Source organism: Caretta caretta, chromosome 4, assembly GCF_965140235.1.
Source record: "Caretta caretta isolate rCarCar2 chromosome 4, rCarCar1.hap1, whole genome shotgun sequence".
NCBI lineage: Eukaryota > Metazoa > Chordata > Testudines > Cheloniidae > Caretta > Caretta caretta.
In genome coordinates, this window is record NC_134209.1 from 116,278,262 (window position 1) to 116,566,619 (window position 288,358).

At 42.0% G+C, this 288,358-nt stretch overlaps 1 long non-coding RNA gene across 1 annotated transcript; it reads left to right on the forward strand.

The window, feature by feature from the left end:
- Positions 1-15,151: 15,151 nt before the first annotated feature.
- On the forward strand, positions 15,152-207,639 carry LOC142071783 (uncharacterized). The gene is made up of 3 exons (XR_012667977.1): positions 15,152-15,228; positions 147,225-147,337; positions 207,054-207,639. It is a non-coding gene; the product is annotated as an uncharacterized LOC142071783 (long non-coding RNA).
- Positions 207,640-288,358: the final 80,719 nt, after the last annotated feature.

Here is a 288,358-nt window from a genome sequence, read left to right on the forward strand (position 1 = left end):
AACTACTGTAGGGAGTATATTAAGATACTGAAGAGTGAGTACTAGAAGACCAAGGATCAGAACTGCACCTTGGGCAACTCACCAACCTCATGCCCATTTTATGATGAGTTTGACCAGCTGCTGGGCACTGCACCCAGCATGGAGCCAACCATGATGCATGATGACCTGGTCATCCAGGATGGTGCCCTGCTGTCCTCTGAATCTAGCATAGGGACTAATGGGAGCCAGCAGCAGGATCTGAGTGAGGAGCATGAAGTGACTCTGTTTCGAAAACCAGTCCTGGAGCAGGATGTGAAAAAGGATCAACAACATATTCTAGGTCCATACTTGGAACAACAGTGGGGATAGTAAATGTTTATGACAGTGTCATTTGGTGGGAATAGTGTCTCAACTTGTCCATGAATGTAGACTCCTAAGTGGTGGAAAAACTTTTCCATCATGAACTTTTCCAGTGCAGCCTGCATTGACATTCATAAATCAGCCTGGCATTCTATATCATCTGCTCCATTTCTACACAGAATTCAAACAGATATGCCATCCAGGAGATCTTCATCCCAAGATACTGCCTTAGCTGTATGGTTATGACAGGGGTGGCTTTTGTTTCAGTTAAGGCCAGAAGCCATACCATTTCCCTATTCCCCCTTTCCTCCTCTTGTCTCCATTCCCAAATCATTGTGCAAAATTGATTCCAAGCAGTGGGGGAAAATGCAAATATACAACTACTAATTTCTTCTAGCCCACACCGTTATATGTGTTCAAAGTTGGATTACAAACTGAACAATGCTTCCAGATGCAGGGAACACATGCAACACACATATATATTCTACACTTTGTTTTTTCCTCACACTGGCACTAGCATTAAGGCATTGCCAGGGACAGTCTAGATTGTAAATGCCACTTTGTGATCTGTTTCAGAGTAGCAGCCGTGTTAGTTTGTATCCGCAAAAAGAAAAGGAGTACTTGTGGCACCTTAGAGACTAACAAATTTATTTGAGCTGTAGCTCACGAAAGTTTATGCTCAAATAAATTTGTTAGTCTCTCAGGTGCCACAAGTACTCCTTTTCACTTTGTGACCTGTGGCTGTATTAAGTGAAGAGCACTTTAAAAAAAATCTCTGGGTATTGCTAGTCCACTGTCTGGAGAGGTACTTGGTAAGATATGCAGGGCTGTGGTTAAAATGCCATAACCAACTCTCAAACAATAACAGAGAGAAGATTTGCTTCCACCAAAGCTTTATTTTCCTTTTGTGTGAGGCACTTGCCACTTGACTGAGAGTGAAGAATTCTCAAGAATGCTTGACAAAAGTGTCTTTAAACACTCAGACTCAACCTGGAAATGGATGTTAATTAAAAGCACTTAAAAATTGATTTGTAAAACAAAAGCATTTCCTTTGGCATGTAAAAGCCCCTTGGTATTGAAAAATGCAAGCTGAAATGACATAGGCCCTTCAATTATCCCTGAAAGCTTTGTAAATTGTTAGAATGAGGCTACTAGATTGCAAATTTACACCGTACATTTAAATGACGGAGGCATAACTGAATCCACAGAAACCATGCATAATCTGTCCATAATGTGTAAACTATTCAGAAGACAGTGAGTTCAATAAAACAAGACTTTCTCTAATTAAGCCTTTTCTATCATTGTGGCTCAAATCATAAATGTTCTCATAAAAAAGTATAGCTGCTAAAGTCATGTGTGTGTGTGTATATATATGTATGTGTGTGTGTGTGTATATATATATATATATATATATATATATATATATACACACACACACATACACACACACACAAATTTTATGTATATTTATACTACAAAAGGAGGGTCTCAGCCAATAAAAAATCCTACCTATTTTCAGTCAAATGACTGCTCTACTGAATAAAACTATGATAACACCATCGCAGCTCAAGTTTCCTCCCTCATCTTCCCCAGACTTTTTTTCCCCCACTGAATACAGACATCATTTTCTGGCTGGTCTGGGTTCCATGATCCCAGGTTCTTTGGTGTGACTGGGAGAGCATCATGTCAATTTTCTATATCCCTCGCTGATGAAGACTCCATAAATAGTCACATGCAGCCCTCCTCTGTATGTAAGACCCAGGACTTGCAAGATATTTTAGGGTGTGAAAGTAGAAAAATAGGACAATCCTTATCACTCTATGTGGTTAGAGCAAACACTGCCCAGAAAATATTCTTTCCTTCTGCCCTGCCCCACTTAGGTATTCTTTACTCAATACTAAATGCCTGTTATGAGCTAGATTGTGGTATTTGACCACAACCCGAGGCAGGAGGTGATGCAAGGCAGCTCTGGAGAGGATTGTGCACCTCCCTACAGGATTCACCTTGGCAAAGGACAGGTACATTTTGTACACCCCCCAGTCTCCCAGGAGTTCTGTCAGGAGGGCAGTTATAAAGTGCAGCTAGAGTGATACAGGATCTCCGTGATGCTTCCCAGAGCTCTCCAGTATGCAGGGGGAGTATGTACACTGCCTCATTTTTTGGGATGCTGTGGCATGCTCCTGTCTTCTCTGTCCGAGGGAGGGACCCAGGACATGGCCCTGCCTTTTCTCTTTTGGGATTGCTTATACCAAGTACAGAGGGACCAGTTGTCCCTGGCCCTTCTACAAAAGGGATAGGAAGGCTCATTTTGCCCTCCTGTCCTGTGCATCCATGGGAGGGCTGAGGACAGTCAGAATCTTTCTTTTAATTCATATAAATATAGTTCAAGTGATTGCACATGTCCATGCCACTCTAGGTGTGTGCATGCCTCATCCACATGTCCATTTCACTGTAGGTGTGTGCACGCCTCATGCACAAATGTCAGATTTTTCCCTAAGAGGTACCTGTCAGGGCAGCATGAGTGCCCTCTGGTGCCTGGGGCCACTGCACACAGGTACAAAGGACCACACAGCCGCTGACCCCCCCTCCGTTCCTTTTTACCACCAGTGATGTTTGCCAGAGCTGTTACCTTTGTATTTGCAAGTCTTCTCTCTCTTTTAGTGTATACAGTACCTGTTGTGTTAGTTTTAGTCTAGTGTAGTGTATTTTCTGGATTGTGATAAGAGTAAATTTAATTTAGTTTTTAGTAAAGCAGTCTTTGGTTCCCGTTTGAGTACCGGGTCCAGTACTGGACTTATGCCACGTTCTCCTGGATTCAAGACCTATTACTCATGGGGCAAGTCTATGCCAGTGAACATAGGGAACAAGCTGCCTTAAGTGTCTGAGAGAAACACATGGGAGTGACAAATTTCACATTTGTAGAGTGTTCAAACCTCAATCTAAAAAGGACATGGCTGTCAGACTCAAGTACCTGCTTATGGAGTCTGCACTTCACCCACCATTGGAAACTTTCTGCTCAGAGTGGGTACCAAACACATCCAAGTCTGTTAGAGGTGCTGTCTTGAGTATGAAACATCTTCCTTCCATAGAATAACAGGGTTGGAAGGGACCTCAGGAGATCATCTAGTCCAACCGCCTGCTCAAAGCAGGACCAATCCCCAATTTTTGTCCAAGGTCTTGATCTGAGTCACTAGACAAATCCTCCTCACCAGAACCAATACATCTGAAAATCCTCAAAGAATTTGGTATCGGGGCTTCTGAAGTCTGAAAGCAAGGCATCAAGTTGAGGTAAGGACACTGAGGTGAAGAAGAGACCTCCAGACACTCACATACCAAGAACAATTACTGACTCCAGAGCCCAGGAAGGACCCTTTGAGGCTGATCCCATGGCAGGTGCAGCTTGCAGTACTGCAAGGTCAGGAGCCCCTTACAGTGTGGTCTACAGCAGAGGTTTTCAAGGCAGCTCAAGAATTACTGAATGTGTCAGTACTGGCTTTTCCCACAGTGCAGGATTCCTGCCCAGTAGAAGGATTGGAAGTGCTGAGTCCTTCGTTGCTGGCTTCAGCCGCCGCGCACCATTTGGTACTGGTGGCTGCTACAGTTGCTTCATTTTCTTATATTTCATTGAGGGGGAAGCCAGCAATGATTTTCCCAGTACCTCCATCTCTGGATTCACAGCTAGTCTACCTGGTACCAGTGGAGTCAGCTCCCTTCTGGGAGGTGGAAGTGATGCATCATCAGACTCTGAGCTTCCAAACCCAAGCAGACCCAACAACCCCAGCATGGTGCCTTCCCACCATGGTACTGACCACAACCTCAGCATCCCAATGACCAATTTCCAGTGCATTTCTGGACCCCACCTCTGTATCAGTGGCCTTTTGGAGCCCTTGGGTCTTCCCTCCACCCTGTAGGGTATCTCTGCTCCCTTCCCACCCTTCCACATCAAATAGGCACAATGAGCATCTGCAACCATTAGCCTCTTTATCTTTGTTACTTGATGAGGTGGTAATCACTGAGTCTACTTCACCACTGCCTGATGATTTCAGAGCCCATCAAGATTTACTGAGGAGGGTGGTGGCAGCAGTTCTGAATATCCAGCTGGAGGAGAGGCTGTAAGAAAGGTCACACTGGCTGGTGGACATTTTGTCCTCTGCAGGTCCCTCTAGGGTAATTCTGTCTATTAATGAGGCTATCCTAGAGCCTATCAGGAATTTATGGCAGACCTATCTTCCCTGTCTCCCTCTGCTAAAAGGGGGGAGAAGAGGTATTATGTCCTTCCCCAGGGCTTTGAGCACTTCTACAGCCACCTGCCTCAAGGCCCCCTGATAAGTCTCTGCTGTAAATGAAAAGGAGAGACAGGGACACCAGAACTCAACTCCAAAAGGAAAGGAAGTGTAAAAGCTAGACTTCTTTGGCAGGAAGCTTTATTTCACAGGAGGTATACAGCTAAGGATCCCAAACCAGCAGGATTGGTATTATTTTGGCCTATGGGATATCCTAAAGTTTAAGAACAGCCTTCCAGATGAGGCAAAGCAGGAGTTCACTGCTATAATGGAAGATGGCTAATTAGTTGCCAGAACACCTTTGCAAGCAAGCCCAGATGCAGCAGACTCTGTGACTTGAGCTATGACTTCCACCATCCCTATACAGTGCTCATCTTGGCTGCAGTCATCAGGTCTTCGAGGTACAACATCTCCCATTTGAAGGCCCCTTACTTTTTTCCGAAAAGACAAATAAGAGGCTTCACAGTCTTAAGGATTCACAGGCAATCCTTAAGTCACTTGGGATTTATATACAGGCAACAAAAAGAAAAAAATTCTGCCCACAACAGTCCCAATGGTTTCAGTCTTTCATGTCCTCTATATCCCTCCTCCTCTGCATCTGCTAGTTCATCTAGGCAAACCAGGTCTTTCAAAACAAATATTTTGACCTGCTGGTCAAAAGCAGCCTACCAATTCCCAGAGTACCATCTTTCCCTTCTCCTATTTTTGCCAGTTGCTTATTTCACTTCCTATGTACTTGGTCCTGCATTATCACTGATCTGTGGGTCCTAAGCATGGTGGAACTGGGATACACCCTTCAATTTATTTCTGTCCCCCCATTTAACCCTCCTTCCCTCTTTAGGGACCACTCTCACTAGAATATGCTACTTCAGGAGGTCCAGTCTTTCCACCTTATGGGAGCCACAGAGAATGTGCTCATGGAAGGCACCTAGATACCATGGTGATTGGTAGAGGTATAAAACACAGTTGCCAACTTTCACATGGTAAATAAGCACCCGACTTTCACAATAAGCCAAAAATCAAGCTAATCCCATTTCCAAACAAGGCCAAAACAAGCCAATCTCTAAGAACACTCTATGTGACTAGATCCTCCTGGAATGCAATCTGAGACTGTGGTGGGCCCATTGTGCACCCCTGACTTTCTCCCCCCCCCCTTGCCCCTGCTTGCCAGGAGCTGATCCAAAAAAAGAAGTAATAAGCTACTGTGATGGGCTAGATCACAGAAACCCCCTTGGGGCTGCCAACTGATGTGCCAAGACTACTTCTGCCCCTGCTTTCCCTGCCAGCTTGGGACTCCAGAGCCCTGCCTGGTTATGCCAGACACGCCTGCTGGTCACAAACACAGACCCAGGTCTGAACCACGTCCCACAAACTGCAAGCTTAAGAAGTGTTCCTGTCTTTAACACTCAGATGCCCAACTCCCAGTGGGGTCCAAACCCCAAATAAATCTGTTTTACCCTGTATAAAGCTTATACAGGTAAACTCATAAATTGTTCGCCCTCTATAACACTGATAGAGAGATATGCACAGCTACTTCCCCCGTTTCCCCCCCCCCCCCAGGTATTAATACATACTCTGGGTTAAATAATAAGTAAAAAGTGATTTTATTAAATACAGAAAGTAGGATTTAAGTGGTTCCAAGTAATAGCAGACAGAATAAAATGAATTACCAAGCAAAATAAAATAAAACACACAAATCTATGCCTAATACACTAAGAAAACTGAATACAGATAAAACCTCACCCTCAGAGGTGTGCCAGTAAGCTTCCTTTTACAGACTAGTCACCTTCTAGTTTGGGTCCAGCAATCACTCACACCCTCTATAGTTACTGTCCTTTGTCCCAGTTTCTTTCAGGTATCCTTTGGGGGTGGAGAGGCTATCTCTTGAGCCAGCTGAAGACAAAATGGAGAGGTCTCCCAGGGGCTTAAATAGACTTTCTCTTGGGGGTGGACACCCCTCCCTTCCCCTGTGTAGAATCCCAGCTAAAAGATGGAGTTTTGGAGTCACATGGGCAAGTCACATGTCCATGCATGACTCAGAACTTACAGGTAGCAGCCGTGGTTCACATGCTACCTTGAACGTCCTCAGGTAGACTTCTTATGTGGATTGGAGCCTTTCAAGATCCATTGTCTGTTAAGTGTTTCTTGATTGGGCACTTAACTTGCACATTCCTTTCTCAGGAAGCTGACCAAATACTTTAGTTTACTAAGACTACTTAGAAATCAAGCAAGTACACAGCCAATATTCATAACTTTTAACACAAAAATGATACATGCATACAAAAAGGAGGAATAGATTCATTAGATCATAACCTTTACAGAGATATGTTACATGGCATATGTAGCCTAAAACATATTCCAGATATGTCATATATACATTCATAAGCATATTTCCATAAAGCCTTATAGGGTGCAACATCACAGCTACAACAAGCTACAAGCCAAAAACTAGCCAACAAGCAACTCACAAGCCAATTAAGCCAAAAACAAGCCCAATTTCTGCATTTTTTTCACAAGTTTGGCATGTCTGGTATAAAACCCTAATATATGTATGAACCTCAGCAGAGGAAGCTGTGTAGGAATATACTGAGTTAGAATATACCCTGGCCACATCCTCTTCTAGGCCAGCAGGGCCCACTTTTGAACCTAGCCTGGCCAGATGCAGGAGCCTCAGCAAAACAGGGCTTTTCATTCTGTCCATTCGGCACCATTTTGGCCCTATTTTTCGACTGATGTTTTCTTTCTCTTTGCTTGTTTTCTCACATTCACATGGTTAACCAATAATATTCAAGTTTGTGTTTTACTTCAACTGGGTTCAAACCTTGTCAAAGGAATATGCTCATCTCTACTAGAAACATTGATTATTGGGAAAATCCTAAGAAAGTAGATGCAGCGCACAAAGAATAGTTTTTTTCTTGACTGGCCTATTTTCCTTACTAGGCCAAGTGGCCCTGCAGGAACTGCTACTTGACATTCCTGAGGAGACTTCCTGCTGGTAAATGTGTTTCGAAACCAGGAACTGCATTTAAAATCTTTCCAATAGTACCCATGAGGAATATACTCTTGAAAGCTGAATGAAAGGCAGCTCATCTTTCCTTCCAAGGCTTTTCTATAGGATTATTTCAAACTACATTCCTTCTTTCTTGAAGGGTAAGAAGAACTTTTGGAATTTGGTATCTCAGATAAAAGAGGTAGGCCTTAATATTTTACCAGCTGAGTGTAGGTAAATTTGATAGATTGATAGTTTTCACTCTTCAGTAGAAATCCATCTGTGCAGGAGGGAAAGGTATTATAAATAGAGGATGGCACAGACTCCGGTGGAACTAAGGACTGTGATACTGGTTCACTTTTCTTGGAACTTCTTAGGTATTATACAAATATTATGTTTATAGCCAAAAAGTTAATTCCCCTTATGCATTATGATTCCTTGGTAGTATTCTATATCCCTAACAAATATGCTTGTTGGGCTAATTTTGTCTTCCATTTTCCAGCCTTACTTTGGCAAAATTCCCCCTGAAATAAATTGGAATTTTGCTCGAGTACAGGTGGCAGCTTCACGTTGTTAATGCAAGCTGCACAGATAAACATTTAAAAAACTTACTATTTTACAAAAAGGAATTTGTCCAAACATACTGTGGCAAAAAGAGTTTGAATTCAGCCATAACCCACCATGGAGGCATCTTGAGCATTTGTAGAACTGGCATAGCTGCCTCCTGTACTGTGCTCTTGCAGTCATAGATTCATAGATATTTAGGTCAGAAGGGACCATTATGATCATCTAGTCTGACCTCCTGCACAACACAGGCCACAGAATTTCACCCACCACTCCTGTGAAAAACCTCTCACCTATGTCTGCGCTATTCAAGTCCTCAATTCGTGGTTTAAAGACTTCAAGGAGCAGAGAATCCTCCAGCAAGTGACCCGTGCCCCATGCTACAGAGGAAGGAGAAAAGCCTCCAGGGCCTCTTCCAATATGCCCTGGAAGAAAATTCCTTCCTGACCCCAAATATGGTGATCAGCTAAACCCTGAGCATATGGGCAAGATTCACCAGCCAGATACTACAGAAAATTCTTTCCTGGGTAACTCAGATCCCACCCCATCTAATATCCCATCACAGGCCATTGGGCCTATTTACCATTAATATTTAATTACCAAAACCATGTTATCCCATCATACCATCTCCTCCAGAGGAATGGAAAACTTGTCTTATGAAAGGAGACTTAAGGAGCTTGGCTTGTTTAGCCTAACTAAAAGAAGGTTGAGGGGAGATATGATTGCTCTCTATAAATATATCAGAGGGATAAATACTGGAGAGGGAGAGGAATTATTTAAACTCAGTACCAAACTTATCGAGTTTAATCTTAAAGCCAGATAGATCTTTTGCCCCCACTGCTTCCCTTGGAAGGCTATTCCAAAACTTCACTCCTCTGATGGTTAGAAACTTTTGTCTAATTTCAAGTCTAAACTTCCTGGTGGCCAGTTTATATCCATTTGTTCTTGTGTCCACATTGGTACTGAGATTAAATAATTCCTCTCCCTCTCCAGTATTTATCCCTCTGATATATTTATAGAGAGCAATCATATCTCCCCTCAACCTTCTTTTAGTTCGGCTAAACAAGCCAAGCTCCTTAAGTCTCCTTTCATAAGACAAGTTTTCCATTCCTCGGATCATCCTAGTAGACCTTTTCTGTACCTGTTCCAGTTTGAATTCATCCTTCTTAAACATGGGAGACCAGAACTGCGCACAGTATTCCAGGTGAGGTCTCACCAGTGCCTTGTATATTGGTACTAAAACCTCCTTATCCCTACTGGAAGTACCTCTCCTGATGCATCCCAAGACTGCATTAGCTTTTTTCACGGCCATATCACATTGGCGGCTCATAGTCATCCTATGATCAACCAATACTCCAAGGTCCTTCTCCTCCTCCGTTACTTCTAATTGATGCGTCCCCAGCTTATAACTAAAATTCTTGTTATTAATCCCTAAATGCATGACCTTACACTTCTCACTATTAAATTTCATCCTATTACTATTACTCCAGTTTACAAGGTCATCCAGATCCTCCTGTAGGATATCCCTGTCCTTCTCTAAATTGGCAATACCTCCCAGCTTTGTATCATCCGCAAACTTTATTAGCACACTCCCACTTTTTGTGCCGAGGTCAGTAATAAAAAGATTAAATAAGATTGGTCCCAAAACCAGTCCTTGAGGAACTCCACTGGTAACCTCCCTCCAGCCTGACAGTTCACCAGTCCATAGCAGAGGGATGCATCTGAGTTAGGAAAGAGGAATAGCTTATGTGCATTGTACTCCAGCTATGCTCAAATGGCAAACAATCTCTTAGGAAATATTGCCATCTAATGCAAGTTAGAGTAGCTCTAGGTTGCTCTAACCCATGTCAGGGCTGTAATCAGCCCCCTTATGTCCCTATATAGCCTGCTGCATACAGGAAACTGATAAGTATTCAGACACCATATATTATCAAGAGAGCTTAATGTATCATTTCTAAACAGTTCTAGAACTGGCAATTCTGTGCTGTCATAAATTGTCATAGTGTAACGCCAATAGACAGGCCCGCCAACAGAAATTCTAGGCCCCAGAGCCGTCCCAGGAGGGAGGGGGTGAGGGGGCGGGGGGGGAGGTGCCTGGGACAGAGGTGATGAATGCATTATTTCCGTGACCGGAGTGGTCTTGCGCTCCTAGGCACCCTGCGGCCTGTCCAAGTAATTTAAAAAGGCTCGGGGCTGTTGGCCACCGCTGCGGCAGCAGGCCCCTTTTGCCCCCCTTTTGCCAACAGACTCCAGTCATCTGTGGGCAGGATCAAACCTGGGACTTCTGGAGCTTAGCGCAGGAGCCTCTACTGTATGAGCTAAAAGCCAACCGGCTGTTAACTAAGGCTGTAGAGCAGACTCAGTCTCTCACTAAGTGGTCTTGGTGCCACTAGATAGGACAGAACATTGCACCCTGGAGGTGTGTGGGTTACAATAGCTCTGTTGATTTCAGTGTTTCTTTTGTGCTGTAACTGGCCACAGCTCCACTGAAGTCAATGAAGACATGTCAATTAATGCCCACTGCAAATCTGACCCTTTCTTTCCAGACAGTGCATTTGTCTAACTGAAATATTAAGAATAAAAGATCAGAGCAAATAAGACTTACATAATTGTAATGCTCACCTGAACTAAGTTCCAGTTTATTTCATATATTTAGAGAGAGAGGTTGTGTGGGTTTTTTGTTTTGTTTGTTTTAATAACTCATTTTAAGGAAATGAAATGTTTTGTATATTTTTAAGGAGTAAAAAACTAAAAGATATAAGATCCAACTTTCAACTGCAGTGACAGCTCCCATGTTGGCCTAGCTGTTCTACCTGTATTTGCTTAGAGTAATTTGCAGAGCACTAGCCAGCAAGTAAGTTTAATTTCATATGACAAGATGTACACCTTGCAGAGCCTGTCCTATGACCCCCAAGGCCTATGTGTCAGTTTTATGCACAGATTAAGGCTTCTCACTAAGTGAATTTTTCATACATGTATAGACCGTGTTTCACAAAGCACTTTGAGGGACATGGTGAAGAACTGGCTTTGGGAACAAAGCTGGCATGACAAGGTTTGCAAAATCAGTTTGCTTACGTGTCACCATTGACAGATCAACCTTGGCATGAACACTGGCTTTCCTAGCTAAATTAGCTGTAAGCCGAGTCTCTTGAAGGCTAGAAAAGAAAATAGCATATGAGCTGAGCACTCCTGCAAGCTGCTAAGCATACTCTGCTGCCAGTTGAGTCAGTGGGAGTTGAAAAACCTTGCAAGATTGAGCCCTATATGAATAAAGTGTGTCTTTGTCGCCTCTCCTAATGGACTGAAAAATAATAGAATAAATCCCAACACACCTGCCACATGTACGAGCAAATTATGTGTTGAAGTGGGGGGAAAATGCTTAAAGAGTCTTGTTTCTTAGTAGGAATATTTTTTTCATTTCATAACATTTAATAACAGTATTTAATTATAGCAATTAGGAAGTTCACATGGATTCAACTGTATCTTAGAAAAATACATGGCTTAATTCATATGAACAATATTTTGCTTCCAAAGAGCAAATCTTTGTATTTCCTTTGGCTGTGTTCTGTATAGAGGAGCCCCACTCCTCCATCTGTCAGTTTCTTCCCTTTATGCAGTAATTATTGAACAGTAACATGTCACATAGTGCAATTAAACAGTTTGCTTATCAAGGACCAGATCTTGCTCTGAGTCACACCAATGTAAATTTGGATTAACAATCACAGAGACTCAGATGGACTTGATTCAAAGTTGCACTGGAATGGAATTTGGGCTCAAATCAATAGCTTCTCTCCCTTGTTTCCATTAAAATCCTGGATTCCAGATAATTGCCCAAACCCATTTAAGCATGTATTATTTTCATTTTCATTTTAACCAGCCTGCATTGAATTCTTATTTATCAAGGACTACGTCCACAAAAGGACTGATATGCCTAAGTCTAACATTTAGGCACCACTGAAATCTTCAAAACCCCTGCTTGCTGCCACCTAACTGTGAAGGTGCCTTAAATCCATCCCTACATACCTGAATTTCCACTATTTCCACTATTAAAGTCCCTCTTGGCATCTTCGCCTTCCTCTGTAGCATAGGGCACGGGTCACTTGCTGGAGGATTCTCTGCTTCTTGAAGTCTTTAAACCACGATTTGAGGACTTCAATAGCGCAGACATAGGTGAGAGGTTTATCGCAGGAGTGGGTGGGTGAGATTCTGTGGCCTGCATTGTGCAGGAGGTCAGACTAGATGATCATAATGGTCCCTTCTGACCTTAATATCTATGAATCTAAGTTTCTGCCAGTGAGCCTGCTGCTCCAGTGCCTATCCCATGCCTAAGCCCCGGCAGGATACTCAAACTAGATATTCCTTTGTTTATCTTGCCTGTGGGACCAGTTCCCAGAGAACACCAAAACCCACATATGTAAATGACCTAATGTGGAGCAGGAATTTGAACTTGAGTTTTCATCTTCTCTCGCTAGTGCCCTAAAGCCTGGGCTAAAAGTTATAAGGAAAGTTGCCATGTCTTCTCCCTCCCCAGCATTTGGTCACAAAGGTGACTTTCATCTTTTCTCTTTCTCCTTTATCAACAGGAAGAAAAAGAGTTAAATGGACCAAGTCCTGGGGTGGAAGATGAAACAAGATAAAAGTTCTGCTTACTTCAGCTGGCCTCCCAGAACCCTCTGAAGAGTTCTTTCTCCATTATAAAGGATAATTACATCTGTAATAAAGGGAACAATGTCCTTTTCATTCAACAGTGAGGTCAAAGGGATTGTTATTTATATTAAAATAAATTGTGCAAGCAGCACAATACAAGCAGAATAAGAATCATAAACACCTCCATTTAATTTTAGGGTGCACAGTATCTTGTAAAAAATAACCACTCCGCTGTGTTCAGGTAAGATTCTCTTCTGTGTCAGAGCTCTGCTAGGTGCAGGGACAGAACATCAGGATCAGATGGTGAGGACCAGCTGCTGGCCCTGGTATAATTTAGAGTTGCTACTTGGCAGCTTTAGGGTCCACTAAAGAACCTACATCAGTAACTTACTTAGAGTCATCACTTACTTATGGGTATCACTATGACCATCAAGTGTGACCGTCAGTGGAGGCATTGCAGTGCAGAACTACACACTTTTCCTTCCTCTGACAAACTCCTCTCGTCCTGCACAGGGTAGAACATGGAGAGCAGAGGTGAAAATCTACAGATGACAGCTATTCCCAGCAGAAAATTCCCCCGTGATGCACATTTGTGGTCGGATTATGAGCTGCACATTGGGGCTGAAAACTCACTGGAGGATATCACAGCTTCAGCTTTACCAAGACTTAGCTATTTTTAAAGTAACAGACATTTTAGTGCTCCTGTCACAGTAAGGGCTTTCTATCAGCATCCTGTAGAGCCAAACTTCCAAAAAGATAGTGTGAAGAAATTCTGCTTTCCAAAATGTCCTTTTATTCCCTTCCCTCTGCATTAAGAAGAAAGGAGTGTTATTGGCCTCCCTGCCCTATGCACAGAGGATCATGTGCATGGGTGGCAGGTGAACCCTCGCTTTGGGGAGACTAGCCAGCTGGCTGAACCCCTTCTGCCTGAAGCTCTGCCCCCCGCCCCACCGCCAGAGCACCAACCCAACCTCTGTAACAGGAGGAGCCCTGAGGGCCCCCACCCCCTGTGACTGGAAGAGTCCCAGTCTGCCCACCCCAGCCATGATGGGCTGCCCCCCCGAGTGCCAGTCCGGTCCTAGCCACGCTGGGCCCAGCTACTGGCTACCCCAAGCCGCCAGGCCAGGCCCCTGTGCCCAGCCAGCCCCCAGAGCCAAGCCACCGGGCTGGTCCCCCATGCTTGGCCAGCCCCCGCAGGCCAGCCCCCCACACCTGACCAGCCCCCAAGCTTCCAGGCCTGGGAAAATGTGCCAGCTGCTGTATTTGCTGTTACACCGGCCCCATTTATTTGTCTAAATATCTGCCTGCCCACACAGCCTGTGGTGAGGCAGATAGATCAGTCAGTAACTGTATTCACCCATAAACTCTATGGAATTGTTAACCGGACGGCAGAGTGGGTCGAAAAGGTGTTTATACAATTATTTGAAACAGGGCTAACTATAGATCTCTCCTGATTTGCCAGTGAAGGGTCTCTATTGGCAGACGCCACAATTGTGTTTTGCAGGTGTCAATGACAGTCTATGTAGCCCTAACTTCAAATGAAACTTCCTTGAGCTGGGGCACAATGCTGACAACACCAAAGTCCTCCAGTGTTTCCCACAGGGACCTCTCCACCTCTGAACTGCCACTGTTATACTGCTGTTGCTGCTCTCATCTCTGAGCTGCATTACTCTGGCTGGCCTTTGCATCCCTGCTGAAAATACTCTGCCACTGTGTCAATTAGTCTTTGCTTCCAGTGGCTTGTCTGCCTCTGCCTTAGGCAGGAGTAAAGAACCCTCTGTGTTTTTTAAATCTCGAGTTCATGTATGACGCCATAATAAAATGCTCTTGTTCGTGTATTTCTCTGAGTTGTTGTCTGTCAGCGTGCCCAGTGTGTTTCTGTGCCAGTGCTCGATTGTGTTATATTTTCCTTAATGTACAACTTGACTTTGGGCCCCAGAGGAACCATGCAAATAAAAGTGACAAATGGATATTGACAACTCAGAAGCACAGTATTTTGGTTGCTTACGGGTAAGGAGAGCTAAGGGATTTTATGACATTTAAAATCAAATACCAAAATAAGATGCTTCACAAATTCTCCACAGACTACTAATTATTTGTTAGCAACATTCATCAAATATACTCACAAAATCTAGGAGTGCTTTGCCAATATATACTCAACATAGTATTTGCCAAACACAGCTCGAGCAACTCTAGTTGTAAGCAATGTATCTGCTGTATTCCTAGTTCAATAACAAATCATTAAGCCAATGCAGGGAATCGTTGGGGTCTGTTGTGTATTGAAACATATGTAAAAATTACAAGCTGCCATTTTAAATCCTAAGGTGTTTCCTGGTCCTGCTTGAAGGCTCTAGGAGGAAAGCACACTATCTACAGTCAGTCTGCAAAGAGTCAGCTTACAGCAAGGTGAGGTAAGGTGTGCCTTTTTGCTTAGGGAGCAGCATGCTTTCTCTCTGTGTGTTATTGGTCCTTGTGTGTTAAGATTGTGGATCTTATGAAATCAAGTAGTGTTACATTGCAACCTTCCACCAGAAGTATTTTATGTTTTCATCTAACTTCTCTGTGTTTACCGTGAACATATCAGGTTCCAGATCTAATTCTCTTTCTTAGTACAAGAAGAAAATAAAAGATTTAAATGTTAATGAAATTCCCTAGGTCTGCTTATTTCCTGATATGTGTCTCTCACTAAAATACTCTCCACTCTTTCTCAGAAAGCATCAAAACCTCAATAATTTGTGGAGGCACAGTTCCTGTTTATAAAGCTACAAAGCTCAAATAGCAAAGTCCAGCAATCAAATATAGTGCTCAAAGCAATACTTGCATTTAGCAAAAAACAAGGAATCTATAGGCTGAAATTTGTTCACATAGTTTGTCAAACAATTATAAATAACAGCAGCCTTATAGGGATTCTTATGTATTCATGGACAATTTCAAAGAGGAAAAGAGGATAAAACAGCAGATAACTTGTTCACAGCTAGAGCTGTATTCAACACATATTAAGTTCAGGGTGTTTTGCCAATTTTTTCCCCACAAAGTATTTGTCAATCAGTCCCAGATTTTGTGAGTATATGTAGTATTCAAAATGTTTGACAAAGCTATTCCAGACAAATAAATAGCAGTCTTGGAGTATTGGCAAAGTGTTCAATTTTGGTATTTGGTATTCTGGATTCAAGTTCAAAACTGGTCACCCAAGTCATACACTTTTGTTCCTGTTTTCTGATTGGATTCATGAATACTAATATGCTGGAATATTGTTCAATTAAGATTCTAATGCATTTGAACAAAATCATGAATATATAATTTGGTGTTTGACCAGATCTATTCTTAGCGAATAATTCAACCAACTCCGTTGTTTTCCTATTTCTGTACTGTCCACACTTTGCAAGGACCATCTTACTGGGACATTTGCTCTTTTATTCAGATCACAACTTTATATTCATGATATTCATATTCTGTTTATATTGCTCCCTGTTGGTATCTCAAATAGCTTGCTGTGTTCCAGGCATTCCAGTCCTTCTTGTGTTATCTGTTCAAAATCAGTGCAGAGAAGAATGTAAGCATGATTTACATTGGATTCTGATGTGTTTATGTTTGGTGTGAAAGTTTGCTCCTCCTACCTTATGACATTTAAAAGGACAATAGTCATATGTAAAATACTATCTCTCTATTTTCTTCAAACAACTGAAATTACCTTTTCTTAAAACCAAGGAAAAGTATTTAACTATTTCTGTCAAAAGCTTACAAAATACTGAGGCTACCAGGAGAATCAGAATTTGGGTAACATTTTTAAGATGCTGATCAAAAGTCTTGAAATGAAAAGCATTAAGGAACTTGTGATGACAATTGCATTTCAAACAGTTCAGGTAAGTGTCACAATGTTGTACAATCAAATACATGCATTGAAAATGTTTAGGGGTAAGTGTTCCACTCTATCATTAGTAGTTCTGTAAAATGGACAGATAAGGTGCAGGAGCTTTCAAAACTATCTGTCATTTAATTTCTTCCCAGTGGTATTTTTCTCAGATTTTTAGATTATGTTAAAATAATAGGCATACAGACACATAGGAATTACCAGACTGTGTGAGACCAGTACTTGATCTAGACCAGTGACCACTACGAGATGCTTTAGAAGAAGATGCAAGAAATCCCACAGACGACAATTAAGGAATAATTTGCCCAACGAGTCTCAGACTTCATGGCTTCAGGAACAGAATAAGAACCGCAAAAGAACAGAAGTTTCTTCTTAGCTTCCGTGAATGAATAGTTGGGTTATGCCCTGGATCATGAAGGTTTGTAACCCTTATGGACTCTGCCCAACACAGCTGAGCTAGCACTGAGGAGTAAGTAAACTGCACCAGCTAAAGTGCCAATGCAACTTACTTGCCCCACGGAGCAAGAGGGAAGCAGGGAGCAAAGTATGATTCTCAGCGTTGGAATTCAATCCCAGCTGTGCTTTTAGGGCATTGAAACCACTCACTGCCCCTTGCTCAGAGTGGATTGCAAGGTGTGAACACATCCCTATATATAAATATTTTCCCAGCTATCTGTTGTAATTGTGAGCTTTCTTATTATCCATTTAAATGTCTAATTATTTTGGAGTCCTGTTAAGCCCTTGGACTCAGTATGTCCACAGGCTAATTGTGCATTATATGTAAAAAATATTTCCTTTTTATCCATTTCCACATTTAAATTTCTTGAAGTTGCTGATCTACCTTCCCTCTGCCATCTATTATTTAGTATACCTTTATCATTTCTCTTCTTATTCATTTCCTCTGCAAAATAAACAGTCCTGGTGCTTTCACGCTTCCTTCATGTTGACATTTTGTCAAGCCTCTAGTCACACTCATCACAAATCTCTGAACCTCCTTTGCTTCCTGCTGTCTTTCTGAAGGAGAATGATCAGAACTGACACAGCATTCCAGGTGATAGGATACCATTAATTTATATAATGATATTATAATATGTTGGGAGGTTCTTCAAAATCTTCTTCACTAATCTAAACTCACTTGTGTCTTCTTCAAGTTTTGCTACTTCACTGCTTACTCCATTTGCCATATCACAGACATATTCAGCAACACTGGTCCTACTAGAAACCTTTGTGACTCCTGAAATATGAACCATTTGCCAAGGTTAAAATTTATTGTTTCTTCCTGCTATTTTTTTCTGTCTCTCAGCTAGTTTCTGATCCAGAAATATGTAGTTTCCTTAATTGTAAGGGACTTTGTCAACGGCTTTTTGAAAGTCCAAATAAATTATGCCAGCTGCTTCTACATTATCCACTATTTGATTGACATCTTCAAAGAATTCTAATAGATCAGGGAGGCACAATTTTACTTTGCAGAGTCTGTGCTGGTTAATCTCTCTTAAAACATCATTTAGCTGTTTCATGAATCTATTTTAAACCTATTTACATGCTATTGGCGTCAAGCTAACCAGTCTGTAACTCCCAGGGTCAACCCTCTTGCTTTTTAAAAAAATATGGTATACTGGATAGCTTTTAGTGAGTGATTACATATTTTTGTTAGCAGGTCAGCCACTTCATTCATTATGTTGCTTCAGAATTTTTCTTCATACATTCCATCTGGTCCAGGTGACTTACTGCTCTTTAATTTATCAATTTGTTCTACTCTACAAGCACCACAATCCCTGATAGTAGTTTATCTCTGTTATATGACAAAAGTCATCTTTATAACCTGAAAGGATCGGGACTATTGAATTTAGGAAAAAAACACAAATAGGAGGGACCTTCACCGAGGTACACAATACAATGAGTGCTACAGAGAAGATAAATCAGACACTTTAATTCAGGGGTTCTCAAACTGGGGGTCGGGACCCCTCAGAGGGTCGTAAGGTTATTATGTGTGGGGGGGTCATGAGCTGTCAGCCTCCACCCCAAACTCCGCTTTGCCTCCAGCATTTATAATGGTGTTAAATATATTAAAAAGTGGTTTTAATTTATAAGGTGGGTCGCACTCAGAGACTTGCTGCGTGAAAGGGGTCACCAGAACAAAAGTTTGAGAATCACCGCTTTAATTTAATATACTCCTACTATTTTTTTTTTCCAAAATGTGGTTCATTTCAAATAATAGAATTTATTTTTACCTTTTGGGGGGGGAGGGGACCCTAAACGATTACACACAAGAACATTTCATTATGAGAAATGTTATTTAGGTTGCTAAACCAAGCCCTTGGAAAATGTCAGAGTTACGTGTGACCTTAATTCGGACCCTTGTTTGTGTGTAGATCTTTGATTATAGGATCACAGCCTATTTTTTCCACAAATCTCTTGCTTCATTCAGTGCACAGGATGGATGCAGGAAGGAGTGGAATTAAGGTTGCATAGGCAAATGTAAACCTGGCTTTTCCAAATTTTTGAGTGCTTGATTTTGCAGCCCCAAAATATTCTCTTAATGTAGTCATTTCTATATAGCTTATATAGATAATGAAAACATCCAGAGTAACAATAATGAGCATTTAAAATATACACACAATTTTTTGGAAAGATATAAACTTTCATAGTTTAGGATGCAAGACAAACAATTTCTAAGGCCCCAGTTCAACAAAACACAGGATTAGCATGTAAAAGGTTTTTAATTTTAGGTACATGCTTAAGTCCCGTTGATGACAATGGGACTTAAGCTCCTGCTAAAAGATAAGCACATGCTTAAGTGTTTTGCTGAACAAGGATGGACTTAAGTATGTGTTATGTGCTTTGCCAAATCAGGGCCTAGCTGACAGGGATAAGGAAGACACTTTCCCTATGGGAAGGAGTGATGTTGTATGATTGAAACATGATGATTTATGTCATTAATATTGCCACTGTTAGACAATTGCAACAAATCTTATACAAAGTATACCATGTTTCAGAGTAACAGCCGTGTTAGTCTGTATTCGCAAAAAGAAAAGGAGTACTTGTGGCACCTTAGAGACTAACCAATTTATTTGAGAATAAGCTTTCGTGAGCTACAGCTTACTTCATCGGATGCATACTGTGGAAAGTGTAGAAGATCTTTTTATATACACACAAAGCATGAAAAAATACCTCCTCCCACCCCACTCTCCTGCTGGTAATAGCTTATCTAAAGTGATCACTCTCCTTACAATGTGTATGATAATCAAGGTGGGCCATTTCCAGCACAAATCCACTGTTTATCAAGAATGTCTGGGGGAGGGGGGCGAAGGTAGGAAAAAACAAGGGGAAATAGGTTACCTTGCATAATGACTTAGCCACTCCCAGTCTCTATTCAAGCCTAAGTTAATTGTATCCAATTTTCAAATGAATTCCAATTCAACAGTTTCTCACTGGAGTCTGGATTTGAAGTTTTTTTGTTGTAATATAGCAACTTTCATGTCTGTAATCGCGTGACCAGAGAGATTGAAGTGTTCTCCGACTGGTTTATGAATGTTATAATTCTTGACATCTGATTTGTGTCCATTTATTCTTTTACGTAGAGACTGTCCAGTTTGACCAATGTACATGGCAGAGGGGCATTGCTGGCACATGATGGCATATATCACATTGGTGGATGTGCAGGTGAACGAGCCTCTGATAGTGTGGCTGATGTTATTAGGCCCTGTGATGGTGTCCCCTGAATAGATATGCGGGCACAGTTGGCAACGGGCTTTGTTGCAAGGATAGGTTCCTGGGTTAGTGGTTCTGTTGTGTGGTATGTGGTTGCTGGTGAGTATTTGCTTCAGGTTGGGGGGCTGTCTGTAGGCAAGGACTGGCCTGTCTCCCAAGATTTGTGAGAGTGTTGACTCCAGCGAGAAACTGTTGAATTGGAATTCATTTGCAAATTGGATACAATGAACTTAGGCTTGAATAGAGACTGGGAGTGGCTAAGTCATTATGCAAGGTAACTTATTTCCCCTTGTTTTTTCCTACCCCCACACCCCCCCCAGACGTTCTTGTTAAACGCTGGATTTGTGCTGGAAATGGCCCACCTTGATTATCATATACATTGTAAGGAGAGTGGTCACTTTAGATAAGCTATTACCAGCAGGAGAGTCGGTTTGTGGGGGGGGGGTGAGAAAACCTGGCTTTGTGCTGGAAATGGCCCACCTTGATTATCATACACATTGTAAGGAGAGTGGTCACTTTAGATAAGCTATTAGTAGCAGGAGAGTGGGGTGGGAGGAGGTATTTTTTCATGCTTTGTGTGTATATAAAAAGATCTTCTACACTTTCCACAGTATGCATCCGATGAAGTGAGCTGTAGCTCACGAAAGCTTATGCTCAAATAAAGTATACCATGTAAGGTGTCAATGGAAAAGTTATGATTCGCTGAGAATGATTATTTTTATATGCATGTGTCATTTTTGTATCAGAAGTTATGAATATTGACTCTATACCTGTATTTCCAATGTGTTTGCTCCTGTGGTAACACCCACAAGGTAGATAACATCCAGTCTAGCCAGAACATTCTGAATGGACCATTCAAGTGATGGCCCATTAAAGAACACTTAGCTATCAAAATGGGTCATAGAAGAAGCTTGTCATCACCCCCGTGAGCCTCCCAGTGGACTCTTTAGCCAAAATATGGGTAATGGCTGATCCTATGAGTCATCAAACATATAAGGGCATGTGACTTAGTCATGTGACCCTGGACTCCATCTTGTGCCTGTAATTTTCCACGAACTAAGACTAAGAGCATTCCCTCCACATGGGAAAAAGTATAAAAGACCCTGGGAGCATCTCAATTTTGCCCCTTTCCTGTTCTGACCTGTAGATTAATACCAAAAGGATCATTCCAACCAATCGACTGAGGACCTTCCAATCTTTCAGTAGTTACCAGAAATTTTACAAGCCAGATGTTTATTCCATGACTGCTTCAAACCTGATATAAGAACTGTGCAATAATTGCATATATTTGATTTCCTTAACTATTTTAACTTTCTCCTTATTCTTTTCTCTTATAAACTTTTAGTTACTAGAGACTAAAGGAGTGGCAACAGCATGATTATTTTGACAGGTTTCAGAGTAACAGCCGTGTTAGTCTGTATTTGCAAAAGGAAAAGGAGTACTTGTGGCACCTTAGAGACTAACCAATTTATTTGAGCATAAGCTTTCGTGAGCTACAGCTCACTTCATCGGATGCATACTGTCGAAAATACAGAAGACTTTTTTATACACACAAACCATGAAAAAATGTGTGATTATCACTACAAAAGGTTTTCTCTCCCCCCACCCCCCTCTCCTGCTGGTAATAGCTTATGTAAAGTGATCACTTTCCTTACAATGTGTATGATAATCAAGGTAGGCCATTTCCAGCACAAATCCAGGTTTTCTCCCCCTCTCCCTCCCCCCAAAAAACCCCATGATTATTGGGTAAGATCTGAGCTATATATTGACCTAGTTATGTGGCTGATCATTTGACATCAGAAGAACACTTTGTTTGATGGAGATTGGTTTGCAATAACCACTCATCATTAAGTCTAATGTCTAAGAAGACAGCAGTTTGGACTTCTTGTTAACCAGTGTGTGCTGAGATAGAAGTTTACTTTTGGTTCTGGCCTGGTATATCTAATAATAAAATAACCACGAGTTTGGAGGTGAATCTGCCCTATTTCTCAGCAACTCATCCTGAATTTGGCATCCTCAGTTGTGCCCACTGAGGCATGGTGACAGAAGGTTATTTCATAACTACCTACTGCAGGGTTTATTGTATCTTCCTCTAAAGCATCTGGTATTTGCCACTTTCAGAGAGAGGGTGTTGGATTCAGTCTTATCCAGTTTGTCAATCTCAATGTTCCCATATTTTTTCAACCTCTTCTCATATGGAATTCTCTCTATGCTTCTAATTACCTTTGTTTCCTCAACTCTCAACCAATTCTATTTCTCTTATAACCTTTTTGGGATGAGTTGAATAGAACTGAAAACTGTATACCAGATGAAGACATACCATTGATTTAAATAATGGCATTAGAATATTTTTGTGCATTTGAACTTAAGAAAAATTGTAATGCAGAACAATTTCTCCTTACTGCCTCTAAAGTCAGCAGCTACTGAAAATGGGACTCTCCAGGCAAGAAAGTGTAAGAATTCTTGCTCATGCCATCCCATACTAATTAATTTGGGCAAACTTTAGCAGGTCTAGAGGTACAGGATATTTCCCCATAGATTTAATGCCCCCCCAAACTTCTACAAATGTATCTGAACATTCAGCTTCTGCTCCCCACTTCATTGTTCTGTTCTGCATCTTCCAACTTTTTACTTTTCTCGTTCTCTTTCTGACAAATCTTTCAGAATTTTATTTATCATTTAATTCAGACAGCTTCCTAATCATAGAGTCATAGGACTGGAAGGGACCTCAGTAGCTCATCTAGTCCAGTCCCCTGCACTCATGGCAGTACTAAGTATTATCTAGACCATCCCTGACAGGTGTTTGTCTAACCTGCTCTTAAAAATCCCCAATGATGGAAATTCCACAACCTCCCTAGGCAATTTATTCCACTGGTTAACCACTCTGACAGTTAGGAAGTTTTTCCTAATGTCCAACCTAAACCGCCCTTGCTGCAATTTAAGCCCATTGCTTCTTGTCCTATCCTCAGAGGTTAAGACGAACAATTTTTCTCCTTCCTCCTTATACCAACCTTTTAAGTACTTAAAAACTGTTATCATGTCCCCTCTCAGTCTTCTCTTCTCCAGTCTAAACAAACCCATTTTTGTCCACAATCTTCCCTCAAAAGTCATGTTTTCTAGACCTTTAATCATTTTGGTTGCTCTTCTCTGGACTTTCTCCAGTTTGTCCACATCCTTCCTAAAATGTGATGCCCAGAACTGGACACAATACTCCAGCTGAGGCCTAATCAGCCAAGAGTAGAGCAGAAGAATTACTTCTCGTGTCTTGCTTACAATACTCCTGCTAATACATCTCATAATGATGTTCGCCTGTTTTGGAACAGTGTTACACTGTTGACTCATATTTAGCTTGTGGTCCACTATGACCCCAGATCCCTTTCCGCAGTACTCCTTTTTAGGCAGTCATTTCCCCTTTTTGTATGTGTGTAACTGATTGTTCCTTCCTAAATGAAGTACTTTGTATTTGTCTTTATTGAATTTCATCCTATTTACTTCAGACCATTTATCCATTTTGTCCAGATCATTCTGAATTATAATCCTATCCTCCAAAGCACTTGCAACCCCTTCCAGCTTGGTATCATCTGCAAACTTTATAAATATATTCTCTATGCCATTATTTAAATCATTCATGAAGATATTGAACAGAACTGGACCAAGAACTGATCCCTGCGGGACCCCATTTGTTATGCCTTTGCAGCATGAGTGTGAACCACTGATAACTACTCTCTGGGAATGGTTTCCCAAACAGTTATGCACCCACCTTGTAGTAGATCCATTTAGGTTGCATTTCCCTAGTTTGTTTATGAGACGGTCATGCAAGACAATATCAAAAGCTTTACTAAAGTTAAGATATACCACGTCTTCCGTTTCCCCTTATTTACAAGGCTTGTTACCCTGTCAAAGAGCGCTATCAGGTTGGCTTGACATGTTCTTGCCAAATCCATGCTGACTGTTATTTATCACCTTATTATCTTCTAGGTGTTTGCAAATTGATTGCTTAATTATTTGCTCCATTATCTTTCTGGGTACAGAAGTTAAGTTGACTGGTCGGTAATTCCTCGAGTTGTCCTTATTTCCCTTTTTATAAATTGGCACTATATTTGCCATTTTCCATATTTCCATATATTTTGTCCTTCTGGAATCTCTCCTGTCTTCCATGACTTTTGAAAGATAATCGCTAATGGATCAGATATCTCCCCTGTCAGCTCCTTGTGTATTCTAGGATGCATTTAATCAGGCCCTGGTGACAAGACATCTAACTCGTCTAAGTATTTTTAATTGTTTTTTCCCTATTTTAGCCTCTGATCCTACCTCATTTTCACTGGCACTCACTATGTTAGATGTCCAATCACCACCAACCATCTTGGTGAAAACCGAAACAAAGAAGTCATTAAGCACCTCTGCCATTTCCAAATTTTTGTTATTGTTCCTCCCCCATCCCCACACCTCGTTGAGTAAGAGGCCTACCTTGTCCTTGGTCTTCCTCTTTGTATTTGTATTTGTAGATTTTTTTTCTTGTTACCGTTTATATCTCTAGCTAGTTTGATCTCAGTTTGTGCTTGACCTTTCTAATTTGGTCCCTACAAACTTGTGTTACTTCTTTATATTCATCCTTTGTAATTTGACCTAATTTCCACATTTTGTAGGACTCTTTTTTGATTTTTAGATCATTGAAGATCTCCTGGTTAAGCCAGGGTGGTCTCTTGCCATACTTCCTCTCTTTCCTATGCAGTAGGATAGTTTGCTCTTGTGTCCTTAATAATGTCTCTTTGAAAAACTACCAACTTTCTTCAATTGTTTTTCCCCTTAGATTTGCTTCCCATGGGATTTTATCTATCAACTCCCTGAGTTTTCTAAAGTCTGCCTTCTTGAAATGCATTGTCTTTATTTTGCTGTTCTCCTTCCTAACATTCCTTAGAATCATGAACTCTACAGTTTCATGATCACTTCCACTCAAGCTGCCCTCCACTTTCAAATTTTCAACCAAATCCTCCCTATTTGCCAAAATCAAATCTAGAACAGTGTCTCCCCTAGTAGCTTTCTCCACCTTTTGAAATAAAAAATTATCTACAATACATTCCAAGAATATGTTGGATAATCTGTGCCCTGCTGTGTTATTTTCTCAACAGATGTCTGCGTAGTTGAAGTCCCCCATCACCACCAAGTCCTGTGCTTTGGATAATTTTGTTAGTTGTTTAAGAGCATTTCCTCTTCCTGTTTTTTGGAGGTTTCCCCTGACTTTACCAGCTGGCTGCCCAGTCATCTCTGATATTCACAAAAGAGGTGTTAGAGGCTCTCATCAGGCTAGCATGTCTTGATCTGGCCTGCTGCTTTGTCTGCTATGTGTCCTTACCTTGCAGATGTATAAGAGTCCATTTCATGTCCCTGTTTGATCTTTGGAGCATGAGAAATATGAACAGATCAGATGGCCTAGCAGAAGTTTGCTGACCTGTGGAGAATCTTAGATTCTGTGCGGGGAATACCAACAATGTTCATTTTAAACAGTACTTACATTATTTAATGTTTCCAACCAATAACAACTAATAAAATACATAAATTAAGCAAAATTGTGTCAACCAAAATGAGGGAGCTGTTGTGAGTTGGAGAGGGAAAGGGGAAAACAAGGGGAGAACTGTTCTCTAGATGGGTGTAGGCTTTAAAAGTGGTCAGGTTTGGCTCAAAGAAAAAGCAGACTTTGGGCTTTAAGGAAAATCCCAAGACTCATGCAAGTTGGTAACACTGCTAACTGCAGCAGCAAGGTAGGGAGGGGCCATTCACGGGGTAGATTTGAGAGTGGCAGCACTGTGCATGGGGGAGGGCAATGGAATTAATTATGGGGGATTGGGCAGCATTAACTGAATTTGGGGACAACTGGTGCAGGATCCTTGCCCCCAACCCACATGTGGCCCCAAAATGACCAAATATCTGCAGCTGTGTATTGCTGCATGCATCCCCACAACTGACAGATTATGATGGTGTTTTAAATATAAATGTAAAAGCTGTTTTGTTTTCTCAGGGTTTCACACTACTCTGCAGTCTGCAACAGTCCTTATATCTCCATTCCCTGGCTCCCTCCCACACATATGAACAATTAACTTGTTACAGATTGCAAAAGTGGTTTATTTGCTTCACACAGTGAGAAAACCTGTGTAAAGGATGTTTTGTTAAAAACCATTATAATCCATCAATAACAGAAAGATGCACAACAATGTGGAGGTATTGCACATTTGTCACCCACTTTGGGTGGCTTGTGTCACATATTGGCAGGTTTGGATGTTGAGAGATGTGTGCTGCTGCATTATTTAGATAATCATTCCACATGTAAACTGGCTTAGAGTAGTATTTCCTTCCAGGAGGTGAAGAAAGTATGGTGATAAATGTTATCTGAGCACCAGTGGAATAAGATGTATCCTTGAATTTTTAAAATGACAGTGCTCCTTTTATACAGCACTATAAAGTTATTCAGCAAGTGAGGACAAATTGATTTTGTACATGGCAGTTTAGGGGCTATACTGCAATGAGAGCTGGGTGGGTGGCAAATGAGAAATCAAAGGACTCCATGCAGGCAAAGGGGTATACTCACACAGATCCAATTGTAGGATTGGGGACTTCAGTGGGTCACCATAGCTTCAATTTCAGGAATCACTCTTCTAAATATTTGGTTTCTTATGTAATATTCACAGGAAAAACTTTGAGGGACACTGTATGCCAATATTACTTCTATTTACTCCTTCAACCGTGGCCACATCTTTGTCTCTGTAAATTTCTCTCCTTTTTTCCTGTTACACTGTTTTTCTTTTGCTGTTTCTTCTTGCTATCTTTTTCCAGTTTACCTCTCTTTGTTTACTTCAAGGATTTTTAAAAAAAAAATTCCTCTTTTCCCCCCCTTTCTCCTAGAGTCCCCTGTCGCCCCTCCCCTGCCTTTCTTTTTCTTCCTTGCTAACTCTCCTCATTACAAGGAGTAGCACCATGTTCACCCTCTACAGTGAAGACTGGACTCCACTTGCAGAAGCAGACTGACTAGGATACTTTTATATTCTCAGTTCTACCAGTGCATACACAAACAGTCACATACACACTGCCTGGATAATTAGAAGATAGACACATATTTCCAAGATAATTAGTGAGAATTACCGAGGAAAATAGGATATACCCATTAGGCCAGCTATGAGCAGGTATAGAGTATTTCCAATCACTCTCCTTGGCTAGGTTCTTCTATTTTCAAAATATCTATTCTCCTGTTAGAGGGTTTTTTATTACTCCTGCTACATAGGTTTTCGTACTCCCCACGTGGTATTTATTTCTGCATTATTGTGAATTTCACAGACCCCTCCAGATGTGCAAGAGCTGATTGTGAGTTCCTGGGTAAAATGCTATCATGTCATTCAGAAACAGCATAGCCTGACATAATTCAGAAAGCAGTTAGTTTTTTGAAAGGCACTGTCAGAAAATGTACACACTGGTAACACTGATAAGGTTTTAAAAACTCAAGAGTGAGCTGGTAATTTGTTGTCATATGCAAGTTATAATCGAACTAAATATAATTTATCTAAACAAACAACTAGCTATAACCAGTAATGGCCATAAGTCTGTAGGTTTAATTTTAATTAAATCAGACCTATTGATGTAAAATACAACTACAGTCAATTACTACAATTCCAGTTTCTTTTTGTTATAAAAGGATATAAGACACATCTGTCCATCATCTACAGTATTAAAGATATTTATTAATATGAAGCTTTTCTCCTTATTTAGATAAATATAAATTCATACTTACCCCTTATGGAAATATTGTATGAACTTGAGCTGCATATCACTATATTTTCACTGTGATTGGTAATCAAGTTATGCTTCTTTTCATTTTGGCATACATAAGAAATTTAAAATCATTTATCAGAATAATAAGTTAATTGGACCCAAAGCTGAATTCCTGCCCTTGAATTGTCAATATCTGAGAAATGATATGTACAGTGTTGGGTTTTCTATGACTTCTGGAAACCACAAACATTTAAAAAGAACATACAGCCTTTTTGCAAGCAGTGGTTTTAGAAATAAGTAGTAGAATTACTGCCTAAAATGCCCAGAACCATATAACTAGAGCAAGAAAAACAGTAGAAATGGCTAAAAATGTTCTACTCAGCAGTATACTATGTTTGATTCGAGAAAATATATTCTGAAATAGCACAGTGCTTTTAAGGATATTATATTTAGATCCTGAACAGTATGGACCAGGAACCCAGCTGGTATAAATCCACTGAATCCCAGGACTGTTAAGAATCAAATAAAACCAAGGGGCCTTTTTTGTGAATAATTTTCTGTGTTATATCATGACAGATTGGTTTAAATATATTTCATTTACAAAGCCACAAAGTTCAGACTCTGTAAAAAAGTATAACACTTTTCAAACGATCGCCAATAGATGGACCGGGGGGGGGGGGGGTTGGGGGAGGAAAAGCTTGTTCTGCATATTAAGTGATTAATGGACTTTGGATTAGTTCTGACTGATTTGCAGGAGAGCATTTTACCACGCTATCCTGTCTGACCTAAAGGCTCTCACAATATTGTATGTTTTAACGAAGTCATTCCAAGGTTCTTCTATCACACTAATGACAGTATTCAGGAGTAAAAAAAAAAAAAAGTTACCAAAAGGAAAAACAGATGATCTGCTGAGAGTCTTGCCACCATGGTGAGAACAATTGTATATTTTGACATTGCTAAACCAAGAGCAGGACAATTTGGTTCAGTGGAGTTACAGCAGTAACAGGGCTATATGCGACTGTTCATCATGCACCATGTAGAAGGCTGTCCCAAGACAGAGAAAAATCTATCCCTTTTTTACAGAGGAAGTAGTAGCTTTGAATGGGAAACATGGATGCTGCAGAATGGGGTGCTATCCTGAATGATGTATGAGTTTTTTAAACAAGGAAGGATTATTTAACAGGTTCACCAGCCTTTGAATCAACTTCTGTTAATTTTTGCAAATGTAATAGCAGTATATAATGCATTTCTCAAGTTTCTATTTTCTTTTTCTTTCTGAATTAATTTAGTGGTGATTAGAGAGCGAGAGCGAGAGAGAGAGTGCACTGGCTTAAGCAAGGGCAGGGAAGAAAAAGATTATTTTTTTAATCACTATTTTTTCCATCCCTCTATCAAGCACAAGCCATTTTGGTTGTTCTGTGCACAGAGAAGGCAGCTTTCCCTTTGGGGGAGTATTGTTATTTCTTCTAAAGGGCATTGTAGTGACATTGATCAGGAAGTTGAAAATGAAGCTAGCAAAAACAGAAAAGGGCCTTCTATTGGTACAGAGGACAAAAATAATTAGGAAAAGTGCCCCATAAGTAGAACTGAATAAAAATCCATTGCACTGATAGAGAAAAGGATGAGGTAGTGCTTGCAATGCAAATATCACGTGAAATTTTCAAAAATGCTCCCTGGCAAAATTCCCATAGACTTAAATGGGAGCAGAGTTAGCCTGCCTTTAGTGCCTTTGAAAATCCAACCCATTGCCATTTTCCTAGAACTGATCGTCTCAATCCAGTACCCAGTGGACAGATTTCTGCATCACAACAAACAGCCCTAATTGACAAACTCATGCCAAATTCATTCCAAATATGAGCCAGCACAACTCCGTTGACTTTAATGGAGTTGTTCCATTTATTGCAGAGCTGAATCTGTCCACTTGGGAGTATCAGCAGAGAGATGAATGAATGAATGAGTTTAGAGATTGGATTACCATCTCAACACCATAAATGGTCCTTCTAGATCAGGTTTGATTGGTATGAGTTGTATGACATTGAGTGGTGCAATGTTGTACATCTCCCAGTGCCTGTGCCTGTTTTATGGATAAATAAAAGCCAGCTGGCTCCAGGGCTGTCCATCTGGCATCTTTCACAAGCTCTAAATTCACACAAATTTTAAAAAGTCACTGAAAATGAAATCACTTGACTGACATTTTAAAGACAAACTGTAAAACGACCACCAACCATGAGCAACTCAAACAAAGACAGCGGTGAATGGAACACATCCCCACAGCTGCTGTAAATCAGCATGGCTCCATTGGCTTCCATGGAGCCATGCTGATTTACTCAGGCAGAAGTTCTGTCTCCGAGTCAGCATAATCTGATGTATTCATACACTAACTAGTTACAGGCTAGAGTGTGACCCGTGCAGCATCGCTGCACAGCCTCTCTCGGTAGGCATTCATAGTGCACCCTTTTTTAATGGTAGGAGCCACTGAGGACAGAGATAGGAATTATCTTATTTTGACCAAGTGGCCTTAATTTTATTCAACTTGAAAATACCTCCTAACAGCAACCTGCCCTGGCAGTACTGACAAGAGACATTGAGGCCACAGCCTCCCCACTTTATGATGCTCAAATTCATAAGATTCTAACACTAACTGGTCCTATCAGGCCCATCTTATTTCCAAACCTGACCAAGGCCACAGCAACAGTCGAGAATGGCTCCAAAGAAGGTCACTTCTGCCTGCTGCTCTTCCTTTATAAAAAGGCCCCTCATCAGCCGTTTGAAAAAAAGGGCTCAGAATTAACCACTGGCAGTCTCCCTAACAGAGGAGGACTGCCATTGACTGGTGGTCCCCATGGCCAGCCCAGCCAGGGGTGTGACTCTCTGTCTACACCCTACAACTGTAGCCAGCTATGAAGAGCCAACCCTCTACACTTTATCATAGTCAATGGGAGTAGAAAGACATATGATTTAATATTTGTATTACTGTAGCACCTGGAAGCCCTAGTGATAGACCAGGAGATCATTGTGCTAGCCACTGTACAAACACAGAATAAAAATCTTCTTTTCTCATCAAGCAACTGGGTACAAGCTCCCCACAGAACTCAAGAGCACTAAGAGAGACATAACTGGCTAGAGTGTTAGCCTGACATGATTTTCCCAAAGGAGCATGATCTGTGGGTAAGGCTGGACTTACCCTTGCTAGCTAGTGCATATGTTGTAGCAGCAAGCACCATCCAAGGTCTGGTAAAGTTTCAGCATAATCCTGTACTGAGCTCAATGTGTTTACAAGGTTACAGCCTCCAACTCCTGCCCTGTCTGATAAGATCATGTAGCTGAGGATACATCTACTTCCATCTCTTCCCAATTCCCAATGCCCTCACTGTGCCAGCTAGGGTAATCCCTGAATGTGGAGAAGGAGTTTGTCCTTGGGCTTTATTTTCTTTAATAGCAATACACTTTACAGAAGTATTCAGTGAACTGTAATAAAAATATTTTGATAAAATGGCAAATGCACAATTAGGACTCACTCTGGACCTTCATGAAATATTGATTTTAGCTATGACTCAGCCAAATTGCATTACTTTCTAATCCACTGTTGCTTAGTGCTTACTGGCTCTCTTGGTATGGGTGTTGGAATCTTTCTTTGGATTTCTCCCATTCTTCTCCAACCCATGTCTTCACCTATTGGTTTGGTTGGTTACCGTGCTATAGGGAATCCAACTGCATTTGACAGACTACACTAAGGGCAAAGAATTTCAAATGAACTTTCTGACGAGACGTCAGTCCACAAAGTAGTTGGCAGGGGGAGCTGGTGACATAAAATGGCAGGGTGTGAATGAAAGCAGTCTTTTACCACTGAGCCAGCAGATGCGATCCAATCAATTATGCTGACTTTAGCATGAAAGGACCATTCTGTAAGAAAGCTGACAGCAGTGTCACTGTTATCTTCCTTCATTTGATACTGCTGTACCAACTCATATAAATGGCTGATCAAGCAAAACAATTGCTATTTATTTATTTCAGATGACAAACAATTCTGTATTTCAGGAATTTTTCAAAATATTGCTTTGATTTTTTTTTCTCTCCCCACCAATGCACATAGCAGCTGAAAGCCACAATCTTGCCTTTCTGGTTAGCAAAGACACCTTTTATAATGCAGGTCTGTGAGATGCAGAACACTTCCTAAGAGGTACTGTGTGCCCTCAGCTCCTCCCACTGAAGTCAATGTAAATTGAGGGTGCTCAACAACTTACAGGAGATGCTGAGAACTTGGCAGTATTGAGCCCATAATTAGGTTAGTTTGTACCTCTAAAATCACATTGTCTTCACCACTGTGACCTTGTGTGGTTATTCAGTGCACGTCCTGAAAAAAGCACTCATAGAATGAACATTCCATTGAATTTTCTAACAGGGCAGTTGGTTTCCTGGGAACCTAAAGTTTATTCAACTCAAGGTATTAATTATTCTGAGATCCAAGAATATATAGCAATTAGAGATGGAAAATACCTTCGATATTAGGTCATCTAGTCACCCCCACCTCTGCTTGTTCTCAACAGTATAGAAACATTAATAAGTATATTGTTATATATGGTTATATATATATATATATATATATATATATATATATATATATACACACACACACACACACAAAGACCACTACTTAATACATGCAAGCCATTTTAAAAATGAATAATTTAAAAACTGTGTCAGAAGTCACCATTCACCACATCTGACATTAAGTGCACCCTTGTGATAAGACAGACAATCTGAAGAAATTTTAACATTCCCTCTTCTGACTAATTTTATGAAAAGTCTTGGCAACAAATCTCACAACAGGAAGCATCTATGAATTGTGACGTTTTGTATTTCAGTGGCCACTGTGAATTATATGCAGAGACTTTTAAGGGTGTGCTGTATACCGGTCACTTTATGGTCTGCTAAAGCTGGAGATATACAAGACACTGGAGTTTAAAGACATTATGGTGATTTCCACATGCTGCACAAGTCTGTAGTATGGATTATGTGTGATGTAGTTTACTTTTTGACACTAGCTTCTTTATTCTCTGTTCAGCATTCTCACATTGTGCTGCACCTCTTCACAAAAACTGTCAAACACACAGCTGGAGTTAATAAACTGAGGAAGGATGCCCATTACCAGTTACAGACATCCCTGTTGTTTGATGCTTTCAGTATTTCAATATCTCTGCATCAGCACTGGTAGTCCTGCAACTGCAAAGCCATCAGAATAACACAGCTTGAAATGATAAATGAAAGTAACAGAAGAACTGCAGTACAGAGCATTCAATTCTGTGGGCTTTTCTAGGTGAACAAAGATTTGTATCTGTGCTGTGGCAGTCTTATACTACCACACAAAAGTTCTAGCCAGACATGCTTTTTGGCATAATGCTCTTTGGCTGATCTCACATAGACAATTTTCTACAAGTGCTAGGAAACCTAAAAAAATACAGTTAATTGGTCCTTTTTCTAAAATACATTTTAGGTAGATATGATCCCTATTTTTCTTCCATTGAGTGGGGGGAGGGGAACAGAATAAAATACAGGAAAAAAGTCTATAACGAAAGCATCTTCTTCCAAAATAAGTAGTGACTTAATTGGGACTAGTCAATTTAATTAGTAAATTAATTCTTGAGCTCAGGTTGCTTAGAGAATATGATTCAGGAAAGTACCAAATTGTCAACAAGGAGGCTACCTAATGGATCAGAATTCTCTGACCCAGTTTAACAATTAGCTGGAAGTGATGAGAAATTTAACTGTGCCACTCCCAGGAAGGAGTCACAGAAATTCTTTCATCCGTAATAAACATAGCTAATTTAAAGACTGGACCATATATTTCAATTTATTATTATAAATATTATCTGTTAAGTGCCAAACATGTATTTTCAGCAACTAAAAAGTGTACAGCTCTCTCCTCTGGGCAGAACTAGTGTATGTCCATCGCTACTGTATATAATTAAACATGTAGAGAAGTGGACTAAAACTGATATTTCGCCTCCAAAATTTCAAACTGGTACATGGGAATTTAGCCAATCATTCCCATTATAGTCAATGAAAATCACAGCTAAATTCCATAGAGCATGTAGATGATTACAGGTCAGTCTCTAAATTATTCTCACTCATGGGAGTGTAATTTTGAAAATTCTTATCTTGACAGATATGGCAATTTCCTGCAACACCTGTCTGGGAGATCTTACAGTATTAAGTTGATGTACCATTGTGGGCCACAGACTGCATGTAATTCCATGGGGGAGGATTAGTACTGACCTTCCAGAGCCTAAGAACAGTGAGGTATGATTAGCTAAATTCACTCAGTTTGTAACACCTCCAGAGTGGCACTGACCCCCGGGGAGGCTCACATATTAGGATTGCCAACCATCTAATTGCACAAACCCAAACACCCTTGCCCTGCCCCACCCCTTCCCCGAGGCCCTGACCCTGCCCTGCCATACCCCTCTCACTCCGTCCGTCACTCGCTCTCTCCCACCTTCACTCACTTTCACCAGGCTGGAGTGTTGGAGTGCGGGCTCTGGAAGGGAGTTTGGGTGTGGGAAAGGGTGCGGGATCTGGGAGAGAGTTTGGGGTGCAGCAGAGGGCTCAGGGCTGGGATAGGAGGTTGGGGTGCAGGAGAGGGTGTGGGATCTAGGAGGGAGTTTGGGGTACAGGAGGGGGCTCAGGGCTGGGAAAGGCAGTTGGGGTGTAGGAGAGGCTGTCAGGTGTGGGCTCTGGGAGGGAATTTGGGTGTGGAGTGTGGGCTCTGGTCTGGGGAAGGGGTACAGGAGGAGGTGTGGGAGCTCTGGGATGGGATTTGGGGTGTGGAGTGCATGCTCTGGGCTAGGGGTTGGGGTGCAGGAAGAGGTGTGGGGTGCCGGCTCTGGGCTGGGGCAGGGGGTTGGGGTGTGGGCTTCGTCTGGGCAGCGCTTACGTCAGGCGGCTCCTGAAAGCAACCAGCACATCCCTCTGGCAGCAGCAGGGGGAGGCATGGGGTCTCTGCATGCTGCCCCTGCCTGCAGGCATCACTCCCACAGCGCCTATTGACCACAGTCCCTGGCCAATGGGAGCTGCGGAGTCAATGCTAGAGGTGGCGGCAGAGCATGGAGACCCCGTGCTCCCGCCCCCTCCCCCCCCCGCCAGGGGCAGCAGGGACCTGACGGCCACTTCCGGGGGGTGGCACGGAGCCAGGGCACTCAGAGAACCTGCCTTACTCCACTGTGCCATTGGACTTTTAGTGCCTAAAATCTCCCGGTTTGGCTTCATAATTCTCCAGGAGATAGAGCCTGATACCAGGAGACTCCTGGCAAAACTGGGAGGGTTGGCAACGCCATAACATATACTGGTTCCAACTGGATTCTCTAGAGGCCAACGGACAAAGAAAAGACTTTTGGATAAGTAACCTGATTTTAAATTGACTCGGGACCTTCTCTCTGATCCAGCACATGGACAGGACCTTCTGTCCAAGGGAAGAGGCCCAATCTCTAGGGAATGGTTGGAAGGACTGACACAGACCAGAGCCCTTCTAGGAGATCAGGGGTGGGTGTGATCTCTGGTGAGCTTATTGGGATGCATGTAGATTCCTTTATTGTTTTAATGTTTTCTCTGCCATGCTTTCACCTTCAGAACAAATTTGCTTGCTTGGAAAAAGCTGTGTGGTAAATTAAAACAAAGAGCAATTTACTCACCCCAAGGTGAGGGTTTACCTCGACTTTAATCTGTGAGTGTTCAGACCTCGAGATCAACTACAGTAGAGAGGTTATCAATGGAAGGGGGACCCCATGGTGCACAACAGAGACTACGCAGTGCTTTCTATAATACTTCTATTAGTCAGCCAAACAGCAGTATACACACTGCAATTGGGTAAAGGAGAGAGTGAACAATACAGAACACATAGTATTTGCATTACTCATGCTATGCCTTGAGGAATAATCCAAAGTGTTAGTCATCATTCAGTAGTCATTCTGGCATCTCCCCACCTCCGCAAGGCATGCAGGGTGGGATGCAGCTTTTATAATGTGCTATGCTGACATCCAGGGGGGTTCATACATATTTAACTCCTTTTCCTTATTTGAACTTCCACATCCACTACTCTTCGAGTGCCCCATTTTTCATAGGCTAACTCATTAGTTCCCTTTATACTCATTTACATCACCTTATCACTATAGTAACAGGCAGTTACCTTAAGAAAATCTCTAACATTTCACCCTGGCTATTAATGGCCATTGTGTGGTGTCTACTGATCTCGCCTAGATATTATTATCCAAACTCAGCAGTTATTTTCAGATCAGCATATCATAAACAGACATAAGCACAACAACTTTATTGTTAACTTATCTATGCTAACTTATATTTATATTACAGCTAACTTATCCTAAGACTAAAGCCTAATTTAGCTAAGCTAAATATTTTAGGTACAGCTCCACTGCAATTAAATATCTGTGGCTATCCCATATTAGCTGATTTGGGTTCATGGGGCTCAGGCTACAGGGCTAAAAAATCGCTGGATACACATCCAGGCACAGACTAGAGCCCAAGCTCTGAGACCCTGGAAGAAGAGAGGTCCCAGACTCCAGCCTGAACCCACCTAGCAACATTGCAATTTTATAGCCCAGCAGTCCGAGCCTCCTGGCTCACCTCACACCTGACACATGCTAGCTGCAGGTGTTTGCAGTGTAGAAATGCCTTTAAAGGCATGAGGCCTATCAGTCCTGTGTTACCTCATTAACTCTTATATTTCACCTCTGTGTCTTAAGTATACCTGAGACCTTTTATCCTTGGCTACACTCTGAGGAGAAAACAAAACACAGAAACAGAGCTGTCGAGGCAGCCTGCCTTGCTGGGAAACCTGTGCAGCCTGGAAATACCCCAGTCGGGTGGGAGGGAGACTCAGACTCATCGAAAGAGGTGACAGCTGGGAGTCAGAAGCCTAAGAGTGGGTGCTTTTGCTGGACTACAGAGGGGGAATACAGGTGTGTCAAGGTTCCTCCCCCACTCTGAACTCTAGGGTACAGATGTGGGGACCTGCATGAAAAACCTCCTAAGCTTATCTTTACCAGCTTAGGTCAAAACTTCCCCAAGGTACAAAATATTCCACCCGTTGTCCTTGGACTGGCCGCTACCACCACCAAACTAATACTGGTTACTGGGGAAGAGCTGTTTGGACGCGTCCTTCCCCCCAAAATACTTCCCAAAACCTTGCACCCCACTTCCTGGACAAGATTTGGTAAAAAGCCTCAATTTGCCTAGGTGACTACAGACCCAGACCCTTGGATCTTAAGAACAATGAACAATCCTCCCAACACTTGCACCCCCCCTTTCCTGGGAAATGTTGGATAAAAAGCCTCACCAATTTGCATAGGTGACCACTGACCCAAACCCTTGGATCTGAGAACAATGAAAAAGCATTCAGTTTCTTACAAGAAGACTTTTAATAAAAATAGAAGTAAATAGAAATGAAGAAATTCCCCCTGTAAAATCAGGATGGTAGATATCTTACAGGGTAATTAGATTCAAAAACATAGAGAACCACTCTAGGCAAAACCTTAAGCTACAAAAAAGATACACAGACAGAAATAGTTATTCTATTCAGCACAATTCTTTTCTCAGCCATTTAAAGAAATCATAATCTAACACATACCTAGCTAGATTACTTACTAAAAGTTCTAAGACTCCATTCCTGGTCTATCCCCGACAAAGACCAGCATATAGACAGACCTGCAGACCCTTTGTTTCTCTCCCTCCTCCCAGCTTTTGAAAGTATCTTGTCTCCTCATTGGTCATTTTGGTCAGGTGCCAGCGAGGTTACCTTTAGCTTCTTAACCCTTTACAGGTGAGAGGAGTTTTCCCCTGGCCAGGAGGGATTTCAAAGGGGTTTACCCTTCCCTTTATATTTATGACACGCCCCCCCAAATCTCAGCTAGGGTGAAACACTGGCTGGGATTTCTTCCTGGAGCTCTAGGAAAAACAGAGTTAATAAGACACATGCATCTCTAAATATACTACCAAGTACATAAAGACTAACAATATTTTCCACATCTCAAGGACGATTTTAACCAGTTGATTCTGGGAAACTTTCACGGGAGAGTGCATCAGCCACTTTGTTAGAAGCTCCTGAGATGTGTTGGATGTCAAAATCAAAATCTTGGAGAGCTAAACTCCACCGAAGAAGTTTTTTGTTAGTTTCCTTGATGGTGTGAAGCCACTTCAGTGCAGCATGGTTGGTTTGCAGGTGGAAACGCCGTCCCCAAACATATGGGCGTAGCTTTTCCAGAGCGTAGACAATGGCGTAACATTCTTTTTCAGTGACTGACTAGTTGCTTTCCCTCTCAGACAGTTTTTTGCTGAGAAACACTACAGGGTGGAATTCTTGATCAGGTCCTTTCTGCATTAAAACTGCTCCCACACCACGCTCGGATGCATCTGTGGTTACTAGGAACGGTTTGTCAAAGTCTGGGGCCCTTAGTACAGGGTCAGACATGAGTGTCGCTTTAAGCTTGTTAAAGGCCTTCTGACACTTTCCGGTCCACTGAACAGCATTTGGCTGTTTCTTTTTGGTTAGGTCTGTCAGTGGGGCAGCGATTTGGCTGTAGTGCGGTACAAATCGTCTGTAATAACCGGCCAAGCCTAAGAAGGATTGAACCTGTTTCTTTGACTTTGGGACAGGCCACTTTTGGATAGCATCCACTTTGACCTGTAGGGGGCTGATAGTTCCTTGACCCACCTGGTGTCCAAGATAAGTCACTCTGTTTAGGCCTATTTGACACTTCTTAGCCTTAACAGTTAGTCCTGCCTCCCTTATGCGCTCAAGGACTTTTTGTAGATGTTCCAGGTGGTCTGCCCAGGAATGCGAAAATATGGCCCCATCGTCAAGGTAGGCGACTGCATATTCTCCTAATCCCGCTAGGAGACCATCTACAAGTCTTTGGAAAGTGGCGGGTGCATTTCGCAGCCCGAAAGGGAGTACATTAAATTCATACAGCCCGAGATGTGTGATGAAGGCTGACCTTTCCTTGGCAGATTCATCTAGCGGTACCTGCCAGTACCCCTTGGTTAAGTCCAAGGTAGAGATGAACTGGGCCCGTCCCAGTTTCTCTAATAGTTCATCTGTGCGTGGCATTGGATAGTTGTCTGGGCGAGTTACAGCATTTAGCTTACGGTAGTCCACGCAAAAATGTATTTCCCCATCTGGTTTGGGAACTAGAACCACTGGAGATGCCCATGCACTTTCAGAGGGGCGGATTACACCCATCTGTAACATATCCTGGATCTCCCGTTCTATAGCAGTTTTAGCTTGAGGAGACACCCGGTAAGGGTGGACCCTAATTGGGTGAGCATTACCTGTGTCAATGGAGTGGTATGCCCGTTCAGTCAGTCCTGGGGTGGCTGAGAACGTTGGCGCGTAGCTAGTGCACAGCTCCTGGATCTGCTGTCGCTGCATACGCCCAAGGGTCATGGAGAGGTTCACCTCTTCCACACCACCAGCACATTTCCCTTCGTAGTAGACACCTTCAGGCCACTCAGCGTCGTCTCCTCCCTGGGCTGTAAACTGACAAACCTTTAATTCTCTGGAATAAAAGGGCTTTAGAGAATTAATATGGTACACCTTAGGCTTTCGGTTGGAGGTGGGGAATGCTATGAGATAATTAACAGCCCCCAGGCGCTCCTGGACCGTGAATGGCCCTTCCCATGATGCTTCCATTTTATGGGCCTGGAGCACCCTTAAGACCATGACCTGATCCCCTACTTTGAAGGAACGCTCTCTGGCATGTTTATCATATCAGGCTTTTTGCTCTTTTTGAGCATCCTGTAAGTTTTCTCTAGCAAGGGCTAAAGAGGTTCGGAGGGTGTTTTGTAGGTTGGTTACAAAGTCCAGAATGTTAGTTCCTGGAGAAGGTGTAAATCCCTCCCATTGCTGCTTCACCAACTGTAATGGCCCCTTAACCTCACAGCCATATACAAGTTCAAATGGGGAAAACCCTAAACTGGAGTGTGGTACAGATCTGTAGGCAAAGAGCAACTGCTGCAACACTAGGTCCCAATCACTGGAATGCTCATTTACGAATTTACGTATCATGGCCCCCAAAGTTCCATTAAACTTCTCCACCATGCCATTTGTTTGATGGTGGTAAGGAGTGGCAACCAAGTGATAAACCCCATGAGCTTCCCAAAGGTTTTTCATAGTTCCTGCCAGGAAATTAGTCCCTGCATCTGTGAGGATGTTGGAGGGCCAACCTACCCTGGCAAAAATGTCTGCTAGTGCCTGGCACACACTTCTAGCCCTGGTGTTGCTTAGAGCTACTGCTTCCGGCCATCGGGTGGCAAAATCCATGAAAGTCAGTATGTACTGCTTTCCTCTGGGTGTCTTTTTCGGAAAAGGACCCAGAATATCCACAGCTACTCACTGAAATGGAACTTCAATGATGGGGAGTGGCTGGAGAGGGGCTTTGACCTGGCCTTGGGGTTTTCCCACTCTTTGGCACACCTCACAAGACTGGACATAGGTAAAAACATCCTTGCCCATTCCCTCCCAGGGGAATGACCCCCCCAAAACGGTCTTTGGTCCTGTTCACCGCAGCATGGCCACTAGGGTGATCGTGGGCTAAGCTCAAGAGCTTGGCCCGGTATTTAGTTGGATCTACCAACTGTCTCTGAGGATGCCAGTCTTCCTGGTGTCCCCCAGAAAGAGTTTCCTTGTATAAAAGTCCTCTTTCTACAACAAACCTGGATCGATTAGAAGAGCTGAGAGGCGGTGGGTTGCTCCGTGCCGCCGTCCAAGCTCTCTGGAGGCTTTCATCTGCTTCCTGTTCGGTCTGGAACTGTTCCCTTGATGCTGGAGACATCAGTTCCTCATTGGATTGGGGACCTAGGCTTGGTCCCTCGGGAAGCGATATAGGGGATGGAGCTGTTTCTGTTGACTGTGAACCGCTCTCCGCTGGTGCACTATGTTGGGATTCAGGCTCTGGCTGAGCCTCTTGTGTAGGGTTATCAGCTGCTGCCAGTTCAGGTTCGGTGGGGCCCTCTGGTGTTGAGATTGCAAGTATTGGATTCAGTGCTGACACGGGGTCTGGTGTTGGTTGTTCGGCTGGTTCCGGTTCTGGGACTCGTTCCGTCTGGGTCTCTGGGACTGGATCCACTACTGCTCTTGCAGACATTGGCCTGGGGTCCGGGTCCATCACCTCTGACCGGGTCCTGATAGAAGTTTCCGGAACAGAGCTAGGCCTCACGGCTTGTTTAGCCTGGCTGCGGGTGACCATTCCCACCCTCTTGGCCTGCTTCACATGATTGGCCAAGTCTTCCCCCAACAGCATGGGGATGGGATAATCATCATAGACTGCAAAAGTCCACATTCCTGACCAGCCCTTGTACTGGACAGGCAACTTGGCTGTAGGCAAATTGAAAGAGTTGGACTTGAAGGGTTGAATCGTCACTTGGATCTCTGGGTTGATTAAATTGGGGTCCACTAAGGAAGCATGGATAGCTGACACTTGTGCTCCGGTGTCCCTCCACGTGGTGACCTTCTTCCCGCCCACACTCACAGTTTCCCTCCGCTCCAAGGGTATCTGGGAGGTATCTGGGCCTGTGGACCTCTGGTGTGATTCCGGTGCAATGAACTGTAATCTGTTGGGGTTCTTGGGGCAGTTGGCCTTTACATGCCCCAGCTCATTACATTTAAAACATCGTCCAGCTGACGGGTCACTGCGGCGAGGAGGGTTGCTGGAGAACGGGGTGGCGGGACGATAAGGGGTCTGGAGCGTTCTTTGGGAGGTAGGTGGGGCCTTGGGCGGCCCCCGGTAATAGGGTGTGGTCTGGGGTGGTCCCTTCTGGTCTCTGCTCCAACTGCAACCAGTTTTCCTCTTCTCTGCCACCTCCACCCATCTGGCTCCAATCTCTCCTGCCTCGATTACAGTTTTGGGTTTCCCATCTAGGATGTATCTTTCTATTTCCTCAGGAACACCCTCTAAGAATTGTTCCATTTGCATTAGGAAGGGCAAATTTTCTGGAGATTCAACACTTGCTTCTGATATCCAGGCATCCCAATGTTTCACAATGTGGTAGGCATGTCGGGTAAATGACATGTCTGGTTTCCACCTTAGGGCTCTGAACCTCCGACGAGACTGCTCGGGTGTTATCCCCATTCTGACTCTCGCCTTGGATTTAAACAGTTCATACTTGTTCATGTGTTCTTTAGGCATTTCAGCTGCCACCTCAGCTAACGGTCCACTGAGCTGCGGCCTCAGCTCTACCATGTATTGGTCAGTAGAGATGTTGTACCCAAGGCAGGCCCTTTCGAAGTTTTCTAAGAAGGCCTCAGTATCATCACCTGCCTTGTAGGTGGGGAACTTTCTGGGATGGGAAGTGGTACCTGGAGAAGGATTGCTAGGGTTTGTTGGTATATTCTGCCGGGCCTTTATCCTCTCCACCTCCTCCACATGCTTCCTCTCTTTTTCCTTCTCCTCCTTCACATGCTTCCTCTCTTCTTCCTTCTCCTCCTTCTTCAGCCACATGAGTTCAATCTGTCTTTCATGTTCCCTTTGTCTTTCCTCAGTCTGAAATTTGGCTAATTCCAGCTGTAGTCGAGCTGCGGATTTGGTCATTCTAACCTTTCTGTTTTTAACTAACTTTACACCCGAGGTTTAGAAATAAACAAACAAAACTTGGCTGTAAAATTTTGATGTGCTGGAATAGAATACCTATTCTCTGATAGTGATTGTCAGCCTACAGAAAAAGACAATTCCCTTGTCTCTGCTCTGGGCCCAAATTAAAGCAAAAAACCTCCAACTACTTGGAAACCTGCTTACCCAGTCCAAAGAAAAAGCAAATGGGTAGAACACACACCCCCTATTTACTTTTAGGAAGAAAAGAAAAAAAAAACTCTGGGTTGGAAGACTGTGAATTTCCCTGCAGGAGTTAAGTACCCTGCCTCCAGGCAAAGAAAACCTGCAATTCACAAAGATAATCCCCTTTTGTCTCTGCTTGACCACAAAGCAGAGAAAAAACAAGCTGCTTTCAGTTTCAGCTGCTTTCTGGACTTCCTTTCCAAAGGAAAAAAAAAATTCCTTTTTAAAATCTGTATTTCTAGTTCAAAAAATCTCAACTGGATCTCAAAATGATTTCAGGTTAATCCCACCACTATGCCACCATGTCAAGGTTCCTCCCCCACTCTGAACTCTAGGGTACAGATGTGGGGACCTGCATGAAAAACCTCCTAAGCTTATCTTTACCAGCTTAGGTCAAAACTTCCCCAAGGTACAAAATATTCCACCCGTTGTCCTTGGACTGGCCGCTACCACCACCAAACTAATACTGGTTACTGGGGAAGAGCTATTTGGACGTGTCCTTCCCCCCAAAATACTTCCCAAAACCTTGCACCCCACTTCTTGGACAAGGTTTGGTAAAAAGCCTCACCAATTTGCCTAGGTGACTACAGACCCAGACCCTTGGATCTTAAGAACAATGAACAATCCTCCCAACACTTGCACCCCCCCTTTCCTGGGAAATGTTGGATAAAAAGCCTCACCAATTTGCATAGGTGACCACAGACCCAAACCCTTGGATCTGAGAACAATGAAAAAGCATTCAGTTTCTTACAAGAAGACTTTTAATAAAAATAGAAGTAAATAGAAATGAAGAAATCCCCCCTGTAAAATCAGGATGGTAGATATCTTACAGGGTAATTAGATTCAAAAACATAGAGAACCCCTCTAGGCAAAACCTTAAGTTACAAAAAAGATACACAGACAGAAATAGTTATTCTATTCAGCACAATTCTTTTCTCAGCCATTTAAAGAAATCATAATCTAACACATACCTAGCTAGATTACTTACTAAAAGTTCTAAGACTCCATTCCTGGTCTATCCCCGACAAAGACCAGCATATAGACAGACCCGCAGACCCTTTGTTTCTCTCCCTCCTCCCAGCTTTTGAAAGTATCTTGTCTCCTCATTGGTCATTTTGGTCAGGTGCCAGCGAGGTTACCTTTAGCTTCTTAACCCTTTACAGGTGAGAGGAGCTTTCCCCTGGCCAGGAGGGATTTCAAAGGGGTTTACCCTTCCCTTTATATTTATGACAAGGTGCAATTGCCCTGAACCGTGACACTTATTATGTATGGCTTACACTCTACAAAACACATTTTCACAGTATTTTTTATGTTTCAATTTGCATCTGTTTATTAGTGTAAATGTATTTACTGTAATTTCAGCTATTTGCCCCTTGAAGCCAGGATCCTAGCGACAGGATTATCACAGTTCTAAATTGCTTTCCGACTAAACAAGAATACATCATAGGCCAATTTAAATTAAATTCAAGTTGAAAATGACAAACATATCTCGACTTAATGTTCTTCTTTCATGAAACCAGTAAAACATTGTCTTTGGGGGAAGGTATTAATGTTTCCAGTTTTTAGCTCAGTCATTAAGAAAGGTTTCTGAGTTTAGACACTTATTAACACACAGTTCTGTGTAACAGTGACATACAAGGGATTTGCAGGGCTTCAAAGAGACTCGACTTGCTTTGACATTCATTGAGCAGTGTCTCATACATTTTCACTATGGAATTGTTATGGAAAATGCAGTTATAACTTCAAGTGACAAAAGCAAGCAAATCTAGTCTATTGCTCCTGTGTTTGGGCAAGTACAGTAGATATCTGTGGACTAAGTAAAAGTTGACTGTTTTTGTTAGAATGGTTTAAATTATTGTTCCTTAATTTTCTTCCATTAGTAGATCTTTGACACAACCAAATCACAGTGGCACATTTGACTGACAAATGCCCATATTTAAACCATCTTTCTTTTAAAAGTATCTGGATCTAGCTATGTGTTACTCGCTTTCTTATTTAAATATATTAAAAAAACAAACTTTGTATTTAGATAGAAATAAAGCTGCCTCTGAAATAGCTTGCAGAATTTGCAAGTGCAGTTAGTATGAATGCACACAACAATCAGGTATTTTCACACACAAATAGTTAATTATGTGTATACAAATTAGGCCTGTGATTCCATGCACGTTTGTTTGCATAAAGTACCAAGAGGTTAGAAAATCAAGCTCATTTTCTTGATTTTTATAAAGTTGTCTGTTTCACCTTTGTTTTAATATTAATAGCCAGGCAGAAACTGGAAAATAGCGAAAGGAATTGATTCATTTAACTCACCTTCACAGTTCCATAGATGCTTGGGTTGGATAGCACATCCTGATTCATCCTGCCACGTGACTACAGAATTGGGTTTCACTATGATTATGGTTAATAGGCTACTTTGTGAGACTGTGAGGCATAGTTACTCTTAATTTTTTTCTTTTCACAATTTTAATCTGAGGTGATTATTTTTTCTTGTGCCTGACCTGCTGAAATGTATTTCCTCTCTACCCCATACACTCATTTTTGTTAATCCCTTGCAGGTATTTATAATTAGCTTTCATGTTGTGCCTTAGTCGTCCTTTCCCCAGGCTTTGCAAATTCTGTTATTTTAATAAACTTTTTATCATTTTTGTTATCCTTTTTTTGGATCCTCTCCAATTCAGCAAGATCTCTTTAGAAAATGGAGCCCAAAACTGCATGTAATACTCAAATGTGGCCTCATCAGTTCTGCACAGAGATAAAAAATTAATTACCTTCTCCCCTTCTCCTGACCTAATTCTTCTTTTTATATTGTACATTCCCAGCATGTTATTTTATGTTCTTGCAGCACATCACTCTGAATTATCCTGCTGAGTTTATGCTCTGCTCTGTTTATGGTCCCTGATCTTTCCTGTTGTACCTTTTTCTAATTAGCATTCTTCTATTTTACATCTGTACTTTGGAATTTTTGTCCCTTTGCATTTAATTTGAGTAAGGGCCAATTTGTTGGATTTAGCTCTGCTCAAGGGGCAGTGTGGAATCACACTCTCCCACCCTGAAGAGTTTAAGGTGGACAAAGGAACTATACAGGGTACAATGTGAACCTCTCCCTCCCAGTATTCAGGCTACTGGTCTATTTATGCCTCCTCATGTCCTCTTTTACTTTGTGCATTGTATGCAGCTAGGATCCCTCCCCTCAAATGAGGGTTCAGAAAGGCTATGAAGGAGATGAAGGGTTTGAATTCCTGCCACACCAGCTATAGGAGCCGCAAACCCACCCTGTTTCTGCTCCTTTAACAAACACCTCCTTTAAATCTTTTACCAATCCATTTTATCTGATCACCGTATCCCTTCCCTATAGAGTACCTGCACTGAATATCTGCCACAAGGAAATGCCATCAATTAGCTAGGCTTCTCCCCCCGATACCTAGCAAGGTTTGTAGACATTTACTAATTCCCCCTTTGATGTTGGCCAAAATTGTGTTAGCTCCCAAGACTGACAGATGGACCCCATTCTCCCTGAATAACACTGGTGCCCAGTATTTTATGTCCTGATGAGTAATTATCAACCCCACTCTTCCACCTATGAATTTGGTCACCTCCCTGTTCACATACTTCCGAGCCTTGTTACCAAGGGGAGCTTCATAGCTCCCTGCCACACCCTGCCACATGTCTGGCCAAATAATGCTTTCTCCTGGGAAAATTTCCAGGATCTTCCCCAAGTCCCTCTTAGGTCGAATCATTAAGTCCACAATCATATCTGGTGCCTGCTCACAGCCCACTATTGTGTACAGAAGGGGCATCAGCTGGTCTCATAGCATGCCCCTCCTCCCATGCCAGCTCAGGACTCTTTCACCACTGAGGCCCAGCTGTAAACCTCCAGACAACCTGGAAGCCTGCCTATGTACCCAGTAAACAATACAGTGCCCACAGATCCACCCCACCATCTACCAGCATCTGGTGGAATGCAAACACAAAGTAAAATTAACATTGATTCCCCACATGAGGTCTCACACATGTTCTGTATGCTTCAGAATAACAATACCCAATTGCCTAAATTGCACTCATCCTCAGATCCAGCTGGGCCACTGGTGTTGCCGCTGCAATCCTGAATGAGTGGGAACCAAATTCATGTGCTGGAAGCCCCAGTCTCATCCATCACCATCTTAAAAGTATAACTGTAAGCAGGATCTGAATGAGCTCTGCCCTGATATCTGGTGATGAGCCGGGGAAGAGGACTTCAGGAGCCGACCTTATTAGCATGGGTACACTCACCCTGCCTAGGGGCTCAGCATGATGGGACTGCTTTGCCCAAATGATCACTTTTGGCTGGTGTTGGATCACAAGTCACTTTGTTATTGAGGCAGGGGTAATAAAGAGTTATTATTCTTGTTGTGTGAATCAAGGGCAGCAGAACTGTGCTTGACATACCCTGATTGAGGTACTTACCCTCAACTAAATGGCACTTGCTAGGCAGGGCACATGGGTTGGGACAGGTACTTGTACCTGGTAGTGTGGGCCTGCCTAAGGTATCCAGGCAACATCTAACCCTTCCTTGCTCCACTGTGGAATAACAGAGCTGATTGAGAGTCTTGTTACACACAACAAAGCAGAAATCACTGATAACCAGGTTTAAGCATTAGGCCTGCTTTGGGACAGTGTCTCTGATGTAAGAGGCTGTCTACTGTGCATTAGCAGTGAGACTCCCCCCCCCCAACAGCTGAAATCACTGAAAGCTGTGTTAAGTGGTGGGACCTCAACGCATGCTGGCGCAACAAGTGACTAGAGGAGCAGGGTGGCTGGTAGAGAGGAGCAGTGGGCATTCAGATAGCTGAGTGAGGAAGGTGTCTTTTTCCCTCACCCCCAGCGAGGGTGGGAGGGGAACTCTGCAGTCTCTGGATCTGCACTGATCAAGGACAACAAATGTGAGTGGGGTGCTGTGAAGGGAGGGGCATATTAAATGAACTTTTGGTAGCTAGACTTAAGAACCTGAGGCAAAAGGACAAAGCCCAACTAATTCTGGGGTGGGTTTTTTATTCATGGGTTTATGCTTATGAATCCTGCTTGGGATGTTTTCCCAACTTAATGCTGAGTTACTTTCCCCTTTTTATTAAAAGTTTATTTCTACACCCAGATTCTGTGCTTGCGAGAGGAGAAGTATTGCCTCTCAGAGATGCCCAAGGGATAGTGTGTCACTGTGCCAGGTTACTGGGTGGGTGATCAAGCTGGTTCAGCATAGTATTGTTGAAAGGGAACCCCCTAGATATTGAACCTGGCCCTTGTTTCTGCCCACTCCAACTAGCAGAAGGGTTAAAATTAGCAGAAGGGGGGCTTATTTGGGATCCCTGTGTTAGTACCCATTGCAAGCACATTGACTGATCTATTAAGTTGAGAAAACCATTTTGTTATATTTTGGGGAAATCAGTTTGAATAATGTCTGTACGCATGTTAGAGGATTGGTCCAAGGGGATGAATATGGACCATAAGAACCGTCTTCTGGTGACAGGGATATCAGAGGCATTTCATGAGGACTCAGCTGAATCTACTTTAAGGGCAACCACTGATTGCCTGAATAAGTGCAAAATATGTGGGTGCATGTTTGCGAGGGAGGATGGGGCTTTGGCAGTATTGTGTGAGCTGCCAGTGATTGGGGAACCTTAACAGGTTCTAAGCGAGACAGCAGTGGGAGATGGTACGTGGAATCTGATAGCTGGTGGGGACTGGTTCCCAGTGGCTCCTGCCTCCAATAGCCTTCTTGGGGAAAGAGGGAAAGACCTTAGCTGATATGCCAGATCTGTTGGGCTTTGAACCAAGAGCCCCATGCCTGGGGCTGTTCCTTCACCCAAGTAGAGGTACGACAGGGTCGGGCCAGATGGCTATAGGAGAGTAATTTTTTTTTTGAAGCAAAAGATGTTTTTATTTGCATAACACACTTACAGAGTAAAAACAGCAGCATATGCAATGTGTAACACAGCAACCAATCACAATTGTTTTCTCATTAGCTTCAGGGGAGGTAAGTGTTCAAGCTTGCCTGGGCCCAGAGCGGGGGGCTTCCTCGACTCACGTGGTCTTCCACCCTGCCGAGTTACCTAGTGGCCCAGAGCGAGGGGGCTTCATCGACTCTCAAGGTCTGCCACCCCCTCGAGTTACCTGGCACCATGCCCAGTGTCACCAACAATTCCCTCCTATGAAAGCACCCAACAAAAGGGGCAGGCTGTGGAGCGGACAACCGGGGGGGGGGGGGGCACGTGCACCCACATGTGAAAGGACCCCTCTAAGGTGGTGGTGTCCGCAGCAGCAATGGCTGGGGCGGGGGTCCCTTACTCTCTCCCCCAATCAAAGGTTCAAAACAAAGGGAGCCGGATGGGGACACCGAGCAGAGAGCCTCGGACAGCGCCCACCGCTCCTCAAAAGCATCAAGAGAGTCGGTGGATGCCACCCAGAGGAACTCCGCCCGGATATGTGAACGGACCGAGGATCGGAAAACGGCCCAACAGTCACCGGAAACTCCATCGGCTAACCTCCTTTCTCTGGTTTTATAGATAGCCGTTTTAGCCAGGGGCAGGAGGAGGTTAACTAGGAGATCCCGCGACTTCATGAGGCCACGGATGGGGAGTGTATAAATAAAAAGGTGAGGGGAAAAATGCAACCAAAAACGTAATAAAAGATTTGTGAGGAGCCGGAACAGGGGCTGCAGCCTGGCACACTCCAAATATACGTGCGCCAGGGTTTCCCTCACACCGCAAAAGGGACAAGTATCTGGGATGGGGTTGAACCACGCCAAGTACGTGCCCGTGCTCACAGCTCCGTGAAGGAGTCACCAACTGATGTCCCCGGCGGGCCTCGGAACCAAGGTGGAATACAGGCTGGCCCACCGGGGCGGCTCACCCTCCAAAGGTGGCAGAAGGTCTCGACACTTTGTGTCAGGGCGGGACACTAGGGTGAGGGCATGAAGGGTGTGGAGCATGAGCATGTATAGATGTTTCCTTGGCGTGGTTTGGAAGCATACCGCCTGCAGTTCATGCAGCCGGCTCACCGTAAAGGGTGAGGGGGGGTCAATTGGGTCTACGGGGCAGGAGTCCAATTAAAAGGTCCGGCGGGCCTGGGGTAGAGGGTGGGTGGGGCGTGTCCTCGAGCAGGACCTGATCGAGGTAAGCTCTAGCAGCGGGCGGCAAGGCAGCCTTCACCTCCTGAAGTACGCGCCGCGGGTACGAGGTCTGGAGAGCCCCATGCGCCAAGTGAGCGTCAGGGGATCCAGCCAGTCTCCCCGGTCATAGTCCAGGAGGTCTCCGACTCTCATGACTTCTGCCAGGATCAAGCTCTGGCGCACCAAGCGGGACTCTGCCACCTGCACACGGAGCTGGGGGTTGTGTAGCAGGGGCACAGCGAGAAGATCTGCCCCCTTGGTGGCTGCCATGGACCTGGTCATTAAAAACCATTTCTAAGTCCGGAGGAGGTCCTGGTAGCAGACCGGCAGCCCGGAGAGGTCTCGCAGAAGACCTCCCGGACAGAGATAAAAGAGCTGCCGGTCATATTGGAGCCCTCAGATGTGGCGCAGGATGGCGTGCGCCAGTGTGCTCCATGCCAAACTGCCTGCACTATAAAGGAGCCTCTGTAAGGCCTGGAGGCGAAAGACGCAGACCTGAGTGTGCAGACACTTCAGGCCCTGTCCTCCTTCCTTCAGGGGTAGATGAAGAACCCCTACAGGGGCCCAGTGCGTTCCTGACCAAAAGAACCCCAGAATCGATGTCCGGAGGTTGGTCAGGAAACCCGGGGCCAGGACCAGGGTGTTGAGCTGGTACCAGAGCTTGGACAGGACTAGTTGATTAAGCACCAGCGCTCTCCCTCGGACGGAGAGACATCGGAGTAGTCCTGTCCATTTCCGGAGCCGCTCTATCACCCCGCCCTCTAAATTTTCCCAGTTCTCCGACAGAGAGGGATGCATGGCAGAAAGGTAAACGCCGAGGTATAGCAGCGGACCCACGCTCCACCGGATGGTCTGAAGCACGGGTGGGAGGGAGCTTGCCTGCCGCCAGTCTCCTACCGCCAAGCCAGAGCTCTTGACCCAGTTGACCCGGGCAGAGGAGGCTGCCGAATAGATGGCCTGGCAAGCCTCCACCCACGCCAAGTCACCCGAGTCCTGGACCACGAGGAGCACGTCATCAGCGTACGCCGACAGAACCAGCCGCAGCTCCGGCTCCTGCAGCACCAACCCTGTCAACCTCCTGCAGAGAAGGCAGAGGAAGGGCTTAATCGCCAGAGCGTACAGCTGGCCCGAGAGGGGGCACCCCTGCCATAATTCTCGCCCGAAGCTGACCGGTACGGTCAGGGTCCAGTTGAGCTTAACCAGACACTCTGTGAAGGCGTACAGCACCCGGAGAAAACCCACAAACTGGGGTCTGAAGCCAAACGCTCGCAGAGTGTTCAGGAGGTACCCGTGGTCCACCCTATCGAATGCCTTCTCCTGATCTAGGGACAGGGGGGCGAACGACAGGTTCTACGCCCAAGTTCCAAAAGGTCCTGAACCAGAAATAGGTTATCAAAGATACTGTGGTCCGGGACGGTGTAGGTCTGGTCTGGGTGGATCACGTCCGCCAGCACAGACCCTAGCCACAACGAGATTGCTTTCACTACGATTTTGTAGTCCGTGCTGAGGAGCGAGACGGGACGCCAATTTCGCAAATCGCGGAGGTCCCCCTTCTTCGGCAGTAAGGCAAGCACAGCTCACCTGCACAAAAGAAGGAGGATCCCGCTCTGCCGAGACTCGGCCCAGACGGTGACTAAGTCTGGGCTGAGGACGTCCCAAAACACGCGGTAGAACTCCACGGTCAGACCGTCCATGCCTGGAGACTTATTAGTGGGCATACGACAGCGGACTTCCGAGAACTCGGCCAGAGTGAGAGGCAACTCTAGCCGGTCTCGGTCGCTCATCTTGACCATAGGGAGCTCCTCCCAGAGCACTCTGCAAGCGCCAGGGTCGGTCGGATCCGGGGAGAAAAGACTTGCATAGAAGGCTCCAGCCCTCCCGCACATCTCCACCGGTTCCGTGAGGGGGCTGCCGTCTTCTGCCAGGAGGCAGGTGACATGTTTCTTGGCCCCCCTCGTTTTCTCCAGAGCATAGAAGAAGCGGGAGCCGCGATCCATCTCCCGAAGGAGGCGGATGCGGGATCGAACAAAGGCACCCCAGGCCCAATGGTCCTCGAGGGCCCGGAGCTCCTCCTGCTTCTCCCGGCACACTCCACAGAGGAGTGGGTCCTCGGGGCTAGCGGCCAGACGCCTCTCCAGCTCTCAGACCTCCCGTTCCAACTGCTCTATCGCCACATTTCTCTGTCGGCTGGTGCCCCGGGTGTAGTCGCAGCAGAAAAGCCTGGCGCACACCTTCCCCAGGTCCCACCATCGCCGCGCCGAGGGAAAGACACGCTGCTGCCTTTGCCAGGCCAGCCAGAATTCCCGGAAGGACGTCACGAAGCCCTCATCCTCCAACAGGCTGTTGTTAAAATGCCAGTAGGCCGGCCCCGGCCTCTGTGCACACAGGGAGGCTGTCACGGTGGCTAGATAATGGTCAGAAAATGGGGCCAGCCGAATGCTGGAGGAGTGGGCTCGTGAGAGATGGAAGCGTGATAAATAAATGCAGTCCAACTGGGAGTGGCTCGACCAAAGGGCTTCCACCCAGACAAAGATGAATGTGGAAGTGTCATCCGGCTGGCGGTCGCGCCAGATGTCCACTAGGGAGTGATGTTCGACTGTCTCCCGGAGGGTGTCCGTGGCGGCCAGGCTCTGCTCAGTCCCCAAGCGGTCCTGTTCCTCGAGGATGGTATTAAAGTCCCCTCCCAGGACCAGGCACTCATGAGAATCTAAGGTGCCAAGGAAGGTGGACACCCGCTGGTAGAATTGCAGCCGCTCTGGGCCCGATGTCGGGGCATAGACGTTAATGAGGTTAACCACGAGCCCCTCCATACGGACCCGGAGATGCAACAGGCGACCCGGCATGGCCTTGGCGACCCCTAGCACCTCAGGCCATAGGTCGGAGGAGAATAGGGTCGTCACTCCAGACTGTCGAACCTTGGCATGGCTAAAGTAGACCCTGTCCCCCCACTCCAGCCATCAACTGTCTTTGGCGGTCGGGTCCGTATGGGTCTCCTGCAGGAAAACCACAGAGTACCCTCTCTCCCGAAGGAGGGAAAGCACCTGGGACCTGCGGAGAGCCATCCTACAACCCCGGGTGTTCAACATTGCGATGGTGAGAGGAGTCATGGGGAGGGTTGGGGGGGGGTCCACACTGGCAGGGATGCTCACATCTCCCAGAGGGCTGCACAGCAGTCTGTGACCCATCCTGTAGGTGAGTAAGTTCACGGAAAATGCGGACCTGCCAGTAGGCCGCAGCATCCTGCTTCGCCGCCCCTTTACCTTCCCCCATGAGGGCCCTTGTGGCCCGGAGGATTTGAGAAAAGTCCCCCCATCGCTGGAGAGCAAGTTGTACCTTGTTGCGGGAGCCACGGACATCCTCTAAAAACTTCCACAGCTCTCCTCGCAGCTCATGAGGGGGTGGGGTTACGGTTTCCCGGTTGTTCCCCGGCGGGGCCCTTGGTGCAGCCCTGTGGTCCAGTAAAACAGACAAGCAGGGTGCGGACCCCTGATGGGGTGCCTGATGGGCTGGAGCTTCTAGGTCCGCCTCAAGGTCTGGGGCGATAGGGGGCGGTGGAGGAAAAATAGCAGCTCCTAATGGGTCAGGGCAGGAGAACACAAAGGCCGCTCCCTGGGGGTCATCAGTTGGGAAAGGGAAGGAGACAGCCACGGGGGCAGCAATGACATTGCAGGAGGTAAATTGGATAGGGGTAGGGGCAGGGGCAGGGGCAAGGCTCTGGGTTTCGGGAGGCAAGCAGCTGGATGGTGGCGCCTCCCAATCAGGCTCGACGGTTAAGAGGGTGGGGAGGGAGCTCTCAGTGACACTGGGTGAGTGCTCTGTGATGGATTTAGTGGCCACAGCATCAGGAGGTGGATTATCTTCTGTAGGGCCCCTGCCCGGGAAGGAAGTTGATTGCTCCGCACCAACGGGGGGTGCCCCTGGAGACTCGTGTCCCGGTTGCGTGGCACCGGCTCTCACCTGAGCAGGCTCGGTGGTCGTCAACGGTGTGCCATCAGCGGCTGGGGTCGGTGGAGCAGTCCAGGGGCTCCTCAGAGGTGGGAGCGGAAGCAGCAGTTAAGGGGAGGGAGCATGGGGAAAAGAGGGGTGGAGTGAGGTTGCCAGATCGAGATTTGCTGGCAAAAGGTCATCCTCCCCCTGGGCGACCGGGGTCAGATCTAAGGCCTAGATCTCCTCGAACATGGAGGAGAGGACACTTTCCATCACCCTGGGGTTCTCCCCACTGGCTCCCGCCACGACGGTTGCCTCGGGGTTCACGGGGGCTTCGGGTAGCATCAGGACAGAAGGGGCTTCCTCGAGGGTCTCGGAGGGGAGGGTCTCCCATGGAGGGGAGACACTACCCTCCGGTGCTGCCACGTCTTTCCAGGCTGACACCGGTGGATGGGAAGCACTCGTGGGCAAAGCGGAAGGTTCAGCATCGGTGCCCCCCTTCCTGGTCTTCCGGGGGGGCCTCCGCCTTGGGTAGATGAGGCAGAGCTTGAGCCTTCTGCTTGCCTCGCTTCCCCTGGACTAGGGCCCAACCCTCCATGGCATCATCTCGGGGCTGGTTAGCAGGGGTCATGTCAGGGGGTAAAGGCGATGGCTCATGGACTTGGGGGGGGGGAATGGTGGGACAGCCTAAGGGCGGGAGGATTTTCCCTGGGGCAGGCTCTCTCCCATGCCTGGTGGTATCTCTGCCACACCCTCCTCCATAGGCCCCGCTAGATTGTCAGCAGTGAGGGCGGGGCTCTCCCACTCGTCTGGGCATTGTAGGGGAGGTGCCCCTTGGGCCTGAGTGGAAGTAGCAGTGGTCCGAAGAGAAGGGGGGGCGGATTTGGGTACCGGGTGGCCAGGGGCATCGGTAATGACGGGGCCAATGTCCTGTCGGGTCTCGGGGATCCCAGGTGCCCCTCCTTGCCGGGCTAAGGGGCAGTCCCTCCGGACATGCCCTGATGCCCGGCAGAGGTAGCACCGGGCTTCCCCCGTGGAAAAGTACACCTGGTAACGGGCCCCCTGGTGGGGGACTAGGAAGGACCCTTCAAGCGCCACTCTGTCACGTGCTGCCGATGGCAGTAAAAGTTACACTTGCCAGCGGAAGGAAAAAATGTGATGGAGGGTGGGGTCTTTGCAGCCCAACGGGAGAGGGCTGATAACAGAAACAGGTTTCCCCAGGGTGGAAAGGGCAGGTAGCAGGGCAGCATTGGGGAGAAAAGGAGGGACAGAGGTCAGGACCAGGCGGACGCCCAGGTCCTCTAGCGGCTCTAGGCGGACAAACACCCCCCCTCCCCCCACCGCCAGGCCCCTCTCCACCGCTTCCTGGGTGGCAGCCTCCAATGCTAAGAAGAAAATGACCTTCCCGTACATTTTGGAGGCCGCCACAATGGCCGAGGGCCCCACCACCCTTGCCAACGCCTGCATGTAGGTCTCCACGTGGGACGAGGTGGGCACCAGGAGGCATTGAACACCGTGCTTCCTTGTCATGGTGGGAAAGGGGCCCCGACTGCTATTGATGGTGGCGGAGGCGGTGGGTGGGAGAGATGACGAGGTGGCAGGCGGGGCAGGCATAAATCCTGGGGGCTGAGGGAGGGACATCCGTAGAGCTGGTGGAGGGGGCAGCAGGGGGGGACGCCGTGGTCGGTGGTGGGGCTGCATCAGTGGGGGTGGCCCCTGCCATGGAGGGCCCGGTGGTTTTAGCAGGGCTCTTCCCCTTCTTCTTGCCCTGGCCTTTCCCGCCAGCTTTGGGGGCTTCCCTAGAGTCAGGGGAGGCAATGGGCATGGCAGTGGCGGAGGTCACCCCGGTGCCCTCCATTGCCGATGCCCCAGCGGGGGTGGTGGCAGGTGATTAACAGGAGTTGGGGTCAGGTAGAAAGGGACAAGCTGTGGGGTGGACAATTCAGGCGGGGGGGGGGGGGCACATGAACAACCGTACGCTTGTCCAGAGAGTCCTGTTTGGTTGGCTGGTGCTTCTGGCCCATGCGGTGGAATCAGGGCAAGCAGCTGAGTCCAGAGGCAGATGTTGGACAGCCAGCAAAGATGGTGGAGTGGGGGGGTGAAGATCGTAGTGTGGGAGTTGGGAGGGCACAGATGGATTGGGGGGCAGCTCCGTGCCACACCCCCTGTGTCCCTACAAACACAGTTAAGACACAACAAGGCCTCCCCCCACACGAGAGCATAGTTCAAAAGTTACTCAATCTTAGGCCCCCTCCATGGTGATTTGTAGATTCCCCGGGCGGTGTTCCTCCGGTGGACGGCTTTTTCTCTGTCTGTTCCGGGCTTTCTTATTTGCATTCCAGAAATGCCGGAGCAAGTGATAAGAGTCCTTTCGACCGGAGACGGGTCTGCAGACAAACAACAAGCGGCTGGGTCTGGGTCCTTCCACTCCCTCTCTCTGGGGAAGTGGGCCAGCAGCCCCCCCCCCTCTCGGGGTGGGTTTCAGCTGGAGCGGCAGCAGCATCCGAGGGTGGGCGGGCTGGGGGTGCTAACAGCCGGCTGGCAGCCAGCCAGCACTCTAGCAACAGCAGAGAAAGAAAAGAAAACAACAAAAAGAAAAGAAAGGGGGGAAAGCACCTGGCCCAGTCAGGGGGAAGCCGAAAACAGGGGCAAAAAGCAAAGAAAGCCCAGGCCAGATGGCAGCAGCAGGAGAGCAGGCTAAGTAGGTCCCTTTTCCCTGGGTAAGGTAACAGGGAAGGTTTTTTTTTTTTTTTTTTGAAACAGAAAGAAAGTTTATTGGTAACGCTTACAGAATTACCAAAGAAAACAAAACAACTATGCAACAAAACAACGCAATCAGAAGGTATAACACAGCAGCTTTCAGGAGGGAGAAGTGTTCAGGCTAGCCTGGGCCCAGAGTGGGGGGGCTTCCTCGACACTCGTGGTCTTCCACCCTCCTGAGTTACCTGGTGGCCTAGAGCGGGGGGGCTTCCTTGACACTCGTGGTCTTCCACCCCCTCAAGTTACCTAGGGCCGCGCCCAGTGTCACCGACCCTCCCTTTCCTGAGAGTGCCCGGTAAGATGGGCACGGCTGCGGGGTGGGCGGTTTAGGGAGGGGGGGGTAGACACCCATGTATTATAGGACCCCTCCCAGATGACAGGAATGATGGTATCCCCAGCGGCGACGGCTGGGGCTGGCGTCTCTCGCTCTTCCCCTCAATCAAAGGGTCAGACGGAGGGAACCGGACGGGGTCACCGAGCAGAGAACCCCAGACAGCGCCCACCGCTCCTCGAACAACAGGGAAGGTTTTTTTTTTTTATTGAAACAGAAAAGAAATTTATTTGTAACAATTACAGAGAATACAAAAGGATAAAGAAAAACTTAGCAACAAAACAACGCAATCAGAAGGTATAACACAACAGCTTTCAGGAGGGAGAGGTGTTCAGGTTAGCCCAGGCCCAGAGCGGGGGGGCTTCCTCGACACTCGTGGTCTTCCACCCTCCTGAGTTACCTGGTGGCCTAGAGCGGGGGGGCTTCCTCGACACTCGTGGTCTTCCACCCTCTCGAGTTACCTAGTGCCACGCCCAGGGTCACCGACCCTCCCTCTCCTGAGAGTGCCCGACAAGATGGGCACGGCTGCGGGGTGGGTGGTTGGGAGGGAGGGGGGTAGACACCCATGTATTATAGGACCCCTCCCAGATGACAGGAATGATGGTATCCTCAGCGGCGACGGCTGGGGCTGGCGTCTCTCGCTCTTCCCCTCAATCAAAGGGTCAGACGGAGGGAACCGGACGGGGTCACCGAGCAGAGAACCCCAGACAGCGCCCACCGCTCCTCGAACAACAGGGAAGGTTTTTTTTTTTTTTTTTTTTTTTTATTGAAACAGAAAAAAAAATTTGTTTGTAACAGTTACAGAGAGTACAAAAGGATAAAGAAAAACTTAGCAACAAAACAACGCAATCAGAAGGTATAACACAACAGCTTTCAGGAGGGAGAGGTGTTCAGGTTAGCCCAGGCCCAGAGCGGGGGGGCTTCCTCGACACTCGTGGTCTTCCACCCTCCTGAGTTACCTGGTGGCCTAGAGCGGGGGGGCTTCCTCGACACTCGTGGTCTTCCACCCTCTCGAGTTACCTAGTGCCACACCCAGGGTCACCGACCCTCCCTCTCCTGAGAGTGCCCGACAAGATGGGCACGGCTGCGGGGTGGGTGGTTGGGAGGGAGGGGGGTACACCCATGTATTATAGGACCCCTCCTAGAAGACAGTAATGATGGTATTCACAGCAACTAACGGCTGTGGCTGGCGGCTCTCGCTCTTTCCCTCAATCAGAGGGTCAGACGGAGGGAACCGGACGGGGTCACCGAGCAGAGAACCCCAGACAGCGCCCACCGCTCCTCGAACAACAGGGAAGGTTTTTTTTTTTTATTGAAACAGAAAAGAAATTTATTTGTAACAATTACAGAGAATACAAAAGGATAAAGAAAAACTTAGCAACAAAACAACGCAATCAGAAGGTATAACACAACAGCTTTCAGGAGGGAGAGGTGTTCAGGTTAGCCCAGGCCCAGAGCGGGGGGGCTTCCTCGACACTCGTGGTCTTCCACCCTCCTGAGTTACCTGGTGGCCTAGAGCGGGGGGGCTTCCTCGACACTCGTGGTCTTCCACCCTCTCGAGTTACCTAGTGCCACGCCCAGGGTCACCGACCCTCCCTCTCCTGAGAGTGCCCGACAAGATGGGCACGGCTGCGGGGTGGGTGGTTGGGAGGGAGGGGGGTAGACACCCATGTATTATAGGACCCCTCCCAGATGACAGGAATGATGGTATCCCCAGCGGCGACGGCTGGGGCTGGCGTCTCTCGCTCTTCCCCTCAATCAAAGGGTCAGACGGAGGGAACCGGACGGGGTCACCGAGCAGAGAACCCCAGACAGCGCCCACCGCTCCTCGAACAACAGGGAAGGTTCCAAAACAATCAGAAAACTTCTGGAGACAAGACAGGCTGATTAGAACTCTTGCAGCCAATCAAGAAGCTGTTAGAATCAATTAAGGCAGGCTAATCAGGGCACCTGGGTTTTAAAAAGGAGCTCACTTCAGTTTGTGGTGTGTGTGTGAGGAGCTGGGAGCAAGAGGCACTAGGAATGAGAATGCGTATTGTTGGAAGACTGAGGAGTACAAGCATTATCAGACACCAGGAGGAAGGTCCTATGGTGAGGATAAAGAAGGTGTTGGGAGGAGGCCTGGGGAAGTAGCCCAGGGAGTTGTAGCTGTTGCACAGCTGTTCCAATCCAACTCTAGACAGCTGCATTCCACAGGGCCCTGGGCTGGAACCCGGAGTAGAGGGCTGGCCCGGGTTCCCCCCAAATCCTCCCAACTCCTGGTCAGACACAGGAGGAGTTGACCTGGATTGTGAATTCAGAAAAACGGCCAAGCTGAGGGCTGCCGTGAAGCTCCAAGGCGAGTAAATCCATCAATAAGCGCAAGACCCACCAAGGTAGAGCAGGAACTTTGTCACAGTGGGTAAAGACTCTGGGACAAGAATTAGAAAAGATTGTGCAGCCCCATCCTGACTGAAGCCCCTATCATAAGCAAAGGTTATTTTCTGGGGGGTGTAGTACCAATATGTGGAGGAAAGGGGTTTGAACCCTGGTTGGAACACCACTGAAATGCTGCAGGAGTGGACAGTACCAGATACTGAAAAATGAAGGTGTCTAACAGAGAGCCTCAGTGGTCCAAGCACTAGATGTAATCTGCACCCTAAAGCTCAATAACTCTGGGGTCAGTCTGAAGGACTGCCTAGAGGCCCTCAGTTATGTCTTCGAGAGAACAGAGGGCTCAGAGGATATTTACTGCAAATTCCTTAATGCCAGACAACAAAAGGGTGAGAAGGTTTCTGCCTATAGACAGAGGCTGGAGAAATTATTATAGAGAGCCGTAATGAGGGGAGCAGTGTCTATTGAGCACATGAACCAGACTGGCTCAGATTGTGAGAGGAGTTCAATGTCAGAACCTGGTTCAACTCCACCTTTGATTAAGGGAATGACAAGAAAATGCACCACATTACTCTGAGCTTATAAAAGAGATCCAAGAGAAGGAGAAGAGGCAGGCAGCTGGTGAGGTTTGGGAAGTTCGGCCACATAAGGCAGATGGCACAGCCCCCATGCGACCGCCCAAGCCACTGATGGTGAATCCCCAAGAGGATCTTACCCAGTGAGTGCAGGTCCTGACAGAGCAGGTGACTGAACTACAGAGTACCATCGACCCAGCAAAGACTTCAAGATTCTAGGAACCCCCCTGACTGCTGTGATCCAAGAGACTATATTTAGACCTACTGTCCCACCCAGGCCACAAGGGACAGGACAATTCTTTTTCTGTTATGGGTGTAGCCAGGGTGGGCTCACTGCTTCAAGGTGTCAGAACAAAGAGAATTCCACCCTAGTGTATCAAAAGCCGAGGATCACTTGGGGAAAGTCAGGAAATAGCTATAGGGGTTGGGAAGGGAGCTGCCTAGGCCTGCAGGATTTGGAGGCTCCCCTGGAAAGAACCATGCTGTCAGAATACCACCAGGATTGATAGCACCTTGAGCAGAGGTCACTGTGAAGATAAAAGGGACAGAATGTAAAGCAGTGCTTGACATTGGGTCCCAAGTGACTATCATATTTCAGTACTTTTTATCAAAAGAGGCCTAGGCATCTGCCTATACAGTCCCGGATGGGGCTAGTATTGTGTGGCCTCAGCATGGATGAATACCTTTTCCAAGAGTATGTCATAGTGCACCTGGAATTTTTTTGCCTCTGTTTTCACTAACAAGGTCAGCTCCCAGACTGCTGCGCTGGGCATCGCAAAATGGGGAAGAGATGGCCAGCCCTCTGTGGAGATAGAGGTGGTTAGGGACTATTTAGAAAAGCTGGACGTGCACAAGTCCATGGGGCCGGACGAGTTGCATCCGAGAGTGCTGAAGGAATTGGCGGCTGTGATTGCAGAGCCATTGGCCATTATCTTTGAAAACTCGTGGCGAACCAGGGAAGTCCCGGATGACTGGAAAAAGGCTAATGTAGTGCCAATCTTTAAAAAAGGGAAGAAGGAGGATCCTGGGAACTACAGGCCAGTCAGCCTCACCTCAGTCCCTGGAAAAATCATGGAGCAGGTCCTCAAAAAATCAATCCTGAAGCACTTGCATGAGAGGAAAGTGATCAGGAACAGCCAGCATGGATTCACCAAGGGAAGGTCATGCCTGACTAATCTAATCGCCTTTTATGATGAGATTACTGGTTCTGTGGATGAAGGGAAAGCAGTGGATGTATTGTTTCTTGACTTTAGCAAAGCTTTTGACACGGTCTCCCACAGTATTCTTGTCAGCAAGTTAAGGAAGTATGGGCTGGATGAATGCACTATAAGGTGGGTAGAAAGCTGGCTAGATTGTCGGGCTCAACGGGTAGTGATCAATGGCTCCATGTCTAGTTGGCAGTCGGTATCAAGTGGAGTGCCCCAAGGGTCGGTCCTGGGGCCAGTTTTGTTCAATATCTTCATAAATGATCTGGAGGATGGTGTGGATTGCACTCTCAGCAAATTTGCGGATGATACTAAACTGGGAGGAGTGGTAGATACGCTGGAGGGGAAGGATAGGATACAGAAGGACCTAGACAAATTGGAGGATTGGGCCAAAAGAAATCTGATGAGGTTCAATAAGGATAAGTGCAGGGTCCTGCACTTAGGACGGAAGAACCTAATGCACAGCTACAGACTAGGGACCGAATGGCTAGGCAGCAGTTCTGCGGAAAAGGACCTAGGGGTGACAGTGGACGAGAAGCTGGATATGAGTCAACAGTGTGCCCTTGTTGCCAAGAAGGCCAATGGCATTTTGGGATGTATAAGTAGGGGCATAGCGAGCAGATCGAGGGACGTGATCGTTCCCCTCTATTCGACATTGGTGAGGCCTCATCTGGAGTACTGTGTCCAGTTTTGGGCCCCACACTTCAAGAAGGATGTGGATAAATTGGAGAGAGTCCAGCGAAGGGCAACAAAAATGATTAGGGGTCTGGAACACATGAGTTATGAGGAGAGGCTGAGGGAGCTGGGATTGTTTAGCCTGCAGAAGAGAAGAATGAGGGGGGATTTGATAGCTGCTTTCAACTACCTGAAAGGGGGTTCCAAAAAGGATGGCTCTAGACTGTTCTCAATGGTAGCAGATGACAGAACGAGGAGTAATGGTCTCAAGTTGCAGTGGGGGAGGTTTAGATTGGATATTAGGAAAAACTTTTTCACTAAGAGGGTGGTGAAACACTGGAATGCGTTACCTAGGGAGGTGGTAGAATCTCCTTCCTTAGAGGTTTTTAAGGTCAGGCTTGACAAAGCTCTGGCTGGGATGATTTAACTGGGAATTGGTCCTGCTTCGAGCAGGGGGTTGGACTAGATGACCTTCTGGGGTCCCTTCCAACCCTGATATTCTATGATTCCAGAGGAGGTTGCTGGGGTAAGAGAAGAAGTAGATACCACTGCCTTAATATTTCCTGACTCTAAAGAAGCCTCTGATATATGACTGTGCTGATAGAAGAGACTGAAGTTGATCCCTAGGTACTCGCTCATACTACAAGATTCACAACCCTTCAGGGAGTGATCTAGGAAGATTGCTCTCTCTGAGCTGATTGTGAATGGCATCATTACAGAGTCCCACAGCCCTTATGCCTCTTCCATTGTGGTGGTCTGTCAGAAAAATGGGAAAATCTGAAAGTGTATCGATTACCACACTTCCTGTCACTATGATTCAAAAGGGCCCCATCTGGCCTTATAGCCTCCACAGAGCAGATCCTGGGGTTGTCACCCTTCTGTAGAACAATGGATTCACCCCAGCCTCCTTAATCAATCTTTCACCTCCTCAAGGTTAATATCCTTCAATTCCATACTAGTTCACTGATCCTGTTAGCTCAAAAAAAAAAAAAAAAAGCTACCAGAAATGCCACCTTGAACAAGGCCACCTCTAGTCCACAACAACATATGAGCACTAGAATCTGCAACAGAGCCCTGTGTGTAAAAGCAGTGATGGGATTATGCACATGCTCCCTAGGGCCAGTGCTTTAAGATCACCCCACTACAAAACTCTGAACTACAGAAAACCTGTAAAAACCTGCTACAAGGGTCTGGGTATCTGTCCAGCCTAATGACAAATGTAAGGGCTGATATGTGAGTGGAGATGGTCGATGATGCCAGTTGTCTGGTTTCTACTGCCACCATGTGCTGAGCATGTGGTCCTTTGTAACCCGCCAAATCAGTGACCGACCCTCCCACTCCTGAAATTGTACAAAATCATTAAAATTCTCCCATAGCTCCAAAATGTTCATGGAGCCATTGATCTTTGTTCTACACTGACAGCCATCATATGCCAAAGTTCCATAGCGCTAGCAGGTTCGGGTTCCTTGCTGGCTCCTGGTGCCAGTTCCTGAAATCTGTCCATCTGAAAATGAGACCATATATCTACTGTGCCTTTGTCAACTCCAAGCACATGTTGGAAGAGAAACAGATGTTAAAGCTTACACACTGTAGTACAAATGTCATTGATAAGGCTGTGTGAACTGGAGGACTGGCAATTGATAACATGTACCACCGCCATGCTGTCACACCAGAAATACACCCTTTTATTAGCAAATTCCATTTCCCAACTGACTACTGCAACCAAAATGGGGAAAAAATTCCAGCAATATATCCTACACTATCCTTTTTTGTATCCAGGTGGAGGACAGTTGCTTGCATAGATCATGACATCAGCTTCCATATTTTCCCATGTTCTAGGCAGCCTTGGCCACTTGGGCATTTCATTGCCCTGCTTGCTCTGCCCAGCTTACTCTCCCAACAACTCAGTCACCCCAGCTTAACCATACTAGTGACTGACCATTGGGGCACCCTCAGTGCCCTGTTGTCCCTCTTCCCCACAAGCTGTCCACAAATTCACATTCCCTATCACAGGCTGAGTTGTAGGAAGTTCATAAATGACCCCCCGATTAAGACCTGGACATGTGTCTGTCCCACCTGACTATCGCCTGTGTCCCAAACTCAAGCCCATGCTGGGTTACCATTATTACCACTTCCAGACCCACACCCATGGAAGCTCCCAGCTGCTGCAACAACTGACCATTAGCCTGCAACAGCTGTGTCATGCCATTAGCTTTTGTAGAAGGTGTGTACCCCAGACCTCCCTGACACAGCACCGAGGATACCACATCCCCCTGTAGCTTATTTGCTAGTTCCACTACCCCTGCTAAATTTGGAGTCTCCTGCCTCCACCCCCAGGGAAGGAGGGGTAAGTGACCACCCTTCCCTTCCCCTCTTAAGGTCCCGGAGAGGAAAAGTGGGCAAGTTCCCAGAATCGCACCAAAGTCCCCCCTCCTACAGACACACACTGCAGCATTGGAAAGAAGGGACTCACCTTCACACCCTACCCCTGCAATTGCAACCTCCATCAGGTACTGGTCACACTCACTCCTGCCAGCCATGTTGCTCTCCTGTCCTGCAATCCATTCACTCAAACGCCCTGGCTCTGGGTGACCCACTATGCCTTGTAAGCCTTGTAGTGCTGCAGAGACAATTTCAGAAGCAAGTGCCCGAACTACTTAAATCAATTTTCTGTTGGCTCCCCCACCCCCAAACATAGCTGGGTTCACCAGTGGAAGTGTTTGCTTCCCCAGAATCTATGCTACTTCCTAGTAGAAGGGAATCCATTTGGTAGATAGACAGACCACCCTGGGATCTGACAGCCCTAATCCTGGGTCCAACCTGTTGCCCATGTGGCAAGGATCCCAACCTCCTGGTCTCCTTGAGTCCCATTCCATTCCACAAGAGCTGGATTTAGAACTCCCACCCCCATCTGTTCTAACACGCCTGCTATGGCCAGCCCCCTGCTCCTGTTCTCATCAGTCTACTATGGCCCTGCACCGATAAGTTTGAAACTCCCTCTCTTTCCCCTTCTGCTACAAAAGGCCCCTGTTCTCATGAGTGAGAGCAGTTTGCTGTGCTACTGTTCCTGCTTCTCTGCTAGGTCCAGCTAAAAGAGGGCTTTTCTTGCATTGGCATGGACCTAAATAGCTCACACTGTACCCAGATATCAATAGCTACTGCAAGGGGTAATTAAGAGTGTCTGGGGTAGTTTGGATTCCTGATCTGGTAAGATAGTACTCTTTATATTTTAGCACTAGGGACATGGTACACTGCAAGATCTGTTTGGAAGGAGGGTATCCATGCCCCCTGTAGGGGCCCCCAAATAGTCCCTTGTACTTAATGAGAGACCGTTCATGCCCGGTAAGTCATTGGCATGATATATAAGTACAGCATTTATTTATGGGGTTAATTCCTGCCTTCCCTAAGGTCGTAGAAGAGAGCCAAGAGGTTTGGGCCTTGTGGGAGGCAAGTGGGATTCTCCACTCTTTGAAATGCAAAAAACCCGGCACCCAACCCCCAACCACAAGGCAACTCTGCAACACACTTCCCCCCTTCAACAGCCACTTATAGTATCTAAAGAGAGAGCACATATCAATAAGATTGATAACATCATTTTCTTACCTTGGTCATGGTTCTTCAAGCTGCTTTGTTTGTGTCCATCTTACTGAGATTATTTTTTCCTCAAACTGCATTGATTTAATATTTTAACTATATACTTGAATGTGAATGTTTTGGAACTTTATACATAAAAAAATCCATTGAATCTATTTCTTGAATTTGTATTTGCATTTGTTTTTGACATTTCCAGCAATGTCTTATTTTTAATGGCAACATCATAACATCTTTAGCTGGACACACAAACTTTTAACATCAGCTATCCCAATGTATTGTGATCATAATGCAAATGTTTAGACCCACATAAAAAAAAAAGCCTGATAGATTAAATTATTTTTCAGGCAATTAGCAAATCCACTGAAAAAAATGCCCAGGCCAGTCAAACATGGTAACCCTAATTCTCAGAAACATGGCTCAGATTTGCAGACCACACAACAAACTAGGGCACCTCTATCACACAGTACTTGGGAGTTAAGAGTTCTCTCTCTGATCTCTCTCTGATGCAATAGTAGCACATTTTGAGGATGGTCACATTACAGTGCTTTCTCCTCTCCTCAGTCATTCTTCCTTGTAGTTATAAGTTACAAAACATAACAGGATGAAAACTTTAAAAAAAGTTTGTTCTAAATTTTCAAATTTGGATGCTTAAAATAAAGTTCCAATATCCATATTTGGACTCCTAAATAAAAATGTCCTGATTCTCAAAAGTGTTGGGCACCTACGCCTCCCATCAGGATTTGCCTCTGTTTAGTATTTCCCAAAACCAGGCCACTTGGATTTAGACGCCTAAGTAAAGATTTAAGAGCCTGACTTCAAGCAACCAAGTTTGCAAATGTTGACCTTTCTTTTTAAGTCTAACATAAAATACAAGAGATCTCTATACTACCAAGAGAGACTAGAGTCATAGATTCCAAGGCCAGAAGGGATCATTGTGATCATCTAGTCAGATCTCCTGTGCAACAGAGGCCATACAACTTCCTCAAAATAATTTCCTAGTGCATATCATTTAGAAAAAAAATCCAGTCTCTATTTAAAAATTGCCAGTGATGGAGAATCTGCCATGAACTTTGGTAAATTGTTCCAATCGTTAGTTACTCTCATTGTTAAAAACTTACACCTTCTTTCCAGTCTGAATTTGTCTTGTTTTAACTTGCAGCCATTGGATCATGTTATACCTTTCTCTTGTTGACCAATATATAGAATAGAAATATATATATAGAGAGAGAATAGAATATATTATATATATATATATATATATATATAATTAATAATATGTATTATCCACACCATGAATTATGCACAAATAGCATTAAGCACAAATATTATAGCGGTTATATAGCCTAAATTAGTATATACTTGTACTATAATCCTGCTCACTTATGCTAAGTATCCCATAACAACTTGCATTAGCTGAAGTAAGCTTGGGCTTAAGAAGCTAGGAGAGCTGTCAGAATCAGAGCATATGAGTCTTTTAGCATAGCAACAGGTAAGGAGTTATTCTCACAGGCCAGGACCAGAATATATCAAAGGAAGAGGACAAGATATATGATTGTTCTACCTTGGGCAGTGTCTTCATGCCCTTTGGTACCTGGAATACATGTAGTCACAAAAAAAGTAGGGGGTACACCAGGATACCCGAAAAACAAGGTAGAAAGCTGATTGGTTAAATCTAGTTTCAGATGATGTATACAGTTTTACTTATATATATATGTATACCTTTTACTTATAAATAAGATGGCTTTAGGGATCTATCTTTGGGAAGCACACCTGTATAAGGTGAGTGTAAAATGCTGCATGAGAGAGCTTCTTGCAGAGTGGTATCATATAGAACATTTTTTCTGTACAATATTATTATGGCTCATAGAAATAAACCTGACTGGCATTGGTTATTTGGTCTCTTGAGTATATTTCATAGCAAACCAAAGCTTGGTCAAACAATTGACTATACAATTTACCAACACTCTGCTTGACTGAAGAGCCCATTACTAAATATTTGCTCCCCATGTAGATATGCATAGAGTGTAACAAAGTCACTCCTTATGTAACAAAATCATTCCTTCTCTTTTCTTAAGCTTAGTAGTTTTAACTTCCTGAGTGTATCACTATAAGGCATGATTTCTAACCCTTTAATTATTCTTGTGGCTCTTCTCTGAACCCTTTCCAATTTATGAACATGCTTCTTGAATTGTGGACACCACAACTGGAAACAGTATTCCAGAAGTGGCTGCACTAGTGCCAAATAGATAAAATAATGTGTCTACTCCTACTCAAGATTCCCATCTTTATGTATCCTAGGATTGCATTCGCCCTTTTGGCCACAGTGTCTCACTGGGGGCTCATCCAAAGCTGATTATCTACCACAATCCCCAAATCTTTTTTCACAGTCACTGCTTCCCTAAATAGTCCCCCTTTGTGGAAATATGGCCTACATTCTTTCTTCCTAGATGTATACATTTACATTTAGCCATATTAAAATGCATATTGTATGCTTGAGCCCAGCTTACCAGGTGATCCAGATCACTCCGTATTAGTGACCTGTCCTCTTCATTATTTACCATTTGCCTGATGTTTGTGTCATCTGAAAACTTTATCAGTGATGATTTTATGTTTTCTTACAGGTCATTGATAAAAATGCTAACTAGAATAGGGCCAAGAACTAATCCTTGTGGGACTCCACTAAAAACACAGCCCATTCAAGGTTGATTCCCCATTTACAATTAAATTTTGAGACCTATCAGTTAGCCATCTTTTAATCTGGTTAATGTGCGCCATGTTAATTTTATATCTTTCTAATTTTTAATCAGAATGCCATTACAAAAACAAGACATGAAATATATAAATATTAGAATAGGAATAACGCTATGAATGTACAGGAAAAACTCTTGGCAAATATTTTTGTCACAATGCTGATTAGTTCCTGTCTAATCTTTATCTGTAAGAAATCTTACCAACAGCCTCTGACAAAGGATTTGCTCACTTATGAGAGAATCTCTAGATGTCTTTTTCAGAGACTCTTTGAGGAATTTCCAATACTCCGCCTTTAATCTTTCAAGTAGTCTCAGGAGGTAGATATTTAACCCAGTCTCTCAGGCTGTAAAGGATCATACAGTCACAAAATCTAAAGTTGGAAAAGACTTAGTATACCATATAGTCTATCTTCCTGCCAGTGCAGGATAGTTCCCTTTATCTTTTCCAGTCTAGCTTTAAATGTGACAAACTTTGCAGCTGCTCCCACTTTCCCTTAGATATTTATTCTATTTCTTAATAGATATCTACCAGGAGTATTTCCTCATAACCATATTTTTTCTTTCTAAATTTCATTCACTTTCTCCTAATTTATATCCCTTTTTGTTATGTTAAGTTGCTCCTAACTCTCCTTGGTGCTTACATTCTTTAAATATTTATACTGTAATCATAACCACTTTAATTTTCCCACACGTAGCCAAAGTTCCTTTAATTTTTCCTCAGAAGTCATTCCTTTTTTGCCTTTTAACTATGAGCCCCCTCCCGTACCCTGAACTCCTCATTTCTGGCCCCATCCCGGAGCCCACATCCCCAACCAGAGCCCTCACCCCCGCCCATACCCCAACCCCAATTTTGTGAGCATTCATGACCTGCTGTACAATTTCTATTCCCAGATGTGGCCCTCGGGACAAAAAGTTTGCCCACCCCTGCTCTAGGTTATTCATGAAGATATTAAATAACATTGGATCCAACACTGACATTTGTGTAATGCCTGATGACAACATTCCATAATCAGGCATATTACTATTAATCATTATTCTTTATTTTTGGTTCTTCAAGCTTTCATCCCACACATTATTATATAAACCACATAGTTGTGATCTTTTTTTACAGAGATCCCAATGAAGCTCTGATGAATGACTGTCTGAATTGTAAACATACTAATTATGATTGTGTTTATTACAGTAATGCCTAAGAACCTACCAAGAATGGGGCCCCATTGTGCTAGGCAGTAGCAGATAGTCCCTTCCCTTACAGTCTCAGGGTATGTTTACCCTCAGAGCTGGGGATGTGATTGCCTGATAGGGGAGACATTCTCAAGCTAGGTCTCATCAGCCCAGTGCACTAAAAATAGTAGTGTAGCTGCGATAGCATGGTCAGTGGCAAGCAATGGCACAGACTAACCACCTGAGTTGGTACCCACAAGCTATGAAGTGAAGTCACGGTGAAGAGATTGGGAGGGAGGGGAGATTGGAGCAAACAGCCAATCAGCACAGAACAGGCAAAGATATAGTAGGGCAAATTCATTCTTGCAATTCTACTGAAGTTAGTGGAATTACACCAAAACGCATTACCCTTATCTTCTGCAGCAAATTGTTGGATTTCCTTCATAGCAAGTTAATTGGATATGACCATTTGCTTATGAACTTCTGCCGCCTGCTACTTATAATTTTCCTCAAGGTACTTAAAATATTTATTGAAGTATTTCTCTGATCTTGCCCAATACTGAGTTTGAGTGATTTGGCATGTAAATCAGACTGATGCTATAATTGACTCATGTCTTCTCTAAACACTCTCAAAGTTGGTCATTAATGGTTCTAAGTCTTGTATTCTGATGGAATATAATAACCCTTAGTTTATGTAGTCTGGCCCTTATTTTATGTGCATTACATTTCAATGATGTTTTATTTTACATGATTTATTAATTCTGTTTCTATTTACTCCCAGACACTTACTAACAACCATTTATCTCATTGAGCCTCTTGCTTCATTCTCAACAAAAATAAACTGTAAAATATTTAGAAATAAAATTATCCAAAAGTAGTATTCCCAAACCTCCTGCTAGTGACATCCATCTTTCTGAACCTGATATAGATTGTGACACTGACAATATGGAAGCTTGATGTAAACCAATTTCCAGCTTGCCAAAAAACTTGTTTAAAAATCCATGGTAATATTTAAAAGCTAATTTTTTTCCAAGAGGAAGACTTTTTTATAAATGGTCTTAATTGCATAATTATTTATAACAAAAGATGCTTCTGTGTAAAAATGTGATCAAGCAGCATGGGAAGGATCCAAGAACAACTTGAGTTATAACACTGTAAATTACTACGGTAAGGTATTAAAGGAAAAGTAAGAAAGTTTTCAAGAAAAAAATCAACAATACGATAAACAAGATGAAAGCTTTTTCTGGAATGATACCACCATCAGACTATCCAGTCACTCAAGGAAAACAATTTAATCTAAATAAAAGAATTATATTAATACCAACGTTATTTGGCCCAGAACTGTTAACATGATTGTGTGGAATTAGAAACAATCTTAAATGACAATACTAGTTGCTGATATAGGGAATTACAATTCAGGATGAACATCTGTCGATCAAGGTACTTTGTAGTCCCTGAGCATCTCAAACATCCAGTGCTGTAGGAAATCCTGCAGGATGATGATATTTTCCAGACTCCAATGCCTGGTCCCACCTGCCAGCATCACGAAATAATGTCAGTTTTTAGCAAGACTCAGAAATGCAAAATGTAATTATTCAGTTGTTTTCAAATAAAGTTTCTTCTTGCGGAGCATTCCTTTAAACTTTCTAACTAATGGAGCTGAGTAAATGAGTATGGCCTCTTCTTAAAGATTTGGCTCATAGCTAATGATGTGAAGGAATTGAGAGCCATGCTGAATGAAAATCCTCCTTTCCATCCCTGTCACCCCACATTATATCTCCGAGTCAGTATTTCAGATGTGAGCTGCATCTAGTTTGAACAGTCATGTTGGTGTTAAGTTACTGTATGTAACACAGTATGATTGGTATAATGGGCATGAAGCATCAATGAAATTGTATATCAGCTGAAGGTTGTTGCAACTGTTTTTGATGAAAAGAATTGCAATTAATTGCCAATTTGTTACTATGAAGTTTATTGATAATTCAAGGTTATTAATGCTTTGAAAAATGAATTACATTGTTATGTGCATTTGAGCATAATTATAATGTGCTTCAGTTCCAGTGGGAATTATGAAAGTTCCTAAAAATAATCATGTAATTTCCATTTAGGCTTGCACTGTCCCTCTATTGTCACTGTGCCATTATGTTACAAGAACTCCAACTACTTTGAGCTCAATACAAGAGAAACAAATTAATGAAGGTTTGCCACAATGTGGGATTTGAACCTATTCATTGTAGGTTTACTGAATTATTAAACATCTCACCCCAGTCTCTATCTGTGAAAGAACCTTTTTGTTAAGATCTGTATTGCACATTGGTTTTAGTAAACTTTAATAAATGGAAATTTATAGGGTTATATGAATTCATAATTAATATAAATGTATTTTAGTTTCAAGTGTTTGCATATTTTTCAACCATTCTTCCTTTATCTTCAATGTACACAAACTAAAAATTCACATAGCTACTACCTGTGTGTGTGTGTGTGTGTGTGTAGAGAGAAAGAGAGAGAGAAATTTAATTGTGGTTGAGAAGTGACCTTGCGTATATTACTGATACCTGGTTGGATGGTGTTACCATAGATTTAACTTGGCCTCGTGCAGTCAGATATTTGTTTCAGCATGAGCATGGAAGAGGTGGGGGAAGAGTTTGCTTTTTGCTTTTTTTTATTTCTGGGAGGTGGGATGGTGCATACAGCCTGACTTGTAAGAGATGGCTCACTCTGAAGACGAAATTATGTCAAGTATTGCTCTAGTGCAGGGGTTCTCAAATGGGGAGGGCAGGGCTTGTGGGTGTGCAGAATGTGGGGGGAAGGGAGCTTGAGAAGCTTTAGGGAAACAAAACTTTCTGCTCACACTTTACCCATAGCAATGAATAACTACCAAAGCTGATTCCTCCAGACATATCAGATCCTAATAAGGTGCTGTGTATTTTGACGGATTTCTGTTAAGCTTTATACCAGGGATCGGCAACCTTTGGCACGCGGCCTGTCAGGGAAATTCGCTGGCGGGCCAGGCTGGTTTGTTTACCTGCAGCGTCTGCAGGTTTGGCTGATCGCAGCTCCCACTGGCTGCGGTTCGCCATTCCAGGCCAATCCCTGCTGATCCCTGCTTTATACAAAGTTGTTGCCATCTGTATGCTAATCCATTTGCTATGACGTGGTGCGCACATTTGATTGTAAGCATCGACCACAATCACAGTTCTGCTTTTGCTCTTATTACACTGGATCATTAGCTCTGTTTGAACCAATGCCTTACTGTTTTTAATATTTAGTGAGAGTTGCACATTGATTTTTTTTAAATCAGTATATATACCTGCATGGCGGGGGTGGGGGGACTGTAAAATACTACAGACACAAAGAAGAGCATGATCAAATAGGTTTGAGAACCACTGCTGTAGTGAATCTTGGGATGAAATGTAAGTATGGTGATGAACAAATTAATTGTTTACTTTCAAATGTAACAATATTTGGTCAGACCTGTCATTGGAATAATATATTATATTTCTTGAGGTAAAGTCAATGTCCAAATCTTGTGAGTTAACTCAGAATCTCACAGCCACGTGCCAGGGCCAGATTAAAGCATAAGGCATTATAGGCCATTTTTGTAGTCACCAGCTTCTTGGTTATGTCAGAATCTAATCATACATTAAATAATAATAATAATTAATTAAGATTCTAGCTCTCTTGGTGATGGAGAAGAGCTTGAAAATATGATCTGAACAGAGCTGATGTAGTGACACTTATTGGTGTCTGTATATAGCCTGAAAATAACTGGGAGAGTGTGACCTGCTCTACTCATCTCCATGGGGTATTAACACCAAGACTCTTTGCTTTGCAGGGTCCTGCCAACACCCCCCAGCAGAGGATTCTGTGTGTGGCAGGACAAAAGTATAGTGGGTCCAGCCCAGCCACTTACATAGATGCAACCTGGCAGCTGGGAAGAAAAGTAGGGCCTCTCCTACCTATACACCTGCATCTCCAGGTGGAAGATATCATTCATGTTGCCATCCTTGCTTGGGGGAAGAAGGAGAAAGAAGAGGGACCTGTGCTGCTTCTTTGGGGTCCCCTGTCACCACCACTCCAAGTAGTCATGGGGGTCCAACATGGGAACTAGGCCACATGAGCCAGAGCCATGTGGAGGGGACAAACATTGGTGTGTCTAGGAACACATATTACCTTAATTCGGTCCTGCCTATGACTGGGTTTATCAAGTGATCATACTAGATGGTCGATGAAAGTTTTAGAGAGGCATAATGCAGCCACCCTTAATCAAGTGGTGGGGAGGCCCCTGATCAAGAAGGCACCTCCTGACACTAATAGGCTTGTCAATTGTTGTCCAAATGCTAACTTCCCTTTATTAAGGAAGCCCATCAAGGAGGTGGTGGTTAAGCAGCTTTAGATCCATCTTAATTCCACAGATGACATAATTTATTACCAGTCTGGTTTCAGACATGGGTGAAGCACAGACATAGCCTTCTTTTGAGTGGAAGGCTGTTTGAGGAAAATAGTGAACTTTTGGTCTGCAATGTCAGTAATAGTCACATTGAGGTCAGCGCTTTTTGATTGCACCCAGTCTCTTTGCTTTCCAATGAACAGATAAAGAAGGGACAAGGATACCAGAAAAAATGACTCATGTTTAACCTCTATAAAATGAAAGCAGTGCTGAGAAGCAGGGGGCAGGGTCTGGATTGGTGTGTTGAAGGTATTTGACAGACTCCTATCAGTACCTCTCATTTGGACACTTATATGAATTGCAACTCCATAATGACACACATGTGTTTCTCCATTTGCAATGTCTGAGTTTGAGCATTTATCTTTGAAGTAATGCTCAAAACAGTGACACACACCCTTCTGATTGAAACAGATTATTTCAGTGTGGTATACTAGAGGCTATATTAGACAAATACCTGGCAACTTAATCTAGTGCTAAATGCAGTAATTCCTCTCTTGAGTGTGCTCAGCCATTATGAGAATTTAACACTCAGTGTGATCTCTGAATTGGTTACATTTTCACTTCCGGGTGTAGTTTAAGATGCCGCTTATGATTAACAAAACTCCAATTTGCTGAGGACTTGTTAATTTGAAAGAATTCTTGGTATTGAACCAGAACAGAAAGTAGTTTTTTTTTTCTTAGTAAAGGACTCGGCACCCTGAATTTCTCTTGTTTGGTGAGCTTCAAAGCCCAGTATGTAATATATCCTATCGATCAACCTGAATTTTGGACTAATTTAGATACTGGTCATGTAGGTCTTCTGAACCTTCGTTGAGGCAATTTTGTATTTTGTCCAGTTGCTGAAGTGCTGAGTAACATTTATAAAATAATAGGCCTTATCCAGACCCTACTGAAGTAAGTGGGAAGAAAGTGTTTGTGAATATACCATTATTTTGCATAGGTATAACTCAAGTGTCATTAAATATTCTTAGAGACTAACCAATTTATTTGAGCATAAGCTTTTGTGAGCTACAGCTCACTTCATCGGATGCGAAGTGAGCTGTAGCTCACGAAAGCTTATGCTCAAATAAATTGGTTAGTCTCTAAGGTGCCACAAGTACTCCTTTTCTTTTTGCAAATACAGACTAACACAGCTGCTACTCTGAAACCTGTCACTAAATATTCTGAGAAAGGAGGTAAAAAATACAGTCCCTAGAGAAGGCCCCGTTAAAAACTTTTAATTTCATTGAAAGTTGCCTGTTCTTGAGTTGTGAGACAGGAATAATAAGAGGCTCCTAGTCTTGATTCACTCCCTCTATCCCATTCATTAATTTATATAATTTTATGGTGTCCCTCTTATTTGTTTCTTTTCTAAGAACTTTAAACTTTTCAATCTGTCTTCATATGAGAGGTTTTCCATGCTCCTAATCATTTTCATCACCCATCTCTGAACACGAGCCTCAATATCCTTTTTGAGACAGGGTAACCAGTCCTGCACACAACATTGAGGATGAGGAATTACCATTGATTTATATTACATAATAACCTGTTCCTTATGCATCCTAACATCATGTTTTGTTTTTTTTTATCTCAGCTGCACATTGAGCAGAGGTCTATAATGATGTCCTGAGCTTATTAACTTCAGTGGATTTTGGATTAAGGCCTTGGTTCAGAGGCAACTATTATATCTCAGGTAGCAGTGTGTGGTAACTTCTGGCAATGTTGACATTTTAATGTCAATCACTGTATTTTTGCAAAAGAAATCATATGCAATATAGACTGCAATGGCTTCAAACATGCTATTGAAGGCTGTTAGGAAAATGTTTTCAAATTACGAAGAGTATACACCAAGTGATACATCTAAATATATGCATCTTTTCCAGTGCTGCATTTAAAATTAATCCATTCGTCAAGTAGTCTTATTATATGCTACCATGTTGGAGACCTACATTCAAATAGATGGCTCACAAGGGTTTCAAGGGAGAAGAAATGCCTTCTGTCACTCAGTAACACTCCTTGGTCTCAGTCAGACAAAGAACTACTGTAAGTATGAGGTTTCAGACATGCTGCTGAAAGCCTTTTTGATAAAATTTCACTTCTGAGGTTAATGACAATACCTAAGGTGTGGGAGTCATGTAATAAGCGTAAATCTGACTTGGAAAATTAAAAACAAAGTGCAGGAAAGAAAGAAAAAAGTAACATTAGTTTGAAACGAATGGCATTATAGTCAGAGAGTAAATAATGAGGAACAATGCAGAAAGACACAAGACGACTTAGATCATTTAAATGCTAAAAGATGAAAGCTAGTTCAAAGCAGCTAAATACAGAACAGTGACAGGTTTCTAGGGGAAAAAGGATATCAAACAATTGTGTGTGTCATTAAATATAAGAAATCAAAAGGTAAAAAGAGTCTAAAAGATAATTCTGTGTGCAGCATTAAATATGTATGATAAGTAATAAGAAGAGGAAAGAAAAATCTATGTCTAACATTAAAAACAAAGAAACATTACCAACTATGCCTAAGTAGGGCAAAAAGGAGCCAAGTACAATTTACTAAACAAATCCAGAAGAAACAAACTAACTAAAAAGAGAACAAAAGAAAAATAATCCACTTTTGACAATAAAAATCTAGAAGGTTACAAATTGTGATGGGAACTCAATAGAGTTTTACCCCTACCTAAAATATAGTTACTATGATGATATAATTAAGGCCCCTGTTAGGCCATGATATTAGGCTCACTGTACCAAAGGTTTGGTCACGCTATCCAGGCAAGGGACTTGTGTTTGGCATTCAAAAACTTGCCTCTTCTGAGGTCTTTTTTATAAAGAAAAGGCATCAAGGGCCAATAAATCTAACATAGTTCTTCTTTAAGAAAGGCCAAAGCAAAAATAACATCAATCTCCCTTCCAATCCTGTCTTCAAAGCGATGTTGAAACATACATCTTTTAATAAATCAAGTTGCCACTTTAATTTGGGTCAAAGCAAAGACAAGGGACCAGATTGTTTGAAGGTATTTAGGATGCCTAAAGATGCAGATAGGCACATCTAAAATAGGTAGTGCTGAAGATATTTTCAAATTAAAAAAATATATATCTGTTATATATATAACAATAAGAGTGCAAACAACTATTTCCATTCCATTCCTCCATTGCTATTTATTATTGCATTAAAAAAACAACAACTTATGCTGACATTAAAAGATAGTTAAGGCTTTCAAGTCAATAACCAAAGTTAAGAAAAGGCAGGATTAAAGTTGCATTTTCATATAGTCTTTAATTACATGATCACATACATTTTGTTTCTTTGTTTTTGACAGCAGAGGAATTCTGAGAATCAGGAATCCTAGATTCTACTCCAAGTTCCACGAAGTGTTCTCTAGGGCTACAGATTCTTCTTTGCCTGTCCCATTCTGACCCTGCTGCCTAGCAATGTATCTCCCTGAAGCCTGTCTCTGCCCCTGTTCCATTCCCCATTAGCTGTCTCTGGCCCTCTCTGGCACTATCCCCCACCCTATGGTCTGTCTTTGCATGTTCTTCCCCATCTCCCTTTCATTCTGTCTTTTCTTCTATTCCCCCCCACCTGTTGTCTGTTCGTGGCTCACTCTCTCCCTATTCCTCACCACACAGCCTCTCCCTTTCCCTACCATTCCACTCTCTACCACAGCCTCCTCTGCACCACTCCATGCCCCTCACTCCTCTGCATTTTCAGACAGATTGCTTCTTCCTCCTCCATGCTGCCTAGGCTTCTGAAGGGCAGATATGGAAAGCACAGGAGAGACTACCTGGCACCTTGATGCCTTTGAGGAGCAGTGGGCACTGTCTGGGGTTCTCTGCTCGGTGTCCCCATCAGGTTCCCTTCGTTTGACCCTTTGACCTCACTCCTGTCCCTGTTGTTTCATTAGTTGTCCCCCCGGAATTATTTGGTTTCCAGGTCCCGTGGACACACCCCTTAGGCTGAGGGAGGTCCTTTAGCAGTAGGCGGGCTTCTGCCACCCACTTCCTGGATCCCAGTAGGACCCCACAGTGCCTCTGGCAGCTGGGAGGAGCAGTTGTAAGAAAAATTGTAGTCAGCCCCCACAACTCTGGGTAAGAACACGCTCAGAGATGGAACATTCTGAGACTTTAGCTACCAAATTTGAACACATCTACTGAACATTTTATTCTATGTAAATTCTTCTATTGCTTTCATTACTGGAGTATTTGATTGTTTTTTTCCTTCTCACCCTCTTCTCAGTGCGAGAATTGTGTGTGCAGTGTTGTGGTTTAGTCTGTTGGTTTTTAAATGCACATGCTGTTATAAATTTATATTAGAGAAGGCCAGGTAGACTAAGAGCAATGTGCACTTGGAACAATGACATTTGTGATGGTCCTTATTTCCTGTGGCAGTTCATTCTACATTCTAGGACTGGAATGTTCAACACCACTGATTCTGCACTGGCTCCCCTGCCTTTCATTAGGATTACAAGGTCCTGGTGTGGAGAGAGACAAGAGCAAAAGTGGCAATTTTGAGCTGTAGCCTGAAAGAACGGGTGATTAAGAGGAGCTGCATTTTCCTATCTTTCTTCTTTTTATTAACAAACCTCTAATCTTGGTTCTCCAGAAATATTGTAGTATGTTTTACTGGTGTTTGCTTTGCTTCATTTAGGTCCTTGGGTGAAATCTACTGGGAATACACATAAGAGCAGGGATCCACGCTAGTGGCAATATCATTCTGTGCACTCTAGAGCCCAGAAAGCTAGGGCTTCATAGGATGTATAGAAGGGAGTTGAAATAGTTATCAGAAGAATACATAAAGTCATCAATCAGAAAATCACCATACATGGAGTTGAGCCAGGGGCATACTAGGGGCAAAGTTTTGGACATATTTTTAGGTAAATTTGCAGACATGGGAGACATTATTTATCCAGCTAGCACTGTAAGGATCCAATCCAGAGCTGGTGTCAATTGACACAGAAATACTGAAGTCAATGGAGCTAGTTCAATTTCCACTGTCTGAGGATTGGGTCTTTGGTGTACATAGGAATTTAAAATAGTTAAACTGTACCCAACAAACAAAAATGCCCTAAATAACTTACAGCCTAAAGGAATGAATGAAGTATTGTTCAACATAATATGTACAAGCAAGTAGTCACTGTGGCTGGAACAATTCATTTCCCCAGTTGTAGGAGGAGGACAGGGAGAAAATGTGATGTAAATTAATTGGAAGGCTGTCCCACATAAAGGAAATGGCATGAAAGATGCACAAGAATGAAGAGGACAAAGGAAGCAGTCAGGCATGATCTCAGGATGAGAGGATGCAGGAAGAGATGGAAAGTTCAGAATCAAGGATAATACCAAGCCCCAGTGTTCTGTTTAAATATCAGCACCAGCCTCTTGGTGTAGTTAATTCATTCCATAGTAATCATTATCAATTTCAGTATCATTTTCTTTTCATTGCAAATCCTTTATTCATTACAAAATGCCACCATCCTCTATACTAATTATAAAAGATACTGTGTACTCTACTTCTCAGTGACAGTAGCAATATTGCGTTGGTGCTATTCAGCCCTTATTAGCTGAGAGAGGACAAGAATAACTAGAGCATGTAGACTGAATAACCCTTAAAAGTAGTCACTGCAGGTCTGGATTGAAGCATATTGAAGGGGTTGTGGGTGCAAACTGAGAATGCCACTACCTGTGCTGTACTGCTGTGTGGGTACAGATACAAAAAGAGTTTAGTGTCCAGTACTTCAGCACATTTCACAAACCATAAATGTATATATATTGGGAAAAGTCAGGCAAACTTAGCTGTAGATTGTGCTACCAGCTCTGCCTATAATTAAATCGTGCTTTATAGAAGGACAGAGGAGTTTCTTTTCTTTATTTGACTGTTCTATCTAGCTACTAACATTGTCCTGGCCACGACAGCATCCGAATTAATTTATCTCACAGGATAGTAATATTATTCCCGTTTTTCAGGTAGGAAACAGAGGCACAGAACAACTGATCCAGTGTCACACAGAGAGTCTGTAGCAGAGATAGGAATTGAGGCCAGATCACCACAAACCCATGCCAGTGCTTTAGTAGCTAGAATGTTCTTCCTCCCTTATTGAACTACTTTGACATTAATATATAATACTTTACAAAAGTCAGCAACTGAGATTATATTAGAGATGTAAAACATAAGTTACTTTAGATGTACAGTACTTTTAAAATGGGCAAATCCAAATGCAGATATGATTTACTAAAAAAAACATATTTCAAAGAAGTCATTTACATACAGAGCTCTGCACCAGCAGGAGTTCTTACTAGGGAAACATTAAAATATGAACAATGCCACCTCCTTGAACATTTTTGCATAATATTTGATTTTACAGAAGGAACTAAATAAGACTATAATAAGGTAATAATTTACTTATTAACTTATTTTCATAGGCATCAAAAATTAAACAAGTTTCCCTGCATTAAGAAACCTGGAATAAAACTGAAAGCTGCCACCACAAAAATGTTCTACAATGAGAAAGAGATAATTTGTGCAGCCCCCAAAATCACTATCTAATGAAAGTCACAACTAATATGACAGAAAAACTGAGAGATGTAATGAGACCTGTGTTGTATTAGCAATTCCTGTTTTTATATTAGTCGTTATGCTAGCATATTAATTCATTTATGTTTACTAATAGAGAAGAACATTGCTAACATAATTCATGAATATTGCAGAACATTAATATGATATAGCTATTATAATGAAGCATTCATGTATTGTTCAAACCAGGATTCATACAGTACAGAAATATTGTCATTCAGCAGTGAGTTGAGGATGACTATATTTCTCTTTCCACAGGTGGGAAATATAATGTGTATGAATTATATATGGTGAGGTCTTGGGCGTTACGTGATTGATCCTACAAGGTGTTGAACACCCTCGGCTCTCACTGAAGTTGATGGGAGTCAAGGTGCTGAAGGAACTACAGGGTTTGGCGCCATAACAGTCCTGTAGTTTGAAAAGGTGATAGTGTATGTGACACAGTGCCTGAAGTCACAGGCTCAGGTAACTATATGCCTGATTCTGACAGAATGCTGGTGTAAATCAGTTCAGAATCAGGTCCTGTATAGCTCACTGTGGGTCAACTTTATAAACCTATAAAACCACATATGTGCCTCAAACACATCCGACCCTATTGTGCTAGGCACTTCACAGATATACTAAAAATGACAGTTGCTGCTCTAAAGACCTGACAATCTAAAAGGCAAGATATAAGTGGTGGATGAGAGAAACAAACAGGCAGAAAGGAAGTACGAGAAGGGAAGACTAGCTGTGCATTCAGTTCCAAGCTGATCAATAGTAGTGAAGGGAGTTGCAGGAAGATAACAGGGCCAAGAGCTAGCTTTTTCCCATCTCACTATTTCTCTCCTGTCCATCTCCTCAGAGCAAGTTGGACAAGAACCATCTCACCCCCTTAGGCCACTGAGGGCCAGTGATGACAAAGAACATCACACTCTATCCCCGCTGTCTTTCTGTTTTTTGTCCCCACTCTTGCTGTGTATTCTATAAGCAGTGAACTAATTCTTCCATGCCCCTGTCTTAATGATGCATTAAACCTTCTTGCTGCTGACTCGGAGGATTAAAAGTGCCAGGAACTGATTACTGGGAAAGGCAGGGGGGTAACAGGAAACCTGCTGAGGAAGAAGCAGGTTCCCAATGAGAGCAGAGGCAAAATACATCAGTAATCATGCCAACCTAGATTTTTCAACCTGTGTGTGTTAGTTCCACGTGCCAATGACTAGAAATTGCTGCTCCACACGGGGCAGTATTTCCTAGAGAGACCACCAAAATCCTTAGAAACCAGCCCATTCCTAAACTGTTAAACATTTTGATACAAAATGCTTCCCAATTTTTATATGTGGTGTTGTTGGAGTGATGTTGGTGCCAGGATGTTAGAGACACAAGATGTGTGAGGTAATATCTTTTATTGGACCAATTTCTGTTGGTAAGAGAGACAAGTTTTCGAGCTACACAGAGTTCTTCTTCAGTCTGGGAAATGCACTCAGAGTGTCATAGATAAACACAAGATGGAACACATTGTTTAGCATAAGTAGTTAACACATATTTCAAGGGATCATTCAAGATGAAGTGGCCCATTAACACCCCTCCAGTGATAGGAAGGAAATGCTGAGGCGATTGTTTGTGAGTTAGACAGTGTTTTAATAAGCCATATTTTTTAGTGTCTAGCAAAGATATGAATTTAAAATCCCAGGCTCATCTTATGAAAGTGTTGTGCAGATTTCCTGTGAGGATGAGGACTGATAGGTCAGATATAGAGAGATCGCTTTGTGAAAAGTGTTAATCCATAGGTAATATGGTTTCAGAGTAGCAGCCATATTAGTCTGTATTCGCAAAAAGAAAAGGAGGACTTGTGGCACCTTAAAGACTAACCAATTTATTTGAGCATGAGCTTTCGTGAGCTACAGCTCACTTCATCGGATGCATTCAGTGGTAATTCAGGTAATGTGGTGTTTTTGTCCCCCCGGCATGGAGGGAGGGTCTCAGAGCCTAGGTCCTGCCCAAGCAGGAATATCTTTAGCCACTAGCCATGTAGCATGATCCCTGTGTGCCTGAGTCAGTTGACAGAGGCTCTGAGACTCACTGCCACAGGATATTTTTTGCAGTGTAGATGTACTCTGTATTAACTCACAAAGAACTGATGTTAGAGCAAAGGACTCTGTCTGTGCATTTTCATGACTACAGGGAGGAATATTGTTGAACTTATAAATAGCCAACTTCCGTGCTTTTAGAACAAAAATGTTCATCTTTGTGGGCAAGGGTGTTGATATGATAGCAAAGGTGGCAGAAGTTTGCCTTGAATGTGGTGGAGGTGGGGGGAAACTGAAGTTTGGGTTTGTGGGAGTGCACCAAGGAGCCCAGAGCACATAAGGAGCTCGGGCAGCAGCAGGATTGCAGAGGGCCACAGAGCAGGCACTTGCCCTGGCCTCGGAGACACATAGCAGGCTCTGGAAGCAGCCTGCCATGGTGTCCCAATTCCCCCATCTTGTGCACGCAGATCAGCTACCTGCCTGTGTCCCTGCTCGACGCCCCAACTGTTGCTGGTACACAGCTGGCAGCAGCTCCTAGCATGGAAGGAAAGCAGCCCTTCCCCAGAGTTCCCAAAATGATGTGGCTCTGCCCAACCCAGTCTGGCTCCCCCCTCACTTCCAGGCTTCTCCTCTCCCTGTCATTGAGTGGAAGAGTGGGGTCCAGGCTTCCCAGTCTTGCATCCTCCCCACCCCCAATCACATCCACCATGTGTTATTGAAGGCCTACACATTTTAATTTATACTATTTTTGCCCCCACATCGATACACTTTGGGAAACATTAATGTAGATCTCATAATACGATATTTCCTCTTTTTTACATGCTTTGACGAGCAGTAAAATAGTTAGCAATGTTGACAGTTGTAACATCATCACTGAAATGAATGGGGGGAGTATGTATCTCTCAGAGCTATTCTTTCCACTGCTCTGCAAACTCAGACAGGCATCTCTGCATTGGTTACACTTACTGCATGTTTTGAAGGTTTTCTTTGCCACAATAATTGCTAGAAATGTATTTTTAAAAATAAATAAAAGCTAAGACTGGAGAGTAATTGAAATCTGTCTGTACCATCTCCCCCTCTCATATCCCCCAGGTTTTTAGAGGATGTACATGACACATTTTGGGACACACTGCTCTAAATGGTGGCAGCATTGCACAACAATCAAGAAACTTTCTGATTCATTGTGTTAAATGTTACAATCACACACACACACACATCACCTATGATACCGTATCACTACACTGCAGTACATCATCCTTATGATAATGATGGTCATAGTGAGTCTGTGTAAAACACACTTTAAAATGGCTGATTTATTTACTGCTCAGTAGCACAGATTGTGTCTCCTAAATGGAACATGGGGCAAAGTATATAGTAAATGAGAACTCCTAAAGAAAATTTAGGAATGTCTCCACCCCACCTGCTAATCTTGGAATTAGAAGAGTAGATTATATTTGGGTTTATGTGCTTTCCTAAAGTAAGTTTCTTAATTGACAGGAAACAGCAAAAGAGAAAACCAGTAGCACTTCTAATATGAAGTAATAAAATAAACAATTACATTAAAGGGAACAATACATACTTGGAATTACCAGCTGCTAGGACTATGCAATGAGAAACAAGCTAAACTGAAACATTTGGGGTCACTTTGGCAATCTTAACCAAGTTTATTTGGTTGAGTCATTTTCTCTACATTTTTATATACAGAGGTAGCAGGTGAAACTGAAAAAGAGAAAGGGAAAGGATTGATAATTGCAGCGGAAAAGATTTTTTAAGAAAAGGACATCTTACTTGAGAGCTATGTACTATGCCCTGCTCTGCTGTTAAAATTACAGAGAAAGAAAGGGTAGAAAAATTATATCAAATAACCAACTAATGTACAGGCAGAAATACAGCATACAGTATATTATGATGGTAAAATATCGTACCTTTCCCTTCGTCAATAACAAACTTTTCTCTCATGACAGATGGCTAGACAAGCTGACATAACGTCAGATAATTTTGTTTCATTGTGCTTTGTTGCTGACTCTCAAGTGAAAGTGTTACCAAAACCAAACAAACAAAAAGCTGTGCAATATGTATTTTCTTCCAGAGACGACAAGTAAAAAGAAACTGGTGATCAGATACACAAGTAATTTGAGTGTTAAAAGGAAAAAAAAGAAGGGGGGAGCATTCATATTGTTGTTCATATTCTCCCTTTTCCAGAAGTGTAAAAAAGTTAAATCTAGTTGTCTCTGATTTGGCTGGGAAGGAATGGATTTTATCTCGTGACAGGGTTGGTTGGTTTGTGTACCTTGAAAGCTAAATTGAAACATTTGGGGTCACTTTGGCAATCTTAACCAAGATTATTTGGTTGAGTCATTTTCTCTACATTTTTATAGCACAAATAATTGCAAAAGAAACTTGCCCTGTCTATGTACTACATGCCGTGCCAAATTTGGTCATTACTTTGTGATATTTATTTTTCTTCATTTCCCCCCACACTTCATTCAGGCCTGTATGTTTCTCTCAACCGCCTAATATTATGTCTTGTCTTTTTAAGATGAAAAGTGCTTCGGGGCAGGGACTTTCATGTATATATATACATTTTTCCAGTGCCTTGCAATATAGGCCCCCAAACAAGCTGTAGTCTCGAGCATTATGGGTAAAAAAATTTGAAGTGCCTGAGTCCCATTTTCAAAATGTACTTAGGACGGTAGGCACCAACTCTGATTAACTTTCAGTGGGACTTCGGGTCCTAAGAGTTAGATCCACAAAGGGATTTAGGTGCCTAACTGACCCTATAGTTGCCTAAGATTCTCAAAATCCCCACTCAGCAACTGCCTAATCCTGGAGGTGCCTAAATTTTGGTGCTGAGCATGAGCACAGCTGCCTAAGTCCTGACACCTAAGCCCCTTTGGGATACTCAGACTAGGAGTCTTGTCAGCAGGGCCTAATCTGGTAGGTATGCTCAGAGCATGACTATGAGTTCAGGCCTTGCCCAAAACACAGATGAGGAGGTGGTTGTGGTATCTTTCTCCCTGATAAGCTTCAGCCCAATAATTAGAGCACTCACGCAAGATGTGGGAAACCCACGTTCAAATGGTGATGTGCCATAGGGACTTGAATTTGAGTCTTCTACGTCTCAGGGATGCCCTAATCACTGGGTTTTACTCAATCCCTCTCTCTGGAACAATAACTATTTATTTATTTTATTTATTTAATGTATACATACAAAACATAACGGAGTCAACAGGAGAGACTGGGGAAAAGAACCACCTCACAATACACCATAGCCCATAGATATGGGCAAAAAGTTATAAGAGGGATGGCAGCACCACCTTCTCTTTGTTTTTTGGTGAGAAAGGGCTGAGGTGCCTAACTCCAGGAGATGGTTCATAGTTGTGGATCCTGAGCAGAAGGAGGCACATTCCTACAGCTTGGGTTAGATGATTAAGTCCCCTTAAGGGGGTGAGGCTTTAGGCCTCACTCCTCAGCATTTCCTACTGTCTCCCTGCTCAGCTTGCTGGATTTTGTGGGTCCCATTCTTGGACACCTAACTCTTTTCATGCATTGTCTAGAGAGCCTAGGTGCCTAACTCAGGGCTGTCAATTCCAGTAGGCAGCACGGTGTCTAAAAGTTAGCTGTTCCAAGATGGGGTCTAAGTCCTCTTGCACATCTAGTTGTAAGTGCCTAGGTCACTTCTGAAAAGAGAAGTAAGGCAATATTGAAAATTGTATCCTACCTCAATATAAATTTTATTATTAATAGTTAATAATGACAATATGTGCTTGAGTAATGTCGGGGTGGGTGCATTAAATTACACTATCAACTACAAAGACAAGGTGGGTGAGGTAAAATCTTTTATTGAACCAAAATCTGTTGGTGAGAGAGACAAGCTTTTGAGCTGTGATACTGCTCTTTTTCAGGTCTGTGTAAGCTTGAAAGCTTGGCTCTCTCACCAACAGAAGTTGGTCCAATAAAAGCTATTACCTTACCCACATTGTCTCTCTAATATCCCGGGATCAGTATGGCTACAACAACACGGCATACTGTCAACTACAGCCAAATACACTTTCCACAATGAATAACTTATTCAAAAAAATTTGCCTCTTTTGGTGCTCACAGAATATCTACTTGCAGATCAGGACTTCCTCAAATGTATTTGTCACTAAAGTAATTCAGTGAATGTTTTTTCAGACTATTTCCTTTATGGTTTACTTACAAACAGTTCACTGCAATATATTAAGATATTTGCTACTTGAGCTGTGGTTTTAGTTATAATTGGTCAGATAAACCACATGGTATCATTTCTGTTTCATAAATGGATGAGTGTACAAGCATTTCTGACCTGAATATTCAATATATGTATTTAAGACTTACTTAGCATTAGTACTCATTGTTCACCTGTGCAAATTTGAAATTTGTTTTCCAGCTAACTTTCTTGAGATTAAATGTGATTTTTCAAATGTTTGTGAAAAATAAATCCCAAAAGGATACAACCCTGCCTGAATTAAAACTCATAGAAACTGTTTCCTGCATTCCGCTAATGACACAGGTGAATTTTATGCCCTCCATGAAATTACTATATGTCATATTTCTGCAGTGCTTTTTTTCCACACTGGAAACAAAAGCTTGAGAGCACATCAAAACTAGGCAAAATGTTTGAATACTGCGCTTGACATTTAACAATAAACATTTGCCAGCAGTTCCCAGCTGGAATCAGAGATCACCAATTTCCTGTGCATTTATAATGCACTGTGAAACCTCAGATGCCAATCCCAATTGCTGGCAAATGTTGATTATTTTTTAATGGTGACTGCTATATTAAATTATGTTTATAAAATTTTACTGTAGTCACATTTTTATTGAGGTTTATGGTACTTCATGTCACTAATTTAGAGGAGCACATCAATCCAAGCACAATGGCAATATTATGTTGCCATCATGGAACCTAGACACAGGAACACTCTCCATGGAGTATGGAACTTAGACCTTTTTACTTCTCACAGACTTTGAATTCTATTGTTTGTGTCATATCATGGAAGGATGTGAGAGTTGGAACTTTGAATGCTTTTTTTTTTGTTTTTCTACTTCTTTCACGTAGATAAAAGTATTTATTTTTGACATAAAGGACAACTTTAAGGACTTCAGATTTTTTGTTGGGGTTTTTTTGCTCATTCTCTTTTGTCAAAAAATATTGATTATCTTACAATGGTAGTTCTTTTCAGGGTACTGAAGAACAAAACTTAGAGCAGTTATTCCAAGATACTTGGGTAACTTCTGTGTTTGTATTTTACATTTGTCTGAAATATCTCATTACACCAGTTTGTACTATGAGTGTTCAGTTCAAAAGGTATAAAGTGAACAGTTACCATTATGTTGGTGCTGTAGCAAGAACTCTAGTCTATATTTTATCTGGCTTAGATAGTTATTTGTTCTTTATTGTTATTATTATTTTATTTTATTATCTGGTCTAATTCTGTGGTCCTTACTCAAGTTGACTGAGTAAAAATTAAGGATTTAGGATTTGGCTAATGTCATAGTGAAAATACTGTTTTCTCCTTATATGAAGGGGAAAGCATTCTGGAACTAATTTTGTGATGATTTATTTGTTCACATTCAGGGCGTACCACCTATAAAAACTGTTTCTGGCTATAACTAATCATTAATGTATCATCCTTGATCTGTTCCAGGTTCTAATTTCTATTACCACATGCACCCAAGAGGACTCAAAGTGCAGGACATCTGTGCCATAAAATACAATATTTAATTTCTTTCTATACAGAATGGTTGTCTTTCTTTTAATGTCCTTACAAATAAACACCTTCGCTATAAATGGCATTGAAGAGAGTTTCTATAGTTATTGTTGGAAAGGGATTGTTTTTATAGCCAAGACTTTTAATTTGTAAGCAACTAAGTTTTCGTGCTCAAAGTATGGTTTGGACAGAATGACAGGACTTTCATAGAAAATGTTTGGCCAAAAGCTAAAATAAAAGCATGGGCAAGGCGTCTATTTTAAATATTCCATTGAACTGTTAACAGTCACTCTGCTGACTTGTAGTTTCTTCCTAATTTCTGCTTGATTAAAATGTTCTATCCTACCTCTTTGTCTCTACCTTGAGGATTATGGCATTATACTGGAAGGTTTGTTGCCTTTTAAGGTATCAATATGGAGTATTAGAAGGAAGAAAAGAGTAATATCTACAGAGGGGGGTATGAGAAAGGATGGTAGATGTTGGGCAGGAGAAGAAGATGAAGTACTAAAGGCTCTATGGGGTATGATGAGGGAAAGAGAATGGTGAGGATGCATGTTGTTGGCTATGAGAATGGAGGTGAAGATATCTTGGGATAGATCAGAGATTGACTCTCTAGTAGTAGTTCTGCCCATATAGGACAAGGATAAAGGAGTGTGAGAGCAAGACAACATAGTGGATGGGCCAAGGCAAGTAAGTGGAGAGTGAGGAAGGAGGGAGGCAAAGGAGGAAAGGAAGGAAAGGATCAGGCTCAGATGGGAAAACTGGAAGGAGAGAAATATAGAAAAAAAATGTTAGGCAGGGAAAGAGCATGTTGAGGAGGGGAGGGGAGGAAGAGGGAATGTAGAGGAAGGGTCTTAAAGGGGGAGGGGAGAAATGGAAAGGATCTAAAAGGGGAAGCGTTTACGAAGAGGAGGAGTGTGTGTGCTTGATTTGACAGAAGTTCAGTAACTATGGCATATAGGGAAATTGACACAGCAGCAATTTTAGTAAGCTGCTATGCTCTGCTTTGGCTGTACCATGAGAGTGGGAGGAAAGCTGCCAAATTTCTATGGAAATGGAGTGGTGTGGGAGCGTGGAAAAAGGGAGGCTGCACTGCATCATTAGAAATTGCACTCTATAAATGGGCAGTTTGATTGTGTTTGCATTAATGTGGAGTCTAAAGACCCCATTGTACAAGGCACTGTCAAACACACAGGAAGGTGCAGGCCTTGCCATGAAGAGAAGTGTAACAAACAATAGGAGGAAAAGGTGAGGAAGGACCAAGTTAACAGTAATGAGATCACTCAGTGACGTAAGTTGTCCCAGGGCACAACTTGATGTGCCTGGACCATTTCAAAGTGTGTTGTTTTTCTGATAAATCAGTTCTAATGCTTTATGTTCATAACCTGAGTGGAGCTAGATATGAAGGTGTAGACAAGGGGGGCAGAGATAAGGAAGCAGCCATAGATGGCATGTTTCCCTTTAAAACTGGCAGACTACCAGAAAAAGCAGCAGATCTTGACTGTTAAAGCAGCACTGACTTCTACTGTGAGCTCCATTACCTCCCATAAGAGGAGCTAAAGAGCACAGGCTAATGGCAGCACAGCAACTGCATCAACCATGAAGTTGGAAAGGTCTTGGGAAAAACAGAGAAGGACCAATATGTTGGGGCAGAGATCCACAGGTTCTCCTGTGTGTTTTCTCATGAATCTCAGCCTAAACTGAATTTTGGAGACTGTGTCTCATGCTGCTTCCCAGTGTTGCTGGGACCATTACCCTAAGGGGAGCATGTGATGGAACGTATAGTCCAGAAAGAGCCATGGAGGGTAATTTTTCCTCTTCCTTACTTTTTACTTCTGGAGGGGAACACATGGCTCCTCTGCACCTATGTGTCTAGTCAGTACAATTACTCGCTCACTTTTACAAGCACTAATTCAACTCACAGAAGAATAAAATAGAAATAAATAGACTGAACTGGCTGTTTTGGAGCCATTGCCATCTAATATATTGTTGTATAAAAATAAATATAACCCCACAGACTAAGGCAATAAAATTGATTTTGTGTCGATGGGATAATTAATTGTACAATACACTGATAATTATAATAATGAACTTTTTCAGTCAATGTACCACGGCAGAACTATTCATCGAGATCCAAGACTCATCATATCTGATACTCAGCAAGCAGGAATTAAATCCTCTGACCTTTAATATGCTGTACTGCATGATGGCAAACCTGCTTCATTTGAATACCACCCAGTCAGCCACCCACGACCACCCCATGAGTTTTTATTCAATAAAAGGAAGTGTATTTCAGCACTCCATGTAGAGGCAGTCTCCCTTAAAACACAGTAAGAAGTGTTTGCAAAATAAAGGGAATATCTGATTTTAGACACATTTCTCCTTTTGCATGTATGGATTTCAGCATATTTTTGGTTCACACTGTGACATATGATGGCTTCTTTTATTTCATTTGAAACCTTTCTCTTGCTTTTTATTTATTTATTTATTTTAAAGAAAGCAGTTGTATTTTTATCTTTAGAAAAGATACTAAACACTAGCATTTGTGTGCATTCCATTCAGCCTACCTCATCAGTTTCTTGTTTCATGCCCAGGGCTTAGCAGTTGGAGTTTAAAAACATCCAGCTTTAATGTCTCTGACTGACATGTAATTTTTGCTTACTTTAAAGCTTTTTTTTTCCCCACTAACTTTGCCTTTTCTCATATTCTTCCCTGTCCACAATCACAAAGCTACATAAGCTCTTTTGTGGCTTGATAAATATTGTCAGTTTTTTTAAAGCCCAACATGGTGTGTATTCTTCTTTAAAGATCGCTATTAAGCATACAAAAAGATGCCTCTTTTTAAAAAATCAATCTAGAAATTATTATTCCAATTGATTATATTCAGCTGAGAAAAGATAATCCATTGAAATGAATGAACTGTCAAAAATACAGTCATATTTATAGTTAAATATAACCTGCCTATATTCAAGTATTACAGTTGTGACACAAGCCAACAAAAGCTTCAAAAATTGAAATGAAGCATGAAACTTTACCCTCCTTTTACAACATTGTTTACAAAAACCCAGAAGGACAAATCTGTGTGAGCTAAAAGGACACTGTGAACTCATTGCACTGGTAGAACAAATTATAAAACTGGACAGTCAAATATGTAAGAAATGTGCACGTGGTAACTTCATAGTGTATATCCTATCCTCACATAATGACAGGTTTCAGAGTAACAGCCGTGTTAGTCTGTATTCGCAAAAAGTGTAGCTCACGAAAGCTCGTGCTCAAATAAATTGGTTAGTCTCTAAGGTGCTACAAGTACTCCTTTTCTTTTATCCTCACATAGGCAATGCTTAATAGTATACAAACGGCTTTATTATGCAGGGGTACTGCTGGGAGTTAAGAAAGCAGTGATGAGTCGCCATCACCACAGCTGTGCCTTGGGCTTTGTAACCTAGACACCAGTAAAGAGAGCTAAGCTGAAAGAATCATAGAAATGTAGGCGGGACCTCGAGAAGCAGGTGGTGCAATATTTCCTAGTACACTTGGACTCACAGTGTAAAAGGAAAAAGGAAGCCTGGAATTAGAGTTGGTGAAATTTTAAAAAATAAAGGGGGGGGAGGAAAACCCCAAGGAAATTTCTAAAACTCTGTAAAGCATTTCTGAAGTAGATTTTCTGTAAAGGAGGTGACACAGATATGCAGTTTTTATTGCTATTAATTTGGAATCACCAGCAAACTCACCCATGGCTTCTCAACAGATGAGGAATAAAGTAAACACAAATCCTTTATTCCTCACTTCACTTCGTGGAGTATTTTGTGTGCCTAGGTGGAGACAGACAGGTGGACATACAGACACACACTCCCCTATGGGAAAAGCCCTCAACTACATATAGGGGAGTGTATAAGGCACGACCACCACCTTCAAGTCTTCTCCCTTATAACTCAACACTCCTTCTATAACACAGCCAATCCACTCCATCCTGATTAGTGTCCTGATTTTCTAAGGACTGCACACATCCTGTCTCTTTCTGTCCCCTTCCCCAGCCCACTCACCCATCTGTTGTCTTGGCTATAAACAGTTAGCTTTTGGGAGTAGGAAGTGTCATTGTGTACAACAACTCACACAGCTGGGCTCCAAATTTGTTGGCATCTAGGCACATCTACCATATGCATTTAATAAAATAATCCGTTACCAGGGAGATCAATGAAAACAGAATATTAATGGCTATTGCTCAAACAAAATGTGAGAAATACTGAAAAAAAGATTAAATGAATTATATGGGGAGTGGTGGTGACCACCATATTATGGTTGCCTAACACTTCCCATTATAAACACTTTTTCCCCCATTTTTAAGGAGTATTGTACACAAAGCTGCATTTGGCAAAACTGTTTGGAGCCTGCAATTTCAGCTAAGGATTTCACATATAATACAAACCACTATTACTGGGCTAGTCTGTGTGATGACTGATCAAAAAATAACTACAATGACTGTTATGGGCAGAACGGCCAAAACAAGAAAAGTGGTAGACAAAAATCCAAGCAGAGATCAGTAAACAGCCATTCTGTAGAGAAGTGTTATTGACTATTGTCATAAATAAAGGGAAGGGTAACCACCTTTCTTTATACAGTGCTATAAAATCCCTCGTGTCCAGAGGCAACATCCTGTTACCTGTAAAGGGTCAAGAAGCTCAGCTAACCTGGCTGGCACCTGACCCAAAGGAACAATAAGGGGACAAGATACTTTCAAATATTGAGGGTGGGGGAAGGCTTTTGTTTGGGCTCTTTGTTTACATGTTTGTTCTCTCTTGGGACTGAGAGAGGCCAGACAGAAATCCATCTTTTCCAACCCATCCTAATCCAAGTCTTCAATATTGCAACCAGTATAGATAAACCAGGCAAGGCGGATTAGTTTATCTTTTGTTTTATGTGAATTTTCCCTGTGTTAAGAGGGAAGTTTATTCCTGTTTTCTGTAACTTTAAGGTTTTGCCCGGGGGGGGGGGGGATCCTCTGTGTTTTGAATCTGAATACCCTGTAAAGTATTTTCCAACCTGATTTTACAGAGATGATTTTTACCTTTCTTTTTTTAAAAAATAAAATCCTTCTTTTAAGAACCTGACTGATTTTTCATTGTTCTTAAGATCCAAGGGTTTGTGTTTACCTATGCAAATTGGTGAGGATTTTTATCAAGCCTTCCCCAGGAAAGGGGATGTAGAGCTTGGGGGGATATTTTGGGGAAAGACATCTCCAAGTGGGCTCTTTCCCTGTTCTTTGTTTAACATGCTTGGTGGTGGCAGCATACTGTTCAAGGACAAGGCAAAGTTTGTACCTTGGGGAAGTTTTTAACCTAAGCTGGTAAGAATAAGCTTAGGGGGTCTTTCATGCAGGCCCCCACATCTGTACCCTAGAGCTCAGAGTGGGGAAGGAACCTTGACATGATGGCAGAGCAGTGGGATCATTCTGAACCAGAGATTATTTTGAACCAAAAGCACAGACCTGAAGAGGTTGTTTTTTTTTTAAGCTGAGAGCAGGTAGAGGGTTTTCTGTCTATTTGCCTGGAGACAGAGGTGTTAGTTTTTTTACAAAGGGATTTCTCTTTTTTGAGCTGGAGTTTTCTCTACCTAAAGGCAGGGTAGTTAACCTCCTGCAGGAAAATTCACATAAAACAAAGGAAGCAAGATCTGCAACAACAGTGAGAATAGTACAATTTATGTTCCACATTGTACTACCTTTATAGAATATGGGGACACATCTACTTACTTTCTTAAAACAAAGAAAAGAAATGAGCTTTCAGCTATTTAAATGTTTTTTATAAGATTAAAAAAGTGATCACTGGTTAGGCATTTTGTGTAGGGTATTACCCACTTGTCACATCTGCTATCCTTCAGCATGAATTATCTGTGGTAGACATTAAGTTTTTCTCTTAAAGTAGCTGCAGGGTTTACAGTGATGTATATAGAGATTGTTATTGCTCATTTGGTAGAGTACATAGGTTTTTGCTGCTTTGAATAATCACTGCATGGGCCATTTTTGTAAGCCTCTGCATTTACAGTTTGTGTTTAACATGTTATCTCTTTGTCAAATTGTCATATTTCAAAGAAACATGGTAAAAATTTTCAGGGGGGAAAAACAAACATTTTTTTAAATTCAAAATCTTAAGGCATAAAGGTACCAAACCACTCGGAAACAGTCAACTATCTTATAATTTCAAAGAAAACAAATTTTAAAATGTATACACAATTTTAAATATCTCAGCCAATGTCCTTGTACAGTAAGGGGGAAGAAGGCACAAAGAGCCTTTCCTCCCCTACCTTTCATGGACTCAAAGATTGTAAAGCCAGAAGCGGATATTCGTTCATCCAGTCTGATCTCCAGGCCATAGGATTTCACCCAGTTACCCCTGTACTGAGCCCAATAACTTCTGTTTGACTTAAATATATGACAGGTTCACAGGGATTAGACACAATCTTGGGTCTCATTCCTGCAAAGGCATGTACCCAATTTTAAGGGCATGTAGTCCTATTGGCTTCATTGGGACTGCTCATGTAGTTAAAGTTAGAGGACTTTGCAAGAATGGGGCCTTGGTTTTGTATTCTCACCCCAGGAAGGCAGGGAATTTTAACACCGAGAGCAGAGCAAGAAGTCGAGTAGGGCATGTGATGAACTGGGGCCATGTCATTAGTATGGCAAGTAGGAGCTAGTCATGATAGTGCTTTTCCCAATCAATATCTGATCTTTTAGCTCTCAACTCACCAGGCTGGCCCTACTAAAAGGTCCTCCACTACGGGCTACATTTAAAAGCCATCCAGTTCCAGCTAGTACAATGTATCTGCCTGGCTTTCTCGAGGTGTGCACTATGTATGACCATATAACATCAGCTCTCTGAGACTTGACTTACTTGCTTTTGGGTATAAATCATGTTCTGGGCCATGATCTTTAAAATAGTAAATGGTGTGGGTTCCAATCGTCTGCAGGACTGCCTCTCTCCTGGTTCAGATAGCAATTAAAATAGATTGGGTCTCTGTAGTTTTTGGTTCTGAAAAAGGGAATTTCCTGGCTTGGAGGGGGAGCATCCTCAGTAGAGTCCTTGCCTGTAGAACTCTGGAGATAATTAACATATTGTAAAAAAAATTGCTGATAAGGAGCAGGGAAAAAATGTACTCTTGGACACTGAAGATATTCACTAATAAATATATCTAACAGCTGCCAATTATATTTGAAAAGTCATGCTAAGGAGATACTGAAAAATTGAAAGAAAGCAAATGTGCCAATTGTCAAAAAAAGGGGGAGAGAACAGCTCCTCCTGACAATTACCATTCTGTAATGGAAACATCAATCCTATTATAATAGTGGACCAATAATAAGTGGCAAAAATATTGGAAAACATCTAGAGGAGAATGTGCAACAAGCAGCCTGAATGTATAAACAACACACATTGCCCCAGAAACCTGATTGTTCATTATTTTAGAGGATTATAAAGTTGTGGATCAAAGAAATTCTCGCCCCAATTTCTACAATTTGATGAACAACATATGATGAAAATACTTATTTGGAATCAAGGGCAGTTGTACTCTCGGTTGTGCTTGAGATCCTCAAATGCACATACAAAGATGCAAGTGTGCACGATCTGGGAGGGAGTAATGGCTCCCTCTCATGTGTTTGCCATACTTGCATAAAGGTTAGTCAGTGCCTGGTTTCAGGAATTCATCAAGGCTCTTTCCTAATTACTCCTTGCTGGGGCAGATAGTGGTTGAAAAGGACAAGGAGTAGACATTAGTTTAAGCTGAACAACCAGGTGGAGTGGAGTAAAGAGAGGTACCTCTTAAAGAAATGTAACAGTGCCATCTGTCACTCATCCCACCCTGTACAGGGGGTCTTCAGAATACATTCTGCCTCTGGTTTTCTGTCTGATATAGAATATCTTCATTACTTCCCTTGGGGTGTTACAGCAACACATTGCAGCCAGTGCAGCCCTGGGGCAAAAAATTCCCTAGTTTAGCTGTTTATTGGGAAAAGGTGGAAAATTGTGTCCATATAATGCCGAATAAAATATTTATATATGCAAAGAAGTAGTAATAGAGTAAATAAAAGCTGTTACTGCAGCCCAGAAAAAAAGTGAAAGTTTTAATAGCTCATAGTAGAGCCGATGCCCCATTCCTCTAAGGCTTTTTCATAGAAGAAATGGAGCTAAGCTCTGTAATAGAATCCAAGTAAATGACAGCTCATCTGTTATTTGGAATAAAAAAAACAAGCTTGCAGCACAAAGGAAATATAATTTATTTTAAATAACAGAAAAGTCTTAATCTGAGATAAGTGAAGCAAGGTTCTTTGGCCTTTCCTTTAATTTTCATTAATTGTCCAGTTTACAATAAGGATCTACAGAAACCAAATGTAATAACATCACCTAGTAATAGCCTCTGGAAAAGTTAAAATAACCAATAGATAAAGAAAAATGTAACACTACTAAAACTGTTGCATTTCCTTTGTCCAAAGCTCATTTCCATATTCAACTAGAACAAGAGGAAAGTTTTGAAAATAGCATTAATTTCATAGGATGATAGGTTTCTTCACATAACCTGTTTTCAACACTGGGGCAATACTTTTCCCTTTAATAAAACCTTTGCTTTTGCTTTGATGTAAATGTCCTTGTTTCTTGTTGACTCACTCAGCATTATCTATCCAAGCAACAGAGAGGTTTGATTTGAAAACAAGCTGAGGATTTAATTATCAGACTTCTGCTGGCATCAGGGGTGCTGTTCCCACTCCCTCCCCATCCCACATCAAGCCTTTAAGAATTCCCATTTCCCTCTGCTTTACACCCTGACTCTCAATTTCCTGTATCACAACCACCATCACTCTGGTTGGGAAGGACCACATGTATCTTTCAGTCTGTGGGTGAAATCCTGATCCTGTTAAGTCAATGACAAAACTCCCATTGACTTCCTGTGTGACAAAGTGGGAATTTTCTGTAATATTTTTTATTCCTATGCTTGCCTCAGTTTTCCTCTGTACATTGCATCGCTACCCAGTGGGTTAAAAAAGCTGCTCTTGGAGCACAGCTGGAGACATGAGGTATTATGTCATGTGACTGCCTGGGGTGGAATGAAGGGGTCATTAAAGGACTGGCTGAAACTGATCCATACAAATGGAGGTTCCAGAGAGACAATGGGGGTCCCAATAATTGACACCTATCTATGGCAATCTCTGGCAGATGAAACATGTGAACTCAGCATGGCTCAACAGTTAGGAAACAGGGACTGACATTTGGAGACACTCAGTCACTCTCTCCTGAGACTGACGGAGACAGATCAAAAGGATTCCATAACATCTTGGCTGGATGATTCCACTGGTTTGGCCTGTATGGACCAGTGCTAACCTTTGCTTCTCTATGCTAACCTAAGGACTATCCAATGTTGTGTTCCAGTTGCCTAATAAACTCTGTTCTGTTTTTGAAAAGGCTGCTTAGTGTCACTGCAAATACTCACTGAGCAGATTGCCCCAAGAAGGGGTAGGGTACAGGTCTCCTTCAAGAGTGTGGCTTGGCTGGATTCACTTCAGGGAGCCATGGAGAGAGACAGTTTGCTCATGCCTGAAGGCCTAGTCTTGGAGGATCCAGGCCTGCCTTGCAGAACTCTGAGTTCTTGTTTTGAGTTACATTCCCCCCCCCCCCATTCCTTTATGGAGGGAAACATTTTTAGAAGTTCTCCTCAAGAAAGTGTTCCAGGAATAGTTTAGAAAATGTGGCAATGGGTGGAAGTGTTAAGGTTTTTCATATACACTGTATTTTTAATATGCAATTCCTCTCAAATGCTCTGACGAACGATCAAACTTGAATAGTTGATGCACTTTGAACACTTAGCTCCAAAAGACAGATGACATTTTTTCATTAGTTAAAATGTATATGCTACAGTAGCTGTCACAATAATAATAAAATCTGACAGTGCAGATCATATGGGTATTTCACACTGCAGAGGCAATGTGTTCTTTGGAAGATAAAATGACAATTTGTTCAAATCATAGATTTTTAAATTTTAGACAAACATGGTAGCTCTGAACCTATACATTTCACTCTTTCCAAATCATGTCTTTGCTAACTACAGTATGCCATTTCAACCTTTATTCTACCAAATTTTATTTATTTTTATATTATGTATATAAAATAAGTATAAATTACAAGGGACTCAATTTGTCTAGTTTCTTCTATTTTTGTATAATATATTATCTATTAAAATGTCTAATTTATTTCATAAATAGGTGGTATATTGCATAACTTCATCAGGATAGATCTACTAGGACAAGCTGTTTCTCTATGTGCTTACAGAATCCTCAGAGATTCCAAGGCCCAAAGGGACCATTCTGAGCACCCACTCGGAGCTCTGGTATAATATAAGCCATAGAACTTCTCAAAAACAATTCCTAGGGAATGTCTTTTAGAAAAGCATCCAAGCTTGATTTCAAAATTGCCGGGGCCGGTAATTTGTTCCAATGGTTAATTACCCTCACTGTTAAAAATTTACACCTTCTTTCCAGTCTGAATTTGATTATATTTAACTTCCAACCATTGGATTGTATTATATCTTTCTCTGCTAGATTGAAGAGCCCATAATTAAATGTGTTCCCATATAAGTACTCAAACTGTAATTGTTACCCCTTAACTGTCCCTTTAAGATTAGTAGTTTTAGCTTATTAAGTGTATTATTATAAGACAGGTTTTTAATCTTATATCATTCTCCTGGCTCTTCTTGGAAGCCTCTTCAATTTATCATTCATCCTTTTTGAACTGTGGACATCAGAACTGAACCCAGTATTCCAGCAGTGGTCACACCAGTGCCAAATGCAGAAGTAAAATAATCTTTCTACTTCTACTTGAGATTCCCTGTTTATGCATGCAAGGATCTCATTAACCCTTTTGGCTACATCATCTCACTGGGAGAGCATGTTCAGATGATCAACTACCATCCCCGCCAAATTTTTCCACAGTCACTGTTCCCCAGGATAGTCCCCTATCATGTAAGTATGGCCTACATTCTTGTTCCTAGATGTATACATTTAGCCATATTAAAATGCATATTGTTTGTTTCCACCCGGTTTACCAAGTGATCCAAATCACTCTGTATCAGTGATCTGTCTTCATTATCATAGAATGATAGAAGATTAGGGTTGAAAGAGATCTCAGGAGTTCATCTAGTCCAACCTCCTGCTCAAAGCAGGACCACCCCCAACTAAATCATCCCAGTCAGGGCTTTGACAATCTGGGCCTTAAAAACCTCTAAGGATGGAGATTCTACCACCTCCCAAGGTAACCCATTCCAGTGCTTCACCACCCTCCTAGTGTAATAGTGTTTCTTAATATCCAACCTAGACCTCCCCCACTGCAACTTGAGACCATTGCTCCTTGTCCTGTCATCTGCCATCACTGAGAACAGCCTAGCTCCAGCTTCTTTGGAACTCCATTTCAGGTAGTTGAAAGCTGCTATCAAATCCCCCCTCACTCTTCTCTTCTGTAGACTAAATAGAGTTCCCTCAGCCTCTCCACTTAAGTCATGTGCCCCAACCCCCTAATCATTTTTGTTGCCCTTCGCTGGACTCTCTCCAATTTGTCCACATGCTTTCTGTAGTGGGAGGCTCAAAACTGGATGCAACACTTTAGATGTTGCCTCACCAGTGCTGAATAGAGGGGAATAATCACTTTCCTCAATCTGCTGGCAATGCTTCTACTTATGCAGCCCAATATGCCATTAGTCTTCTTGACAAGAAGGGCACACCGACTCATATCCAGCTTCCTGTCCACTGTAATCCCCAGGTCCTTTTCTTCAGAATTACCACTTAGCCAGTTGACCCCCAGCCTGTAGCAGTGCATGGCATTCTGTACTTGTCAAACCTCAGATTTCTTTTGGCCCAATCATCCAATTTGTCTAGGTCACTCTGGACCCTATCCCTACCCTCCAGCATATCTACCTTTCCCCCCAGATTAGTGTCATCTGTGACCTTGCTGAGGGTGCAATCCATCCCATCATCCAGATCATTAATGAAGATGTTGAACAAAACCAGTCCCAGGACTGACCCCTGGGGCTTGCCACTAGACACCAGCTGCCAACTAGACATCAAGCCATTGATCACTACCTGTTGAGTCTGACAATCTAGCCATCTTTCTATCCACCTTATAGTCCATTCATCCAATCCATACTTTAACTTGTTGGCAAGAATACTGTGGGAGACAGTGTCAAAAGCTTTGCTAAAGTCAAGATATATCTCGTCTACTGCTTTCCCCATATCCACAGAGCCAGTTATCATAGAAGGCAATTAGATTAGTCAGGCATGACTTGCCCTTGATGAATCCATGTTGACTGTTCCTGATTGCCTTCCTCTCCTCCGAGTGCTTCAAAATGGATTTCTTGAGGACCTGCTCCATGATTTTTTCAGGGACTGAGGTGAGGCTAACTGGTCTGTAGTTCCCCAGATTCTCCTTTCCCTTTTTAAAAGATGGGTACTATATTTGCCTTTTTCCAATCATCCAGGACCTCCACTGATTGCCACGAGTTTTCAAAGATAATGGCCAATGGCTCTGCAATCACATCTGCCAACTCCCTCAGCACTCTCAGATGCATTAGATCTGGACCCATGGATTCTTGTATGTCCAGCTTTTCTAAATAGTACTTAACCTGTTCTTTCACCACTGGGGGCTGCTCACCTCCTCCCCATACTGTGCTGCCCAGTGCAGCAGTCTGGGAGCTGCCCCTTTTGCTGAAAGGCAAAAAAAGCATTGAGTACTTTGGCTTTTTCCACATCTGTCACTAGGTCGCCTCCCCCATTCAGTAAGGGTCCCACACTTTCCCTGACCTTCTTGCTAACATACCTGTAGAAACCCTTCTTGTTACCTTTTACATCCCTTGCTAGCTGCAACTCCAATTGTGCTTTGACCTTCACCTGCATGCTCAAGAAATATTTTTATTCTCCTCCTGTTTTTTTACCACTCTCCCAATTTTTGGGTCATCTGAAAACTTTATCAGTGATGATTTTATGTTCTCTCAGATCATTGATAAAAATGTTAAAAAGCATAGTGCCAACAACTGATCCCTGAGGAATCCCACTCTGATTATTTCCTGAGTGCAGTTACATTTTGAGATCTATCAATTAGCCATTTAAAAATCCACTTAATGTGTGCCATGTTAATTTTAATCAAAATATTGTGTGATACCAGGGCAAAAACCTTACAAAAGTTTAGGTATATTACATTAACACTATTACTTCTATCAACCAAATTTGCAATCTCATCAAAAAATAATTTCTTTTACAGGATCTCTTTTCTTGGCATTAGTTATATTACCTTCCTTTAATTCTTTATTAATTGAGTCCTGTGTGAGCTGCTACATTATCTTGCCGGGGAATGATGTCACACTGACAGGCCTATAACTACCTTGGTCATCTCCTTTACCCTTTTTAAATACTGCCACAATATTATCTTTCTTCCAACCTTCTGTTCCAAGACTTATTGAAATTGAAAATCAATGTTAATGGTCAAGCAAGCTCCTCAACCAGCTTTTTAAATACCGTGGTATCAGACAGCCTGATCCGAGCCCACTGAAGTCAATATAAAGACTCCTGTTGACTTCAGTAGTCTTTGAATCAGGCCCTGAGCAGCTTTGTAGTACCCAAGCCTTGTGTACTTGACTCTAATAATGGTTGATTATACTGCATTAGTTTGAAACATGTTCCCAGAGCAAATAGGTAATTGCTATGGACAATTCCAGATAGTCTTTAAAGCCCTGAATATTCCTGGATCCATTCACTTGTCAGATGACATCTGAGATGTGAGGGAGAGGTTAAGTTACTGGGCTGATTCTTTTATCTCCTGGAGAGCTCTTGCAGCACCAGTCACAATATTGTCATATTTGAAGGGCCTCAACCTGCTCTTTTCAATGGAGTCCATGTTTCTCAAGTTTCAGGACATAATGTAAAGCATACAACACCTGTACTATTGGGCCTTTAGTTTAAAAAAAATGTTAAAGCAGATTTTAGGATTGATTTGCATAAATTGTTTGGAGATTCTTAAGGATCGGAAAACATGCCTTTAGTAATAGAGTCAAGGAGATCAATCTACTGAGCTTAGTAACTAGAAGGTTGAGGGGTAATTGGATAAGAGCCTATAAAAAGTACCTACCTGGGGAACAAATATTTGATAACAGGCTTTTCAATCTAGCAGACAAAGGTGTAACACGAGCCACTGACAAGAAGCTGAAGAGAGACAAATTCACTAAGGACAATTAACCATTAGAACAAATTACCAAGGGCTGTGGTGGATTTTCCATCAGACAATTTTATATCAAGATTGAATGCTTTTCTAAAAAGACATGCTCTAGTTCAAACAGGAATTATGTTGGGGAAGTTTTATGGCTATCTTAGATAGGAGGCCAGACTAATGGATCACACTGGTCCCTTCTGGTCTTAGAATCTATGAAGGTATGGAAATATCAAAACTTTTCTACCCATTTTATTTTTATTGATTATTATGAATTGGTCAGTTTCTACAGCATTAAAATAAATGTATTTTGTCTGTCCCTTTTATACCAATAAATATGAGGAAAAATTGACAAAATACAGCTTGAACAGCTAAGAGCCTGATCACTAGAGGTGCTGAGAACCCACGACTCCCACATTGACTTTAGGGAATCAGAATCAGGCCTTAAATAATCAAGTTTCTAGTGTAGAGGGCCCATTCTTAAAACTTTACTCAGACAAAATTTTCATTTAGTTCAGTGGCAGTTGAAAGTGCTCAGCACCTAGGAAAAGGGCCATGGTCCATAACTAGGGTTTTCTAGGTTATATGGTGATACAACTATACAATAATAGATTTCCGAATACTGGCCAGTTGTATAACCTTTTCCCTAAAATACAACCATGGGTTAAGCATGGGCATAAATACCTAGTTCCCTCCTCCTGTCTACAACAAAAGTTACCTCAGGCCCAAACCAAGAATATAGTTAAAAATATGCACAGTATTAAAATTATTAAGTAAAGGAGTGAGGGAGAAAACCATTTAAAATTGAATCATTATTTTCTTTCCTGAAAATTACTAAACTTGTCAAATTGTATTGAACACAAACATTCTGAAAATCTATTTTCAGGTAAAGAAGCACATTTTTCCAACATGAACAGGATTAGTCAAAGATACTCTAATATTGCAACAGTATTTCGTACACCATTCAAACCCCATCACACAAACAGTGGCGAGAATTTTTAGGGAGCAAAGGAAAACATCAAAGTTTACACTAGAAAAAAATAAAATCCCGTCCCCATATGTGGCAGAAACTTCTGATGTTAAATCCTGAGGTAATTCAGATGCAGTGTAGTCCACATCTTTGGCCATCTGAGACAGATCTTATTCCTGTTTCTGGCCTCCATAATTAAACATGAGCCTGGCAGACTAGACCAATTCCAGAACCATGGTTTTTCATTTTTATTTCAAAGCCTATAACCCCTGCCTGTGTGGAAGATGTAACATGACTAATCCAGATAAACTATGATTCTTGAATACCAGGATGTAAATTCAGATTTTTGTTTTGTCAATTTTCAGTTTTTCCCCTTGTTTCAGGTGTTGTACAATTTTTTAAGATACCACTCTGGCAAGGAGTTCCATGCTAGTAGACCTCTAGTGTCCAGGTAGAATCCCACTGGGAAAAGTATACGTTATTCACTCTAATATATATAAATGAGTTTAAGCATCCAGCACTGCCTCAGTGATATTTTTTAAAGGTTTTACCACATGAGATAAATCTAGAAAATCTTTAACAAATCCTTTCTCACTTAAAATGGTCATAGACTTCACTGGGAATAAGCACTGTGGCATTTGCCATGAAAGGCACAAAGGGGAGATCTCCCCCTTTAGTTCTGGAATGTTGGTCACCACTGTACAGTCTCTTCTGTTCACTTTCTGTTTCCATATCTGCCATCTCTTTGACCCACAAGACATTCTTAAAAAAAAAAAGAACAAAAAACCCACATGCTACACCCACCTTTAACTTGCAGCTTTTCCTTATCGCCTCTCAGTTGCTTTTTTCTGCTCCACACATCTCTTCTAGACCCTTGGCACATTAATACACCAGCTTAGATTCTGTGAGCCAGATTCAGGCAAAGGGGTGCAAGTCCAAGGGAATCTAAAATAAGGCTTTGTCTACTGGGGATTAGCCCCTATTTCATCCATCACTGGATAGCCACCAGTGTAGCTTCACCCATGCAAACCTACTAATGTAGGCAAGCAAAGCCACTATTTTCTCTCATGGGGCTCACCCCTACTTGAAATCAGGATAAACTGCACCAGTATAAATTATGGCTTAGCACAGTTTACCCTGTCTATGCTAGGGTTTGTACCAGTGCAGCTACATTAGTGGCCTATCACTAGTGGCTCAAATCCACATCTCTAAATCTCTTGTTGTGGTCGACTGAAAGTTTTGAGCTTTGCTGCTCCATGCACTACTTCCACTTTGACAAAGATTTTACTGGAGCTTGTGCCATTTCATGGTTCCAGAAAAGTTTACTGTTTTATTTGAATTAAGCTCATTTCCAGTCTTCACAGATTTTGGAAAATTTATCCAAAATGGCTCATAATCCATGTATGCAGTGTCGTTGTAGCCCTGTCAGGAAGAAAGTGGGGAGGGGGCTCATTAGTGGGTTATAGAGACCCTGGATTTATGACTTATTACAGCAATCTATAATCCACTAACATTCCTCCCCCCCACACACACTTCCCCTCACTTCTGCCCTATGGCTGGAGGGGTGTTAACAAGCCATTTCACCTTTAATGGTCCATCGAAATGTGTTAACTACTTCTACTAAACAATCTATTCCATCTTGTATTTATCTGTATGTAACGGGGTCAGGACTCACCACCGCTGGCACCTCCTGCTGGTTACTCCAGGAATTAGCTCTTGTCAGCTGCAGAGCACCTTCTGTACATGGTGTCTCACCCGTTGTCTGCTCTGCTGATTTGGGACCCATGTTGCTCCCCACTTGGCAGCATCCTCTTCAGGACACTGCCCTCTAGCAGTGTTTCCTACTCCATTCTCACCCCCTTCCAGGGGGACAGAGGGAGGGGGAAGATAACAACAGTACTTCGGCTAGCATCTGCCTCAGTGGCCAACCATAACCCCAAAGTCTAGCCCCTCACCTCAGGGGCAAGTTGTAGTCTGTCTTGGCCACACTCCTCTGTGGCCAGGTGCAGTGCAAGGGGAAAAGGGGGGAACCCAGGCCCACCCCCTACTCTGGGTCCCAACCCAGGGACCCTCAAGCAGCAGCCTCTCTCTGCCCTCCTTCTCCTCTTATCTTCCCTGGGCCACTTCCCCTTTAGCCCCATGCACCTTCTCGACCCTTTCTAGCAGGGGCCACAGCCTGGCAGGTAATTGGGCCAAAGCTTTTCTCCACTCCCCCGAACCTGCCCAGCACTGCTCTGTCAAAGGTGCTACCTCCTTACCTCAGGAGCCAGTCCTCCTCCCTTGCTGGTCATGGAGAGACTCCCTCTCCTTTGCTAGTCAGCCTTTATATAGGGCCCAGCCTGGCCCTGATTTGCTGCCTCTCTCTTTGTCCTGATTGGCTCTCCACAGGCCCTTGATGATTGGCTGCTGGTCTGTACAGCCTCTCTGGCTTGTTCTACCCCTTTTCCTCATGGAGTGAGGCAGCAGCCCCACTACACTGTAACACTCTCAGTTAGTTTCCCAGACCTGTAGGGAGCTCTGTGTAAGCATAAAAGCATGTCTTTTTCACCAGTAGAAGCTGGTCCAATAAAAGATATGAGCTCACTCACCTTGATTCCCATATAATCCATGTCACACATGTCAGTAAATGTACAGTCTTCAGATATTAACTTTAACTATATATCAAACTGCTGTGTGTGGATTGCCCTAGCTCTTGTGCTCTGCTATATCATTTAAAGGGTCAGATTCTCAGCTGATGTAAATCATGTATTGCCTTTTAAATGAACGGATCTACATCAAATTACACCACCTGAGGCTCTGTCCCACAGTGTCAACGATTGGGTTAGCTCTGAGATGTCATATTCATCAAACTATTGTAATATGGCCTCAGATCTTTTTTGCTCAACAGCCACCATAGCTATCCAGCTACTATAAATGTCTCTACCTTTCTCCAACTCAGCTTGGCAGCTAATAGCATTTTTCTCCTGATCTGGGAATTCAAAGGATTTTTGAATATGAGCTCTGCATGTTGTTTGAATTTTTCCACCCCTCAGGAAGACATATGCTTTCTCAACTCACCCCAGGCAGCTGGTTTCCAACAGACTTCATAATCTTGGTCATTTATACTTTCTTAGGCTATTTCTGTGAACACATGCTTTGTGATACCTTGTAAAGTTTTGACAATTTGTTATGTTTTTGCTTGCTGGGGGTATATCCTGTGTGCAGTAGCTCCTCATTTAAGAATTTCAGTGAGACTAAGGCCAGGTCTACACTACAAACTTGCATCGATATAACTACATCACTTAGGGGTATGAGAAATACACAACCCTGAGCAACGGAGTTATACCGATCTAACCCCCAGTGTAGACAGTTCTATGTCAACAGGAGAGCTTCCCCAATCGACACAGCTATCACCTCTTGCCTCTCTGGTTTGGAAAGTTTTTAAAAATAAATAATTATAATTATTAACAAAATATTTTGAGAACACTCTTTCTTATGAGATATTATAGTCAGCATACTTGTCTACTCCCCTCCCACTTACCATTTCTTTAACATGTATGAAAGTGGAATTTTTCTAACTTACCAAAACTGGAGCTACAAGAAATCATATTGTAACATGAAAGGTTGGTTTGTTTTTTTTACCCTAGACTGAATTATGTGACAATACTCAAAGCTTTTAAAAAGACTTGGATACAATATGGTTAAAATACCAACTCATTTGCATATGAGAGCTGTTCTTTCTTTATAATTCTTGCTAACAAGCAATTTATTTTTTAAATTTCTTGAACTAAAAGAATAAACAAAGAGAATAAATCGAACTAGAGAAGAGATTTTACAAATGTTGTACAATCTTAAAGGAGAAAAATCTAATTTGCCTGTAATTTTGCTATCTGAAAGTGTTTGTGTACAATTTATCTTATTGTCGCAGCTGGATTCAGATGTGAATGTAAATTGCTGGAGAAGCAGTTTACTAACCCAGTTTATTCCCATTAGACAGTATTGCTTCATAATGAGTAATGGAGAAACAAGTCTCATTTTTTTATGCATGATTGTGCCATTTATGTAGCTTTTACAGCCCCAAATACACATCTGCACTAATGAATGCTCAGACTTGTTGTCTGTCATAATTTTTATTAAACCAAGCTTTAATACCAAGAAAGAACAGAGTTAATAGTTTTTATGGCAATGTAAAAATGCCTGAAAAATGTACTGTAAATCTTAAAACTCTGGCTATGATATTACCTTTCATTGTTTAGTTTCTCAAAATCTAAATAGTACATGGATAATCTGGACTAGAGATGTTTAAGTAAATAGCAAGACAGTGACCAAGTAATGGTATACAGAATGTGCTTGTAACCTACCAACACTACTCTCCCTCTCTCTCATTTGAAATTGCCTCTGTGTAATCCAGCACATCTTTGATGTGTTCCAAAGTATTCTTCCCTTACATGAGAGTTGAAAGAGTGATGCCTACTCCCAGAAGTGTTCTTGGCCTAATCAGAGTTAAATGTGATGGATTTTTCACTTTAGGTGAAATTTACCTAAAGACAAGGCCCTCTGCGCCATTTAATCCCTTCCTTTATGGTGCTTGACTGGGGATGCATGGGTGGATCCTGAGAAATGACTGCAGGACAGGGTAGCCTATTCTAAAAGAGTAAATGTAGAGGGCAGCAACTGAACAGTCAGTATAGACCAAGGGAGAGAATGTAATATTTATGCAGCTCCAGTGACCAGGCCCTTCATTCAGGTGATCGCGAGGGGCCCTCGACACTTCTCATGTCTACAGGCTGGAATAGCAGCCACAAGATGGGCAATGATGTACCTTTGTTCCCTGATGCCAGTCCGCAGCACATCACCAATTGTTAGTTGGCTTTTATGTGGGTGAAGTTAATTTCCCCTTTATATTACAGATTTTAATGAAAATCTGGCAAAACTCCCAGGGTCTTCAATCCTACTCGCAAGTGAGAATATTCAGTTTCACACTATAGAGTTACTGAGCTACACAATATACAAGAGCAGAAAGAGAGAGACAATAAAAAGTACTGGCAGGAGAGCAAAGGGATGTTTTCAGCTGAGATCCAAAATGAGAAACAGTTAATGCGGAGATATCAAAAGGCTGCTGAAGATGGCAGAAGTTACTGAGGAGAAGGCCATTCACAAGCAGAGGGCATAGAGGGATGGGGAGGGAGAATACTGGGGATGGAAAGTGGTCGGATATGAGCACAGTTTTTCTCCTCGTCTGTGCCTGGAACAGCGTTCCCTGTGAACATAGGCAGTTTTTCCCCCTAGTTGGGCCAGGATCAAGGAAGCTGAGGTTTTGCCTGAATGAGTAGAATGCATTAGTGAATAGAGACGAAGCTATTTCACTGTTGTAGGTCACATGCTTATTTAAAACCCAAGTGGTATGTTAGGATTGCCACCATCTCAGTTTTTCCAGAGGGAAATAAACATATTGAGCCTTTTCTTGGGTAGAGGGGGGGAAATCACAGTTTGCAATAGAATATTGCCTCAGAAGATAGCAATGTAATGTTATAGCATCACTGTTTGTTTTCCAGGACAAAAAACAGATCCAGGTGCAAATCCTAAGATGCAATGGGAGTGGGACAATGATGTAGACTACATATAATGGCAAAGGATGTGACATGAAAAGGTTAATAAATATGCAGCCAATGATACAGCTGATGTCCAGTGTTTAGGCACAACTTTCTCTTGATACCTACCGGTATATTTTACACAGCGTTTTATTTATATGTAGGCTAAAAATGGTAATCGTTGTGTGGTAGAATTTATTTACAGTATAGGGAGAAGTGTTTTGTGCACTGTGCAAAATCCATGATGTTCAGAGTTTAGTTCTGCCTTCTGTGCTCTTCAGCTCTTGTTTCTGGATATTTCAGCTCCTTATCTCAAGTTTTCTTCAGCTTGTTTACTGAATTTTCAAACTGCTTACTCAGGAGATTCTTAAACCAGAACAAGCAGACTAAAAATTCAGTAAATAAACTGAAGAAAACTCAAGATAAGGAGTCAGAGTGTCCAAAAATAACAAGAATTACACAGCACAATGGTAAGGAAATAATTCTCAACAGCATATACACACACATGCTATATGTATATGTATATTAATTATGTTCAATAAGTAGATTTTATACACAGTGGCACATGCTGTTTGTCCTACGTTCGCTGCATAGTGGTGCTTAAACCACTCACTGTTTCCCATTTAATTAAATGAGAAAACCATAAGTAAACTGCTGACAAAGAGACAACATCACAGACAGACTCAGCATCTGCTACTGTATTTAATTAATTTAAATATAAAACATCTAACTGAATAAAGAGAGTGGAGAAAGAAATCTAAATACATTTGAATCAAATTATCTTCTTAATATGTGCACAAGCATAATAATATGTTCCTAAAAACAGATAAGGAAACTAACAGTAGGGTCAAAGAGAGAAATTTGTTTTAGGCTTTCTTGGCTACCTCTCGTTAAGGAGGTTCATCCCCCAGAATTGGCTTTACCACAGTTTTAAAGAGCAAAATCTTCCCCAGTGCATTGCCTTTATCTCTCCTTTCATATGTACAAACAAATGTAGGAGCTGTTTGATTTACCTGTGATCACTGGGGTGAAAAAATGTAATTGAAAATGTAGGGGGCACCTACACACCAAGTCAGAAGGAAAGTGTAGATGAAATATAATTATGTAGCCTTTTCCTAATCTAATAATATTTAGCTATTAGACTCTAACTCTGCAAACATGCATATGCTTAACTTTAGGCATGTGGGGACATTATTGAAGTCAATCAGCATACTCCTGTAAGTAAAGTTGTGTATTGTGCTTCATTGTTGTCAGAATCACAGCCCATGTTTTCATCCATATATCTCAAAACATGTACAGTGGAGGGTGAACATCATTATGCCCATGTTCCAGAGAGTAAAAACAGAGGCACCAAGAGATCAAGTGACTTGCCCCAGGTCATCTAAGAGGGCACAGCAAGTCTCTTGAGTCCTAGTCCAACAGACCTGTTTAATAATTGTGTTCTAAAAAAATAAAATAGAGTCAGGCTCAAGAACATGCATAATAAACTTTGAACAAAATCCAAACTGCTATGCACTGAAGGGAAAAAAAACCCACCCTTTTACAACAGGCCCTGTGTGCCACTTAAATCCTGTTTAAGTCCTATCTGCTCTTACATGAATATGGAAGACCCTCTAGCAACAGAACTAGCGTGGCTCAGCTGTGTTGAGGATGAGTGGATAGGATTAGGAGTGGTTGCTGCAGTTAGCTTTGTGGTAGCTTCATGAACACCAGCCAGACATGCCAGACCCATGAAAAAAATGTATACACTGGGCTTGGTTTTGGCTTAATTAGTTTGTGAGTTGCTTGCTGGCTAGTTTTTGGCTTGTAGCTTGTTGCTTCTTTTTTTTTTTGATCGTCTCCCAGCAAGCAGGGAAGGAGGAAAGCAGGGGCAAGCAGGGGTGAGAGTCGGGGTGCACAGAGGGCCCACCACAGTTCCAGACTGCATGCTGGGGGGATCTAGTCACAGTGTTGGGGTTCTTAGGAATTGGCTTGCTTTAGCCTTGTTTTGAAATGGGATTGGCTTGATTTTTGGCTTATTGTGAAAGTCGGGGTGCTTATTTACTGCTTGAAAGTTAGCAACTGCGATACCAGCATGAGGTGAAGTAGGGGCAGGCAGAATGGAGAGCAGTGCCAAAGAATCCATTGCTGTGTGAGTCCTGCCACACGGATGGTCTGGATAAGGTGCTACTAGAGTGAGTTCTGTTGAGTTAAAGCAATTCTTTTGCTGCCTCACCAGTAACAAGATAACCAATAGGTGAAAATAGCCTCCAGGGCTCTGTAACGAAGCTCCCACGTGTGTGCTGAATAGGTAGGTGATGAGGAAATGAATGCACAGTAGGGTGAACAGGAAAATTCACTTATTGTGTGAAGATTCAGGATCCCAGTTAAGGAGATGTAAAGAAGGTAGAATAGATCTGACACTTGCTGGCAGTACTGAGCTATTCACATAGGCACATTATATATAAGCTTTCTTGTGAAACACCTGCATGGAATCTTCTACTCTCTCCCATCCCAGATCATGCCCAAAAAAATGAGGGGCCATGGAATAAGTGTGAATTGAGAGCGAAGTGACAATACAGCCACAATTAGGAACACTGTTATGGTATGTCATGCATGTCTTGTAATACATTTTTAAATTTAAGAAACATTTTAGCCCCAGTGTATGCTGGTCTTTGAGGCTCTTAGTTTTTTAAATTAGGTAGGGAAAAAAAGTCTAGCAGTTTCTTTAAAATTCCCAAACTCACCAGATTTTCCCATCTTTTACATACATTACATCCCTCACTGAGAGAATACAAGTGCTGCTGGAGATAAATATTTTCTGAGTCCTGCTGATTTATTCTTTTTTTACTTATGAGGTATCTACTTTTGAGGTAACCTTCTCCTTGCTTAGAAGTTAGCAGCTGAAGATCTGTCATATTGTGTTCCAGGTGTGTGTTAATAATTGCTACAATATGTATTATTAATTGTTTTATTACTATGTATCTATTTATAATTTTCAGAACACAATTTCTGTGTTTGGGTTGGATATAATCTCACTGAGTGGTATGTATAAATCTCCAGACAAGTTGCCCAGATTTTTAGTGGGTGCGGATGAGGAATTATTTTCCCCCTGTTGTCTTTGTGGAATTGAGGGGATGCAATGAATTTGACGGGACTCTAGCAGACATACAGTATTGCTGTTACAGACTGGCTCGTTCAGCAGTATGTTTTCAGCATTTTTATGGCCCTGCAATATGGAAGAGCTCAGTTTGTCAGAATGAATCAGCTGAATGTGCTGAAGAATGGCAATAAGCACACATGCACAGCACTAATAGAGTTAATACTGTAATCAATGTACTGTGCAACATCCTTGTAAAATCTATACCCAGATTCTTCCATGAGTAAAAGAATTCTTTCCCATTTCCATTTATGTTTATATATATATATATATGTATATATACACACACACACACCAATATCCTGAACTCTACCTCAATGGATCTCTTATGGAAGCACCTATAGCATGATATCCTCATAAATTCCTAATGAATATCAAATGAATTAACAATGATTTCTGAATCATAAATACAATTTAGAGTCTTTTAAACAAAATAGTGTCTTTTTGAACACTCACCTTTCATAAACGATCCTCATCAGAATACGGCCCGAAAATATGAATTTATGCCTTCCAGCCCATCAGCACCATCTACTGCATCTTGACATAATAACACTCTTAACCAAAATAACCCCAAGATTTAGTTTCTCTTTCTAAATCTGTCATTCCTGGGTTTTGCTTTTCTTTTTCAGCTACTGCTCCAACATGTCCTAACAAAATGAGTTTTAGTTTGTTGTTTCTTTAACACTATTTGAAAGCATGACTTCATTTTAGAGGAAATTGCGCCCTAGACTTTAACTACTTGAACTCAATTATTGTAGAAGTTTTGAAAATGCTCAAGGTCAAAAACAGATTTGCAGCTTCCTTACTTGAACCTCAAGGGGGAAAAAATATGTTCTTAACACAGTATAAGCTAAGGGCCTAAATTCCATTCCTGCAAAAGGAAAACAACAATAGCCTTCTTCTTTATCTCTGGTCAGGATTAAATAAAAAGACTTGGCAGAGCCCCATCAGGTTATCAAGTAACGCCTAGACTTTCAATATGTTCCTCCCACGTAATACACTCATAATGTAACTCTTTCTGAGACAGAGGGCTACCTTTAGAGAGCCCTAAATGCCATCAGGATGGAGGATTACCCCGTTTGATAAAAAGCTGGAGACTTGCTAACTGTCTTCATACCAAATAACAGCAACATATTTTTCTCTTCCTCTTTCCTTCCACCCCACCTCCCATGCCAAAGTAAATTATTTCTTCCAGGCCTTCTACCACTTTTTTATCCCTCTGCAGATTTTTCTGTTACTCTGTACTAGACATACTCTGTTACTAATAAGATTAACCAAATTTCACCCACAGTTGCTTCAGATTTACACTGGTGTGACACCAGTGACTTCAGTGGAATTATTCTAGAATTACACTTGTGCATCTGAGGGCAGAAACTGGCCTCATAAATTCATGTTTGGGTGCTAACTGTTGTGTTCCCAATTACATGGTACCTAATCTTGTTTGAGCTGATGGTGACTACTAAAGTCATTGTGATTAGGTGAAAGAAAGCAAGAAATGAGTAGGAAGATACTATTCGTTCCTGTAATAATTACTAAAATAATAATGCATGTCCCAGTTCTGTTCACACTGTATTTTATTCCACAAGCAATCCCCTAGTATGAGTGCAGGTGGCAGAATTGTGTCTAGGGTGAGCTGGTCAGGCAGTCAGCTCTCCTGTTCCATCTGGCATAAGGGGTAATACATGCTGTACATTCTGCCTGCCTGGGCTTAATAAATGGGACCTGCTTTATTTTGTAGAAGGTCAATAACTTTAAATTGTGTTGTCTTTTAGGAGAATCTGATACACAAGCCATAGATTTTAAAAAATAGTTCTGCTGCTAAATAGCTGGGATCATAGTAGGAAATGAACTCTACAGCATAATACAGTAGCATCCAGATCTATCAGGACTAAAAAAAGAATCCACAGTTATAAATACTTTATTTTTTCCTTCTCATTTGGAAGATTCTACTATAATGTAATTTCTGAAATTCCATTATAACTTTGTTGAATGGTGATTTAAAGTTTCCATCCAAATTCCTAAGCACATATTCCTTATTAATGTATGTCATTCCTGTTTAAGTATTTGTTTGTTTGCGGGTTGATTGCCAAGGCTTCCCATTCAAGATAAATATTATTCTTAGGCAGACAGCAGAGTAAGAAAAAAGCCAGGAAACTCAGAAATTTACTACTGTGTCTTTCAAACACACAAGCAAGGCAAGCTAATTTTTGAAATGATTTTTTTTATATTAAATATCATCATGTATCTTTGTTACAGTCAAAACTATCAGCACAGGTGCAGTTCATTTTCAGTGTTTGTCCTTCACACTCTCCCCTGCAGTCTCTTGATACTTAATATATTCTCTTCTTCTTGCTTCCAAGTCCTCTTTTACCTGTCCATCAACCCTCTAGACCACAGATCCAAGCACCATTTCCACTTTTTTTTTTCGTTTCTCCTAGACGAAAGGAGGCTGTGTGTTTGATCCTTTTCACTGCAGTAAGAAGAGATGGGGCTTTAATGGCTTTAATAAAACCTGAATCCTATAGTCCAATGTTAAGTTAAGTTACCCTTTCCATACATTGCATGCAGCTGTGTTAGAACTTGTTCTCCACAAAAGGCGCAGTTTTCCTATTTTAGTCATCAGTTAAATTTTTATTATTCATTAATATTAGATATTTTGGCTACAGTGCATACATTGAAAGGATTGCCACTATGAATCAGGAGTTTACATGAAGCAGTCATACCTTTAAGCTTAAGTGCTTCACTAAAAAAGGATTCAGGACTAAGTGGTGCAATACTTAGCATACTTCCAAATGCCAGAGGTATTTATCAGTTAATATTACACATTTTGAAACACAAGTTTGTTTAAAAGGATATAGGGCCAGATCTTCAGCTCATACAAATTAGCATAATTGCACTGAAGTTAATGGAGCAACACTAATTTACATCAGCTGAGGATCTGGCCCTATATCCTTTGAAGTCAGCTGTATAATATATTTTCAGAATAACTAGAGAAGAGCTTTATCTCCTGCTGTGCTTTTTCGAGGGACTGGGGTTGGTTGTAAGTGTTATTAGTTTTACAGAAGGAAAAGTAAGGGCCAGACATGAGTAAACTATAGGAGTCTCAACCAGAGGGAATTTCTGAAGGAACTGGAGAAGAAATTAGGATAACAACCTCAGACACAAAGAATATCAGAAGTTGTCAATATTTCCCTTCCTACAAAGGTCCTTCAAAGGTTTAGGGATCTAGCCTGCTCACCTGTCATCCCATTATTGATACAGAGCTGGAAGGGTGAGGATATTTTTCCTAATGACACTGGCTGTAGTAATGCATGGGTCAGGTTGCTGTATGTGGTGACTGACAGAGACTAATCTGGAATGAAAAGGAAGATGTGAGAGGTGAGAGACTTGACCTGATGCCTTCCAAAGATCAGAACTTATTGGATGTGCTCAAAGATAACTACAGTAAGAGAAAATGACGCTAGAACACAGCTGGTTGGGAAATGGTTTTCCCAGTCCACAAAAACTTCCACAATTTCAAAAGTTTTCCCATTTCTCAGTGGGACAAAATGTGGACCTTTCGACAACGTTTGTGAAACATGAGACTCACCCCTACAAGGCTAATAGTCTGAAAAGCACTCACGTGGGAGTCAGGAAACATGGGAAAACCCAGTTCAAGTCTCTGCCCTGCCTGATTCAGAGCTGGGACTTGAACCAGGCTATTGGTTATTCTGTAGCAAGTCTTCCACAATCTCTCCTGTTGGAGCTGTTCTACTTTGCATGAATAATGTTCTCTGGAACATGGACTTGACCATGGGTCTGCCACATCCTAGCCGAGTGCCCTAACCACTAGGCTATAGAATTGTTTGCTCTGTCTCTTAGGCTTAATGGGATGTAGGAGACCTGAGTTCAAGTCCCTGTTCTGAAGAAGGACAAGCAGGAACTTAATCTTAGTTCTCCCCTATTCCAGCTGAGTGCCATAACCAGCAGGCTATTTGCGGCGAGTCTCTCTCACTCTCTGATTTTGAGAAGGAATTCCACCATGAGCAAAACCACCCCTTTTGTGAGAAAAGTTTCAGGTTTCATGAATCAGCACTTTCTGACAAAAAACTGTTTCATCAGAAAAATTCTGAACCAGCTTGACTCTTAAATGAATCTTTGGGATGTTCCTTGGCCTCTGTAGATGGCCCTCAACTTGTCTTCCCAACAAACCCACTTACCTTGCTGCTCCCTTGTCAATCTTTTTAGACCTCTGTCCAACCCACAACCTTCCCCTGACAATTTTCACCTACCAAATATTCCACAGAGGGGAGTGGGGCATGGCCAATTGGTCTAAGTTAGAGCCCTAGGGGGCTGCACTAACTTTTGATGGAACTAGAGACAATCAGACCTATGTCTCCCTGATGCCCCACACATATTCTATACCACATGGATCTTGGCACAGGACAGTATCTGCCCTATAATATTTACTAAGCTTACAGTTGTTAAAATTGATAACTCTATGGTTAATTGTACAGCACCCTGAGACATGTTTTTCAAGGATACTGTGTAAATAAAGCTGATGGTTATTATCTGAGATTCTTTACACTACCTGCATTGTGCATATTTTCAGTATTTGTTCTGCAGGTGTACTAAACATAAAGCACATTGGTCAGTGAAGCCTGAATATCCCCTTTTTTCACTTGACTTCTCCCTTTCACTTGTAATATTAATGTTATGAATTGTCTGATTTTTCCCTTTAAAAAACAACTTGCATATCTGTCCATAGCAAAAATTGTTTAACTCAAGCTTGTACTGTTCTGACAGCTCCCCTTATTTCAAGGTCACGCAGATTGTTACTGAGCTAATTGGCTTGGAATAATTCACTTTTTATATCTGCATCAAATTATTTGAGTAGTATTCCTGCAACTCATTGGACTTGTTCAAATGTTATAGATTTGCCCATTTTTCATATGTAGGCTCCAAAGCATCAGAACAGGGACTACAGAATGCAATGGGTCAATGAAAAGTATCATTAGAGTCCTGGACTTAAAGATGCTTTTAGAACTTACATAAAATGACTTTTGTGTTCTTAATCTAGAAAAAAAAAAACACTCTCCCCTTCCACAGTCTGTGCTTAGGAGACACCCAGTGTTGGAACAGCCAGATCACAGATGAGCAGCATTGGCAGACTTAAGTGATGAACTCAGCACTTGCTTCTGTTTTGCTTGACTCCAGTCAATACTATTCGCTTTATGTTTAGAGAAGTCCAGTTCACTCAAAATAATTGTGGACCAGCAGTTTTAGTGAATATGGACAGAAGTGACTACAGCATTGGGTAAATCGAGCTTCTGATGCAAAAGGTTAAAACACAAAAGTGCCCTAAAAATAATATTGTTAAGCATCTGACAAAACCTACAAAAAAGTGCAGCAATTCAAAAGTAAGATTTCCTGAACCAAAAAGTCTATTATTCACACAGCTTTAGTGTTAATAGGCAATTCAGAAACATATATATGTATATATTGTTTCTGGTCAAGCCAAAAATGAAATTTTCAGAAAATCAATTTTTAAAAATTAGGATCATATTTTTATGAATGAAACATTTCATACAACCTGGAAAATTTTGGTTTGATTTTGAGCATTTTAAAATGTTTTTGAATGGTGAATAAAACTAAAGGAAATTTTGAAATGAAATGTCATTTTTCAACCAAAAAACCCCAAAATGTTTTGTTTCAAAATGTGAAAATGGATTTATTTTTGATTCTTCAATTTTATTTTTTTTTAGATTTTTTTCTTTTAACAAAAAAAAATTGACATGAATTTACAAAATGTTTTGATGTCACAAAATCTGCATTTCTGGTGAGGAAAAAAAATGACGTGAAAGATTTCACCCAGCTCTGCTTAAGACATGTCATTGTACTTATTTATGAGCTATGCCTAGCTAACATGAAGTACATAAGATCACCCTCATATCTGAGAAGCCTGTTTCACGTAAAGACAATGAACTGAGAACAGAAGGTGATCTTACTTCACTCTTGAGATATAGGGCTTTATATGGATCAAGTACAGTAGAGAGCAAAACTGCCCCTTCAGCCTAGGAGTGCCACACACACTATTTCAGTAAAAAAGGCTAGAATAGCAGTCACAACTCCTTTATGCAATGTGTGGGAGGCATTGGGGCCACCAGATTCACACTATCATAAATACCATGAATTTTTTCAGATGGCCTCCTGTTCCATGTGCTGAGTAGAATTCAGCCATGGGAGAGAATCTGACTCTTGCTATTAATGTTAGTGATCTTTTAGCTATTTAAATATGGTTACTCTTTTTCTTTTTACACAAAGCAGTCAGGAGGCATCTCTGCCATTGCCAGTTTGAGTAGAGGTTTATAGGACTTTCATCCATCATTTTTCCCTGTAAATGTGTTCCCTACCTCTTCTCTATATGAGTTACTGTTACATCCTGCTGTGATGAAAGTGTGGAGACACGTATGTAGACCCTCGTGGTTATTTATGGGGCTAGATCCTAGGACCTGCAGCACAAGCACCTACCCTTTGTGCTGAAGTAGCAACTCTGTTACGATGTTGATAATTAGCAGGCTCTGATCTTGCTGTGGGCAGTAGAGCGGGACAAAACTTTTTTTTAGCAAAACTTGTTTTTGGTGAAAAATACAGATCCAGTGACACCAAAACATTTCATGAATATGTCTCAGTCTTGCCAATTGCTTTGGTCTAAAAACAAACAAATAAAAACAACCCCTAAAAAAATTCCAACCCCCCCAAACATTTCCTTTTGCTTATATACCTGTGAAACAAAATATAAAATGCTACCAAATCAGAATTATCTACTCACTAGCATTAGTGGTCGCATTTTATATCCACTTTGCCCAAAGGTGTAAATGACTTCACAAGGTACATGAGATTGAAAAATCAGTAAAGCCTCAGATCTTGAAAATAGAATCTGAGTACTTGGATCACTGCAAATCAATAACCACAAATATTAACCTAAATGATCACTTGAGCACACACACAGGCTTAATCGCTCTGTTAGGCGCTGATGTAAAAAGCTGCAGAGAGAACACCATTTGCAGTGTAGAACAAGATGTTTCATTGGTAATACAAACTCAAGAAGGAGTTTTGGTACATATTCTGGAGTATCATCTACTGGCACCTTCTCTATCAGGGGCAGGCAAACTTTTTGGCCTGAGGGCCGCATCGGGTTTCCGAAATTGTATGGCGGGCCAGTTAGGGGAGCCTGAGCCTCCCCAAACAGCCAGGCATGTCCCGGCCCCCACCCCCTATCTGACCCCCCCCTCTTCTCACTCCCTAATAGCCCCCCCAGGACTCCTGCCCCATCCACCCCCTACCCCGCTCCCCGTCCGCTGACAGCCCCCGGGACCCCCACCCCTGACTGCTCCCCTCCACCCCATCCAACCCCTCCTCTCATTCTTGACTGCCCCCCTAGGAACCCAGCCCTGTCCAACCACCCCTTCTCCCTGTTCCCTGACTGCCTCCAGAATCCCTGCCCCGACTGCCCCCCACTGCCCCATCCAACCACCCCCCTCCTTCCTGACTGCCCCCCCGACTGTTTCCCGCCCTCTGACTGCCCCACCCCCACTCCCTGACCACCACCCTGAACCCTGAACTCCCCTGCCCTCTATCCAACCCCCCTGCTCCCTGCCCCCAGCCCCTTACCCTGCAGCACAGAGCACCAGGACAGGCAGCAGCGGCTCTGCAGCCCCGCCACCCAGAGCATTGCACCGGCGGTATAGTGAGCTGAGGCTGCGGGGGAGGGGCCGGGGGCTAGCCTCCCGGGCCAGGAGCTCAGGGGCCAGTCAGGAGGGTCCTGCGGGCCAGATGTGGCCTGCGGGCCATAGTTTGCCCATCTCTGTTCTATATGAACTATATACAGTTATAGATCTCTCTTGCAACAATGAACACTGCATACCATCATTGCTCTGAATGAGCAAAACAAAAGAAACATTTCTCATAAAATAAAAAATAAATACTGCAGCCAAGAATACATAATTTCATATATAAAATAGTTCTTAGTATTTTAGGCATCACTTTATTGCCACAAAAGACTAAAAGGGTTTTAAGACAGAAGCTGCAATACAACTGGTTCTGAAAATCTAATGGTCTCCAGCTATAAATTACCACTTCTGCAGAATTCTTTTTATGCCCTCACCACTGAGCAGGTAGATAAATGTCAGGTCATCGTGAGTCTGGTAACAGTTAGGAAAACCATGTTTCCTCTTGTTTGGTGTAATCCATCTAAGAACAACTTTGCTTTACTAAAACCTAGGGAGAAGAAGAAAGAATCATTAAGAGATCTGTCTCATGGATGACCTATATGCCATAAAGAGATTATTTTGGAAGTATGACTTATGCTTTGAAAGACTAAGAAATTTAACTGCAGTGAGAAAAAGGATTGGCAAATGTAATTTACTTTGGAAATAGGAAAGCTTTGAATACTTCTGCTAGGGGAAGAAACAATTACCTAGAACCAGCCAAGCAGCTGTAATTCTTAATTACATTGTAGAATTTTTTTCCATGTTGTTCTGCTTAGAGCTCATTTAGCTGTAGTTTCAACTTTCATTTCTCTTGAAGATTTTGTTTGTACCCATTAATTTCAACTGTCATGAAAGGAATGCAACCATTAACACTGCCAAACTCCCGGTACAAATCTACTAGTAAACTTGGGATGTGGCACTATAATTGTTAAAAGTTTTGACAGAAACCTCTAGTGAGACTATGAAAATTATTCGTTTAAAGCACTTTTACTGGAAAAAGGCCTTTTAGTTACTCATGAGATCAGCTACAGGAGACCAAGGGATTTCAAAGCAGGTTAACCATTCATAATAATTGCAGAACAACTATTATTCCTCAAAATGAAAGAAACTTTTGTCCCAAGGCTAGTTACTTTTTACTGTGTGAACTTTGAAATTGGATTGGGGACTGAAAACAGTGGTCACAAATCACACTAATTGGACTTAAATAGGCTACCTCTTAAGATGAAAATGAAGATATAATTAAAACTGCATTGGAAGAACAGCTCTGTCAAGGTTCCTCCTCCACTCTGAACGCTAGGGTACAGATGTGGGGACCTGCATGAAAACCTCCTAAGCTTATCTTTACCAGCTTAGGTCAAAAAGTTCCCCAAGGTACAAAATATTCCACCCTTTGTCCTTGGATTGGCCGCTACCACCACCAAACAAATACTGGTTACTGGAGAAGAGCTGTTTGGAAATGTCTTTCCCCCCAAATACTTCCCAAAACCTTGCACCCCACTTCCTGGACAAGGTTTGGTAAAAAGCCTCACCAATTTGCATAAGTGACTACAGACCCAAACCCTTGGATCTGAGAACAATGAAAAAGCATTCAGTTTTCTTACAAGAAAACTTTTAATAGAAATAGGAGTAAATAGAAGTAAAGAAATCCCCTCTGTAAAATCAGGATAGTAGATACCTTACAGGGTAATTAGATTCAAAACATAGAGAATCCCTCTAGGCAAAAACTTAAGTTACAAAAAAGATACACAGACAGAAATAGTTCTATTCTATTCAGCACAATTCTTTTCTCAGCCATTTAAAGAAATCATAATCTAACACGTACCTAGCTAGATTACTTACTAAAAGTTCTAAGACTCCATTCCTGGTCTATCCCCGGCAAAGACAGCATAAAGAGCGACCCACAGACCCTTTGTTTCTCTCCCTCCTCCCAGCTTTTGAAAATATCTTGTCTCCTCATTGGTTATTTTGGTCAGGTGCCAGCGAGGTTACCTTTAGCTTCTTAACCCTTTACAGGTGAGAGGAGTTTTCCTCTGGCCGGGAGGGATTTTAAAGGGGTTTACCCTTCCCTTTATATTTATGACAAGCTCTAAGAAAGAAATACATGATAGAGAGATATTGGAGACCCAGTTTACCATTGTTCTGCACCTTTCATTGTCATTTACATTAGCACATAGTAGGTGTAACCTGCTACTAAATCAGAATGGTGGTATTTTGCCCTGTCTTTGCACTGGTGTAAATGACAAAAGATTCAGGACAATGGTGAATTGACCTCTATATAAGTTAAAGGGAACATCCAGATTTATTATCACAAGAGGTAAATATTAATGGAAGTGAAACCTGAGATCACCTCAGAGGACAATAAGACTTGATGTTCACCAAAGCATGAAATCTATGTAGTTATTTTCACACACATGCTGCATGTTTTTATCAGAAATATCTGGAAATTTCTCCACTATGACAGTTAACTCCTTAGATGTAATTTAAATGTTGTTGTTTTTTTTTAATACCCTAAAAGGTAAAGGAAGTTAGAACTCCAGAATAATAGTATTAACCTCTAAGTCAATCAGGTGCAGTCTTTTGTATAATGTCTACAATCTAACTGGGTAATCTTCCGCAGTCTTCAATATACTTGACCTCAAGGAGAGAAACAATATAAACTTACTAACAGATTACAAGACAGTTTTCAGTCATTCATGAATCAGAATGTTCTTCTTGTATGTAATGATTATGATTATACATTTTAAAAAAAGTGTTTCTAGTGGACAAAATTGAACTGTGCAACAACTAAAAATGTTTTTCCTCCTTTTTATTGTGGATAACATTCTACTTCAGAAAAACTAACACTAAATATAAAAATAGAATGCTCAACTGAGGCATTGACAAATTCCTAAGTGGAGTTAGTGTGCGCCCTCTTAGATTATTTTTAAGGCTACCTTCTGGATATTTTAAGTGTTTAAAGTAAGAGATACATAAGTCCTCTACCATCTAAGTGTATGTTCTCCCTTGATATCCCAGAGCAGTTAGTTGTTGTTATTAGACTCCATTTACCCATATTCCCAGAGTCACATGGAATTGCCATCTCAAGGCCTTACTTGTAGTCAAAATGTTTGGTAACATATGCAACTCTATAAGGTTCTGATCCAGCATCTACTGAAGTAAACAGAAACATTCCCATTGACTTCAGTGGGCAATAGATCAGGCCCTAAGACAGCCATCAAGGAGTGGTGTCCTGCCCAGTAATACAGAACTCTTGAGTTACTTCTCACTGTGTTTCTGTGGGGAATAACCTGTTTAGATTAAATTTGTTTTCTTTATTTATTCTTACATATAACAATGAAGATAATGTATGTGGATTATAAAAAGTTGCCATGTTATGTTGTAGAAATTGTTATTTATGTTTCTTTATATTTGATATAGTTGGTACTTAAGAATTAAGATCATTCCTTTTGGGCTTAATTGTAGAGAGGTTGACCCTGTGTAATCCTTGCTGAAAATCCTCAATAACTGAATTCTGGGACTCCATGTGCTTTTCCATGGGAATTGTTTTTAGGCACTAGGAGAAGGGCAGTGAAATAAACTCTAGCCCACCCAAAGGATACACATATTGAACTGAAAGTAAAAAAATATAATTCAATAACATATTCCACTTTAGTATTAATGACAATAGACCATAACACCACTTATATTAGTTGCTGCTATTTCAGCATACCATCAAAGCTATATATAGTAAAAAATGACCACTAAGTTTTTTTAGGAGAAACTGCTTTACAGACTTGCTACCTGCGATCTATGAGGATACTAGGTACCCAATCTCAGTTGTTGGTAAATAATTTATGAAAAGTAGATCATCCAGAGATCATCTGAAATGATTCATTAAGCAGAAGAGTTATTACCCCACATATCATTCTGTATCTCATGCTCCATGATCATAAGGGTTAGTTTCAAATCTCTGGAGAAGCGTGTATTAAATACCTATTAAATAGCATAAAGCAGGAAAGCACTGTAGCTCTTCATAACTGAGCTACAACTAAAATTTCAAATAATTAATATGAACAAATAAGGCCTAGAATTAAGCCATGAATTAAACATAAAGATTAATAAAGGCATAATATTGGTTTATATCCATAAAATATATTGTGCAACTTGCACATTTATTGCATTTTTAAAACCTATTTACAGTCTTCTTGCAATGTAATTGTCTAAATAGCAATCCTACCCCTTTCCTTACCTCACCTAAATGGCAGAAGCTGTGGAATCATCAGTTCTGTATATTCTGTGCAGCCCTCTTTGATAGAGGAGCCTATCATAGTGCCCATCTTTAAAAAGTGGGGAAAGGAGGAGGAGTCAGGGAACTATAGACCAGTCAGCCTGACCAATAACTAGAACAATGTATAAAACATTCAATTTGCGAACACCTGGAGGATAAGGTGGTGAGCACTAGCAGCCAGCATGGATTTACCAAGAGCAAATCATGATTAAAGTGTTGGACAAACTAGAATTTTAATTTCATGTTTTCTGAAGTTTCTGCCAGATTACATACTTGCCATGCACTTCTATATATAAACTAATAGCTGCTGCTTTATAATGATATTGTGATTTTTGATGACAGCTAATCTAAGAAGTAGTGGTGTGATATGGTAACTGGGATCATTTTAGGATGGCCATACTACACATTGTTCACATACACCAACAGGTTGCCGCTAAAAGGGCAATATTAGCCAACAAAAGCAACGCAGATATCAAAGTTATTTCCTAATCTAAGGGCTGGAAGAATGAATGACATCTCACATGCTCCTGGGTAAACTCTGACTTTTTTAATAGCTGCCACTCTATAAATTAATTTTGCTCATCAATATCTAGCCATATCTATATCTGTATGTATGCAGATATAACTAGCTATACATAGAGACACACTCTAATAGATATATTCTCATATACCTTTTATTCTCAAAGGTGATGAACAATCTTTGCCCTCACAGAGGGGTGAATGTTTCTAATGGACAAATTAAGCTAAGACAAACAGGAAATTATTGGCTCATCGTGTGCAGCTGTTCCATGTAAATTTTCAGATGAACAAAACTTGGATAAGTGAGATTTTTTGTAGACTCAGTGTGATCTGACAGAGATATATATACACACACACACACACATAGACCTCAGACGAAATCTCTGTGAGCCATCAAAAACCATAATTGAGGATAATGCATTATTGTTAATAATCCTATGCTTGCCATATGCCTAGACAGGAAAGTTAACTAATGCTCTAATTTTTCTAACTTTCATTCCTGATAAAGGTTAATAGGAATGCATTGAATGCACTGTTACTGCTTATACAACATACATGTAATGTCTGTGCATATATGGAAGAAACCCAAGAAACTGAAAAGTTACAAGGAGAAGAAACTCCTTTTTTATTTATTTATTTTTCTTCTAGGCTATTAGTATTCTGATTCCAGTCAATTCATTAGTATTTACAAACTTTATGCCATGACAATACTTGTTTGTGTAAATTCTGAACTCTATTATTAATATGACCTATATGAATATGCAACAGGGTGGCATTAGAGACTCTTCATTTCAAGTAACAACAGGGCACAAGATTAACAAGTAGATGAACACTGTATAATTTATTCAATTAATATTTCACAAGTAGTAAGGCAACAAAAAATATCCTAACTTCAAGAAATGCAAAAGAGATATCCCAATGAATAATGATGAAGATGGTGAGCATCCTCCTCTTGGTAATTTTTGATTAGCAATAAATGTCAGATCAGCTTTAGTTGTAGGGAGGAATAACTTCAAGAAAGGATCTAGAGCCAACATCTATTGTCATTTCTGCTAGTGTAAAGTCACAGTCATTTCAGAAATTCAGTGGAGTTACCCCAACAATACTCTGGATCACTGTTCCCTCTAAGCTGTGCGCGTGTGCGCGTGCACACAGATCCTAAACCCCGCTCACACAGCGAAACACCACGTGCACAAAAATTTGCACAGAAGACATTTTTTGCACACACGGCCTGTCAAAAATTTGCACCGAAGAAATTTTTTGCGCACACGGCCTGTCAAAAATTAGAGGGAACATTGCTCTGGATGTAACTGAGATAAGAATATAGCCTTCAGGACACACACCGTTTATACAGCATTGTTGAAGAGGCTTTTGTTTTGTGTTTTTGCATATTTGAGTCAAGTATGCATTTTTTCTTTTTGATTTCTTAGTTTATATTTCAATCATAAGAGCAAGATGCTACCTTCATTTAAAAAAAAAAGAAACACACATATACATATCTATGAGCTGATCATGAATTTTCCTACAGAATGATTTTCCAATGGAAAAATGCCCTTTTGGCAAAATTGAAATTTCTTACAAGAAAATTCTGCCAGGGAAATCAAAATGATGGTTCCCTGCAGGCAGAAGATACCTTGACAAGAGCCTTTCAGACAGGCAGCCAGCAAGCTGGAAAATTCCATTTCAGTTCTCCTGAATCGGAATTTTTCTGGAAAATTTTTGACTTTTTATCTCAATTTGAGACAATAGGTTTTTGGTTGTTTTTTTTTTTCTCCATAAATATGACATTTTTCAGAGGAAAGCCTTTCCACCCATTTTCAGGACAGCTTTTTCCTACATATATTATTATTACTGGCTATTTGTTTAAATACTACTTTGTGTCAGATCCTCCAGTCTGGCTTAGATGTGCTTATATTTTGGGAGCTTTTGGAGACTCTCAACCCAGGAGTCAATCTGCACTGGCCCAGGCCCCCAGCAATGAATTACAGCAGCTTGATGATTGTTCTAATTTATGTGAGCTGTTCACAGCCCAAAGGTCCTGTTTAGGCAGCTGGGGATCACCAGATAAAGGGATGCCCCAGACCTTTCTCCCAGGTACACTGTCTATGGCTGGAGAATATCTTGGGGGCTCATTAAGTCAGCCTTACGGGTCCTTTCTGGTTCTATAGAAGCTAAACCATGACCAAATATCTGGCCCAAATTCATATTCTACCTTATTTACTGATGATTTTCCCCCACTTTTAGTATATTTAAAACATTCTATACACTAAATTAGTAAACTATCATGATATGTTATGAAATGAAAGTATATAGTGAAAAACTAGTGGGTTTTTTATGACTTGGAGTCTGTTTTTACCATCTCAGTTCTCAGTGCGTGTGCAGCAGTATCCTAATATGTTGGCTAATTATACCTATGTCAATGTTCTGTTGTACTTCAAGTGTTACCCAATGTTGTCAGTTTCTGAGGGCATATTTGGTTCAAATCCTCAGCCAATTTATGAATGCTGAAGATCTGACCTTTCACTTCTGTAAAGTGCCATGCATACTTACAGTCCTCTATAATTAACAACATACACAGATGTTTGCCTGGATATAGCACTATTGATAATATGCCCTAAGGCTGTATCATTTCATGAAAGCAAAAGTATCACAATAACTAGTTAATTGAAATGTCACAGACCTACATTTAACTATATGTAATTTGACTCCTTTACCTTCTGGATTGTCTTGTCAATTTCTGTGTTTAGTTTGACTTTGGTAAGCAGAATATTTTTGTTAGATAAAGGGCATATTTCCCATCACCCTGAATATACTGTCAAGCATGTAAGCCAGTAGACTGATTCAGCAGAAAAAAATGCAGTCAGCAAAGTCTCTGTCTCAAGGGCTAGTCCTTATAACAAGGAAATAGAAGAAGGTAATTAACCTAACTAGAAAATAAATAGGAAAATCTCTCTAGTTTAGGATTCAGCCCAATTCTATGACTCTTCTATGTTGGTTCACATGCCACCTTCTCAAATAGATTTTCTTCACTCTGTCTTCCAAACAGCCCCTCTAATGTGGGGGCCTGGTCTATTTCCACTCACGTCATTGGAACACTTCACAGGGATGTCAGTGGTGCAGGAAAAAGGCAGTAGTTCTCCCCCCTGAAATATGTGCAAGGTGATGGAGGAAGCTGATTGGAAGTTAATGCCTTGCTCACTAAGACCAGGGGAGGCTCAAATGAAGATAACTCCTTGACTAGCAGGCACCTTCATGCCCCTTTCTTTAAGGAAATTGTTGTTACAGATGGATGTTTCTCAATTTTTTCTTTCTTCGTAAAATCCCAGAGCAGTTAATAGGACACTATTAAATAAAGCTTTTAATTATCTGATGTTTATAAAGAAAGTCCATCTATTTATAGATCCAACTGTAACATAAGAATGCCCATACTGGGTCATACCAATGGTACATCTAGCCCAATATCTGACAGAGGCTGGTGCCAGATGCTTCAGCAGAAATTTACAGAACAGGGCACTTTTTCGAGTAATCCATCCTCTGTTGTCCTGGTTCAGCTTCTGGCAGTCAGAGGTTTTGGGGCACCCAGCACATATGGTTGCAGCCCTGACCATCTTGCCTAATAGCCATTGCTGGACCTATCTTACATTAACTTATTTAATTCTTTTTTTAAAAAACACAGTTATTCTTTTGACCTTCACTACATCTTCCTGAAACGAGTCCCACAGGTTGACTGTGTGTTGTCTGAAGAAGTACTTCCTTATATTTGTTTTAAACCTCCAGTTTATTAATTTCATTGCGTGACTCCATGTTCTGGTGTTGTCTGAAGGGGTAATAACTTGCCTTATCCACTTTCTCCACACCATTCACGATTTCATAGACTTCTATCATATCCCTCCACCCCTGAGTCGTCACTTATCTAAGATGAATAGTCCCAGTCTTTTTTTAATCTCTGCTTATATCGAATCTGTTCCATTTCCCTAATTATCTTTGTGGCCCTCCACTTTACTTTTTCCAATTTTTTACTGAGACAGGGCAACCAGAACTGCATGCAGTATTCAAGGTGTGGGATACCATAGAATCATAGAATTGTAGGATTGGAAGGGACTTTGAGAGGTCTTCTAGACCAGCCTCCTGCACTTAGGGCAGGACTAAGTATTATCTAGAGCATCCCTGACAGGTTTCTGACTAACCTGTCTTAAAAATCCCCAGTGATGGAGATTCCACAACCTCCCTTGGCAATTGATTCCAATGTTCACCTAGCTCAGGTTTTTCCTAATGTCCAATCTAAACTGCCCTTGCTGCAGTTTAAGCCCATTGTTTCTTGTCCTATCCTTAAAAAGAAATATTTTTCTCCCTCCTCCTTGTAACAACCCTTTATGTACTTGAAAACTGTTATGATGTCCCCTCTGTTTTCTCTTCTCCAGACTAAACAAACCCATTTTTTTAAGCTTCCCTCATAGGTTTTCTAGACCTTTAATCATTTTTGTTGTTCTCTAATTTGGCCCATCTTTCCAGAAATGTGGCACCCAAAACTGGACATAATACTCCAGCTGAGGCCTAATAAGCACAGAATAGAGTGGAAGAATTACGACTTGGGTCTTCCTTACAATACTCCTGCTAATACATCCCAGAATGATGTTTGCTTTTTTGCAATGGTGTTACATTGCTGACTCATATTTAACTTGTGATGCACTATGACCCTCAGATCCTTTTCTGCATTACTCCTTCGTAGGCAATCATTTCCCATTTTGTAGCTGTGCAACTGATTGTTCCTTCCTAAGTGGAATACTTTGCATTCGTCCTTATTGAATTTCATCCTATTTACTTCAGACCATTTCTCCAGTTTGTCCAGATCATTTTGAATTTTAATCCTATCCTCCAAAGCACTTGCAACACCTCCAGCTTGGTATCCTCCACAAACTTTATAAGTGTTTCTATGCCATTATCTAAATCATTGATGACGATATTGAACAGAACAGATCCCTGCAGGACCCCACTTGATATGCCCTTCCAGCTTGACTGTGAACCACTGATAACTACTCTGTGGGAATAGTTTTCCAACCAGTTGTGCACCCACCTTATAGTAGTTCTATCTATGTAGTATTTTCCTAGTTTGTTTATGAAAAGGTCATGCGAGAGAGTATGAAAAGCCTTAATAAAATCAAGATATACAACATTTACCACATCCTCCCTATCCACAAGGCTTGATACTTGTCAAAGAAAGGTATTAGGCTCGTTTGACGTGATTTGTTCTTGACAGATCCATGCTCTTACTTATCATCTTACTATGTTCTAGTTTGCAAATTGATTGCTTAATTATTTGCTCATTATTTTTCCTGGTACTGAAGTTAAGCTCAGTAATTCCCCGGGTTCTCCTTATCACCTTTTTAGAGATTGGAACTATATTTGCCCTTTCCAGTCCTTGTAATCTCTCCTGTCTTCCATGACTTTTTGAAGATAATTGCTAATGGCTCAGATATCTCCTCAGTCAGCTTCTTAAATATTTAGGATGTATTTCATCAGGCCCTGGTGACTTGAAGACATCTAACTGATTTAAGTAATTTTTAACTTGTTCTTTCCCTATTTTAGCCTCTGCTCCTATCTCATTTTCAAAGGCATTTATTAAGTTAGATGTCCAATTGCTACTAAACTTTTTGGTAAAAACTGAAACAAAAAAGTCATTTAGCACTTCTGACATTTCCACATTTTCTGTTATTGTTTATCACCTCATCATTGAGTAATGGACCTGTCCTTGGTCTTCCTTTGGCTTCTAATGTATTTTTGTAGAATGATTTCTTGTTACCCTTTCTCTAGCTAGTTTATGGATTTCTGTAGTGGCATTATGAATTATATTTATGGGATTGTATTTTTATCTTGGTATTATGATATTTTATGTCATTAAATATCTTATTCTTAATGGTTCCTAACATTTTGTTAGATTTTCTGACTGCCGCCTCACAGTGAGCCGATGTTTTCAGAGAACTTTCCACAATGACTCCAAGATCTCTTTCTTGAGTAATAACATCTAATTTAACCCCCATAATTTTTATGTATAGTTGGGATTATGTTTTCCACTGTGCATGATGTTGCATTTATCAACATTGAATTTATTTTCTTTTTTTTTTTTTTGCCCCACCACCAGTTTTGTGAGAGCCCTTTGTAACTCTTTGCAGTCTGCTTTGGACTTAACTATCTTGAGTAAATTGGCCATTTCACTGTTCGCACCTCTTCTAGATCATTTATGAATATGTTGAACAGCACAGGTCCAACTACAGATCTTTGGGTTACCCTGCTATTTATCTCTCTCTGCTGTGAAAATTTACCATTTATTCTTATCCTGTGTTTCCTATCTTTTATCCAGCTACTGATCTACAAGAGGACCTTCCCTTTTACCTCATGACTGCTTACTTTGCTTAAGAGCCTTTTTCGTTGATGGATATGTTGAATAGCACTTATACAGGAAACCTGGGTTTGAACACCTGTTCTAAATCAGGGAGTGGAAAATCATAGGTGATTACACAATTTAAAGTGTACAGGAAATGAAAGTGAACACTGATATCAGTACACATCACAGCACGTGAAAGAGGCAAGTGTAGACTTAAACCTTCTGAATAAAAAAAGACATATTCAGACATAAGTGCTCTAGCGACTGGTGTATCAGGCACTCTGAAATAGGGCACTCTCAATTTCACCTATTGAAGCCGTTTCACATTATAGAATACTTAAAATAGTCATTAGAGCAAGGACTGGAACCTGAGGCTGCCAGGAAAGTGCACTAACTACTAGACAAAAGAGTCATTCTAACTCTCTCTGGTGGCACCAGTTCCTCTTTCTCTTTTTGTGTGGGGCCCAATTCAATAGGGAGCCTTTGAGCACACAATACTTAGGCCTTGTCTACATTGGCAGCAGCATGTAGCATATATGTAGCTACATGCCACAGTGAAAAGTAGGCTATGTTCACATGGCAGTGTGCAGGGGAGGTGCTGGAGCCTTTCCCCGCTGCCTCCCCATCCCCACCAGAGCCCTTCCCTATGGAGGGAAAAGGCTCCATCAACAGGGAAGCAGCGGGACACCACACTGCTCAAAACAGCAGTGTAGACATGGGAGTACTGCTTGCGCATGTAGAGAGCCATGTAGGCTATTTACCTAGGGTTCTGGCAGATCTTTACTCTACATGTCTAAATAGTGTCTCTCCATCTACACGGCCATGTTGGTGGGGTTGGGGTGCATACAGTGTATGTACTCTCCATGATGCTATAAGTATAGGCATAACCTTAGATGCCTAGGGACTTTAGGCACCTAAAGGGCTAGGCATGGGTATTTTTAAATACTAAAGTTAAGGCATAAGCTCCTAATATACTAATAGGTGCCTAAATCCCTTTATGGATCTAGCCCCAAGAGCCTCATCCTCAGTTGGTATTCACCAGAGTTGTGTGATTTCCTTAATTCAACTGCACTGATAAACACCAGCTGAGAATCTGACGTCAAGCTTTGATACATTTGTCTTTAAAAACAGAATGATAAAGATGTTTATTAGATGTTAGAACAAGACCTTGCCCATAAATTTCAGGAAAACATGCTAATATGACTTCCTTGGGTTGACATAAGAGCTGGTCAAAAACATAATTGATGGAACAGTTTTCTGTCAAAAATACAGTTTAGTGGAAATCAAAACATATTGTGAGACTATTGTGTCAATTTAAACAACATTTGCAAAGGGAAACTGTCAAAACAAATAGTTTCAACTTAGTCATTTCATTTTGATAATGTTAAAATATTTGGTTGTCATAATGTTGAAACATTCTGTTTTGATATGGTAAAAATGTTTCATTTTGATCATAAAAAAGAAGCTTACAAGAAGTGGAAGGTTGGACATATGACCAGGGAAGAGTATAAAAATATTGCTCGGGCATGTAGGAATGTTATCAGGAGGGCCAAATCACACCTGGAGCTGCAGCTAGCCAGAGATGTCAAGAGTAACAAGAAGGGTTTCTTCAGGTATGTTGGCAACAAGAAGAAAGCCAAGGAAAGTGTGGGCCCCTTACTGAATGAGGGAGGCAAACTAGTGACAGAGGATGTGGAAAAAGCTAATGTACTCAATGCTTTTTTTGCCTCTGTTTTCACGAACAAGGTCAGCTCCCAGACTGCTACGCTGGGCATCACAAAATGGGGAAGAGATGGCCAGCCCTCTGTGGAGATAGAGGTGGTTAGGGACTATTTAGAAAAGCTGGACGTGCACAAGTCCATGGGGCCGGACGAGTTGCATCCGAGAGTGCTGAAGGAATTGGCGGCTGTGATTGCAGAGCCATTGGCCATTATCTTTGAAAACTCGTGGCGAACCGGGGAAGTCCCGGATGACTGGAAAAAGGCTAATGTAGTGCCAATCTTTAAAAAAGGGAAGAAGGAGGATCCTGGGAACTACAGGCCAGTCAGCCTCACTTCAGTCCCTGGAAAAATCATGGAGCAGGTCCTCAAAGAATCAATCCTGAAGCACTTGCATGAGAGGAAAGTGATCAGAAACAGCCAGCATGGATTCACCAAGGGAAGGTCATGCCTGACTAATCTAATCGCCTTTTATGATGAGATTACTGGTTCTGTGGATGAAGGGAAAGCAGTGGATGTATTGTTTCTTGACTTTAGCAAAGCTTTTGACACGGTCTCCCACAGTATTCTTGTCAGCAAGTTAAGGAAGTATGGGCTGGATGAATGCACTACAAGGTGGGTAGAAAGCTGGCTAGATTGTCGGGCTCAATGGGTAGTGATCAATGGCTCCATATCTAGTTGGCAGCCGGTATCAAGTGGAGTGCCCCAAGGGTCGGTCCTGGGGCCGGTTTTGTTCAATATCTTCATAAATGATCTGGAGGATGGTGTGGATTGCACTCTCAGCAAATTTGCGGATGATACTAAACTGGGAGGAGTGGTAGATACGCTGGAGGGGAGGGATAGGATACAGAAGGACCTAGACAAATTGGAGGATTGGGCCAAAAGAAATCTGATGAGGTTCAATAAGGATAAGTGCAGGGTCCTGCACTTAGGACGGAAGAACCCAATACACAGCTACAGACTAGGGACCGAATGGCTAGGCAGCAGTTCTGCGGAAAAGGACCTAGGGGTGACAGTGGACGAGAAGCTGGATATGAGTCAGCAGTGTGCCCTTGTTGCCAAGAAGGCCAATGGCATTTTGGGATGTATAAGTAGGGGCATAGCGAGCAGATCGAGGGACGTGATCGTTCCCCTCTATTCGACATTGGTGAGGCCTCATCTGGAGTACTGTGTCCAGTTTTGCGCCCCACACTACAAGAAGGATGTGGATAAATTGGAGAGAGTCCAGCGAAGGGCAACAAAAATGATTAGGGGTCTGGAACACATGACTTATGAGGAGAGGCTGAGGGAGCTGGGATTGTTTAGCCTGCAGAAGAGAAGAATGAGGGGGGATTTGATAGCTGCTTTCAACTACCTGAAAGGGGGTTCCAAAGAGGATGGCTCTAGACTGTTCTCAATGGTAGCAGATGACAGAACGAGGAGTAATGGTCTCAAGTTGCAGTAGGGGAGGTTTAGATTGGATATTAGGAAAAACTTTTTCACTAAGAGGGTGGTGAAACACTGGAATGCGTTACCTAGGGAGGTGGTAGAATCTCCTTCCTTAGAGGTTTTTAAGGTCAGGCTTGACAAAGCCCTGGCTGGGATGATTTAACTGGGAATTGGTCCTGCTTTGAGCAGGGGGTTGGACTAGATGACCTTCTGGGGTCCCTTCCAACCCTGATATTCTATGATTCTATGATTCTATGATTTTCTCATTTTGCTTCATTTTGTTTTAGCTTTTATATGATATATTAATTATAATATATTAATTATATTATTATATTATAATTTCAACATTATAAACATGAAACATTTCATCATTATTGAAACAAAATGTTTCAGTGTTTCTGTCATAAATATAAAGGAAAGGGTAAACCCCTTTAAAATCCCTCCTGGCCAGAGGAAAAATCCTCTCACCTGTAAAGGGTTAAGAAGCTAAAAGTAACCTCACTGGCACCTGACCAAAATGACCAATGAGGAGACAAGATACTTTCAAAAGCTGGGAGGAGGGAGAGAAACAAAGGGTCTGTCTTTATGCTGCCTTTGCCGGGGATAGATCAGGAATGGAGTCTTAGAACTTTTAGTAAGTAATCTAGCTAGGTATGTGTTAGATTATGATTTCTTTAAATGGCTGAGAAAAGAATTGTGCTGAATACAATGACTATTTCTGTTTCTGTGTGTCTTTTTTGTAACTTAAGGTTTTGCCAAGAGGGATTCTCCATGTTTTGAATCTAATTACTCTGTAAGGTATCTACCATCCTGATTTTACAGAGGTGATTCCTTTACTTCTATTTCTATTAAAAGTTTTCTTGTAAGAAAACTGAATGCTTTTTCATTGTTCTCAGATCCAAGGGTTTGGGTCTGTGGTCACCTATACAAATTGCTGAGGATTTTTACCAAACCTTTTCCGGGAAGTGGGGTGCAAGGGTTGGGAGGATTTGGGGGGGAAAGACGTGTCCAAACTACATTTCCCAGTAAACCCAGTTAGAGTTTGGTGGTGGCAGTGGATATTCCAAGGACAAAGGATAAAATTAATTTGTACCTCGGGGAAGTTTTAACCTAAGCTAGTAAAAGTAAGCTTAGGAGGTTTTCATGCAGGTCCCCACATCTGAACCCTAGAGTTCAGAGTGGGGGAGGAACCTTGACATGGTGGCAGAGTGGTGGGATTAACCTGAAATCATTTTGAGATAAAGTTGAGATTTTTTGAACTAGAAATACAGATTTTAAAAAGGAATTTTTTTTTCCTTTGGAGCTGCTGGAAAGCAGCTTGTTTTTTCTCTGCTTTGGGGCCAGAGGAGAGACAAAAGGGGATTATCTTTGTGAATTCCAGGTTTTCTTTGCCTGGAGGCAGGGTACATAACCTCCTGCAGGGAAATTCACAGTCTTGCTAAACCAGAAGTTTTTTTTTTTTTCCTAAAAGTAAATGGGGGGGGGGGGTGTTCTACCCATTTGCCTGGAGACAAAAGTGGCAGGGGCTTTCTTTTTTAGGATTTTGATTTTTTTTTTACAAGGAGCACAAGTTTGAAAAGGAATTTTTTTTCCTTTGGGCTGCTGGTAAGCAGATTTCCAAGTAGTTGGAGGTTTTTTGCTTTGACTTGGGGCCAGAGCAGAGACAAGGGAATTGTTTTTTTATGTAGGCTGACAATCACTATCAGAGAATAGGTATCCTATTCCAGCACAGCAAAATTTTCCAGCCAAGTTTTGTTTGTTTATTTCTAAACCTCGGGTGTAAAGTTAGTTAAAAACAGAGAGGTTAGGATGACAAAATCCATGGCTCGACAAAAGCTGGAATTAGCCAGATTTCAGGCTGAGGAAAAACAAAGGGAACATGAAAGACAGATAGAACTCATGCGGCTGAAGAAGGAGGAGAAGGAAAAAGAGAGGAAGCATGTGGAGGAGGAGAGGGAAAAAGAGAGGAAGCATGCACTGGAGATGGAGAAGGTAAAGGCTCAGCAGAATATACCAACAAACCCTAGCAATCCTTCTCCAGGTACCACTCCCCATCGCAGAAAATTCCTCACCTACAAGGCAGGCGATGATACTGAGGCCTTCCTAGAAAACTTCGAAAGGGTCTGCCTTGGGTACAACATCTCTACTGACCAATACATGGTAGAGCTGAGGCCAAAGCTCAGTGGACCCTTAGCTGAGGTGGCAGCTGAAATGCCTAAAGAACACATGAACAAGTATGAACTGTTTAAATCCAAGGCGAGAGTCAGAATGGGGATAACACCCGAGCAGTCTCGTCGGAGGTTCAGAGCCCTAAGGTGGAAACCAGACGTGTCATTTACCCGACATGCCTACCACATTATGAAACATTGGGATGCCTGGATATCAGGAGCAAGTGTTGAATCTCCAGTAAATTTGCCCTTCCTAATGCAAATGGAACAATTCTTAGAGGGGGTTCCTGAGGAAATAGAAAGATACATCCTAGATGGGAAGCCCAAAACTGTAATCGAGGCAGGAGAGATTGGAGCCAGATGGGTGGAGGTGGCCGAGAAGAAGAAAACTGGTCGCAGTGGGAGCGGAGACCAGAAGGGACAACCCCAGACCACACCCTATTACCGGGGGCCCCCCCAAAGCCCCACCTACCTCCCAAAGAACCCTCCAGACACCTTATCGTCCCACTACCCCATTCTCCAGCAACCCACCTCACCCCAGTGACCCGTCAGCTGGACGGTGTTTTAAATGTTATGAGCTGGGGCATGGAAAGGCCAACTGCCCCAAGAACCCCAACAGATTACAGTTCATTGCACCGGAATCACACCAGAGGTCCGCAGGCCCAGATACTTCCCAGATACCCTTGGAGCAGAGGGAAACTGTGAGTGTGGGCGGGAAGAAGGTCACCGTGTGGAGGGACACTGGAGCACAAGTGTCAGCTATCCATGCTTCCTTAGTGGACCCCAATTTAATCAACCCAGAGATCCAAGTGACGATTCAACCCTTCAAGTCCAACTCTTTCAATTTGCCTACAGCCAAGTTGCCTGTCCAGGACCAGGGCTGGTCAGGAACGTGGACTTTTGCAGTCTATGATGATTATCCCATCCCCATGCTGTTGGGGGAAGACTTGGCCAATCATGTGAAGCAGGCCAAGAGGGTGGGAACGGTCACCCGCAGCCAGGCTGAACAAGCCGTGAGGCCTAGCTCTGTTCCGGAAACTTCTATCAGGACCCGGTCAGAGGTGATGGACCCGGACCCCAGGCCAATGTCTGCAAGAGCAGTAGTGGATACAGTCCCAGAGACCCAGACGAACCAGTCCCAGAACCGGAACCAGTGGAACAAGCAGCACCAGACCATTTGCCAGCACTGAATCCAGTACTTGCAACCTCAACACCAGAGGGCCCCACCGAACCTGAACCGGCAGCAGCCCATAACCCTACACAAGAGGCTCAGCCAGAGCCTGAACCCCAACATAGTGTCCCAGCGGAAAGCGGTTCACAGTCAACGGAAACAGCCCCATCTCCTACATCGCTTCCAGAGGGACCAAGCATAGGTCCACAATCCCATGAGGAACTGATGTCTAGAGCATCAAGGGAACAGTTCCAGACCGAATAGGAAGCAGATGAAAGCCTCCAGAGAGCTTGGACGGCGGCACGGAGCAACCCACTGCCTCTCAGCTCTTCTAATCAATCCAGGTTTGTTGTAGAAAGAGGACTTTTACACAAGGAAACTCTTTCTGGTGGACACCAGGAAGACTGGCATCCTCAGAGACAGTTGGCAGTTCCAACTAAATACCGGGCCAAGCTCTTGAGCTTAGCCCATGATCACCCTAGTGGCCATGCTGGGGTGAACAGGACCAAAGACCATTTGGGGGGGTCATTCCACTGGGAGGGAATGGGCAAGGATGTTCCTACCTATGTCCGGTCTTGTGAAGTATGCCAAAGAGTGGGAAAACCTCAAGACCAGGTCAAAGCCCCTCTCCAGCCACTCCCCATCATTGAAGTTCCATTTCAGCGAGTAGCTGTGGATATTCTGGGTCCTTTTCCGAAAAAGACACCCAGAGGAAAGCAGTACATACTGACTTTCATGGATTTTCCCACCCGATGGCCAGAAGCAGTAGCTCTAAGCAACACCAGGGCTAAAAGTGTGTGCCAGGCACTAGCGGACATTTTTGCCAGGGTAGGTTGGCCCTCCGACATCCTCACAGATGCAGGGACTAATTTCCTGGCAGGAACTATGGAAAACCTTTGGGAAGCTCATGGGGTAAATCATTTGGTTGCCACCCCTTACCATCATCAAACAAATGGCATGGTAGAGAAGTTTAATGGAACTTTGGGGGCCATGATACGTAAATTCGTAAATGAGCACTCCAATGATTGGGACCTAGTGTTGTAGCAGTTGCTCTTTGCCTACAGAGCTGTACCACACCCCAGTTTAGGGTTTTCCCCATTTGAACTTGTATATGGCTGTGAGGTTAAGGGGCCATTACAGTTGGTGAAGCAGCAATGGGAGGGATTTACACCTTCTCCAGGAACTAACATTCTGGACTTTGTAACCAACCTACAAAACACCCTCTGAACCTCTTTAGCCCTTGCTAAAGAAAACTTACAGGATGCTCAAAAAGAGCAAAAAACCTGGTATGATAAACATGCCAGAGAGCGTTCCTTCAAAGTAGGGGACCAGGTCATGGTCTTAAAGGCGCTCCAGGCCCATAAAATGGAAGCATCGTGGGAAGGGCCATTCACGGTCCAGGAGCGTCTGGGGGCTGTTAATTATCTCATAGCATTCCCCATCTCCAACCGAAAGCCTAAGGTGTACCATATTAATTCTCTAAAGCTCTTTTATTCCAGAGAATTAAAGGTTTGTCAGTTTACAGCCCAGGGAGGAGATGACGCTGAGTGGCCTGAAGGTGTCTACTACGAAGGGAAAAGTGCTGGTGGTGTGGAAGAGGTGAACCTCTCCATGAGCCTTGGGTGTATGCAGCAACAGCAGATCAAGGAGGTGTGCACTAGGTACGCGCCAACGTTCTCAGCCACCCCAGGACTGACTGAACGGGCACACCACTCCATTGACACAGGTAATGCTCGCCCAGTTAAAGTCCAACCTTACCGGGTGTCTCCTCAAGCTAAAACTGCTATAGAACGGGAGATCCAGGATATGTTACAGATGGGTGTAATCCACCCCTCTGGAAGTGCATGGGCATCTCCAGTGGTTCTAGTTCCCAAACCAGATGGGGAAATACGTTTTTGCGTGGACTACCGTAAGCTAACTGCTGTAACTCGCCCAGACAACTATCCAATGCCACGCACAGATGAACTATTAGAGAAACTGGGACGGGCCCAGTTCATCTCTACCTTGGACTTAACTAAGGGGTACTGGCAGGTACCGCTAGATGAATCTGCCAAGGAAGGGTCAGCCTTCATCACACATCTCGGGCTGTATGAATTTAATGTACTCCCTTTCGGGCTGCGAAATGCACCCGCCACCTTCCAAAGACTTGTAGATGGTCTCCTAGCGGGATTAGGAGAATATGCAGTCGCCTACCTTGACGATGTGGCCATATTTTCGCATTCCTGGGCAGACCACCTGGAACATCTACAAAAAGTCCTTGAGCGCATAAGGGAGGCAGGACTAACTGTTAAGGCTAAGAAATGTCAAATAGGCCTAAACAGAGTGACTTACCTTGGACACCAGGTGGGTCAAGGAACTATCAGCCCCCTACAGGCCAAAGTGGATGCTATCCAAAAGTGGCCTGTCCCAAAGTCAAAGAAACAGGTTCAATCCTTCTTAGGCTTGGCCGGTTATTACAGATGATTTGTACCGCAATACAGCCAAATCGCCGCCCCACTGACAGACCTAACCAAAAAGAAACAGCCAAATGCCATTCAGTGGACTGAAAAGTGTCAGAAGGCCTTTAACAAGCTTAAAGCGACACTCATGTCTGACCCTGTACTAAGGGCCCCAGACTTTGACAAACCGTTCCTAGTAACCACAGATGTGTCCGAGCGTGGTGTGGGAGCAGTTTTAATGCAGAAAGGACCTGATCAGGAATTCCACCCTGTAATGTTTCTCAGCAAAAAACTGTCTGAGAGGGAAAGCAACTGGTCAGTCACTGAAAAAGAATGTTACACCATTGTCTACGCTCTGGAAAAGCTACGCCCATATGTTTGGGGACGGCGTTTCCACCTGCAAACCGACCATGCTGCACTGAAGTGGCTTCACACCGTCAAAGAAACTAACAAAAAACTTCTTCGGTGGAGTTTAGCTCTCCAAGATTTTGATTTCGACATCCAGCACATCTCAGGAGCTTCTAACAAAGTGGCTGATGCACTCTCCCGTGAAAGTTTCCCAGAATCAACTGGTTAAAATCGTCCTTGAGATGTGAAAAATATTGTTAGTCTTTATATACTTGGTAGTATATGTAGAGATGCATGTGTCTTATTAACTCTGTTTTTCCTAGAGCTCCAGGAAGAAATCCCAGCCAGTGTTTCACCCTAGCTGAGATTTGGGGGGCGTGTCATAAATATAAAGGGAAGGGTAAACCCCTTTAAAATCCCTCCTGGCCAGAGGAAAAATCCTCTCACCTGTAAAGGGTTAAGAAGCTAAAGGTAACCTCGCTGGCACCTGACCAAAATGACCAATGAGGAGACAAGATACTTTCAAAAGCTGGGAGGAGGGAGAGAAACAAAGGGTCTGTGTCTGTCTAAATGCTGCTTTTGCCGGGAATAGAACAGGAATGGAGTCTTAGAACTTTTAGTAAGTAATCTAGCTAGGTATGTGTTAGATTATGATTTCTTTAAATGGCTGAGAAAAGAACTGGGCTGAATAGAATGACTATTTCTGTCTGTGTGTCTTTTTTGTAACTTCAGGTTTTGCCTAGAGGGATGCTCTATGTTTTGAATCTAATTACCCTGTAAGGTACCTACCATCCTGATTTTACAGAGGTGATTCCTTTACTTCTATCTACTTCTATTTCTATTAAAAGTCTTCTTGTAAGAAAACTGAATGCTTTTTCAATGTTCTCAGATCCAAGGGCTTGGGTCTGTGGTCACCTATGCAAATTGGTGAGGATTTTTACCAAACCTTTCCCGGGAAGTGGGGTGCAAGGGTTGGGAGGATTTTGGGGGGAAAGATGTGTCCAAACTACGTTTCCCAGTAAACCCAAATAAAGTTTGGTGGTGGCAGTGGAAATCCAAGGACAAAGGGTAAAATTAATTTGTACCTTGGGGAAGTTTTTTTACCCCCCCCCCCCCCCCGGTAATAAATTGATTTTACTTGCACCACCGGATATGGGGCTCCCTCTGTCCATCTTGCTGAAGATGTTCCACTGTATATAAATAAATAATCAATGGACAAGACAGAGAGAGCATGCAACATGACAGTAACTCTATCACCTGGTGGTTACAGCACTCAGCTGGGAGATGGGAGACCTACGATCCAATCCCCCTCCTCCAATGACCCTTTAATTATTTATCCAAACAGGTGAGACTTGAACTCTGAGGGTCTCCCAGCTGCGTACTGTAACCACTGGTCAAGAAGCTATGAGGGAGGTTCTCCTGGTCTCTCCCCCCACCCTAGCCCCTTGCCAAAATAGCACAGGCCCTAACATCAAGAGAGGGTTTGCAGTTGAGAATCTCAAACACAGCGAGGCATCCCTGCAGCCTGGACTTAGGTGCCTATCTCTGGGGCAGGGCTTAGCACACCCACCCTAGATTGGCACATCCCATTGGCTAGCTTAGGCAAAACGAAACCTGGCATGCTGGCTTTTGTGAGTCCCATTCTGAGGTGCTTGTCTTTCCCCACTCATTGTATAGGGGCCCTAGGCACTGAACTCAGGCTCTGTGAATCGGTGATTTTTCTCAGAACCTAAAAGTTAGTGGTGATGCTCAGCTTCACTTCGCCTAAGTTTCTTTGTGGAGAATCCAGCCCATAGTTTATAACAGATTCATGAAATGGTGAGTTTTTAAAAATATAATTCACATTCATCAAACCCTCTCTAGAACGCTTCTACACCAGCATCAATGTCCTGGACACCACAATTAGCTTCAACAATGGAATGCTACAAACAACTATACAAACAAACTATACAGAAGAAATCGATAGATCACCATGCTTACCGCCACAGATCTAGCAACCACCGTAGACCCATCAACAATCAGTTATGTACAGCCAGGCACTCAGATACCACAGAATTTGCTCTGAAAGACAAAGTCCAAAATACACTTATAAACATACTTAAAGCTGCCTTCCCTAAGCAAGGAAACTTCACCAGAGTAGTAGATTGCATCATGGAAAGGGACATCCCAATATCTCAGGAAAACCTGCTTCAATACAGAAAACAAACCAACCAGCCACTGACTGCACACCTCTAGCTGTCACCTACCACCCCACACCAGAACTCCTATGGGGCATCATGAAACAATTACAGCCCATATTTGATGGAAACTGTATCCTGAAATAAATCTTTCCCCACTACAGGTAAAGACACAGGCAGCAGGGAAAGACTGGCAGCTCCCTGCTGATAGAGCCTTTCCCTGCTGCTACACTTCTTCCCTCCTCCCCAACCCCTCCCACCAGAGCATCTGTCCACCAGCAGCAAGAAGCTGCTGGAGTCTTTCCTTGAAGTCAGAAAGGCTACATCTTTCTGCAAGACATGGTCTAGCACAACAACAAGGTATGGTCTTGCTGCAGGAATTACTGGATGACATTCTATGGCTTGTGTTGCACAGAAAGTCAAACTAGATGATCATGATGGTCCTTTCTGACCTTAAAAGCTATGAATCTATGATACATATATATAAAATGCATTGAAACTGATTGTGACACGAGGTATAAGATTGTTATCTGCATGAGTTTGGGGTGAGTAGTGATGCCATGAGTCAGAAATGCAGGATCTCCCCATGACTTATCAAGAAGGAGACTGTGATGTGGAAAAAACAACAGAAGGAGCTGGAGACTAGATGGGAAATTTCTAGGGCTCTCAGGAAGGCCATCAGTCATACCTGACAAAAAAAGATATGTCCTAGCCAGGAGTCTCCTGTTTGACACATCTTTTTAATTAGAAAAAGAGCTATTCCTGCAGCTTCTTCTCTTAGCACCAGTCCAGGCAGGGAAGAGAATGATATGATGCCCTCCAGATAAGATGAATTATGTGACAAAAAGGAAGGGAGAGAATGGAAGAAGAGAGGAACAGACATGGAGCTATAAATGGAGGAAGGAAGAAAGAAATATTAATCATAGGAAGAAAAATATCAAGGAACATGATTATGTAAGAGGAGGGGTCTGAGTATCAGGCTAGGGCAGGGAGTTGCTGAAACATTCCCACACTGCCTGCCACTGCCAGAGCCAGAGCCTTAATTAGGCATTTTGGTGCCTGGGGTGAGCAAGCATATTTAGCCCTCTCAGAGGCGATGCACCTCCCCAACCCAGACAGGCTAGGTGGCCAACTTAGGTGAGTCAGGGTATGGAGATGGTGCTCCCTCTCTGAGTTTCCACTGAGTCCCATCACTAGGGTTGCCAACCCTCCTGGTTTCACTGGAAGCCTCCTGGAATCAGGCCTTATCTTCTGGAGGCTATGAAAGCCAAACCAGGAGATTTTAGGCGCTAAAAGTCCAGCAGCACAGTGGGGCTAAGGCAGACTCCCTGCCTGCCCTGGCCGCACACCGCTCAAGGAAGCAGCCAGCACGTCCCTGCAGCCCCTGGGGTGGAGCAGGATGCTCACACACTGCCTGCACCCACAAGCTCAGTCCCTGCCTACCAGCACCACCCCCACAGATCCCATTGGCCACAGTTCCTGACCAGCTGGAGCTGTGGAGTCAGCACTCTGTGCGGGGGCAGCACGCAGGAACCCTCGCCCACCCCTAGGGACGCAGGGACATGCTAGCCGTTTCCAGGAGTAGCGCAGGGCTAGGACAGGCAGGGAGCCTGCCTTAGCCCCACTGCACCACTGACCAGAAGCCCCCCGAAGTAAGTGCCGCCCAGCCGGAGCCCACACCCCTCACCACGTCCCGCACCCCAACCTCTTGCCTCATCCCTGAGCCCCCTCCTGCACCCAAATTCCCTCACAGAGACCACACTACCTCCTGTACCCCAATCTTATGCCCCAGCCCTGAGCCCCTGACAGCACTCAAACTCCCTCCCAAAACCATTCACCCCCTCCTTCACTTCAACCCCCTAACACAGTTCAGAGTCCCCTCCTGTACCCAAAATCCTTCCCAGAGCTTGCACCACACACCCTCTCCTGCACTCCAACCCCCTGCCCAAGCCAGGTGAAAGTGAGTGAGGGTGGGAGAGAGCAAGCACCGGGGATGGGGGCGGGGAATGGATTGAGCAGAGCAGGGACTTGAAGAATTGGCAGGGCAGGGGTGGAGCCTCAGGGAAGGGGTGGGGCACGTGGCAGGGCAAGGATGTTTGGTTTTCTGTGATTAGTTAGTTGGCAACCCTACCCATCACACGGGGCTGGCTTAAGCCGCCTGGCCTCCCGTCTGTGCACCCTGGGCAGCTGCCCTGCTTGCCCCACCTAGTCACAGCCCTGGCCAGAGCCTTCACTGGCACATGTAGCTACACACTGCAGTGTGGACACTTCCTGCTTTCACTGCAATGTGTAGCTACACATAGCCCATGTGCCGCAGAAAGTGGAATTTAGTATAGATGTAGCCTTAGAGATTGTTATCTAGTGACCTCTTAATGAATTATTCTTGTAGCTCTTTTCTGAACTCTTTCCGTCCACTCCCCCCCACCGCCCCTATACACATATTATTTGAAGGATGGACACCAAAACTGGACACAATATTCCAGTAATAGTCTCACCTGTACAGTATTCAGAAGTAATTATATCTTCCTGTACCTTCTTAATAATACCTATTTACATATCCCTGGACTGCATTAGCCCTCTTAGCCACAGCAACACACTGGGATCTCAGGGATCATAATGGATAATCACCTGAACATAAGTCTTAAAATTTTAAGTCGTCTGCATTGTATTTTGTGTCAAAGGAATTGTCTCAAAAGCACTGCAAAATAAAAATTGTATTCTCCTCTCAATGTGTGTTTGCAAATCCCTTTAGTGTTAATGAGCTTTATGAAGGTTTGAAGAGTGGAATAAATTTCTAATAGCAGTATACTTTCAGTTTATATAATTATATTTTTCCCTGTTGTAAAACAGAATGTATGTCATGTTTATAAATGTGTCTATAGATACTTTGAAAAAGTTTGCAGTCAGATACTCAGATACTGAATTATTACACATTCCGCATTCTCTTGCCAAAAGAGACCTTACCCAAATGACAACAGTGTGCTGTCTACTTAAATTTAACAGTAAATATAATATCCCAACACTTTTTTCATATGAAAAAATAACTATAACGGGTATCCTTTGGGGCAATGATTCAGCAATTTAATTCAAATATATTTCCTAATAGGGGAGCAATCTTAACCAAGTGGACTATCTCTACAAAAGAATCTGAGATCTAGCTGGGAAGCTGACAGTAAGTTCTGAAATGCATTTTTCCTTAACATGTTGGCTTCTTTCTTGTCTTTGCTGTAGTTGCAGTTTTGCCAACAGCACTCAGTGTAAATTGATGAGGTTCATAGAAGATATTGTAAAAATGCTCATTCCTGTATTTGGACTGCTAGCCAAGCAATTCTTTCCTATTCAGCATCAGTAGTGTAATGCTCTTTCTTTTATGGATTTCTATTATTATGCATTTTCTTAAGGAATCTTACCTGAAAATGTGTGGTGATGCCCACATGCATCTAATAACTCAGGACTTTTTTATTTGATCAAAGGTGGTAGTGTAAATACAAAAGAAGTTGCCATGGTATCCTCAGCATAGAGCCCTGTCAGCTGCAGGAGTTTAGTTTTGTTGTCTAGGCAGAAAAATTATGAGTGTGGGGAAATGAGTTTTCATAATCTGAGATGTGTCTTCCACCCAACTGAGAAAAATCTTTGAACAGAAGAGTCTCCCACAGAGCAACCAATCGCCTAAGCTACAAAAAGTACTGGCAGGTAATGTGAATACATGAAAATGTGATTGAAGGGTGTGATCAGAATGGTTTCATATACTTCTATCTATTGCACATGGTTACTACTTGGTTATCTACAAATGCATGTGGTTTCAAATATTATTATTTCATTAGGACTGTGAAATTAAAACTGCACCCTATAAATTGGTAAAATCCTGCAATTTAAGCAAACTATTTCCCCGTGTATGTACCACAAATCAAAAATGGTAGATAATCTTGACTACATCATCCATTATTTATGGTTATTGTTTTTACTGGAGCACACAAGTTTGGGTGGGTTAGGTGCCATACAAACACCCTAGAAGATTGTAACATGCAGCTGGGACACTCAAAGCTGTGAGCCACTGTGTTACCTCTCTGCCTCACCAAGAATGAGCTTTGCTGGAGGTTGGATATGTGTCAGCTCCTTGCCACACCATTCTGTGATCTTCAGCAGCAAACATCTCAAGGCTCTCCCAGCCTAAACCTTGCAGGTAACAATCAATGACCTCCAGCCTGCAAGCTCCTCAGAAATGTATCTTTGCAATGCATAGTCTCCTTCCACGGTATATTCACAGACGCTATCATGTTCACAGCTCTTTTAAAGAGTCTGGACATTAAAGCTTATCAACTTAACTGGAGTAAACACACCCTTCCCTTCAAACACAGCACTGAGTTTGTTTATAGTAAAAATAAAACAAGTTTATTAACAAAAGGACATAGGTTAAGTGATATCAACTTAGAAGGAATAAAGTTAGAAATGTTTACAAACACACAACAGTAAAAAAAAGCTTTCTAATGACTACAACCTAACTTAACAAGCTACAGTCTTTGTTCAAGGTAGTTTCCTCACTAATCTTCCTTTCTCAACAATATCTGGCTAACTCTTAGGTAGGATCCCCCAAAGTCCAAGGTGTTTGTTTTCCTTGTCTCCTCAGGTGATGGAGAATCCAAAGTTTTTCTGTGGCTCCTTAGATCTCAAAGTCTGCCTTTATTTTAAGGGATTCAGTCTCCTGTCTCCTACAGGGTGGGATCATGGGAACCATGGCCAATACACCTGCGGGGGCAGTGCCAAAGGACAAGGCAGCCACATAGAAGCCTGAGGGGGGACATGCCGCTGCTTCCGGGAGATGCTTGAGGTAAGCACTGCCTGGAGTCTGCACCTCTAAGCCCCGCCCCCACCCCAACTCCCTGCCCCAGCCCTGATCCCCCTCCCATACTCTGAACCCCTCAGCTCCACTCTCCAGCCTGGAGCACCCTCCTGCACCCCAATCCCCTCATCTCTGGCTCCACCCCAGAGCCCACACCCCCAGGTGGAGCCCTCACCCTTCGCATCCCAATCCACTGCCTTAGCCTGGAGCCCCCGTACTCTGAACTCCTCATTTCTGGCCCACACCCCCAGCTGGAGCCCTCACCCCCACCCGCACCCCAGCCCCCTTAGCCAGCGTGGTGAAAATGAGTGAGTGAGTGAGGGCAGGGAGAGTGAATGACAGAGAGAGGGAGAATGGAATAAGTGGGGGCAGGGCATCGAAGAAGGGGCAGGGCCTGGGTGGGCCAGCGGAGGAGGGGCAGGGTAGGGGGCAGAATAAGGGTGTTCAGTTTTGTGTGAGTAGAAAGTTGGCAACCCTATGTCCCCTGATGTATGTTCCAATATGGTGCTTTCTGCTGCAGTTTTACAATGTAAGCATTCTCTTCCTGCAGCCTTGGATACAAATGAGTAGCCCATTAAATCTGGCTACATCCGAGGTGTTTATCTACTCCCCCTGACATGTCTGGTTTAAACACTTTTTTTATCATGGACCTCAAAGCATAATATCAGTGAATATCTATAATTCCCCACACAGCATTATCACATACATTTTACAATGATATGACTGACCAGTGTGTTGTTAGTTTTTAAATGATACCTCATAAGGCATATTTTTGTTCAAATACCATTGCAGTTGTGGGTAGGGTGTGAACACAGGATGCCTAGAGTCACAAAGACACAGTCACACCCCAAATAAATATCAATTTTATGTAACAATGATGCGACCAATGTGTATACCAATAGCAGTGAAAAGGAAGGGAGGACAAGAGTAATGATAGTTAGATCACATGGTTAAGCACGTTAACCACTGCACAGCTAGATGGTTCCAAGTAATGTTGAAAGTGTTGAGCTTTTTTCTTGTTGCAAAAGCTTGGTTGCACCATGCACATTATATTCCCCCACCCCCTATTCCAATTATTTATTCCTTTTAATTGTTGGGTGTGTAATAACAGTGTCCAGCCATGATAACAGTAATGAATAATAACAGACAGGCAGTTTGGGAAAGGAGGAACAGTGAAATAGTCTTGCAGATGAGATTGGTAAGGTTAAATACAACTTACCTATATTTTTTTAAATGATACAGTAAGACATTATATGGCCTAGCACACTCTCCATTTGAACTAGTCATGGTCTCCAAGACCAATGGTCTCCATGGTCTCCAACCTGTGCTTCAGAATAGCTCCATGATCATGTTAGAAGGAGAGAGGAACAATGTCAGTGGTGAACACTTATAGCAAATACAATTAGGATATGAACCGAAGTCCAATTAATTTAATGGAAAGACTCCTATTGACTTGAATAAGCTTTGAAATCAGGCCTTTATTGTACATTTCTATAGCACTTTTTCATCTAAAGAATCCTAACACACCTTACTATATTTATATATAACTTCTGAAATACAGTATATCTATTGTGACAGGTCAGTCAGCAGCTTAAATACACATTGTGGAGTAGGAAAATATTGACCATGGATACCAGAACAAACTTGTTTTTGCATTAAAATTGGTCATAAAATAGTACACTGCAAACAGGGCCTTTGTTTTCAACGTCTCCTCTACCTAGACAAACACACTGACAGAATAAGTTGCAGGGAACTAAATTTGTTCATACCTGAATGATAGATTGAATCAGTCCTGTCTGAACCTGAACCCGTGGCTCTAGAAGTCTAGATATTTCAAACCTGATGCTTACATTTTTAAGTCACCCTTCCAGCATTATTGCAAATGAGTATATATTGATAAACGTGCACTTTATTGCAAATATAGTAAATAGCTACATATGGGCAAATAATAGCTTAATTAATTTTGTTAGGAAAATTCATGTTGATGTTTAGGATACCACTATGGGGACCTTTTTATAACAGATGCCATAAGCAACACTTTCAGAATAACTAGACCACAATACTCATGGGAAAAAGATACATTTCATTAAGATTGTCTTAGATGTTTTTTCCAAAATAAGCAAAATCCCCTTTTCTTTTTTTACATGGGTTTATTTTTTTCTCTTGTTATATAATGACTTTTACTGATGAATTTTTTATTTCTCTTTTCTTTTCAAAACAAGAGAAAAATTGTCTTTTTAACCCCAGTAAAAGAAAATAAAACTAAAAAGGTAACTTTAAAAAAACAGTTTAGCAAATAGTATCATTAGGTGACTTTCAATATGGACACACTTCACCTTCCCTCTTTCTGCACCCTGACAAAAGCCAAATCCTGTGTAAAATGAGGTCACAATATAGCTGTCTGCATCTCTAGCAATGAAATCTTAGTGGGACTTGTGGAATAGGCTCTTCCTACTGTCATGGGATTAGTTCTACTGGGTTAATTCAGCTATTTAGATCAACTTCCATTCACCAGAATATATCTTGGGGAATAAAAAAAACCCACCTAAGAATGGGACCAGGATGTAAAGGCCTTAGTTAATAGCTGATATATCATAGAAATATAGGGCTGGAAGGGACTTCAAGAGGTCAGCTAGTCCAGCCCCCTGCACTGAAGCCAGACCAAGTAAACAGACCATCCCTGACAGTTGTTTGTCTAATCTGTTTTTAAAAGCCTCCAATTACAGGCATTCCACATCCTTGTTGGGGCCATTTCTAACTGTGGCAAAGACTTTGTTGCTACAGAGAAGTGGTCTGTGCTGATATGCTCAGGGCTGTTACTAATAATAGGTTTGGGTATCAGGAAAGCAGTTCTCTTAAAACTGGCTGAAAGTTGGAATTTCCCTTCTGCAGGAATTAAAAAAATATATGTTTCAAAATAATTTTCTAAACAAAAGTCCACCTGGGGGTCCAAGCTCTGAGGCTCCTAATTGGCCGTAGCTCCCAGCGCTTCTTGGTTCTTGGCCTCCACAGTAGAGATCCTAGAAGCCCTGAAAGCCCTGGGATCCCTGACTTCCCAGGCTGTCCACCCAGGCTGGATACTGAGGTGCCAGGTGGGCTAGCTGGAAGGAAGCCAGGTAGGTTTTGAAACCTGTATATGTTCTGAAAGACGATTCCTCAAAACCAACACATTCCCATAGAAAGTTTTGACTTCAACAAATAAGCATTTTCTTATGGAAAGTGCAGGGTCCTGCACTTAGGACGGAAGAACCCAATGCACAGCTACAGACTAGGGACTGAATGGCTAGGCAGCAGTTCTGCAGAAAAGGACCTAGGGGTGACAGTGGACAAGAAGCTGGATATGAGTCAGCAGTGTGCCCTTGTTGCCAAGAAGGCCAATGGCATTTTGGGATGTATAAGTAGGGGCATAGCGAGCAGATCGAGGGACGTGATCGTTCCCCTCTATTCGACATTGGTGAGGCCTCATCTGGAGTACTGTGTCCAGTTTTGGGCCCCACACTTCAAGAAGGATGTGGATAAATTGGAGAGAGTCCAGCGAAGGGCAACAAAAATGATTAGGGGACTGGAACACATGACTTATGAGGAGAGGCTGAGGGAGCTGGGATTGTTTAGCCTGCAGAAGAGAAGAATGAGGGGGGATTTGATAGCTGCTTTCAACTACCTGAAAGGGGGTTCCAAAGAGGATGGCTCTAGACTGTTCTCAATGGTAGCAGGTGACAGAACGAGGAGTAATGGTCTCAAGTTGCAGTGGGGGAGGTTTAGATTGGATATTAGGAAAAACTTTTTCACTAAGAGGGTAGTGAAACACTGGAATGCGTTACCTAGGGAGGTGGTAGAATCTCCTTCCTTAGAGGTTTTTAAGGTCAGGCTTGACAAAGCCCTGGCTGGGATGATTTAACTGGGAATTGGTCCTGCTTTGAGCAGGGGGTTGGACTAGATGACCTTCTGGGGTCCCTTCCAACCCTGATATTCTATGATTCTATGAAAAACATTCTGGTGGAAAATTTCCACCCCGCTCTAATTTCTCCCCATGGCAATTTGACTATGTACATGAATAGCTAGGCAGAAGGACATGATATACTGATAAATAAGTAAAGGGTAACTGAGGATCTCAGTAAGAAAATTTATTTTAATGAAATAAACTCTAGAAATTTGTGTGTGTAGTTAGCTGAAGGTTAAGTATTATGCTGCAGCACAGTCATGGCAGAAGTATTTTGCAGTTTGACAGTACTGGTTGCTTACATTTCTATCCTATATCTGAGCTGAAGGGTTTTAGTGAGGGGCCCACATGATAAGAGCAGCATTTTTGACAAGGACATGGGACTTACAGGTGAGTGCAGGCTCAAAGCTACCTACGTACAGCTCATTTTTACACACCAAAAATGGCTAGTTGAGGACTTTTGGTGCAGAGCAATTTCCAGTTGATTGAACAGCTGATGGTGACTTCAATGCCATCATATGTTCTAGGCCTGTTAAGAATAGGCATTTGGTTGGTATTAGGAAATGGTCCACAGGAACTTCAAAGTAGTTTTTCTCAGACCCCCATTAATTAAGTTCATAACATTTGTAGCCCCTGTTTAAAACTATAAATCTATATCTGTGTATTTACTGCTTATATAGCATATTGGCACAATGTAAGGATCATATTCAGAATATTAACTTGGTTTTGGCAGTTCTATTTACTCCTAAAACATTTGGGGTGAAATTCTGGTTCCATTAACATCAATAGAAAAACTTCTATTGACTTCAGTGAGGCTAGGAGTTCATCCTTGGTTTTCTTAGCATTTTCATAGCATGAATCTATTTGCAAATCCAATGGCCAGATTCAAGATATAAATACTTATGTAACTCTTCTGCCCGTCAGAGTTGGCAGCAACAAGGGTCGGGTTCAGTATCTAGGGGTTCCATTCCAATAAAACAATGCAAAACCAGCTCAAGCCCCCACCCAAATATATACCACCCCCCGGGTGCCTCTAAGAGGCAATACTTCCCCTCTCACAAGCACAGAGTCTGGGTGTAGCAAAAGCCTTTTAATAACAGAGAGAATCAATGTGGTATTATGTTGGGGAGACACCACTAACAGGATTCATAACACAAACCATGAGCAAAAACCCACCCCAAGCAAATTGGGTCGTGTCCTTTCCCTTTGGTTCTTGAGTCCAGCAACCCAAAAGTCACCCAAAGTGCCAAAAGTCAACAACCCAAAAGTCAGTGCAGCCCCAGAGTTCAAAAGTTTATCTGCAGAGTTTTACCTCCAGCCTGGGTGGGGTGGGGGTTAAGGGGCACCTTACATGGTCTGAAGCCAACTGCCCCATCTCTCCGTGGGGCTCCGCTCCGCTCTGCCAGAACTGCTCCGTTCTACGAGCCATCCTTTAAGCCGCTCCAGCCATCCCACAAATTATCTTCAGCCCTCCCGCCACTTTACACAGCGCTCAGTGACTTCAGCACTTAGTAATTTTAGTTCTTTAGTGATTTCTTCAGCTTGTAGTAGGGAAGCCTCAGTGCTGGTGCACCATTAGCCCAAAGTGAATTCAGCTCAGCAGCCTGCAGCTAGACTCCTAATAGAATTAAAATTTGCTCTGATATTCTACAGTAGAGAGAGAAGGTGCAATTGATGATTTCAGACCCTCACTGGGGGACCCATACCACCACATACTAATATCTGTCCCCCAGCCTCTCTCAATTCACTAGGTTTTGGAACCCATGACCCTTGCCTAGCAACTGGTGCTTAGTTGATGGCGAGTCCCTCCATCATAACAAAAGGCCAAGCACAATTCCACTGTCCTTGACTCACATAATCAGGATAATAACAGTTCATTCTTCCTGCCCCAATAACAGAGAAACTGGGGCTCCTACAGCAGCCAAAGTGACCATCTAGGTGTGGTGGGTTGCCTATGCAAATGAGATCAGCCCCTGAAGTTCTTTTCCACCACCAGATGTCACAGTAGAGCTCATCCTGACTCTGCTTACATTTACAAGATGAACAGATTAGTAAAATATGAAGATTTTTACAGATATTTAGGCATTGCTCTGCTCAGCATTGCATTGCCTAACTGATTTAGGAGACAAAGTCTCATTTTTCAAAACTGACGGTGCTAGATTTATACATGGATAGCTTTACAAGGGGAACTTAGGCACCTTACTGCCTCTTTACATGCTTAAGTCCGAATTTAGGCACCACTGGTGTTCACAGAACACTGCTCAGTTGCTTCGTAAACTTGTTAGCACCTAACATTCCCTTGGTTACCACCAGTAGGCATGCATAAAAGCTGCCTGAGTCCTATTGGGAGGGAAACACAGCTAACAAGTTGCTCGAGCCCTGCTCACACCTAAACTCTGTCAGGATTCTCATAGGAGGTATTCCCCCATCTATCTTGCCTGCAAAGCGTAATCTGGTAAATATGCTCAGAGTATACCTACTGTTTCAGACCCCAGTCAAATGGCAACTGAGGGTGAGATGGTCAGGGATTGTTGGATCATGGTGGCTGGTATACGTGTGCATGTGTGTTGCAGACTACGCAGAAGCCCAGTGGTTAGGGCACTCAGCTGGATGTGAGAGGGTAAGGTTCAAGTCCCAGCACCAACAGAAGAGGGTCACCCCAGAATACCCTTTAGTTGGCTTTCACCTGGGCTATAGCAGACCTAGCTTAAAGTCCCTGCACCAACCGAGGCAGAGAAAGGATGTAGACATATCAGGTTCAAATCCTAGCTAAGCAACCCTCCACCAGGATATTCTAGAAATGTACATACCTTCTCCCTTTTATGCAGGGCCCAATCCTGCAGGCATGCTCAACAAATGCCTATGTGATTGGGCTCTGCTGGGGAGATAAGTGGGGGAAAACCTAATTCAAGAATTCGGCCGGGGGTTCAGATTGACTGAAGTCACTGAGCAGCTCATAAGCTGTAGAGCAGCATCAGGATTTAGGCAGCTTTGCTCACGCCTTCAAGTAGAAATGTACACACCTATACCTGGAACATAAAACACTGAATTTCAGCTGTAGTGTAGTAAAACAAAATCAATGGTTGAAGAGAAAATTGAGTCCTTGCATTAGGAGAAGTGCACATGCAGGATCTTTTGGATTCTTTCAAGTGGTGGTTATTTCACTTCAGCATTTGTTTAGCTGTTGCTTTTTTATAGTTTCTGTCTGTCAAAACTGCTTGTGCGACGGGTGTTTGAATTGATCACATGGCAAGACACCAATAAGGAGAGTTCTTACAATTTACAAAGAAGTTAAAGAGAAGCCGTTCTTTTAAATGGGAATAAAATAGGAAAATAAAATTAATTTATTTTAAAAATAAATAAAATGATAAAGATAAATAAAAAAATCAACTTTGTTTAGATCAAATATATTAGCCACACAGGAGCAGAAACTCTGTATAGGGTATAAATGAATGGACATAACTGATGTTATATTATTGAAGACAAGTCACATACAATGAGTAACATGGTGCTTTCATCTTGAAGTGTGTTGCTTTGTTTCAGCTGTCCTTTCCTATTATAGTTTGGGGTGGGATTGTCTGAAGTGCTCCTCTCATGGTCTCTCTATTCTCCTTATTCCCATATATGTTTTGGTGTTAAGAATCCACAGAAACAAAACAACTGTCCCCCCAGCCACCACCACATTGGAGAAGCCCCAGTCAGCTTGGGTAGAAGAAAAATAGATTATTTAATTGCATTCATTTAACATCTCCTCACAGATGACATTCACATTCATGCCTCATTTCCAGTCTTTCCTAATGATGTCAGCATTTCACATCCCATGTTGTTTGGCTGATGTCTTATTATAGATGATTCATAACTTTTCTTCTTTGAATATGGATGAGCCAGAGGTTTTATTGATTATATCTTGTGGCTGGCATTTCTCAGAGTCCTAATTTATTGTGACAAATTCTTCTCATTCATACCACTTTCCTCTAATATTCAACTCAGTTTTTTCAATTCCTGTTCAAAATGGGGCATTAGTGAAAGCATGTCGTAGCCAATTATTCAATTACTGCTGCCAGGTAGTGCCCAGTTACTACAGAAATGGGTAAAATGTAAAACAGAAACTTATTCTATGAGAAATACATAAAAAAAACTGACCAGACCACGAGCCAATATTCTGATTCATCTTGTCATCATTTCATTGCTAGTTTAGAGCGATTCATGTTGCGCAAATATAGATATATATAGATACATTATAGATATTCCTAAGGGCAGCTGAGGAAGGGAAGTTGCATTTAGATATCAGAATTACAATCTAATGACAGAGAAGACATTGTTATTCCCCCATAAAAGCAGGAAAGATTGAATGATCTTGCTAAGAAAAATGTAAATATATGACAAGTCTGACAAATTCATTCTTTAAAATAATCTATTCCCCCATTCTTTGCCAGTTTTCAGGGGCGCTTTTATTGAACATTTGAACAAGTTAATTTTCATTGCAACTACATTAGTTTTACAATATTTACACAATATTTTTGCAGAAAACAAAGTTTCATTACTACGCATGCAAATATATATCCATGTTGAATGTGAACTGTAGCACTCCCAGAGGAAGTACACGGGTGGCCATTTTGAAAGCTTTTGATAGCTTAGGAATTGAAAAGGGAAAGAGGAAGGGAGGCTTTGGAAGAGGAACAAGAAGAACAATATAAGTAAGTAAATGGAGCATCAAAAAGGAGGAGTGGTGACTGGGGTGGCACATGGGGGTGGCATACCCAAGTGGCACATTTGGGATCAGAAGTGTCTGAGAAGTAGCTGTCTCGATGTAAAGGGACACCAAAAAATATTGGCAAATTTAAAAATAAAAAAAATACTTGGCCCCTCCTAGAGCCCATTACTTTTCAATATTTTGTTACAACAGGGGCGATCAGTGGGGTTACCCGATTAAGGGGTTAAAAATCCACTACAAGCTTTGCCGTCACTTTTAAGGCCTAGCCATAGCGCAGTGTGATTGGGACTTGCCTGTTTCACTAAAACGCCTTGTCCTAAGAGATTATTATTTTAGTCCAGCTTTTGCTTTGGATACTTATACTGCCTTTGGAGTGGGGGATTGAGGGTTGTAACTAGGATTTTTGTTTTAATTTTAATTCATGGTTTTTATTTTTGGCGGGTTTTTTTGTGATGGCTAGAACTTTCGGGGGCCACTTCGGGTACTTCAGTTTTATAGATGCCTTCAGGGCTGCTAGCCAGTAACTTGTTGAAATGTCCACCGGCTCCCACGGTGTGCCAGGAGGCATTTCTCCCAGGACTTAGTTAGCAAAACTATCTAGCTTTTTAAATTTTTATAAATATTAAATTTTAGGATTTTTTTTAAAAATTAAGGTTCTTTTCTGTTTTGTTTTTGTTTTGCTTCATACACTTTTTTTTTGCAAAAGGGAACCACGATTTTTGCATTATTAATTTTTATAATGTCTTAATTTTATATAAATTATGCTCATGTTTAGTCAATTATCCACCACCAACCCCAAATCTTATTCAGATTCTCTGATTCCCAGAGTAAGATTCCCCATCCAATAAGTATGGCCTGCTTTCTTTTTTTCCTAGGTGTATACATTTACATGAAATTGATATTGGTCATGGGAAAATGTTACTTTCCATTAGATTTTCAATTTTCCAACAGAAACATTAAAGTCTAAGCTTTCTAAAAAACTGTTTCCCAACTTAAAAAAAAATAAGCCGAACAACCAGTTTTTCAATTTCCAGAATCCCAAATAAAATGACATTTTAAATCAAAATGAAAATTTTCAATATGGTTTGAAATCTTCTACAGAAAACCAACATTACTGACCAAAAATTTTTGACCAGGCATATTTTCCCCCATGAAAATGCTTTCCCAGATTCAGGCCTGAAACCCAATTCTGCAACTAATAAATTGAGATGCATTTATTCTCACTGGTCCCACTGGCTTCATTAGCTATGCACTGAGAATAAGTGTTAAGGAATCAAGGCCCCTCATGATAAAAAAAAAACAAAACATTTTGAGACTCTTTGGTGGAAGGTTCTATGAAAGTGAGGAGAAGAATTATTATTAGCGTGCATGGATATATTTTGAGAGAGGAGGTCTGAATCAATATATATACACACACATGGAAAGAAAGCTGAGTCAATTAGTCTAAATTTTGAGAAATGGCTAAAATGAGGATGCAGCACTGCATTCCTGTTTTCTCATACAAGTGACTCTAATATCTGCTTTGTAAACACCAGTGTGTAGTTTATGTATGTTATCTCAGCCATCACCCTTTGCACTCCTGTATAGCAATTCTACAGTGAGAAACCAACATCATCCCACTTTACCAGAAAGAAGAGAGGGAACAGATCTCTCCATGCAGCAATCTCCCTTTATCCTGGCCTTGCTAGCCTCTCATGCTCACATTCTTTCTCTACCCTTGCATTTTCTTCCTGTGCACATTTGTACTCTTCCAGTTAATGGATTTACTACCTCCTTAACTCTCCCCCTCCTCAGACTGATCTAGTAATTAGCCCCAGCTTCCCTCAATAAGGCTTTTCTACATGGAAACTAAATGGATTTACAGTGATCAGCTGCTGTTTCTCTGCACTCTGTCACAGTCCTGTTTATCATAATCCTTAAAGAATAAGCTTTTGTAGGATAACTTATTACGAATATATGAAAAGCAAGATTTGATATATAAAGCAGTGTTTGGATTTCTGTGCTGAAATCAAGATAACTTGATGGGGAAGGACATTGCTTTTGTAATAATTGTGTTATCTAACAGGATGTGCTAGGTAGTGGGCTGAGAAGTTCCCAGGGAAGCTCTGAGTATGAACTCTCTAGTATTTTGAACATTTTAATTACATGAGTTGTCAGAGAAAAAACACTGGGTAATTTTTTTGTTCATATGTTTTTAAAAAGATATGAAAACAAGGTGTGATACTTGATTAATATGTTCAGAAATATGCTTTAGTCATGAAGCTGTACATATATAGGATGGACCATGAAAAAGAAAGTTTATCAAGAAGCTTATGTGCACCAGTGCTGTAGAAAACTATTATTTCATGCAGAGAGAGAGACCAAATATATTCTGCTCTATTGTACTGAAAATAGAATGCATTCATTTCAAAACAGCCTTCTGGTAGGTAATTTTTTCTTCTTTAAAAAAATAAAATACAACAGATTTAACAAATGCTGCTAAATATTAATGACAGATGGAAAGCAGTTTTGGAAGGTGGCGTTAATATGTGCTATTATCTTTAGTTTGAAAGTTAATCTCTACAGCCTCAAAGCATATGTTTATTTAACAAGAAGTCCCTATTTCTTGTCTTATCCTCGGTAAGCATGAAGGTCTTCACATATGGCTTCTAAGCTTTATGGAGATTTTCTCAGACGGAATTGTCACTAGTTTCTGTTTAAATTGGGGTCTGGAAGGCTATGTGTAACAGCACACATGATAATTGGCTCTATTATGAAGCCCTGTCATGCCAGATTTTCCAGGTACAAACAAACTGCTCAACACTACCTTCCATGCAAAAGCTGCACTGAAGTGCTTCAGAAGCAAAAATTTCAATTTTAATTGTTTATACTAAATCCAATTATACCTCACATAATGCCAGATGCCAAACCTGGAATTCAGGGTGTATATTATGAACAATGCAACACTGGCATGGAGTTTAAAACAAAGACATGCAACACAGTGGATTGAATTCTTCTTCCTTTTCCCACAAATGTTCATCTGAACTGTTTTTTGTATATCTAAAAAGAAAAGAATCCCACTATCATTTCAAAGTGGACTACGCTGCTGTATGTTTCCCTTTGACCCACTCACTGGTAGACCTTTTTTAGTTCATTAAAACATTTCTCAACATGTCATATATATTTATGGTATATTTAGGAATCTATAGTTTATCCATGTTCAGCTGTTCCTCAAAGCAATTTAGCAATGTATTCCCTTCCTTTTATAAAACTCATCTGAATGATTCTGAAATAAAGTGGGCAGGAATTGAACTAAACATCTTTTTTAAGATTAAAAAAGGAAACCTTGGGCATTCTTTTTGGTTTTGGTTGGCTGGTTTTGCTTTGTTTTTAACTTTTAATACTCTTCTGCACTACCCAGTTTCAACTAGCACTAGAAAAATCATAATGCATTGAGAAAGTATGTTTTCCTGATATTTTAGGTGAGAATGAAACCAGGAAGTCATGAAGCCCTTCTCCAATAGCCTTATTCTACAAAATATCCAGCTTGATTCATCAAACATTCATGTGAGCAAAAGCCAGTTCTGATGAACATTTGTGGGAAAGGGAAGAACAAAGGGCATGAAAATAGGCAAATTCAAGAGTGAGTTCACAAAATGTACACCAAAAAGTCATTGCTTCCATTATTTCCCCAGTTCTTAGCCTGACCCAAATCTTCCAGCAAACTGCTTTGCATTTCATCAACCATCAACAGCTTTAAAACAGTGTGTTACCTTCAGCTATTCTAAACCTTGTGCTTCTGTGCATTCTCTTGTTCAAAAATCTTAACTTGGAGAATTAGCTAGTGTTCTCAGTCCCAAACATATCCTTCACTTTGTGCATCAGAAACACACAGGCCTAGATTAATTAGCAATCCACCTAGGCTAACCCAATTAAATTTAATTAGCTGTTCCCTTTATTCAAAAAACATCTTGCAGTGTACAGTGCTCACTCTATATTTAGTTTTGATTAGAGATATTTGCACTGCAAAAAACAAAAGAAATCGTATTTTTCAGTTCACTAATACAAGTACTGTAGTGCAATCGCTTTATCATGAAAGTTGAACTTACAAATGTAGAATTATGTACAAAAAGAACTGCATTCAAAACTGAAATAATGTAAAACTTTAGAGCCTACAAGTCCACTCAGTCCTACTTCTTGTTCAGCACAATCACTCAGACAAACAAGTTTGTTTACATTAGAAGGAGATCATATAATCATAGAAGATTAAGGTTGGAAGAGACCTCAGGAGGTCATCTAGTCCAACCCCCTCCTCAAAGGAGGACCATCCCAAACTACATCATCCCAGCCAGGGCTTTGTCAAGCCAGGCCTTAAAAACCTTTAAGGGTGGAGGTTCCACCAACTCCCTAGGTAACCCAGTCCAGTGCTTCACCACCCTCCTAGTGAAATAGTTTTTCCTAATATCCAACCTAGACCTCCCCCTCTGCAACTTGAGTCCATTGCTCCTTGTTCTGTCATCAGCTACCACTGAGAACAGCCTAGCTCCATCCTCTTTGGAACCCCCATTCAGGTAGTTGAAGGCTGCTATCAAATCCTGCATCACTCTTCTCTTCTGCAGACTAAATAAGCCCAGTTCCCTCAGCCTCTCCTCATAAATCATGTGCCCCAGGCCCCCTCATCATTTTTGTTGCACTCCGCTGGACTCTCTCCAATTTATCCACATACTTTCTGTAGTGGGGAGCCCAAAATTGGACGCAGTAGTCCAGATGTAGCCTTACCAGTGCCGAATAGAGGGGAAGAATCATTTCCCTCGATCTGCTGGCAATGCTCCTACTAATGCAGCCCAATATGCCGTTAGCCTTCTTGGCAACAAGGGCACACTGTTGACTCATATCCAGCTTCTCATCCACTGTAGTCCCCAGGTCCTTTTCTGCAGAACTGCTGTTTAGCCAGTCAGTCCCCAGCCTGTAGCAGTGCGTGGGATTCTTCCAAGACTCTGCACTTGTCCTTGTTGAACCTCATCAGATTTCTTTTGGCCCAATCCTTCAATTTGTCTACGTCACTCTGAACCCTATCCCTATCCTCCAGCATATCTACCTCTCCCCCCAGCTTAGTGTTATCTGCAAACTTGCTGATGGTGTAATCTATCCTATCATCCAGATCATTAATGAAGAAGATGTTGAACAAAACCAGCCCCAGAATCATGCTGCCAACTGCTTGTTTACAATGTCACCTGAAAGTGAGAACAGGCGTTCACATGGCACTGTGGTAGCTGGCGTTGCAAGATATTTATGTGACAGATATGGTAAAGATTCATATGTCCCTTCATGCTTCACCCATCATTCCAGAGGACATGTGTCTATGCTGACAATGGGTTCTGCTTGTTAACGATCCAAAGCACTGTGGACAGATGCATGCTCATTTCATCATCTGAACCAAATACCATCAGCAGAAGGTTGATTTTCTTTTTTGGTGGTTCAGGTTCTGTAGTTTCTCCATCAGAGTGTTGCTCTTGTAAGACTTCTGAAAGCATGCGCCACACCTCGTCCTGCTCAGATTTTAGAAGGTACTTCATATTCTTAAATCTTGGGTTGAGTGCTGTAGCTATCTTTAGAAATCTCACATTGGTACCTTCTTTGCGTTTTGTCAAATCTGCAGTGAAAGTGTTCTTAAAATGAACATGCGCTGTGTCATCATCCAAGACTGCTATAACATGAAATATATGGCAAAATGTAGGTAAAACAGAGCAGGAGACATACAATTCTCCCCCCAAGGAGTTCAGTCACAAATTGGGGCATACCAATGTTTAGCATATCTGGCACATAAAGACCTTGCAATGGCAGCTACAAAAGTGCCATATGAATGCCTGTTCTCACTTTCAGAATTGTTATTCTATTGTTTATTGGTACAATTAAAACTGTGATTAATCAGGATTATTTTTTTAATTGTGATTACTTTTTTGAGTTAATCACATGAGTTAACTGCGATTAATCAACAGCTCTACTTATCACCCAGTTATCCTAAACGTGCTTACAAATTGACTGTTTAATAATTTGTTCCAGTATCTTTCCAGGTATCAAAGTTAGGCTGATTGGTCTATAATTCCACAGATCCTCTTTGTTCTCTCTTTTAAAGATAGGTACTATGTTTGCCCTCTTCAGTCTTCCGTGAGTTCCCAAAGATAATTGCTAACAGTTTTGAGATTGCTTCAGCCAGTTCTTTAAGTATTCTAGGATGAATTTCATCAGATGAATACTTCTAACTTATCTAAATATTTTTAATCTGTTCTTTCTCTATTTTGGCCTGCGTTCCTTGCCCCTTATTGTTAATATTAATTGTGTTGATCATCTGGTCACAATTAACCCTTTTAGTGGAGACTAAAGCAAAATAGGCATTAAACACCTCAGCCTTCTTCGTGGATATTCATGGATTGGACCGGCTCATGCTGTAAATCAGTGTAACTCTGGTGAAGTAAATGAACCTACTTCAATTTCCATCAGCTGAAACTGCGTATTAAACTGATTCCAATACTGCCAAATGCAAGCATTTGGTAGTGATGAGTAAGGCACCCAAAACCATGAGATGTTTTTAAAAATAATAAATTTGGGGCTCTTCTTTACTTTGCTCTTTAAGTGACTTCTGGGTTTTGTGCCTTTGAGGTACATTCTGATTATGTATTAAAATTTGGATGGATTTTCATGGTTTGTGAGCGGGGTTTGGATTCTGCAAGTATTTGAAAATGTAGAAAACATCCAAAAATATTTAAATAAATGGTGGTATTCTGTTATGTTTAACAGCACAATTAATTGTGCGATTAATCACGATTTTTTTAACCATGTGATTAATTGTGATTAATTTTTAATGGCTTGACAGCCCTAGTAATAAGTAATAGCCAACATGGATTTGTCAAGAACAAATCTTGTCAAACCAACCTAATTTCCTTCTTTGACGGAGTTACTGTACTAATGCATAGGGGAAGCAGTAGACACATGATATATCTTGATTTTAAGGCTTTTGACACAGTGCCACGTAACAGTCCCATAAGCAAACTAGGGAACTCTGGTCTAGATTAATTTTCTATAAGGTGCACACACAACTGGTTGAAAGACTGTACTCAAAAGTAGTTATCACTGGTTCATTGTCAGACTGGGAGGATATATCTAGTGAGCTTCCCCAGGAGTCTATCCGGGGTACGGTACTATTCAATATTTTCATTAATAACTTGAACAATGGAGTGGAGAGTATGCTAATAAAATGTGAAGATGAAGCCAACATGTGAGGGGTTGCTAGCACTTTGGAGGACAGGATTAGAATTCAAAAAGACCTTGACAAGTTGGAGAACTGGTCTGAAATCAACAAGATGAAATAAAGATGTGGCTACACAACCAGATAAGATGGAAAATTCAAATGAACAAATGCAAAATGGGAAATAACTGGGTAGGCATTAGGCCATTAGGGATAGAAGGTGAAAATAGTATTCCATATACCAGTGTAAAGCAATTGAATTTTGACTTGCAACTTTGTAAAATTGTCATGCATATTTAGCACAATATCTACTTGGCTTTTAACGTAATGATAATGAAAATAAATGATAATTTAGTCACCTATCCAGAAAAAAAATATTCCTCAGAAAGTGGGTAGATATCATTTACAGTGGTGCTTTATATTGCATGTTTCATGGTAAACATGAGTAGTAGTTTTCAATCTCTGGTTTGAAGTAGAAAAAATTATGTTCATCTCAGGCTACAAATAGACATAGTCTTCTCATCTAAAAATGCTTTACCAAACATCCTATTTCCATGGAGTGTTATGTATAAACAATGAAGATTAGAAGGTTGTTGAATGATTTGGCAAAGTTTACCTGCTAGTTCACAGGAATTCTGTAGCATATACTAGCTGGCCAAATTTTATTTCACTTGCCAAATATCCAACTATATCATAAGCCCAGTTGTGGCCCACATTTGAAATCCACCAAAAAAGTAATAACTCCTTGAAATCTAAGGCCAAAGCAGAATTTTTCTACAAAAATTGCAGTGAATTGTAAAGGACTTCCCAAATTATGACAGGTTTCAGAGTAGCAGCGTGTTAGTCTGTATTCGCAAAAAGAAAAGGAGTACTTGTTAGTCTCTAAGATGCCTCAAGTACTCCTTTTCTTTTTTCCCAAATTATGACACATTAGAAATAGAGGTGTTCACCAGAGTTCAAGAAGTCTAACTTCTATTGCCATCTTGTAGTGAAAGTCTAGAAAGCTGGACAGAATTAGAACCTAATTTACTGGACTCCCAGAACTGTGCGTGCTGATTAAACTTTGATTTCAAAAGTTACATATTAACTTTTGAATTTGGAAGTTCACTTTTTCTTGCAAAGCTAGACCTAGGAAGGCTTATCAATGGGGAAAAGGAAAATTTTTCCTCTAAAAAGATTGTTAAACTACAGGGAAGGAAGCATGGGTAGCAGGTATAATAGGCCAGGGGAAGCTAAGCCTCCGCAAACAGGATGCAAAGCACCAGCCTCTGGAGGCTCACCGACTGCCTGCTGCCTTTGGAGTGCTGCTGCCAAAAGGGCATCCAGGCCAGGGCCCTGCCCACGCTCCATCCAGAGGCCCTGCTCCTGCTCTTCCCCTGAGACACTGCCCTCACTCCACCTCTCCCCTAAAGCCAGCCTCACCTCAGTCCCTGGAAAAATCATGGAGCAGGTCCTCAAAGAATCAATCCTGAAGCACTTGCATGAGAGGAAAGTGATCAGGAACAGCAAGCATGGATTCACCAAGGGAAGGTCATGCCTGACTAATCTAATCGCCTTTTATGATGAGATTACTGGTTCTGTGGATGAAGGGAAAGCAGTGGATGTATTGTTTCTTGACTTTAGCAAAGCTTTTGACACGGTCTCCCACAGTATTCTTGTCAGCAAGTTAAGGAAGTATGGGCTGGATGAATGCACTATAAGGTGGGTAGAAAGCTGGCTAGATTGTCGGGTTCAACGGGTAGTGATCAATGGCTCCATGTCTAGTTGGCAGCCGGTATCAAGTGGAGTGCCCCAAGGGTCGGTCCTGGGGCCGGTTTTGTTCAATATCTTCATAAATGATCTGGAGGATGGTGTGGATTGCACTCTCAGCAAATTTGCGGATGATACTAAACTGGGAGGAGTGGTAGATACGCTGGAGGGGAGGGATAGGATACAGAAGGACCTAGACCAAATTGGAGGATTGGGCCAAAAGAAATCTGATGAGGTTCAATAAGGATAAGTGCAGGGTCCTGCACTTAGGATGGAAGAATCCAATGCACCGCTACAGACTAGGGACCGAATGGCTAGGCAGCAGTTCTGCGGAAAAGGACCTAGGGGTGACAGTGGACGAGAAGCTGGATATGAGTCAGCAGTGTGCCCTTGTTGCCAAGAAGGCCAATGGCATTTTGGGATGTATAAGTAGGGGCATAGCGAGCAGATCGAGGGACGTGATCGTTCCCCTCTATTCGACATTGGTGAGGCCTCATCTGGAGTACTGTGTCCAGTTTTGGGCCCCACACTACAAGAAGGATGTGGATAAATTGGAGAGAGTCCAGCGAAGGGCAACAAAAATGATTAGGGGTCTGGAACACATGACTTATGAGGAGAGGCTGAGGGAGCTGGGATTGTTTAGCCTGCAGAAGAGAAGAATGAGGGGGGATTTGATAGCTGCTTTCAACTACCTGAAAGGGGGTTCCAAAGAGGATGGCTCTAGACTGTTCTCAATGGTAGCAGATGACAGAACGAGGAGTAATGGTCTCAAGTTGCAGTGGGGGAGGTTTAGATTGGATATTAGGAAAAACTTTTTCACTAAGAGGGTGGTGAAACACTGGAATGCGTTACCTAGGGAGGTGGTAGAATCTCCTTCCTTAGAGGTTTTTAAGGTCAGGCTTGACAAAGCCCTGGCTGGGATGATTTAACTGGGAATTGGTCCTGCTTCAAGCAGGGGGTTGGACTAGATGACCTTCTGGGGTCCCTTCCAACCCTGATATTCTATGATTCTATGAGGGGCTCGGGGTGGCTGGCAGGCTAGGGGCAGCTTGGGGTGGCTGGTGGGCCAGGGCTCGGGACAGTTTGGGGGTGGCTCAGGCCAGCCAGCTGACCAGGACTGAGGGGTGGAGGCCTCAGCGAGGGCTCAGCTGGCCCAGCCGGGGCATCTCTGGCTCCAGTGGGCGAGGGGAGGGGCGGAAGGGGTGGGGCAGGAGGCTAGCCTTCCTGAATGGACGGTTCACGACTATCTGTGGAAGAAAGGGTTAGGAAGGCAGTCTACTAAGACTTCTACTAAGGCTCTCTCCTTCTATGGCACTTAAGATGCTCACAGGAAATTTACTGTCCCTACACATCCCCGTTTTCATCCAGTTACCCCTCCCTGAAAACATCCTGAAATCTTTTAATAGTAATATCCTGTGGATTGCAGCAGTAGGACTCCCACAGGAAGTTAACTGGTGTGGACAAGGCAAAATAGTGTAGTGTTTCCTCCAGCCTTCTCCTGCAGCCCTGTGCTATTCTGCATGACTATCCCACCTAGACTCCTCTGGTTTTGGCACACAGTAACGTGCCCATTCCCCTTCATGTCCTCATGCTTCCCTTTTTTGTCCCTCAAGCCCTCTTCTTCCAATGCCCTCTCCACAGACCCCTTCTCACTATGATCACCCAAGCCCCTTTCATTAGACACTGTGATTTTGGAGGCAGGCACTCAGGAGCAGTTTAAGCATGTTGGAGGCACTGTTCCCTCTAAGCTGGGCGTGTGTGCACGTGCACACAGACCCTAAACCCTGCGCACACAGCGAAATACCGCGCGCACAAAAATTTGCACAGAAGCACAAAAATTTGCAGAGAAGAAATATTTTGCGCACATAGCCTGTCAAAAATTTACACAGAAGATTTTTTTGTGCAGAGTCTGTCAAAAATTAGAGGGAACATTTGTTGGAGGAGAAGGCAGGGTGGAAGTATTATCTCTTGCATTCCTGCTCTTACCCCTGGACTCCTGTGGTGCACAGAATTAGGGCTTTCCTCTGACTAGCCACAGGAGGTCTGTCCGGGGAGAAAGCAGGGAGGCATCAGAGTTTTCCTTTTGCCTTATCCTCCTGCACCCCGGTGCTGCTAGTGAGCACCACCCTTCCAACTTGCATGCTCAGCTCTGGGAAGCCCCCTAGCGCATGGGTTTTTGGTGGGGGCATGGAGTCATGGTAGGTACAGGTGGGCATAAGAGCACTAAAAGAGGCTAGGTGGGGCTATGAAGCCTTGAATGGGAACATGTCCTGGGGCCGGTTTTGTTCAATATCTTCATAAATGATCTGGAGGATGGTGTGGATTGCACTCTCAGCAAATTTGCGGATGATACTAAACTGGGAGGAGTGGTAGATACGCTGGAGGGGAGGGATAGGATACAGAAGGACCTAGACCAAATTGGAGGATTGGGCCAAAAGAAATCTGATGAGGTTCAATAAGGATAAGTGCAGGGTCCTGCACTTAGGATGGAAGAATCCAATGCACCGCTACAGACTAGGGACCGAATGGCTAGGCAGCAGTTCTGCGGAAAAGGACCTAGGGGTGACAGTGGACGAGAAGCTGGATATGAGTCAGCAGTGTGCCCTTGTTGCCAAGAAGGCCAATGGCATTTTGGGATGTATAAGTAGGGGCATAGCGAGCAGATCGAGGGACGTGATCGTTCCCCTCTATTCGACATTGGTGAGGCCTCATCTGGAGTACTGTGTCCAGTTTTGGGCCCCACACTACAAGAAGGATGTGGATAAATTGGAGAGAGTCCAGCGAAGGGCAACAAAAATGATTAGGGGTCTGGAACACATGACTTATGAGGAGAGGCTGAGGGAGCTGGGATTGTTTAGCCTGCAGAAGAGAAGAATGAGGGGGGATTTGATAGCTGCTTTCAACTACCTGAAAGGGGGTTCCAAAGAGGATGGCTCTAGACTGTTCTCAATGGTAGCAGATGACAGAACGAGGAGTAATGGTCTCAAGTTGCAGTGGGGGAGGTTTAGATTGGATATTAGGAAAAACTTTTTCACTAAGAGGGTGGTGAAACACTGGAATGCGTTACCTAGGGAGGTGGTAGAATCTCCTTCCTTAGAGGTTTTTAAGGTCAGGCTTGACAAAGCCCTGGCTGGGATGATTTAACTGGGAATTGGTCCTGCTTCAAGCAGGGGGTTGGACTAGATGACCTTCTGGGGTCCCTTCCAACCCTGATATTCTATGATTCTATGATTCTATGTCCCTTGAGCTTCTATTCCTTTGTTGTGTACAATATCTTTTTTGCCCATATCCTCTGCCTCCCACAGAAACATCGAGACTGATTTTGTCTTAGTACAGTACTGTACTTTAATAATCCCCTGTATTATTGTCATAAATATAAAGGGAAGGGTAAACCCCTTTGAAATCCCTCCTGGCCAGGGGAAAGCTCCTCTCACCTGTAAAGGGTTAAGAAGCTAAAGGTAACCTCGCTGGCACCTGACCAAAATGACCAATGAGGAGACAAGATACTTTCAAAAGCTGGAAGGAGGGAGAGAAACAAAGGGTCTGTGTGTCTGTCTATAGTCTGTCTATATGCTGTTTTCTGCCGGGGATAGACCAGAAATGGAGTCTTAGAACTTTTAGTAAGTAATCTAGCTAGGTATGTGTTAGATTATGATTTCTTTAAATGGCTGAGAAAAGAATTGTGCTGAATAGAATAACTATTTCTGTCTGTGTATCTTTTTTGTAACTTAAGGTTTTGCCTAGAGGGGTTCTCTATGTTTTTGAATCTAATTACCCTGTAAGATATCTACCATCCTGATTTTACAGGGGGGATTTCTTCATTTCTATTTACTTCTATTTTTATTAAAAGTCTTCTTGTAAGAAACTGAATGCTTTTTCATTGTTCTCAGATCCAAGGGTTTGGGTCTGTGGTCACCTATGCAAATTGGTGAGGCTTTTTATCCAACATTTCCCAGGAAAGGGGGGGTGCAAGTGTTGAGAGGATTGTTCATTGTTCTTAAGATCCAAGGGTCTGGGTCTGTAGTCACCTAGGCAAATTGGTGAGGCTTTTTACCAAACCTTGTCCAGGAAGTGGGGTGCAGGGTTTTGGGAAGTATTTTCGGGGGAAAGACGCGTCCAAACAGCTCTTCCCCAGTAACCAGTATTAGTTTGGTGGTGGTAGCGGCCAGTCCAAGGACAACGGGTGGAATATTTTGTACCTTGGGGAAGTTTTGACCTAAGCTGGTAAAGATAAGCTTAGGAGGTTTTTCATGCAGGTCCCCACATCTGTACCCTAGAGTTCAGAGTGGGGGAGGAACCTTGACAATTATGCTGACTGATTAACCATATCCTCTCACTTTGGACCATAAAGTAAGGCCACTGTATCTGGAACAGAGGAGTTTTACGATCACACAACATTATAGCCAGTTCCCAATGGTTTATTATCTGTTTGGATAGCCCTAAGGGCTGCACAGTAATGGTAGCCTCAGGAGGAATTTTTGCTGACTCATCCAGAATATCTCCATGGACCTGGAGGTGGACATGCTTTATTGGGAGGTCTCCCCCATTTGAACACATTACCATACTGTACAGTGTATTATTTACTATCTAACAGCATCATAACATTCATTCCATTTCTCAAGTGTATGTGCCATTGAGATAAATGGTATGAAATCACATTGACAGATAATGGATTTGCAGTCAAAGGTTAAAAAATACTGTATATGTTGTAACATTTTACTCACTTTGACATAATTCTCATAATGTCAGCATTGCAAACATTCATTCTCACGCACAATACTAAATATTAAGGGCTATATTCAGCCCTCAGATACACAGACTTTAATGGGAGCCGTGTGAGCACATCCAAGGTAGATTTTGATTAAAAGAATGGTTATATCCCAAATAAGAAACTTTGCAAAAGTGCCATCTATTTGCACTTCCTAGGCTCTGTAAGTTATTTATTTGGCTCTAGGAATCTAGTTCCTAACAAAATTTGCAAGGTGTGCAGTTTTCTGATTACAGAGGAAACTTCACAAAACTACTTGTTAACTCAAAATATGAACATTCAGGAGGTATTTTCAAAGTCATTTGCTTTCTGTGTCACATGCATCTTTTACCTGCCAACATTTTATCAACATATTTTCAATATGAAATTCATTTCATACTTGCTACTGTGGTTTATTCTACCAGCTGAACAGCCTGAACATCTTCAACACGATAGGTCAGATGGTAACACTGTGTACAGCTATGATAAGAAAAAACTTTAAGAAAGTCAGTTTTGACTTGTTCCTTCTGGTGTGTAAAAGCCAGCACATTTTCCTATCACTATTTCCCAAGTATTATAATTGGAAATGAAATGCTTAGCTTTATAAGGGTCTTCACACTCCAGTCAGAGATTCCAATTTCTGTTTAAGTACATTCTATTAATGTATTTAATTGGAGAATCTGAATACTTGGCTTTTTTTTTTTTTAAGAAATTAACTAATAGAAACTAGAAGATACTTTGGCTTTCACAGCCTGTTGACTAAAAAAGGGTCTCTTTTCCAAGCATGACTTCTTGAAAAACTCAATGGGAAAGAACACATTGGTGTCTGCATATAAAATCAATGGGCTAAATCCCGCAGTCCTTATTAAGGCCAAACTCCTGTTGAAGTCAGAAGGTATTTTAGCTGAGAAAGGACTGGCTCAATGACAGACTAATTAATAGAGCAATCACCAAAAACAGATAAAACAAAAGTTTTAACTTGTATCTTAACTTGTTAAGAGTAAATGAGAACTTTAGGTTTATTGTTGAAAAAGCCATAACAGAAAAGGCGAGGGGGGGGGGGGGAGAGAGCTTTAATGTGACTTGTGTAGTCGCCGCAGAGCACTGGCAGAGAGTTCTCCCAGTGCTCTAGAAAAACTAGCTCCACGAGGGGCGTGGCTCCCAGCGCTCCTGCACTGGTGCTTTACAGCGCTGAAATTTCCTGCGCTCAGGGGCGTGTTTTTTCACGCCCCTGAGCCAGAAAGTTGCAGCACTGTAAAATGGTTTAGAATGTAGAAAAGCAGGGGAGGAGTATATATGAGGTATTTGATGCACTTTAATTTGGAATACAATGTGCATATACTTCTGCTTCCTATACCTATACTGGTTAGAGCCCGAGTAGTCCTATGGCGCAAGACTGTGGCTTTTAAGCATAGCCCTGTGTATAGGGCAGATCCTATTTCAACTGGACTATTTGTGGAGTAAGGTACATCTCAACATGAGTAAGGGTTACAGAATCTAATCATGAGGGAGTTTGGACTTCATCCACTTGGAAAAGTGAAAAATAAAGCTGACTATGAAAGTGAGCTGTACCTTTTAGTTCGCAATGGTAAGGCATTTTTTTTCCATTCCTTGAAACATTCTGGTGGTTCTTCTGTGCACCCTCTCCAAATTTTCAACATCTTTTATGAAGTGTGGACATCAGAACCAGATGCAGTATTCCAGTAGTGGTCTCAACACTGTTGTATACAGAGATAATAATAAAATCATAGTAATACAGGGTTGGAAGGCACCTCTGGAGGTCACCTAGTCCATTCCCCCATTCTGAGGGAGGATGAAGTATATCCAGCCCACCCCTGACAGGAGTTTGTCTAACTTGCTCAGTGGACATGGAGAACAATTGATCATTGTCCATTTTATAACAGCTCTTAATATATTTGAAGACTGTTATTAGGTTCCCCCCCCCCCCAGTCTTCTTGTCGCAAGACTAAACATGCCCAGTTTTTTATACATATACCCACATTATAGAGATATAGTGTACACACATGTGTATAAACACACGTATATGTATAAAGTTTTATCTTTAGCCTTGTCAGTTTAGGTTCTGCTTCAGTATGTTGTTCACACTCATTTTACCCTTATTTCTCCTAAGGACATTGCTGGAGAATAAAATGAATTGTATACCATACGGTCACACATTTGAAACCTGTTATTTTCAATAACACCATGTTAAAAAAGCATTCATTACAGACTAGAAATAACTTATTCTGACAGTTTGCTAGAGTAAAGTTCATGTTGAGTGCTAAGATACTGACAACAAACAGAAAGAGAGTAAATAACACTGGCTCCTTTCCAGAAGAAGATATACATCAAAATAGTATATTGCCAAGGCACTTTATTATTTCTTCTCAATCTGCAAGTCCAAGGTAGCATCTTAACACCAGAAAGAGCGTCATGGATATTTCTCTCAGCTGGCAGCTCTACTCATCTTCCATCTCTGCAATAAATCTATTCTATTTAAAGAGTATTTCTCCCTCAACTTTCAGGTCAGACTTGATGTTCAAATGTCATGCCTGGGTTACTAGAAATGTGCAAGGCTACCTGAACATATGAGAGCCAAACTGCTCTCCTGAAGAACCAGGCTTTTGCCAGCCAGAAAAATGCTCTCTCAGTTATAATTGTGCAGAGTACCGCACAATGCTTTCAGAATGGGTAGATGATTGTGTCCAAGCCTTTGCTGGTGTAAATCAGAATAGTTTTTTTTTTTACATCAGTGAAGCTATGCTGATTTACACCAGCTCAGAATTGTCCTTGTATGTGTTGTTTCTGTTCCTTTTCTGGGGAATATTATATTTATATTTATATTTTAACTCTCACACTGTAATAAAAACATAGGAAATTATTTGGCATACCAGACATGCAGAAGTAATTTGAAAAGTTTAGGTTAAGCATTAAATTACTGCAAGTATGATCTAATATACTGAGTGCACTTCTTTGGAAGGTAGGTATGAATTCTCAGATGGTATAAATCTAAGTCAGTGGAACTACACAGATTTCCAGCAATGTCATAAATATAAAGGGAAGGGTAAACCCCTTTAAAATCCCTCCTGGCCAGAGGAAAAATCCTCTCACTTGTAAAGAGTTAAGAAGCTAAAGGTAACCTCGCTGGCACCTGACCAACATGACCAATGAGGAGACAAGATACTTTCAAAAGCTGGGAGGAGGGAGAGAAACAAAGGGTCTGGGTTTGTCTATATGCTGCTTTTACTGGGGACAGACCAGGAATGGAGTCTTAGAACTTTAGTAAGTAATCTAGCTAGGTATGTGTTAATTATGATTTCTTTAAATGGCTGAGAAAAGAATTGTGCTGAATAGAATGACTATTTCTGTCTGTGTGTCTTTTTTGTAACTTAAGGTTTTGCCTAGAGGGATTCTCTATGTTTTAAATCTAATTACCCTGTAAGGTATCTACCATCCTGATTTTACAGGGGTGATTTCTTTACTTCTATTTACTTCTATTTCTATTAAAAGTCTTCTTGTAAGAAAACTGAATGCTTTTTCATTATTCTCAGATCTAAGGTTTTGGGTCTGTGGTCACCTATGCAAATTGGTGAGGATTTTTACCAAACCTTTCCCAGGAAGTGGGATGCAAGGGTTGGGAGGATTTTTGGGGGAAAGACGTGTCCAAACTACATTTCCCAGTAAACCCAGTTAGAGTTTCGTGGTGGCAGTGGATATTCCAAGGACAAAGGATAAAATCAATTTGTACCTTGGGGAAGTCTTAACCTAAGCTGGTAAAAGTAAGCTTAGGAGGTTTTCATGCAGGTCCCTACATCTGTACCCTAGAGTTCAGAGTGGGGGAGGAATCTTGACAGAGGATCTGGCCGACAATGTGTATTTGATGCTTATTAGTAGGGTCCTACCAAATTCACAGTCTATTTTGGTCAATTTCACAGTCATACAATTTTTAAAATGGTAAATTTCATGATTTCACCTATTTAAATCTGAAATTTCATGGTGTTGTAATTGCAGGGGTCCTGACCCATAAAGGAGTTGGGGTGGGAGATGCAAAGTTATTGTAATGGGGGTTGCAGTGCTGCTACCCTTACTTCTGCAGCAGCGCTGCCTTCAGAGCTGCACAGCTGGAGAACAGCAGGTGCAGGTTGGGAGACCAGCTCTGAAGGCAGAGCCTCCGCCAGCAGCAGAGTAGAAGTAAGGATGACATGGTATGGTATTGCCACCCTTACTTCTGTGCTGCTGCCTGCAGAGCTAGCCGTCAGTAAGCAGCCGCCACTCTCCAGCCACCCAGCTCTGAAGGCAGCAGCGCGTAAAGGTGGAATGGTATCGTATTGCCACCTTTACTTCTGCACTGCTGCTGGCGGGGCACCGCCTTCAGAGCTGGGCTCCTGGCTAAGAGTCGCCACTCTCCAGCTGACCAGCTCTGAAGGCAGTGCAGAAGTAAGGGAGGCAATACCGTGACCCCCCTAAAATAAACTTGTAACCTCCCTGCAACTCCCTTGGGTCAGTACCCCAATTTGAGAAACGCTGGTCTCCCCCATGAGATCTGTATAGTGTAGAATAAAAGCATATAAAAGACCAGAGTTCACGGGGGGAGACCAGATTTCACAGTCTTTGACATTTTTCATGGCTGTGAATTTGGTAAGGCCCTACTTATTAATGGCCACAATTACACCAATTTATAGTCCTAATTTATCTCATCTGTGAGTGCAATGTGGTCGTTAAGCTTCTAAATATATTTAGTTCAGGATGAAATATCTTTGCCAATTTTCTGTACACGCAAGAGATTGTGGCCATGAAATTGAAAAAAAAATGTAGGCCTTTAGGAATAGAGAAATGTAAACTTTTAAGGGTATGTTTGCACTGGAATAAAAGACCCACAGCATGGCCACATCTGACTCAGGCTCATGGGACTCAAGCTGCGGGGTTAAAAATGCTGTGTAGATGTTAGGGCTCAAGCTGGCAGCTGGGCTGTTGGACCCTCCCCCTTCAGTGGGTCCCAGAGCTTGGGCTCTAGCCTGAGCCTGAAAAATTTCACAGTCCCACAAGCCCAAGTCCCCAAGACCCACAAGCCCAAGTCAGCTTCCCCAGACCAGCTGTGGGTGTTTAATTGCTGCGTAGGGGTAATCTAAGAAGAAAAGGGGGAGCCACAATGTCTACACATTTACTTTTAGCACTGTAACATGAGCCTTGTGAGCCTAAGTCTGTTGAACCAGGCTCTGAAACTCTCTGCCATGGGCTGTGTAGACGGACCCTGTGAGTGCAGGATGCTGGACTGTATGAAACCCTTATTCTATATGCAAAACCTTTGTTACTGTATCAGGACTCCTATTACACTTCAGTGGGCTTTGGATCAGGGGCATTATGACCTAAGTCAGCAGTGCACTTAAGTGCATGCTTCACTTTAATTATATGAGTAGTTCCATTGATTCAAGTGCAAGCTATTACAAGAAAGTATTAAAAAGCATTAGAAATAAAAATAGGAGTACAACATACATTTACCCCCTAGCTAAGAGATAGTAAAATATCTGAGGAGAAAACAAAATACATTGTACTTCACAAGTAAGATACAGTATTGATCTCTATGTCTATATATTAAGGTGGGTTTTTTTTTAAATGCACGCATCCAAAGCTCCGGGTACAATATGCTAACAACAATTACATATCTTATTAAATAAATGATGGCTAGAACCCTCCTCACCTAGCCTAATTCCACAGATAGGAATTCCTCATTTACCATCCTCTTAGGAAATCCTCTCCTCAAAAGCCTGGGAAAACAAATAGATCTGCAACAGGTTGTGAACGTCAGTAGCCATTGGCTCTGTCAGCCCAAGGCAAAGAAGCAAATTTCAAAACTGAGGGCCCTTAACTGACTGCATCTTCAATTACCTCAATGTCACACAGGGAAAGAGTTGGTTTCTCAGTTAACTGGATCTCAAACCATTTGGGCATTAGAAATGAAAACTAACACATTAAAGTGCACCAGAAATTGAGATGGAGACCAGTCTAGATCACTGAGTGTATATAGGGCCTGACATGTAGAGAGTGCTGAGCATTCAAATCCTCACTTGCATTACATGGGATCTTCAGGTGCTCAGCACTTTGGAATATCAGGCCCAGAGAGTACTGCTAAGCAATTAGTCACTTCATTCTGCACTAGCTCAGTATCTGAAAAGGAATACTTTATATCTCTCAGGATTAGAAAGTAACCCTAACATTGTCATGAAAATGGACTGGGTTTTGCATCATTAACTATTATTATTGTTGCAAGGGTGGACTGATATTTTTCACATTTCCTGTTCTTTATGGAACAGAATTCAAATCCTTCATGTACTCTGGCAGACATAATTGTAAATTATTCTAGAGTACTACCACTTTAGGCTAGACTGGCGGATCCAGCAAGATCCTGCAGCAGGAGTACTGAGATCCCAACATGTTACTCCGTGGGCACCTTTTTGAACTCACTCAGTTTGAGAAGCAAGGCTCATTGACTATTTCCAAAGGTTCCAAAAAGCTTTATTTTAGCTTTAATATGCACACTGGAGCATTACATATGCTTCATTGAACATTTCCAGCAAGAAAAAGGCTTTTAGACCTCAACTTTTAAAAGCAGCTGCTGGGATTTGCTCCCCAGAGAAGAAAATCTAAAAAGGCAGACAGGATTTCATATCTCCTGTGGGAACATGCCTGTCTCCTTTGGTTTGTCTCTGGGGTACTCCACACTTTTCAGCTGAGGGAACTGTAATTTGTTCAGTTATTTATTTGCTGACCATTGATTGGTTGTCTGTTCTACTTTTCCATTATGTGTAGTTGCTGAAATGGCTGAAAAACAATGTGGAAAATATTTAAAAGTATGCACACACTCTCTCACACACAAACACACACTCTACAATTCTAAGTATTCCATCCATGTAAAATCTCAGTACCTTTGCGAAGGAAATAAGGATCATAACATTTTTCTTCCCAAAAAAATGAACACTCCTCACCAGTCTTTAGATTTTTCACAGCTATCCTGAGCTGGATTTACCATTATTGCTGTTCTTTGTATTACAGAAGAGGCTCCAACCAAGACTGAACAATGTGATAGATATTGTGCACACTCATTGTAAAAAAGCAGTCCCTGACTCCTAAAGAATTTTCAGTCTAAATAGACAAGATAGCCAAAAGTATGGGAATCAAAAGAGAGAGGTGAAATTCCTTAACCCAGGTCACACAGCAGGCCAGACGCAGGAAAAGAACGCACATCATCTGGATCCTAGTGCAGTGCTTTATCCATTGGACTATACTCCTTCCAAAATTACTTATGGTAGTCTTCTAGGCAGATCAACCCTCCCCCATCCTTCAGGTTCAGTTACTGAGTATGGCCTGCATGAAGATGTGGGTTTTGTATTGAGTCCTTAAAGTGGCAATACTTGCTTGATCACTGTCGGGAGGGAATTCTTGGGCAATCTGAAGAAAATATTCTAACTGTGAGCTTCATCAGCCACAGCTTGGCTATCCTGGCCCCAGCTCACTGATAACTTTGAAGATTTGGTCCAGTACTTTGAACTAGATATGGCAGTGGATAGGAAATGCATGCAGAGGGGGGTGCACTGGATGTGTGCTTTCTCTAGCATGTTCCTTCAAGCAGTATGCCATGGCCTTCACTTTCAGGCCCAAGCCCAATACCTTGCAGTAGTCTAGTCTGGAAATGATGAAGACATGGATAACTATGGCAACATTTACATCCGAGAAGACAGGGCCCATTCTTATTGCTAGCTGAAGATAAAATAAGACCTCACCCTCACTCTAAAGTCTTTTTTCCCCATGACACAGGGCAAAGATTGCACAGAATTAATCCATTCTCATGAAAAAGAATAACTAAAATTCAGAATGTCCTAATAGTAATCCATTGTTATGGTAATACTGGTAACAAAGACAGAAGTGGTACAGAGCCCATTCTCATTACAATTTGAAGATTATAGACTGCCACACGAATGAAAATAAAAACCTTACCACATAAATCAATCACAGAGATTTGTTTCACATCAGCTTTGGGATGATACTGAACTAGTGCTTGAATGTGATATTTCATAGTAACTCAACAAATGATGCAGCACCACTTTGTTTATCTGCATCTCTCCCTGGTTTAGATATACAGTAGTTCTATCATATCAGCGAGTATAACCATCTACTCAAACTATATTATTTAGTTTTATAACACACTCAATGCAGATATGCCATCAGTATGTCAGACTCACTCTAAACATTCCATCACTATGTTACGTTCATGCTGTATACATCAGCCAAAACTACTTCACCAAATAACATCTGACATTTAGAAATAAGACATCTTCAGATGCAATTCCTAACAATAAAATTAAGTAATAAACTTTTTTCTGTTATTAGAGTGATGCAAATCAAATAGTAAACCAGGAGTGGAGACATTTACAGTGGTCTTTAAGGGTGATTATAGAAAACTAAACATAAAGCTGCTTAGGGCAGTGACCTACTTTTTTGCTATGGGTTTCTACAATGCCTAGCACAATGGGGATCTGGTCCAAGACTGGGGCTCCTAGGCACTAAGATAATACAAATAATTAATAAAATTAATAAATGATAGATTTCAGAGTAGCAGCCGTGTTAGTCTGTATTCACAAAAAGAAAAGGAGTACTTGTGGCACCTTAAAGACTAAATAGATTTGTTAGTCTCTAAGGTGCCACAAGTACTCCTTTTTCTTTTTTATAAATGATAGAGTGATCAGCAACAGAAGACAAGAGCTATTTGGTGGACTGCGTGGTTAAGACTGTGTGTCATACAGCTGTGTTTCTGTTGGTAAACTGTTGGGGGAAAGAGTGAGGATCAAAAGATATGTAACCCATCATGGACAATGAGGTGGTGAAGCAGAGACATGTATATAAGCTTGTGATTTAGGGTGAGCTAGACTAGGAAAAGCGGTCAGGGTCAGCTAACACATTTTAGCTAACTTTGACCAGCAAACAGTACATTTTAGCTAATCTCAGTCTTACCATAGATACGTTCATGGAGGGTAGGTCCATCACTAACTATTAGCCAAAATGTTCAAGGATGCAGCCCCATGCTCCAGGCAACCCTAAACCTTCAACTGCCATAAGATGGGATTGGATGAATCATTCCATAATTGCCCTGTTCTGTTCATTCCCTCTGAAGCACTGGGCACTGACAACAGTCAGAAGACAGGATACTGGACTAGACAGTCCATTGCTTTGCTGTAACATGACCATTCTTTTGTTCCTAATTTCATCCAGCAAACATGGAATTTCTAGGGAAAGTTTTGCAAGACAGTGGGCTCTGGATGCTGGCAAGTTCTAACAAGTAAAGAGATATCTTTAAAAGGAGAAACATCATGTGAAATACAGAAATGCCACTGAGAAATCCAAGACCCTCTGACGTGGGAGTTCTGAGATGGTCCCCATTACTGAATTCTGGGAGAACTACATATTGATAGAGTAGATGTTGCTTCCCTTTCATGAAGAGAGTTTGAACAGCATATGAAGTCACTAAAATAAACCCAAGACACAAATCAGAAGGAACACAAAAGACTACCATCAGTTTCTGTCCACATGAGGTAGTGAAGAACAATGTGGCAAATACTCAGAGTGATAAAAAGAGCTAATTTTTCAATCCTTTTGATTTAGTCACCAACAATCTATCCTGAAGCCTTTTGGTGTCCATTATTAGCTCATCTTCCCCACAAAGAAGTAGACCTACACTTTCCTTCATCTTTCTCTTGCACCTAATGTATTTATAGAACCTCTTTATATTCCCTTTTATGTCCCATACTTGGTGTAACTTATTTTGTGTCTTAACCATTCTGATTTTGTCCTTACATGCTTGTGCTGTTGTTTGTACCCATTCTTAGTAATTTGTCCATGTTGCTACTTTTTGTAGGATTCCATTTTGATTTTCAGGTCACTTAAGAGTTCCTGATGCAGCCTAATTGGCCTCTTACTATTCTTCCTATCTTTCTTTGTGTGGGATAGTTCGCTGTGGTGCCTTTAATATTGCCTCTTGGAGAAACTGCAAGCACTCCTGAATTGCTTTTCCCCTTAGATATTCTTCCCATGGGATCTTACATACCATTTTCTTAGTTGCTACAGACTGCTTTTTTGACCTCCATTATCCTTATTCTACTGCACTGACTCCTTTCCTTAGGATCATGGAATCTATCATTTCATGATCACATTCACCCAAGTTGCCTTCCACGTTCAGATTCACAACCAATTCCTCCCTGTGGCATATTATCATCTGTGTGTCCATTAGCCTGGGATAGGGTAGTATGCAGTCCTTCCTGTCATTCATTCCTGAGATTGTTATTGAGAGAAGGCACTGAGGTGACATTACAACCTGTCTTACTGCCAGTAATGGATGGGAAGGCAGGAATTGATCAAAAACATTTGCCTTGAAATGTTGGAGTAATACATTAGTCTGGCTTTTGAGCAGCATTATCTGAGAACACCAAAATTATCTATTATTTTAAAAGTCCTTCTGCAGGATTCATTTTCCCCTAAAGCTGTTACCTATAGTAAGCCTTGCTTCTTATTTTAAAAAATATAATAAAGCTGTTCAGAAAATGGCTGAATTTCTGGATGATCTTGCTAAGCTTTAATTATTATTTTGTTTTGCTTTTTGATGGACAGAGAATTTCAGGAGGAAAATACAAAACCTGATAAGGCAGAGAGGGAGATCACTAGAGACAGAGACCTTACTTCCATTAACCCATTGAGCAGTAAATAAAACGCTCTGGTAATAACATTGGTTTTCTAGTGTTGATTCCATCTACAGACAGCAACAATTCTTAAGACATGCGGGTATGGTTAGGGGTGAATCAACCCATGCTTGTTCCTTGCTTGGAAAAGTCAGCCCTGTATTATGCTACTAACAACAGTAAAATGCAAAGTACTTTTATTTTGGCCAACTTTCTGTGGCTCACCTAACACTGCTTTTGACAAACACCATGCATCTGATGGCTACTTGTTGATGCATCTCACTGCATAAGTATCCCAAAGACCTTGATATCAATCTCTTTTATTGTGACACTTTCTATAGTTAAGGATAGCCAAGGGCTCTGGCGAAGGTTGTTACTGCCATCTTCTCAAGCAACTAATTGAAAAAAAGAAAAGTTCCCAAAGTGTTATTCAGCAAGGGCTTTTATTTATTAATTTTTGGTAGATTGGATCCTTAAAGTCACACAGAGCCATACTGTGGCTGACATGCAATGGGAGAAAAGTGTTTAGGTTTAAGAAACTAACTCATTTCCCCAGCAGTTTTAGAAGTGAACTGATTTTTATTTGAAATAATAGTCAAAATTTGACCATAGTTCTCTTCACCTGTAGCTGAAATAATCTTTCTTTGGAATACTTCTGTATTGAGAAATGCAACTAAACAACCCTATTATTAATTATTAGTAGTATTACAGTAACACCTAAAGACCCCAAAAAAGGGCAGGGTTCCATTTTGTTAGACATTGTACAAATGCATTGTAAGACACAGTCCCTGCCTGAAAACATTTGTAATAGGTAAGACAAAGTTCTTTGGGGCAGATGGGGCACTGTGACAAGGATAGATTGCATGGCATAAAGACACAAATTAAGTCTGAGGCAGAGGAATTAAATTTAGATTGCCTAAGTCCAACTCCAGTGCCTTCATCACCAGACTTTTCATTTCCAAATACAAAGATACTTTCCAGATTGCTAGCTAAACTATACTATAGGAATCCTACAGGAGAACCACTTTGGATGAGTAACTAGGTCATTTGCACAAACCTTGCCTCGAACAAAATGAGAAATGCCTTCAAAACCTGGAGGGTTTTAAAATGTATTTTGAGTTGCTGTCTGTACATTTTAAAAACTTAAATCCTCTTAATTGTTCACACCAAACACGTTCAAATGTATGCTTCATTAGGATTTCCTTTTGCAATATGTCTTCTGTGATGAGCTGGTTTCACAAAGTCTATACTACTTGGTTTCCTAATAGGCTGGATATCATTACAAAAATATAGATCAATACCAATATAGGCTTTTTTGATCTTGTGTGTATTATGCCTTCAGTATGCCTGAAATATCCAATGAATAAATTATAAAACACTTTCCAAATTGTCTATTGATCTCTATGCAGTATAAAATATGGGCACATAACTGATAAAACCTGGAGTAGAGAAATGTGGGGCTTGAATCTTTAAAAACTAGGAAAGTAAAATGAATGAGAGCACATTTTCTCTGACATCTCACAAAACTGACGTGTCTTGCATAGTACATCTTTTTTTAACAGACATTAGCAAATGGACCAATTCTACTCCTTTCTTGTGGCTAGTCGTACCTTACTGCATCAAATGGTTGTATTGGTTAACTGCGTGTTCACGGTGACCACATTTCTAAATAAGCTAACCGCATATGTTAAAAAAATGACTAAAGCTAAGTTTCTCAAAAATAACTAGTGATTTTGGGAGTCCAACTTGTAATACCTCCAAGGGGCCTAATTTTCAGAGAGTAGGTACTAAGCACTTTCTGAAAATTAGGTCCATTTAAGGCATGTCTTATTAGGAATCCAAATTATGATGTACGCAAAAACACTAGCCACTTAAAAAAAAATTGTAGCTAGAAACATTTATGTTTGTATTCAAGGCCTGTCTTTGCTATCTTACTTACAGTGAGCTATACCTTACTCTGGGCATAGTCCCAGTAGAGCTAGTCACAGAATGAATACAATTGTTTTAAAGCTTTGATCATTCCTTAGCATATACTACCTTGTACATGAAATGGGTCTGCAATGGAAACAGAATTAAGCATTAACAATGGCATTTGATATTTCTGGGAGTCTAGAACTGACTTACTAATATTATCAAGATTTGTCATAAATTCTCTCTTTAGGGTTCCTTCCTTTGAGCTGCTCTTTGTGGGGCCAGTTTGTGGTGCCAGAGCTGAAGTCAAGTTAGTAAGTTTGTAGAAACAAAATGCCATGCTAAATAACAAATGTACAGCTTTTCTCCATGGCTGATCACAATGAATTTTCTACCTGCTTCATTAAATATGACCAGCCAAAACAATAAGATATTTTTAAAAGAAAAAGCAGGTACAGATAGCAAATAATCCTGGGCACAATGGATTTTTTGACATAAAAATGGATTTTTTATGCAGTTGTGTCAATAAATGTCTCTGATTTACCCTATCCCTCCTACTGAGCTGTACTTCATGCCATCTAAATGTGAGGTTAATTTCATTTGTGACAAAGCTCTGTCCTTGCCTCCATGGGTCCTGCGTTTCCTGGCAGATTTTGCTAGCCTCACAGGCTCACTGTGACCCTCCACGTAACCCTTCTCTCTCCAAGGGTCACAGTCTACTGAGCCATTTTCATCATAAACCAGCAAGGGAGGTGAGGAGAAGTTATCCTTCCTTGCACAGTCTCTGTTGTCTCCCAGTCTCAATGATTAATCAGGGGGCAAAGGTGGGAGGGAGCCTGGGCCCACCCTCTACTCCGGGATCCAGCCCAGGGACCCTAATAATATCAGCTATGGTAGCTGACCTTTTAGAACCATAACATGTACAATTCCCTGGGCTACTTACCCCACAGCAGCCCTCACTTCCTCAAGCTCCACTTCACCCTTATCTCAGGGTCTCCTTCCTTGTGCCTGATATGGTGTGTACTACTCAGTCTCTCCAACAGTGCAACTTCCTCCCACAGCTCCTGACATGCACACCCACCTGACTAACTGGGAGGCTTTTAACTAGTTTCTGCCAGCCCGTGATTGGCTTCAGGTGTCCCAATCTACCTAGCCTTCTCCCTGCCTTCTGGAAAGTTCTTAATTGGCCCCAGGTGTCTTGATTGACCTGGAGCAGCTGCCATTTCACTTATCCTGGTACCAGGGATTTGTTTAGCCTGGAGCTAATATATCTATCTCCCACTACTTTTCCATAGCCATCTGGCCTTGCCCCGTCACAATTTCTTTTGAAATTTATAGGAAGGAATTTACAGAGATACACATTTTGTAGATCTAGCTTCAATTTAATGCTTTAAACTTTAATGAGACCTAAGAGTTTGGGTTTGTCATAAAAACAAGTTGTAAATAAAGGTGAGAATAGGCAGAGATGGAAACAGTGAGAGAATCTGCACATCTTATGAAGATAATTAAGAAGAGAAGGAGGAAAACTTTACTAAAATGTTGATGTTAAAGTAGGCGTAACTCAGGGAAACAATGATTCTGAATCTGAACCTTTCCAGCACAATGGACGGAAGTAAGCCAACTCCATGCGATAATTATAATTAAAACTATACATTCTGACTTATCGGGGAGGAGGCTTCATTAATGCTGGTGATTTTTCTTCTTTGATTTAGAGAAGAACAAAAACATTATCAAGCAAACCATCTGCTTCAGATCATTTTCTTTTGGTTCATTAAAGTGCCAAGTACACACAGGCTAGAGAATGTATGAGTTTAGAACACTTATTTAAATTCAGCCTGATTGTGTAGTGTGGTTAATCTTAAAACACACACACACACAGACACACACACACACCTCAGGGCCATGTAAAATTTAGAGCTGCCTCAAACTGCTCACCCATTTCATGAACTCTGGAAAGCAAGGCATGCTGTGTTCATATGATTCCTTATTACCGTTCACCCAATAGGTTCAGCTTTAGTCATGATGAGCCTCCAAGGTAGCCAATGAATAGTGAACCTAAACGAAAGATTATTGCAACGAAGTTAGGGCATCTAACCAATACAGGCATTCAAATTTTTGCAAGCCTCGGAGACAACACCACTGCAGTTATATTAACTATAGAGTAGCACATCACAAAAAAATATTTTATAAAAGTATTGTTGAAATGTGAATTAGTCAAGGCTGGAGACTGAATGAAGGGGAAAGAGTGGAAAAAGAATTGAAAAGAGGAACCTGAATTTACAGTGATATCAAAATAGAAAATTGATGTTCACACTAGGAACACCTAAGCAAATTACCAGGAATCACAAAGCATGAGTTAGGCACTGAGGCTCCTTATACAATGAATGGAGAGATACAGGCTCCTACGGGATGGGATTCACAAAAGCCAGCATGCTGAGCAAGGAGCTGCCTAAACTAGCCAATGGGAGATGCCAAGGAGAGGGTTGTGACCTAAATCCTGCCCCTCTCAGGCAGTTAAGCGCCTAAATCCAGGCAGGAGGGAGGCACCTATCTCTGGGATTTTCACCTATGAACCCTCTCCCTGTAGCTAGTTGCCTAAGGTGTTTCTTGCTGCTTTTGGATGTAGCAGAAACAGCCGCCCACCACCCACTTTATAACTTTTAGCCCAGTAGTTACCCCACTCACCTGAGATGTGGGAGACATGGGTTCAATTCCCTCCTCTGCTTGAAGGGAAGAAAATATTTGAACAATAGTCTCCCACCTGCCAGGAGAGTGCTCTAACCACTGGGAGGAGGGAAGTGTCTCTCAATTTCTCTTGCTGAAACCGTTGCACTTTCTATAAATAATAAAACAGTCATTAGTACAGGGTACTAGACCTTGCTTCCCCCACCTTTCAAGCAAGTGACCTATCCACCAGGCTACAGAGTCATTCTCTTGCTTGCTCTCTCTCACCCAATGATTTTAAGATTTAATCCAAAGTGCAACTGATTCAACAGGAGAGACCCTTCTCCTTCTCCACCAAAATATGCAAACTTCATCCCAGGTGTAACTATTGAAGCCAGATGGTCTACTGAAGCCAGATGAACTTGACCCCTCTTGTTTTATATCAGTTTTGAAAGTAGCCACAGATTATTTTGAATAGCAAAAAAAGCAAGCAACCGCAAGAAAAAGCATGAGCTGACATGAGGTATGCTAAGTTTCAAACTACAATGAATTTCAATAACTAAGTTTTAAAGCCCTAGAAAGAAGCTGATAGACCAATGACCATAGCAGCACTAATGGACGACACTATAATTCACAGATAGTATTCATGAATTATAATCTGGTGTGACACTAAATTAAGAAGTTTGAATTCCCCGCTCAAGAAAATGCCAGTCACATCACCTCCCACACAGTAAGTTTATCATCTTTATTTCTAAAAATAATGTATTCTATTTTTCAAATTCTCTCTTTTGTTTACACATTAAAAAATTGATTTCTATAGGAAACTGAAAATCAATTTGAAGCACAAAGCCCTAAATGAGTCACAAAGTGTCTTATTAATGGCAGACTTCTACAATCACTAGATATGCTTAAAAAATAATAAGGTGAAACTGAATTCCTTGGGTTCAGTCCTCACTGTAGAGGATGAGACACAAATTGACACATTCATCTGGGACAGTTCCTCAGATGTGTCACACCTGATCCATTTTTTTAGGTGACAAACCTGAGGAACTCTCCAGATTGAAGTGTTCGTACAGGAGGTTTTGGAACAAATTGATAAATTAAGCAGTAATAACTCACCAGGACTAGATGGTATTCACCCAAGAGTTCTGAAGGAACACAAATATGAAATTGCAGAACTACCAACTGTGGAACGTAACTTATCCCTTAAATCAGCCTCTGTACCTGATGATTGGAGGACAGCTAAAGTAACACCAATTTTTAATAAAGGCTCTAGAAGCAATCCTGACAATTACAAACTGGTAAGCCTAACTTCAATACCAGGCAAATTGGTTGAAACTATAGTAATGAAGAGAATTATCAGACACATAGATAAACACGATATGTTAGGGAAGAGTCAGCATGGCTTTTGTAAAGGGAAATCATGCCTTACCAATCTATTAGAATTCTTTGAGGGTGTAACAAGCATGTGGACAAGGGTAATCCAGTAGATATAGTATGCTTAGACTTTTAGAAAGCTTTGACAAGGTCCCTCACCAAAGGCTCTTCAGCAAAGTAAGCAGTCACGGGATAAGAGGGAAGGTTCTCTCATGGATCAGTAACTGGTTAAAAGACAGGAAACAAAAAATAGGAATAAATTATTAGTTTTCACAATGAAGAGAGGTAAATAGCTATGTCCCCCAAGAATCTGTACTGGGACCTGTACTTTTCAACATATGCACAAGTGATCTGGAAAAGGGGGTGTACAGTGAAGTGGCAAAATTTGCAGAGGATATAAAATTATTCAAGATAGTTAAGCCCAAAGAAGACTACAAAGAGTTACAAAACGATCTCACTTAACCAGGCAACCAAATGGCAGATGAAATTCAATGTTGATAAGTGCAAAGTATTACAAATTGGAAAAAAATAATCCTAACTACACATAAAAAATGATGGCATCTAAATTAGCTGTTACCACTCAAGAAAGATTTTGGAGTCATCATGACAAGATCCACTCAATACGCAGAGGCAGTAGAAAACAGAAAAATTAATGGAATGTTATGAACCATTAGGAAAGTAAAAGATAATAAAAGAAAATATCACAATGCCATTATATAATTCCATGGTACACTCCCACCTTGAATACACCCTGCAGTTCTGGTCGCTATATATATGGAAATAAAACATGGAAAAGGTACAAGGAAGGGCAACAAAAATTATGAGAGGTATGGAGGAGAGATTAAAAAGATTGGGACTATTCAGTTTAGAAAAGAGATGATTAATGGGGAATATCATAGAGGTCTATAAAATCATGAATGGTGTGAAAAAAGTGAATAGGGAAGTGTTATTTATCCCTGCACAAAAAACAGGACTTACCCAATTAAATGACTAGGCAACAGGTTTAAAAACAAACAAAATGAAGTACACAATGCACAATCAACCTGTGGAACTCATTGCCATGTGATGTTGTGAAGCCAAAATATAACTGGGTTCAAAAAAATATTTAGACAAATTCAAGGAGGATAGTTCCATCAATGACTATTAGCCAAGATGGTCAAGGATACAACCCTATGCTTCAGGTGTCCCTAAACCTCCTACTGCCTGAAGCTGGGACTGGACAACATGGGATGAATCACTCAAAATTGCCCCACTCTCGTCATTCCCTCTGAAGCATCTGACAGACACTGGGCTAGATGGACCATTGGTCTGACCCATTACGGCCATTCTTATGGTCTTATGAGTTATTTGAGAAAAATAAAACGTTTTTTATACCATATGTCTGGTCAGTACTACATCTGGAACCACTAGCAGCCTGGAGATAGATAAACTTGAAATATCACTACTATCTGATTAAAAAGTTTAGAGGATAAAATTATCAGTTAGGAGGATAAAAACATCATCAGATGGATTCCAAATATTTTTCTGAAGCCCTATTGGTAAAGTTTTTCAAATAGGTTTTGGTATAAATGAGGTTAGCTGAGGATTTATGAGACTCAGAACAAACAAAATTGAATACTATTCAGCTGTCTAAACTTGATGGTAGTATTTTTTGAAGAATAATGGAAAAATCATAGTCACATGACAAAAGAAATGAAAATAAATAAAACTATATAGGGTTGTTAAGTACTTCTTTCTATGTCTGGCTTAATCTGGATAAGGCAGAGACAATACTAGTTTGCAAGGAGAAACAACTACAGGATTTGATGCACTTTGTGACTGACTTAACTGAGTGTGTCCTTCCCCTGTCTAAGAGCTTCATAATCTTGGATGCTTTTCGACTACCATCTACTCCTGGATTCCCAGAGAGAAATGGTGATTGAAATTGCTTCAGTTTTTTTAACACATGTAGCTAGCCAAGAAATCATGGCCTTTAGCCTGACCTTATTAGAGACATATCATTCCAGGCTTGACTATTGCTTGGGCTACCCTAAAAGAGCAATCAGATGTTTTAGCCAGTGCAGAATGTGGCAAACTGCATCATTAACTGAGCAGATTGATATGAGCACACTACACATGTACCTCATTCTTCAGGATCCACTTTAAGGCCTCTGTGATTTGGAACCTGACCATTTAAATGACAGCCTTTGATGGTCCCTAGGTTTACTAGGGATACTGAACTATTCAAGATAGTTAAGACTAAAGCAGACTGTGAAGAACTTCAAAAAGATCTCACAAAACTAAGAGACTGGGCAACAAAATGGCAAATGAAATTTAATGTGGATAAATGTAAAGTAATACACATTGGGAAAAAATAACCCCAACTATACATACACTATGTTGGGGGCTAATTTAGCTACAACTAATCAGGAAAGAGATCTTGGAGTCATCATGGATAGTTTTCTGAAGACGTCTACGCAGTGTGCAGCAACAGTCAAAAAAGCAAACAGGATGTTAGGAATCATTAAAAAAGGGATAGAGAATAAGATGGAGAATATATGTTATCCTTATATAAATCCATGGTATGCCCACATCTCAAATACTGTGTACAGATGTGGTTTCTTCATCTCAAAAAAGGTATACTGGCATTAGAAAAGTTTCAGAGAAGGGCAACTAAAATTATTAGGAGTTTGGAACAAATCCCGTATGAGGAGAGATTAAAGAGGCTAGGACTTTTCAGCTTGGAAAAGAGGAGACTAAGGGGGGATATGATAGAGGTATATAAAATCATGAGTGGCGTGGAGAAAGTGAATAAGGAAAAGTTATGTACTTGTTCCCATAATATAAACTCACTCTCCTGGTATAGCAGGAGAGTGAGTTTGTGTGTGTATGGGGGTGGGGGGGTGAGAAAACCTGGATTTGTGCTGGAAATGGCCCACCTTGATTATCATGCACATTGTAGGGAGAGTGGTCACTTTGGATGAGCTATTACCAGCAGGAAAGTGAGTTTGTGTGTGTGTGTGGGTTTGGTTTTTTTTGGAGGGGGGTGAGGGGGTGAGAGAACCTGGATTTGTGCAGGAAATGGCCCACCTTGATTATCATGCACATTGTGTAGAGAGTTATCACTTTGGATGGGCTATTACCAGCAGGAGAGTGAGTTTGTGTGTGTGGGGGGGGGGGTTTGGAGGGGGGTGAGGGGGTGAGAGAACCTGGATTTATGCAGGAAATGGCCCACCTTGATTATCATGCACATTGTGTAGAGAGTTGTCACTTTGGATGGGCTATTACCAGCAGGAGAGTGAGTTTGTGTGTGGGGGGGTGGAGGGTGAGAAAACCTGGATTTGTGCTGGAAATGGCCCAACTTGATGATCACTTTAGATAAGCTATTACCAGCAGGACAGTGGGGTGGGAGGAGGTATTGTTTCATGAGCTCTGTGTGTATATAAAGTCTGCTGCAGTTTCCACGGTATGCATCCGATGAAGTGAGCTGTAGCTCACGAAAGCTCATGCTCAAATAAATTGGTTAGTCTCTAAGGTGCCACAAGTACTCCTTTTCTTTTTGCGAATACAGACTAACACGGCTGTTACTCTGAAACCTCCCTCTGGTTGTCTGTCAGGGTCTGAATTTGCTGGCTTTTGGGATTAGTGTAAGGCTCATATTTCATGCCAAACATTTTCTTAATATCTAGCTAACCATTTGGACATGTTCCATGTTTTGTAGGTTGGGGCAATTAACCTGGGAATGGCAGTTATTCCTGTTGGTGTATATGAATAATACACATCAACCATGGGCACTGCTGACTGATGTTTTTTAAAAATGTTTGTAATGGGCCCAAAACTCAACAAAGTATTGAAAATTAGTTATAAATTATTTAAATTTGGAAGCCTACAGTTAGATGCCTATATACCTATTTTAGGTAGCGAAGAGCTGATTCGGGTGCCTAAATAGATAACATTCCATAGACATCTATTAGTATATGCCAACGACTACAGCAGAACATTTTTCAATTCTCTGTAAGTTCAACTCTTTTTTTTAGAAGCCCTTTAAAATGTTACTTTTCTTTTGTAGAAGCTTTGCAGGCAGCTCTTTGGCAAGGGTTTTGTCTAGTGTATGCACATGGAGGAGATAAAGATAATGAAAGCAAAGCACTATGCATTTGACCCTTTCATCGGGGGCTCTTTTGGCAGTAATGCAGCCTTTGACGGACAGCCTATGATGAATTCTCTCCCATTTCAGACCGATAGAAAGTCAATCCAATTCTTGACTCCTCAATTCCACATGATATCAGTTAGTGCTTACAGTTTGTCAACAGTGCTATGGTGCAAGGCTTTTAAATGGCAATCAGCATCACCTGAATAGAGAAACCTGAATTACAAGAAGCTAGATAACTATCTCATCAATATTTTGGGGTCAAGTGCATCAGGATTCAGTGTCAAACAAAGACTGAAGGTGAATATTAAGTTATTCTTTCTTAGGAATACAAAAGTATTCTAAGATAATGTCATAGCAAGGACACACTGAAGATCCAATGGACTAGAAATATTTTTAAATGGTCCTCATAAAATGAAACTTTTTAATTAAAATGTAGACTACAGGTTTTGAAGTTCTATTGTTGGATAAATGTGGCATATAGCTAGTGTCCATCGATCAGTTGCCTATAAATACCAAGATGGGGAAGAAATTTCTAATAGAAGATGACTGTTTAATCTAGCAGAAAAAGTTATAATGGGATTCAATGGCTGGAAGCTGAAGCTAAACAAATTTAGTCTAGAAATAAGTGCACATTTTTAAAAGTGAGGGTAATTAACCATTGGAACAATTTACCTACGGATGTAGTGGGTTCTCCATCATTTGTAGTCTTTAAATCAAGTTTGGATGTTTTTCTAGGATATATGTTCTCGCTGAAAAAGGAATTGTTTGGGGAGGTCCTATGGCCTGTGTTATAGAGGAGGTGAGATTAGTTTATTATAATGGTCCCTTCAGGCCTTAAAAAAAAAATACTATCAATCTGTGAATCCATAACCTAGTTAGGAGTTGTGGTCAGTACAGAATTTAAGATGCTCAGGGTTGAGCGTCTTGTTTCTGAGCGGAGTGAGAATTAGGGCAGTGAATTCTGTCAATATTTCTGTGCTATAAGACACCAAATGGCTGCTATCAGTTATTTGGTATGTTTTTATGATGTGGATCAGAACTTTCTCTAGAGTAACTGACACAAGATACACAATACCAGGAAATGAAAAATAAATACCACAGTGAAGCGATTACTATTAGTGTATTATTTGTACTGCAGTAGCCCCTAGTCTCCAATCAGTTTGGATCTTTATTGTGCTAGGAGCTGTACAAAAATAAATCAAAGGATATTCTTTGCCCCAACAAGTTTATAATCGAAAAACAGTGACAAGATACATGTCTAAGTCCCTTTATGAATCTAGCCTAGGGTGCTAAGAGCTTTCTAAGAAGCATGCAGCATTTTAGGTTTGGATCCATATTGGATAATGTTACACACCATGTGATGGTCTTGCTTCTGTCCTTACTCTCTGAGGTAAACCTCACTCACCGAAGTCATTAGGATTTGTTACATGAATGCAAGTTGAGCATTTGGTTCAACCTTCATTTTTCAATTTTTTGTTATCTTGGGTATAAATCACACCATGCTATCTGAATGTAGTTCTTTGTCATTTTATCATGTTAAACATTTGTTGGAAACAATATATATTTACCTTTGTAATTCTCTTGTGTGTCTACAGACACTTTAATCAATAGCTACAGATTAATTTTCTCTTCCCCTTGATAGACTAACTGTTTAACTAGCCTCCAGTTTTGAAGTGAAAGCTAATCTTTGAGCAAAAAATAGAAATACAAATAATGGTATTATCCTTACCAAAAGATTTGCAGTAAAATAATTTTTTTGGTCTAGGGAAAAATGTTCCTTACATACCTAGCAAGGCTCATATTTTATTATGGAAAATTGCACAAAAATAAGCACCATAGCACAACCAGTTCAGAAGCAACATTATAAAGGGTACACAATGTGCGTTTATTGTAACTTTTATTAAATGAGTTTTGCACATCACAAGGGACAAAAATCCTTACTGAATTTGCATTGTAGTTTTATTCATTAACTGACCAATTCTCATGGAAGTTGAGTGCTGGCTAGTGAAGATCTATTTTATCTCAAGCAGTAGGAAACTGTTTGGAGCTAAAGAATCAGTGTTTTAATCCTACTATGAGATTCATTGTGTATTCTGGTCTGTTGATAGCTGCACATAGATTTGTTAGATAACAGGGCTTGCAAATTAGAGTAATCCAGAAATGAACAGTAATCTGGCATGTTCATTTTACCCATTTCATTCTTACTAAGGTGAGCCTTTTCAGACAGTGTTACCTTTCCTTTCACTAGGAAACACAGAGATTAATATAGAATTCGGCATTGTATATAATCTATGTGTGACAGGTTTCAATCGGTCCTCCGAGCCCGTAGGGGGCGATGAAGAGCTATGGTCCCACTGGCAGCCCTTAGTCACACCTTTCGGGTGCTGGGGAATTAGCGGGAAAGGTGTGCTGGCTGGAGTCTGCCACGCGCCCCTCGGGCAGGGGAGCGCCGGCACGAGTCTGCAGCACACAGTTCTGCTACCCGAGGCGGGTTGGCCGGGGTAGGGAAACGCAGGCCCACCCAACTCCACTGCGTTCCAGCCCAGGGCCCTGACAGCGGCGGGAGGCAAAGGTCCCGCCGCTCGGTCAGCAGGGGGCCATCCGTGCCCGCTGACCAAATACACCCACCCCATGGTGCAGTTCTGCCCCTGGGCTACTTCCTACCCGGTCTTTCAAGCAGGTCTCTCTGGTCCCTCCAGCTCATCCGGGTATTCAGCTGCTGGCAGCTCCAGCTCCCCCTCTGTGTCGGGCTCATGCTGGCCCGGGCTACAGCTGAGCCCCTCCAGGTCCTCCGGGTACTCAGCGGCTGGCAGTCCTGGTCGCCACAGGCCTTCCTCCCGGTCAGGTTCCTCCTGGCCCAGGGCCTCCCCTGGGTCGGCAGCAGGATCACGAGGGAGCAACCAGCAGCCTGTGTCTGTCTCCCTCCCTGGTGCTCTCTTCACTGGGCAAAGGGCCTCGCCCTTTGTACTTCATGTCCCACCCCTCCCCTTCCAGGGATTGGCGTAAGCTTGGTCTGGCCTCGCCCACTCAGGCTGAGAGGGTGGCTCCTTACCCTCTGGTTCATAGGGAAGCCACCCTGGCTCCCTACACTATGGTATACACAAATTATTCATTTTGCATTCCAAAATATTGCTATAATTGTTCAGTAACTTCAGAAACCTATTTCTAGCAGGGACAGAGGAATAATGTAGTGGTTAAAGCAAGCAATCTTGGTTCTCTTCCTAGCTCTGCCAGACTCTGTGTCTCCTTGGACAATTCACTTACTGTACACCAATGTATTCAGAAACCGCCTCTAGTTTGAGACAGCTCAGTCTTTGGGTGCTTAGCTTTAAATACTTAAACCCAAATTTTCAGAAACAACAACTTGCATTTTCATTTCTGCTGTTGTTTACCACAAAGGATTAGCTTTCAGTCCAGAGGGAGAGACAAGTAGAGCAGTACTGTATCAAAGAAAAGAGAAAATGCATCTGCAGCTATTGATTAAAATGTCTGTAGGCACAAAAGAGGATTTCACAGCTAACATGTATTTTTTTCCCAGACAGAAGTTTTCTAAGATTAAACCATAGCAAACAATTCAAATAATGTGGTGTGATTATACTCATAACAACAAGGGAAAGAAGAGCTAAAGCTAAAACATGGTCCTTAAGCCACATTCTAGCATTTCAGTATACATGATAGTTTAAGATTATGTAAGAATACCCACTATTGGTAGCACCCAATTACACCTAGAACTGCATATTAGTTTGCTTGTTTCTTTTTAATCTTTTTAATCCACAAAAATTAAAGAATTAAAGTTAAAACTTTGTCCTTAAGTCACCAGTTGTGCCAAAATGTTAGAGAATTGCAGAAAAATCTTCATCCTAGTCTGGAATGATGGTATTCAGTTTTATATTTTCAAGTTTGTGTCTGTGACCTGCCACGCTGACTCTGGTAGGGGAATTTTGTTCTCTTTGAAAGGACTCTACAGAAGTGGCTGTTTGCTTCAGACAGTCATATTATAAAGTTTGCTGGTCATCAAATAAATTGGTTACATTAGCGGAAAGCTTCTGCTAAAATGATCAACAATGAAATAGTTAACAACACTACTTAAACTGCCCTTGTTGCCCCATTGGCCCAAGTACAACCCCTGTTGTTTCTGTTAGGATAAGGAATTGGGGATACGAGTCGGGTATATTCTTGGTGTGATCTTGTCTGATTATAACTAATGCACAGTCATAGGTGCCGACTCCGTGGTGCTCTGGGGCTGGATCACCCATGGGGGAAAATGGTGGGTGCTTGGCAGCCTCCCTATTAGCACCTCTCCCTCCCCCAGAACTTTGAAAAGTTGGCACCTGTTCACACAGTGTCCCTCAATACAGTAGAAACAAACAGCAGGCAGTTTCCTTGCTCAGACTTTCCCACACTTGCCAATACAGTGAGTTCAGTGCTCTGTATCTTTGCCTCCTCTCAGGACCACACAACTCCTTTTTTCTGGCTTTTTGCCTCCAACACATACAGCCAGCAGACAATGTCCAACTCCTGCATGTGCAACCAGGAAAACTCTTCAGTCTACGCAGCTTAGCCCTGACCTGTCACAGGGATTAGTGCCTTGTGTGGTAGCCCTACACCCTACAGCTGGATTTACTACCTATGGGGTTGGACTGGTCTTCTGTTGAGCCTAAGAGAGTACTTGGAACATCAGCTAAACCATGGTACCATAAAGGACATGGCATGGTCTGGAACTGGAAAAGCCTGAAGGGGGCAGAGAAAGCACTTTTTTCCCCTGGACTCAGGTGTGAGGGGGATCTGCCAATAGCCGGGATTAGGCACCGCTGTTCTTCGTACCAGGGTCGGGGAACACCATGAATCAACTAGTCCCATCACTAATTAGACAAATCTAATTGCCTTCTATGACGAGATAACTGGCTCTGTGGATGAGGGGAAAGCGGTGGACGTGTTGTTCCTTGACTTTAGCAAAGCTTTTGACACGATCTCCCACAGTATTCTTGCCAGTAAGTTAAAGAAGTATGGGCTGGATGAATGGACTATAAAATGGATAGAAAGTTGGCTAGATTGTCGGACTCAACGGGTAGTGATCAATGGCTCCATGTCTCGTTGGCAGCCGGTATTAAGTGGAGTGCCCCAAGGGTTGGTCCTCGGGCCGGTTTTGATCAATATCTTCATTAATGATCTGGAGGATGGTGGGGATTGCACCCTCAGCAAGTTTGCAGATGACACTAAACTGGGAGGAGAGGTAGATACGCTGGAGAGTAGGGATAGGATACAGAGGGCCCTAGACCAATTAGAGGAAAACTGATGAGGTTCAACGAGGACAAATGCAGAGTCCTGCACTTAGGACGGAAGAATCTCATACACTGCTACAGACTAGGGACCGAATGGCTCGGCAGCAGTTGTGCAGAAAAGGACCTAGGGGTGACAGTGGACAAGAAGCTGGATATGAGTCACCAGAGTGCCATTGTTGCCAAGAAGGCCAATGGCATTTTGGGCTGTATAAGTATGGGCTGTCATAAATATAAAGGGAAGGGTAAACCCCCTTAAAATCCCTCCTGGCCAGAGGAAAAATCCTCTCACCTGTAAAGGGTTAAGAAGCTAAAGGTAACCTCGCTGGCACCTGACCAAAATGACCAATGAGGAGACAAGATACTTTCAAAAGCTGGGAGGAGGGAGAGAAACAAAGGGTCTGGGTCTGTCTATATGCTGCTTTTGCTGGGGATAGACTAGGAATGAAGTCTTAGAACTTTAGTAAGTAATCTAGCTAGGTATGTGTTAGATTATGATTTCTTTAAATGGCTGAGAAAAGAATTGTGCTGAATAGAATGACTATTTCTGTCTGTGTGTCTTTTTTGTAACTTAAGGTTTTGCCTAGAGGGATTCTCTATGTTTGGAATCTAATTACCCTGTAAGTTATCTACCATCCTGATTTTACGGGGGTGATTCCTTTACTTCTACCTACTTCTATTTCTATTAAAAGTCTTCTTGTAAGAAAACTGAATGCTTTTTCATTGTTCTCAGATCCAAGGGCTTGGGTCTGTGGTCACCTATGCAAATTGGTGAGGATTTTTACCAAACCTTTCCCAGGAAGTGGGGTGCAAGGGTTGGGAGGATTTTGGAGGGTAAGACGTGTCCAAACTACGTTTCCCAGTAAACCCAGTTAGAGTTTGGTGGTGGCAGTGGATATTCCAAGGACAAAGGATAAAATTAATTTGTACCTTGGGGAAGTTTTAACCTAAGCTGGTAAAAGTAAGCTTAGGAGGTTTTCATGCAGGTCCCCACATCTGTACCCTAGAATTCAGAGTGGGGGAGGAACCTTGGTACAGGCACTGCCAGCAGATTGAGGGACATGATCGTTCCCCTCTATTCGACATTGGTGAGGCCTCATCTGGAGTACTGTATCCAGTTTTGGGCCCCACACTACAAGAAGGATGTGGAAAAATCGGAAAGCGTCCGGCGGAGGGCAACAAAAATGATTAGGGGACTGGAACACATGACTTATGAGGAGAGGCTGAGGGAACTGGGATTGTTGAGTCTGCGGAAGAGAAGAATGAGGGGGGATTTGATAGCTGCTTTCAACTACCTGAAAGGGGGTTTCAAAGAGGATGGATCTAGACTGTTCTCAGTGGTAGCTGATGACAGAACAAGGAGTAATGGTCTCAAGTTGCAGTTGGGGAGGCTTAGGTTGGATATTAGGAAAAACTTTTTCACTGGGAGGGTGGTGAAACACTGGAATGCGTTACCTAGGGAGGTGGTGGAATCTCCTTCCTTAGAAGTTTTTAAGGTCAGGCTTGACAAAGCCCTGGCTGGGATGATTTAGTTGGGGATTGGTCCTGCTTTGAACAGGGGGTTGGATTAGATGACCTCCTGAGGTCCCGTCCAACCCTGATATTCTATGATTCTTTCCCATTTACCTGCAGCAGTATGGTCAGTTTTGCTCGGTCCCCAGGGCATGCTCGTGCTCACGGAATCCAGATCTTCCCAAAGCTGCATTCCAGAATGGCCACACTTGAAACACTGGTCCTCATCTTGGGTGGTGCATTAGGTTTCCTGCTTGGATACCCAGGCGGTCTGGTCACGACGGGTCTCCCCAAGTTCTGGGCTCAGTACAGGCCTAGGCTGAGCCTCCAGTGGACCTGTGGTCTCCCAAGATGGAGTGCAGGTAAACGGCTCTGGACCTCTGGGTTGGGGATCCCTGGTACCCCTGGATCTTCGAGCCCTCTGAAGCTCTGGTAGGGAGGGAGGAGGCTGAAGTTCCTAACGATCCTGGGGTCTGTGAGTGGTTCCCTCCTTGAGGGGCACAGTGCTCTTGGTTCCAGCTGACCCCAAAGGGGGGGGATCTCATCATGGGGGCCTCACCAACTAGGTAGTTCTTTATGAGTTGGATGGCATCCATCATGGTGTCAGAGTGATGTTGCAACACCCACTCTCTTCCCTCAAGGAGCAGGGTCTGGAAAAACTGCTCTAGCAGGACCTGCTCAGTACCTGTGCCCCCATCTTTGCTTCTGGTTTGAGCCATCTCCAGCATGAGTCGTGCAGCTTTTGGCACCAGATGGGGTAAGGCTCCCGACGGGTACCGCTTCCCCTGGAAGCATGGCCGGAATGTTTCCTCTGAGATATCTAGGGCATCGAGGATCACTGCCTTAACTTGGGCATAGTTCTGGGTGGCGGTGGGGTCTAAAGCACAGTATGTGGTCTGTGTTACCCAGGCAAAGTACCCCGGAGACAGCACTGCAGCCCATTGGTCTTGGGGCTACCAGGTTACCATGGCCACCCGCTCTAAAGTCTCTAAGAAGGCCTCAGCATCATTGTTAGGCCCCATTTTGGCAAGTCAGTTGAGGCGGAGTTAGGTAGCTCTGCTGGAGCAGCAGGACGCAAAATGGATGCCCCTGTTGGACCAGCTGCTGCTGGTGGTGTTGGGCTGCCAGTTCGCGAATTAGCTGCTGCTGCTGCATAGCCATCTGCTGCAGGAGTTGTTGTTGTTGCTGTTGATGGTGGGTGTTTTTCTCAGCCATCCATTTCAGCAGCTGTTCCAACTCCATTCAAGAGTTTGTCCTTGGGACTTTCTCTCTCTCTCTCTCTCCCCTTTGGTTTTCTTTCCCCCCACCTTCTCTTTTAATTCCCTTCAGCAGGGACTAGGGTGATACCCGCATTCTCCAACATCTGTGATAGGGCCCTCAGGGGCCGGGCAGTCTAGTGGCTAGATCATTGGTTAGGGGGGCTGTTGTGGGACCTGATCCCTCCTTCTCCTTCAGGTCCTGGCCCAGGGTCCTGTGTTGCTCAACCCCTAAACAGGGGAGATGGATCTTTCTCCAAGTCGTGGGGGAAAGGGGGCGGGTTCTGGGCCTGTTTTCCTGGCCTGCTCCCTAAGCAAGTCCTTTTAGTTTGGGGCATGGCCCTGCTAGTCCAGCTGCGCTGCAGCTGGGGCTTCTCTGTAGGTTCCCCTTGGCTGGGAAAGACTTACTTGCCTCCGGTGGCTGCATTGGCAGGCATGCTGCTGATCTGTGCCTTCAGGCAGGCATACAGAGAGCTCCTGCCTCTTCGCCAGTCACCCCTGACTGAGCCAGGCTCCCTTTTTTTCTCCCCTTCAAGGCCTGGAAATGGCTGCAGGTATAACAGAGCAGGGCTAGCTTACTGCACAGGTGTTCTTTAACTCCTGCTGTGCCCAGCTGCAGTCTCTCTGCTCCTTCACAACTATAAGCAAAAAAACCAGTCTGCCTGGGCAAAATATGTTTTTTATGTTTGTACATTTCTCTGGGCCAGAACTTCCAGACCTGGACATCTCTTCCTATCCAAAGTAGGGCAAACCAACACAAAAATAGAACCTATGAGGTTCTGTCATGGTATGTCAAACCTGTCCAAAATCAGCAGTGCAACTCATCTCATCAGCAAGCCTATTCTAGCAAAATCTCTTAGTGAGTGTTTTTTTTTTTTATAGTCTATCATTTTAGAGAGGGAGACTGTCACAGATCTGCATGCTTAAACTGCTTGTGTTTCTGTAGGCCTCTGCTACAAATTATCCTTTGATAGCCTGAAATGGGACCATGCAGCCCCAGAAGAACAATAAGAATATTTTTAAGTTAGATAGGAAAGAAAATAGTACTGCCCTGCAGCACTACCCCTTAAAGGATCTAGTAGGGAACAGAGAGCACCAAATCCATCTCCCTGCTGTTCTTACATATAAATAGTAATATAAAGAAACAAAGCACAACACAACCACAAAATAAAAATATCCCTTTTGGATTTCAGTATCCATTGAGCCTTAAGATCCGTGCCTTATAACCATCCTCAGCACTGACTGAATGCAGTTTGCATTGCACACAACACAGTAAAGGCTTTACTTGTTATTTTGTTTCTTTTGGTGTTATTGCTAGCACAAAGAAAGAATGTTCCTGGCACCTCTCACTCATGTAGCCAGATGTCGAACAACAACAAAAATGCCTCCACCACTGATTACCAAATCAGAGGTCCTTTTCCATGATCTAATCAAAGAAAGTTAAAGGGAGACGGAGCCTAGGTATAAATTGGCCATCTACAAGTTTAGGCTTGAAATTAGATGAAGATTTCTAACCATCAAAGGACTGAAGTTCTGTAACAATCTCGCAAGGGGAGTAGTGGGGGCAAAAAAATCTAATTTGTTTCAAGACTGAGCTTGATAAATGTGTGAGGGAGATGGGATGATGAGGTTGCCCACAATGGCATAGGGCCCGTCTGTGACTGCTATAGGCAATTATCTTAAATGGACAGAGATGGGTCACTAGATGCTGAAGGCTCTGAGTTCCAACAGAGAATTCTTTCCCAGGTGTCTGGATGGTGGGTCTCACCCACATGCTCAGCATCTAACTAATCACCATATTTGGAATCAGGAAGGAATTTTCACCCAGGTGAAATTGGCAGAGATCCTTGGTGAGTTTTGTCTTCCTCTACAGCATGGGTCACTTGCTGGATTGAACTTGATAAATGATGGATTCTCTATAATTTGAAGTCAAGATTCAAGGAGCCATCAGGGACAGCAGCCCTGAGCCCGGGCACCCCGAGTCCCAGCTGGAGCAAGGGAGGGGGATAGCATCCCTGAGCCTGGGCAGGAGCTGCAGGGGCTGAAGCTGTGGTGGGTGGGGTGGCAGCCCCCATTCCAGGTCCCTGAGCCTGGGCAGGAGCCGTGTGGGTGCGAGCAGCCCTGGAGCTCAGGCATCCCAAGCTCTGGCAGGAGCCACAGGGCAGGGGGCAGCCCTGAGCTGGACAGGAGGCAGCTACAGGGGCTGGAGCTGTGCGGGAGTGGCAGCCCCCAGCCCAGGTCCCTGAGCCTGGGTAGGAGCCACAGGAGGTAGAAGCCCAAGCCCCACCTGGACCCTGGGTGGCCCATAGCCCTGGCAGGAGCCATGAGGTGTGGAGGAGGAGCAGCACCCAGACAGGAGCCATGGGGGAGAGGGAGCAGAAGCCCTGGATCTCGGGTGTTCCAAGCTCCTGGCAGTCCAGAGCCCAGCTCTGGGGCTGCTGCAGCACTGCTTGTGGAGGTGGGTCTGATCTCTCCCCATTAGAGCTGTGCAGGGGAAGGACAAGTCCTGTCTCTCCCCAGCCCTGTTGATTTCAGGGAGCTCAGATTTCATAGGGCAGGGTTTATTTCACGGTCTGTGACATGTTTTTCATGGCCGTGAAATTGGTAGGGCCCTAGTTATGGCCCTATTATAGGAGTGGATGGGTGAGGTTCTGTGGCCTGTGATGTGCAGGATGTCAGATTATAGGATCGTGATGGTCCCTTCTTGGCTTTAAAGTTTATGAGTCTATAAACTAGCCAGGGTTGTAGCACTAAAGGTTGTATCTGGGACAGGGAAGAGAGATCATGTGTTCATTGAGCAATACCGCAAGGTCAAGCACTCTTTAGAGGGGAGCCCAAGTACAAGCACTTTTGGTAAACACTTTTCACTAGCCATACGTAAAACAGCCCAAATGCAAAAAAAATAATAACAACAATAATATGACTCCATTCCCTGCTGCATAAAACTATATTTTATACAAGCATAAAGTACATAGTATTAGAGGGCCAAATCCAAACCCCAGTGAAGTCAATGGAAAGACTGCAACTGGCTTCACTGGGGTTTGGATTTGGCCCTTACATTAGATACACTATAAAATCAATGTTTACATTTGGGCATGTAAATTAGCCACCCAAATTTGCATTCAGGTATGCAAATGGATTTTTAGGTGCTAAAAGTGAGTATTTGCGCACTTACATGCTAGTGTGAGCATCCAAATGCAGAATTTAGTTAATTACTTAACTCCAGCTAATTACTTAAAGCTAATTATTTAAATTTGAGAAGTGGGCCTTATTTCTACTATCCATAGAACTGTACCAAATATTTAGTTATATTGAAATGATAATTATTTCAATAAAAAGTAACATAATAAAAACCTCCCAAAATAGTCATTCCATGCAGTGATAGATATTATGAGTCGTGTTTACTACTGATCAAGTTTCTTTGAAAATTATATAAAAGCACAGGTGTTACTTTTTCTTAGCTATTCCATCATAGCTACACAGCAGCTTTTCAATTACAAAAATATTTATCAGTGCCACATACCAAAATGTTACAATTCGCAAAGTTATACTGCAGTAATATAGGCTGTTCAAAACTGCATACTTCATGCAAAATAATAAAATTGGAATGCAGCTTTCCTGGGGGGGAAAAAGTATTTTTTTTATTGATAGGTGGTTTAATATTCAAGTCACTAGCTACAGGTTCATCTGACAAATGAACACTACAGGAAAAATATGCAATAACCCTTTTAAAATAATGGATGACTAATTGCTATATAATGCAAAGAAATTCCTAAGGAACTGCATACTTCTTTCATTTTAATACAAAAGAATTCAACTGAGTATTAGTAATTTAATGAATACCAAATTATTTTATTAAAACTGTTTATATAATTATGGAAACACAGAACTGACTCCATAATTAAGGTTGTATTTAGAGTTCTTTTTAAGCCTTGTTTTGGCAAAAAGACACACTCCAACTTTTGATCTCAGTTGTCTGAAAATCTCTCTGCTATTAGTTAGAAGATTTTTTCTGAAAATTTCATAAGTTTAAAAGACATAGTTTCTCCATACTAGTTCATTAAAGATAGGCATTTTTTTTTAAAAATTGCTACTCATGTTTCCAAGCACAGAGTACACTTGTTGATTGATGCCTTTCTGTAAGATGTGTTTTAGTGAAACACAAGTTATTGGGTTCAATAAAGAAGCAACTGGATGAAATTCTATAACCAGTGTTAGGCAGGAGGTCAGACTACATTATCTACTGGTCCATGCTGGCTCTAGAAAAACCCCTAGGAATAAGAATTTAGACTCCCGTATTGGCACATGTACAGTTTCTCTACATATTCAGTCATAAAATACTCTGAAAAATCAGAGTTTGGGTGTGTTATAAAAAAAGAAATTATTGATAGTCATATTTATTAAACAGACCCCATTATGGAAGCAAGTTTGTAAAGATATACATATGAGTCAGCAACATTTAAAGATATTCATACCATACTCAATGAGTACATGCTGTAGGAGTACATGCTGTATTCTTCATACATAGCCGGGAGTTTGAACCGCTGATTTAAGTGCAAAACTCAATTCAGTTTTAACTATGGATCCTTCATAAAGCCATTAAGACTCCTCAACTTCCAATACACATTCACTGAGTCACAGCCTGCAAATGCTTGGAGTGACCGCTACAGGCAACTGCTGCAGTTGTCAGACTATGTGCAGAGAAAAATGCTGTACAGGAGCAGTACCTCTTAGTAGCTACTGCAAGGTGCAGCCAGGGGCTCCAGCCAGTTTCAATGGTTTTGCTGTCACCATTAAGGAGAGATTCTTAGAGCCCAATAGGGATGAAGGAGAAAGACGAAGAAGCTAGAGCCAATTAGCCAACGTGAGGCTGCCCCCATATGACAAGCTTGCTAGGAGCATGAGGAAGACTAGAGATAAACAGAGAGGTGAGGATTGCTGAGCCCACCACTAGCTAAACAGGAGAGTTAATAACAATGAAGGAAGTCCCAAAACAAGAACAAATTTAAAATTACACTTAAGGATGCTAAGTGCAATGCAAGAGAATATATACCATTGAAATAATCTGTGAAATAAAATTAAAAGGATTCTCTTGAATTGTACTTAAAAAATCTTAACGGTAACATTTCTTGGTGTGGAACATAGTGTGAAAGAGTCAGGCCAGATGGCTACAGGAGAGTGCTAGAAGGCAGATATGTTAGCCCCAGGTTAAGTAGGTCCCTTTTCCCTGGGTAGGGTAACAGGGAAGGTTCCAGAACAATCAGGAACTTTCTGAAAACAATTAAGGCAGACAGGCTGATTAGAACACCTGCAGCCAATCAAGAAGCTGCCAGAATCAATTAAGACAGGCAGGCTAATCAGGGCACTTAGATTTTTAAAAAAGGAGCTCACTTCAGTTTGTGGTGTGCGTGCAAGGACCTGGGAGCAAGAGGTGCTAGAGGCTGAGAGTGAGAAGGAGTACTACTGGAAGACTGAGAAGTACAAGCATTATCAGATATCAGGAGGAAGGTCCTGTGGTGAGAATAAAGAAGGTGTTGGGAGGAGGCCATGGGGAAGTAGCCCAGGGAGTTGTAGCTGTCATGCAGCTGTTACAGGAGCCACTGTAGACAGCTGCAATCCACAGGACCCTGGGCTGGAACTCGGAGTAGAGGGCGGGCCCGGGTTCCCCCCATCCTTCCATCCCCGCAACTCCCTACTTGATACTGAAGGAGTTGACCTGGACTGTGGGTTCCACCAGAGGGGAAGGTCTCTGGCCTGTTCCCTGATCCACTAGGTAGATCAGCAGAGACTGTGGGGATTGTTCTTCTTCCTTTTCCCCATGCTGGCAAGTGATGAGGCTAACTGAGTGAACGGCAGATTTGAGCCACGAAAGTGGCCAAACTGAGGCCTGCCGTGAACCTGTGAGACGAGCAAATCCGCCAATAAGCGCAGGGCCCACCAAGGCAGAGGAGGAACTTTGTCACAATACAAAAATACACACACACACACTTATTTAATACATTTTTAATGCCCTCATCACTGCATTATCTGGGCACACTGTGTAGGTGTTCTTTCAGTTGCAACAATTTCTTCAAAACTGGAGCACAGATGATATTAACTTATCACAGCCTTCTCTTTTAGCACATGTAGCTACTAGCATAACACTGGCAATGGACTGGCTTGCCTTAACAAGCTCTGACTTTTTATGTATTATTATAATGGAAGAGAGTGGTTTGGAACACTACAGGGATCCTTTTACCTTCAGCACTGATACCTTATTCAAAATATTAAGCTTTATAGCCCCTGTTAACAGTGCTTAACATGTTTCACTGTATGGTGAAGTGAAATGAAATGATTCACCATACCTTTAAACTCTGTGAAACTGGGGGACAAGATATATTTGTATCCCAACATGTTATCAATTGTGTCTGTTTTACGGCAGTCCTATACTGATTGTGTGGAAGATGAGGTCACTTACCTGTGTTTTATTCCTATTAGCCAATGATCTAATTCAATCTCATGAAATACACAAATGCCCAGGCCTGGAATCAAGGGAACTAGACCAGTTTGAAAACAGTGTGAGAGGAGAGTCAGGCCTGTCGTCTGTTAATCAGCAGCTTGAAACATAAAAAATTAAATTTCAGCCACCTACCCATTAAACTTACTTATGAAGATTTTCTTGGTTGAAATATAACTATGATTAAGGCTAAGATTATGTCGTGGAGGTTGCAGAAGTCACGGGATCCATGACTTCCAGCAACCTCCATGACATTGGGGGCCCCCGCAGCTGACCAGCCGCTGCTGGCAGCAGAGGAACCCTGGGGCAGCCCAGTCTCCCCTGCAACTGACTGGCCGCCATCACTGGCAGCAATCCCTGAGCTGTCCAGCCACCGCCACTGGCAGGGGTCTGCCTTGCAGCAGCTCTGCCGGAGCCCCCCCACAGCTCCCAGCTGCCACCAGCAGAGGTACCCCGGATCTGCTCAGTGGCTGTGGGCGGGGGGGGCTGCCCCCACAGCTCCCCAGCCTCTGCCACTGGCAGCCCCCCCCCCCCCACAGTTCCCCTGGCAGTGACCCCCCTACAGCGCTTCTGTGATTTTTTTTTATTATTGTCCGTGACCTGTCCATGAATTTTACTAAAAATATCCATGACAAAATCATAGCCTTAACTATGGTTTGTGATCTCAGATGACCTTCATTCCTCCATATTGGGGTCCTCATACCCAACATAACAAGTGCACTTGAATGCTTGAAATCTGATGAAAATGACTAATGACCTTTTAGTGACCTCGGATGGAAAGGTCAAACTGGGGAGATTTTCATATGCAGCAACCCATAATGAAAAAAAATGTACCAAACTTCAAAATCCTAGCTCACGGAGACTGTTGATATTAACTGTCAGTCAGTGAATCACCTTTATTAGATAATACAGACAAGTGCCTATAATATGGAAGTGTAAGTGGTAACTATGGTTAAGGGTGACTATAAACTTTCATTCTAAGTCCTCTTTTCAACCCCCTTCTAATGTTTGAGTTAAGTAACCAACTGTTTTGTGAAATAGGGCATAAAAAGGATTTTTTTTCCCCTGAGGATTTAAGAACGACAGAAGTAAAGATGTTTATTTACTATTTAAATATAAATCACCTGCTGTTATTTTTTTTTTTTTTAATTCCTTGGTGCCTGATAGTGGTGACTCTGCTTAGTATCCCTTACCCCTCCCCTTTTGGGCACTGATCTCCATAGGAACCGAAGCAACTCAGTAATAGTTTTGTGTTCCCCAAAACATGAGGGTTGTAATTCTGGCTGATTTTTTGCATCTCATACAAAGGGTGCAAAAAATTCTTCCTCCCCCTGCCACACATTACAGGCCTGCATTAAGAACCACTCAGCATCTAGACTTAGCTATCTGATATAATACAAATAATCCTAATTTTCTCAGTCAAGTTCCCTCTCTGGCAGTTACTTATTTAATCCCATGCCTCCTTTATCTTCTTTGAAATGATACTGCCAGAAACACTGATTATAAAATAAATTCGATAACATGTATCTGTTTGATTGAGGTAAGAAAAGACCATTGTGGATTTAGTCCCAAACCTCAGGGAAAAGAAAAGCAAAGAACCCATAACATGATTCAAACAAGAACTAGATAAATTCATGGAGGATAGGTCCATCAATGGCTATTAGCAAGGATGGGCAGGAATGGTATCCCTAGCCTCTGTTTGCCAGAAGCTGGGAATGGACGACAGGGGGTGGATCACTTGATGATTGCCTGTTCTGTTCCTTCCGTCTTGGGCACCTGGCACTGGCCACTGTCGGAAGACAGGATACTGGGCTAGATGGACCTTTGGTCTGACCCAGTACGTCTGTTCTTATGTACATTCTTAACTGTCACTAAAGGTGGCTCTTTTCCTTGATGAGGACACGTGAATGTGGTTGGTATGCTAGACTAGAAAGATAAGAAAAATACTAGTCATTGCACTGTTTCATTTTATCTCCAGAATAGCCACTGTGTTGTAACTTTATTCTTACAACTACAATACCCACCTGCTGAAGTGAAGAAACAGATTGACAGAGCCAGAAGAGTACCCAGAAGTTACCTACTACAGGACAGGCCCAACAAAGAAAATAACAGAACGCCACTAGCCATCACCTTCAACCCCCAACTAAAACCTCTCCAACGCATCATCAAGGATCTACAACCTATCCTGAAGGATGACCCATCACTCTCACAGATCTTGGGCGACAGGCCAGTCCTTGCTTACAGACAGCCCCCTAACCTGGAGAAAATACTCACTAGCAACCACACACCACACAACAAAAACACTAACCCAGGAACCTATCCTTACAACAAAGCCCGTTGCCAACTGTGTCCACATATCTATTCAGGGGACACCATCATAGGCCTAATCACATCAGCCACACTATCAGAGGCTCGTTCACCTGCACATCCACCAATGTGATATATGCCATCATGTGCCAGCAATGCCCCTCTGCCATGTACATTGGCCAAACTGGACAGTCCTACGTAAAAGAATAAATGGACACAAATCAGACATCAAGAATTATAACATTCAAAAACCAGTCGAAGAACACTTCAATTTCTTTGGTCACTCGATTACAGATCTAAAAGTGGCAATTCTTCAACAAAAAAACTTCAAAAACAGACTCCAACAAGAGACTGGTGAATTGGAATTAATTTGCAAACTAGATACAAACTATTAACTTAGGCTTGAAAAAGACTGGGAGTGGATGTGTCATTACACAAAATAAAACTATTTCCCCATGTTTATTTCCCCCCCCCCCCTCCACTGTTCCTCAGACGTTCTTGTCAACTGCTGGAAATGGACCACCTTGATTATCACTACAAAAGGTTCCTCCTCCCCCGCTCTCCTGCTGGTAATAGCTCACCTTACCTGATTACTCTTGTTACAGTGTATATGATAACACCCATTGTTTCATGTTCTCTGTGTATATAAATCTCCCCACTGTATTTTCCACTCCATGCATCCGATGAAGTGAGCTGTAGCTCACGAAAGCTTATGCTCAAATAAATGTGTTTGTCTCTAAGGTGCCACAAGTACTCTTTTCCTTTTATTCACATATGTTTCCTCAGTTATTATAGTAGCCATAGAGCACAGACACTATAGATAACCATGAATACTAACTTGCAATCTAATCATTCCCGCACTTTTTCTGTTCCTCAAACACTTTTTTTTTTTTTGGAGCGGATTGTGTTGATATTTCCACAATTGCTCTGTGCCTAAAGAACAATGAAAAATTCAGTGGAGCTATCTGAGTTATTAGGGCATGGAAGACATTTTTGCCCATATATTCTGATCAGAAATTTTGCACTCTCAACAAAAACAGTTGAAGGATGAAACAAACTGCTCGGTGTGTAGAGGTTATTGAGATCTATGGTTTTACCTAACTTTGAAGATAATTGTTTAGTATTTTGTAAAGTTACAAGCATTTACAGTCAGCAATATGTACAGTAGAATCTTGTTTGTTTTGGGGTTTTTTTGAGGCACTGCTGCAGAACAGTGAGGTACAATGTTGGACTAAAACTTCAGTCGCGTGCTTCAAAATATGAATGTATTTTGGTAAATTGGAATGTATTCCAAGTGTTCTAACTTTCTACAGGAAGGGTGCTTACAAACCGTAGGTGTCTTAAGCGCATCAAACATAGAGCACTTAAGCCTTCCTGGCTCTGCCTCTGACTGACCTTGCTGCAAGCAAGTCACTTCACCTCTGTTTGCCTCTCTGCTTCCATTCCCAGGCTTTATCTGTCTTGTCTGTTTAATTTGTGACTTCTTTATGTCAGAGAATCATTCCTTCTTGGTAGAGTAGAATATTCAAATTAAAAAAGTTTCCTTGTCTGCAAAGTTGTTTAAACAAAGAGAAACATGTCTTGCCCATTGACTTCAGCTCTGCCAGTTCTTAGAACTCTATGCTCAGCACGGCAGAAGTACAGCTTGTTCTGATCAGAAGTTACTAGCCAACAGCTCTCTCACCCTCTTTCTTCCTTCCTCTTAATAAACGATATCTCCAGCCCTGGCAGCTCATTAAGTATTTGCAGGGCTGGGTGCTATCTCTTTTCTCACACCAGCGATGAGATTTAAGGTCTGATCCTGCACTTACTAAAGTCATGGCAAAGTTTCCACTGACTTCAGTAGTGCAAGATCCAACCCTTCACCCCATCATTGTCCATCTGAGTGTGGGTTACGTATACCAGACATATCTTTATTCTTTAGGTTGCCAAGCCTGCTTAGGGAGACTTTCCATTCATGTGGCATCAGGAGGGGATTGCAATGTCTGAATCCATCTCTTAGGTATTCTCATCACTTCAAGCAGAAATTGCTTTTTTATAAACTGTAATTCTATTTCAGAAGACATTATTTATAGATCTGGCAAACATTACCCCTCTTATAAATGCACCCTTTCTATAAAGTCTGACTGATTTAGTTGTAAATCAGTTAAAAATGACACTGGATCAAGGGATTACCAATTCTGAGTCAGATGCTGATATCCCTACTCATGTTGAGTAGTACCATTAACGTAGAGTAGCACCCTCTCCATGAGTAACGGCATTAGAGTCTGGCCCTCAGCTGCTTTGTAACGACTGTGCTGTTGAAGAAAAATGCCCACAGAACTTGTAAGTTGCAGTGGATAAGTTTCAGTTTCAAGATACATGAGTTTTAGGGAATGCCTGTACTGCAGCTGGGCGCATGCTTCCCAGCTCTGGTAGACAGGCATGTGCTTGTTATGCTCAAGCTACCACAGGAAAAATGGGTGTCGGGGAGCAGGGGCAGCAGCTCGGCTGCCTGAGCGCAAACCTGTCTGAACTTCTACATACCCTAAGCCTCACCTGTGCTACCCCCCGCTACACTGCTATTGTTAGCAAGCTACCATATATCTGATTACCTGAGCTGAGAAACACACTCCCAGCTGCAGTGTAGGCCTCCGCTAAGGCGACACCTACACATACCTGCCCAAGCTCTCATCAAGCGAGCGCAAGTGAAAACAGCAGTGTAGCCACGGTAGCACTGGCAGTGGCAAGAGAGGCCCAGCTGAACAACGTAGAGTACTTACTGACCAGATCAGGCCGGTCTGTACGCGGTCCAGCTCAGCCATGCTACACTGCTCTTTATGCTCATGCCAGATCAATGAGAGCTAGTGCAAATATATGCACATGAGCAGGGGAATTACATCCCTAGCTAATAGGTTGCACATACCCTTAATGTCTCCCCACCTACTCCCAATATAACACCGTGCAATCTTTCACTGGAGTATGTAAGTGAAAAATATCAGAAAGTAGAGCTTTTTGCAGATGAGCTTTCGTTGCAAGAGTTTGATACAGCTGGATGTACACGTTAATGACAAAGCTAGGGCTAGACTGTGGCCCATTCTGCCTATGGTTCTAAGGTAGAAAGGGGATGTAAACCAGGCTCTTTCTCCATTTTGATGGTGTGCTCAACTGCTGCATCTTGCACGTAGGAAGAAGCAGAATCCATAGAGCCACTGCATCCTCAAATCATACAGATGGGTAGGACTGGGCAAAGTGTTAACTCTACCCTCCCAACATACCCAGTGGTGTACTTACACCAGCACACCAGGGAGCATACATTGTGACAGGTATGGATAGACTCCCTGCCTGGTGCAGCGGGGAGATAATCTCTGTCCTGGACTACTCAGAGGTCATACAGCAGTGTGCTCCCCATACTTCCGACTACACTCATAATATCACAATCAAGCCCTTGGTGAAAAGTAATAGCCAACTGCAAAATGAAATGAACAGTATAGCCTGGTATGGGGATGGTAGTTAAAGCTGCATAATAAATTCTAATTTGTAATGTATTTAATAAATTATTATTTGACAAGTAGTGGGCCAAATGTCTGGTCATACAAGGAGACTGAGTTAGAGTTGAACAGACAAATTTTTGAGAATTACTGACATTTGAGTGCATGGTTCTAGCAATTAATTGTTTTCCTGAAATAGCCAAAGGCAGTATATCTGTACTTTCCTCAGTGTTTGTTAATGTACCCTGCTTCCTGGGACTACCACATCTGCTGATTTCATTTCAACCATTATAGCTGCAGTATGAAAAGGAAGTGGGAAGGTCTGTGAGGATGAGAGTGGGAGGCAAGAGAAGGAAAACCAGTGGGAAGGGAGAAGGAAAAAGAGAAAGAGAGGTGTCTTACTTCTGATGTCACAATCCTACCACCTAACAATTAACTGCTCAGCAGAGGGAAGAGGAAAAAGAGAAGTGAAGAAGGAGAAAAAGGGAGAGACCATGGAAAGATGAGCTCCACCTCCACCAGCCTGTGAATTTTTCATCATACAAGCTATTACAAATATAATTGACCTTATGTTAGCAGTTGCTGCTCTTTCGACAATAAAATATAAAGAATGTGATATTACTCTGGTTTATCTATGACATTTGTCATAAATATAAAGGGAAGGGTAAACCCCTTTGAAATCCCTCCTGGCCAGGGGAAAGCTCCTCTCACCTGTAAAGGGTTAAGAAGCTAAAGGTAACCTTGCTGGCACCTGACCAAAATGACCAATGAGGAGACAAGATACTTTCAAAAGCTGGGAGGAGGGAGAGAAACAAAGGGTCTGTGTGTCTGTCTATAGTCTGTCTTGGCCGGGGATAGACCAGGAATGGAGTCTTAGAACTTTTAGTAAGTAATCTAGCTAGGTACGTGTTAGATTATGATTTCTTTAAATGGCTGAGAAAAGAACTGTGCTGAATAGAATAACTATTTCTGTCTGTGTATCTTTTTTGTAACTTAAGGTTTTGCCTAGAGGGGTTCTCTATGTTTTGAATCTAATTACCCTGTAAGGTCTCTACCATCCTGATTTTACAGGGGGGATTTCTTTATTTCTATTTACTTCTATTTTTATTAAAAGTCTTCTTGTAAAAAAACTGAATGCTTTTTCATTGTTCTCAGATCCAAGGGTTTGGGTCTGTGGTCACCTATGCAAATTGGTGAGGCTTTTTATCCAACATTTCCCAGGAAAGGGGGGGTGCAAGTGTTGGGAGGATTGTTCATTGTTCTTAAGATCCAAGGGTCTGGGTCTGTAGTCACCTAGGCAAATTGGTGAGGCTTTTTACCAAACCTTGTCCAGGAAGTGGGGTGCAAGGTTTTGGGAAGTATTTGGGGGGGGAAAGACACGTCCAAACAGCTCTTCCCCAGTAACCAGTATTAGTTTGGTGGTGGTAGCGGCCAATCCAAGGACAAAGGGTGGAATATTTTGTACCTTGGGGAAGTTTTGACCTAAGCTGGTAAAGATAAGCTTAGGAGGTTTTTCATGCAGGTCCCCACATCTGTACCCTAGAGTTCAGAGTGGGGGAGGAACCTTGACAACATTAATTAAACATTCAGCTCTGCATTAACAAACATCTCTGAAGATGATACACTACCTTGGTAGTGGTACACATTCCAAACCTCCTACAAAGGGTAAAAAGTGAAGTTGTGAGTGCATGTGATGACAAACAATTTTGCAAACAATTCCATTTGCTCCAAATACTTTACAATGGATGCAATTCAACCAAGCATAGAAGGCCTTCACAAGGCCATTTAGGCCTACCATGAGGAAGTGGCTGCAGATGAAGAGTAAATGCAGGGGAGCTTCAGCACATCCTGTATATCCCCGGAAAAACCCAGAACAGACTGGTGCAGAGATGCGCCTGGGGAGGGCCATGGAATCCACACTTATGAGATCCATTCTCTGAAAGCCCACCTACAGGGTCTGATTCAAAGTCCACTGATGTCAGTAAAAGTCTTTGGCTTTGGATCAGGCCTATATATGACACTATCGTTATTATTCCAGCTTTAGAGGTGGAATAGCAGCCATGCAACGGCCCTATTGTATCCCCCAGTCTTCCCACAGGAGGAAGGGTTCATCCCATCCCAAGCCCTGCACAGTTCTTACATCAGAGGAGGCTGAGTGAATTTTATTCAAAATTCTCAGACAACGAGCCAGACCATCACTTGACATAAATCACTATAGCTCCATTGAAGTCAATGAAGCTGTACCAATTTATACCAGTCACGGATGTAGCCCATCATCTAAATGTTTATTTTGATTGCTCATTGTGCTCATCTTTTATTCAATTATGGTAATATATTGCCATAAATTATTTATCAAATTTGCTTAAACACACATACATTGTGGAAAGAGATAATACAATTGTGGGGTTTTTTTAACCATAGATCACAGTTGATTCATAGATTGCAAGGGCAGAAGGACCATTGTGATCATCTAGTCTGACCTCCTGGATAACACCGGCCCTAGAACTTCCCCAAATAACTCTTACACCATATCTTTTAGAACAACATCCAATCTTAATTAAAAAATTGTCAGTGAGAGAGGTTTCACTTTAAAATGATAGTGCTAATACCTGGCCACAATACTATTGATATGGGTTACTTTATGATTCAGCAACCTTTATACCTCATTGCCTAACAAATAGTGGTAATAACGAATGAATATCCAGTCTCTGTTCAGATTTTCAGCAAAATTAATGCTTTCAAATTATTTTGAAGTGCAGAGAGCAGCAAGACTATGAAATATTTATGAGCAAGTACATCATGCCTGTAGTGGTTCTAGTCTGTGACTGCAACATATGGTTTATAAATTGAAACAGGTGTGGGAGAACAGGTGGTCACAGCAATGCAAGGGCACATTTGGAATTTACCATGGGGAAACAAAAATGATAAAGTAGCTCTGTTGGCTTCTAGGGCAACTTGCAAATTTGATGACATAAATCATAAAGTTCTTCACAGGGGCAAATCCTAGTGCTCATGGGTTTGTAGCAAACTTACTTTGTGGAATAAAACATATGACAACTGTGAAGAAAATGGTTTCATCACCCAGTCTACTGCACTGTAGTGGCTGTGGCAAATCTTTGTCATAAACCTTCATATTAGCTGAAACAAACCCCCAAAATGATGCTTCTCATCACTTCCACAGGAAGTAAGCTGATGTGGGCGGGCAGGGGGGGAGGGGGAGAGAGCTGTGGTGGGAGAGAATACAAGACATGGGAAGAAAACAAACTTTCTCGGGTTGAGCACAGGATAGGGTCAACCAAGATCTCAGCCAAGGTATAACAAAGGTACCAAATTCTACTCTCAACCCATATCATTGTTGATTGATCTCTAGACATTTTAGATGATATTCTTCTGTATCTGTGATCAAATTAATCTCTATAAAGAGTCTAACCCACCATCAACTCACATTCAAGTCAATTTGGACAGTAATATCTGCAGTGTGGCTGAAATTCACCCCTATGCAGGGGGGCAGCACAGGGGCTATGCAGCACTTAAATCCCACTTTGTGGAATTAAATAGATTTTAATGCACAGGCATTGTACTTGCCTTCTGCACAGGGCTAAGTTTTACCCTGTGGACATATTCCCCAACGTTAAAACACTGAATGTTTTACAAAGCCTCAGGAAAAGTCATATGCACACAAACTGCTCACTAGAATGAATGGGCTGACTTGATAGTTGTCAACTGGATTACAAAAAAGGGACAGTTTTGGAATCAGAAACATCACATCATCACTTTTGGGAGAGCACATAGATGTTGATGCCCAAATGCAATAAATAAAATAAGCACAACTATGAATTCAAAATATATTTGGGCTCTATATTTATTTTCTAAACTTTCTAATCTTAGGCTCAGTCACAGAAGTTGCAGGAACTGTAAATTTCACTCTGGGAATAGCTGAGTTCCCACAACCCCCATTGACATAAAAGTAAGATTGTGAAGTCATTGTGCTTACTTTAGTGTATTGGATTTATGCATTAAAATGTATGTGCTAAAATTGATGTTCTGTTTAATATTCCAGAACTAGGAGACCTTAAAATAAAATTAACTAGTTCTACACCATCCTGGAGGCCAAATTCTTTTTGGCATTCATATGCTGAAAAGCTATTTCCAGGAACATAGGAACTGACACATCAGATCAAACCAATAGCCCATCTATACAGTATTTTAAGAAGCTTATCAGCTCTCACAGTTTACCTTTAACATTTCAAAAACAGTCTACTTTTTGTAATCACATAGACAACAATCAAACCAGGTCGTTGGTTCCAGGAAGCAATTTACCATATGTGCTTCAAGGTTGCTACTGAGGCTCTCTAAAGCGTTCAGAGTGTGATGTTGGGGACTATGCCTAAACTGCAAATTTAATAAACTTTTACTAAATTATGCTATTGTATGCAGTCAGAACTTGACCACTGACAGCCCAAATTCATCTGTAGTGTAACTCCATTAAAGTCAATGAAGTTATAACACGGTGAATGTAACCTATTATGCTTCAAATTTACTACTTCCTTCTATTCATCCCAGTTCCTTTTTTTAAAACATGTACTTCTCTTGCTATTCCTAGTGCAAGGCAGCTAAAATTACTTTATAGGAGAAGTTAATTAACCTAACACAAAACAATACTGTGGAAATTTAGATATAAACATTTTTCTGAAATATACCTTTATAGAAAATCTGATCATGATGTCAGCTCAGAAAAACATCCCATTAAGCTTAAGTTCCATTAAAGTCAGTGAGACTCAGGCATATGTGTAATGTTAAGCATGTTTTGAAGCACCTTCCCGAATCATGCCCAATTACTGGAAATTACAAATAAAGTGACGCTATGTAACTGGGTATATTGGTGTTGCTCTCAAATCCTTTTAGGACCTGAATTTGAATCACTAGTCCTGGCACCTTTTTAGATATGTATGCATCTGTAAGAGAAAAGTTGAAATAACGCTGTTGGCTTGATAGTTTATTTTCTTTTTGAAACCTATTGTTGTAGCAGTTGCTGGATGTAAGTAGTGGAATAATATTGTCTGAATTGGAATATGTTAATGTTCCATTTGTTTTTAGTTCTGTGGAAGATTCTTATTCTTGTGGTAGAGATCATCTAAGGAATGTCACTGACTCACATGCATGTCAATGGGCATCAAATACAGGAATAGTTATTAACCTTCCTTTGATTCAAGACAGTTATAAAGGTAACGCAACCTCCATGGGTTTGCAGCTGGGTTACACTCTTTGTATAAATTGCATTTTATGTAAATCTGCTCTTATAAAATTATACTAGCCAGTTCTATCACTCCGTTTCCTGAAGTCTCAGTTTTTGCAAATCAAATGACAATACTTGGGGCAGCAAAAGAACAGAACAGAAACCAAACACATCAACTGTGAAAATAATACTGCCAGGGCAGTTTGAATTCAATTTTTTTCTATGCGCTCCTGTCCATCATGACATCTGTAGAACAAAGGTGCTTGAGTAAACTATGCAAATGAATTAGTCTTTGAAATGACTGGAAGAAATAACAGTAAATAACAAATTAGACATCTAATGATACAGTATTTAAATATTTAGTGGTATATTTTACATTCATTCTCCTTGGGACTCCTACTGACATCTGTAACAATGATATTAGCAGGACTTCAGAGTGAAGAATTTGTAACTAATGTGCAATGATCCTTCTTTCTCCTCACCTCCCCAAGTGCATTACCTGTATATAATGGAACATTTTTGAATGTATCCATATGAGTCTGATTCAAAGCTTCAATGGGCTTAGGGCTAGGCTTTCTATAAATAAATATCTGATCATTAGACTTTGCCTGTGCTTGACTAATATTGCAAATGAAGCTAGACTGTAGCATACATTTTCCCTCTTAAATTCAGACCTAAGGGAAGAGCAGCACAGCACCAATACATGGATAATGCAGGCTTCACACAGCATTGTGGGGAGAAAAAGGAGGCAGCCTCCATGACAGGTAGTCATCCTCCCCAAACTGCATGAGTTAGTAGGTTAATGGGTTGTAAATCCAACCCAGAGTCTAACCATGGTACTGTTCTAGCACACTCTTGGAATATGGGTTCATTTTCTGTTTTTTATATGCCAAGATGACAGTAATCTATTTTAAGCTTTCTCCTTCTAGCAAATGACAGAGGAATAAATAAAGGACATAGAGGAAACCCAAAATTAACTTTACTAATTCTTGAAATGTACCGGGAGTCTGCAACAGCCATTAATCATAGAATCATAGAATATCAGGGTTGGAAGGGACCTCAGGAGGTCATCTAGTCCAACCCCCTGCTCAATGTAGGACCAATCCCCAACTAAATCATCCCAGCCAGGGCTTTGTCAAGCCTGACCTTAAAAATATCTAAGGAAGGAGATTCCACCACCTCCCTAGGTAACACATTCCAGTGTTTCACCACCCTCCTAGTGAAAAAGTTTTTCCTAATATCCAACCTAAACCTTCCCCACTGCAACTTGAGACCATTACTCCTCGTTCTGTCATCTGCTACCACTGAGAACAGTCTAGATCCATCCTCTTTGGAACCCCCTTTCAGGTAGTTGAAAGCAGCTATCAAATCCCCCCTCATTCTTCTCTTCCGCAGACTCAACAATCCCAGTCCCCTCAGCCTCTCCTCATAAGTCATGTGTTCCAGTCCCCTAGTTCAGTAGCAGTTACAGATGCTCAGCACTACTTTAAGAATTTGTCCTATTAAGAGTAAAGATGAGTTTGAAAAGCTGTATTTTCATTTGGTAAAACCTAAAGAGTTTGTGATATTTATTTGGGAAGTTTTGGATCTATATCCTTTATTCTGAAATGTGAATAATGCAATGAACTACCTTTCTTATTCATTATTCACATGTGAAAAGATGAAAAAAAAAAAGTTTACACATAACAGAACTGATCAAGTACCCAACCAGGCACTGTAGCAATTCAGACCACTGGACCATGGATCTCTCTTTACACCTCGCTCTCTCTTGACATTGCTTTAATCTGAAAGGTTCTTCTTTAAGAAGAACAAACATGTATCATATTTTATCCACTGATCTTTATTGGAGCAGGAATTAGAAGAGCACACAGTCAAGGCAGACTTGTTGTGCCACTTGCTGAAGACAAGCTGGCGCTGAAATGAGATCTCCTGTCATAGCACAGGGGTATAGGGGTATTTATTGCAAGGAATCTCTTGACAAGTTTATTTTCTGTTTGCCACTGTAAAGATGTATTGAAGAAAGAAATTGCATTTTTCAATCCGTAAGGTAAGACCTACAACATGGGACAGTTGGCAAAAGGTAGGTCAGATTTTTATGACAGCATCCCTTGAAAGATGCTCTGAGTTTGTCTTGGGTTTAACTTGTAATTATCTTCCTCTAATCTTGTGTTGATTTAAGGTAGCAGCAGTCACTGTGTTAGCTCCCATGGTAGTGATGTGTCTGGCAACCTACTTATTTTCTCCCAAACAGGGAGCCTGAACCTGACCATACAGCCCTTGCTCAGGCAAAGCTCCCCATTGACTTCAGAGAAAATGTTCTCTTGGTAAGGACTACAGGATTGTACCCAAATACTTTGCTAAATTCTGAGAAGTGTGTCTATGGTTTAGTTGATTAGAAGGAGCATCTCCCATGCTTAGTGATAGATATTCTGGGAGTAGCAGCCTCCTTTAAATGGTCATACTCATGCTCTCAGAGGTTGGCCCTGCATGTTAGGGGGCTTATTCCTTCACCCACTTACTTCCCTGGTCCTTCTCGCATGAACAGAGAGCAACAATACCCGAAGTCCAAAGGTGCGAACAATTCGATGTTTATTGGGGTGAACTTCCAGCAAGCATGATTCCAGTTTCCTTCCTTAGTGTCCCTCTTCCCAGCTCTGACACCACAGAGCCTTACACCTGTGTCCCTGTTCCCATTCCTGCCCTTAGCCAAACATGATTCCAATTTCCTTACCCCCATTCCCTGTTCCCATTTCCCTTTTTAGCAAAACAAGACTCCAATTTCCTTACCCCCATTCCCTGTTCCCATATCCCCCTTTAGCAAAACATGATTCCAATTTTCTTACCCCTATTCCCTGTTCCCATCTCCCCCACCCACACACCCACCCCCACACCCACTCACTTCCTCATTGACTGCAGACTATATAGTAAAACTTGAGTTCTGCTTTGCTCTACCTTAACCGATCATTTTCCTGAAATTTAACTAACCAATCCTAACATATTGTAACATGATTATGTAACCAATTATATCCCACCACCTTAATTAGTTTACACCCAGCAAGATTAATTATACAGCAGACAGGAACACTCACAAAACCAGACCGAGATTATGCAGACAAACAATAGCAAAGTGGGAACTATAATGACAAAACCATACAGAAGTGAGGATTTCACATCCCAGCTATTGATAAGTGAGTTCTTGCCAGACAGGATGCTATCAAACTAAGTTTCCTTTTACATTTTCTAGGCACTTCCCTTTCTCTGGAGGTGATAGGCACTATCAGGACAGGATTGTATTCCTAACAGCCCAATAGCACCTTCTTTCAATGGGACTAGTTTGGAATGTGAGGATGTGACCGGTCGCTTCTCAATTTATGGCTGCCTGTTGCTTAGCCAAAGGCCTTAGCCTAAGAACAGGGCCTCAGACTGTCACATTAAGAGAAGGCCCTTACACCAGCAGACAGTGATTTTGATTCTTTCTTTTATCTCTCTCTAACTAGCCAAGTGATAAGAATACACCTAAATTCTTAGAGTATAGGCCTTTACAGACAGACCTGAATATCTATATCCTAACACTGCATTCCACAGTGGGTCTTCAGGTTGAGATTATCAAAGACACCTGAGTGATTTGGACACCCAATTATCATTAAAATTAGATGGGAATTAGCATCTAAATCTGTTATGTGGCTTTCAAAATCTCAGTGTCGATGTATTCTGGATATATGAATCACAGTGATGTACAGGCGTTTTAAAAAACAGATCTGGGACACCTGATAGAAATTCTATACTGTGAACATCATTTTTGGAAGTACTACTTCAAATGTATGTTATTTCAATGAAAGACAACATCCAAGATGGCAGCATCTATCAGTTCAAAGTCAAGGCCAATAGGCAAATTTTGCAACCTACGGTGTCTACCAAACTCCAATCCCCTACATCCCATTCAAATTCCTAATTAAAGTAAAAATATATGGAATTCATGAAAATATAAGACATTATTTACTCTGCAATATATGTGGATATGATGACAATGAGATGGACCAATTGGGAACAGTTACATTATATTCTATTAATTCTGAAAATTTGTTGTGTTCAGTTAAAAAAGAAAATACGGAGTTTCTTTATTTATACATGAACCACATTAAAAAAGTCCCTGAGGACCATTTATTTCAACATTAGACAGTTTAACGTAATGTTAACATATTTTAATTTATACTGAAGAACAATGTATTGGCAACATGCTGCGTATCTCTGAAACTTTAAATGTCAAGCAGATTCTTTTCCAGTTAATGAGGAAGGCAAGCTCCTAAGTAGAATTAAAGAATGCAATTTGTCAGTTAGAGTTAAGTAATATAAAGTGTCTTTTTCAGTTCACAAAGTTTTTTTAAATCTCAATTACCAGTTACATTTCTTTTTTCTTAAGAATGAGCTTTTTAAATCATATGCTTGTAGGGTTGGGTGTAAAAAAGATGTGGGTGAGAGATCACAGATTGTGAATTCTTCTTTTTTCCCCTGCATAAGAAAACAGGAACAAACAAGAATGGGGGAAAATGTCTGAAGGATAGGAAAAAAATAATTCTATTACAAACTTACAAGGAACAGCTTTGTAAGGATGTTTGTTTTGTAAAGTTGGAAATTTTAGTTCAGTCACTGAAGCAAAGTAATTGGTAATTAATTGTGAAGCAGTGCTAGAAACTGACCCCCAACAATTGGATGAGCATTCTCAGTGACTTGTTCCAATACAGCTTTATTCTTTGCTGTATATTAACTAGAGCTGTAAAACAGTGCAAAAATTTAATAAAGAATAAAAGTATCTAGCTCTTATTATAGAACACTTTTCATCCATAGACTTCAAAGTGCTTTCAAAAGGTGCCATTATCCCACCAGTAGCAGAACCAGTTCTACTGGGTCTCAGTTCAGAGCATTATCCATTAGGCCAAATGACACGTGCCATACTAAAAAAATAAACTCAGGCCCTTACGCTGCACAGCCTTATGTCTTATACACATGCACAGAGTGGATGTGAAATGCAACCATTTGGATTTGGTAGTGCTGTGTTTAACTCCCCTTTTGCTTGAGTAAAAATGATTACAAGGCACTGGAGAATCAGGCATTAAGAGTACATGTGTGGGATGGGAATTTACATAGGCCAATCTGCCACTGTCCTAAGAGCCAGTGCCTAGTTTTCTCCTGCTTGTCTCTGCTCCTTATACTATGAGGTGAGTAAAACAACAAAAATACACATCACGGTTTCACCATAGCTATAAAAGCATGCAACAAACCAGCCTTAGCATAGCAAAAGCATATTTAATCGCATAAGGAGAAATCCCAAATAAGTTTTGATTTTTGTTTGGAAAAGCAGTCAACAATTTGGATACTTACTAGAACCACCCAAACCTATTGAGGTGCCTACAAGGGCATGCAGCCCTCCACCCCAGACAGCCCACCTCCTGCAACAGGCCCATCATCACCTTACCTTGAATTGTCTTCCTGGGGAAGTACCACCAAGGGGTTTGTAGTCCACCTGTCATCTTCCGCCTGGCGTCTTTGGCAGATTGTAGCGTGTTCCCCTCTTTTATGTCTTCAAACTGACCACAGGGCAGAGTCACTTCTCCACCCCCAGTATAGGTTGAAAAAAAAATGCTTCCCCTGAAGAGTAGCAGAAAACTACTTCCTATTTACCACTGGGAATCTGTTGGCTAGATACATTCATAAGACTCTGTGATCAATTGCTAAAGAAACACAATTGCTAAAGAAAACATGCTTTTATAGCTATGGTAAAACTGTGATGTGTATTTCTGTTGTTGCTAAAGAAACACAAGGCCATGGAAAAATAAGAGACCCTAAAGAAAATCTGCTGTCATTTGCACAAGTTCAAAATTCTGGTTATCTCCAGGAGTTTTTTTCAATATTACAGTTTTTTTCAATATACAGAATAACTGGGAGAAGAATTTAGCTTACTGGTTTTATTCTGAATGAGAAAGAGCATATAAAATGCCCATAGTCCGTCTGAACAAACAGGTCAAAATGGCTTTTTTTTAACCTTTTTGTTCACATGAGGTTAGCTCAGCCAATTAGGGTAAACAAAAGAAATATCAAGGAACTTCAGTCATGGAATTTCCACTTTGATGAGCAAACCCAGCTGTGACACAGGAATTTGAAATTCATCATGAAAATCTGCCTCATAAATTTAGCTGACATTCAGATTTTTTTAAAATTAAATATAGAAAAATGATATGTCCAACTTTAACAAAATTTTCCACTAAATGATTTTCACTATAAATGTCTCATGGAATAGTTCATTTTAGTGGAAAATCTGCAGATTTTAATTTGGCATCAAATATTTTTCACAGCTCTGCTCTTAGCACCTCGGAATAATACTAAACATATACCCTTTCTAATTTTGACACAAAAACTTCTCTTAATGGAAGATCGGACTCTCTTTCAAAGCATTCTAGAACATGCAGTTCTCAGAGCTTTAGTGACCAGTAGTGTCTGCCAGCAAAACCACTACACTGATCTTCATTTACACACTGTAAAGTAGCCCAATTATTTTGGTTATTCTCATTGATTTTAGTAAATATCTAATTTAAAAATATAAAGTATATTTTTTGTTATACCATGTACATCTGAAAAACTCATATATTAACTTATATGCTCCAATCTGCTCATCATGTAACTGGGATGGAGTACATACCATGTATGTGATTGTGAGCATTGCAGAACAATGTGATAAATGGTACTTACTATGTACCTGTGACCACCTCAGCTCTGTTATGCCCTGGAATCTGTCACTACTGGGGTTACTTCTAATACGTCAGACTTCTCCGATTCTTTGTAGAGTTGCTGGTTTTAAACCTTCTAGGTAAGAGTTGCCTACTATTGTCAAAATTGTGAATTTCCTCCAAAAAGTACACTGTGCTGATTTTCAGCCAGGCAATATTCAGCCTGGGACAAGGGACACATTTAAAGTTTTGCCATCTCAAGGAGACATTGGGGCTCAGAGGAAACAAAGAATCCCTACTTTCAAATGGAATAAAGCATTTGTTTCCTGGTAGAGCCCAAGATATTGGATCTACAACTGACCAGAAAATGTTTTTTTAATTTTTTTTACACTAGAAAATTTCAACTTTTTGGAAAAATATTAAAGAATGAAATATTTCAACCAAAAACTGAAATAGTTTGATTCTGAAATACCACTGTGGTACTTCCTAGGAGTTGTAATTTGAGTGCCTCATGCTCCCATTATTCTCAAACTAAATTTCCCATGATAAACCACAGTCTCCCTTCTTGGTGAGGAGAGGGAGTCCATCAGGGTAACCCCATGGTCACAGTATATCATGGGAGATTCAGTCCTGCTGCGGAGTCTGGCACATAGACAAACCTAACTTCTATGATTCATAGAATCATAGAATATCAGGGTTGGAAGGGACCTCAGGAGGTCATCTAGTCCAACCCCCTGCTCAAAGCAGGACCAATCCCCAATTAAATCATCCCAGCCAGGGCTTTGTCAAGCCTGACCTTAAAAACTTCTAAGGAAGGAGATTCTACCACCTCCCTAGATAACGCATTCTGTGATATGTGATATCTGAATCACAATATCTGTGATTCTGTGATATCTGAATCACAATATTTCAGTTTTCAGCCAAAAAACAAAAACTTTCAAGTTTTCAGGCATTTCCACAAAAAACAACCACTGCAAAAAATTTCAGTTAGTCAAAAAGTCTGTTTTTCTTCAGAAAATAGTTTCAACTGAAAAATTTTGACCAGCCCCAAATGGATCTTAAAGTCCCAATATACTGTCATCCCAAACTCATATCAATAAAACCTTTATAACACACCTCTCAATCACATGTTCTCCATATCTGTGCCAGTTGCAAAGCTCTCATTGAGTACAATAATGCAGGACAACGCCCTCTGTGACTGAATGTTTTATATCTATAACCAAAATATTTCTTTACAATATTTTTATGCAGCCAATGTAAACCCAAAGCTTTTTCAAACATTTTGGCTGAGACCTTTTACTGGATTCTGAATGTGTTTTTTCCCTTTGCTACATGAATATCGTGCTTCATGAAGAATGCAAACAATTAAGCCGGGGGCACCTGGACAGTCCGAATGGAATACTTCCTTATGGTTCCAATTTATCCTTACAAATTGTCTAATGGCAAGCTACTGGAAATTATAAATGCTCATGAACAGCTTCATGTCTTCTAATCACACTCATGCTCCTTTACTCACCAAACTGCCAAGGCCTCAATGGATGTGCATCAGGAATTCATTTGGCTGAACTTATTTATAAATAGTAAAACCAGACAGGAAATAACAATTTTCAAAAGCTTATAACTCAGCCAAATGTCAATGGATTTACATGGAGTCAGTAGAAGGCATCTCCCTCTGTATGGGACTATACCCCTGCCAATTTCAAAGACCTGCTATAAAACTTGGAAGTGTTAGCACTAAAACTTAAACTAAAGAGTATCCTTTACTTTGTCTAACCTCAAATCGGCCTTGATCAACCTTGAGCAAAGATTGAGGCTGGTTATTGTTCATTCATATCCCCTCCCCAGCTTCAGTTTACCGTTCTTATTAGGGATAAAGTAACTAGCCCAAATTAAATATGAACTGAGCTGAAGGAAGACCTATAGACCTATGGAGTTTAAGTTCTTGCTCTGTCAGAGACTCTCTGCGTGATCTCGGGTAAATCACTCAGCTGGGGAACTGAGGCACAGGGAGGCTATCAAAATTAGGATAATAGCACTTCCCTACCTCAGAAATGTGCTGTGAGGATAAATACATTAAAAGATTGTGAAAAGAAAAGGAGTACTTGTGGCACCTTAGAGACTAACCAATTTATTTGAGCATGAGCTTTCGTGAGTGAGCTGTAGCTCACGAAAGCTCATGCTCAAATAAATTGGTTAGTCTCTAAGGTGCCACAAGTACTCCTTTTCTTTTTGCGAATACAGACTAACACGGCTGTTACTCTGAAAAAAGATTGTGAGGTGCTCAAATACTGTGATAATGACAACCATATAAAAATGATTTTTTTAACTAGATAGCTAAAATAGAAATATCACTTAAGCCCAGGTTGAGGCCCAGAATGCTTATTCACAAAACAGCCCCATCCCCTTCAGGTGAATACCGAACCAAATATTTTTCGAGGTTCACAACAATTATCTGATCTCTTTTACTCCTTTTACTCCCAGTATCTTCCATTGTCCTCTTAGTCATCTCTTTCAGTATATAAATCCATCTGTTTGTTTCTGAAACTCATTTGTTCTCATTCATTCAGTTACATTCTTGTTAACTTAGCACATGCTGGTTTTCATACTTTGCGTGGATTTGTTTCAATTTGCTATTCTCTTCTTGTTTGCTTCTGCTTGCTTTGCAGATTACATTGGTTATTTCTACCATCCTTATTGGTTTCGTTGGTTCACTTTTATATGACTGTACTTTGCCAGTGCCACACAGTTTTGTATACACTTTTCCTAGCATCAATTCTATCAGCTATCGTCATCCATTTAAAACATCAGTAAAGTCCAACTCATGTCTTCCCTTTTTCAATGAGAATAAATTCTGATTTCAACTTTTCTTCACCACAGATCCTTGAAGCTTGATCTCATTCTTTCTGTACTATGCTGTACTCTCAGTCAATTATATACTTTGTAAGGTAACAAGACCAATATTTCATACTGCATTCAAGGTGAGGTGTAACCACCACATCAGATAGAAATAATACCTCCACCATTGATTTATATTCTGTCCCCTAGCAATACAAACTTTGCACTTTGTTTGTCTTCAACTTTGTTACTGCACTGCACCGAGAAGACTTTATGGATTTTTCATACAATAACTCCCAAACCTTTTTTTTTTTTTTTTTTGGTCAGAATGCTACAAACTCTTTCCTTTTAGCACATACAATATTTTCTCCTTTGGTTCTGTAATTCATTGTCCTGTGTATTCCCTTACAGTACTGCATTTGCAATTGACTAGCCCAGTTAAGGGAATCTAAATCTTCCTGTATACGACTGCTTTGTTTCTCATTATGTTCCTGATTATATATAGGTCTCTCTCTCTCTCTCTCTTTTTAAGAATACAATTATACAATACTAATTGATTGGCTTCACACTGCTGTACTTTATGGACTCAAATTATGTTATTGCACGTGTGTGTTGTGTGGGGAACAGACAGAACACTCATTCTCTGATTCCCCATTCTGGAGAGCAAAGAGTGGAAACATCTAGTACGACCAGGTGTTCTGATGGCTGCAGAGGAGCTGTTTCTAGGTGGAGTGAGGATAAGGCTATGCTTACCACCTATCCACCCTGGGTACTCGGATGGCTGTACCTGGAAGAGCGGCAGCTACACCTTTTGAATAGCTATAACAAGACACAGACCTCCCCATAGTCCTCCTAAGTTTACAGACATATTAAGCTGATCAGGCAGTGTTCCTTCTCCTCCTCCATTCTCAAGCTCTTTCAGATATATAATCTTCCCATGTATAGTGGTCACTCTTCAAAGCTTGCCTGACACTTCCCTATTCTTATTAGAGGGAATACCTAGAATACTACAAACACCAAGAGGAAGTTGTTTAAGGTAATTGGCAAAGTTTTAACAGTGGTCACATTTTCCTTACTTTGGCCAATTTTAAATCTCCCACGTTAATATTCTCCTCGTGGAGAACCCTCGGTGTCACAAAGTAAACATTCTCTGGGCCCTAAAATAATTAGGCTGTTTCAGGTTAAGACACTTGTACAGTAAGACATATGTAGGGTGGGTAACCTGCTATGCATAGATATGAGGTATGGGACATAACTGTCAACTAGCATAACCTATACTTTTTCAAGGCAATTTTAAGACAAGTCCCCCTTCATCTGCACTGTTAACAAATAATACACAAGCAGAGGGAGATTTTCTAATGAAGTTACTTTGCTCCATTCACTGTCTTGTGTCATTTTTGCAGCCATCTTAGTTTGCCCATTGATATAATAAAATGTTGCTCCAAAGCAATATTAAAATGGGTTCATGTAGTTCACTAAAGGAAGATTTGATATTAGGACATTTACAAGAGTTTGGTATGGGCCTGATCCAGCTCGTATTGAAATCAGTGAGAGCTGGTTGAGGCCCATACACTTCCCCTACATACACTCAGTGTGAGAAAGAGCTCTCTCTGCAAACTATGTTGGTTTCTGATGATTAGCTGGGCTTGGGAGAAAGGACATATTTAAAAGGGGTATGTTTCTAGGTGCGGAGAAAGTGTAATATATGCCCTTGCTCTCCAAAGGTGGCTATTGCAAACAACATAGAAGTAGCCTGCATGTGTGGTACAGAAATGGATTTTATTTTACTAAATCATATCACAAATGCTCAGACCAACCTTGTCATTATAATTTGTCACACTATTATGTGCGTCTCTCTGCAGAGAGTTCATCTGGCTTTCAATGCCATTGGCTCTAGTCTGGAACAAAGTTCTCAAACACAATATAATTTTTTCCAAACCTCACAAAGTTAATAGCCATAACAGCAACAGTTATGTATTCTACACCTAGAAACCTCTGTAGCTGTAGTGTTAGAAGGGCCTATTGCTGCCTAGGATTATAATTTTGATTATAATGGAATTTGGAACCTTTTACCTCTAGAGAAGCCTTTCAAATTCAGCCCATTGGTAATGACTGAAAGTTATTACCCTCTGATGACTGTTCAGTGGCTTTTTAAAAAGGAATTTGGTTATTACAGTCCTGTTACTAAAAAGCAAGAATCCATTTTACAGAACACCATATCAGATGGTACTAATTAACACCCTGGCTGCCAATCTCCTCTTGAACTGAGCAAAAAAATTTGGCCTAATAGTTTCTTCCCAAACAAATGCAGTTTTGGTGGACCCAAAACTATTCATGATTTTGACTCAAATACTTCTGGCCCAATTTTTTTTTCTGTCTGTCGTGGCAGAGGCCTCCCTTATAAGCTTCAGCCTGTTTGTAAGAGCACTCGCTTGGGGTGTGGGAGAGATGGGTTCAATTTCCCCCTTACCTGATGCGGATAACAGATTTGAACATCAGTACATTAAAGAGGAGTACTCTAATCTCTGGACTAGGCTTGTCTGGGTTCCTCCATCTCTCCTGTTGAAGCTGTTCCATTTTTTACAGCTAATAAGCCATAGGAGCAGGGACTTGAACTTAAGTCTTTCATATACCATATGAGTACACTAACCACCAAGCTATAGGGTTATTCTCAAGTTCTCTTTTTCTCTAGCCCAATGATTATTCATTTTCATTCATAGTGCCACTTTATAGTCAAAACACTTTTTTATAGATATTTAACACCATTATAAATGCTGGAGGGAAAGCAGGGTTTGGGGTGGAGGCTGACAGCTTGCGACCCCCCCATGTAATAACCTTGTGACCCCCTCAGGGGTCCCGACCCCCAGTTTGAGAACCCCTGATCTAGGGCACTTGCCCTGGGCTACAGCGGCAATGTAGCAAATGTTCAGGATTCTGTTTCCCAGATTGTCTAGGGTGCAGGGCAGAGCTAGAACTGGCTAGCAACACCACCAGAACCAATCATTAGCCAAAACTCAGACACAGGGTTTGGTTCTACTTTCATTTTGGGGTGTAGCAGGGAGAGAACCATCACAGCCAGGGAGGACCTTTCTACCCTCCATATTCCCACTCCATGGAAGACTGAGTCTTTTGGGGATTTCCAGAACATTGAATAGTGTCATCTCAGCAGAGACCAGATACCCAGAAGCCTGAGAAGTGAGTCATAGTCAGACTACCAGGTGCAAGCCTAACTACACATTGGAATCCAGATCAGAGAGCCACAAGGACTACATTACCATCCTTGGTGTGGACAGTTTGTAACAACATCCCTGTTTATTTGTTTTGCTATTTTGTTTTAAGCCAGCCCCTGACTTCAATGCCCTTATAGGTGAACCCATGACTTATAACCCTGAGGATAAAAGGGAGAAGGCTGCAGTCACACCTCAGGACTGAGTTACAGAATTTTTGGGTGTTTCCAATTTTCCAGTACTGCCTGTGAACTGAAAAAATCAGTTATTCACCTGGCTCTAACCTCAACAGAGAACTTTAGGGTTAGATCAATAAACAGATAAAAATACCCTCCCTAGTGAGCTGGTTTTAAATAATTAAGCCAGGGCACTGCCCTGAGTATTGTTCTGACCATTGCCTTTATTGGGTGTTTCCCTGTCTGTATCATGCTATAACAGGGAAACATTCAATATGATCTGAGGATCTTTTAATTTATGCAGTTAATTTCTGATCATATCGATGTACTTCCTATTTCAGTATCTATTGGCCCTAAAAAGTCTCTTGTTTAGAAAATTTTTCAACATCTTCTTTATTCAAAATAGAAGCACCTTAGTTGTAGCCACCTTAATTCCCCATTTCCTACTTAGTCTTAAGAGTACTTTTCATCTACCCTACATGTTCTATGTATGAGACCAATGTCGGTTAGGTGAAAATGTTGTTGCTATTTTGTGATTATTCCTGTCTATTTTTGTAATACTCCTATTTTTCTTTCAAATCCCTCAATTTTAGTCATCAACTATTTATATAGGGTGAGAATCTGGCCCCAAGGTCTTTTTCAGTGATCGCTAACAAGCAAATACTATTCTGTATGCTGAATAGCCCCAAAACATCCATTCTATCTGATGTTCCACTCAGTCCTTTGAGATTTCATTTCAATATAGGCTGTTATAGGTCCCAATCCTGGAAGCACTTGCACATGTACTTAACTTTATGCACTAGGAATCCCACTGAAGTCATGCGGGCACATCACAGTTAACATTCTCAGGGATCTAAGCGGCCTTGCTCAGAGCAACATTTTTAAAAGCAATTTTGGTGCTTTCGGGATCAGCAAGCCAATGCTTGGGTTCTGTAGGGACCCTGTGGCGGGCAGCTTGGAACTGTGTGATGTATACCGGCAGGGGCAAGCAAGGATATTAAACTTGCAATGGTCAACAGCTGATCAAGGAGGCTGGGTAGCATTTGTTATCTTCCAGAAAGGCTGCGAGCTTGGTTCTGCCCAGTGGAATTGGGTTCCCACTCATTGGCAATCAGTGGCCACAACAGCAGCAATATAGCTGGGTACGGGAGCACAGGCAATTCTGACAATTGGGCATTGGCATTTGGAAGCATGCAATACCTGTGTGCAACCTTGGGTGGTGAGTCAACATTCATATGTTGTAATTTCATTCCAGATGTTGGAAGACCAGCTGTGGAGGAGTTGGTGTGAATCTGTGAGCACAAGATTGTCTTTTATGCACATAGGGAGGAGCATGTTATTGGACTAGCTGTGCGCCATAGGGGCCCGTCAGCAGTCACCGACATGATGTCACTTCATACCTTGAAGAACACTATTTGGCAATGTGTAAAGGGGTTCAATTACTGTCCAGAACAAGAAGGGACTTGATGCAGATTTGTGTTGTCGGACATACAGTAACGCAGGGTCTGGCTGGGAGCCCTGGGGTGCCACCTGGGTTGACAAGGCATGACAGATGCTAACAGGGGTGTAGTCAAATTCCTTAGGGTCATAAAAGGCTCACTCAATTTGGGCATTCAGGGAGGATGGTGTTCCTCTGTCAAGCTTTGGAAACCATTTGTTTTGGCCCATATAAAAAGGGGGCAGTAAGAGATGTCTGGGAACCGAGTGGGTTTGGGGGGAGGCAGAAAAGCTAATTGCTGGTGTCTCCTTGTGGCAGATGTCCAGTGCAGGTGCCCCATAGGAAAGGTATACAGTGACCAGATAAATGGCTTGGGAAAGGACTTAAAAAGAGGTGTTCATTAAAGGGACAAACAGGGAGCGGTTGGGGACTCCTATGATTGGTACAGCAAGGAACCAATTCCCTCATTCTTATAGCCCATCTTAACCTTCCTAGAAGGGGGGGTGGATGGTAAGGTCCCAGCAATGGGTTTGCTGGAGGCACCTGGATGGAGAAAGAGGGAAAGCTGGTGGAAGCCCCTAGGTATGGTAAGGTCCTGGCAATGGATTTGCTGGAGGGACCTGGATGGAAAAATGGGGAGCTGGTGGAAGGCCCCTGGTAATTACAGAATAAACACTCTGCCAGGTAGTCCCAGATATCTAATAACAGAGTTGTGGCCTGATTAAACCCATGTCAAATATCTCCTGTCCTTCTTTTGGTATAGTCAAACAATAAGTCTGTGGTTACATGATACTGTCCTTCCTTATTTCTAGTTAAGAGTAACAGAAGGGGAGGATGAAGAGGAGGCAGTCCAAGTGATCATCAATAGGAAGAGAGATGGCTCATGAGACAATTTCATTAAGACATATGGAAAAATTTTTAGACTATTTGAAATGTAGAACAATTCAATGATTTAATCAACAATAGAACTAACTAAACTCATAATAGCAAGCAGAACTCACCTTTTATTAATAGAGATGGCACTGAACTACAAAATCTGGATCCATATTCAACACTGCATTCAACATTTTAACATTGCAAATTTGGAGGTATTTGGATCCAGAATGTTGGTTCATCTCATTGAAAAGACAAAGCCCAACTAGGAAATACATATTTGAAATAGAATTATGGAACACTCCATACCATCAAAGTTTGCCTTTGTTCAGATTCTGGAATTTGGTTCCAGTCTTATTTCTGTGTATTATTCAAAGGTTCTAACTCAGACAAAATTGACAAATTTTCATAGGGCCAGTAAAAGGCACTTCCCTGACACAAAGGCCACGCCCTGCAAATTTAAAGTCTCTGTTCCAAAACAGGGAGAAGAAGGGATGCTAGGACTCTTTAAAGAAAAGGTTGCCAGAATTTTTTAACATAGGCAAAACAATGTAATTTTACTTGGCATCTTTCTTGGCAATGGCAAAATCATTTTGGCTGATTCACCCATAGAAAATTTCAACATTCATAGTTAAAGTTTGGCAAAGTTATAAGTAACTGAGAACAGGGTCTTATACTGAGAGATGTCAGGAAATCTTAATAGGCGGTACTGTTGTCCCACCTGTAATGAGAGCTGGTTGAAAAACTTCCACTGTAATCTTTTTCTGACAGAAAATCGGGGTTTCAACTGGATGAAAATAGTCCCGGAAAGTATCTGCTCTTCTAAAATAAAATATTTTTTTGTCAAAAAAAGTCATTTTCATAAAAATTTTCCACAGGGGGAGTGGGAAACATTTTTTGACCCACTTGAACATAGTACATAAGAGCCACACTTTAAAACACACATTTGCTTCATTTGTTTCTCATATTTGAGATCACTCTACTTGAGATTCTGGCATCATTTGAATCATTACTGGTAAGAAAGTATATATCACTTCATTACACCATTCAATTGTCTTCACCCATTGCTTGTCTGTTGGTATTTTCTTTGTTCATTAGCTGATAGTGCACCACTCTTCCCAACCTGACCAGATGATCTGGAAGTAACAGTAGTCTTTACGAAGGGGTGGTTGATATAAATGGCTGACTGGACATTGTGCAAAACTCCATGCGGATAATTCTCTGCCACCAGCTGACTCAGAGAAACTGTCTAAAGCCTCCAATCTGCTTCATTTTTGCCTCATTTAACTGCCACATTCTTGCTCAATAGAGAAGTTTTGACAAGGCATTGCTGTGGCATGGTTTCAATTTAGTTTATAGACTGATCTTTCTACATCAGAGCTTTGGCAGCCACTGAAATACATTGCTCACCCTCTTTCCCAAATCATTTTCTAGTCTTTAAAATGTTCAGATCATATCGTCTACTGAATTTCACCTTCTCAGATAAGTGGAACTTTCCACTGCTTCCTGTTCTGTCCCTGTGAACGTTTCTTTTTATGATGATTTTCAAGCCTTCATCTACCTCAGCTTTAGAGCATTTATACTGAGGTCAGAGGATTTGTCATCTTTCCTTCTACATCAGTGCTACTCTGCATCATGAGGAGATCGTTGAAGAGTTCTCAAAGGACACGACACACAGTACCTAAGAAAGATGTTTTCTTCATAAAATAAGTGTTGTGTCAAACTCCTAAAATAAGTGAAGGCATTTGTTTTCACAACTTTTATTTATTCAAACTAGTAACTGGTTCCTCTTACCTTCCAAGACGTAACACAGCTGTATAGCTATTATATGAATACATGAACAATTAAAATTGGAAGGACCACTTGTTAAAAGGACTGTTAATCACATCACAAACTACCTTTTGCTGCAGGTATGCAAGCTAAAAATTGAGGTAAACATGCCATATAAAAAGAGGTGTTTCTGTTTTCCTGGCTCTATAGATTTCCCTTGTATTTAAAAAATGATAAATAGTTTTAATAGCGTGGTGTGATTTGCTCTGATTGAAGAAAAGTGGAATGGATAGCATCCAGCTAACCTTTCAGCACATAAACCTTTCTTCTCATAGCAGAACTATCTGAGTAATGCGAGTAAGTGTCACATTTATGCCAAATAAGAAAGTCATCTGCTGCTGAATGCATGATTGGGCCAGTCAAAGGGAAATTAAGTTGTACTCAGTTTGTTCTAAGCATGTCTCTTAATTAGATTCAATTTAAAAAAAATCTTTGTAGATAAAATATTCATGACAGAAGTGATAGCTTCAAAATGCAGCATTTCAGTGCAGATGGGTTTTAGTCTAGTGCATAGTATTTGTACAGCTGTTTAATCCTATAATTGGCATAAGGGTTATTTGGTGGTTTTTTAAGAACACTCACTTCAGAGGAAGACTATTTTTCCCCTCTTCTTTTCAAATACAAAACTGAAGAACAGTGTATTCAAGGGACGTGTTTAAAGTAGCAAGCAGGAGACGCATTTTGTTACCAAATAATGAAATTTACGTTCACATCCTATGAACATCACTATAAAAAAAAGAGTGTCTGCCTTAATGTTTATAAACAGCTTACTGAAAGAATAGTGTTTCTCTAAGTGATGAATGCAAAAGAGAAACATTTCTTATTTAAGGAAAAATATTAAAGGTTACACCTTTCTTCTAACAAGAAGGTTTGCTATGGCATATCAGTGTTCTTGCTGGTTTAAAAGCTGTGTAAAAATAAGATTTCAGAAATGTTCAGTGAGAGTATGCCTAACAAAAAGGATGGATGTGATGGATAATCCTGATTCCCACTCCATTACAGCAGTGCAACTACATAGGCTCCATGGAGAATCAGGCCCAGTAGGTCATATAACACATGATGCTATAGTCACACAGTTTACTTTTTTGTTAATTTTTTGATACCATCTGGTTTTCTTTGTCTTGTCCCCGGATCCAGTTATCCTGATTAGAAATATATATTTATATATACATTTATATTTCTAATCAGGATATATGAATAATATGAGCTTTCATTCTTTCATTGTGCAAAATTCCACATCCTTTGCCATTCGTCCCTCAAGCACGTTCCAGGAAACCTATTGTCATAGACTTATGCTGTACTGACAAGAGTTCTCCACTCATGCCCTATTTCGCCAAAGCATGTGATAGTTTTCTGGTCTGGTCAAGTATGTATCATTCTCTAGGACTAAGATGACACAAAACATTATTTATCCTTTATTATTTAATTACACTTTTAGCCTGGCAGGAATTTTAATTTGAAAGACTTTTTCATTAACACTTTACACCGTCTTAGAAATATTCATCTTTCAAGGATGCCAGAAAAGTCATCTGTCCATTTGCCAGAATTTTTAACTCCTTGTCTCTCTGCAAACATCTCCTTGAAGTTTCCATTCCCAAAGAGATGTGGGAATTTCCTCTACTTCCAAAATAATCGCCATCTTTTAACTTGTTTGAATAGAGCTCAATTCTGCCACTCTTAACAATTCTTTACTAGTTGATATTCAGTGGAATTACACTGATTCACACCAGCTGAGGATCTGGCCCATTAATTTCAATTGGACCAGGTATTTCTCTATATGAGTAAAGGGGATAGAATCTAACCCTTAGTGAAGGTTTTCTATAAATGGATTGTGGAGTAACTGTGTTAAAATTACACTGTCACGTTAAATTTCGGGGGGGGGGGTTCCTGATCCTGTTTCCAGGCTAGGGGACTCTGTAGGGAAATGTGCAATCTGAGCCTAGCAGCATCAGTTTGCAGAAGGCCAGTCTAGACAAAGGTGGGGTGAGGCATGCTTCTCCATTTTTTAGGGAGCAGCCTGCTTTCTCTCTCTCTGTGTTTGTGTTCTTGTATGTTATCCTTCTGCATTCTAAGAAATAAAGTTTCAACCTTCCAACGAGGATACTTTATGGGTTTTTTTATGCCAAGAATATAACATTTAGTATTATTTAACCTTTGTTTACAATATCACCCCCTATAATATGAGGTACTTTCCAAATATTCAAAAAAGGCAGTTCCTGCTGCAAAAAGTTTATAATCTGAAGGACACATGGACAAGCCAAAAGAGATTAAGGGAAATAACAATAGGCACCTGATAGACAAGCCAATTCAATTAATGTTAAACAGTACAGCATATCTGGGTTTTAAGTGGGACTTGAATGTGGATGAGGTACGGGCCCTGTGGATGAGCTCAGTGAGGTTGTACCATACATAGGGCTGCTGTGCGGAAGAGGGCACAAAACTGATTGTTCAAGATGTAGACCTGTCAGTGGAAAAGGCCTGGAACATTCGTGGAGCAGTGTGGGTGGTAACAAAGCTAAGCTTGGCAAGGAAAGGTGAGTAAGGAGGGAAAGTTATGCAGAGCTGAGAGTGGTGATAAGAAGCTTTAAACTGGATATAACAGCAGATGGGGAGCCAAATGGAGGGAAAGCCAATGGGCAGCTGCATTTTGTATGGACTGAAGGCCAGGGTAGGGGACATACTAAAGTTAATACATTCAAATATCAATTAACAGTTGAACTAGGAGAAAAGAAAAAAAAAACCTAACCAAATGAATCCTATTTCAAAAAATTGCTGATCTTTCTTCCCCACACATCTGCTCAGTACCTCTCTCGAGTTATGACAAAAATCCTCCTTCTCTTTTTTCTGAAGTGAAGAAAGGTAGTTTCTGCTGAAGATGCTATCACAACTACTGCCTCTCTTTAATCAAAGTGAGACAATCACCTGAGCTTTTACCAATCAGATTTCAGAGTGTTTACAAAAACCTTGATTTTTGCATCCAATTCGTTCCGTCTTTAAACAATAATTTTTATTCTGCAAAATTTTACGCTAATGTCAATCTGTAAAGTGCTATACTTACTATTTACCAGTTGGGCAGCTTAAATTAATTTACCTGGCCACACTATTTACTGTAGAGTCAATGCTTTTCAAAATACTCAACACATGTTGCATATTCAAGGCACTCTACAAATATTAACTAATCTTTCTAATAACCCTCTGCAATTGGCAAGTATTATTCTCCCGATTTTACTGATGGGAAAACTAAGAAAAAGAGAGTAAACATCTTGCCCAAGTTACTGCTTTGATTTCAGGAGTTACATTCTTCATTTTAGATTTGTGAACTTTCTTGTAGGGTTAGGCAAGCAATTATTTGGTGATCTCATTAGAATCTGGCCCACATAAAGGGATTAATTTAAACTTAGAAAATAAAAAGTGATTCATATGAACACTGATAAATTTGTTGAAGTGTTTACCCAATGCTGCTCTCAACTCTGAAGGAGCCTAATTTGAGCCCACTTCAGTCAATGGCAAATCTCTCATTGACATAAGTGGAGCAAGACCACATTTAAGTACCACAGTGAGTAGCCCTCTACAATGGGGTTATAATTTCATTCGGTGAGAGTGGAAATGAACCAGTAAGAAAATACAGTCTACTTTCAACGAACCCTCCAAATGTTAGCATACCCATGAATACACTGACTCAAAATGCTGTGATTAGCTGTGCTACCACCCAGGGTAGTGTCACACAACATTTGTGAAACACATTTCCAAGTCTGCTGCAGCATGTCATTCCTAGAAATAATGCTTTTTGGATGGTTCTTCTAGGAGTGACAAAAAAACACAGTGCAGTGCCCATGAACCTTGGGTAAAAGTGGCATTGAGTGAATAGTTATGAATCATTTTAGTAAGCCCCACTCCTCACAGATTTTAGTTTGGCTACTTCGAATTTGGACAGGGCCAGAAAAAGTTAACTCACAATCAGATGCCAGAAGCTTATTCACTGAAGAGCATGGCTCTTGTAGGGTTTCCAGGTTTCTGGTTTTTTTTTTTACCAGAAACTCTGCGGGGGGGGGGGGGGGGGGCGGGCCTGTCGAGTATCTGCTCAGATGTACTGACCAGACATCAAAAGTCAGGTTACCACACCAGCCCCTGCTCAGCTGGAGCCACCTCATGGGGAGGCAGGCTCCAGAGCAGAGGAAGCCCAGCTGTATGCGGGGGACGGAGGAGGAGAGAATTGAGTGACGAGGAAGGGGAACAGGAGAAAGCAGCAGGGGTGGGGGAGAGGAGTGAGTGGGGACAGAGCCTTGGCGAAAGAGGCAAAGTGAGGGTGGGGTCTTGTGGGGAAGAGGTGGAGCAAGGGCAGGAGAGGCAGTGCTGCTGCTGTAATGTCCGATTTTCAGAAATTAGAAAGTTGGCAACCCTAGCATGGTAATGAAAAAACTGGTAGAAGGTTCTTCCTTACTCCAGAGTGGGCTCCATGGGGCTGCTTCTCTCCTCCCATGCAGATAGGTGTGGTCCCATTATACCACCCCCAACATGCTGGATAAGCACAGCTGAGCTGACACAGAGGGGAATGTCAGCTGCACAAGGTAAAAGGCTAGCACAGTTGACTTCGTCCCTTGAGCAAGGAGGAACTGGGAACAAAATTGTGACTCTGAGTCAATCCACTACCCAGGGCTGCCAGAAAGGTCCACAAGTGGACTTTGCAGCCAGCCCTAAGGGTGCTTTAATCTACGCTGTGGCAGGGGCTGGATAAGCTCTGAGAGAGTTGCAGACACCCTCCCACTCTATTCTTTCATTAAGAAGATCTCAGAAGCAAGAGAGCACCTGATGCAGTTTCTCCATCAGTGCTAGTCAGCACAGGAGGAAGAATAATCTGGATGAAATATCAAATCAGGGAGAACAGCTTGTCAGAAATTTTCAGATGAGATATTTTTTATGAACTTTGAAATTTACACAAAATCAAAATTTTCCACAGAAAAAATCAATTTTGCTGAAATTCCTATGGAAAATCTAAATGAAATAATTAGTTACAGATTGGGTAAACATCAATCTGTGTCTGCCTGAGCAGCTTTAGTACCTCATGGGAATTGTAGTTCAGGTCCTCATCCCCATGACATGTCCATGAGGTCTACCCCCTCGCTGAACTGCCAAGGGAAGTCTGTGACACATCGTGGGAGAAGTAGTCTGACTGGGGACCAACACTACAGGAGAACAGGAAAATGAGGCACCTCCCATGAGGAAGCTCAGGAAGACTTAGTTCAACATCAAACTGAATCAAAATGAGCTGTTTTTATGAAGTTTGTCAAACCAGAATGAAACATCTCAATTCAGGAGTATAGGAATATTTCATTTCAATCAAAAATATCAAAATGAAACTTTCAAGATTTCTGAATCAACATTTTTCAGAGCTTTCCTCTCCACAAAAATATTTGACATTTCATTCTGACTCAGGATTGTAGCCCAGTGGGCCATGTTACCTGTATTATATTCATTGCTTTGTTATCCTGCTTTATTATATTTAGTAGTAATGCAAGGAACCTACAGGCTTTTATCCTGTAAGATTTGGCTTTAGTAGATAGTGTGAGGCTTGGGGTCTATAACCTTTGGTATAGATAAATTTAAGTAACTCATAAGTTTAGGGAACTGAAAGTAGCATGCAAGAGGGGGAATTTTGTCCAGAATACTGACATCAGCCACCCACAGAACCTAGCTGATACCAGCACCGAACATCGCTGACATCAGCATCCGGAAGGTTCCGGACAGAACCTCCGACCGCAAAGGTGCCATGACAGCAAATTGACATGTATTCTAATAGAGTAACATCATACATATACTAACCTATAGAAAACGGACACCTTAAGGGGAGGAAATAAGAATAAGGACCTCTATTGAATATGCGTTGGACGTGGCAGCATCAGCGTAACCTACTATAAAAGTAACATCCCAGGGGCAGCAGATAGGTTGGAGAGATGTAGACCTTGAGAGGGGCCAGAAAGATGGCCACCGGGGAAGATGAGGACAATAACGGTGACGAGAAAGATAATGATTAAATATGAAAGATAATGGTTAGGTATGTAAAATAATGGTTAAGTCGGTTAAGAAAGATAAGGGTGTAAGTATGGACATCCAAATGTACTTTCTGTATTACCTCTATCTGCCTTGTTGAGTTTAAGTGTGTGTGTAACTTTGCTAAATTATTAATAAATTATATATTTGTAAATATATAGAGAGAGAGTTCCTATGGTGTGAGTGTTGCACCTGTGCACACTGGGGTTCCCAAATTATGATAATTTTATACTGGGCCTGATCTTGAGACAAGAACCTGTTAACCCTCAAGTTACAATTGTATATACCTGTAAGCAGAGTCAGGATGAGCTCCACCCTGACATCTGGTGGTGAGGTGTGGCAAGTGGTGGAAAAGAACTTCAGGGGCTGATCTCATTTGCATAGGCACACCCACTCCGCCTAGAATGAGGCCATAACTGCCCAAATGGTCACTTTGGCTGTTGTGGGATTCCCAGTGTCTCTGTTATTGGGGCGGGAAGAATAAATTGTTATTACCCTGATTATGGGAACTGTGCTTGGAACTGTACTTGGCCTTTTGTTATGATGGAGGGACTCACCATCAACTAAGTAGCACTTGCTAGGCAAGGGACATGGGTTCCAAAACTCTGTGAATTGAGAGAGGCTTGAGACAGGTATTTGTACCTGGTGGTGTGGGCCCCTTTGTGAGGGCCTGAAACACCAATTGCACCTCTGTCTCTCTCCACTGTGGAATGTCAGAGCTAATTTTGGGTCTATTAAGAGTCTTGCTACAGGTACTCTGCTGAATTCACTTTGGCCTTATGGTGCACCAGCACTAAGGCTCCCCCTACTATGAGCTGAAATCACTGAGAGCTGGAATCACTGAGCACTGTGTCAAGTAGTGGGGAGCCAGAAGAACTAGAGTGCAGTGGTGCTGTTTGTGGATAGGCTGGTGGAGTGTTTGTGAGACGGCGAGGCGAGCTGTGCAGGGCGGAGCCGTTCGTGAGACAGCGGCATGTTCATGAGACGGTGAGCTGAGCAGAGCTGTTCGTGAGACGGCAAGCTGTGCAGAGTGGAGCCCTGTGGGGCAGTCAGCTTCAGGACACGTAAGGTGCCCCTTACCTCTTTCCCCCCACACACAGGCACATTTTAGCCAGACTGGGGAGCAACACTCTGCAGATGAACTTTTGAACTCTGGGGCTGGACTTTTTGAACTTTGGGTGATTTGTGGATTGCTGGACTCAAGAGACGTTTGGGTTCTGGGACTCAAGAATTCGAGGGAAAGGATGTGGCCCAATTTTCTGGGGTGGGTCTTTGCTCATGGTTTGGTTAATGAACACTAGTTGTGATGTTTCCCCAATTTAATGCTGATGTCGTTTACCTCATGTTATTAAAGATTCTCTGCTACACCAAGACTCTGTGCTTGTGAGAGGGGAAGTATTGCCTCTTTGAGGTGCCCAAGGGGTGTGTAAGATTTTCCCAGGTCACTGGGTGGGGGCTCGAGCCAGTTTTGCATTTGCTTTGATGAGAGGGAACCCCTGTGTACTGAACCCAGCCCTTGCTGCTATCAACTTGGCCTGGCAGAAGGGTTACATACCCAACTTTGGGTCAGGCTACAGGATGAAAACAAATGTCAAAATATCAAAATTTCCTATGACATGGAAATTCCTATTTTAGACCAGCCCTAATAGTTTCCATTATCTTAGAATGATCCTTTTGGCCACTAGAACATAAGCTTAACCCTATTGCCTGATGTTGGTTACCAGCTCATCTAATATTCTCAGCACACATAAACCAAGTAAGGATAGAATTATTTTGCCAAATATCAATGGAAGTGTTTTAGATGTGCTTATCCATTAATTACACAACTTTCTACTAGTATACCGACTATGACAGAGGTCTGCCTTCCATAGCCTGCTCCTCTATGTGCTGTGTATGTCAGAACCAGCCTGTAATATACCTGTGGGGTCCATTAGTATCTGTTTCAAATTTAAATTTGAGAAACTGTTAGAGCGGGAGCCTGAGGTGTCCTTTATATTCAGACAGTTTTGAAGCTTGTGCTAAAATGGAAAGACTCAGCTCCTTTGTCTATTTTTCTCTAGACTACTATATAAATAGTATACTGCAAAGAGGTGAGTCACTTATAAGGATTCCCCACAAAGTGGTTTTTGTTACGGTATAGTATTTGTTAATATAGGCCTCTAGTGATTATGTTAAACCAGCTCACACTTTTCTGTAACTGTATCTGTGAGTTAGCTGCGGAAAGCAGGATGTCTGTGACCTTTGTATCAGGTATTTATCACAAATGCATTCAAAGCATTTTTCCCCACTGCACTTTCTCTTTTATTATGGATATCCCTCAAATAGACATATTCATATTTTTCCTTTGAAGTATAGTAAAATACTCTCTCCAAGTCGAGCTGTGTGAAATTTTTCAGAGGAAACTTTTTTTCCACAAAAAAATGCAGTTTTAGGTCAACCAAAACATTTCATAGAATCATAGAATAGAATCATAGAATATCAGGGTTGGAAGAAATCTTAGGAGGTCATCTAGTCCAACCTCCTGGTCAAATCAGGACTAATCCCCAACTAAATCATCCCAGCCAGGGATTGTCAAGCCTGACCTTAAAAACCTCTAAGGAAGGAGATTCCACCACCTCCCGAGGTCACCTATTCCAGAGCTTCACCATGCTCCTAGTGAAAACGTTTTTCCTAATATCCAACCTAAACTTCCCCCACCGCAAGTTGAGACCATTACTCCTTGTTCTGTCATCTGCCACCACTGAGAACAGCCTAGACACAATTTTCATAAATTTGATGAATTTTATAAATTTGCATCAACTTTGCATAATTGTTTCAATCAGAGGGGAAAAAAACTCTGAAAAAGTAATTCTGTTTTGATTTGAAAGGACTGTTTCAAGTTAAACTTCCATTTTATTTTTTTAAAAAAAAACAAGTTAAAAAGCTCTTGTAAATTAAAAGAAACGTTTTGCTTTGAACAGAACATTTATTTCAACTTGAATTAATATTTTAAACTTTTTCTTTTTACCAAACAATTCTAAAAATTTTCATTATGGGTCTACTGGAAACAATAGTTTTTTTCAATTTTTCAGTTTGGCTACAGAGTTAAAAGGTCAGTTATTTGCACAGCTCTATGATCAACAGATTTTTTTTCCCCTCAGCTGGTGTGACTCATTTGTAGTAACTAATATTATATAATAGATATATTTATAACACCTTTCATTTCATTTTACATTTCAATAAACTTTCCATTAAATTCACTACTTCATCATGGCTATATATTCCTGGCATATGTATGAATAAAATAGTCAAAGAGTCATTTGGTCGGGCACAGGCCATTCTTTAGCTGAGACCAAAATATGAACAACAACATCAGATGGGACTTCAGATCAGATCAACTCTAACTAAACTCATGTAATTTAACATAAATGTCCAAACTTCAGATCTTAAAAACCTGTACATTAATATAATGTGTCACTTAATTAGGTAATGTGTACAAGGTCCAAAGATGAAAGTTGCTGGAGCTGTCTAAAATTGTAGAACACAGCTTTCATATGTAATAGAAGAAATAAGAGATCATAAACGGGGAAAACGTCCACTTAAATTGTGTCATAGAATGGGTCAGCTCAGCAGGAAGTATAATATGTCTGTTAGGCAATTTAAAGCCTCCTTGCCTTACTTATGTTCAAGCACTGATGATTTGAAAGATTTTCTGTGCCTTAGATATCTACGGCACTGTCTCACAAAACTGCTTTACCATCAAGGATAAGTATTTTAAAAATGCTAAATATATTATCGTGGTAGAAGCTTAAGAATAATCCATTTAGGCTGTTATAGCAAGCCGATCTAAAGGCACAAAAATCTTCTTAGAGCTATTCTCAGCTCACACATTTTATTTATATTGCTGCCTCATACACAGGAAAACTTTAAATAGCTTTCAAGAACTCCTGACATCCCTAATGAATGTGAGATGCAGTTCCAACTTTTTATTTGTTATGATCATTCAACATTAGAAATAAATTAGATTAAAAGGGGCACAAGTAAAAATATGAATTACAAAAGCTTAATTTAATTCCTCTGCAACTATTATCTCTATTTTCTGTTTTCCCCCTTTCCCCTATTTCTTTTCTATTTTGCTTTTTCCTGAAAGACATATTTCCTGTGTACAAATGAAATCTAAAAACATTCAATACATTGATATTATTAATATTATTTGTATTTCCATAGTGTCTAAGAGCCCCATTTGTGGACCAGCACCCCTCTTGTGCTAATTCCTTACCCAAAGAGCTTACAATCTAAGTATGAGTCAAGAGACAAGATATAAACAGGCAGGGAAGTACAAGGGAACAAATGAGACAAATAGAAAAAATGTTTAAATAGCTTGTGGGGCCTGATTTGTTTAAAAAAAAAAAAGGGACTGGATGTGGATACACTTAATATCAGACAATTATACTAATGTATTAGAAATCTATTTTAAACACCTTGGCATATTTAACTTAATTATCACTCTAAAAAGCTATTTTCCCTAAGTATGAAAGTCAAATCTGACAACGTAAAAACTATGTTCTCCAGTCCCACTTTTTTAATAACCATAAGAGAAAATCTGTACTTGTAAGCGAGGGCAAATAGGCCAACTGACTTTAAGGAGTGTGGCTTCCTTCCCAGCATGGATACTGTGCCTCTCAAGCTGTATAATGGAATGTGTAGCAGTTCACAATATCAGCACTGATAAAAGATGGACATACCTTGCTGTATTATTCTAGGAGAATAAGGGCGTCCTCTGCAGCAAGTTAGGTGAACTGGGGTTATTTTATAGAAGAATTCCTCTGAAAGGCAGACACCAAACAATGGTATGAAGAACCTTACTATCTATTTCTAATTTGGTAGAAGATATATAACTCCATTTGGGGTCCTTTTTTTGATTAATCTATCTAGGCACGTACAAGGTCTCAGTCACTACAGTATCTAACTCCCTTGTACACATTAAATAATTTATCACCGCAACAACCGTATGAGGTAGGGAAAGTTTATAATCCCCACTTTGGAGATGAGGACTTGAGATCATGTGATGTCACACATTTGAACTGTTGATATAGAAAGAGAAAGCCTTCATATTCCATTATCGGTCCTCTGAGCCATCTAACTGCCTCAACCCTTGAGTTTTAAAATCTTCAGGTGCTACCAAAATAAAGAAGAAGCTACCAGATCCCAGTGAATGTCTGTGAATCTTCTCCAAGCAGGGTCTCAATAGAAATTGTTTACAGTGAATAATAGGTTAGTAGCCCTAGCACCACGGGCACTTTAAGTCTCTCTCATTGAGCAACTCCAAAGGACCTGAATGGGAGCTGAAGCAGCAGGGAGAGAAGCATATCTTTATATAAGATAATTTTCCCTCTTCCTAATACATCTCCCCCCCTTTTTTTTTTTGCCTCAGTCTCTCTTTTCAGATTTAAATAGGCTAGAAAGAGGTGGCATATTCTCATGAAGAGATAGTAGCAAAGGCCTGCTGATTTATTTTATGGGAGATTTTTAGCAGCTATACCAAGCTTGCTCTGGAAGATTATTTTGCCTATTTCTTGGAGCCAGTATGTCCAGGGAGAAAGCAAAGCATGTCTAGCAGTACTGCCAAACAGGCTGGGTGAATTGCTTCATGGAGAGAGGCTCTCTCATTTTCTTTGTCTCAGGGCTCATCAGATGATTCTGAAATGAACAAACAAGAGGAACATAAGGCTGCTCTGGCAATTATACTGAAGGAAATAAGGAAAGGTCGCTGGACTAATAATAGCAGTTTACAGAATTTAGAAAGGAGGTGCCTGAGGGTTAAAAAATCCGTGGTTCAATTAAATGCTAGAACAAGTTCTGCAGAGAAAAGGAGCAGCAATGCTGCAGATCCTTTTCAGGCTTTAACAGGGATTAAGAAAAATATAACAAAAATAAAAGCAAAAATGTATACTTCTTAAAAAAAACAATCTAGATAATCCCTACAGAAGATCAAACACAGAATACTTCGCCTTCCCAAATATGATCACACTTAAATCTGCCCCTGATGCAGAGACTAAATGCATTCTATGTTGGAACCCTCAGAGCAAGGCTGGCAAAGACTGATTGCCTCTCCCCCTCCCCACACCTTGCTGTGAAATCAAAATGGTTGCTGCACTCAGGGAACACTGCAACCCTTCAATCTTGGGGTTAAATGTTCCTGGTTAAATCAATCCTGGTTAAATGTTACCAATTCATGGTATTCTGGAGAAAAACTTGGAAATGTGACCAGAGTAAATCCTAAAAGCTCAAAAACCAGAAGGCAAATAAATCAAACCTGAAATTTGTGATTTTTGGGGGCGATCTCATGATTTTTGTGACCTCACTAGCAATTATTTTAGCATTTGGGACTGGCAATATTGCAATTCAGCAGAGTATTTAGCTTTAAGCACATGCTTAAGTCCCATTCATGTCAATGAGACTTAAGCAGGATATAAATGTGGTTAAGCAAGTGCTTAATGTTAAACACATGCGTAAGTGGTTTGCTGAATCAGGGCCATCGAAAGCAGAGCCATTTCTGCAGCTCTGCCCCCTTTTTATATCTCACAATACAATTCCTCCCATCGTCTCCTTCAACAACAGTCATGCTGGTCTGCTTGTGTCTCTCTGGCATGTTCCACAGCCTCCATAGCATTTCAGGAAACAAGGTCCAAATATAGTTAGCCAAACTGTTTGTGATGCATTGAGGAGGGATATGGTACATATGTTGCTGGAGCAGAGTGTGGATTCTGCAGGCAAAATTATATCCTCATCAATGCTTTCAATACTCCATTGCTTTGAATGGGATTGGACAGGGTTACCTGATTGGAACTTAATGAAGATGGAATAGAACACAGCTGATTCTCTTAGTTGTGTAGGCTCTGTGAAGGTGACTGGAGAAAAAGACAGTAAGAACTTATTTGAATACAATCAAGCAGCAGAACTCCAGAATAAGAAGGTGCTATTTTTACCCAGTCACTTTTCAGAGAAGAACCACACATTAAAATCTCAGTTAATTTGCAGGAGTTATTTAAAGTAACTCCAGACTCCTGAGTCTGACTATTGGCTTGTCTCCTGACCACATCTCTGGCTTTTACCCTTTTGTTCTGTTCTGGCTCCTGACTTTGACACTTTGTTTACCTCCTGACCATACCTCTGGTTCTGCCATCTGATTCTGCTCTACCCACTAGGTTGCATCACCTATACCTTAGTGCTTGACCGTTTGAGCAGCCCACTAGATGATAAGGAGGGACTTCACCTCATTACACAGAGCTTCTCTCTGGAATGGCTCCAGCAGGACCCCAACTCACCTTCTTGGAGGTTGTTGAGATCCTGCGGGAACTACAGGCACAGGTCCTGGTGCTACATGACCAGAATGCAGTACTCCACCCCCAGATACAAGCCCAGGAAGCAATTTCTGTCCTCTCCTGTCCCCCAACTCTTGCATCCACTGTCCATGAGCCCAAGCTGCCCCCATCCAATACATTTGATGGTGACTGTGCCAAGTTTCATGGGTTCCTTAACCAATGTCATCTCCGGTTCATGTTGCAGCCACAGTTACATCCCACAGATCAGTCCTGAGGGGGATTAATACTTAGCCTGCTCATTGGGGAGGCCTTCAAGGGGTTGTCCCTACTCCTGGCAGCGTCCAGTCCTCTTCCTGAACACTTGGAGAGCTTTGTGCAGGCAATATTGGGTATTTTCAATTACCCTAATCAAGAATGTACCAAGAAGCTGCTCTCCATGCCCTTCAGCAGGTTGTCAGATCTGTCACCAAATATGCAGCAGGGTTTTGATGGCCTGCTGCAGAAACCCACTGAATGAGGCCATGCAGCAACATCTCTTTAGGCAGGGACTCAGCAATTCTTTCAACGATGAACTAACATGGGTGGAACCTCCACCTAGCCTGGGAGCTTTAATTGATCTTTGCATCTAGATTGATGATCATCTAACAGAGCGAGCCCAAGAAAAACAGCATATCTCCTGACCCAGCTGGCCAGGACTCTTCCCTCTCCCATGGTCCCAGTTGTTCTACCAGACCCTGAACTGATGCAAGTCAACCAAGGAAGACCCATCTCTCTACTAATGAAAAGAATCATTGTAGGGCATTGGAGTTGTGCCTGTATTGCTGGATGCCTGGGCACATCACAGCAGGGTGCCCCACTAGCATCCAGCCCATGCCCTTGGCAGTCACCAAGAGATCTTGAAGTTTGTGGTCATCTGCACTCCGCATTCACTGGTCTTCACTCACGACCCCTGAATCAGATGGTGCTCATAATCTATATCTTCTGTCCCATGCTATGCTGATGAACATGCCTTCTCAATGTGAGTCAACAGTCAGTCGCATTCTCCGGCGCACTCCAGATCCTGAAGGATCCAGAGTTACAAACCAAAGACTGGTGATCAGGACCTGAAATTCCTGCCTGCAATTGCCCAATCAAACTTCAATTGGGAACAGAGGTCTTTTTTGGAAGCATTTTACACGCTATCTGAACCTGAGCTAAAGGCCCGCTGGGATTACTTTGAGGATTCTCTGTGGAAGGGTTCATCCATCCTTCGACATTCCAAACAGGAGCACCTATCTTGTTCATGACTATGAAGGATGGCTCCATCTGATCTTGTGTCAATTCTCAAGCCCTCCAAAATACCAGCATCCATGGTCAACATCCCCTTCCTCTCATAAATTAACTCCTAGAAAGTCTTTGTTCAGCTCACAAAGCTAAACCTGCATGGGGCATGGAACCTGGTCAGAATCCAGAAGCGGGATGAATGGAAGACAGCTTTTCAAACCAGATATGGCCATTTCAAATATTTAGTCATGCCATCTGGTTTATTTAATACCCCCACTATCTTCCAGCATTTTATGAACGACATCTTCAGAGACATCCTCAACCAATTTGTGGTCATCTACTTAGATGATATTCTTTCTTTTTCAGAGAATGACCACCAGGTGCACCCTGTCCTTGACTGGCTTCACCAAAATCAACTTTGCATTTCTCAGGTTTTGTGTAAATTTCACAAGGATACCGTCCAGGTTCGGGGCTATGTCGTCTCAGCAGCAGAACTTGCTATGGACCCCTGCAAAGTTGCAGCCATCACTGAGTAGAAGGCAGGTAATATAGGCAGGTGCGGCAGTTCCTGGGATTCACAAATGTTTACTGGTGATTCATCCAAGGCTTCTCTAATGAGGTAGCTCCTATAATGTCCCTCCTCAAGAAAGAGGCTAAATTCATCATGTTCACCAACACAGAGATGGTTTTCAACTGCTTGAAAAAGGCATTTATTTCTGCCCACATTTTGACCCATCCAGATCCCACAAAGGCCATCATAGTTGAGACAAATGCCTCAGGCTTGGCAATAGGCATGATCTTCTCACAATTTACCAGCCCTCACTGGTTGCTTCATCCCTGTGTCTTTTTTTCTTGGAAACTGACTCCCACAGACAGAAATCATGATGTTTGGGACAAGAAACTCCTCGATATCAAGGCTGTCTTTGAGCAATGGCAGCATCATCTCGAGCGGGACCATACCTGTCCAAATCTGGACTGTTCACAAGAATTTGGAAATCTACAGATAACATCAGATTCACTGGATCCTTTTCCTCTCCCAATTTGACTTTATGGTTACATGCTGTCCAGGGATTAAGAATGGGAAGGCGGATGCCTTGTCCTGCAAGAAAAAGTACCATGAAGTGGAGCAGGAAATTCTCACCATTATACTTACACCTTCCCAACCCTGTCTGCAGGACCATCACTGATCATCTGATGATCACATCTGTTCCTTGCTTCTAAGTGACCCATTTGCAGCCCCAATCTGCTAAACTCTAAGAAACAGCAGTTCTTCGCTGTATTCAAGTTTCCATCTACAACAAGACCTCCTTTATCAAGGGGATCATCTCCACATTCCTGAGTACAGCTCCTTGCTTCAGTTGCTAAGACTGTCTCATGACTCACCCTTGGCGGGACATTTTGGATAATTTAAAACCTGGAACCTAACCCCTAGGTACTTCTGATGGCCAACCCCATGAACTGATGTAAAAAACTGTGTTAGGTCATGCAACCTCTGTACCCATACAAAGAAACCATGAGCCAAGCCTGTGGGCCTCCTTCAGCCCCTCCCCACACCTACATTTCCTTGGTCACCCTCTCAATGGACTCTATTGTAGAGTTACGACACTCCAGAGGGCACTTAGTTATCCTGACCACAATGCACCTCCTTAATAAGATGCTCATTTTATTCCCTGATACAGTATTCCATCTGCCCGTAAACTGCACAAGCCTTCCTGCAGCACATCTTTCAGTACCATGGCATGCCTACATATATCACTCCTAATCCTGCAATTTGTTTCTTGGTTCTGGCACGAATTGGTTCTGCCTTCTCAGCACCAAGCCCCTCACCCAACAGCCTACCGATCTACTAGTCTAGAAAATGGTTATACTTGGAACAATAAAATCAGAGATTCAGCACACAATATTAAGAATCCTGAAAAGTCTTGAGTAGAAGGTTACAGGATTTCTAATAGGAATCAGGCATCCTATTGTCTCTAATTTTATTGATGGATTCCTGATTTAAAGAAAAGCTGAGTACACATTATTTCGAAAGACACATAAAAATGTATTATCCACCAATTAACCAACAGCTCTAAATCTAATTTTGAACAAATATCAGAGAATAGAGGACAAAATACTTTATCAATGTGTTCTCCTTTGCCATAATGTGACTTTTGTTTGCTGAGCTTGCTGTCTATAAACAACTTATAATGTTCTCTTTTGATTTAAACAGTGCTAACATTTCTGCATTTACTGCAATAATATTGTGTGTGCCCTAACACTGTAAAGTGAGACATAGAAGCAATTTGCTCTTTATATGATATTGATTTTAAAATAAATGAGCAAGGTTTATGCTCATTCCATGCAGAACATAAAAAAAACAAAACTAGATTTCTCAAAGTTATATGTACAACTTCACGAAACCAGACTAAAAACAGTTATGGAAAAGTTTTTTGGAGGAGATTTTAAATACTTTGTGAAGGAAGATTGCTGATCCCATTCATCCAGTTTAGCTCTCATCAGGTTCTTAACTTAATCTTTGGAGCCCTTCAGGGTTTGTCTACACTGCAATTAAATACCCATGGCTGGCCCCGGGTCAGCTAGCTCAGGCTCAAAGAGCTCAGGCTACAATGCTGTTTAATTGTGGTGTACACTGTAGACTTGTAGAGATATGTTTATGAAAGATTGTGATTTGGAGACACTCCCTCATAAGGGACTGTGTTGTGAGCGTGGGAATTTGGAGCTGTGCCCTGTAGCCGGGGATTGGAACACCATATGGCTGTGTGTAGCAGTTTATCAAAGATGTTCTCCAGTTTGTTTTATTAAAATTGTATTCCTTTCTCTTTCATTTGGTTTGTTGTTTAATGAACCGCAAGATCATTACAAATGTGTTAAGGCTCCAACATGACCCCAAATGTCTACACCATAGTTAAACAGCTCCCCATAACCTGAGTCCCACCAACCTGACTCAGCTGACACAGGCCTGGCGCAGTGTAGACATTCCCTCAGAGACCTAAGTAGCCATTGAATTCTTTCTAACTGCAGGTAAATGTATCATTAGAATCTGATAATTGCCATTCATTATTTGGTGGTTTAGCACATTAGAACTCCTCAAAGAACACCTCAATTCAGCAAGAATGTCAGGGCCAAACTTCCCAAGGTTTATGGTCTGCTAAGCATAAGACTTCTTACATTTGTTCATTCTCAGACTAACCCACAATAACCCTTCCTATCCAGAAAGGATTATTATCTGGTAGATTTTAAATGGTCACAAAGCAGTGTGATAAATTCACCAAAGTGTCTCAAGTGAGATTATTATTTAAATGAATTCTTTGTCTATTCCTAAATCCAGGATGCTTGGAGCTACACCATTTAAGGTTTAGAGCTGGGCAAATAGTGGACTTTTTTCCAGTTTGTTAGCAATTTTGAAATTAGGGGGAAAAAATTGTGTTGGATTTAAAAAGTGTTTTCATTCAACAAATGTTTCATTGCAATAATTTTTGAATGTTTTATAAATAAAGTCAATGGAAATTTTGGAACAAAAAGTAGTTTAAAATCATTTTGATTTTCTCAGAAGTTTTTTCCTGAAATAAAGAATTTGACAAAATAGACATGAATTCATAAAACATTCCAGTGTTGGTGAATCTGTATTTTTCCCAAAAAAAGTTTTGGCCCAAATATTTCACCCACCTCCAGCCCAAAATATTCCACTTGTTTGCAGTTTCTTTTATGTTTTGTTTTCAGTATTCACTATCATACAATAGCATAACCCTTAAAGAATGAGGTCCCAACCTTGCTGTATATAACCAGAGTAACCACATTGAACCTCACAGATTTTCATGATTACTATTTCCTCTCCTATGTGTTCTTTATACCCAGAGTACAAAGTAGTATGATTCAAGAGAAAGTTGTTTCCTGGCTGCCCAAATGACAGTTAACTGGGAAAGAACTTTAAAGTGCCTGTGATTCAGTATTTGCTGAATAGCTCTTTCCTGACTGCTGTGTCTGATATTGAGGTCAGCCAGGGAGAGCTTTTTTATGGCACTAATTGACTTCTTCCTCCTCTATTACAGATGGAGATGTAGCTGTAAAATGGCTGGATTAAGCAGTTTTCCCTGAGTGACATCAGAAATAGAAGTGTCTGCCAGGGAAGAACAGTAAAAAGAGCCATGCACGGCCTTAAAATCCCCCCATTCTCTTAAATCTGTCCTTTGGAGGGCAGGTCTAGTCCCCCTCATTCAGATATTATAGGTTGGGGAGAAGACTGGTACAGGGATGAGAAACCTGAGGAGTGGAGACTGGGAGTGACTAGGTGAGAAGTATAGAACCAGGGGTGGGGAAGACACAGGACTGTGACAGAGAGAAAAGATGGGTGAGGTAATATATTTTATTGGATCAACTTCTGTTGATGAGAGAGACAAGCTTTCGAGCTACACAGAGCTCTTCTTCAGGAAGCCCAAAAACTTGTCTCTCTCACCAACAGAAGTTTCTCCAGTAAAAGATATTACCTCACCCATCTTGTCTCTCTAATATCCTGGGACTGACATGGCTACAATAACACTGCATAGGACTGGGACAGAGACAGCCTGGAAAGGATAGAGTAGAAGGCAGGGGAATGGGCAGAAGAGTCTTTGCCCAGTAGACTACTGTCATAAATATAAAGGGAAGGGTAAACCCCTTTGAAATCCCTCCTGGCCAGGGGAAAGCTCCTCTCACCTGTAAAGGGTTAAGAAGCTAAAGGTAACCTCGCTGGCACCTGACCAAAATGACCAATGAGGAGACAAGATACTTTCAAAAGCTGGGAGGAGGGAGAGAAACAAAGGGTCTGTGGGTCTGTCTATAGTCTGTCTTTGTCGGGATAGACCAGGAATGGAATCTTAGAACTTTTAGTAAGTAATCTAGCTAGGTACGTGTAAGATTATGATTTCTTTAAATGGCTGAGAAAAGAACTGTGCTGAATAGAATAACTATTTCTGTCTGTGTATCTTTTTTGTAACTTAAGGTTTTGCCTAGAGGGGTTCTCTATGTTTTTGAATCTAATTACCCTGTAAGGTATCTCCCATCCTGATTTTACAGGGAGGATTTCTTTATTTCTATTTACTTCTATTTTTATTAAAAGTCTTCTTGTAAGAAAACTGAATGCTTTTTCATTGTTCTCAGATCCAAGGGTTTGGGTCTGTGGTCACCTATGCAAATTGGTGAGGCTTCTTATCCAACATTTCCCAGGAAAGGGGGGGTGCAAGTGTTGGGAGGATTGTTCATTGTTCTTAAGATCCAAGGGTCTGGGTCTGTAGTCACCTAGGCAAATTGGTGAGGCTTTTTACCAAACCTTGTCCAGGAAGTGGGGTGCAAGGTTTTGGGAAGTATTTTTGGGGGAAAGACGCGTCCAAACAGCTCTTCCCCAGTAACCAGTATTAGTTTGGTGGTGGTAGCGGCCAATCCAAGGACAAAGGGTGGAATATTTTGTACCTTGGGGAAGTTTTGACCTAAGCTGGTAAAGATAAGCTTAGGAGGTTTTTCATGCAGGTCCCCACATCTGTACCCTAGAGTTCAGAGTGGGGGAGGAACCTTGACAACTACACTGTGCTCCAGAACCTAGAATCAATCCCAAGATTCCCACGTCTCACCATTCCTCTGCTGTCAACAAACATCTGTGGAAATAATGAACACAGTGTCTTATTCCTAGGCCTACCAAATTCACGGCCATGAAAAATGTGTCACGGACCATGAAATCTGGTCTCCCGCCATGAAATCTGGTCTTTTGTGTCTTTTAACCCTATACAATACAGATTTTAGGGGGGAGCCAGTGTTTCTCAAACTGGGGGTCCTGATCCAAAAGGGAGTTGCAGGGGAGTCGCAAGGTTGTTTTAGGGGGGTCATGGTATTGCCACCCTTATTTCTGTGCTGCCTTCAGAGCTGGGCAACCAGAGAGAGGTTGCTGTTGGGCAGGCCCCGCCATCAGCAGCACAGACGTAAGAGTGATAATACCATGCCATGCCACCCTTACGTCTGCACTGCCTTCAGAGCTGGGTGGCCAGAAAGTGGCAGCTGCCGACTGAGGGCCCAGCTCCACAGGCAGAAGTGCAGAAGTAAAGGTGGCACTGCCATACTATGCCATCCTTACTTCTGTGCTGCTGCTAGCGGCAGCTCTGCCTTCACAGCTGGGCTCCCGGCCAGCAGCCACTGTTCTCCAGCTGCCCAGCTCTGAAGGCAGGACCACCACCAGCAGCAGCACAAAAGTAAGGGCAGCAGCACCGCAACCCCCCCTTGTAGCACTGCAACCCCTATAATAATCTTGCAACCACCCCCACAGCTCCTTTTTGGGTGAGGATCCCTACAATTACAACACCATGAAATTTAAGATTTAAATAGCTGAAATCATGAAATTTACATTTTTTTTAAAACCCTCTGACCATGAAATGGAACTTTAATTTGGTAGGGCCCTACTTATTCCCCTCTAGTGCTGGTCCGTGTAGAGGATGAGGGAGAATGTGTTGGTGAGTATCTGAGTGTCTGTTGCGGGGACAGTTGGTCAGTTTGACCATGTGCTTGATTGTTTGAAAAGTGTGAATTGGAAGTGCTTTGTTCCAGGTGAGCCTGGAGTGGGCCTGACTGTTATAAAAAGCTAGTCAGCTGTGAACCAGCTGAGCAGCGAACAGAGGGAGTTTGCTTGGGGAGAGCCCACTGAGGCTTACATCTTGCAGGCTTCTCTGAGTAGTTACTACAACTCCTGAGGAAGCTCATAGAAGGAAGGTAATATGGATGGTGAGCATTCAGCTGTTAGCTATACAGGATGTGCCATGTTTGTCTTTCTTCCACAGGACAGAAGCGACTTTATCTAGAAGGATAAAGGAGTTGGAGGCGCAAGTGGTGTTCTCGTCCATCCTCCCCGTGGAAGGAAAAGGCCTAGGTAGGGAGCGTCGAATCGTGGAAGTCAACGAATGGCTACGCAGGTGGTGTCGGAGAGAAGGCTTTGGATTCTTCGACCATGGGATGGTGTTCCAAGAAGGAGGAGTGCTAGGCAGAGACGGGCTCCACTTAACGAAGAGAGGGAAGAGCATCTTCGCGAGCAGGCTGGCTAACCTAGTGAGGAGGGCTTTAAACTAGGTTCACCGGGGGAAGGAGACCAAAGCCCTGAGGTAAGTGGGAAAGCGGGATACTGGGAGGAAGCACAGGCAGGAATGTCTGTGAGGGGAGGGCTCCTGCCTCATACTGGGAATGAGGGGCGATCAACAGGTTATCTCAAGTGCTTATATACAAATGCACAAAGCCTTGGAAACAAGCAGGGAGAACTGGAGGTCCTGGTGATGTCAAGGAACTATGACGTGATCGGAATAACAGAGACTTGGTGGGATAACTCACATGACTGGAGTACTGTCATGGATGGTTATAAACTGTTCAGGAAGGACAGGCAGGGCAGAAAAGGTGGGGGAGTAGCACTGTATGTTAGGGAGCAGTATGACTGCTCAGAGCTCCGGTACGAAACTGCAGAAAAACCTGAGTGTCTCTGGATTAAGTTTAGAAGTGTGTGCAACAAGAGTGATGTAGTGGTGGGAGTCTGCTATAGACCACCGGACCAGGGGGATGAGGTAGATGAGGCTTTCTTCCGGCAGCTCACGGAAGCTACTAGATCGCATGCCCTGATTCTCATGGGTGACTTTAATTTTCCTGATATCTGCTGGGAGAGCAATACAGCGGTGCATAGACAATCCAGGAAGTTTTTGGAAAGCGTAGGGGACAATTTCCTGGCGCAAGTGCTAGAGGAGCCAACTAGGGGGGGCGCTTTTCTTGACCTGCTGCTCACAAACCGGGTAGAATTAGTGGGGGAAGCAAAAGTGGATGGGAATCTGGGAGGCAGTGACCATGAGTTGGTTGAGTTCAGGATCCTGACGTAAGGAAGAAAGGTAAGCAGCAGGATACGGACCCTGGACTTCAGGAAAGCAGACTTCGACTCCCTCAGGGAACGGATGGCCAGGATCCCCTGGGGGACTAACTTGAAGGGGAAATGAGTCCAGGAGAGCTGGCTGTATTTCAAAGAATCCCTGTTGAGGTTACAGGGACAAACCATCCCGATGAGTCGAAAGAATAGTAAATATGGCAGGCGACCAGCTTGGCTTAATGGTGAAATCTTAGCGGATCTTAAACATAAAAAAGAAGCTTACAAGAAGTGGAAGGTTGGACATATGACCAGGGAAGAGTATAAAAATATTGCTCGGGCATGTAGGAATGTTATCAGGAGGGCCAAATCGCACCTGGAGCTGCAGCTAGCCAGAGATGTCAAGAGTAACAAGAAGGGTTTCTTCAGGTATGTTGGCAACAAGAAGAAAGCCAAGGAAAGTGTGGGCCCCTTACTGAATGAGGGAGGCAAACTAGTGACAGAGGATGTGGAAAAAGCTAATGTACTCAATGCTTTTTTTGCCTCTGTTTTCACGAACAAGGTCAGCTCCCAGACTGCTACGCTGGGCATCACAAAATGGGGAAGAGATGGCCAGCCCTCTGTGGAGATAGAGGTGGTTAGGGACTATTTAGAAAAGCTGGACGTGCACAAGTCCATGGGGCCGGACGAGTTGCATCCGAGAGTGCTGAAGGAATTGGCAGCTGTGATTGCAGAGCCATTGGCCATTACCTTTGAAAACTCGTGGCGAACCGGGGAAGTCCCGGATGACTGGAAAAAGGCTAATGTAGTGCCAATCTTTAAAAAAGGGAAGAAGGAGGATCCTGGGAACTACAGGCCAGTCAGCCTCACTTCAGTCCCTGGAAAAATCATGGAGCAGGTCCTCAAAGAATCAATCCTGAAGCACTTGCATGAGAGGAAAGTGATCAGGAACAGCCAGCATGGATTCACCAAGGGAAGGTCATGCCTGACTAATCTAATCGCCTTCTATGATGAGATTACTGGTTCTGTGGATGAAGGGAAAGCAGTGGATGTATTGTTTCTTGACTTTAGCAAAGCTTTTGACACGGTCTCCCACAGTATTCTTGTCAGCAAGTTAAGGAAGTATGGGCTGGATGAATGCACTACAAGGTGGGTAGAAAGCTGGCTAGATTGTCGGGCTCAACGGGTAGTGATCAATGGCTCCATATCTAGTTGGCAGCCGGTATCAAGTGGAGTACCCCAAGGGTCGGTCCTGGGGCCAGTTTTGTTCAATATCTTCATAAATGATCTGGAGGATGGTGTGGATTGCACTCTCAGCAAATTTGCGGATGATACTAAACTGGGAGGAGTGGTAGATACGCTGGAGGGGAGGGATAGGATACAGAAAGACCTAGACAAATTGGAGGATTGGGCCAAAAGAAATCTGATGAGGTTCAATAAGGATAAGTGCAGGGTCCTGCACTTAGGACGGAAGAACCCAATGCACAGCTACAGACTAGGGACCGAATGGCTAGGCAGCAGTTCTGCGGAAAAGGACCTAGGGGTGACAGTGGACGAGAAGCTGGATATGAGTCAGCAGTGTGCCCTTGTTGCCAAGAAGGCCAATGGCATTTTGGGATGTATAAGTAGGGGCATAGCGAGCAGATCGAGGGACGTGATTGTTCCCCTCCATTCGACATTGGTGAGGCCTCATCTGGAGTACTGTGTCCAGTTTTGGGCCCCACACTTCAAGAAGGATGTGGATAAATTGGAGAGAGTCCAGCGAAGGGCAACAAAAATGATTAGGGGACTGGAACACATGAGTTATGAGGAGAGGCTGAGAGAGCTGGGATTGTTTAGCCTGCAGAAGAGAAGAATGAGGGGGGATTTGATAGCTGCTTTCAACTACCTGAAAGGGGGTTCCAAAGAGGATGGCTCTAGACTGTTCTCAATGGTATCAGATGACAGAACGAGGAGTAATGGTCTCAAGCTGCAGTGGGGGAGGTTTAGATTGGATATTAGGAAAAACTTTTTCACTAAGAGGGTGGTGAAACACTGGAATGCGTTACCTAGGGAGGTGGTAGAATCTCCTTCCTTAGAGGTTTTTAAGGTCAGGCTTGACAAAGCCCTGGCTGGGATGATTTAACTGGGAATTGGTCCTGCTTTGTGCAGGGGGTTGGACTAGATGACCTTCTGGGGTCCCTTCCAACCCTGATATTCTATGATTCTATGATTATCTGTACAAAGTGCAAGCTGGTCTCCATATTGGAAGAGAAGGTTCAAAGTCTGGAGAAATAAGTATCGACCCTGCGTTGCATAAGAGAAACTGAAGATTTTCTGGACAGATGTCAGGATATGCTTCTAAGGACACAATATTCTGAAGATTCGGAGCAGGCTGCGCAGTGGGGACAGAAGGACAGCGAAGAAATTTGGCAGCATGTGACCTCCAGAAGAAAAAAGGGGAGCATCCATGTACCAGCAATGCAGATACAGGTAAGAAACCATTTTCATGTTCTCTCCACAGGTACTAATGCAGAGAGTGGACTAGATGATACATCTGAGGGTAGGGAACAGAAGGAGACTCCGCCGATTGGAAGGCATGAGATGCACTGTCCTAAGGATGGGGGTTCCATCCACTCCCAAGAGAAAGAGGCGGGTGGTTGTGGTCAGGGACTCCCCCCTAAGGGGGACTGAGTCATCTATCTGCCACCCCGACTGGGAAAACTGAGAAGTCTGCTGCTTGCCAGGAGCCACGATGTGATGGAGAGACTGCCGAGACTCATCAAGCCCTCGGATCGCTACCTCTTCCTGCTTCTCCACGTGGGCACCAATGATACTGCCAAGAATGACCTTGAGTGGATTACTGCAGACTATGTGGCTCTGGGAAGAAGGATAAAGGAGTTTGAGGCGCAAGTGGTGTTTTTGCCATCCTCCCTGTGGAAGGAAAAGGCCCAGGTAGAGACCATTGAATTGTGGAAGTCAATAAATGGCTATGCAGGTGGTGTTGGAGAGAAGGCTTTGGATTCTTTGACCATGGGATGGTGTTCCAAGAAGAGGAGTGCTAGGCAGAGACGGGCTTCACCTAATGAAGAGAGGGAAGAGCATCTTCACAAGCAGGTTGGCTAACCTAGTGAGGAGGGCTTTTTAAACTAGGTTCACCGGGGGAAGGAGACCAAAGCCCTGAGGTAAGTGGGGAAGTGGGATACCGGGAGGAAGCACGAGCAGGAGAGCGCTAGAGGGGAGGGCTCCTGCCTCATACTAAGAAAGCAGGACAAACAGCGAGTTATCTCAAGTGCCTATACACAAATGCAAGAAGCCTGGGAAACAAGCACGGAGAACTGGAAGTCATAGAATCATAGAATATCAGGGTTGGAAGGGACCTCAGGAGGTCATCTAGTCCAACCCCCCTGCTCAAAGCAGGACCAATCCCCAATTTTTGCCCCAGATCCCTAAATGGCCCCCTCAAGGATTGAACTCACAACCCTGGGTTTAGCAGGCCAATGCTCAAACCACTGAGCTATCCCTCCCCCAAAGTCCTGGCACAGTCAAGGAATTATGATGTGATTGGAATAACAGAGACATGGTGGGATAACTCACATGACTAGAGCACTGTCATGGATGGATATAAACTGTTCAGGAAGGACAGGCAGGGCAGAAAAGCTGGGGAGTTGCATTGTATGTAAGAGAGCAGTATGACTGTTCAGATATGAACGTGAAACTGCAGAAAAATATGAGTATTTTTGTATGAAACGGCAGAAAAACCTGAGAGTCTCTGGATTAAGTTTAGAAGTGTGAGCAACAAAGGTGATGTTGTGGTGGGAGTCTGCTATAGACCACCAGACCAGGGGGACGAGGTGGACAAGGCTTTCTTCCAGCAACTAACGGAAGTTACTAGATCGCAGGCCCTGGTTCTCATGGGAGACTTCAATCACCCTGATATCTGCTGGGAGAGCAATACAGCCGTGCACAGACAATCCAAGAAGTTTTTGTAAAGTGTAGGGACAATTTCCTGGTGCAAGTGCTGAAGGAAACAAGTAGGGGCAGAGTTCTTCTTGACCTGCTGCTCACAAACTGGGAAGAATTAGTAGGGGAAGTGAAAGTGGATGGGAACCTGGGAGGCAGTGACCATGAGATGGTCGAGTTCAGGATCCTGACACAAGGAAGAAAGGAGAGCAGCAGAATATGGACCCTGGACTTCAGAAAAGCAGACTTTGACTCCCTCAGGGAACTGATGGGCAGGATCCCCTGGGAGAATAACATGAGGAGGAAAGGAGTCCAGGAGAGCTGGCTGTATTTTAAAGGATCCTTATTGAGGTTACAGGGACAAACCATCCCAATGTGTAGAAAAAATAGTAAATATGGCAGGTGACCAGCTTGGCTTAACAGTGAAATCCTTGCTGATCTTAAACACAAAAAAGAAGCTTACAAGAAGTGGAAGATTGGACAAATGACCAGGGAAGAGTATAAAAATATTGCTCGGGCATGCAAGAGTGAAATCGGGAAGGCCAAATCACACTTGGAGTTGCAGCTAGCAAGAGATGCTATGAGTAACAAGAAGGGTTTCTTCAGGTATGTCAGCAACAAGAAGAAAGTCAAGGAAAGTGTGGGCCCCTTACTGAATGAGGGAGGCAACCTACTGACAGAGGAAGTGGAAAAAGCTAATGTACTCAATGCTTTTTTTGCCTCTGTCATCATGAACAAGGTCAGCTCCCAGACTACTGCACTGAGCAGCACAGCATGGGGAGGAGGTGACCAGCCCTCTGTGAAGAAAAGTGGTTCAGGGCTATTTATGTAAACCTTCTGCCCGTCAGAGTTGGCAGCAACAAGGGCCAGGTTCAATATCTAGGGGATCCATTCCAATAACACAATGCAAAACTGGCTCAAGCCCCCACCCAGTGACCTGGGACAAATATATAACACCCCCGCTGGGCGCTTCCAAGAGGCAATACTTCCCCTCTAGCAAAAACGGAGTCTGAGTGTGGCAAAAAGCCTTTTAATAACAGAGAGAAACAATGTGGCATTATGTTGGGGAAACACCACCAACAGGATTCATAACACAACCCATGAGCAAAAACCCACCCTAAGAAAATTGGGTCGTGTCCTTTCCCTTTGGTTCTTGAGTCCAGCAACCCGAAATCACCCAAAGTCCCAAAAGTCCAATGACCCAAAAGTCTCTGTCCCTGGTCAGGGCAGCCCCAGAGTTTGAAAGTTTATCTGCAGAGCTTTACCTCCCAACCTGGGTGGAGATCGGGAGGGAAGAGCGGTAAGGGGTACCTTACTTGATCTGAAGCTGACTGCCCCGCAGCTCCATAGGACTCCACTCCGCTCCACCAGTCTGCGTCCCACAAGCAGCTCCCATCGTCCCACGAACTGCTCCACTCTGCATCCCACAAGCAGCTCCTGCCGTCCCACAAACTGCTCCACAATATATCTTCAGGCTCCCCCACTTCTTAACACAATGCTCAGTGATTTCAGCTCTTAATCAGTTCAGCTCTTTGGTGAATTCAGCTTGTAGTATGGGAGCCTCAGTGCTGGTGCACCATTAGCCCACAGTGAACTCAGCAGCCTGTAATTAGACACCTAATAGAATCAAAATTAGCTCTGATATTCTACAGTGGAGAGAGGAGGAAGTGCAGTTAGCATGTAAGGTCCTCACCAAGGGGCCCATACCACCAAGTATTAATACTTGTCCCCAGTCTCTCTGAATTCACAGAGTTTTAGAACCCATGACCCTTGCCTAGCGAGTGCTACTTAGTTGATGGTGAGTCCCTCCATCATAACAAAAGGCCAAGTACAGTTCCAAGCACAGTTCCCATAATCAGGTTAATAACAATTTATTCTTCCTACCCCAATAACAGAGACACTGGGGATCCCACAGCAGCCAAAGTGACCATTTGGGCAACTATGGCCTCATTCTAGGCGGGGTGAGTGTGCCTATGCAAATGAGATCGGCCCCGAAGTTCTTTTCCACAACTTGCCACACCTCACCACCAGATGTCAGGATGGAGCTCATCCTGACTCTGCTTACATTTAGAAAAGCTGGACAAGTACAAGTCCATAGGGCTGGATGCGCTGCATCCGAGGGTGCTAAAGGAGTTGGCGGGTGTGATTGCAGAGCTCTTGGCCATTATCTTTGAAAACTCATGGTGATCGGGGGAGGTCCCAGACGACTAGAAAAAGGCTAATGTAGTGCCCATCTTTTAAAAAGGGAAGGAGGATGATCCAGGGAACTACAGGCCACTCAGCCTCACCTCAGTCCCTGGAAAAATCATGGAGCAGGTCCTCAAGGAATCAATTCTGAAGCACTTAGAGGAGAGAAAAGTGATCAGGAACAGTCAGCATGGATTCACCAAGGGCAAGTCATGCCTGACTAATCTAATTGCCTTCTATGACAAGATAACTGGCTCTGAGGATGAGGGTAAAGCAGTGGATGTATTATTCCTTGACTTTAGCAAAGCTTTTGACACAGTCTCCCACAGTATTCTTGCCAGTAAGTTAAAGTAGTATGGGCTGGATGAATGGACTATAAGGTGGATAGAAAGCTGGCTGGATCGTCGGGCTCAACGGGTAGTGATCAATGGCTCTATGTCTAATTGGCAGCCAGTATCAAGCGGAGTGCCCCGAGGGTCGGTCCTGGGGCCGATTTGTTCAATAGCTTCATTAATGATCTGGAGGATGGCGTGGATTGCACCCTCAGCTAGTTTGCAGATGACACTAAACAGGGAGGAGAGATAGATACGCTGGAGGGTAGGGATAGTATACAGAGGGACCTAGACAAATTAGAGGATTGGGCCAAAAGAAATCTGATGGGGTTCAACAAGGACAAGTGCAGAATCCTGCACTTAGGACAGAAGAATCCCATACACTGCTACAGAATAAGGCCCGAATGGCACGGCAGCAGTACTGCAGAAAAGAACCTAGGGGTGACAGTGGACGAGAAGCTGGATATGAGTCACCAGTGTGCCATTGTTGCCAAGAAGGCCAATGGCATTTTGGGCTGTATAAGTAGGGGCATTGCCAGCAGATCGAGGGACGTGATCGTTCCCCTCGATTTGACATTGGTGAGGCCTCATCTGGAGTACTGTATCCAGTTTTGGGCCCCATACTACAAGAAGGATATGGAAAAATTGGAAAGCATCCAGCGGAGGGCAACAAAAATGATTAGGGGACTGGAACACATGACTTATGAGGAGAGGCTGAGGGAACTGGGATTGTTGAGTCTGCGGAAGAGAAGAATGAGGGGGGATTTGGTAGCTGCTTTCAACTACCTGAAAGGGGGTTCCAAAGAGGATGGATCTAGACTGTTCTCAGTGGTACCAGATGACAGAATGAGGAATAATGATCTCAAATTGCAGTGGGGGAGGTTTAGGTTGGATATTAGGAAATACTTTTTCACTAGGAGGGTGGTGAAGCAGTGAAATGCGTTACCTAGGGAGGTGGTAGAATCTCCTTCCTTAGAGGTTTTTAAGGTCAGGCTTGAGAAAGCCCTGGCTGGGATGATTTAGTTGGAGATTGGTCCTGCTTTGAGCAGGGTGTTGGACTAGATGACCTCCTGAGGTCCCTTCCAACCCTGATATTCTATGATATCAATTCCTCTGTGGCAGAGATCTGTGTGCTGCATCTAGAGGTTCCAATCTGCTGATTGACCTTTGATGGATGTCAGTGAAGTGTCTTATGATCGAATTTCTGTTTTTTCAGTTTGGTTTTTAAAAACCTAGGAAATTACCCACCAAAAACCCAACATTATTTAGGTTGCGAAGTCAAGCACTCAAAAGTTAGAAAATACCAAAATTAATGTTGCATGGGATTAATTTAGCCTATAATGTTCACATTTAGTACTGTATATAAAGAAGAAAGTCTAAGTTAAGCAATTGGAAGAGTAACATGCTTAAGATTTAGATATCATTGTCAGAATTATGAATGTATTTATGAAAACATTGTTAGGTGTTCAAAGAAGGATTTATGTGCAATAGTCACTTTTCCATAATCCATAAATTTACCACACAGTGAGTGTTAAAGAGCTCTGACCTTTTGCAATAGACATAAATATACTTAATAATCCTTCTGAAAAGGATGTAATTTTATTTATGACATTTTAAAAAGGGTTCTATGGGAGGAATAGTTAATAATCATGAGGTCATCTAAAAGATTGTACATGCATCTTCTATTTCTTTTTGAAAAATTAAGTGATATAAATATATTAAGTAAAAAATCAGCCAGTTCCCTCAATTTTCTAGTACTGTTGATTTCAGAATATATTTCTTTCCAGCAGCAGCCCTAAAATTTGGAGGACTTCAGAAGATTGCCTAGATGCCTCTACGCCTCAGTAACTGTTGTTGGTGATGGCAATTATCGCACCACAAATCAGGATGTACAGGGCTTTGGGTCCCGAACCTGTTATCAGATCCCTACAGGTAGATCCCTGCACCTGTGCATTGAAGTAAAACACCATTGATGTAAACAAGGCTCCAAACAGGTGCAGAGATGAACATTTATGTATTTGATTGCAGTATTGGATGCTAGGAAATCAAACAATGTCATGACCTACGATATGCTCATGTCAGACACCTATAACTTTCTGGCAGCTTGCAATGATATTAGTATATCTGGTGCTTAACCTACTGTCTGCTTTTATGTAATTAATTTAAAGATCTTGGTGCTGGTCAGAAAGCTATGCAGTCAATGTGAATTTTGTCATTCACTTCAATGGGGCCAGGATTTTACCTCTAGACTCCAGGAGTGAACTATTTCCTTGGAGGACAGAAATGACTTGACACAGACAGGAGACACAATGGGTAAATTGCAGTACCTAATTACCCTTTCTGCTGGGAGAAATCTCAAATATAACTTATTTCAAAAGATTTATTATTATCATATCTTATTTAATGCTTTATTCCCTTTTCATAATCTTCATTGTCCCTTGTGAAGCTAGGATAACTTTCCTGACATCTATCATGCTCTGCAGCATGAGTGATGTACCAGCCATTAACCACAGCAACAAAAACTGGTTTGTTTATAGGTTTCAGAGTAACAGCCGTGTTAGTCTGTATTCGCAAAAAGAAAAGGAGTACTTGTGGCACCTTAGAGACTAACCAATTTATTTGAGCATGAGCTTTCGTGAGCTACAGCTCACTTCATCGGATGCATACCGTGGAAACTGCAGCAGACTGTATCTGCTGCAGTTTCCACGGTATGCATCCGATGAAGTGAGCTGTAGCTCACGAAAGCTCATGCTCAAATAAATTGGTTAGTCTCTAAGGTGCCAGTTTCCACGGTATGCATCCGATGAAGTGAGCTGTAGCTCACGAAAGCTCATGCTCAAATAAATTGGTTAGTCTCTAAGGTGCCACAAGTACTCCTTTTCTTTTTGGTTTGCTTATGTTTGTTCTAGCTCTCAGAACATTATTATTACCATGTCTGAGATTCTTAGGATTTCTCGTGTCTTGCATTTCCAAACTCTATTTTATCCCATCCAATGTCTAAATGGAGTCTTTTCTTCTCAGGCTGATTTCCTCTCTGCAGAAAACAGGTGTGGCTATTTTTCAGTGATTCCTGCTGTGTTGGCCTCCCTTCTTGCTTTGTTGTCTACTTCCCTGAAGTCTGCCCAGCCTTGACTATCAAAGCCTTAACTCCTCTATCTAACTCTGCCCATCACGGAGTGATTGTAACTCTGGCTTCACTGCCTTCTGCTACAGACCTACAGCATGTACTGACATTCATTGTTCCAGAACTCCAGATTCGCCCTTCTTGTACTTTACCCTAATAGCTACATATTTCCAGGGGCATCCTCTCTGCTCTTGTGCTGTTCTGACAACTGGCTTCAACAAGCCAGAGCACCACAAAGATTTTCTGCCTGTTGGCTATTTCTTTGGGAATAAAAAACTCTTTTGTGGCAGTGACTTCTGGGTCCATCTTTGGCTAGTATATGACTGATCAGGTCACCACCAAATTATTAAAAAGCTTTCTTTTGAAATAAAAATATGTTCTCATTTAAAATGTTGACATTAGGTTGTGCCTGCTGACAGAGAATTGTTGGGAAACTTTCTGCTTCAAAACTCTTTGTTTGCAGTTTAAAGGAACATGGACATGTTGAAAAAATCACATTTCTATTTGAAAATGTACCCGCTTTTCATAGAATCATAGAAGATTAGGGTTGGAAGAGACCTTAGGAGAACATCTAGTCCAACCCCCTGCTCAAAGCAGGACCAACTACAACTAAATTATCTCAGCCAGGACTTTGTCAAGCCTGGCCTTAAAACCCTCTAAGGATGGAGATTCAACCACTTCCCTATGTAACCCATTCCAGTGCTTCACCACCCTCCTAGTGAAACAGTTTTTCCTAATATCCAACTTAAACCTCCCATACTGCAATTTGAGATCATTACTCCTCGTTCTGTCATCTGGTACCACTGAGAACAGTCTAGCTCCATCCTCTTTGGAACCCCCCTTTAGGTAGTTGAAGGCTGCTATAAAAATTTCCCCTCACTTTTCTCTTCTGCAGACTAAATAAGCACAGTTCCCTCAGCCTCTCCTCATAAGTCATATGCCCCAGCCCCTAATCATTTTTGTTGCCCTCCGCTGGACTCTCTCCAATTTGTGCACATCCTTTCTGTAGTAGGGAGCCCAAAACTGGATGCAATACTCCAAATGTAGCCTCACCAATGCCAAATAGAGGGGAATAATCACTTCCTTCGATCTACTGGCAATGCTTTTACTAATGCAGCCCAATATGCCGTTAGCCTTCTTGGCTACAAGGGCACACTGTTTACTCATATCCAGCTTCCCATCCACTGTAATCCCCAGGTGCTTTTCTGCAGAACTGTCATTTAGCCAGTCAGTCCCCAGCTTGTAGCAGTGCATGGGATACTTCCGTCCTAAGTGCAGGACTCTGACTCTGAATGGTTGTTACAATTAACCCCTAATAGGGTTATAACTGAAAGAGATGAAAGAAAAAATTCTTGCCTTCCTCTCCCCCCAGTTTTTCTTTGTGGATTTGATGGTATTTTGAGTGAAATTCTGACCCCACTGAAGTCAATGGGAGTTTTGCAAGTCTGATATATACCTAGTTCAGACTGGGTATGGTGACAAGCTTAACAGAGACTTTAGTATGGTCACTCTAATACAAGTATGTTTGGATGCCCAAAAATGCAAGGTGCAACTTCAATTCTTATTGACCTCAGTCGGAACTTAAGGTCACTCAGCCCTTCACAGGGACTGATACCCGAAACTAACAAGAGAATTGAGGCACTTAGCGTCATAGTCACAGGTCGAGCTGCACCTCTGACTATTCTGCATTCTCTCTGAGTGCAGATCCACTGGTAACGTGCCTTGTGCCTTTACCTCACTTGGGGTGGAATCTCACAAGTCTCCTAGTCTTAGATCAGGTCCTAGGCTACCAAACCCTGTGAGTCAGCCATGCTTACCCCAGCAGGTCTGACTGGATTCAGTACTTGCAGTTTTTCCCTTCAAGAGTCTGTGACCAGTAGTATGCAGTGACCAGCTTCTTTACACCAAAGTATTGTTTAATCTTAACAGTAGGAACAAAGCATAACATAAGAGAAAAAGAATGAACTGGTCTGGCTGAGGCGTGAGAGGTAGAACATCCAAGAGAATAGCTCTTGAATTATTCCTAAGGGGTTGTTAGATGGTTGGCTATCTGAAGCTACTGCACTCTTTTCCTATCTATGTGCAATCAGCCTCTTCTTGAATCAACCATATGTATTCATAAAGTGAACCCCCTTACAAGAGTCAGACGAACATACAGAACATAGTATGCACATTCTTCACACCCAGGTCCCAATCCTTCTCTCACTGAGGTCAATGACAAAAATCCTATTGGCTACAGTGTGAGGAGGATTGGGCCTGTACTGCCCCAATTTACCATAGGACAGATTTATCTAGAATTGGTATTAATGTTTGTAAATTTTAAAGATATTTAAAAGGCTTTAGAGAGGTTAAAACACTTCTTGCTTTTGAGGATTAACGTTAATGGATCTATTGCCTGACAATCAATATCAACAGACCAAGAAAAGATCATTAAACTTGTTCAGTTGTTTTCAAAGTATTTTACTTTCAGGGTTTAAAGCATTCAACTTTGATGAAGACTCATATAAAGTAAAGTAAAGCAAAACAAAACAAAACAAATAAAAAATTGTGCTTCTAAATCTGACCATTGTCCAACTTTCTTGAAATCTCACAGGTCAGGCTCCCTCTGATAGTTTTAAATTTATTTTAGTCCATAATTGTATATGGTTGGAAAAATCTGTGTGCATGCTATTCATTGCACTTACACTTTAGATAATCCAACACCTGTACATTGGTTAGGGTTTGAATTTGTATCTCTGGCCAACAGGTTTTTTTAGTGCAAATTCCAGTATTTTCATATGCACAGGTGTTAAACAATTTGAAGCATATTCATATGAGTTGCAACATTTAGAAGGTGAGTGCACTTGCAAAGGCATAGATCTTTACTAGGCAGCTGGAACTGGAGGAGATATCTAGCTGAATATGTACCCCACTATATCCAGTTACATTGTCCATGATCACAGGCAGCATTCACACAAAAATATCATAGAATCATAGAAATGTAGGTCTGGAAGGAACTTTAAGATGTCATCAAGTTCATCCCCATGTGCTGAGGCCAGACCAAGTAAATCTAGACTATCCCTGACTGGTGTTTGTCCAAACTGTTCTTATAAATCTCCAATGATGGGCATTCCATAACCTCCCTTGGAAGCCTATTCCAGAGCTTAACTACTCTAACAGTTAGAATTTTTTTCCTATTATATAACCTAAATCTCCTTTGCTGCGGGTTAAACCCGTTACTTCTTTTCCTATCTTCAGTAGACATAGAGGACATGTGATTACTGTCCTATTTATAACAGCCCTTAACATATTTGAAAACAGCTATCAGGTCCCCCGAACCCTGCATTCTTTTTTTCTCAAGACTCAACATACCCAGTTTTTTTTAAACTTGTCCTCTAGGTCAAGTTTTCTAAACATTTTATCATTTGTGTTGCTCTCCTCTGAACCTTCTAGAATTTATCCACATCTTTCTTAAAGTGTGGTGCCCAGAGTTGGACACAGTACTCCAACTGAGGCCTCACCAGTGCCAGGTAGACCAAGACAACTACCCCCTCATGTCTTACACATGACACTCCTGTTAATATGCCCCAGAATTATATTAACCATATTAGCCAATGATATTAATCACATTGTTGACGCATATTCAATGTGTGATCTTCTATAACCCCCAGATCCTCTTTAGCAGTACTACTACCTAGCCAGTTATTCTTTATTTGGTAGTTAGGAAGGAAAAAAGTGTAGTACTTTACATTTGTCTTTGTTGAATTTCATCTTGTTGATTTCAGACCAATTCTCCAATTTGTCAAGGTTGTTTTGAATTCTAATCCTACCCATCACAGTGCTTTCAATCTCTCACAACTTGTCCTCATCCACAATTTTATAAGCATACTCTCTACTCCATTATCCAAGTGACTAATGAAAATATTGAATCGTACCAGATGACCCATGATAGACCTCTGTAGGACCCCACTAGATACACCTACCCAGTTTAACAGCAAACCATTGATAACTACTCTTTGAGTACAGTCTTTCAACCAGTTATGCACCCCATAAAAATCCATCTAGACCTATTTCCCAACTTTGTTTCTGAGAACATCATGTAGAACTGTGTCAAAAGCCTTACTAAAAATCAAGATTTTTCACATCTAGTGCTCCCCACAGGGAGCCTGAGAAAGAAGGAAACTAGGTTGGTTTGGCATGGTTGATTCTTGATAAATCCATGCTAACTATTCCTTATTCTCAGATTATCCTCTAGGTGCTTACAAATTGATTGTTTAATCATTTGTTTCAGTATCTTTCCAGGTATCGAAGATAGGCTGACTTTCTATAATTCGTGGGTAATCTTTGTTCCCCTTTTTTAAAGAAAGGTACTATATTTGCCCTTCTCCAGTTCTCTGAGACCTCATACATCCTGTATGATTTCTAGATCATTGCTAATGGTTCTGAGATTGCTTCAGCTAATTCCTTAAGTACCCTAGGAAGAATTTCATCAGTCCCTGCCAAATTGAATATATCTATCTTATCTAAATATTCTTTAACCTGTTCTTCCCCTATTTTGGTTTCTGTACCTTCCCCCTTATTGATAATATTAGTTGTATTGAGTATCTGGTGACCATTAACCCTTTTAGTGATGACTGAGGCATAATAGGAATTCCACACCCCAGCCTTCTTAGTTGATATCCATGGATTGAACCAGCTCATCAACTGCTGTAAAGCAATGCAGTTCTGGTGAAGTCAATGCCAATTTATATCCTCTGAATATCTGGCCCTGAAACTCCATCCTAAAATTATTCCAGTATTGCCAAATCCAAGTATTCAAAACTCAGAAACAGGCCCCCAAAATCATGAGAATGCTTGAAAATCATGAAATATGTTTAAAAATAATAAATTTGGGGTTCTTTTTATTTAACTTCTGCTTTTTGTGCCTTTGGGGTACACTCTGTTCATGTTTTCAAGGGGTTTTTTTGCAACCAGGGAGCTAGAAATTTATGGGTTTTTTTTAAAATATGAAAGCTGAGATTCTCACATAATTCCATAACAGCAGGAGCTGGGACTTAAAACAAGTACATAACTATCACAAGATAAAAAGTAGGAGTTGACTAGACTGTGAGCTGGTTGGGAATTTTTCAGTGGAACAATTTTCAGATGGAAAATTTGTCCATGGGAAAATTTCTATTTTGATGGAAACTTTTGATTTTCCTTTGTAAAATGGTTCCCAGCTCCATGACTTTCCCAGTCCCCAGGCTTCCAGACTCCTCTGGAGCCTCTCAGTTGGACTGCCCTGGAACTGGAGCTCCCAAAGCTCTTGGGCTTTCAGCCCCTTGAAAGCCCAGAGTCTGGGAAGCTCCCAGACTCCCTCAACTGCCTGGTGGGCTGCCAGGGCTCTGGTCAAAATGAGGTGTTAAAATTACACAATTCCTGTTTTCTGGGAAAGTTCTAGTTTTCATTCAGTCTCAGAACAATTAATTTCTGAATTTCCCTGCGAAACAGGAATTCTAGTTTCTGGCCAGCTCTCACCATGACTTACTTTTTAGTATCACTGTTGAATGATTCATGAGAATTTTTCTCTTCCCATCTCAGTTGTTCCTTTTTGTGCTCAAACCCACCCTTCTCAAAGTAATGTTGCTGGAAAGTGTGAGAGATGGGCAAAGTCTCACCAACCTTCTGTTCTGTGTATTGTACTTTGTTGTAACCAAAACAATCTCTGTAGTTTCCTAGTTGCAGTAAATGGCTTTTGAGATTGATTAAATGTCTTGGCTTTGGTTCAGTTATTAATCATTATCTCAGCACCTATTTATTGTGCTAACCGTAGGCTACAAGCAGGAGAGATTATCCCTTAAGTCACTGCACTGAGCTCAGCTGGAAGCAATGCCCATTTGTTTGAAACCTAGCTCTATAAAATGTAGATTCCCCATGATTTTAACATGTCAGTTTCTATTTGTTCATATATAAAGTGCACAGTCTCTCAGATCATGAATAATTTGCCCTTTAGAGAAAATAAACAGTGTTTCCAGTTGTTTGTTCTTTACAGAATGGACGGGGAGAGGACTGGCCCATATATTCCATCTAAATTAATACAACAGGTCTAATTCAATGTGTTATTCTCATTTTATATAGCACAACCCTTTTATTTCAGTGGAATTACAGTGGCTCAAGGTTGGAGTAACACTGTGATGAATCCAGCCCATTCTTTCTAGTTTATATAAAATTCCGTTTTCTGCTTTTTGAAAGTGCACTACTGCAAATTGATTTAGGTAAACTATGTTTCAGCTTGATTAAGTTTGTTTCTAAAAAAACAGAGGAACAGATACTAAGCTCGTATAAATCAATGTAGCTCCCAATGATTTAAAGGTAATGTATGTTTTATCCAAAATGGCTTTCACACAGTAGATGCAAATCTAGCATATATGTCCTAATCTGTTCAAATTATTTGTAATTTTCTTTCAGTAAGAGATGTGTTGGTAGCTTGTCAGGTTAAAAATAAAAAAAATTCAATTTATTGTTCTTTCCCACTCAAAGGCACATTTCATGTGGTGTAAGGGTTAGTGTTCACTGACATACTTTATGGAAAACAATTCTACTTTATTGCAAAATGAAAACCTTTTTTCTCGGAAATCTTACTCTGGTGCTTTAAGGATTAATATTATGTTGAGCATCCAGTGGTAAATATGCCTCACTGGAAGTGAAAGAGTCCATAAATCAATATACTGTCATGCCAAATTTCTTCCCAAAGCAAGATAGGCTGTCAATTCTTCTTAAGGAAATCAAATTATATTCTTCACTGCCAAAAATACCCTAACCACAGGTTAAAGCAAGCTTTATGAGATGCTGTGTTAGCAAGTGTATGTAAGTACATACCTAAAGAGCACCCTGCCATGCTTACAACTCACACTCCTCTATTCTCACTAATCCAGAGTGAGGCTTGAGCGGTAGTTAGGGTGAAAATGTGTACAAGCTTAAACAACTATTTAGTGGCCAGTTAGAATCCCATTGACTCAATAGGACTTTCTGGTGACTTCAGTGGGAACTGAATTGGGTCCTGAAAGTGGAGATGATGCTTCATGTATATATATATATATATATATATATATATATATATATATATATATATATATATATATATATATATATATATATATATATTTCCCCAAGTAGGAAATGGTAACTTATGTTTACAGTGGTGGGTAAAGAGAAGAGAGCAGTAAATATATCAGCCAGAAATATACAAGGCCAAATTTATCCCTGGAATAACTCTTCTGAAGCCAGTGAGGTTATACCATAGATGACTTTGACCCATAGAAATAATAATAGTACATTGTAGGACACTATTCTACTCCCATTTAAATTGGTGGAAATTTTGCTGTTTACTTCTAAGACAGCATATTCAGGCCCATAAACACAAGTAGAACCCTTCTGCAAGTGTTGTCTGCAGTAGCAAGGGCCAGATTCAAATTAATAAATTCCACCAGCATGAGTTATTACCCAAAATACCTTCATTGGGGGCACTTAATATGTAATACATTCCTCTCCCTGCACCAGAACTGAGCCCGTGTATGAAACAAGAAAAATGTTATTAAGGAAAAAGGAACCAGCAGGATCATCTTGGGGAAAAAACAGCAACAATCCATGTAAATGAATGATAAGTAAAACACACTCCCACAGTAACGTTGGCAGTAGTTTGCCACGTTGGTTCCCCTCTGCATAGTGAACAGCCACTATGTAAATATCCCTTTATCTCATCACTTCCCTCTTCCCTAAACCCAACTCACAGTTTAGTGTCAGCAAGTAGTATAGTCCCAGAGTCCTGAGATGCACTCGGACAAGCCTGTCTCCAGCCTTTTGGGAAGTGCTGCTTGCTGATGTCCTGAGGCTCCAACACCTAACCCAGCAATTGAGCAGAATCTTTGCCACAAGACAGGAACCATTTTTCCATTTCTCTGTTCAGTTCCACTAACTAATCAATTCTTAGTTTGTGTACAATAATAGTGACACCCAAAGTTCCACTAGAGGAATTCTGGGTGAAAAGCTTATGCAGATTAAGCTCACTCTGTAGCTGTACTCGACTGGTTCACCAATAGATGGAAGCAAGGAGCTACTTCCATTTGAGCACTGTCCATCTGGAATTCTGGATAAACATCTTATGCAAATTAAGTACCCATTCTACCCTCTGTTCACCACTAGATACGAGCAGAGAACTCCTTACCCTCCAAAGCTTCAGGCCACAGGGCTTCCACAATAGTAGTGGAATAATGACAAACCAGAGAAAATGATATTTCATTTTTAGTCTTGCTTGCAATTAGGCCTGAAAATGTTGTTATTTCTTTTTCTTCTCCTGCACTGTTCAGCCTTCTGGGGACCAGAGCCATCTGTTCATTGTGGATTTTCCTATCTTTCTGTCTTCACATATTTTTGATATTTTCTCTCCAGTCTTCATCCCAAACTGCTGTGTAAATGAGACTGTGCCTCTAATTTGCAAAGGTGGGGTGGAGCTCTTTGGATGGAGCTAAATCATATTAGTGATCTTGGGGGGGGGGGAGAATTAATGTTGGTTCATATTCTAGCCTAAAATGTTTGCTACCTGCCATAAAGGGCTTATAGTTATCAAAAGGTCACTATTGTGAACTTCAAAGGAGCCGTGAGCCCTTTAGAAATTACTCCTAGCTAACAGTTCTGAAATGAAGCTATTAGATGTCAGAGATTATGAGGCTTTTGAGACACAAATAACCCTCTCCCCTTGTCTTACAGGATGTAAACTGGATGAGAAACACTATCCTACAGTCTCCACTGGCCTACAGTGGGTGTCAGTAGTGAATCATCTGCTTGGAAAATCTGCTCTTGCACCTCTCTCTTCTCTATGGCAAATCTGCAAGGATCTCTGCAATCATAGCAATAGAGAAGAGATAGTGGGCGGGATTTACAGAAAACATCTAAGAGAGTCAGAGCACTCATGTGTATCCTTACTCCATCCTACACCCCCATGTGACCATGTTAGAGGCACAATCTAGCATACGGAGTAGGACCTACTCATTCCACAAACACCCCCACTGATTTCAGTGGAACCAATTATGGAGTAACAGCAAGATGCCACTCAACATGACGTAGGGTGGAAGAGGCTGGCTCTGTTTTGTCAAGCTGATATATTCAGGAGTCTCATCACATAGAACTAATTTAAATAAGGCTGAAAAAGATAACATTTTACAATTTTAAAAAGTTACATTTCTTAATGTTCTCTATGCGGGTCAAGCATCTACAGGATTCCAATACTTTAAATTCCTCAAGAGTAGTTTGTGAACCACAGGTTTTCAAATGTCCCCACCTACACAGATCCTAATTTGCTAAGGAAGTGTGTAATTAAAGTACATCTGCCCTCTTTTGCTTGACTACTTTGCACATTATAATTGACTCCTACCCTAAATCACACAGTATCTGACAGTTTGACAGCAATAAACAAGTTCCTAACTTTAATTGTCATACTGTTTTATACCTTTAAAAACAAAAATAAAAAGATATATGGTTTTCATTTATTTAAGAGCCAGTTTTTATCACTTGTACTCATGATTATCAGTCTTTTACTGAGTGAGTAGTCCCACTGAAATCAAAAGAATTTTAAGTGGCGTAAGATTCCATTTAGGACAAGGGTGGTAGAATCTAATCCAAAATCATTAAGATTTGGTTATGGATCAATTGCACAAATGATGCGTCAAATTACTCTCACAATCTCAGAAGAAAATGCTTCTTCATGATATATCCAAGTTTGATCTATCATAGGCACAACTGGTAGTGAAGGCTACAGTTCAGGATGTCCAACACTTTCCATTATAAGACCCCCATTTTCAGTTGCTTGAATGTTCTTAACTGTCCAATCCAGGAGTCCTGTGGAAAAAATAACACGTGATCATGTGATTAAAGGCAGCATCATAATGCATATGCACAAGGGGGCAGACTTAATGTTGCATAGACAACCTTAACTGAGGCATTTCCTACATGTTGAGTTCTTGACTTAGCAACATTAACTTTCTTTTCATGTCATATTTGTGTGTATACAAAGTAATTGTAGACAGCACTATTGATCAGCAGGGACCATGGACCCCCTGAACTACCCTTACAGACCACAGTTTGAGAAAAGTAATGGCAGCCTGTCCCTAGCTGCATATGGGTAGCTCTGCTGACCATAGAATCATAGAATATCAGGGTTGGAGGGGACCTCAGGAGGTCATCTAGTCCAACACCCTGCTCAAAGCAGGACCAATCCCCAACTAAATCATCCCAGCCAGGGCTTTCTCAAGCCTGACCTTAAAAACTTCTAAGGAAGGAGATTCCTCCACCTCCCTAGGTAACGCATTTCACTGCTTCACCACCCTCCTAGTGAAAAAGTTTTTCCTAACATCCAACCTAAACCTCCCCCACTGCAACTTGAGACCATTACTCCTCGTTCTGTCATCTGCTTCCTCTGAGAACAGTCTAGATCCATCCTCTTTGGAACGCCCTTTCAGGTAGTTGAAAGCAGCTATCAAATCCCCCCTCATTCTTCTCTTCCGCAGACTCAACAATCCCAGTTCCCTCAGCCTCTCCTCATAAGTCATGTGTTCCAGTCCCCTAATCATTTTTGTTGCCCTCTGCTGGATGCTTTCCAATTTTTCCACATCCTTCTTGTAGTGTGGGGCCCAAAACTGGACACAGTACTCCAGATGAGGCCTCACCAATGTCGAATCGAGGGGAACGATCATGTCCCTCGATCTGCTGGCAATGCCCCTACTTATACAGCCCAAAATGCCATTGGCCTTCTTGGCAACAAGGGCACACTGTTGACTCAATCACTATTGACCAGAATCTCTGAAGGACTAAATTCTGTGGCCTTGCCCTTGACATATCCGATAAACTCCCAGCCCTGCCCCTGACACACTCTGTATCCTAGTCCTTGTGAGGAAGTCCTCAGAAGACACCCTGTGTTGGTCTTCCTGAAGTCGTGGCAGGGAAATTGTCCCTTGGCTAGATTCAGTTCTTTTATGGTCTCTTTATGCTGCTGCAGACCTCTTAGCCAATGTAAAGGGGCTAAAGCAGGGGTGAATCTCACCCATTGATTTTAATAGTACTACTGATGTCAAGATACTATGCATTGGAAGTAAGGGTATCAGAATCTGGGCCTAAATAATTGCTTCATTTAGGTATTTTCAATTCCTGTCCTATACCACAAAGGACAATGGCACACAAGCATTTTTTTTAGACATACCAAAAGTTTTTGAACCTCAAAAGATATGGTTTAAAGTTTGTATGAAAGCTTGAACTGGTTCTTATTTACTCATTCCTCATTCAGATGTGAATTGTCAGCCACAATATTTATGAAAAAAATATTGTTAAAAAGTACAAAGCCCAAGGAGACTACAGGAATGTCCACAGGTCTAAGCACGGAAACATGTTACCCAATCTGAGGCTGAGCAAATAATTGCTGTTTTGGTTTGATGGCTGAAATGCAAAAATAAAAACAGTATTTAGTTTTCAACCTAAACTGATTTCCCCCCCCCCCCAGTTTTTTCCTTGCTAAAACAAACAAAACAAAAAATTCATCCCAGCCAAATAAATGCACACTGCCAAAATGACATGTTAATTCAACATGACTTTTCAAAATGAAACACTTCCTTTCAAAACCAAATGTTGAAATGCCTCGTTTTAAAAATGTTGAGAAACCATTTTGACTTGTTCTAAATTTGTTTCCTTATTTTTTTATTTGGCTGAAACTATTGGCCGAATTTTACTCAACTTCTTAAATTGTTACAGCTACCCTGAAATTGCATTTTTCAGCAAATATACTGTGACGGTGCCCCCCATAAGGCTTTATGGAAACATGCTTATGAATATATATGATATAACTGGAATATGCTCTGTGCTACATATGCCATGTAACATATCTATGTAAAGGTTATGATCTACTGAATCTATCAACCCTATTTGTATGCATGTATCATTTTTGTATTCGAAGTTATGAAGATTGGCCATGTACTGGCTTGATTTCTAAATAACCTTAGTAGAGCATTTGGTCAGTTCCTGGAGAAAGGAATTTGCAAATTTAAGTGCTCAATCAAGAAGCACTTAAGGAACAATGCATCTTGGAATGCTCCAATCCACATAAGAAGTCTTCCTGGAGGCATTCAAGATACCATGTGGGCAATGGCTCCTACCTGTAAAAACTGTGAGTCATGCATGGACATGTGTCTTGCCCAGGGACTCCAGAACTCCATCTTGGAGCTGGACTTTGCATAGGAGAGAGGAGGGGGTCTCCACCCACAAGAGAAAGTCTATTTAAGCCTGTGGGAGACCCTTCAATTTGGTCTTCAGCTGGCTAAAGAGAGAGCCTCTCCACCCCTAAGAAAGAAACTGGAACAAAGGACAATAACCACAGCGGGTGTGAGTGATTGCTGGACCCAGACTAGAGGGAGATCAGTCTGTAAAAGGAAGCTTACTGGAACTGGTGAGGTTTTGTCTGTATTCAGTTTTATTAGACATAGACTTGTGGGTTTTATTTTATTTTGCTTGGTAATTCACTTTGTTCTGTCTGTTACTACTTAGAACCACTTAAATCCTACTTTCTGTATTTAATAAAATCACTTTTTATTTATTAATTAACCCAGAGTATGTATTAATACTTGGGGGGGGGGGCAAATGGCTGTGCATATCTCTCTATCAGTGTTATAGAGGGCGAACAATTAATGAGTTTACCCTGTATAAGCTTTATACAGGGTAAAACAGATGTATTTAGGGTTTGGACCCCATTGGGAGTTGGGCATCTGAGTGTCAAAGACAGGCACACTTCTGTAAGCTGCTTTCAGTTAAGCCTACAGCTGTTAGGGGACGTGGTTCAGACCTGAGTCTGGGTTTGCAGCAGGCTAGCGGGTCCAGCTCAAACTAGGCAGGGCACTGAAGTCCTTTTTTCTGCCTAATTGAATGGGCAGAAAAGCAGGGGCAGAAGTAGTCTTGGCACATCAGGTGGCAGCTCCCAGGGGGTTTCTGTAATCCAACCCGTTACATATACTATTTGCCTAAAATAAATAAATCAATAAATAATTCTTCCAACTCTAATCTGGAGGAAACTTAAAATATATTTTCAACACCACACGTATAAACATATAAAACTGTAGCCATAATTCCAGGTGTTTTAGTTTTTTGCTCTTGATTATTCCATATGAAATATATTGCTACGACACACCACAGAATTGAAACATAGCACAATTTAACTGCTTTACCTTCATAACCTACAATTTTGTAACAGAAAATACATTCAGGGACATAAAGACAAAGGATAATCTACTCATTCACAAAACGCTGGCTCCAGACACACCCGACTCTATTGGACCTAACTGACAGGAGCCAATCAGTAACAAAACTCCTACAGTGCCTTTTGAAAGGACATAATATACAGTACAGAGTTTTTTCACAGATCTTCTCAGCTGTCTGCTTGCAGTTCTTCATCTGCATTGCCTTGTGTTGCTAAATCGGATGCTTATGCTTGAGATTGCATTAACGTTCTTATCAGTGTCACACTGACATGCAAATATCTTATATTATTCTTATGCAAAAGATCATCCTTCACCTGTATCTAGAGATGGTCATGCTAAGATGTGCATTCTTGAATATAAAGGAGGTTTGTTACCCTTTGACAGGGGTGAAAGTAATCTAAAAGACTTACTGGTATGGGGGTCCGGCTCTGGGCCCCGGGAAGGGGCGGGGCCTCTGGTGGAAGGAGCGGGACTGGGGGGTCAGCTTCCTCCAGACAGCCCTTTCACGCTGCCCGGCCCACGCCACCCGGGGCTCTGGTGACGATTTAAAGGGCTCAGGGCTCCGGCCACTGCCTCGGTAGCAGCGGCTGGGAGCCCCAGGTTCCTTTTAAATCGCCGGGCCCCAGGGCAGCTGCCCCTTTGCCGCCTCCATCAGTGGCCCTCGGGAGGGGCAAAAGGGGCAGGGACATTAAAGTGCTGCTGCGGCAGCACCCTTTGCCCACCGTAGGTGACCAGGTCTATAATGGACTGATCTGTACTGGCTTTTAGCATGAATCAGGTTACCCTCTACAGATGCTACACAATTACAGGGCCAAAAAAGTCCTTGCACCATTTTTATGTAATCTTCACTCCGGCAGAGCTCCCATAAGCCAGCAAAATGCAAAACATGCAAGACACAAGATACACTTCATAAATACTTGCCTATAATGTCATTAGATAAATAATGAAGTCAATGGTCATTTTGCTCAAGTAAGGACTTCAGGATCTGGCCAGTAATGTAATGTTCTTTAAAACAGTTTAATCTGCAAAACACATTGGGCCAAATGCTCCTCTCACTTGCAGGGATGAACCACCATTGAAGGCATGGGTGGGTTACTGAGGGCATGTCTACATCGAGACACTGTAGCAAAGTTACAATTTAGAATGTCATTAAGTTGGACACTTTTTCCAGTTTCCTCTACACTTTCTTTCCTCTCTTTCTCTCAGCTTAGAAACTTTTGCTCCTTTCTCAGTTGCTGCTTTATTTTTATTCTCTCAGACATTTTGCAGGCCACCAAGGTATCAATCTGATTGAGACATGGTCAGGAAGAATAAGAAAAATCAATTTTGGAAAACCTCCGTTCGCACTCTTTCATGTACATTTTGTTATATCCACTGTAAGCTTTTAAAAGTCAGAACCTCTGAGTTTTCTATTGCTATGTCTTTGGATGCCTTTCCTCCACTCATGACTCATGTGCTGAGAAAGGGTAAGCATAGACAACACCCCAGTCTACACATACAGTGGAAGAGACTACCTTTTGTTTAGCCTATACTTTAGTATTCTGCATGCAAGCATGCAGACTTTCTTACTGAGCACTGAACTATGCCGAAAACCACAGATTTGCAATACATTAGATTTTCAAAGGCAACTTAATAAAACGCTCCAGACCTGCACGCAACATCATGTTCCCCCACTCCCCCAAAAGCTATTCTGTCCCTTACCATACCCAGGGCCAATCAGAGTAGGGGCCAGGAGGGCCATTTGTCCTGGACCTCAAGCTCAATGGGTGCCTCAAATTTAGACACTTGTTAATTTTTTAGCATTTGATAAGTTACTAGTTTTTATGCGCATCCCTATCGGACCAAAATGTGACACACTCTGTCAGCTTAGAGCTGCAAATTTAAGAAAATAAGCATGGTGATTTGGTAAAAGACATAATTTTTTTGTTAACTCATACAGATTTTGTCATATTAAAGAGTTTAAAATGTTCATAAATATTAATTAAACATATATCTGTTCTGATGGCACAAGAGTAGACCATGTGTTGTCATTTTTTATTTTTATTATGGCCAGGAGCCGCAAAAGTTGGAAGTGGCCCAGGCCTCTCTGGACCTCTGAGAGGGCCTAACCATACCTAAGGTATATATATATAGTACAAGTGCAATGGAAGTTAATGTTGTTTCAAGGACTTGGTAGCTATTGCCTGACTATCTGTCATGGTCTGTCACTGTAATATCTGAGAATCTGGATTGACTGAGAAACTGATGATCAGTATAGAAAAGGAATCTATCCATGTGACTGGATGTATGTGTACATCTGGAAGGCCTTTGGTCTACAACCTCCAGTTCAGAGTGAGGAAGAATGGGCAGGCCTCATGGCCCTATTAAATATATTTACATGAATTACTGCTTTCTGCCCGCTTTTGTTCAAGAGGGAACACAGGGGCCCATGATTTACTGGACAGTTCATCCTCAATACCTCATTACTACCATTGAGAAGTTTTTATTGTGACTAATGTACTCACTGGCATAATATCAACAATTTAATCACCTGGCATCCTCTCTCTAGGGTCAGTGATCTGCCCATTTGTTCCTACTTGTTTACGGAGTGAAAAAATGAACTTTTCCATTCCAGGTGTTTCATTATGAAAATCACATTATATAATCAAGACAGTCTGAGGTACATGCACATGTGTTAGTGTCAGATTAACGTAGTTCTAATACTAAATAATAATAATTTGATATAGAAGCTTTAATCACAAAGGATCCCAAAGCACTTTAGAGACATAACAAATTGATACCTATACAAATTATACCCAGGGATCTCTTCTTTAGTTACTAAAATACAACCGCCTGTGGACAAAAGCCAGTAGCTGTTTCATGGCACACAGCAACACCACCCAAAAGCTTAGGGCAGGAAGTGGGTGCCAGGACACTCGCGTTAGGAACACTACTCTTGCAAAAAAAGGCTCTGGAATCACTAATGACCACGAGTACGTTTATTTCCAATTCAAAACAGAGAATAAAAACTCTGTGGGACAGAGACTGTCACTTCTGTGTGTGTTTATATAGTGCTGAGCACAACAGGACAGGGCCCCCAGGTGCTATCATGGTATAAATAAAATAATTTCCAGTGCTCTTTAAAAATGCTTTGCACCATTGATTCAACACTGACTCAGACTTTGCCAGAGCAAAGATTTAGCTATGGAGGTAATGATTTAATCTAATTTCCTGGCGATGAGAAGCTTCCACACATCAAATACCATAGTAAGGACAGGGATTAAAAAGGGTGATAAATGGTGAGCTAGAATTAGTAGAAAGTGACATCTTTAATTCCTCCTGTACTGGGTGTTATTGCCTGTTGCTCTCTCATGGTTCAAAGGACTGAAGGAGAGAAAAAGGAAGAGCAGGTGCACTGCATAGACACATGCTTTGTACCTGAGAAAAAATATGTGGATAGACTCCTGACTTTTGAGGCAGCTTCATGCCAAAATGTAATTTGGGGGTAGATAAGCAGATCTGTTTTTAAAGAGCATTTTGAATTGATTCCAAATTAATGGCAAACCTATTTTCTAAACAGACATGACTTCTCTATTGCAAGATAATCCTACTTTCTACTAACATCAATCTATAAGGTGCTGTTTAGAGTTAATCCTGCCTCTTCTCTCTGTTTCATGGATATATTAAGAGTAAGACAGTCAAACGATTAAAAAATTATAATCACAATTAATCACAAACTTAAAAAAACAGTTGTGGTTAATCAAGTTTAAGGGCACTGCTAAACAATAATAGAATACCAATTTAAATTTATTATAAATATTTTGGCTGTTTTTCTACATTTTCAAATATACTGATTTAAATTACAACATAGAATACAAAGTGTACAGTGTTCACTTTATTTTATTTTTGATTAAAAATATTGGCACTGTAAAAAGATACAAAATAGTATTTTTCAATTCACCTCATACAAGTACTGTAGTGCAATTTCTTTATCATGAAAGTGCAACTTACAAATGTAGATTTTATTTATTTATTTATTTATTTTACATAGCGGCACTCAAAAACAAAACAAGGTAAAACTTAAGTTTAGAGCCTACGAGTCAAAGCATGAAGGAGAATATGAATGTTTAGAATATCTGGCATGTAAATAATGCGCAATGCCACTTACAACGGTGCCATGTGAACGCTTGTTCTCACTTTCAGGTGACATTGTACATAAGAAACAGGCAATGTTCTCTCCCCTAAGCTTGTTTGTCTTAGTGATTGGCTAAACAAGAAGTAGGACTGAGTGGACATGTTTTACATTGTTTTGTTTTTGAGGGCAGTTATGTAACAAAAATAATAATTCTACATTTGTATGTTGCACTGTCATGATAAAGAGATTGCACGATAGTACTTGTCTGAGGTCAATTGAAAAATACTATTTCTTTGGTTCATCCTTTTACAGTGAAAATATTTGTAATAAAAATAACAATATAAAGTATGCATTCTGTGTTGTGATCCAAGTGAATATTTGAAAATGTAAGAAAACATCTAAAAATACTTATAATACCTTTAGATTGTATTCTATTGTTTAACAGTGCTATTAAAACTGCAATTAATTGTGACGTTTTTAAATCTAGTTAATGCATGTGATTAACACAAAAGAAAGTAACTGAGATTAATTGACAGCACAAATGAACAGAAATTGGTAAAATGAAGCTCCCAGCCTGTAGAGTTCAAGTGCTTGGTGAAAACCACATGCTGCTGGCCTTTTCCCATTCTAAATCTTCTAGCGACAAAAGAAACAATCCGTTTAAAGAGTTCTCTGTTGCAAGCTATCCTGCTTCTTCCACTGTTTCTTCTGTATTTAAATGCTTTGGGGACAGAGAAGATTTTGAGTTTTGATATGCACTATAGTTTCAATTAATGAAGTAAAATCAGGCTGAGGGGGTACAAAAAACATTGTTGCAGTCATTCAGAGGCCAGCCTGGATTTTTCATGTAGCTCAGATTTATTTGTGTTTAAATGTTAACCGTTGATCCTGCACCCAAAGGGCTCTTCCCTTGTACTAATAACTATTATTTTTATTATTATTTCATTGTCCCAAAACTTCACTAATGCTGTTAAGGTGACCTGCAGTGCATCATACATTCCAGAACGTTAAGTGAAACTACAGTTAAACCTTTGTAAACCAGGAAATACATAGCTATGGAACACACTAGCCCCACCCTTAACTCTGCCTTTTGGAGCCACAAGAGCAACTAAAAATATACTGTAAGTATGTTTCAGCCTGGGCTGCCCTATAGTAAGCAGACATGAATAATAGTTATGTATATGTGTCATTTTATGTGGTGTATTGTGTGACAGAATTCTCTCATTCATCTGCATGTACTCAAACTTCCCCGTGTTAGGGTTTCTCTATATCGGGATGCTCAAGAAAGATAATCCAAATAATGGAAAGGTGTCAACCTATAGTTGCAAAAAGAAAAGGAGGACTTGTGGCACCTTAGAGACTAACAAATTTATAGTTGATAAATTAAACCACATCAAACCCTGTGTGGATGCTCTCATCCCAAATTCAAGTGGCCTTAATATGTTTACCTTACTTCCAAAGCTACTATTAAACAGTAAACTAGTCTCATCCTTAAATATAGTGGTGCTACACCCCCCGTAATTATTTATTACAGTGCTGCCTAGGCACTGTACAAACAGAGTAATAGACAGTCATCTGTGCTGAAGAGCTCCCCTTCCGTCCTTCTTCCCAGGTCAGCTTCCTCTGAACAGCAGGTGCCATAGTGATAGGGGCTCCTCTAACCCATGGAACCTAGAACCCTCTAGAACCACTCCCTATGAGTAGAAGGGGGTTTTGCATGCTGGAAAGGTGTAGCAATGTAACTTACTGCAGACTCTGCCTACTGCAACTTACTCCTGCTTCTTCCAGGGGGGTTTTAGGAGAGGGAGAATGCAACTGAGACCTGCCAGTCACAAACACCTCTCCTCTCACCCCCCCAGTTCTGCCTCATCTTCTACAAATCCATGGACCCTGAAACTTGTGGAGCCAATATCAGCAGTCACAGTGAATGACACAACACAGAGGCAATGCTTCCTTCTGTCCCGACCAAAGTGGGATCCGTAGAAGAAACACACCCCTTCAGATACATAGGCAGAAGGGAGGACATTGTCCAAAGTACCTCCTTAGGTCCTTTCCCAGAGGGTTTTATTATTATTATTATTATTATTATTTATTAATCTGTTAGCAAACCCTTTCTCTGTGGGACCTAAGACCGCACTGTTGCTGCTTGCAATTGTAAAAGTGAATCAGGAATTACCATTTTCTATTCCTGTGTAGGTTCTGTCAGACTTAGTACTTTGTAGTGGTCTTCTATTCCCATTTTCTTCACTGAAAGATAACGTAAAGCTCAGCTGTGCTCTGCTGTGATAATTAAAGTCGATTGTGAGTGATTTGATAGATATGACAACAGAGCTAACCTTCACATTCCCCTTTATGTTAGATACATGAAAAACTCTGCACTCACTGCCTGAGTTGGGGGGCTATAAAGGACCCACCTGCCAATATAGAGTTCAGAAAATAGTGTCTTATCAGTGCCTACCTCACTGCGTAATGCCAGAGATTAACAGGGAAGGAGGGGGGGCACAGTTTATTGACAGAGCCCTATCACTGGAATGACAGCATGAGACAGGAACCTGCACAAGCAGTACCTGCAAAAGCAAAACAAAATGAAAACAGAATTGAGGCAGTCAAAGACTATTATACCAGCCTTCTTCATAAGGTAGTATGCCACAGACTGATACCCTTTGGAACCAGGTGCTTAATAACCTGTGAGACCACTACAGAATAGAAGAGTCTCTGTTGACATCAAGGGATCTTACTTCTCCTATTCCATATGATGAGCTGTGATATTATAAAGAACAGACAAAATACAATGTTTCATTTTGCCTGGGCACTTAGATTCATGGCATATATGCTAGCTAGTCAGACCTCTGGGCACATTAGTCAAGGGAAAATATCACTCCTGAATGGAAGCATGAGCGACTGGGTCAGATGCACAGCTAAATCCCTTATGAATCAGAGTTTAACTCCATTTCCTTTGCCTCCCCTTTTACAGGAGCTCAAGGAAATGGGGTGAGTATCCGGTTGGCTGACAGAGGGTTCAGAATGATTTGGGGGAAGCAGCTATCCATTTCCAAGAAACAGTATTGGGCTGAATCCCAAGCTATGGGGTTTTCTATTCATTCATTTTTGCCTTATATTTTGATTAACTGGAACATGTGGAATACCTGTCTGGCCCAGGTGCCTTAGTCAACCTATGCATCAAGATCAACAACCAACTGTCCAAATGCCTCCAAGAAAAAAAAAAGATAGTCCTCCCAACTCCAGCCAACACTTCTGGCTCTGGATCCCCATCACCAGTCCCACCCCTGTCGCTCAAACCCAAGGCAAGTTGATCAGGTCCAGCCATGCCTCTCCAATGTGGAGAAGATGCAGGCCAGACATCAGGCCTATACCTATGTTGTGGGGAACCAGGACACAGCATCAAGCTGCCCTGTCAAGATCCAATCTGTGCCCAAGTTGTGAAACGCCAAACCCCAGCCCCTGATAGGGGAGGAGAGGCATGGCCAGTCAATGTCCAACACATTTCCAATTCCTCTCTGGCTCCAGCACTCTGCGATGCCTGATATCAACCTAGAGGTGCTAGTGGACTCAGGTGCCTCAGGCAATTCCACAGATCTGGAATTTGCACAAGCACAAAAATTCCCTACCCACTTCAAGGACTCCCAAGAGTTATTGGAGTCCACAGATGGGTCACTCCTTCATTGGAACCAGTTACCCACCACACAGCTTCTTTGATGTAACTACCCTCCAAGGCCACCAGCAAGTCCTCCAGTTTAGGCTATTTTGTGCACCACATTCATCAGTTGTCCTGGGCATTCCCTAACTCGTTGTCCATGATCCGCACATTCACTGGTGGTCAGACACAGTATGCTGTGACTCTGTCTTGACAACAATCCTGTTTCCTGAGAGCCAGCCTGGGACCAGCCACCCATTACAACTTACTTAGTCCTCCAAAGAATTCAGTGATGTGATGAGTGGATCCAAAAGGTGACATTGGCAACCCCGATGACTTCCCCAGGGCTTCTTGTTAAATATCAAGACTATGCTGACATGTTTGACAAAAATGAAAGTCAACACCCTACCTCCTCATTGCAGCTACAACTGCCCCATATACCTCTAGCTGTAAGCAGAGGTTCCCCTAGGCATGTTTACTCCCTCTTTGAGTCTGAACTACAGGCACTCTGAAGCTATCTTGAGAAAAATCTGCAGAAGGGGTTCATTCATCCTTCACCATACCCAGAGGTAACCCCAATAAAGAAAGATGCCTCCTTCCAGCCTTGTATGGATTACAGAGCACTGAACAAGATTACATTTTGAAACTGGTACCTCTTACCACTTATTAATGCACTGTTTGAAAGACTCTGCTCTGCCAAATTGCAAAAATATTGGACATCTGCAGAACTCATAAGCTGATGAGGATCTAAGAAGGAATTGAATGGAAGACCATCTTCTTTACTAGGTAGGGCAACTTTGAATATTTGGTCATGACATTGGGGTTCTGCAATGCCACATTAACCTTCCAGCACTTCATAAATGACCCTTTAGTGACATGCTGGTCCAATTTGTTATCATTTACCTGGATGACTTCCTTATTTTCTCTGAACGTCAGGACCTCCACAATCACCTTGTGTGCACTGTCTTGAAGAGACTCCACCAAAATCACCTCTATGCAAAGCTTGAGAAATGCAAGTTAAATAAGGACACAATGGAATTTTTGGAATATTGTCTTGGCTGAGTGACTCACGATGGACCTGCATAAGGTGGTGGCAGTATCTGGCTAACCACACCCAAAAATATACACGGTGTGCAGTGATTCTTGACGTTCACCAATTTGTACAGGTGATTTATTGAAAGTTTCTCTAATCTGGTTACACCCATAATGGTACTCCTGCAAACAAAGGCCTGATTTGCCTGGTCCATGGAGGCTTGGTCAGTCTTTGATCAACTAAAGGCATGTTCACCTCAGAATGAATCCTAGTTTACCCATATCCCACTAAACCATTTATGATTGAGGCCAACTCATTGAACTTTGCCATAGGTGCAGTATTATCTCACTATGTGGACCCCCAACACCAACTACAATCCTGTGCCTTTTATTTTCAGAGGCTAACTCCAACAGAAAAAAAAATGCATTTGGGACAAGGAACTATTGGCTATCAAGGCAGCTTTTGAGAAATGGCACCACGTCCTAAAAGGTGCCTGATTCCCAGTCCAAGTCCTGACAGACCACAAGAACTTGGAGTACCTAAGGATGCCGTAACCAACACCAGATCCACTAGTCCCTCCTCTTTACTCATTTCGACTTTGTTGTAACTCATCACCCAGGGACAAGAAACAGAGAGGCAGATACCCATCCTGCAAAGATTAAGATGTTGAATCTGGTTAAGAGCCCTCTGCCACTGTGCTCAAGCCTAACAAACAGAAGGTTAAGGGGTGATTTCACAATCCAATGGCTGGAAGTTGAAGTTGAAACTAGATAAATTCAGACTGGAAATAGGCTTTTTTTTAACAACCTCACAATTAACTCAGGGTCATGTTGGGTTCTCCATTACTTGCAATTTTAAAATCAAGATTGGATGTTTTTCTAAAAGATTGTGCTCTGGGAATTATTTTTGAGGGAGTTCTACAGCCTTTCTGTATTTCACCTTTTCTTCTCAGTGTTTGTTTTATCTAGTCTAGTACATGTAGTTTTCCATGTGTGAAAAATTTCACAGGGTTCATTGTTCAGTCCCAGTAAGAGCATATCTGGAGAGTGGGTGAGTGGCATC